The sequence below is a fragment of the Lucilia sericata genome, unplaced genomic scaffold (assembly GCF_015586225.1).
Source record: "Lucilia sericata isolate MDLA Ls3-8-SP2 unplaced genomic scaffold, ASM1558622v1 Contig000761F_arrow, whole genome shotgun sequence".
Classification (NCBI taxonomy): domain Eukaryota; kingdom Metazoa; phylum Arthropoda; class Insecta; order Diptera; family Calliphoridae; genus Lucilia; species Lucilia sericata.
Genome location: NW_023994758.1, coordinates 1 through 210,000, shown reverse-complemented (window position 1 = coordinate 210,000; position 210,000 = coordinate 1). Strand labels below are relative to the sequence as shown.

General features: G+C 32.0%; 2 protein-coding genes across 12 annotated transcripts; one reads left to right on the top strand and one right to left on the bottom strand.

Annotated features, from left to right (window-relative positions):
• Positions 1 to 4,511: 4,511 nt before the first annotated feature.
• Positions 4,512 to 169,512, top strand: LOC119607925 (probable serine/threonine-protein kinase yakA). 10 transcript variants are annotated; one of them, XM_037962075.1, is made up of 11 exons: positions 4,512 to 4,663; positions 9,350 to 10,611; positions 24,400 to 24,766; positions 24,842 to 25,006; positions 160,203 to 161,057; positions 161,205 to 161,343; positions 164,105 to 164,593; positions 165,029 to 165,595; positions 165,787 to 165,889; positions 165,963 to 166,143; positions 168,560 to 169,512. In XM_037962075.1, the coding sequence occupies exons 3-11, from the start codon at positions 24,620 to 24,622 to the stop codon at positions 168,896 to 168,898; spliced, it is 2,985 nt and encodes a 994-aa protein (XP_037818003.1). In that variant the 5' UTR covers positions 4,512 to 4,663; positions 9,350 to 10,611; positions 24,400 to 24,619; the 3' UTR covers positions 168,899 to 169,512. The 10 variants fall into 10 exon arrangements, with proteins under 10 accessions (XP_037818003.1, XP_037818005.1, XP_037818004.1 ...); XM_037962077.1 differs by having other exon boundaries at positions 4,521 to 4,663; positions 10,210 to 10,611; XM_037962076.1 differs by lacking the exon at positions 4,512 to 4,663 and adding an exon at positions 5,166 to 5,605.
• Positions 169,513 to 178,322: 8,810 nt separating this feature from the next.
• Positions 178,323 to 188,069, bottom strand: LOC119607924 (calcium release-activated calcium channel protein 1). 2 transcript variants are annotated; one of them, XM_037962074.1, is made up of 3 exons: positions 187,009 to 188,066; positions 186,751 to 186,897; positions 178,323 to 179,264 (listed from the first exon to the last, which is right to left on the bottom strand). In XM_037962074.1, the coding sequence occupies exons 1-3, from the start codon at positions 187,915 to 187,917 to the stop codon at positions 178,722 to 178,724; spliced, it is 1,599 nt and encodes a 532-aa protein (XP_037818002.1). In that variant the 5' UTR covers positions 187,918 to 188,066; the 3' UTR covers positions 178,323 to 178,721. The 2 variants fall into 2 exon arrangements, with proteins under 2 accessions (XP_037818002.1, XP_037818000.1); XM_037962072.1 differs by having other exon boundaries at positions 186,751 to 188,069.
• Between the last annotated feature and the right edge of the window lie 21,931 nt (positions 188,070 to 210,000).

Sequence of the window (210,000 nt, the reverse complement as noted above, 5' to 3'; positions counted from 1 at the left end):
AAGGCAGGCTATAATTAAGACTATAGTGAGACTATAGTTAAGACTATAGTGAGACCACAGGCAAGACTAGTAAGACTATAGTCAAGCCTATAGTGAGACTATAGTCTAGACAATAGTAATACTATAGTCAAGACTATAGTGCGACTATAGTCTAGACAATAGTAACACTATAGTCAGGACTATAGTGAGACTATAGTCAGGACTATAGTGAGACTATAGTCAATACTATAGTCAAGACTATAGTGAGAATATAGTCAAGCCTATAGTGAGACTATAGTCAAGACTATAGTGAGACTATAGTCAAGACTATAGTGGTCAAGACTATAATGAGACTATATTCAAGATAGTCAGACTATTGTCATGACTATAGTGAGACTATAGTCAAGCCTATAGTGCGACTATAGTCTAGACAATAGTAATACTATAGTCAAGACTAAAGTGCGACTATAGTCTACACAATAGTAACGCTATAGTCAGGACTATAGTGAGACTATAGTCAGGACTATAGTGAGACTATAGTCAAGACTATAGTGATACTTTAGTCAAGACTATAGTGAGACTATAGTCAAGACTATTATGAGACTATAGTCAAGACTATAGTGAAACCATAGTTAGACTATAGTCAAGACTATAGTAGTCAAGATTATAGTGAGACTATAGTAGTCAAGATTATAGTGAGACAGTAATCAGGACTATAGTGAGACTATAGTCTAGACTATAGTGAGGCTGTAGTCCAGACTAGAGTGAGACTATAGTATATCTATAGTTTCACTATAGTCTTGACTATAGTCTCACTATAGTCCTGACTATAGTCTCACTATAGTATTGACTATAGTCTCACTATATAGTGATACTATGGTCAAGACTATAGTGGGACTATAGGCAAGACTATAGTGAGACTATGGGCAAGAATATAGTGAGACTATAGTCAATACTATAGTGAGACTATGGTCAAGAATATAGTGAGACTATAGTAAGAATGCAGTGAGACTATAGCAAGACTATAATGAGAGTGAGACTAAAGTTAAGTCTATGGGGAGACTATAGTCAGACTATAGCTAAAACTATACTGAGACTATAGTCAAGACTATAATGTGACTATAGTCAAGACTATTATGAGGCTATAGGTCAAGACTATACTCAAGACTACAGTGAGACCACAGGCAAGACTATTGAGACTATAGGCAAGACTATAGTGAGACTATTGTCAAGTCTATAGTGAGACTATAGTGCGACTATAGTCTAGACAATAGTAATACTATAGTCAAGGCTATGGTGCGAATATAGTCTAGACAATAGTAATACTATAGTCAAGACTATAGTGCGACTATAGTCTAGACAATAGTAATACTATAATTAATACTATATTGAGACTAGAGTCAAATTTATAGTGAGACTATAGTCAAGACTATAATGAAACTATAGTTAGACTATAGTCAAGACTATTGTGAGGCTATAGTCAAGACTTTAGTGAGGCTATAGTTAAGACTATAGTTAAGCTATAGTCCAGACTATAGTGAAGCCATAGTCAATACTATAGTGAGGCTATAGTCATGACTATAGTGAGACTATAGTCAATACTGTAATTATATTATAGTCTAGAGTAAAATGATACTGTGGGGCTATAGTTCCACTATATATACAATATTTTGATCTTAATTTCTTCAAAAATTTAATACGTCTATTGTACAACCCTTAATGACATATCAAAATTGCAAAAATATTCCATATTATACATATATATTTTTTTAAATTTGACATCTTATATTTTGACAAACGATCAAAATTCATATAAAATTATGCATCCCGCAGTTTTGTATTATATAAGTGAACAAAAAATTAATAATAATTTATTGAAAATATCAAATAACTGGTTATTAAATATTAGTACTTATGGGTATTTTTTATTTATTTTTATTTTTTTTAATATTTATTTTCATTTAATAATGTACTTTAATGAAGCTATAATTATACTAGTATTTAAATTATTATGCACACATTACATACATATAGAATTCATAAGTAAATATGTTAGTAATTAGTAGTGAGTCATTTTGAAAATAAAAATCACATTTTTTTAGTGGTAAATTTTAAGAATGATTGATGTTTTAATTTTATTATATTTCATAAGCCATTTTATATTTAAATAAATAACGTATTGAGGATTTTTATGCCAAGCGAGATTATGATGCATTTTGTTTTAAAAGAAAATTTATAAAAAAAAGTCAAGAGAATAAAATTATTAGCAAAATTAGTGTTTTTATAGAAAAATCTTAAACAATTTTAGTTTTGTTGAAATTGATTCTAATTTTAAATAGTTTTTTTAACATTAAATATATTCTAAACCCCTTATTCATAAACAACATTTTATTTTATAAAAGGTTTATAAAACAAAATTTCCATACGAAATTTGATTTATAAATAGTTTATAAAATGAAATTGTGTTTATGAATAAGGGGGTAAATCTTTATAAATTTTAAATTTACCTGCTAATATTTCTTCTAATATTTTAAATTTCTTTCCTATTTATTGATTTATTACAATACATATTATTCCCTTTACTTATATTCTAACATTTTCCAACACTGTTACTTTAAGTAAACAACTTATCGCAGACAGCAACCGGAATACACAGTGTTGATCATAATAAAATATTATTTATGCATCTCAGGGCTGCAAAATGTCGTATGTACAAAAGTAGGAAATTCAAAATAGGATACAGTTAGGGTTCTATAAATCGACTTTCGAATAATCGAACAATCGACTTTTTGTCGAAAAAAGTCGACGTCGACTATTTTGTTCCAAAAAAGTCGAAAAGTCGACTTTGTTAATAAAAGTCGAAAAGTCTGAAAGTCGAAAAGTCGAAAAAAGTCGATAAGACGAAAAAAGTCGAAAGTCGTAAAAAGTCGAAAAGTTGAAAAAAGTCGGAAAAAGTCGAAAACTCGAAAATTGTAGAAAAAAGTCGAAAATTTTAAAAAGTGGAAAAAAGTCAAAAACTCTAAAAAAAAGTCGAAAAGTCGTAAAAAGTCGTCAAAAAAATAGTCGAAAAAAAGTCCAAAATAGTCAAAAAGTCGAAAAAAATCGAAGTCGAGAAGTCGAAAAAAGTCGGAAAAAGTCGAGAAGTCGAAAAGTCAAAAAAAGTCGAAAAAAGTCGACTATTTATAAAATACTTATAGTCGAAAAGTCTAAAAGTCGAATTTTAATTAAATGAAAAAGTCGAAAAATCGACTTTTCATAAAATGCAAAAAGTCGAAAAGTCGACTTTTCGTTTCAACTATAGAACCCTAGCTATAAGATTATTAAACCTTTTATTTTGTGCAACTGAAAACGTCGATTTCACATAAATTACAAAAGTCGAAAAAGCCACTTTTTGTCTATTTTTCTAGAAACTGTGAGTATAACACTATTTTAAAAAAACATACATACATATGTATTTAGATATAACAGTTTATATGTTTTTACAGTACGTTTTTACAGTTTTTTCTTAAGAAAAAATTTTGTATAACAGTTTTTTTTCTAAAGAAAAAATTATGTATAACTGTTTTTTCTTTGGAAAAAATATAGTTTAACTATTTTTTTTTATAAAAAAATATGTATTACAGTTTATTCCTTTGAAAAATTATGTATGACCGTTTTCTATAAAAAAATTGTGTATAACAGTTGTTTTCTAAAGAAAAAATTATGTATAACTGTTTTTTCTATAAAAAAATATGTATAGAAAACTATACAAATAATTGTGTATAATAGTTTTTTCTATAGAAAAATTGTTATGTATAACAGTTTTTTTTTTGGAAAAAATTATGTCTAACAGTTTTTTCTATAGAAAAAATTATGTATAACACTTTTTCTATAGAAAAAATTATGTATAACAGTTTTTTCTTTAGAAAAAATTATGTATAACAGTTTTTCATAGAAAAAATTATGTATAACAGTTTTTCATAGAAAAAATTATGTATTATAGTTTTTTTATAAAATTTTTTTTTCATAGAAAAAATGTTTTGTAAAAAAAAATATGTAGAACAGTTTTTTCTTTGGAAAAAATTTTGTGTAACAGTTTTTTCTATAGAAATTTTTGTTTCAAATAGTTTTTTTCTATATAAAAGTTTCTTCTATAGAAAAATTATACAAAAAAGAGTGCAGAATGGGTTTCTCTATAGAAATTTGGGGAGTATTTAAAAACTTTGTGTTTAGAATTTCTTTTTGTTCTATATAACAATTTTTCTATAGAAAATTTCATATATAAAAGTTGTTTTCTATAGAAAAGTTTGTGTATAACAGTTCTTTTCTATAGAAATGTTTTTCATTTATTGGATTTTTCTATTCAAAATTTGGTTATAACTATTATCTATAAAATTCTCTTTAAATTAAGAACTAGCAAAAATTACCGTTACAAATCATCATCATTATCTCTCAACGAAAACTTTACCATCTGGCAATGCCATATTTCGTCAGTCTGTCTAATTGGAAATGTCAAAAAGCAATAATGAAAACATGAAATAAAATCGAAATGAAACACAAAACGGAAATCATGATTACTGCATGAACACGATAAAGAATTCGAAAATAATTCGTTTCAGTCGCAAAAGAAAATCCCAATAAAAATCAACCACACAGTGTAAAAGCGGAGAATTACTCGAAACAAAAAAACGAGGAGTGTGAAATTGTAAGAATATCAAGAAAATTAAGAAAAAAAACACACACATACAAGAACTGTGAAAAGTAGCCGAAAAAAACCGTAGACAATAAAAGAAGAAAAAAATTTAAGCAGAAAACACAAAAGAAGCGGCAAATTTTTAATGAAAATTAATTAATTAAAATTAGATAATATGAATTGTAAAAAATTTTAAGCCGCCATTTGCTTTTGTGCTTTCGATTTTTTCTATATATATTCGTCTACGAAACGCACACACAAACCAAAAAAAAGTGTTTTATATGAAAAAAAAAAATGAATTGAATTGTATTGTTGCTTCGTTTCATGCTGGTGTTTCATCGTCGTTTGTCGTTGTCGTCGTTCTCGTCGTTACCCACCGTTTTTTATTGTATTTTGTTGTGTTGTTATGAAGAATAATGTCTGTCGTCGTGTGTTCTAAAAATTTATCAGCCGTTTCGTTTATATGCCTTCGTTTATTACCGTTTCTGCTGCGGCTGGCATTTTTTAATACGTCTTGTTTTTTTCTGCTATTATTGTTGTTTTTTCTTAATTGTGTGGAGAATTAAAAATTCTTTTTTTTGGATTATTTCTGTTTTATTGAAAGAAAATTAATATAAAAACAAAAATTAAAAATATTTTTTGCAAATAACAAAAAAAAACCTAAAGTAGAGATGTGGCAACGTTGTTAGTTAACGTGTTTTAGAGTTACCGTATTGGTTATAATTGTTAACTTTTCAATTAGAGAAAATTTAATTAAAATTTTAAGTGCCAAATAATTTTTTTTTTCATTGTAAAAATTGAAAAAAATTATTGTAAATTATTTGCACTTTCATTTTGCATAACACTTTTGCTACGAGTGTGTTTTGTGTGGTGTATTTTTGCAGTACAAATAAAAAAAAATGTTTAAATGTGTAGGAGGGCAGCAGAAAAAGTAACTTAAAGTAGTTTATTTAGGTATGTTTTATAATATGTCTTAAAAGTCTACTATTTTATCTGCTCCGGATTTTATAGACCTCCAAAGTTTTGATTTTGATGATTACACGATATGGGTCTTTGAAATACCTATCGATTGATGTATTATATGACATACCTACATTGGTTGTTAATCAAATAACAGAAAAATTAAGAAAATCGGATACGCAGTTATCAAAAAACTGGAGTAAAGTTGGTGAAAACTTTGAAAATTTAATATTCAAATGCGAAGATCTTCTAAACTATAAGAGATGATTGATAACTGACTAGAATATAGACCGCACCATAGACTAGGTTATAGTCTAATCTATGATGTGATCTATAGTCTATGGTGTGGTCTATAGTCCAGTCTATGGTGTGGTATAGATACTAGTTTAGTCTATAGTCTAGGCTGTCTTCCAATCAATAGTCTAGTTTGTAGTCCAGTCTATGGTATAGACTATGGTGTGGTCTATAGTCCAGTCTATGGTCTAGTCTGTAGTCCAATCTATAGTCTAGTTTAGTTTATGGTGTGGTCTAGATACTAGTGTAGTCTGGTCTATCGTCTTGTTTGTAGTCCAATCTATAGTCCTGTCTATAGTTTAGTCTAGTCTGTAGTGTTGTGGTCTAGATACTAGTCTAAATTGTAGTTCAATCTATAGTCCAGTCTATAGTTTAGTCCAATCTATAGTCTAGCCTGTGGTGTGGTCTAGATAATAGTCTAGTCTGTATTCTGGTCTAGTTTGTAGTCTAGTCTATAGTTTAGTCTATATAGACTCTATCTATAATCCAATCTATAGTCTAGTCTGTGGTGTGGTCTAGACAGTAGTCTAGTCTGTAGTCTGTTATATAGTCTAGTTTGTAGTCCAATCTATAGTCCTGACTATATTCTAGTCTGTGGTGTGGTCTAGATCAGTCTAGTCTGTAGTCCAGTCTATAGTCGAGTCCGTAGTCCAATCTATAGTGAAATCTATAGCCTAGTCTATAGTGTAGCCTAGATACTAGTCTAGTCTATAGTCTTGTATGTAGTCCAATCTATAGTCTAGTCTATAATTGTGTCCAGTCTAGTGCAAAATTAGTATTGTAATTTAAAACCTAAAATGTACTCGATTTATATAAAATGTCAACTGTGCCGAAACAACATTCCAGAATAATTCTTACGTCATTAAATTATTCGATCACCTTCTAGAGAACATTTCCAACTGCCGTCGTATTAATGCCACATACCACTCTATATACGAAAATAACTTTGCATGCAATTAAGTGCCAAAGACCCCACTCACTCACACTATGCATTTTTTTTTTATTTATTTAATACTTGTGTAACCCACTTTTATTCGTAATTTTGCAATTTTTTCTCTATTTATTGTTAAAAAAAAAGTTTTTTATACGCTATACATATTACAATCAATGTGCTTGCTAGACAATTATTTAAATTGTAAATTAAATTTACTAACAGACCCCATTTACCCCTTCGATTTCGAAAAAAAAAATCGCATTTTATTTTCAATTTCACTAATTCACCCCTGTGCCAATTTAAATTGTTGTTTGTTGCAAATAAAACAGAAATTTTTCTTAATTTATTTTAAATTGGCAATTTATTATTTGTGCAAACTATTTTGTTTATTTTTATTTTCTGTATTTTTAACTACACCCACCCACCAAAAGAAACTTTTGTTTCCATTTTTGTCACTCTATCTGTCTGTCGCTGTGTTTTATTCTTGTTTATTATTTTTATTATTAAATTCTTGTTAAATCTTTTTAGTTGCTTTTCTTTTGACCAACTCAAAAGGAAAATTATGCAAAAAATAAAAACTTGTCTTCATATGGTCCTAGCACAACAATAAAACAACTCAAAAGTGCAAAAAAAGAAGAAACAGAAAAGAAAAAAACAACAACTTAAAAGAAGCTATAATACAAAAGGAAAAAAAAAACAATAGAATTTTAGTGAGACGAAAAATAGAAGAAGCTGAAAAATAAAGTGCAGCTAAAGTCCAAAAATAGCAAAAAGACCAGAAAATTCTCTTTTTTGTTGTTCTTTTCTTTTTCATTCAACAATTTGTTTTAGTGCTAGAATGAAAGAAATATATGTATACTTAATGGAAAGTTGCCATATTTTTTTTAGGTTTCATGCGAAAATCAACACTATGTGGTAACTTCTCAAATAGGTTTTACTATTGGCGCAGGATTTTTGGGTAAATTTCTGATATTTTAAAGGAATTTTGAAAATTAAATCAAAAAATTCTAGAAATAGAATGTAATAAGGAATACTAACAGAAATGTGTTATTGTTTTTATTAAAACTTAAATGATTTTGTTAATTCTATGACTTGAGTCTTTTATTAACATTTTTAGTTTTTCTAAAAAGTTGGGAAAGGCTTTCTGACGAGCTATAGTAAACAACTCTCGAAATGTGTATAGGAACCAGCCTTCTCAATAATACAAATTATTCTTTCTGTTCAAAACTGAAATTTTTAGGTCTACTAACACTAATAACGGTTATCGTTTAAACGGTAGATATTCTGCTGGTAAAAATAATGTTTGTATGAAAACACTTTATTATACCCTATACTACTTTAGTGGGGAGGGTATATTGAGTTCGGTCCTATACCCACCTTAAAGAATACCAATCGGCTTAGAATCATTTTCTGAGTCGATTTTTGAAGATAATAAAATTTGGTACATGATCTTCTATTGTCAAAATGCCTATTGAATATGGTTATGATCGGTCCATTATTTCACCTAGCCCCCATACACCTGAACCCACTTGTAATCAAATTACAGGTCACAATTTTGAAGATAATTCAATGAAAGTTTGTACATGATCTTCTATTGTACTAGAGAAGAATCCTATTCAAAATAGGTAACATCGGTCCAATATTTAACCTAGCCCCCATACAACAGAACCCACCGAATATTGCCTTTAAGTTCATAATTATGTTCAATATACGCATATATCGAAAAAAAACTGCAAAACCAAGCTCTGTACTAGCCTTCATGACCCTGATGAATTGTTTGTTAATAGGGTCTCATTTGACCCTAACCCCTGTACAAAGCCCCCTTCGAAATATGACTTAAATGTACAAAATTTTATTCAACAATGAACACTAAAACAAATTTTATTTGTATAACTGGTGTAGGGTATTATATGGTTGGCCACGTCCGACTATAACTTCATGCTTTTTTTAACTTACGATAAAATATAACCTGACATTGTAATAATGCCGGTTAGACTACTTATGACCTTTATTTTCAAAATCTTTTTTTTCAAAAGAACTAATATATGATAAACTTCCAGAAAGCTACTAAAATCACATTTATGACTAGAGATCAACAGTCGAAACAGTTTTGTCTTACAAGATAGTTAACTATTCGACATTGTTAGGGCATAATAAGGAATATGTCCTATTACATTGCCGGCCATATGATACCCTACACTCGTTATGAGTATATTAATTAAAGAAGCAGTTTTTTTTATAAAAAAAAATACGACTTAATACGATTTATTGCATACGGGCTCTCAAGTCAAATGAGGCTCGATCATTACAAAAGTCAGCAGTGTCTTCTTTATATATGTATATAAAACTTTGTTGTGCGATTTTTGAAGAGATATATTAGTATATTTTACTAAAAAGTCCAAATCAGAAGGATCGACGTTTAAAATGTAGTTTTAAATACAAAAAATCGACTTTTTTGTTTCAGTTATAGAATTCATAAAATTCCTTTCTTATTTGCCCTACTACAACAGTGTCCAACAACACTCAACCATCTGGCAGCACCCTATTTACCAAATGAAATCGATAATGTGTACAAAAGACAAACGATAGAAAGAGATAACAGCACACAACATACGCACAAATGAAAAAGCAAACAGAAAGAGAAAAAACTGGCGCGAACTGAACGAAGAAAACGAGCAAGAAAAAAAAACACAACGAAAATGGCGATACCGACAAACAACGAAGAACTACGAATAGAATGACGAAGTGAAAAAAATCCATTTTCTAATAATTATTCGAAATTACGCTTTGCCAGTGAAATTCCTTCATGTCTGTGTCAAGTATAAATTGAATAAAAATAAAAAATCAAAGAAAAATAATTAAAAACCAACAAAAAAAGAAAATTACAATTGAAAAGTAATTGTGGAAAAACAAATAATTGCAAAAACTATAATTGTAGCAACAATTTTTACAAAACAACAAAAAAGTTGTGTTTGAAAAAAACAGTGTGTTGTACAAAAAAAAAAAAAAGATTTTTGGAAAAAAGCAAAAAAAGAAGACATAATTAAAAAAGTATATACAAGACCTTGAGTGGAAAAAAAAAATTTAAAGAAAAAAATCTACAAACAGAAAACTACAAAAAAGGAGTGTGTAATAAATAACAAAATTACTGAAAAACAAAATTTATAAAAAAAACAACGAAAATTAAAGAAAAAAATTAAATTTTATTAAAATAAAAACAGTGAAGTGATTGTTACTTTAACAAATAAAGTATAAAAAACCAAACACAAATTCGCTGTGCGAAAAAAATTTTAACAAAAAATTTAAGCAAAAACAACAAAAAAAAAGTGTAAAATACTAAAATAAATGAATTCCTCTTATTATTTAATAGTATTTTATCTAATGTGACGTCAAATATAAGCAGCAGCAACAATTTAAATTGAACAAATTATTCAACTAAATAAAAAAAAAAACATACTGTGCACCTTAATATTTATTCCCTCTCTTTTTGTGGTGTTGTTGTTTTAATTTTCTTAAAAGAAAATAAAACGACCAGAACAAACACATCAAATAACAAAAAAAAAAAAAAATAAAAGAAATATTTGATTTAAATGCTATTTTCCTTTTTGGCAAATTATGCAAAAATCATTACATTTATATGCAACAAATACAACAATAAAAACAACTTGTACAACAACTATTACAGGCAATATTGCTAAATTATTTTTAACTTAAAAATTTGTGGTAAAAAAAGTAAAATCTTCAAAAAAATATTCGAAAATATAACTAACAGGTAAGATCAATCAGAAGTTTATTAATTTATATTGTTTGCTATTTTTAACTGGAATCTATTGAGTTTATTTAGGAATAAATCGCATCCATAAACGGGTATCAATGTTGTGAACAGACAAATAACCATGTTACCAATAGGATCATGATCAATTTGTGAGTCAATCTGGAATGATTATTGACCGTTTTTTTTTTTGACATTCCTTAAATTCTCAATTAAATTAAGTTCCTGACTCTTAAAATGGAGGTGCAAGTTCGGATGGAAATGTATATTTTGTTAAAAAAAGTCATATCCTAGATACTTAATTAAATTAAATTCCATGGGGTTTGCCATAGCTGCATCTCTAGTAATTGCTTGAGCAAGTTTTTGGGACAAATCCTTTACTGAGGACTAAAGCCTCTAATAGATTGAAAAGTTTCAAGTGCTTGAAATTGGTGGTAGAATACTAGAGTAAACAATCACTCTATAATTGGACATATAAGACTCACAATCGAACTTCACTTTGAATCAATCTCTTAAAGTTTTGCAAGAAATGTCATAAAGTATTTCCACTAGATGTCATAAGGAAATTTCCTTCTCTTTACTTTCATCTGGACCTAAGATAACTCTTTGTGAAAAGGTGCCTATAAGAATAATATAAGAAATAGGAAAGAGGATCAAGATAGTAAATAAAAGAAAAGTGTGACGTTTAGAACATTAGTTAGTTAGTTAGTTAGTTAGTTAGTTAGTTAGTTAGTTAGTTAGTTAGTTAGTTAGTTAGTTAGTTAGTTAGTTAGTTAGTTAGTTAGTTAGTTAGTTAGTTAGTTAGTAGTTAGTTAGTAGTTAGTTAGTAGTTAGTTAGTTAGTTAGTTAGTTAGTTAGTAGTTAGTTAGTTAGTTAGTTAGTTAGTTAGGTTAGTTAGTTAGTTAGTTAGTTAGTTAGTTAGTTAGTTAGTTAGTTAGTTAGTTAGTTAGTTAGTTAGTTAGTTAGTTAGTTAGTTAGTTAGTTAGTTAGTTAGTTAGTTAGTTAGTTAGTTAGTTAGTTAGTTAGTTAGTTAGTTAGTTAGTTAGTTAGTTAGTTAGTTAGTTAGTTAGTTAGTTAGTTAGTTAGTTAGTTAGTTAGTTAGTTAGTTAGTTAGTTAGTTAGTTAGTTAGTTAGTTAGTTAGTTAGTTAGTTAGTTAGTTAGTTAGTTAGTTAGTTAGTTAGTTAGTTAGTTAGTTAGTTAGTTAGTTAGTTAGTTAGTTAGTTAGTTAGTTAGTTAGTTAGTTAGTTAGTTAGTTAGTTAGTTAGTTAGTTAGTTAGTTAGTTAGTTAGTTAGTTAGTTAGTTAGTTAGTTAGTTAGTTAGTTAGTTAGTAGTTAGTTAGTTAGTAGTTAGTTAGTTAGTTAGTTAGTTAGTTAGTTAGTTAGTTAGTTAGTTAGTTAGTTAGTTAGTTAGTTAGTAGTTAGTTAGTTAGTTAGTAGTAGTAGTTAGTTAGTTAGTTAGTTAGTTAGTTAGTTAGTAGTTAGTTAGTTAGTTAGTTAGTTAGTTAGTAGTAGTTAGTTAGTTAGTTAGTTAGTTAGTTAGTTAGTTAGTTAGTTAGTTAGTTAGTTAGTTAGTTAGTTTGAAAGGAGGATGTATATACATCAAATCCGAAGAAATACACCTAGGCCTCTATCGGGCCTGTTGTGCGCTCTTTAACCAGTGCCTCAGGTGGGAATCGAACCCACCACCTCCGGTCTACCAGTCTAGAACACTAACCACTAACCTACCGGAGGCCACTTTAGAACATTAAGAAATAGAGAAAATTAATTTATACCCTGTAGTTCGACAAAGAGTCAATGCATAGGAAAAATACAGTGATTTCCACTTATGTTAAACCACCTGGTGGGCCCTAATTCGTCTTTCGTCACGGATGTACTCTTTGTAAACGAGGTTGAAGGTAATCGTCACTTCAGTGTCCCCTTTGTAAGCGAGAGAGGGGACACTTAAAAAACACTTGTCTGTATCTTTGTAACTTATGGGGTGACGATTGACTTCCTCGTAGGACAAGCACATGTTAAAATAGCTAGTCACCTGGACAGTCGGTGGCTAGGGGTAACCCTATGTGGTAGGCTAAATAGGGAGTTCGGGACTGTCCGCCCGAACTGCTGGGTAGCTATTAAGGTATTAGCTCACATTACCCTTGCATTGTTTTCGAATTTGCAGAGTCCAATGATGGCTAATAGCAAAGTAACTAACTGCAAACAGTGAAGATCTAGACACTATAATGTACACTGCCTCATAGACCTATGGTTAGGATTTAAGGGGGCGCAGTTTCTCCAGCTCCCCCTTCCACCACAGACACTAATCTAATCCATCACAGACCAAATCTCCGTAGATATACATACATATAATAACGAAAGTTCTTTTAAAAGATGGTTCCGAACTACAGTAATCGATTATGATAATCTCGACTTCAAACATATTTAACAAAAAGTTGATTGTTTGAAAGTCGACTTATAGATCCTAGTATGAGTTTGTTGTTGTTGTAACAGATCGACTATGTCCGTTAATTCTTTCCTGGGGAAAACAAGCTTTGGTTCATACAGTGGTCGCTGAGTCGATCTTTTGTCGATTAATACTTGGCTAGTTCCGGAGTGAACTACGAATTTGACTTACCACTTAGGGTTATTCCTAGCCACAGACTGCCCAGGTAACTAGCTATTTCAACATGTGCTTGTGCAGTCGTCCGAAGAGACGGACAAAAAGCTTATGTTTTTTTTTAAGTGTCCATTCTCTCGCTTACAAAGGGCACACTATAGTGACGATTATCTTCATCCTTGTTTACAAAGAGTGCATCCGTGGTGAAAGAAGAATTAGAGTCAACCAGGTGGCTAAACTTTTAGTAGAAATTATTGTCTTATTCGGATGCTTTGTCTATTTATCGAACTTCTGAACAATTGTCGTGGGAAAGTATGATTGGGGGTAGGATAGATTAGGAATGTTATGACTGAAACAAGAACTGACAATAGCCTACTATCGAAAAAATTACAAATTCAATTCTAAAATTCAAATTTGTCTCACAATTTTAATCGAATTTTAAATTTTGAAAAAACTATACATAATTTCTTTCATAACTATAAAAATGTTAATAAAAATTATAATTTTTACTTATTTTTTAATTCCCTTTTAAGTTTATTTGCCATTAATTTGTTCGTGTGTTTATTTATTCAACATTCGTAAAGAGTTTAACAACATCTCTTATTCTTTTGTGCAAATACATTATTGGAAATAAGTACGTACAACGTTTGATAAAATTGGCGCTAAAAACACCGTTTACAAATACAAAACTCACATTGTTAAAAACAACGACTGCCAGTTTCCAAAGCTGTGGTCTGATGTTTTAGCTTTAATGCTAATCTTTAGTGTATAGCTATAGTTGGCAGAATAAGCTTATTTATTATTTAGCATAAGTTTACTGCTACTCCTACTAGATGTCAACTAGAATTGTTGATTACAGATTTCTCTCATTTTGAGCACCCCAATTAGAGTTCTATTTTATTCATAACTTTTCTTTTAGATTACACTTCAGACTATATATTAAACCTGGCTTTATATCCACCCAATACCTTTTAAAATGACTTTCGACTAAGACCTTCATATCAAATGTTTTTACCTTTCAATTTACTTAAAATCTCAATAGTTTACTTTTCGTTTTGAAAAACTCACTTTAATTTGGCCACTTGTGCATTTTGGTGGCTTTATCCATAAACTTTCGTGTGATTTTCTTTTCTACAATATTGCTTTTATTTATTATTTCTTTTTGTCGTTGTTTTCCTTTTGAATTTTTACGTTTACTTTGTTTTTTCACGTTTTTTTTTTTATATTTTTACCTTTGTAAACCAAACAATTGTTTTATTTAAAATATAGTTGGCAAAGGGAAGCAGCAGCATAGGGAGTGGTCGACCATATAATGTCCTACACCAGTAAAATATTTATGTATGTTGAATCCTACTTGGTCCCGATATATTTATTAACCAATTTATTAACGAAAAACCAATTTTCTAAGAAAGTTTTTATATGGGGGCTAGGGGCAAATATGAATCAATCCCGTTAAAATATGATGTATTATTAGTGGGGTTTGTTGTTGTAACAGTTCGAATGATAGATATATTTAATTGCTCATTGGATGGGCATCGTTAATCTGTGCATATTATTGGTTGTAATCTATATTCTTGTCTATAGTTCAGTCTATTGTCTAGTCTGTAGTGTAGTCTATAGTCTAGTCTATAGTCTAGTCTATAGTCTAGTCTATAGTCTAGTCTATAGTCTAGTCTATAGTCTAGTCTATAGTCTAGTCTATAGTCTAGTCTATAGTCTAGTCTATAGTCTAGTCTATAGTCTAGTCTATAGTCTAGTCTATAGTCTAGTCTATAGTCTAGTCTATAGTCTAGTCTATAGTATAGTCTATAGACTAGTCTATAGTCTAGTCTATAGTCTAGTCTATAGTCTAGTCTATAGTCTAGTCTATAGTCTAGTCTATAGTCTAGTCTATAGTCTAGTCTATAGTCTAGTCTATAGGCTAGTCTATAGTCTAGTCTATAGTCTAGTCTATATTCTTGTCTATAGTCTAGTCTATAGTCTAGTCTATAGTCTAGTCTATAGTCTAGTCTATAGTCTAGTCTATAGTCTAGTCTATAGTCTAGTCTATAGTCTAGTCTATAGTCTAATCTATAGTCTAGTCTATAGTCTAGTCTATAGTCTAGTCTATGGTCTAGTCTATGGTCTAGTCTATGGTCTAGTCTATAGTCTAGTCTATAGTCTAGTCTATAGTCTAGAATATACTCTAGTCTATAGTCTAGTCTATAGTCTAATCTATAGTCTAGTCTATAGTCTAGTTTATAGTCTAGTTTATAGTCTAATCTATAGTCTAGTCTATAGTCTAGTTTATAGTCTAGTTTATAGTCTAGTCTATAGTCTAGTTTATAATCTAGTCCATAATCTAGTTTATAGTCTAGTCTATAGTCTAGTTTATAGTCTAGTCAATAGTCTATTCTATATTCTAGTCTATACTCTAGTCTATAGTCCAGCCTATAGTCTAGTCTATACTCTATAGTCTAGCCTATAGTCTAGTCTATATTCTCGTCTTGCCTATAGTCTACTCTATAGACTAGTCTGTAGTCTGTTCTATAGACTAATCTATGGACCAGTCTATAGTCTTTTCTATAGTCTAATCTACAGTCTAGTCTATAGTATAGTCTATAGTCTAGCCTATAATCTCATCTATAGTCGAGTCCATTGTCTAGTGTGTGGTCTAGTCTATAATAAAGTCTATAGTCTAGCCTATAATCTATTCTACAGTCTAATCTGTAGTAGTCGATTCTATAGACTAATCTACGGTATTATTAGACTATAATCTATAGTCTAATGTGTTGTCTAGTATATAGTCTTATCTATAGTCTAGACTATAATCTAGGATATGTCTAGTTTATAGTCCGGTCTATAGTCTAGAGTTTACTCTAACTTCATTTCAAATTCTTTAAATCTTCTTATTTTGATAAAACCATTTTTCATTAATCTGTCCATCTTTACATCTGACATTATTGTTTAATTTTGATTTTCTACATTTCATTTGCCTTTTTTATGTTTATTTCAAGACTTTTCTTCCATCTATTGATACACTGTTGCTTGTCATTATTTTGCTGTTGTTGTTATTGTTTTGTTTTTCCTATTAACACTAACAATAAAGTTCTTTGATTACATTTTCTACTCTCTATTTCCCTTTCCATAATCTTTTATCCCCATATATTGTTTTTGTTTTAATATTCTTTATTACCGAGAAAAAATAAAAACAAACAAACAAAACAAAAAAATGCAAAAAAAAGAAAATGAAAAAAAAAAAACAATAATTTGAATTTCTTTTTAAATTTTAATGCCAAATAAGGTGGTATGAAGCAGCAGCAGCACTTAAGAAAATGAAAAAGATAATAGAAATAAAATGTTTAGAAAGTGTTAAAAAATGATGAGGATAGAAGAACAGGAAAAAAGAGAAGGGATGACACACAAGGGGAGAAGTTTAATTTATATTTTTTTCTTAATTGGAAAACAACATGTTAATCAAGAAAGACGAAGACTGTTTTATTTAACAAGAAAAAAGAAGACAAAAAGAAGCAAAATAATGAATGACCAGCTAGCCAGGCACATGTTTCAACTGTCAGTCTGTCTGCTTGTTGTCTGTTATATTCTTTCTTTTATTGTGTTTGTTGCTTGCTGCATTTCATACCGTAATATAAAGAAACAAAAAATAGCTTTGTTGTTATTAAAGACAAACACCAAGATAAAAACAAACATTAAAACACAGTAGATATTGCTTGTTATAACCCCATCAAACAACAACAAATAAGCAAAAAAAAGCTACAATAACAACAGCAACAAACTTCTGAGCACAAACTGATTGACAAACAAATAATCAAGAAGAAAAAAAGTTGTAAATGAAGAAATATAAAAACCAGCAAAAGAATAAAATATGCCGTAGAACAAGAAGAAGAAGAAGAGTAGCAGAACATTGTTTTGTATAATTTTTGTTTTGATTACAATTTTTCGTTCACTTTTGTTTGTCTTTTTTTCTTTTTACATTTCGATTTGAAACATGAGAAATGGGGGTAGTGTTTTCTTTTGCCTTCTGTTCCCCCCACTTTATTGTTATGATTTTTCTCATTTTCAAAGCTGTAATAAAAATTTTTCATTTTTGCCAAGTGTTGATAAATAAAAGGGCTTTTCAGGTGTTGGCAATTGCTGCTTAATATGGTATTGGTTTTGATTTTATGTTTTAATACATACGATTTTAAGGGAATACGTAGGTATTTGGTTTGATTAATACCTATTTTTTCCGACTAGACTATAGACCAGACTATAGACTAGACTATAGACTAGACTATAGACTAGACTATAGACTAGGACTAGACTATAGACTAGACTATAGACTAGACTATAGACTAGACTATAGACTAGACTATAGACTAGACTATAGACTAGACTATAGACTAGACTATAGACTAGACTATAGACTAGACTATAGACTAGACTATAGACTAGACTATAGACTAGACTATAGACTAGACTGTAGACTAGACTATAGACTAGACTATAGACTAGACTATAGACTAGACTGTAGACTAGACTATAGACTAGACTATAGACTAGACTAGACTATAGACTAGACTATAGACTAGACTAGACTATAGACTAGACTAGACTAGACTAGACTATAGACTAGACTATAGACTAGACTATAGACTAGACTAGACTATAGACTAGACTATAGACTAGACTAGACTATAGACTAGACTAGACTATAGACTAGACTATAGACTAGACTATAGACTAGACTATAGACTAGACTATAGACTGGACTATAGACTAGACTATAGACTAGACTATAGACTAGACTATAGACTAGACTATAGACTAGACTATAGACTAGACTATAGACTAGACTATAGACTAGACTATAGACTAGACTATAGACTAGACTATAGACTAGACTATAGACTAGACTATAGACTAGACTATAGACTAGACTATAGACTAGACTATAGACTAGACTATAGACTAGACTATAGACTAGACTATAGACTAGACTATAGACTAGACTATAGACTAGACTAGACTAGACTATAGACTAGACTATAGACTAGACTATAGACTAGACTATAGACTAGACTATAGACTAGACTATAGACTAGACTATAGAGACTGTATACTAGACTATAGACTAGACTATAGACTAGACTATAGACTAGACTATAGACTAGACTATAGACTAGACTATAGACTAGACTATAGACTAGACTATAGACTAGACTATAGACTAGACTATAGACTAGACTATAGACTAGACTATAGACTAGACTATAGACTAGACTATAGACTAGACTATAGACTAGACTATAGACTAGACTATAGACTAGACTATAGACTAGACTATAGACTAGACTATAGACTAGACTATAGACTAGACTAGACTATAGACTAGACTATAGACTAGACTATAGACTAGACTATAGACTAGACTATAGACTAGACTATAGACTAGACTATAGACTAGACTATAGACTAGACTATAGACTAGACTATAGACTAGACTATAGACTAGACTATAGACTAGACTATAGACTAGACTATAGACTAGACTATAGACTAGACTATAGACTAGACTATAGACTAGACTATAGACTAGACTATACTAGACTATAGACTAGACTATAGACTAGACTAGACTATAGACTAGACTATAGACTAGACTATAGACTAGACTATAGACTAGACTATAGACTAGACTATAGACTAGACTATAGACTAGACTATAGACTAGACTATAGACTAGACTATAGACTAGACTATAGACTAGACTATAGACTAGACTATAGACTAGACAAAAGACTAGACTATAAAATAGACTATTAACGAATGGTTTAACTGGAAAATTAAAATGAGTTTAATAAATTGTAAACATTTTCTTGTGTTAACTTTCTATGCAGTCGTAGTTGATGCAATTTTGCTAAAAATTATTATTTCTTAAACAGTATATATTGAAATAATTTTCCAAATAGTACTTATAATGTGTGAATGTACTTTAGAAACAGAAGACAAAGAAAAACTCTTTAAAGATCAAGAATGTTTACACAAATTTAGCAGCAGTAGTCGCCATCAAACCAGTTTCCTTTTGACAACAACCAGACCTTGAAAAACATTATGCGAAGGAAAACAAAAAAAAAAAAACAAATTCAAACTGAAAAAATTAAGTTTTTTATTGAAAAAAGTATACAAAGACGGTCTGATTAGATGTTAAAGTGAAGTATTTATGAAAGCGAAGGAAATCCATTCAAATTTGTAGAGAAGAAGGATCCTTCTAATTTAGTTAAAAAACTGACAAATTTCCAATGTTATATTACTGAAATAAATCTTGATATACCTTTTTCTGTTCTAATACTTATATTTTCAGTTTTAAAAGATTCTACATTTAAATTAAAATAAATTCCAATTTTACTTGAAACTGAAAAATTCAATCAAATGAGAAATTTTCAATCATTTTAAATGTCTGCTTTTAATGTTTTGTAATTCTTTTTTTGTTTCACATTACAATGGTTTACATTTTTTTGTACATTTATTGTACGTTTTGGTTCACAGAAATAGAGAAACATGAACAACAACAAAAAACGAAAATTGATTTTAAATGCTGCTGTTGTTGTTGTTGGTTATTTCACTTAAAAGCCCTTCAATTGCAATGGAAATACATATTTTATGTACAATTTATAAAATGTAAAAGTGAATGATTAAGGTACCTCTATACGAACAGAAATACTCACTGCAAATGTTGCCTCTGTTGCAGCTTGATATGTTGTTGTTTGTATTGCATTGTATTTTTGAACAAAAAAAAAAAAAAAAAGAAAAGTTTTTTCGTCTTCAAATTTTTTAGTTGATGCTACATTTATACTGCTGTGTAGCGCAGGAATGGGCAATTGAAATTTTAAAATTGTAGAAAATTTTAGAAAAAAAGAGTACCTACTTCTAGAATAGGGTGGAGAATAAACTAGAATATATACTAGTCTAAAGACTAAAGACTAGACTAAAGACTAGACTAAAGACTAGACTAAAGACTAGACTAAAGACTAGACTAAAGACTAGACTAAAGACTAGACTAAAGACTAGACTAAACTCTAGACTAAAGACTAGACTAAAGACTAGACTAAAGACTAGACTAAAGACTAGACTAAAGACTAGACTAAAGACTATACTAAAGACTAGACTAAAGACTAGACTAAAGACTAGACTAAAGACTAGATTAAAGACTAGACTAAAGACTAGACTAAAGACTAGACTAAAGACTAGACTAAAGACAAGACTAAAGACTAGACTAAAGACTAGACTAAAGACTAGACTATAGACTAGACTATAGACTAGACTAGACTAGACTAAAGACTAGACTATAGACTAGACTATAGACTAGACTATAGACTAGACTATAGACTAGACTATAGACTAGACTATAGACTAGACTATAGACTAGACTATAGACTAGACTATAGACTAGACTATAGACTAGACTGACTAGACTATAGACTCGACTATAGACTAGACTATAGACTAGACTATAGACTAGACTATAGACTAGACTATAGACTAGACTATAGACTAGACTATAGACTAGACTATAGACTAGACTATAGACTAGACTATAGACTAGACTATAGACTAGACTATAGACTAGACTATAGACTAGACTATAGACTAGACTATAGACTAGACTATAGACTAGACTATAGACTAGACTATAGACTAGACTATAGACTAGACTATAGACTAGACTATAGACTAGACTATAGACTAGACTATAGACTAGACTAGACTATAGACTAGACTAGACTATAGACTAGACTAGACTATAGACTAGACTAGACTAGACTATAGACTAGACTAGACTATAGACTAGACTAGACTATAGACTAGACTAGACTATAGACTAGACTAGACTAGACTATAGACTAGACTAGACTATAGACTAGACTAGACTATAACTAGACTATAGACTAGACTAGACTAGACTATAGACTAGACTAGACTATAGACTAGACTAGACTAGACTATAGACTAGACTAGATAGACTAGACTATAGACTAGACTATAGACTAGACTATAGACTAGACTAGACTATAGACTAGACTAGACTATAGACTAGACTAGACTATAGACTAGACTATAGACTAGACTAGACTATAGACTAGACCATAGACTAGACTATAGACTAGACTATAGACTGGACTATAGACTAGACTATAGACTAGACTATAGACTAGACTATAGACTAGACTATAGACTAGACTATAGACTAGACTATAGACTAGACTATAGACTAGACTAAAGACTAGACTATAGACTAGACTGTAGACTATACTATGGCTAGACTATAGACTAGACTATAGACTAGACTATAGACTAGACTATAGACTAGACTATAGACTAGACTATAGACTAGACTATAGACTAGACTATAGACTAGACTATAGACTAGACTATAGACTAGACTATAGACTAGACTATAGACTAGACTATAGACTAGACTATAGACTAGACTATAGACTAGACTATAGACTAGACTATAGACTAGACTATAGACTAGACTATAGACTAGACTATAGACTAGACTATAGACTAGACTATAGACTAGACTATAGACTAGACTATAGACTAGACTATAGACTAGACTATAGACTAGACTATAGACTAGACTATAGACTAGACTATAGACTAGACTATAGACTAGACTATAGACTAGACTATAGACTAGACTATACTAGACTATAGACTAACTATAGACTAGACTATAGACTAGACTATAGACTAGACTAGACTATAGACTATAGACTAGACTATAGACTAGACTATAGACTAGACTATAGACTAGACTATAGACTAGACTATAGACTAGACTATAGACTAGACTATAGACTAGACTATAGACTAGACTATAGACTAGACTATAGACTAGACTATAGACTAGACTATAGACTAGACTATAGACTAGACTATAGACTAGACTATAGACTAGACTATAGACTAGACTATAGACTAGACTATAGACTAGACTATAGACTAGACTATAGACTAGACTATAGACTAGACTATAGACTAGACTATAGACTAGACTATAGACTATATAGACTAGACTATAGACTAGACTATAGACTAGACTATAGACTAGACTATAGACTAGACTATAGACTAGACTATAGACTAGACTATAGACTAGACTATAGACTAGACTATAGACTAGACTATAGACTAGACTATCTAGACTATAGACTAGACTATAGACTAGACTATAGACTAGACTATAGACTAGACTACAGACTAGACTACAGACTAGACTATAGACTAGACTACAGACTAGACTATAGACTAGACTACAGACTAGACTATAGACTAGACTATAGACTAGACTATAGACTAGACTATAGACTAGACTATAGACTAGACTATAGACTAGACTATAGACTAGACTATAGACTAGACTATAGACTAGACTATAGACTAGACTATAGACTAGACTAGACTATAGACTAGACTAGACTATAGACTAGACTATAGACTAGACTAGACTATAGACTAGACTATAGACTAGACTATAGACTAGACTATAGACTAGACTATAGACTAGACTATAGACTAGACTATAGACTAGACTATAGACTAGACTATAGACTAGACTATAGACTAGACTATAGACTAGACTATAGACTAGAGTATAGACTAGACTATAGACTAGACTATAGACTAGACTATAGACTAGACTATAGACTAGACTATAGACTAGACTATAGACTAGACTATAGACTAGACTAGACTATAGACTAGACTAGACTATAGACTAGACTAGACTAGACTAGACTATAGACTAGACTAGACTAGACTATAGACTAGACTATAGACTAGACTATAGACTAGACTATAGACTAGACTATAGACTAGACTATAGACTAGACTATAGACTAGACTATAGACTAGACTATAGACTAGACTATAGACTAGACTATAGACTAGACTATAGACTAGACTATAGACTAGACTATAGACTAGACTATAACACTAGACTATAGACTAGACTATAGACTAGACTATAAGACCAGACTATAGACTAGACTAGACTATAGACTAGACTATAGACTAGACTGTAGACTAGACTATAGACTAGACTATAGACTAGACTATAGACTAGACTATAGACTAGACTATAGACTAGACTATAGACTAGACTATAGACTAGACTATAGACTAGACTATGGACTAGACTATAGACTAGACTATAGACTAGACTATGGACTAGACTATGGACTAGACTATAGACTAGACTATAGACTAGACTATGGACTAGACTAGAGATTAGAGTACAGACTGTTTTTAGAAGTCAAAAAAATTACTATTGTATTGAGTTTACCATACCAGCTGTATAGTATACTGCAGAGTGGTAGCTTTAGCAGCAGCCTGTGTAGTATTTTTTTGGTTTTTAGAAAATTGTATTTAAACTGCAAATAAAAGAGAAACTTTTAAAAGCAACTTGTTGTCGTCTATACATTTTTTACTTATTTTATTTTTATTTTGCCTGCATTCATGCACAAAATTATTTTTTAAACAAAAATCAAGAAAAAAAAATATATTTACTATTTGTTAAAGGGTTTTTAAAGGGTTTTTTCTGTTTTATTTGTCTAAAAATAAACAATGCGCAATTATAGGTATTTTATTTCATTTTTCCTTTTTCTTAATTTTTAAACACAAGAACAAAAACTTCCTAAACCAGTTCCTTTTTGGAAACCATAAAAGGAATGCTGGATGCTGAAGTAACTTTTGAAAATAAAAAAAAATAAATCTTTTAAAACTTTTTGGGTTTTTTAAAAGGAAGAAAATTGAATTGGAATCTTTTTAAAGTATTTCATTTGTATTGTATTGTCTTAGGTCAGGAATTGGCAAAAATTACTAAGAGACTTATTTCAGTCTAATTATTTAAGGGTTTAAGGAATATGTTGAAAGAGTTTACTAATTGGTTGTCTTTAAATTTAGTTATAATACTAAACAAGTTCTAAATTCTAACAGACTGAGACTTTTATAAGTTTGACAAGAGATCAGTGTTATAACTCTGTCGTTTGAAGGGTACATTTAAACTTATATCCTCTCTAGTTATAGTTAAAAGAGTTTTTAATAACATTTTTAACATCTGTAAATATTTACCAAAATAAACTTCTACTAAATCTTTTTAAAATCCTTAACTAAAACAATTCTTTTCTCTTTTTCATTGCAGCTTTCATTAGCAAAGGAATTTCACCTAATACCGCTTTTATGCCCCCAAAAAAGCTACAAAAGCTTAAAGAAATCCATAAAATCTAAACATATAAATTGGATTTATATATTAAATTTACTCGCCAAAAGGTTAATTACAACCAAAAGTACGCAAAAATCCACCAAAATACAACAATTAAAATTCAACTCAACAAAATAAAAAGAAAAATCACGGCTACAAAATGGCTCAACGAAGTCATCAATATTTTAGTTTGCGATGGAATAACTATCAAAACACCATGACTTCGGTGTTTCAGCAATTGCGTGAAGATTTATCATTTGTTGATGTAACCCTATCATGTGAACATGGTTCTCTTAAGGCCCACAAGGTAAAATATTATATTATTATAAATTTTATTTATACTTTATTGATAACATTACATCTTTTTCTAACACACACACAGGTGGTGCTTTCAGCCTGTTCATCATATTTTCAAAAATTATTATTGGAGAATCCCTGCAAACATCCAACCATAATATTGCCAGGCGATATTATATTTACAGATTTAAAAACCATCATTGATTTTGTTTATCGTGGTGAAATTGATGTAACCGAATCAGAACTACAGGTGAGTTAAAAGAGTAATTATAAGAAAATCATATGTAAAGTATAAGTTTTTTTACTACAAAGGTTTAACTAGGTTATAGAGTAGTCCACAGACTAGTCTATAGAGTAGTCCATAGACTAGTCTATAGAGTAATCCATAGACTAGTCTATAGAGTAGTCCATAGACTAGTCTATAGAGTAGTCCATAGAGTAGTCCATAGACTAGTCTATAGAGTAGTTTATAGACTAGTCTATAGAGGAGTCCATAGACTAGTCTATTGAGTAATCCATAGACAAGTCTATAGTCCATAGACTAGACTATAGTGTAGTCCATAGACTAGACTATAGAGTAGTCCATAGACTAGACTATAGAGTAGTCCATAGACTAGTTAATGAACAGACTAATCTATAGAGTAGTCCATAGAGTAGTCTATAGAGTAGTCCACAGACTAGTCTATAGAGTAATCCGTAGACTAGTCTGAGCAGTCCATAGACTAGTCTATAGAGTAGACTAGTCTATAAAGTAGTCCTTAGACTTCTCTATAGAGCAGTCCATAGACTAGTCTATAGAGTAGTCCATAGAATAGTCTATAGAGTAGTACATAGACTTGTTTATAGAGTAGTCCATAGACTAGTCTGTTGAGTAGTCCATAGACTAGTCTATAGAGTAGTCCATAGACTAGTCTATAGAGTAGTCCATAGACTAGTCTATAGAGTAGTCCATAGACTAGTCTATAGAGTAGTCCATAGACTAGTCTATAGAGTAGTCCATAGTCTAGTCTATAGAGTAGTCCATAGACTAGTCTATAGAGTAGTCCATAGACTAGTCTATAGAGTAGTCCATAGTCTAGTCTATGGAGTGGTCCATAGTCTAGTCTATGGAGTGGTCCATAGACTAGTCTATGGAGTGGTCCATAGACTAGTCTATAGAGTAGTCCATAGACTAGTCTATAGAGTAGTCCATAGACTAGTCTATAGAGTAGTCCATAGACTAGTCTATGGAGTAGTCCATAGACTGGTCTATAGAGTAGTCCATAGGCTAGTCTATAGAGTAGTCCATAGACTAGTCTATAGAGTAGTCCATAGACTAGTCTATAGAGTAGTCCATAGACTAGTCTATAGAGTAGTCCATAGACTAGTCTATAGAGTAGTCCATAGACTAGTCTATAGAGTAGTCCATAGACTAGTCTATAGAGTAGTCCATAGACTAGTCTATAGAGTAGTCCATAGACTAGTCTATAGAGTAGTCCATAGACTAGTCTATAGAGTAGTCCATAGACTAGTCTATAGAGTAGTCCATAGACTAGTCTATAGAGTAGTCCATAGACCAGTCTATAGTGTAGTCCATAGACCAGTCTATAGTATAGTCCATAGACTAGTCCGTAGCCTAGTCCATAAAGTAGTCCACTAGTCTATATAGTAGTCCATAGACTAGTCTATATAGTAGTCTATATAGAGTTGTCCATAGACTAGTCTATAGAGTAGTCCATAGACTAGTTTATAGAGTAGTCCATAGACCAGTCTATTGAATAGTCCATAGACCAATCTATAGAATAGTCCATAGTCCAGTCTATAGAAAAGTCCATAGACCAGTCTATTGAAAGGTCCATAGACCAGTCTATTGAGTAGTCTATGGAGTAGTCCATAGTAGTCCAAAGACTAGTCTATAGAGTAGTCCAAAGACTAGTCTATAGAGTAGTCCAAAGACTAGTCTATAGAGTAGTCCAAAGACTAGTCTATAGAGTTGTCCCTAGACTAATCTATAGAGTTGTCCCTAGACTAGGCTATAGAGTAAGCCATACTCTAGTCGACAGAGTAAGCCATACACTGGTTGGTGGAGTCGTCCATAAACTAATTCATTAACTAGACTTTAAAGTAGTGCATAGACTAGAAATATCGGGAGCTAGATGGGAACAAAGCCTATTGGCTACCAGTTGACATGTTATTTAAAATATAGACTAATGTCTGGGGGTACTCAGTTCAACTGGGTCACTTTTTTACTTTGATTAATCTTCCAATTCCTTTGGAAAAATTCGAAATGAATGTCTACAGAATGAATAAAATAACAAATTTTAATTTCATTCCTGAATATTCTGGGAATCACAGCTTTTATTAAACAATAAATTATATTTATAGAAGAGAAATCTGTTCTGTAGATGTGTGTTAAGTTAAATATAAAAAAATCTATACAAATTCTAATTTTATTCGCGACTATTCCGGGAATTACATTATTTCATTAAAATAAATATTCTTGTGTAATTTTCCTTCTACATTCTTGCAATTTATATAATACACTATTTTAATTTAAATAATTTTTATTATTTTGAATTATAATTAAGCGAAAATATTACCTAATTAAAATTCTATAATAAATGGCAAATAAACAAATTGTTGTAGAGAAAAAAATATAAAAAAACTAAAAATATAAACAAACTACAAAGTACAAATAACATTTTGTGCAAACAATTAAAATTGACCGAAATCTAGATTTTTTTTGATTTACTCTCTTTCTCTCTATTTTTCTCATAGTCTCTATAATTTGTTGCAATAATTTGTCATATATGTTGATATTTACATTGATTGATTTGCTTATTATTATTTTCTTTTTGTATTTTATTTGTCATCAATTTCTTGCTGTTGTTGTTGTTGTCTACTTGTATTGAAAAAATTTAAACCACAAATTGCATAAAATTCAAATTGAAATAATTTGCATTTAGCAATTTTTTTTGTTTAATACGCAGCGGATATTGTTATTAAATCATTCTATTTAATTTAAAAGTTCACTTTGGGGTTTTGTAAAGAATGATGATGATAGTTTATTGTTGTTGTTGCGTTTTAATAAAAATATTTAATCGATTATTATTAATAGAAGTACATATTTGTAATAGTATGACATCATATTGTAAACTGTAACAAAATTTTGTTAATTTAATACTGAATTCTGGAATAACATTAAAATTTAATAAGCATAAGATTTGAAATTGTGTGAAGATTACGAAGTTTTTTTTTTAGTTACAGTCATTCAAACATAACGGTTATTTTAGGAATTTCATTACAACAACTAATTTATTTAGTCCTTATTATGTTCTCTCACCTTATAAACTTTCAAATCCGGTTTCTGTAATTAACTTTAATTTTTATTAGCAAAATTCGAAACCATTACTGTTTTACACCTTTGTCTATGGTTTAAATTTTTTCATTGAGGTTGTTGTCTTGACTAACTTCGAAAGTATGGTGAATATTGAATTACACCACCAAAAACTCCCTGTTATGGTGATTTCTCTGTTTTTCGAACATTTATTAAAGACGTTAATTTGATTTTGAATGAAATAAAAAAAAAACATTTTTAAGTTTGGGACAAAGTTTTTTTTTTAAAGAAAATACTTTGGGACAAATTTTTTTTAAAGAAAATAAATTAAAAATTAATTAAGGATAAAGATTATCTAAAAGAAAATAGTTTGGAACAAAGTTTTTTCTATAGAAAATAGTTTAGGACAAAGTTTTTTCTATAGAAAATAGTTTGGAACAAAGTTTTTTCTATAGAAAATAATTTGGGACAAAGTTTTTTCTATAGAAAATAGTTTGGGACATAGTTTTTTCTATAGAAAATAGTTTGGAACAAAGTTTTTTCTATAGAAAATAGTTTGGGACAAAGTTTTTTCTATAGAAAATAGTTTGGGACAAAGTTTTTTCTATAGAAAATAGTTTGGGACAAAGTTTTTTGTAAAGAAAATAGTTTGGGACAAAGTTTTTGCTATAGAAAATAGTTTGGGACAATGTGTTTTCTGTAGAAAATAGTTTGGGAGAAAGTTTTTTCTTTAGAAAATTGTTTGGGAGAAAGTTTTTTCTATAGAAAATAGTTTGGGACATAGTTTTTTATAGAAAATAGTTTGGGACAAAGTTTTTTTCTTTAGAAAATAGTTTGGGGCAAAGTCTTTCTTTTAGAAAATAGTTTGGGACAAAGTTTTTTTCTTTAGAAAATAGTTTGGGGTAAAGTCTTTTAGAAAATAGTTTGGGACAAAGTTTTTTCTATAGAAAATAGTTTGGGACAAAGATTTTTCTATAGAAAATAGTTTGGGTCAAAGTTTTTTCTATAGAAATTAGTTTGGGACATAATTGTTTCTATAAAAAATAATTTGGGACAAATTTCTTTCTATAGAAAAAAGTTTGGCACAAATTTTTTTCTATAGAAAATAGTTTGGGACAAAGATTTTTCTGTAGAAAATAGTTTGGGACAAAGGTTTTTCTATAGAAAATACTTTGGGACAACGTTTTTTCTATAGAATATAGTTTGGGACAACGTTTTTTCTATAGAATATAGTTTGGGACGTTTTTTCTATAGAAAATAGTTTGGTACAAGTGTTACTCTTTAAACCCACTGTTCTGACCACTTCTTTTAGTTTAGTTTGTTTTTCTCCATTTATTTGAATATTGAGTAGCAGTGAGTGACCAAGCCAAGCGAATAAACTTCCTTAAGTTTTATATTTGTGTTCAAATTGTAGACAAAGTGTATGTGAGTGTGTGTGTTGCATATTTGTGTGTGCTTTGGTAATTGTTGTGTGTGTGTTTGTTGTTACTCTATAAAGTCTATGTATTGCAACAACTAAACTACAACAACAATAAAAACAATGTTGTCGTTAATCGTAGAGTCATCCATCCTTTGAGTATGATGTATTTGTTGTTGCACACAAAAGTTTTACCCCATTTTTTTTCTTTGGTCTCGTCTTGCATTCTCAAACACAAACTTACACCAAAATAAATAAAAAAAACTTTTGTTTTTCTCCCAGTTTTGCTCACATTTTTTTATTCCTCTTTCCATTTCATTCATGACGCGCAGTTCAGTAGCAGCGCGCTCCATTTTTTAAATTTTTGCAGCGAATGTTTTTTTTTTGCTTTTTTCCAATTATCCACCTCCTTGACCTCCACCGACAAATGTCTGGTGAAGAAAAATACAAAAATAGTACAAACTTATTGTTTGAGAAGTATGAGAAGTTTTAGATGTTGATGATGATGGTGACAGTTGGTTTGGGTGGTTTGGCTGGCTAGTGGCATAATGTTGACTCAATGACTGCTACAACCAAAGAAGACAATGTCCGTCCTAGTACGGAGTATGTTGGCGGGTAGAGAGTGTTTGGTGATGGTGGTGTGGTGTTGGTTACAAAGTGGAATAGTTGATTTGCTAATAACGAGAGTGTGAGTGTGTGTGTCTTGTGTTTTGTGGGTATGCGGCGGAAAAGATGGATGGATGGCTGCCTGACTGAATAGTTGAATGTTGTTGGTGTATTGTATCGTCGTCGGTGGTTTTGTTTGGGTTGCAAGTATGTCTGTAATAATAGTTTCATTCTCAATTTACATCGTTTTTTTTTCGTTTCTTTTTATTGTTGTTTGTTACTTTTACAACTTTTGCTAGAGCTGTTGACTGACTTACAATTGTATGATTTTGGAATGTATAAAAAGTATGTGAGAGTGTTTAGTTGAGGTGATAATAAGAGATGACACTATTTTATGATTGAGGAACTATATTTGGTAATTTAGTACTTTATGATAAAAAAAGTTTTGAAGCACAAATAATTTAAGTTTTTATATATAGAATAGTTTGGGACAATGTTTTTTCTGTAGAAAAAAGTTTGGGACAAAGTTTTTTGTATAGAAAATAGTTTGGGACAAAGTTTTTTCTATAGAAAATAGTTTGGGACAAAGCTTTTTCTATAGAAAATAGTTTGGGACAAAGCTTTTTCTATAGAAAATAGTTTGGGACAAAGCTTTTTCTATAAAAAATAGTTTGGGACAAAGTTTTTTTCCATAGAAAATAGTTTGGGACAAAGTTTTTTCTGTAGAAAATAGTCTGGGACAAAGTTTTTTTGTATAGAAAACAGTTTGGGACAATGATTTTTCTATAGAAAAAAGTTTGGGACAAAATTTGTTTTTTCTACAAAAAAAAGGTTGGGACAAAGTTTTTTCTATAGAAAAAAGTTTGGGACTAAATATTTTCTATAGAAAATAGTTTGGAAATAATTTGAGACAGTGTTTTTTTATAGAAAATGGTTTGGAACACAGTTTTGTCTATAAAAAATGTTTGGGACAGACAACTGCTTTCTATAGAAACAGTTTGGGACAAAGTTTTTTTCTAAAGAAATTAGTTTGGCATAAAGTTTTTTCTACAGAAAATAGTTTGGGACAAAGTGTTTTCTATAGAAGATAGTTTGGAACATAGCTTTTTCTGTAGAAAATAGTTTGGGGCGAAGTTTTTTTTGTATAGAAAATGGTTTGGGACGAAGTTTTTTCTATATAAAAAAGTTTGGGACAAAGTTTTTTCTATAGAAAATAGTTTGGGATAAAGTTTTTTCTGTAAAAAATAGTTTGGGACAAAGTTTTTTCTATAGAAAGTAGTTTGGAACATAGCTTTTTCTGTAGAAAATAGTTTGGGACAAAGTTTTTTCTATAGAAAATAGTTTGGGACAAAGTTTTCTCTATAGAAAATAGTTTGGGACAAAGTTTTTTCTATGGAAAATAGTTTGGGACTAAGTTTTTTCTGTAAAAAATAGTTTGGGACAAAGTTTTTTCTATAGAAAAAAGTTTGGGACAAAGTTTTCTCTATAGAAAATAGTTTGGGACAAAGTTTTTTCTGTAAAAAAAAGTTTGGGACAAAGTTTTTTCTATAGAAAATAGTTTGGGATAAAGTTTTTTCTGTAAAAAATAGTTTGGGACAAAGTTTTTTCTATAGAAAGTAGTTTGGAACATAGCTTTTTCTGTAGAAAATAGTTTGCGACAAAGTTTTTTCTATAGAAAATAGTTTGGGACAAAGTTTTCTCTATAGAAAATAGTTTGGGACAAAGTTTTTTCTATAGAAAATAGTTTGGGACATAGTTTTTTCTATAGAAAATAGTTTGGGACATAGTTTTTTTCTGTAGAAAATAGTTTGGGACAAAGTTTTTTCTATAGAAAATAGTTTGGGACAAAGTTTTTTCTATAGAAAATAGTTTGGAACAGAGTTCTTTGAAAGAAATTAGTTTGGGACAACATATTTTTTAGAAAATAGTTTGGATCGATGTTTTCTCTAGAGAAATAATTTGGAACAAACTTTTTGTTTTTGGAAATCAGTTTGTAAGAAATTCCTTTCCAAAAAGTTCTTTAAAAATCCCAATATAAAAAGTACCATGTTCATTTAGTACTTTTTTGCAATTTGGCTTTTATCATTTTTATTTTCTCTCTGATGAATTATTGTTTTTGTTCTTATTTTTCCACAAGAGATAATATTACATGTGAGCAGTTAAGCCAAAGAAAAAAAAAATAGAAATCGGAAAAACATTTGTTTTTGGAGTACATGTTTTTATAGTAATTCTTCCGTTGATATCTATACTTTACAAAAACAAACACTACACACATGTGTGAGTGCTGTGTAAAACGCAAATTGCCAACCTTAATAATGACATGAGATTTGTTCCGATATTTGGTTGTATGTATATTTTTTGTTATTTTCATAATAAAGAGTGAGTTCTATTTATTATATTCATTTGAAATCAGAGAGTCTAAAGTTGGGTTTTGTTTCTTTTGAGTTGGATGTATGGATAATAACAAAAATAATATGAGGTTTACTAAAAATATGTATTGGTATGTTTGATTGTGGGTGATGGGGTAGATGGGCCATGTGGGAGAGTTTTTGTTTAGTTTATTTGTAGTATGAGAAGGTCAATGGAGTAAAGAGTATTTATTTGTTGAAACACATTTCTGTGTGTGTTTTTGTTTTATTTTTCTTATGAGAATTTCTTTGGTAATGTTATTTTATTCTTATTACTCCCTCTATCTGCCTCTTAACTAAACGTCCAGTTAGTCAATTGCTTTTATTATATGGTTTTTTGTTGCATTTTTATTTTTGTAAACTAAATATGAAACAGTTGTTGGTTGTTTCTTTTTGTTGTTGATTATTATTATCGCCAAATGTTTATTATTTTGTATTTTGACAGAAATCGCTTTTTTCATCGTTTCTTATAAATGCAGCGGTTTGGCGAAGAAGTTTTTTGATTTGAATTTGCTTCAGTTTGTATTTTGCAACAGCTGCATTTGTTGGAATATTTTAGTTTTTATTTTTTTACTTTGATTTTGTTTTTGTCTGTTTTTTTTGCTGTCCTGAGCATTTTTTCCCCTGACATACAACAATAATAATAAATTTTATTGAGGTTCACATCGAAAGTCATGTGAATCAAGGAACAGTTTGTTGGGTTTTTTTTTTGTTTAGAAATTGATTTTGATGGATAAGTAATTGTTGAAGGGCAAATAGGGTTTTCTTATAAGTAAGTTCTTTAAAATTTAAATGTGAGTTTAAAAAGCTTTATAAGCTCTTAAGAAAGCTCCAGAATCACTTGTCTTAATATACTTAAGGTATGTTACAATAGAGACTTGAAATATTGTGATAAAAAGCTCTTTTTTATAAAAAGCTCTTTTTTATAAAAAGCTCTTTTTTATACAAAAAAGCTCTTTTTTATACAAAAAAGCTCTTTTTTTAATAAAAAAAGCTCTTTTTTATAAAAAGTTCTTTTTTTATAAAAAAAGCTCGTTTCTATAGAAAATAGTTTAGGGCAAAGTTTTTTCTATAGAAAATAGTTTGGGACACAGTTTTTTCTATAGAAAATAGTTTGGGACAAAGTTTTTTCTATAGAAAATAGTTTGGGACAAAGTTTTTTCTATAGAAAATTGTTTGGGACAAAGTTTTTTTCTATAGAATATAGTTTGGGACACAGTTTTTTCTATAGAAAATAGTTTGGGACAAAGTTTTTTCTATAGAAAATTGTTTGGGACAAAGTTTTTTTCTATAGAATATAGTTTGGGACAAAGTTTTTTCTATAGAAAATTGTTTGGGACAAAGTTTTTTTCTATAGAATATAGTTTGGGATAATGTTTTTTTATAGGAAATAATTTGGGACAAAGTTTTTTCTATAGAAAATAGTTTGGGACAATGTTTTTTTCTATAGAAAATAGTTTGGGACAATGTTTTTTCTATAGAAAATAGTTTGCGACAATGTTTTTTTCTATGGAAAATAGTTTGGGACAAAGTTTTTTCTATAGAAAATAGTTTAGGACAAAGTTTTTACTATAGAATATAGTTCGGCACAAAGTTTTTTCTATAGAAAATAGGTTGGGACAAAGTTTTTTTTTTCATAAAAAGCTATCTTTTATCCCTAAAAGCTAAAAAATCTCTCGTGTCGGTACATTAACCCAGGAACTAATTCATATGTTATTAAGGGCAGGAAAAATGGAGAAGTTAACGTTTTACATAAAATAATGGAACGCTTGGTAGGACCATAAAATTTAAACGGAAGGAGAACAAGAAATCTCCTTTGTGGGAGCAAGTTCGAGATTAGTCTAATGCTACATATCCAGACTGGACATAAAAGAGTGCGAGCACAACTTCACCAATTAGGATGGAAGTGACGGAACGTTACGAATGCAGAGCACAAAGTTTTGCGAAATTATTCCAGATTATTCCAGATGTTATGATTAAAAATGCTCTAATTATGGACCAATTGGTCTCTCAGAATTTGGAATGGTAAAGAAGAATCTCCTTTAATTCTTAAGAGCTTCTTTGGGCGTTATAAAAGCGAATATTCGACAACTGTTCGGGAACTGGTCTCTTAAAGTATTAGAATGATTAAAACTGCTCTAATTATGAACCAATTGGTCTCAGCAATGGTTTAATGCGATACAAATGAGTCCACCATTCCTGATGTTCCTGATAATTCGTGTTAATATATAAACAGCATATAGATAACTCTCCACACTTAAAGAGAAATGAATCTACTTACACAATCACTCGGAAATATGATATGACCTTCTAAAGAAGTTGTCAAGATAACAACATGACTTCTATGTCATGTCAGATCTATGTGGTAGATTTATATCTCTTAAGAAGACTGTACGGGTCGTCTATGTTTGTTTTTATATTGTTAGAAATTCTTACCTGGGAAATACTTTCGGTTGAAACAGCGGTTACTGCGTTGATAATCTTTGGGGTTGATTGAAAATCCGATCGTTCCAAGGCGGAGATTCACTTGTCATTAAAAATACGTCTATGTCGATTATTAATCTTTGCCCTTAAGTGGCTAGTCTGTCATCGCCCATATTCCTTTCCTTATTGTTTTTTCATATCATTTCTTTCTCCACTCCATGTGTTAAATTGAGACCAATCCAAAACGATCAGTTTTTATATTGTTGGAAGTTCTTTCCTGGGAAAAACTTTCGGTTAATACCGCTATTGTTGAGTTGACAATCTTCGGCCAGTTGGGAATCCGATCCAATCGTTCCGGGTAGGAGATTCAAATGTCATAGAAACGACGTCTTAGTCGATCATATATCTTTGCCCTTAAGCGTCTAATCAGTCCTTGACTATATTCCAAAGCTTTTTGTTTTTTCATGTAATATCATTCTCCACTCCATGTGTTCAATTGAAAGCAATCTAAAACGATCCACATGAGGTATAAAAATGACTGTTAAACTATGGATCAATTACGATCATATGATATATTCATTTTAATACTTAGACCACTAAATACTGTTGATCATTTATAGGATTTAAGTATTAAACGGGATCTGTGGGGAAACTGATCTCTCAACGATCATTGTTCCCAACGCATCATTCTTCAAATGCCGAACTAGTTAGACGATCTTATATCTTCTATATCTTCAGTTGCTATTTGGAGTTTCATTTTACTTTAAAAGCTTCCAGTGAAATGGAATTGGCGCTCATAATGTTATCGCAAGCGAGGATCTGTTGTCTTGATCTTTACTAAAGATTCAGATCTTGTCAATCATTATTGAAATGGAGAACAATTAGACTTTCTTTAAACGATCTCAAATCTTTTGAAACTTCAGTTACTATTAGGGTTTGCTTGATATGAAATTGTTGTTCAAGTGAATGAGGATCAATTGAGACCTTTTAGGTACTGGAACAATTTTAACATTTAGACAACTTAAGTAGTTTAAAATTTCTCTTTTTCCAAATCACGAGACTTGATACATTTTATTTTAGTAATTTATATCTGTGAATATTTTAAACCTTTTTTTGTTAAAAACCCAACGTCATTTTTTTTTTTTTGCCTTCATTTAATGAACAACATTTTCATTGAGAATGAGAGCGGCGACGACTTGAACAACAACATTATACTAATGCCCTGACGCGACAATAAGTTTGTGTTGTATGTAATTTGTTGTAGGGCTTACAATTGTAAGTATGCGAGTGTAATTTTATACAACCAACCATATTTTTTTTTCTAGCTGCTTTTTGTTGTTTTTTTTTGTTTTTGTTGTAACTTTTACTGACCAACATGGGGAAATGTGTTTTCTGCAAGCCGTTTTGTTTCCAACAACTTTTAACCGTTTTTAAAATGTTGTTGTAAGGTTTCTTTTATATAGATTTTGTTTTTTTTTTTCTCTAAAGTTAACATTAAAACATAGGATGGGAAGGGGTTGGGGGGTTTTTTTGGTTTAGAAAAAAAAAATTATATATTTTCTACCAAACTAAACCATGCCAGTCTGCCCGTAAGCATTCAGTTTGGGTTTAAATAACCAAATATAACCACATTTAATACCAAATGGCTGGCTCGTTGGCTGACTGAATGACTGCAAATAAATGAGTAAATGAATGAATGAGCGAGTGAGTGAGTAACTGAATGTTCTTGCTACTGCTGGTGCTGCTGCTATTAAGGGTTTGGGTTGGCATGGTATTTAAACATTTCTACCTTTGAACAACATTTTTTTTCCTAGATTCTTTGTATTTTTTCTGCATTTAATTTTTATTTTGAGGGTAAGATGTTGCAACTAACAGTCATGGCATGTTTTGTTTTTTATTTGTTTTGTTTTGGCTTAAAAATTGCTATGTTTAAGTACATGTGAGAAGGTCTAAATAGCACAGAGGTGTGTGTGTGTGCATGTGATGTCTCGTGCAGAGATACAAGCCGAGACGGCTCAAATCGGCGGCGGCTGGCCGCCGGTAATATTTTGCAAGCCGCGCCGCCGCCGAATTCTTTCGGCTCAAAAGCTAAGCCGGCTTAAACGTAGCCGCTGATAAATATTGGAATCGCACATGTATTTCAGAAAATAATTTCACCAATTTGAATAGAGTTGCCACTATTTTAAATTCTTATGGCAAATTGAAAAAAGTTGCCACACAATATTGTGTTAATATTAAAAGAGTGAAAACTACTATAAATGTCAATTTTCTTCAGAAAAAACCTTATATAGAGATAGGTTTCTATATAACGGACTATTATACAGAGATTTTTCAATATAATAAACGCTTATAAGCTCAATTTCTGAAGAAAAACTTAAATTGAGCCGACAATTTAGCCGCCGTCGATATTTTCTATAATAAGCCGCCGCCGCCTATCATTTTGCATCGGCTTGTATCTCTGGTCTCGTGTTGGCTTACAAAATAAGCAGTTCGTAAAGTCATTGTCACGAAACATATGGGCAGAAGTTAACTAATGTTTCTCTGACATGTAGAGAATCATGAATACTTTTCAGCCACAATCTAGACATCCAAAGTCGCCTATTGTCATCTTTCCAGTAGAAGGAAAAAACGCTCGATTTGAACACTCCAAGCTTTATTCCTGGGAGTGTTTCAGTTAGTTAACATATCACAGACTTTGAAGAGTACTAAAGAGAGCATTAAAGAGAGTATTAAAGAGAGTATATAAGAGAGAACATGCAGTGAACATTTTTCGTTTGGGCGATAAATATTAGTGATTAGGCACTAATGGTAATTCGTTTCAACTAATATCTCCTTTGGATATTTCTAGTACTTTCCCGAATTATATTTCGGACATTTCATTCTTTGGAGTATGTAAACTATTCAGAAACCTTGGATACTCTCAAAAAGAATACTCAAGAATTATTCGTGAACTTATTGCAAAGGAACTAGAATGCTTGAAAATGCCCTAAAAATAGATCAATTAATCATCAACTATAGTTAAATGTGTTTTAAATAACTCAAAATTTCTCGAATTATCAGTCTTGTCTTAATAATCTCATGATTTTTTGATGGAAATTCTTCAAGATTCCATTAGTAAAGGAAATTTAGCGCTGAATATAATATCCTGCAGAAAATTGCGATCAAAAGAACGTACATTTTACTTGAAGTCTTCTTGTTTCGGATATTTGATTATGGCGGCAATATAATGATTGAAATTATGCCGGATTTAGCCTCCGCTCCGTAATTTCTAAAACAGTAGACGTCAAACAGAGGTTTAAACCCATAAAGTACTTATGTCATGTACAAGAACCCCAGAAGAAGCATAATTTCTCACAGTTGTTGTTAAGCACACCGTTAGCTTCGAAAGTTTTGCAGATCATTTACGCTGAACTTTAACACATCTGTTTACATTCCTCTCTTCAGTTATGATTTCTTCTCCGCTTCTCATCATCAGATTGAAATAATGCATTCGCTCGATTTAAAACTGTACATATTATCAACTGGAGGCGCCATTCTGCGACGATAGACGTTGTTTATAGACTCCGCTTCCTAACAAGGGAAATTATGTCCAAATACATGGATTTTAATTGGTACTGCACAAGGACGCCGGCTGGCGTCTCTTCCGATGTTGAGCGCACCGTTAGTTTGCGCGATACTTCCGTTAAATTTGTACACATCCTTTTGTAGTTGTCTTCCTTGTGGGATATTATCTTGTTGACTTCCCCAAATGCTATTGCAATCGTAGGTTACAGACGTACGGGCAAAACCTCAGGTTTTGCAGGAACTAAATCTGGAGAAACTTTTAATTCTAAACATACTAAAGTATTCAATTGGCATCAGTGGGATCAATTAGCAGTTGCGCGTCATATCCAAATAAATGGCTTTAGGAATCCTGCCGGGCGATTTATGCTTTCTCTCTGGAGTTAAGCTTGCCAAGAGCTTAGGAAGTACTCCAGGACACTAACGATAACAGAAGCTGGATGTTGTTGCATTTGAACTACAACTGAGCAAGTTTTTAACTTATATTTTGAGGAAAGTTTCCATCTGGAATCACTAGAATATTGGTGAATGGATGGTGGTAAAAGAATGCGGGTTATGTGACTGTCAGTAACATTTGATTTGATAGCCGTCTTGATAGCACTTAAGGACAATGGTTTCCGTTTAGTCCACGAAGTTGTTGAGATCACCATGATGTTTTGCCGTCAATGAAGGCAATGGCGTTAATAGCCTTAGGGAGACCAAGTATTGGCTGAAAAAGAAAACAAATCAGTTGTTGGACTGTAAATCACGTAATTTCTTGTTAAGTGCTTGTCGATTAGGTGATGGTGTCCGTTTGGCCGTCAATGTATATCCCTCGGAGATTAAGTGGTGGCTTTCCTACATAAAATTTCCTTAGACTTTTTTTCTGTAACTCTTTAGCACTTGAGGGCGTCGATGCTCACTTAGTCCACAAAGTTGTTAAGATCTCCATAAGATCCTTTGGAGATCAAGTGGTGAAGGAATTCAAATTGTGGAAGGAGAATTCTGCTTCAATGCTAAAGAGCAATTCCTTAGATAATGATATTCCTGACATATTGAAGTCCATAGTTGATCTGCGTTTCGAATATATTTTGGTTTGCTTTACCTTTTTCCTGTGCTATTTGGAACCAACAGACCATGATGGTGTTTCCGGCATGATCAAGTCATTGGGCATAAGGTACTATTTATTTCTTAGCCTTCTTTTTGTGACATTAGTAGTCTTTTCAGTAATATTTATAGCGGAGGTACCCGTTTTTTCCATGAAGTCGTTGAGATCACTGATGAGATCATATTTTGGTTTCTTGTACCTTCTTCCTGTGACATTTGGAATCGACTGACCATGATGGTCAGTTCTGGCATGTTCAAGTCATTGGGCATAAGGAATATATTTTGATTTTCTTAATCTTCTTTCGGTGACATTAGTAGTCTTTTCAGTAATATTTATAGCGGAGGTACCCATCCATTTTTCCATGAAGTCGTTGAGATCACCGATGAGATCATATGGTGGCAGCAGACAGATCTCAAAACCCGATATTTCTGGTATGTTGGTTTCCAAAAGTAATATTTTTTGGTTTCCTTCTTTCTTTAACATTTGATTTGGGCCATCAAGAAAGCTAATACCGTTAACACCCTTCGGATATCGTGAGGTGGCTTAAAGTAAATTCGCAGGAAGTTATTGTTGTTTTATAGAGATTTTATCGGTCAAGCAAGGTAATCTAGATAGGATTCTTCAGTGATCAGGTTTAAAAATCGCGGAAAGAGAATGATGCTTTAAATTTTGCTTTCCTTTACCTTCTTCCTGTGACATTTGGAACCGACTGACCATGATGGTGTTTCTGGCATGTTCAAGTCATAGGGCATAAGGAATATATTTTGATTTTCTTAATGTTCTTTCTGTGACATTGGTAGTCTTTTCAGTAATATTTATAGCGGAGGTACCCATCCTTTTTTCCATGAAGTCGTTGAGATCACCGATGAGATTATATGGTGGCAGCAAACAGAACTCAAAACCCGATATTTTGTGGAATGTTGGTTTCCAAAATTAATATTTTTTTGGTTTCCTTAGACTTCTTTTTTTAACATTTGATTTGGGCCATCAAGAAAGCTAATACCGTTAATACCCTTCGGCTATCGTGAGGTGGCTGAAAGTAAATTCGCAGGAAGATATTGTTGTTTTATAGAAATGGCTTAAGATAAGGAACGTACTTACGACAATGGTGTTCCTTACATGTTGAAATTCATGGTTAGATTCCATAAGCAATACAATTTGATTTCCTTAGACCTGTAATGTAGTGTTTCTCGGTCAAGCAAGGTAATCTAGATAAGAGTCTTCGGTGATCAGGTTTAAAAATCGCGGAAAGATGATTTCATGCTGAAATCGTTGGCTAAACTCCATAGGGAATTGGTTTCCTTAGATGTCTTTCTATAACATTTGATTCTAGCCCATAGTACCTTTTGCAACAGTGGTTAAGAACAATCTTCCGGAAATTTATATAAACTCAGAATATTAACTTTTTAATGTTCTCGCCAAAGTGATCGATGATGTGCTGCTAATCAAGCGCCCAACACTGTACAAACGTGAGTTTTTGTATGAATTTTGCAAAAGAGAGCGTGTGGCGACTGTAAAGCCGGTATATGTATAATATTATTTTTTTCTTACAACGAAGAACAAACATCATCATTATGATTTTCAACGTCGTCATCATCATAATCATCATTATCGACTGCAACAGAACAACAATATTACGCTACCAACTAGTATATCAGTGAAAATAAATTCACTAAATCCAACATACCAACAACCAAGCATTCACCCACTCACCTCACCGACATCACCCCTCCACTAACAACCTCATTGAATTTTATTTTTTTCAGTCTCTTTCACTTCTCAACCTTATAAAAATTATATCTCTTACCCTTATTATTTGTGGGTTTGTGTGTTGCGAAAGCAGCAGGAGGAAGAACAAAAAAAAATAAAGGGTCTTCTTAAAGTTTTTTTTTTTTCTTTATTTGTTTGAGAATTTTTATTTTCTGTACAGAAAAATAAAAATGCGGCAACAGCAAAAGAAAAAAAAAAAATAAATTTATACATGTTCTCCCCACAATTTTTTCCGTTTATTTTTTTTCTCATTCGTATGTGTATGTGCAGTTTTTTTTTTATTATTCAGCTGCTGTCATGAGTCTTATTCTTTTACTCTTAAGGATTTTTACGTTTATGTTAGACCAAGAAAGCTTGAGTTATTGGTTTTATAAAAAAAAAAATTGAAAAAATATTTTTTCGAACCATTTTTTTCCAATTTTTTTTTTTCTTGCATGACCGACCAAAAGAAACTCAATTCTTTTTCGCATGTTTGTTTTTAAACTTTTTTTCTTGGTTTCTTCTTCTTTAGTTTGTTCTTCGTCTTCTTCTTCTCTGGTGTATTGAAGTTTAAAAGAAGTGGAACTGTTGTGTAGTAGTACAACAACAACAGCAGCACCCGTCAGCAACATAATGTAGTAAATACTGTTGTTGTTGTTGTCATTGTTGTTGTTATTATTGTTATGTATGACCATTCGTTTTTATAGAGCAAAAATATGTTGTTGTCGCCGTAGTAGTAGCAGTAGTTAATATTGTATGTTGTTGCTCTTAAGTTTGATTATTGTTGTTGTTGTCGCTGCCATTGTGTGTGTCGTTGTTGTTGTCGTCGTTGTTAGTAGCCACCGCCACCGTGTATACACAATTGATCCAATTCTTTATGTCGTGGTTGAATTCTTCAACTACTTCACTACTTCCAACTACAATAACCATAACCATGTGTGTTACTGTTGTTCTTGTTGTTGTTTATATTGTTGTCCACTATACAATATCATTTCGCCTCATCTCATCGCAACATACATACAATTTTTATTTCATTCCTTTCCTCCTGCAGCTACTTCACTCTTTCTTTCTACTTTTACTTTACAATACAACACTGTTATGTTTTTTTTTTCGTCTTCTTCATCTTTAACTTCTTCTTGTTATTGTTGTTGTTTTTGTAGTTGTTTCATTGTATATTCATATCTTCTACATACAAATTGATATATTTGTTGTTGTCGTTGTTGTTGTTGCTGTTCTTGTATGGCATGCAAAAAGGGCGCAGTTTTTTTTTTCTTTGCTGTTTAATCGCTGAAGATTTTTTTTTCTCATACATTTTTTTCCACTATTTTCTTTTGTACAGTGGGTTGGTTAAAGGGAAATGTGAAAAAAATATTGATTGATATTTTATATGTTAATTTGGAAATTTGATGGGGGTTTTTGGTCTGTAGACCGGTCTATAGTATTGAATATGGATTAAACTATAGTCTTGAATGTAACGTTGACTTTCGGCTATAGACTGGTCTGTAGTCTCGTCTATACACTGGTCTGTAGTCTCGACTATAGACTGGTCTATAGTCTTGAATATGGACTAAATTATAGCGTTGACCCTTGACTATAGGCTGTTGTCTCGACTATAGAATGGTCTGTAGTTTCGACTATAGACTGGTCTGTAGTTTCGACTATCGACTGGTCTCTAGTCTCGTCTATAGACTGGTCTCTGGTCTCGACTATAGACTGGTCTCTAGTCTCGACTATAGACTGGTCTGTAGTCTAGACTATAGAGTGGTCTATAATCTTGAATATGGACTAAATTATAGCGTTGACCCTCGACCATAGATTGGTCTGTAGTTTCGACTATAGACTGGTTTGTAGCCTGGACTATAGACTGGCCTATAGTCTCCACTATAGACTGGTCTTGATCTTGAATATGGACTAAATTATAGCCATAGTCTAGTCTGTAGTTTCGATTATATACTGGACTGTAGCATCGACTATAGACTGGACTGTTGTATCGACTATAAACTGGTCTCAACTATAGACTGTTCTGTAGTCTCAACTATAGGCTTGACTTTAGTCTCCACTATAGACTTAATATAGACTAAACTATAGTTTCGACAATAGGTCGATTCTCGACTTTAGACTGGTCTGTAGTTTTGACTATAGACTGATATGTAGCCTCGACTGTACCTAGTCTATAATCTCGACTATAGACTGGTCTGTAGTCTCGACTATAGACTGGTCTGTAGTGTTGACTATAGACTGGTCTGTTGTCTTGATTATAAACTAGTCTGTTGTCACGACTGGTCTGTAGTTTCGACTTCTGACTGGTCTGTAGTCTCGACTATAGACTGGTCTGTAGTCTTGACTATAGACTGGTCTGCAGTCTTAACTTTAGACTGGGTGTAGTCTGACTGGTCTGTATTCTCGACTGTAGACTGGTCTATAGTCTTGAATATGGACTAAACTATAGCCTCGACTATAAACTGTTATGTAGTCTCGACGATAGACTGGTCTATAGTATCGACTATAGACTGGTCTATAGTTTCGACTATAGACTGGTCAGTAGTCTCGACTATTGACTGGTCAGTAGTCTCGACTATAGAGTGGTCTGTAGTCCGACTATAGACTGAATATGAACTAGATTATATTCTTGACTATAGGCTGGTCTGTTCCGACTATAGGCTAGTCTGTAGAGTGGATTATAGACTGGACTGTAGTATAGACTATAGACTCTACAACCACTATAGACTGCAGTCTCAACAACATTGGGATAACCACTCTCTAACCTATAGCGAATTAGAGAGTGGTTGTACCATAACTGAAAGATAAATATTAATTAGGGAATATAATATACAACCGGGAATATATGATAAAAGATCTGACAGAAACTTTCAGCCTTATAACAAGCTTACTAACAAAACTTTCCAATATATATTAACCCTTTATTGTCCCTTTTTTGGACCCGAAATTTTAAATTATGAAATTGGTTTAAAACTTTTTCCTCTTTTTTTTCGTTTTAGGTAAAATTTTATTTTTGAATTTTTGCTAACGTAAGTATAGCAGTAAGTATAAAAGAAATTACACTAAAGCAGCCCACTGTAGTTGTTAATTACATAAACATTAGGAGGGTATAACTATGATTGCAAAAAAAACTCGAAAAATAAAGAAAAAACCAATGGAAAAAAAACTTATCTCACACCCAATATACACTCTTATGTAAATGATTTCCAATTGGAAAAAAGGAATATAGACTCATTGCACCAATACACTTTCAAATGGTCATTAATAAAATGCGACCAAGTGAACATTTTCTTTTTTTTTGTTTTCTATTTGATTGAGTTCATCTTAACAACTACTCCAACCTTGTCATACCTTTGACCAGGACACACATATACACTAACTTTATTGTTTCCTTTTTTTTTGTCCCATACATATTCTCTGGTCAAACTCTTATGTAATAAAGCGACCGACCTCCTTTACAATATGCATCAATACATCATTTCTTAAACGTATTTTCACGATGTTGATGACGACTATGATGATGATGATGGGCCTGAAACAACACTTGATGGCAATGCAGTTCAAAGTGAAGCGAAAAAATTGCAATACTTTTTGTCACTTTACTTTCGGCTACAAGATAAAAATTCAACTTCAGAATGTAAAAGAAAGATGTGAGCGTATGTTGCTTTCTTCGATACTTTCTTTTTTTTGGTTTAAAAAACGCTCAAACTTAATTTTCTCAAATAACAAAATGACGAGAACCCAAGCAAAAAAAGTAACAATCTTGAGTAACTTGTCATTTTGGTATGGAGTCATTTTATAGCACCTCACCAAATGGCTTTACATGCTTCTTCACATCACAGCTTATGTACACGACACCATCAAACATAGCACATAGAAACGAATGTACTGGACAATGGTCCGGTCCATTTCTGTTTCTTTCTTCTTTTCTTTCTTTAGCACAAGTCCATGAAAAAGAACCTGCGAGCGAGCAGCGAGTGTAATGAATGCTAAAAGAACAACAACTATATGATATGATATCGCCGACACCACCATCGTCCTCTGCCATATTACGTTGTGGATTTCTTTTTTATTTCTTGTTTTTGGGTATTTTTCTACCCAATTTCTATATGAGTTTAGTCCATTTCCACATATATTTATTCTTTATATTTTTTTTTATTCTACCGAATGGTATTTATTATTGTATTGTTGTATTTAAGGGATGTTCTCCTTAAACATTTGTTTTTGTTGTATTCTCAGATTTCTATATACTTTGTTGTGAATTTTTTTTTATTCGCTTAAGAAAAAAAAAATTTGACGGTTTCTTTTTTTCTGTTATATTTACCACCACCACCACCCCCCCTCATCTTCCTCCCTTGTCTTGGTTTTATAGTTTCTTGAAATATCTTGCACTCTCTCGCTTTTGGTCCTTTATTTTTTCTGCTTTTGTAGCTGTTTTTGAAAGAGTGTAATCGTTGGTAGCGTCGAAATTGAGGGTTTTTTTTCCTAGTGATCGTTAACATCTACTTTATTCCAAAGTTTCTATTCAGAAATCTCTATTTAGAGTTGCTGTTGCGGCCATTTGTAGCAGAGAATCCTTGTGATCGCGTATCCCAAGCGATCTTATCCCAGAGATCGTTTCCTTTTCATTTGCAACATAAATTTCGTCTAAATTTTAATCCATTTTCTCTTCAGTTTTCCACTTTTAAGGCAAAATGCTTGATGTGAGCTCTTCCATCGCGAGTGGAATCAGTGTTTATGACATTGTTTTGGTCATTAATTCCTTAAGAACCTTAATAAGAGCTCAAATCCTTATATTTAGGCGAATAGCCGAAGCGAGGTTATAGATCATGGGATCAGTGTTAACTGGACATGTATTAGACGTTATCTATGGCATACTAGAGGCAGAAATTTCTGGGAGACTATCGTCAAGAGGAATATTAGAGCAAACAACCGTGGAAATCGGTTGTTAAAACTGCGTGTGATCGGAATACAATATCGCCATAACCAAACACCTATTTCAGTGGTAAAATAGCCATCAGATCACTTGAGAATACTCCGCAACTAAAGAACAAAAGTTGTTCCTTTTAAGAAAAGAGAATTGGAGGAAGTTAACTATTGCAAAACCATTCGACATAACGAGAGCGACATAGAAGTCGTTAGGTCCACAAGGATTCTATGTTGTCACCCAAACGAAAGGAGAAGGGGAGTTCTCCTCAAATTGAAGGTTAGTATTAGTGATACAACTATACGAACTTGAATGAATGGATTGCAAAACGCTGAACCCATTCTTTGTTATTCTTAAGATATTTTCCTTATGAACTCTGATTGGGGAACCTGACGATTGCAAAACCATACGACATAACGAGAGCAGCATAGAAGTCGTTAGGACCAACCGAATGAGAGGAGGAAAAGGAGGAGAGGTCTCCTCAAATTGAATGTTAGTGTTACAAATAGAACTATGCAAACATAAACAAGCGGATTCTGAGGAATGATGACCATATCGAAACGCTTGTAAGACGCTAAAGACGTTCTCTATCATTGTTAGACTTTCATTGAAATTAGACCCAAATATCTTCAGATATTTATTTTAAGATCTCTGATTGGAACGTTTTAAGGAACAACGCTTCATTCTCCAGTTCAATTTTCCAATAATTGAAGAAGTTTTCTATTTCTATCACGCGACTGGCATGGACGATATTAGATTTTATAGTGTTGAACGTTTTCGGATTATTCACATAATAAAAGTCTTTATTTGTATAACTTTCTCTGCATCGGAGTTGCGGTTTGTTATCGCCAAGTCGGCTGATAGCCCAAATATCGAATAGCTTGAACAATGTTAGACTTTATAGTGTTGAACGTTTTCGGATTATTCACATAAGTCTTTATTTACATAGCTTGCATCGCATCGGAGTTGCGGTTTGTTATCGCCAAGTCGGCTGATAACCCAAATATCAAACTTAATGTCTAAAAGGTTGATTGTTTTATGAGCTAGTGGCAGGATTCTGTTGTAACCGACGATGTATTACTCGAAATAGCGTTTCCTCATGCAGTTTGCATTCTACTGGATGCACTCGCAGTAGGTTAGGTTAGGTTACATGGGTTCGCGAGTTCATTCGGAGGACTTGTGGCCCATTGTGATACTCTTAGAATTACCATTCTCTTACGTTAGGAGAATGGTTTCCCTCCCTAATTTCGTTGACTACTGGGTTCTTGCGGTCCCCATGAAAACCAGCCGGTATTTCTAATAAAACAGATCATGTCTACTAGAGACGCATCTCTGAGACAGTCCAGACCATGGAAAAGAGCTGTAATGCTGGGTAGTCATTTGAGTTCTTACTAAAACACAAGAGAGTTCTTGTCCTATCCGTTATCAGAGTGGTCCAGAGCAGTCTCTATATTCTACGAATGGTGATATCTGACCACTTGAGTTCCGATCTATCGCGACTAGATAAACTTCCACTTAAGTAAAAGAAAAGAGCTCTACCTAGATATAGTAGTATGTGGTCTTGTAATGTTGGCCTGTCACATAAAAGGTGACCATACGTTCCGACATATGTCCAATCACAGAGTGCCCAGTAATTATACCAGTGAGAAATCGTGTTCTTACTAAAAGACAAGAGAGTCCTAGTACTATCCGTTATCAGAGTGAGCCAGAGCAGTCTCGATGATCTACAAATGGTGATATTTGACCACCTGACTTCCGATCTACCGCTAGTAGATAAACTTCCATTTAACAGTGATTTACTTGAGTACCTATCCCATATATACTTTTTCAACCACAGGCTGAGCTAGAGACGTCCGACAACAGCCCCTTTGTGACTTGTATAGAACACGCAAGATGTAATTTTCTTCCAAGTACCTATGTGATCTTTGATGATCACAGTCCCATTGATTAGTCTATCCATATATAAATGGAATGGTGCCTCTTGATTTGGAACTTAGAGACTTATTTGGTAGATTAAAGTACGTCCGTTACATTCACTTGGGAACTTCGGTGGAGTGGGCTTGGAATGAATCCTGATTCATTCTTTATCCCATTTTTCCCCACAATTAGTACCACATTTACTTCTTCTGACTTCAACTGCTTATAGTTCCGGCGGAATAGAGTTACTGGTAGATTCTGTATTCTCTGCTGATTGAAGATCTCCCTGTATATAGAACAACCAAGTCTTATTTTTAACTTGCGGAGCTGTTTATGATTACATACCTTTGTTTCCCTGCCCTTTTGTGGTACCTTGTTTGTTTGATTTTGTGTGTGTGTGTGTTTTTTTTTGTTCCCTTTTCGTTATATTTTTTCTTTTAAGCAAAATTTTTTTTCTTTGCTTATTTTTTCTTGCATGCTGCCGGCCCACTGTTTGTCCCCAATGTGAATTTTTTTTTATTTCTTTCTGCTTAACGACTTTTACTTTGATTTTTTTTTGTCTTCCTTCTTTTGCCTTTGCTGCTGCTTCTACTTCTTCTTCATGTTTCACTACTACAACTACTACTGCTGCTGCTGTTTCTCCTTTGTGGTTGTTGTAGTTGTGAACAGTATGGAAAAAAATTCGTTTCCACTATGATTTTTTTTCCAACCCAAGTTGTCGGTGTGTTGTTGTTGTTGTTGTTGCTGTATGTTCTCTTGAACAATTTTTTTCGCTTCGATTTTTTTTCCACATTTGTTGTTGTATACAATTTTTTTTTTCCTCGAATTTTTTTTCTTACGTTTCTTAACGCCGCTCCTCAATTTTTTTTTTTCACATATACACGTATGTATATGTGGGGTTTTACGTGTGTTTGTGTGGAGAAGAGATATTGCTTTTGACTGCTCCTTGACTCTAACTGCTGGCTTTGTTGGCTGACTAGCATTGCCTTGGCTTGGCTTGTTGGATGGTTTGCTTGCTTTGCTGGCTGGCTGGCTTTGGCTGCTTTGCTTTGCTTGGTGTCTTGCTTACTGACTGACTGATGTTGCTGCTGCTTTTGCTGTAATTGTTGTTGTTGTTGTAGCTTTTGGATTTTTTTTCTTTCTTTATTTATATTTTTTTTTTGCTAATCGTCGTCATTGTAGTCATTGCCTGGTCGCCTTTTTGCATCATCTTTTATTTGTAATTCTGTTCATCATCATCGTTCATCGTTAGTCGTTGTCGTTACGGCCGTGTCTCAATAATAAATATAGCTAGCGCTCCTCTCTCTCGCTAGAATTTCTTTTTAAAAATGAGAATTATATACACACACATATAATATAATAAATAACAAAAAAAAAAAAACATACATGCCAACATACATGCCAATATATGTATATAAAAAAATATAAAATAAATAAATAAAAATTATAATATATAAAATATAAAAAATTATAACGAAACATAAAAATCACAAGAAAGTATACAATAAACGTTACGTTACGTTAAACTCCAAGAAACCAAAAAAAAAAGTGTAAAAGAAAATATTTGAACAACTTAAGATTCCTTAAAGAAAAATTCCTTTTTTGAAAAAAAAACGTCCAAAAAATTTTGTGTTTTTTTTTTCTCAAATCAAAATATAACGTTAACGTGTCGTGTCCTAAAAACGTTCGCATTTTTTACGTACGGTTTTAAGTGTTATTTATTAACAAATATTTCTCTAATTAATGTAAATTTTGAAAATTCTTAATTTCAATCAATATTTTTTTTTTCTACTTTCAGTTAAAATAAAATATTTTCTATATTATAATAAAACAAAAAAAAAAGTGTTTTTGTTTCCCATAAAAAAAAAATCTCAATTCTTCTCTGTAATATACTGCTGCTTCTTATCAATTTTGTTGTAAGCAAAAAAAAAAAAAAAGTTTTCAAAACTTTTTTTTTTACTATATTGTTGCCCCAACAAAAAAAAAATCGCCCTGTTTTTTTTTTGTTCCATCTGTTATAACGTAACATATGTTTGCTGAAATTTCGTTGGAAAAAAAAGTTTCTTTAAAACTTTTTTACTACAGTTTTTTTTTTATAGTTTTTCTTTGTTATATTTCTTGATTGATATAAATTTTTCCAAAATTTTCTTAAACTTTCTAAATTGTAAGAATTTCGAATGTAATTTGTTACACGAATTAAGAAAATTAGTTAAAGGAAACAATTGCTAAAGAAACATATCGAACTTGATCGGAAATTGAGAACTATGGAAATAAAATGAATCCCAAACTGGCCTCAAGATTTTTCCGAAAAAAAAAGGTTGAAAAAAACCCAATTTTGGACATATTTGAGACATTATAATGGAGTGAAACAAGTACAAAACAAAAATATCGGAAAAGCTAGAGAAAATCTAAAGATCTAGTTGTATAAAAAGGTTATAAAACCCCATCTGAAATCAGAGCTTTTTGAACTCATTTGAATTTTCCAAAAAAGTTTGAAAGAACCTTAATTATTCGCCATATTTGAGACCTTATAACTTAGTTAACACAATTTTATTTTAAAATTTTCATTATAACATCTATAAGTTCAATCTGTTGACTTTAAAATAATACTTCAAACCCAATAATATCTTCTTTAAGCTCCCAGATAACTTAAAACATTCGAAATTTATCCTAAACATTTTGAAAAGTTTATGGTCTCTATGGGTTTTGACTTTTTCTTAAAGGAAACAATTGCTAGAGAAAAATCTAAAGATCTAGATCGAAAATTGGAAATTATGAAAACTAATTTGAACTAATCTGAACTCAGAATTCAGAATTTCGGTCTTCGGAAAAAAATACAAAAAAAGTTAATTTTTTAGACCTTTTAAAAGCTCAGACACCTTTGTTTATAAATTTTGTTATGTCACCTGAAAGTCGACTTTATCGACTTTAAATTAAAGCTGTAAACTCTATTATGAGCTCTTTCAACTTCCAGATATCTTAATCTATTCGAATTTCGACACAGTGTAATAATTTACAATAGTTTATGGTCGCTTTGGCTTTCGAATTTTTTTTAAAGGAAACAATTGCAAAAGAAATCCATCAAAAAACTAGAGCAAACCCTAAAAATTTAGATCTAAAATTTAAAATTATGAAAAATTAATCCTAATCTGAACTCATAACATCTCCATCGGAACAGGTTTTAGGAAAAAATTTCGACAAAAAATCTTTTCTGGAAATTTTTGAGACTTTCTAAGACCTTTACTTATCAATATATGACATCTAAAAGTCCAATATGTCGACTTTAAAATAAAGCTTTAACCTCTATTATAACATCTTCCAACATCCAGATATCTAAACTTAATTTTACATCAGCACAGCGTAATCTTTTATCAAAATGTATGGTCCCTGGGTTAAAATTTGTTCAAGTTCCGTTGGCTTGTAGAATCAGAACCAATATAGGTTCCTTGGAATCACTTCTAGTTTATAAATCCCCTATATTAAGTGACTAAACCCTGGCTTTTGAATATATGAGAGTATCTAGTTTCTATTGATGATAATCAGAATTACTTCCGTAAAACTACTTCCACAGAACTTATATGTAACATGGCACTGGAAATTGCCCGAAAACCTAAAGTTCTGCAGCAAAGTTTACCACAATATTTCAAAGGAAAATTTGTAAAACAATTACATTGCAGATATGATAGTAAAATTTTGCAGATCCGAATTATATCTGTTATATTGTGTCACATGTTTGAAGAAATTTACTGTATAAAGTTATTTTAAAAATCCAAATGCGGCAAAAAAAGAAAAATATTAAAATCAAACAATTTAAAACTGGAGAAAAATCTGTAGATCTAGTTCCAAAATTTTGAAGTTTTCTCCAGAATGCTTATAATTAAGGTTCCTAATAATAAACATACATATAATCACTTCTATAGTTTATAAAGCCTTACAAAAACTTTAGATCTAGTTTCTAATAACATTCAGAGAATTACTTCCATAGTTTATAGAAGTGATATTTGTCAGATCTTTGGAAATATAAGAGATTCTATTTGGGAATAAGTATAATATAAGTTGTAGGCCTCTTTATAAATGAGGTATAACTTAAAAATCTGAACTGAAGCGTTTCCCCAAGGGTGCATTCCGCATCTATCAAAAGAACGGGCAATGTCTGGACTATAACATATGGTTGAGGCGAAACTCCCTAACCACTTCTTTCTTCTTTTTTAACATGTATAAAGCTGATATTACGCTTCTATGTCTGTCCCCACATGTTCTTAGCGTTTTCGGACAGCTTCCCAGTGATGTTCTGGGCAGATTTCAGCAGCTCTTAGTGGGCAAGACCCTTTTGACCGATGTTTGTGTTCCGTGTAACTTGTGGCTGATATTATATTTTCATGTCTGTCCGCATGTTCAGAGCGTTTTCTGTAATATTCTGGGCAGATTTTAGCTTCTCTTAATAGACAAGATCCTTTTAAGTGATTTTAGTGTTCCGTGTCAAACTCAGGACGTTTTCGGTAATATTCTGGGCAGATTTCAGCTTTTTTAACAGACAATACCATTTTGGGTGATGTTGGTGTTCCGATACAAACACCTTGTGATCACACATTCACTATAAGCTGCGGTAGCATTCAGTGTTCTTCAAGTTTTCAAGCTATAATGACTGCTGTGAATCCCATATTTTAAAGTTATACACCACAGTATAATCAGAATTACTATAGATTTTGATAGCAAAGATCGTCCTTAGTCTTTATGATGTATGACTGTGACTGCGGAATTCTCTTAAAAGTCACTATGGAAATTTTCGAAAACCGCTAACGAGATCTAGAGATCCGCAGATCAGCATTTTATAATAGATGTTTTAGACATTATATAGTTGAATGGTCTTGAAAACTACAGATCTAAGATTTTTAATTCGGAATCTAATATAGATTTTTAACAAAAAACGTATCAAGATTATATTCTTGGATGCAACTTTGAGCACAAATTATAAGGTGAATTTTTTATTTCGAGTGTTACAAAAAGTGGAAAATCTGAAACTGAGTAATTCGCATCAAAAGTTCTCCAAAGTTTTATTCATATGCGAGTTCTGACTTAACTTTATATATGTATATAGAAAGATGTTCTGAAACGTATGATACAGAAAACTATGTAACACTTTAATAGCCTCAGAAGTTTATTACTCTCTAAATATACTCAAATATGGTAGTTAACTCTGTTATTGGTAAGAAACAGTCTCAAAGCCCGTGATGTTAAGAATACTTTATAAAATACAAATAAAATTGTATAATATTTTGATTCTATTAATTTTGCCGTCGGGGTTTTTATAAAATCCTAACAGTTGACATAATATACAATGCTCAATTAGTAGCAAAATTTGCGACTTACGGCCAATAATTTCAATCGTTAACCGTTAGAATATTGACAGTCCTGATCTGAATAACAATTAATTATAAACTTTTTCTCTATTCCTATGTATAAAACAAGAATTAAAGAAAAACTTTTTTGGAGAATTGTTATTTAGAATCGGGCTGCAAAACTTTTAGTCGTCAAAAATCTATTGTTTTGAAATTTTTTTCCAGTTCTTAATTTCAAATACTTAAATATATATTTAGGTACAATTTTATAGTTCACTTTGAGGGAAGAAATTTTACTTTTAACGTTTTCTAAATTTCATATAATTTTTAAAATTTTAGAAAACTTTCTTCTCAAAGGGAGAACTATTAAACATATTAGAATAATATGTATCAGGATCACACTTAGGTACTGCTGTTAATTTTCAAAACGTTATAACATTTTAGTAAAACTTGTGACGAAGTTTGAGATCGATTTGATTCAGTATAGACTCTATATTTAAATCACGCGATAGGCGCGACCAATTAATAGTTGAATTTCGTGAAATTATGCGTTCAGAAACCTAGTGTCCTGTTGGCACCATTAAACATCTCTCGGTAACGAGATCCATTCAGCGAAACATAATGGTATACCGCAGGGCAGAGTTTCGGACTTTATATTGTCCCGGTTATTAGAGAGGTATCTTTGGGATGCAAGTGTTTGCTATGATTTAAACACAAGAAAATGTCGTTTGAAAGACTGATGCACGGTATAATCTATAATTCTGGATATGTTTGGTGTGTTGCCGAGACAAAAGATACCCCACAGATTGGTCACGCGGAAATGAGTTGTGTGAACTTACCCTCCCGTATATCTGGAGTAAGTGTGTCGAATGAATGTGAAGAATGGTGATATATGAAATGATGCCACAGAATTTTCCTTCCTAGTCCAGGTATGTTCAGGTTTTATCTGTTCATACCAGATCTACCACAATGTGTTCCCTGTGTTAAAGCACAAAGTCCTCGGCTTATTTGATGGATGGTCATGTTGCCGACTCAGGCCATCCCATCTGCTTGGTTGTAAACGGAAGTGATGTTTTTGCATCTCGGAAGTTAAGCAATGGGGCAGCAATGGTCAGAGATTAGATAGCTCGTGTACTTGAGCAAAGTGCTTGTACATGTAGAAATATTTCCACCGGCGTGTAAGAAGCACAAACGGTCGGTGGCGAGTCGTTTAGTCAGCTCACCCAGTGGTTGAAAAAGTACCATCGTGAAATAAGGCCAACACGGCAGGTGTTCGTGAAGCACTCCGACATATTCCACTACATTTGGAGGTGCAGTTAGATTTCCAAGACCAAATGTTTATAGAACTTTAGTAAAAAATAAGGATATTTCGCTTTTGTACAATTTAAGCAAATTACAAACGCTTAAATCTATGCAACACAGTTGTAAGCCTAAATGTATGCTACTATTGTTAACTCTAATAAAATTAAAACTTGACCCCATATGAAATTTAATCTCATTTTAAAAAATTAGTTTAATAAAGTCAAGACTTAACAAAAAAATATTTCGATTACAAATTTCATATTCAAACTTTTTTTTCATAAATTTCTTCGGCTTTAATGTAAGTTACATCCTCCTTTCAAAATTTACTTTCTATGGCATCCATGTTGCGTGTCAATTATCGCTCGCCCAAACCCTCCAACATAAACTATGGAAAACTGTGCGATTTCACTCCTTTAAAACCTTTTGCTTTGGGTTTACATTGAATTGCTATTCTATAACAAGAAGCCAATAACCTTATAAGAACTACAGGCCAATATCGAACTCGAAATTCCATACGTTTCCTTTCCGATTTGTGTGGAAAATTCGGTGTAACATATTCAACAACTCGCCTTTAGAGTTTCTAAGGTGGAAGACTTGAAAGAATTCGCTCTGGTTTGCATCCTTACATTTCAAGATTACTTCTAAGTTACAACTCACGAGCTAAGGCCACTAAAGAACGCAAAATTCCTGGTGTTTCGACCCATTCGTGCGGGAAAAGGAACTTGATCTGGTTTGCATCTTTACATTTCAAGAATAAGTTACAACTCAGTTGAGTTGAGTTCTCAAGGCCACTAAAGAACCCGAAAACTCCTGGTGTTTTGACCCATTCGTGGGGGAAATAGAGGCCAGCATATTTACTCGTGTCAAAGCTTCCATGATGGACATTTGTATGATGTCGTATGGCATAAAATATAGTTTTAAATGGACTCGTATTGGTTCACATCCTTTGAAATGATATTCACAATCCTTTTCACATTAAGAATCCGTGTAATTTCCAACTGACGAGTTAAGAACTGGAAATTCCTTAAGTTTCGACTGATTTGTGTTCTTAAGTTGTGGAAAATTGGGTCTATAACTCACTAGTTGAGAACTGCTGGTCAATATCGAACGCGAAATTACTTGGGATTCCATCATATACTCTCTATTCTAATCTTAAAACAATTGATTATTAAAAAAAAGAAACTCCTTCGGAAGGTTTATTTTTTACACATTTCCCTTTTTAGATTTTCCTACGCCTAAAACTATGCTACACAAACTTAAGCCTAAATATATGCTACAATTATTAACTTAACTAGAATTTAGCCTTAAGGCAGGAATTTGAGTAAATTAATCCTATTAGTATATAATAATATTATTAATAATAAAGCTTTTATAAATTCATTTTTCTTGCAGATTAAGCAACAAAAATAAACACAAGTTCAGATTTCTGGCAGGTGTTTGTTTGTTTGTTTGTCTTTTAAAAACCTCTTGACTGCATTTTTCCTTAGACGACTACTTTTATGGACGTTTGTTTACAAAAAGAATAAAAAGACGTCACTTCTTTTAGACTTTACTAGTTGTATTTTTGTTGTTGTTGTATTTTTGTGCTATTTTCTGTTACTTTTTCTAAACATAAACATGTGTAGAAAAATATTATTTTTATATGGGGGAATTCTTTTATTTCTGTAAATGTTTTTCTTTTTTTTTTTATATATTTTTCTTTATAAAAAAAAAAACGGAATAACAACAAAATTCTAAAATAAAAATTTCGCTTTCGTTGATTTTACTTCTTCGCCTTGTTAGTTTATTTTTTTCATTCATTCGCTCAGTCAGTCAAAAAAAGAACCGTATAAAGTAAAAAAGAAGACGTTAACGTATGTATGAGAATGCATGTGAGTAAGTTGGTGTGTGTGTGTATGTGTAACAGACGTGGTAGTAGTAGAAGTAATAAAAATAATAATAAAAAAAGAGGTTCCTCTTTTTTTTTAGCCTGCTTCTTCTACTTCTCCTTTGTGTTCCTTTTTTACTTGTTAATATTTTTTTTTATTTTATTTATATATATTTTTTTTGGTATTTTCTACCGGTTTTTCTATATAATTTTTTTTCCTTATTTCAATTGAATTTTTTTTTTTTATTTTGACAACATCAAGTGTGTTTGTTTCTCTTTAAACCTAAAAACCAGCAGACATCGGCGTAGACGTCGTCATCAACATCAAAATTATTGACGGCGTTTCTTTTTTTCCTGCTTTTTTTTTTGCTTTTTATTCCTGGTTTTTCGTTTTTTCCGTTACTACTACTACTCACCGTTCTTGTTCTAAATTCTGTGCCGCTATTTACCACCATAACAACATAATATTATTAGTATTTCCTTCTTCTTGGTCTGCATTTTATAATCTATGTCTACTTTTTTTTTTCTCTGTTATTATTCTTTTTATTTTATTTTTATTGTGTTTAGTTTTTTCTCCTCTAGACAGCAGCGTTTTTATTGTTTATTTTTCATTTTATTGCAATAAAAAATCTCAAGTTCGCGTTTTATTTTGATCATTTTACTATATAATTCCTGTTTAAACTTCTACTCTTTACCCCTCTTTCTGGGGCTACTTCCTAAATACTTGTATGTTATAGGTTTTGTCCAAGCTTGATGTGTTAATGTTGTCAATTGTTGAAAAGAAAATCGCTATAATAAAATTCCATGATTATTCTAAAGTGTGTTTAGTTTTGTTAGGTTGGCTACACTGCTGACTAGGGAATAAGTTCTCAGACTTCTCAATAAGTCATGATTAATTGCTAAATTTATAGTTTTTCTTCTGATTTTAACAAAGGAAATCTTATTCCCTCTTGGACATTAAAAGGTTTTTACTTGTAGTTTCCAACTCAAAAGTTGAGAACGCGAAATTCCTTGTGTTTCGTCTAATTTGTGTGCTTGAGTCATGGAAAATTTAGTCTTTAACTCACGATTTGAGAACTGCTGGCCAATTTCGAACGCGAAATTCCTAGGTTTTTTGGACATTGAAAGTTTCCCACTGTAAAAGCACAAGAAATAACAAATTTCTGAGACCGAATTACGGTTAAAGTCATCGAATATCAAAATTAAGGAGAAAATATGCTACATTCAGATTCATTCTATGTCAAAAAGGATCATAACGACTCCAGTTTCTCACTTTGGATTTGATGCTTTTTTTTTAAATTTAACAAATAGGAGTGACGTTGGCTTTGCAATTCTTTTAAAGCTTGAAAGGCCAGTCTAAGCCGTTTAATCCTAGAAAGATGCACGCTTCAACAACGTTTGCAAATTTTATTATGTTATCAAAGAGCCGCCGGTGGATTAGCAGTTAATGGTGTAGTCTGCCACTCGTCACTGGCAAAGAAATGCTCAACATTCACGAACAAACTTTGCAATTTCATTCCTTCGCATATTTTTACATTGAATCGCTGTACTAATAGAGCTACAGATCAATATCGAACTCGAAATTTCTATGTCATAGGTCTTCGGTGTGTTCGGTTCCCTCCGAAGACACTGTCAAAGGAACGCACACCAGTCACAATGGAGGTTTTCGGATTCAATGTAATATATATTCTGTGCGTCAATTTTCGGTCGCCGAAATTCTCCAACATAAACTATGGAAAACTCTCCAATTTCACTTCTTTGAATCATTTTTACTTGGGTTCACATTGAATCTCTGTCCCAGTAAAGCTATTGATCAATATCGAACTCGAAATTCCTTGCGTTTTATTCGGTCGCCGAAACTCACCAACAACTCACATTGAATCGCTGACCTAGTAAAGCTAGAGACAAATATTGAACCCGAAATTCCTTGCGTTTTATGTTATCAAAGTGCCGCCGGTAGATTAGCATTTAGTTATCTAGTTTGTTCATGGGTCTTTCGTGTGTTCGATTCCCTCTAGAGGCACTGGCAAAGGAATGCACAACAGTCACGATGGAGTTCTAAATGTAATTCTTCAGATTTAATGTAATGTACATTCTCCTTTCAAAGTTTACGTTCTATGGCATCCATGCTGCGCGTCAATTTTCGCACGCCAAAACTCTCCAACATAAACTATGGAAAACTCTCCGATTTCACTTCTTTGAATCATTTTTATTTGGGTTCACATTGAATCGCTGTTCTAGTAAAGCTACTGATATCCATGTTTCCATCCATGAAAACTCTGTGATTTCACTCCTTTGAATCTTTTTCACACTGAATCGCTGTTCTTTAATAACAAGCCAATAATGTTAGAAGAACTGCAGGCCAATATCGAACTCGAAATTCCTTACGTTTCCTTCGATTTGTGTGTAAAATTCGAGTTAGAGATTCTGCGGTGGACACTTTATGGTTCGCATCTTTAAAAATTGATCTTGGAAATCTCTTACACTTCAAGAATAATTCTAAGTTACAACTCATGAGTTGAGTTTTCAAGCTTACTAACGAAAAATACACTTCTTGTTGTGTGCTCGAATTTCGGAAAATTGGATCTAGTGCGAACGCGTGTGTTTCGTACCATTTATTTGTGCGCTCGAGTTGTGGAAAGTTGGTTCCAGCATAATCACTCTAGTCAGCGCTTCTAATGAACTCGCTCAGGTTCACCTTATTTGAAAACTTTCATTGACAATCTATTACACTTGAAGCATGATTTTTACAATTCACAACTTGGAATTTGCTGGCCAATATCGAACGCAAAATTCCTTGCTTTTCTGCTGATTTCTGTCATCGAATTGTAGAAAGTTGGCTCTATCATATTCTCTCGAGAAAGCACTTCCATGGCGAATACTTCAACGATGGTGGTTCACACCCTTTGAACCTGATATTGACAATCCATTTCACTTCAACATTACTTCTAATTCAGAACTAACTAGTTGAGTTATTTGCTTATAATTCGTAGATTATGAGGCACCAAGATATTTCCAATGAAAAATTTGGTGACATTTCTCACTTAGGCGAATGAGCCACCACATCTTATTCGGTCTTCTACAAAGTGCGTGCAGTGAATCCATTTAAGCAATGGATATAGAAGTTTGGATTAGCTGAACATCTGAACGTTACTCTCTATGGAATATGAGTTGGTGTTCCAAACCTGGAAATAGATTTACAAAGTCGACCACTCTGTAGTAGAGCAATTAAACGCCCAAATATTGGTTTTAGCTTAAGAATGATACGATTGCTTTTTTGGGAGGAAAAACTCGAACGAAAACCGAGGAATTGTAAACACGGCTGAGTTTTGCAAGTTAACCCTTCAAATTTCCAAAGAAATTATTACCGACGGCTTAAAATAATGAATAACTTTAGGGTGCCATTTAGCAACAATCATATCAAAATCCTAGGATAGAGGGAGAGGCTTTCTAAATTTCTTTACTTTGCATATTTAGGATGCTATAAAGTTCCTTCATCGGCTTAGCACTGCTTCATAAAATTGCAATATATGGAGTTGTGTTATGTTATTTGGATATAAGGAGTGTTATTCAATTACGCATTTCCTCATCCGTGGATCTATACATATGTACAGTGGACGTCCACTAGTACGAATTATATAGTGTCAGGCCCTTTCGTAATACCGAAAAATTCGTATTATTGAACAACACATTTTGTATGTTTAAATTCAAATAATACACATAAAATATTGGATTTTATTTATTTTTGTTTTATTTTTCATGAAAAATTACATAACGGAACAAAATATAATAAATGTGTATTATTTTAAATAAATTTCTTGTACATAAACAGCCATAAAAGGGACATATTTACGTATATGAATTGTTAATTTTGAAAGTATCGTGAGTCCAATGGTTGAAATGAGATATATGTAGAAGGTTTTAAATTTTAATGTTTTTAAAAAGATGTGTGCCAAAGACAATTTGCAATTTACATATGTGTTCTAAAATGTATTAAAATGTTCAGATTACATAAAACTTTTATTAGAAACTTGAATGGAATATACCACAATTCTCTAATTTATAATTTTCTCTTAAAAATTAGAATAGTTATCCTTAAACCCATTGTTTGGAATGTGGAGTCACACTACTTTCAAAATTAACAGTTCATACATACATATGTATATAAATAGCATTTTACTTATTAAAAAATCCATCATTTAACATCGATGTTTATTACATTGTAAAATGATTTTTACGGCTTTTTCAATAACAGCGCTTTTGAGGCTTCAATATTGATCTCAGCAGAGTTATTGTCGGGAACTAATAAAATACTTTCCTCATTGGCGTTATCATCCAATTTAATTTCTTCTCTTGGGTCATCAAAAATCCAATAAAATAAATTAATAACACTAAATAATTGTTGATTTGTAAATATACATGCAGTAAATTGTATGTATAGGAAAATACAAAACACTTGTAATAAATACAAAAAAACTTCAAAATTACTGAGCTTAAGGTGAATGATACCGAAATAATAAAATAAAAACATAATAAAAACTTCATTCATACGTAAATAAAACCAAAATTCCCATAAAAAATGCGTTATTCGTACTATCGAACAGAAAAATTGTGACTTTATTCGTACTATAGAGTAGACAATGCAACAATTTTGCCATTCGTATTATTGGATATTCGTAATAAAGAGTATACGTACTATTGGACGTCCACTGTATATAGAACGCACTCCCTGCTCGATTTGACTGAAACTAATTATGCTATATGTTAATGAATATTGTACCTTCATTATAAAATAAAAATTGTTTACAATATGCTTTTTTCACCGGCACATGAATATCTCAAAAAATATTTAAATCCTTGTGGTCAATTTCCATTCATATCCTTTTTTTTTATAATTAAACCCTTCACCAAAAAACGCTATATTGTTCCAAACAGTTCTTAAAACTCTTTGACATTTGCCTTTAGTGCTGCTACTCTTTTACTCTTGCAAAGCGTTGTCGTTTTTTTCCCCATTTTTTTTGTTCATTTTTCATACTTGTAATGTTTAATATGTCTAGCAGTTGGCTGGCTGGCTGCCTCTTTGTCAGTCTTTGATGACGACGATAGTAGATGTTAGTTAGAGAGCTTGTTTTTTTATTTCTTCTGTGTTCCATCTACTTTTACCGGGCGCGTTAAGTGCGTGGCTTGACATACAACCTTTCTTTTTTTTTTTTGTAAGTTGTCTGTCAATTATACTTTGTACCCACCACATCAACACTGTTGTTGGTTGGCTGTTCTCCATTCATCATACCTAGAGTCTTCGACAATATCGTCATCATCGCCATCATGCCATCACCACCATTGTTTATTGCACACTAAACACATACTAAATATAAGTGAACTTACACACACATGTGTGTTTGGGAAACTAGGGGTGTTCTAAACATCGGTTTTAGCAGTTGGGAGTTTAATGGAAATCTGTACAAGAATTGGATTCAGTTCAGTTCTATTTAAACCTTAATTGTGGACGACATGATTGCGATATCCTGCGATCGCGAAAATCTCTATTAATATCGTTGAAAACTTCGCTTTTCAGCGTTTACTGTGAATTGCTGCCATTGCCACAAAAGTTTCACTTTTGTACACATGAACGAATCAAGTCAAGTCGAATACCCTGAATCGTATTGCAGTGAGATCGTTATGTATCCTATGATGCTGCCAAATATAGAGCTTTGACTTACTTCTCTTATGACGTCAAAGCTGTATTTCGCATATCCAAAATCGTCTTTCAACGCCTCTCGTCTTTTACTCTTAACTGACTTCCAATGGTTTGCTAGTTCTTCTTGAGATTGACAGCACTTCTGAAATCCAGAAATCATCCTTCGTCCATTGAAATCGATGTACTTTAGCAACAATATTAATGGAGTAACATGACCCCTCAGAGGAGTAATTATGGTGCTTAATGTTGGAAATGAGTTGATATGAAATGGATGCAGGATATATCAGAGGTATCCAGATCTCGCCACATTCGTATACTCCAGTGAATGTGTCGGATGTTTTCCATCAACGAATGTATCGGATGAAAGAGTTGTTTGATGTATTGAGTAGTGTTTCTCCTGTGAGCAAACAACGAAGTCTTAGCATTTTGACTAAGATTCTGTTTTGATCGACCAAAGACGTCTCTAAGTGAACTTGCCGGAACAATAGAGGACATCCCAGCAGTGTGGTTAAGGAATATTTTAGATATATCTGAAACTTGGCAGACATTTTTCCACGGAACTACAAATGGATGCAGGATATATCAGAGGTATCCAGATCTCGCCACATTCGTATACTCCAGTGAATGTGTCGGATGTTTTCCATCAACGAATGTATCGGATGAAAGAGTTGTTTGATGTATTGAGTAGTGTTTCTCCTGTGAGCAAACAACGAAGTCTTAGCATTTTGACTAAGATTCTGTTTTGATCGACCAAAGACGTCTCTAAGTGAACTTGCCGGAACAATAGAGGACATCCCAGCAGTGTGGTTAAGGAATATTTTAGATATATCTGAAACTTGGCAGACATTTTTCCACGGAACTACAGTGTTTAGGGATGGGATGTTCCTTGGAAGTTACAAAGCGGTGGTAGAGAGTTGTCTTTAGTTTACCCTATGGTTGGTTTGTTGGTTAAAGTATTAGTTCAATGCGAGCGAACTGTCAAGGGGAGTCGAAGAGAAGACTCCGTTTTGACCGGACCTCTACACTCGGCAGATGTAGTATTGTATAGTATTAAATCCAGCCAGTAGCTGGATATATCATTAAGCTTAGACTCAGATATCCCACCAATATTGGATATGAAGTAACGGCCAAGAAAACAGTTTCTCTTAACGGCTCAGTGAAGATGGAAGATCGTTTCTTCCTTTCCTCTGTCTTTGCAACTGCGACAGTGTTCACTGAAGAGGATTCAAAGCCGAATTGCATGTCAGCCTAGTTCGCAGTATCCTGTTATTATTGCTATCAACCTCGATATATCCCGTCTACTTCGGTTTATCAGGTGTCTTGTGCATTTCTAATTGAAGGATGATGGTTGGTTAGTTAACGTAGCAGTTCACTGCGCGCGAACAGTCAAGTAGAGTAGGAAGAGACTCCGTTTTGACCAAACCTGTACATTCGTAAGATGTAGTATTGTATAGTATAAGATCCAGTCTGTAGCCGTGAGAAATCTCAGGATATCATTTAGTTTAGATCCTAATATCTTACCAATATTGGATATGAAGTAACTGCCAAGAAAACATTTTCTCGGGAACGGCAAGCGCAGGGCATTCACAAAGAACATGTAAGACTGTTTCCTCCTTTTCCCTGTCATTGCAACTGCGACAGTGTTCATTGAAGGAGAGACCAAGCCGAGTTGCATATTTGCCTAGCACCCAGCCGCCGATTTGAGCCGTCTCGGCTTGTATCTCTGATACTTTATAAACCGAGGGCAAGCGCAGGGCATTCACAAAGAACTTGGAAGACTGTTTCCTCCTTTTCCCTGTCTTTGCAACTGCGACAGTGTTCATTGAAGGCGAGACCAAACCGAGTTGCATATTTGCCTAGCACCCAGCCGCCGATTTGAGCCGTCTCGGCTTGTATCTCTGATACTTTATAAACCGAAATAGGGTGTCTTGTGCGTTTTTCATTGAAGCCTGGGGCCCCTTTACATGTGTCTAGGTTATTCCTCCTATATTCAGCCTTTTGAAGAAAGTAACTGAGAATACAGCTCTTGTTAAAACCTAACGGAGTTGCTACTCAAACAGCGTTGAAGATATCAAAAGCAGATCCCGTTCTGGCAAGCTAATCTGTGCCTGTTCATTTCCATAATAGTTCCTATGCACTAAACTAGGTTAATGTCGGACAGACGACCCAGCTTTGACGGATCCATCCTTCTTGCGTTGTCTTACTAATAGGAAGAGAAGTGTCGCCTGAATATTGAGGTTATGTGCGTTTCTCATTGAATGATGGCCACAATAACTTGGCCCCTTTACATACATACTATGTCTAGGTTATTCCACCTATTTTCAGCCTTTTGAAGAAAGAGTCTGAAATTACTGCTCTTGTTAAAACCTAACGATGTAGCTACTCAAACAGCGTTGGAGATATCAAGGGGAAATCTCGTTCTGGCAAGCTCATCTGCCTTTTCATATCCATAATGATCCCTATGCGCAGGGACTCAAACAAGGGCAATGACAGGCACACGACCCACCCTTAACATATCCTTCTTGCATCGGCTATCTAATAGGGAAGCCTTAACATATCCTTCTTGCATCGGCTATCTAATAGGGAAGTGGTTGTATAAGAGATTTATTTTAGTGAGAGAAGTGCCGCTAGACTATCGACAAGAATTCCTATGTTGCCGCGCATATTGAGGTCATGTAGAACCCTACTGCTTACCCTATAGTTGTAAAGAGATCAGCTGGTTCTTAGGCAGCAACTGTGTGGCCACAATAAGTCATTAGTTTATGCTGATTAAGCCTTGGAGGCCTACATTGTGAGCTTTAATAAAGGCCAATAATGGACATCGAGAATACGCTTCATCAAGAATTGCTGTGGTCACTATATATCCGCACTAATTTTTAAATAATACAACCGTTATAAAGATTATAACGAATTCGCCCAACTTTCCTTATTCATGAGCGGCTTCAGCTTGTATTGATTCATCTTGTTCCGAACTTTTTTGCAGAATCTTAAAGAAAATTTGTTAGATCTATTAAATCTTTATCTAGTATAAATCACTAAATAAAACACACCTAATTTTCTAATCACATGTGTACATGCATTCAAACACTTGCTTATTTATGCTGTAACTCACTTAACTCACTCTCACCCACCCATATGTTCTTTATATGAGAGCTGTTTTCTCTCATACTTATCTCTGCTTAATGGTGAGCATTTACACAGTGGGCCTTCTTCCACCTCTACCTTTTGCTATGAGAGTATGTTGTTTTTTTTTCCTTCTTTCTTTATTTACACACATATTCTACATAGTTTTATTACATGTCTTAAATATATTTTTGCTCATTTTTTTTCTGAAGGATTTTTTTTTCTTTTCGATTTAATTTTTTGCAAATATTACTCTCACATGCAATTTTTTCGCTGAGTTTGCTGAGAGTATAAAGGGAATTTATAGAGATTTTTTTTTCGCCAACTTTTATTTTTGTTTTTTTTGAACATTCTGTGGTTTTTTCTCAATTTGTTTTATTTATAATATTTCGCCGTCGTTGTTGTTGTTGTTGTTTGCTGCTGCCACCGTATTTGCCTTATTCCTTATGGTGAAATGTAAAGTTTTTTTCTTCTTGTTGTTGTTTTGCTGTAATGTATGTTTTGTGTTTTTTTTTGCCTGAATATTTGTCGTCTTCTTCTTATATTTTAACATCATCATCATGATGATTATTATTATTTTTATTATTGTAACGTTTCTCATCAAACGTCACACATGTGTTGTTGTTGAGAATTTGTTTTTTTTTATTTTACAGAAAAATTAAAATAAACCTGTTTTGAATTCGTAAAATTAAATATTCTACTCGTTGTTTTGAAAAATTTTGCGTGTTTTTTTTTAGTAAAATATAAAATTCTTGAATTTTTTTTATAAGAATTATTAAAAATTCTTTAAAAAAACAACAAAAATATTTAAAATTCTTTTCAAATTTAGTGTTAAAATTAAAATAATTAGTGCTAAAAGAAATTATAAAAAAAACTATCGTAAGCTACTACAATTTGTGTAAAAAACCTCTACTGGCAGCCACGATCTTTTGCAAAACCCTAACTTACCACTGCTGACTTTGTCCTACCAGGGTAGCTGTACTCCTTCTAGGTACTAATCTAAATACCAGGATATAATTGTTTTTAAGGTATGTCCTTTTAAAGTTAAATTTTCTTTTTTTTTTCATTACATTTTCTGCCTTTATTTAAACTTCCAGCTAAATGTTGTAATTTCTTAATATTTGTTTGTTTTGATTATTATTATTGCCTTTATTGTTGTAATATTTTTTGACACACCCATTATTTTATTTCATATCTAAATAAATACTTAATCAAACAAATATAAAATCGAAAAAAAATATATTGAAAACTAAATTTTTTACAGCTTTGCAAACATTTTACTATTCTATATGCTATATAAAGTTTTTTTAAGTTAATATGTGTTTGTGTGTGTTTTTTTGTGTATCTGTGTGTACCTTGAATTCCTAAAAATATTTCTTGGCAAAATAGTATTTTGTTGCTAGTAGAAGAACAAAAAAAAAAAAAACTATATATCGAAAATGTAAAACCAATCAATATTAATACTCTTACAAACAAATAGTTTGTTTGCTATTTCTGTGTTCTTCAAGTCTAACGGAACCAACTAATTGTTACAACATGGAACATTTTAGCAAATAATGAATAATATATTAAGTTTTAAAGGCATTTTCTTTTTCTTGGCCCTTGATAGACATTTGTTAAGGCTTCCTATAGACATGCTTACTGAGCACTATATGGCCCTTGATCAGAGGGCGAAGTCGACCGGCTTCGAGTCGGCGCTTAGTCGCCGCCGAACAATCTTCAGTTGCTTGAGTCGCCGCCGAAACAGGCGGCTTAAGTCGACTAACATTTTTTAAAGTTTTTATATGGTTATGTGAGACCAATTACTTTCGGAATCATTACGAAATCGATATTCGTTCTCTGTAATAAAATTAATATTATTGGCCCAATTATATTTTGAAAACGTACACGATTTTTCACAAAGGATATATGTAACAAGCGATATTTTATAATTTTCAATACATTAGGCTGGCCCCGTTTGTATGGAGGAAAAATATGGTGTCGATGTTCCCGACTAAAATTAAATTTTAATTGATTCTAAGATTCCGTTTCTCAAAATTTTTGTTCTGAGGTCAATATTTGGTGAGCTGAAAGGTCCTTGAGAGACGCTTACAATGGCATATCAGGAATTTTTGGGTAACAGTAAAAGTAATCGGAATTTTTAAATTTTTCGTAAAATTTTCAGATTTTCTGCATTTTAACACAGATGAGTTTAATATAATTCGTTGAAATTAATACATAATAATCCTCAATAAAATTTACCGAAACGGTTTTTTCCGTTTTTCCAAATTCAATCTAAATCGTACGCCACCAAAGACTATATTTGGATACCTTTTTTATAAATCAATTATTATTAATATTTTAAGCAAAGAGACTAGATTCTATCAATCTTTTATTTTTGATATTTTTTCTTTCTTTTTGAGCATACATTTAAGAATTTAAATTTTCTTAAAAACGTTCGGCTCTGAGCCGACTGCTAGCCGCCGCCGAATTTTTTTAGCTCAGCCGCCGCCGCCGACAATTTTAAGTCGACTTCGCCCTCTGCCCTTGATACACATTTGTTAGAACTTCCTATGGACATACTTACTGAGCACTGTATGATTCGATGAAAGTCAGAACATATTGGTTACGTAATAGTTATTACAGACGTTACTAAGACGAACAACAATCGATACAACATCTTCTGCGATACTAACCCGATCACGAAAAGCACAGACTGAGAGATATCTTGGTACAAACCTCTCATGATCTGGACTATCTGAAGAATGTGCCACTAACAAATCTAAAAAAAATTATTAAAATTAACAGATGATTCTCTTTTTGATTGCGGTAATAAAAAGGACACCGACATTAGAGTAGAAATACAAGCCGATGCAAAATGATCGGCGACGGCGGCGCATCCATATTGGATCGGCGGCTTATTATAGAAAATATCGGCGGCGGCTAAATTGTCGGCTCAATTTAACTTTTTCTTCAGAAATTGACCTTATAAGCGTTTATTGTATTGAAAAATCTCTGTATAATAGTCTGTTAAATAGAAACCTATCTCTATATACGTTTTTTTTTATGCAAAAAATGGAGATTATTGTAGTAGTTATCACTATTTTAATATTAGCACAATATTGTGTGGCAACACTTTTAAATTAGTCATAAGAATTTAAAAAAAGTGGCAACTCCGTTCAAATTGGTGAAATTATATTCTGAAATATATGTGCGATTTCAATCTTTATCAGCGGCTAGGTTTAAGCCGGCTTAGCTTTTAAGCCGAAAGAAGTCGGCGGCGGCGCGGCTTGCAAAATATTACCGGCGGCCAGCCGCCGCCGATTTGAGCCGTCTCGGCTTGTATCTCTGCATTAGAGAGGCCTCTAAGTGTTCCCGCTAATTAGAATATTCATCCATAAGAGATTTATAGATTTCTTTGGGCGACAGCAAAAATCCCATTAAATGTTTCGAACATCGGCGAAAGTCGATTCGTATTGACTACGTAACAGTTATTGCAGACTTTGTCTAGACAAGGAAAAATAGTCGAACCAATACCTATGTTATTATTCCGCTTAACGAGGGCGCACTCTGAAAGACATCTTAGTATAAGACTCTCTCAGGATCAGGATTCGAATTATCGCTTACATTCGACAGAATATACAGACATCACTTTGGTATATTTATTAAGAAGGGTTAAACAATAATAACGTGGGCGTTAAGTGTCGAGACATTGTATTAAGAAAGAAAGCTTAAAGTATCATAAAGAGACCTCCTAAATCCAGACTCAAGGCAAAGAAAAGTTGTACATACTGATGTCAATGAAATACAGATCAGCTGACAATAACCCAAAAATACTCTAAATTTTGAATCAAACTAGGAAAAAGTGATCACAAGAGATAAAAGGGAAATTATACTTGTATCGAAACCATTCAATTCATGATCTGATAACAATGATTAGAATCAAAATATATAGTTGTAATAATTGTCAGCCGATCTATTGGTAATCACAAAAACATCTACTCTGATACTAAATACCGTTTAGTATCAATTGATCATTATTAAAATATAGATTTCAGTAGGAAGAACACTTCCTTTTCAGTGCAAGAGAAACCTTCCAACCACATGTATCGAAACTAATCAAGTTTAAACCTTATATGAGTGAACCGGAGGCTTATTATAAAGTCTTTATATTAGAAACTGAACACTTGTTATCTATTCTTAATCCGCCTGGCTACACAAGATGGACAAGTGTCCCGAATATGAACACATGTTAAACCGTATACTACAAACAAGTGGGGAAAAGGGGGAAAAACGAAATTCACTGGCATCACAAAAGAACATAGTATTAGGACTATATATAGCAAATACTTTCATTACCAAGTAATGGGTTAAAATGCTAAAATTTACGTACACAATAGCATTTTAAGTCCACATGACGAGTACATACCACAATCGCTTACAAGTAATTAGAAAATGTAGTCCATGTACGAAAAAACGTATACAGCTTCTATAGCTTCACGGTGAAGATAACTAATGAATCAGAAAGTGCTTATATAATAAGACGTTATTAGACTAGTTGTATGTAATCAGGATGATATATGTAGAAGACATTAAAATGTATGTTAATGGATAAGTTCTATAGGAAACTTATTGATCAAAAATTTGATGCCGTACATCTTGTTCTTTTCCGATTTTACTCAACTTATTATTTACTTAATTTAAGCTGTATAAATATTATACATCAATTCTAACAAATTTTTTCTTCCCTTCTATTTCTAGGTAAGAATTTTACTATCGGAACCAAATATAATATAAAACTGAGTTTAAATGTAAGTTTGTTCAAATTTATAATTATTTTTTCATGGCACTATTCAGAAACCACTTTGAAATTTCTTAAAAATTAATAAAATACAATTTTCATAGAAATCCTTAAATATTTCTTAAATATATTATTCGAAAAATATGTATGACCTCATCAAACGATTTACCTATAATTAGTTGGTTGCATTGCAGACTTATAATTGGTTTAATTTTTATATTGTTATATTTTAATATTGACAGAAATTACCTCAACTAAATTGTAATTGTATAATTGTAATGACTATATGGAAAAGTTTTGTTCATGAAATTATTTAACTTTTATGGTTTTTTCTATTTAGTATTTTAACACATATTTTACATTAACGATTATTGATATAATTTTCCTAAAAATATGCTGTTAAATGTTTGTTTTTAACTACTATAAAAAGTAGGCAATATAATTCACTATAATCTATACTACAGTCTAGAAAATTTTCTTTAGTCCAATTCAATATACATATATATAGTTCCGACTACAGTCCAGACTAAAGTCCCGACTATAGTCTATAGTTCAGACTATAGTCTATAGTCCAGGCTATATAGTCTATAGTACAGACTATAGTCTATAGTTCAGACTATAGTCTATAGTCCAGACTATAGTCTATAGTCCCGACTATAGTCTATAGTCCCGATTACAGTATATAGTCCCGACTATAGTCTATAGTCCCGACTATAGTCTGTAGTCCCGACTATAGTCTGTAGTCCCGACTTTAGTCTACAGTCCCGACTAAAGTCTACAGTCCCGACTATAGTCTACAGTCCCAACTATAGTCTACAGTCCCGACTATAGTCTACAGTCCCGACTATAGTCTACAGTCCCGACTATAGTCTATAGTCCCGACTATAGTCTATAGTCTCGACTATAGTCTATAGTCCCGACTATAGTCTATAGTCCCGACTATAGTCTATAGCCCCGACTATAGTCTATAGTCCCGACTATAGTCTATAGCCCCGACTATAGTCTATAGCCCCGACTATAGTCTATAGCCCCGACTATAGTCTATACTCCCGACTATATTATATAGTCCCGACTATAGTCTATAGTCCCGACTATAGTCTATAGTCCCGACTATAGTCTATAGTCCCGACTATAGTCTATAGTCCCGACTATAGTCTATAGTCCCGACTATAGTCTATAGTCCCGACTGTAGTCTATAGTCCCCACTATAGTCTATAGTCCCGACTATAGTCTATAGTCTCGACTATAGTCTATAGTCCCGACTATAGTCCATAGTCCCGACTATAGTCTATAGTCCCGACTATAATCTATAGTCCCGACTATAGACTGTAGTCGGGAGTATAGTCTATAGTCCCGACTATAGACTGTAGTCGGGAGTATAGTCTATAGTCCCGACTATAGTCTATACTCCTGACTATAGTCCCGACTATAGTCCCGACTATAGTCCCGACTATAGTCTATAGTCCCGACTATAGTCTATAGTCCCGACTATAGTCTATAGTCCCGACTATAGTCTATAGTCCCGACTATAGTCTATAGTCCCGACTATAGTCTATAGTCCCGACTATAGTCTATAGTCCCGACTATAGTCTATAGTCCCGACTATAGTCTATAGTCCCGACTATAGTCTATAGTCCCGACTATAGTCTATAGTCCCGACTATAGTCTATAGTCCCGACTATAGTCTATAGTCCCGACTATAGTCTATAGTCCCGACTATAGTCTATAGTCCCGACTATAGTCTATAGTCCCGACTATAGTCTATAGTCCCGACTATAGTCTATAGTCCCGACTATAGTCTATAGTCCCGACTATAGTCTATAGTCCCGACTATAGTCTATAGTCCCGACTATAGTCTATAGTCCCGACTATAGTCTATAGTCCCGACTATAGTCTATAGTCCCGACTATAGTCTATAGTCCCGACTATAGTCTATAGTCCCGACTATAGTCTATAGTCCCGACTATAGTCTAAAGTCCCGACTATAGTCTATAGTCCCGACTATAGTCTATAGTCCCGACTATAGTCTATAGTCCCGACTATAGTCTAAAGTCCCGACTATAGTCTATAGTCCCGATTATAGTCTTTAGTCCCGACTAAGGCTAAGGTCTGTAGTTCCGACTAAAGTCTATAGTTCCGATTATAGTCTACAGTCCCGACTATAGTCTTTAGTCCCGATTATAGTCTACGCTCCCGACTATAGTCTATAGTCCCGACTATATTCTATAGCCCAGATAATAGATTATAGTTCTGGATGTAGACTGTAGTGCAGCCTAACAAACTTTATATTTCGTCGCCATTCAAAGAAAATTCATAAGGAATAATTAAATGTAGAATATTCTCTCCAAAAGCCTTAAAATATGCAGCATAAATATAATATATTCATTTTTCAAAATACGTAATTATTCTGATCTGTCGTCATTATTATTCCATCCAAAAAGGATGAGCATTTGAATAAACATATTTTACAAATTGTGTCATAAATAACATTATAGCAGGCCGCCTAAAAGTATGCTTTAGTTTTTCTTTTTCAGGAAAAAATAAGGCAGACTTAAACAAACACATACATATTTATTTAATATATGAAAATGCAAATTCAAAAAGACTTTTTTTATTAAATTTGTTGCTTTTTAATCTCCGATATAAAGATCCTCTCACATATTCTTTTAGACGCAAAGCCTAAAAGTATATATTATAATATGTACGCTTTTTTTCGCCACGAAAAAAATAAAATAATTTTAAGCATTTCTTTTGTTTATAGTTGTTTTACATTTTATTACACAACTTACCTAGTTGATGTTTATGTGTGTTTGTAGTATGGTTTTCATTTAAAGGATACTGGTATCCTTGTTCTTTCTACTCTGCCTTAACACCACACACGTTATAATGTGACATTTTATATTCCTTATTATTTTTATTATTATTATTATTTGCATGTCTTTGTAGTGGTCGGTTGTTGTCGGCTCTTCTGTTGCTGGTGTGTGATGTTGCCTTTTTTTGTTCGGTTTCCGTTTCTTTTTTTTTTTGCTCCTTTATACTATGCTATGCTTTTTTTTGTAACTTATAGACATGCTGGATGCTCATATGCATAGCATATTTTAAGGCTAAAGTGGATGCGTTTTTTTCGCTCCTTTTCGTTTGTGCGTATGTGTATGCGTGCGTATGCACATTAAAATTTTTTCATACACGCGTAATGATGATTCTACATACTTTTTTTGTATGAGGTTGCATTAATTACTTTCTTTTTACATGTGTTTTTTTTTGCGCTTGCAATTTTTTTTCTTTTATCTCTTGTTCTTTCGGTTTCTTTTGCATCAAGCCTTTCTTATGCACAGCCTCATCATATACATTTGCATTCATATATATTCACAGATACATACAAATAAACTTATTTATGTATTTACATGCGTATACAATTCGTTGGACGTTTGTTGCCTATTTAAGATGATATTATAAATGCAATCGTTGCCTCTATATATGTATGTGTGTGAATGTTGCAATTTAAATATTGCATATTTATATGCCACACAAACACTTTTACATGCTTCTCTCACAGACATCTTCACCTGTTAAATAAGGAAAACAACGTTTGCTTCACTTATTTCGCATCTACATTCAATAGCAATGAGAAGAAGCTGGCATTAAAAGAACATTTTTTACTTTTGTTGTCCTAACAAGGAGGAACTACCTAAGGTCCTTTAAGGCGTTTAAAAGAGATCATAGTCCCTACTAAAGTGTATTGTCCAAACTATTGTCTTCTCCAGACTATAGCTAATAGTCCAGCCTAAACAACAAACTATAGTCAATAGTCTATATTCGAGACTATAATCAGTATTCCAGACTTAAGTCTACAGTCTAGGCTATAGATAATAGTCCAGGTTATTGTCTATAGTTCCTAGTATAGTCCTGACAGTACATTCTATAGTCCAGGACTAGTATAGTCCTGACAGTACATACTTTAGTCTATCGTTCAGTTCTAGTTCAGTTCTCGTTCAGTTCTAGTTCAGTTCTAGTTCAGTTCTAGTTCAGTTCTAGTTCAGTTCTAGTTCAGTTCTAGTTCAGTTCTAGTTCAGTTCTAGTTCAGTTCTAGTTCAGTTCTAGTTCAGTTCTAGTTCAGTTCTAGTTCAGTTCTAGTTCAGTTCTAGTTCAGTTCTAGTTCAGTTCTAGTTCAGTTCTAGTTCAGTTCTAGTTCAGTTCTAGTTCAGTTCTAGTTCAGTTCTAGTTCAGTTCTAGTTCAGTTCTAGTTCAGTTCTAGTTCAGTTCTAGTTCAGTTCTAGTTCAGTTCTAGTTCAGTTCTAGTTCAGTTCTAGTTCAGTTCTAGTTCAGTTCTAGTTCAGTTCTAGTTCAGTTCTAGTTCAGTTCTAGTTCAGTTCTAGTTCAGTTCTAGTTCAGTTCTAGTTCAGTTCTAGTTCAGTTCTAGTTCAGTTCTAGTTCAGTTCTAGTTCAGTTCTAGTTCAGTTCTAGTTCAGTTCTAGTTCAGTTCTAGTTCAGTTCTAGTTCAGTTCTAGTTCAGTTCTAGTTCAGTTCTAGTTCAGTTCTAGTTCAGTTCTAGTTCAGTTCTAGTTCAGTTCTAGTTCAGTTCATTTCTAGTTCAGTTTCTAGTTCAGTTCTAGTTCAGTTCTAGTTCAGTTCTAGTTCAGTTCTAGTTCAGTTCTAGTTCAGTTCTAGTTCAGTTCTAGTTCAGTTCTAGTTCAGTTCTAGTTCAGTTCTGTTCAGTTCTAGTTCAGTTCTAGTTCAGTTCTAGTTCAGTTCTAGTTCCAGTTCTAGTTCAGTTTCATAGTTCAGTTCTAGTTCAGTTCTAGTTCAGTTCTAGTTCAGTTCTAGTCCAGGCTTCTAGTTCAGTTTCTAGTTCAGTTCTAGTTCAAGTTCTAGTTCAGTTCTAGTTCAGTCTAGTTCAGGTTACTAGTTCAGTTCCTAGTTCAGTTCTAGTTCAGTTCCTAGTTCAGTTCTAGTCAGTTTCTAGTTCAGTACTAGTTCAGTTCTAGTTCCAAGTTCTAGTCAGTTCTAGTTCAGTTCTAGTGCAGTTCTAGTTCAGTCTAGTCTAGTTCAGTTCTAGTTCAGTCTAGTTCAGTTCTAGTTCAGTTCTATTTCAGTTCTAGTTCAGGTTCTAGTTCAGTTCTAGTCTCAGTTCTAGTTCAGTTCTAGTTCAGTTCTAGTTCAGTTAGTTCAGTTCTAGTTCAGTTCTTGTTCAGTTCTTGTTCAGTTCTAGTTCAGTTCTAGTTCAGTTCTAGTTCAGTTCTAGTTCAGTTCTAGTTCAGTTTTAGTTCAGTTCTAGTTCAGTTCTAGTAGAGTTCTAGTTCAGTTCTAGTTCAGTTTTAATTCAGCCTATAGTCCATACTATAGTCTATAGTCCAGAATGCTGTCTAGAGTCCAGACTTTAATCTATAATCCAGATTTAAGTTTTGTCTTTAAACCATACTTAAGTATATAACAGACTAAAGCCTGAGATCCAGATGAACGCCTATTGTCCAGACTAAATTCTTGTCCTCATATAAGTTTGTATTGGTCTTAAAAAAGTTTTGAGTAAAAAGGACATTCTCAGCAAAAAGTAAAACTTTTAAACAAATAAACAACACCTTAGCAATTATACTATATTGCTTAATTGTTAATTATTAACTGATTTTAAGGGTTGCGACACTCCTGCTTCTATTATACAACAAAAAAATAACACAGATAAATAATAGTGTTGTTGATGTAATACATACGTACACTCACACAAAGAAATACACTTATAAATATGGGAGGGTAATATAAGAAGGAAGTCCACTTCCGTTTGTTTATGGCCGTAAGTGTACGAGTGTGTGTGTGTGAGAATGCATGTGTATTTGCACTTTTAAAATCAGCGTGGGTCTGTGTGTATTATAATAATTTGTCTACAATTCAGGCACGAGCTTAAAACAAAAATACCAACAAACATGAAAGATAATGGGCGGGGTTTTTTTAGGTTAAGAAGTTTATTTTTTTTATGTTAAACAATGAAATACAAATTGAAAATGCCTACAAAACAAATGTTGTGTATGAATATTCTTCGTAGACAATAGACGATGGGGCTAAAGAAAAGGAAAATGTATTTAAAATGTATGGCATAGTTTAAGGAGTTGGATTATTTAATATAAGTAAAGTATAGTTTTAGGGTTATTTGAGGAAAAGAAAATATATAAATTATTAAGAGATAAGCGTTATTAAAAATATTAATCAATATTTGAATGCTTATGCCGAGAATTAGTGATATAATATGCCAAGACTTGAAGTATACTTTGTTTAATAATTATATTAAGGTATACATTTAGGCTAATTTAGAAATTAAAAGCTCTTGAAGATAACCGAGACCATATTTTTCTAATTAACTTTTAAAATATTACTTTTAATTATAACAATTGTCATTTCTATTCATATTTAACCAATTATTTTTGAATATAATATAAAGTATACTTTGAGGATGTACCTTAATTAATACAATTAAAATATAATTTAAGGCTTAAAAATAAAAAACTTTGAATTACTTGAAATCAACATTTTGAAAACATTTGAAACATTTTTTGGATAAAATATTTCTTTATTTAGCAAATTCTAAATTGTAACCATTGAAGTGTATAACAGATCTTATATCCACTTCCTTTTCCAGCATTTAAAACAAATCGACTCAGTTCGGTATTATCTTTTTTTGGTTGTTTTCTTCTACTGCATTTATTTCCTTTGTCCATCTCCAATGTATGTATTTTATATTTTGGTATTCTTCCTTTTTTTTAATCTGCATTTTTCGCAAAATTTGCATTTTTCTATAGTGTTGGTTTTCCTTTTTTTTTTGCTTGCAAAAGTTCCGTTTTTAATAGTTGAACATTTTTTTTGCGGTTGAGAGACTTTTTTTATTTCTTTTAAAATTTTTTCGCCATTATTTTTGTATTTTTTTTTATTTTAGATTTCTTTTCTGTTTCTCGGTATGAAAATAATTTTTTAATTACATTTTTTTTTTCGTTGTTTCGAATTTTTTGGCATTAACTTTGAGTTATTGTATTTAGTTCGTTTTTTTCGCTTGTAAAAAACTGAAATGTAATTTAATGAATACTTTATACTTTATGACTAACCTCAAAGTATGCTTTACATGCTGTTGATTTCAAATTAAATTTTAGTTTTTTATTAAAATTCTTGCAGAAACGTTTTAACGTTGATATTTTCTTGATTTGATAAATGTTTTATTTCAAATTCTTTTGGTTTAAGCGGATCAAAAGTAGCATCAGGGTAAGTATAGTCTATAGTCCAGACTATAGTTAAGTCCAATTTTAGTTCAGTCCAATTTCAGTTCAGTCCAATTTCAGTTCTAGCTCTAGTTCAGTTCTAGTTCAGTTGTTGTTCAGTTGTAGTTCAGTTGTAGTTCAGTTGTAGTTCAGTTGTAGTTCAGTTCTAGTTCAGTTCTAGTTCAGTTCTAGTTCAGTTCTAGTTCAGTTCTAGTTCAGTTCTAGTTCAGTTCTAGTTCAGTTCTAGTTCAGTTCTAGTTCAGTTCTAGTTCAGTTCTAGTTCAGTTCTAGTTCAGTTCTAGTTCAGTTCTAGTTCAGTTCTGGTTCAGTTCTAGTGTAGTTCTAGTTCAGTTCTAGTTCAGTTCTAGTTCTAGTTCAGTTCTATTTCAGTTCTAGTTCAGTTTTAGTTCAGTTTTAGTTCAGTTCTAGTTCAATTCTAGTTCAATTCTAGTTCAGTTCTAGTTCAGTTCTGGTTCAGTTCTAGTTCAGTTCTAGTTCAGTTCTAGTTCAGTTGTAGTTCAGTTCTAGTTCAGTTCTAGTTCAGTTCTAGTAAAGTTCTAGTTCAGTTCTAGTTCAGTTCTAGTTCAGTTCTAGTTCAGTTCTAGTTCAGTTCTAGTTCAGTTCTAGTTCAGTTCTAGTTCAGTTCTAGTTCAGTTCTAGTTCAGTTCAGTTCTAGTTCAGTTCTAGTTCAGTTCTAGTTCAGTTCTAGTTCATTTCTAGTTCAGTTCTAGTTCAGTTCTAGTTCAGTTCTGGTTCAGTTCTAGTTCAGTTCTAGTTCATTTCTAGTTCAGTTCTAGTTCAGTTCTAGTTCAGTTCTAGTTCAGTTCTAGTTCAGTTCTAGTACAGTTCTAGTTCAGTTCTAGTTCAGTTCTAGTTCAGTTCTAGTTCAGTTCTAGTTCAGTTCTAGTTCAGTTCTAGTTCAGTTCTAGTTCAGTTCTAGTTCAGTTCTAGTTCAGTTCTAGTTCAGTTCTAGTTCAGTTCTAGTTCAGTTCTAGTTCAGTTCTAGTTCAGTTCTAGTTCAGTTCTAGTTCAGTTCTAGTTCAGTTCTAGTTCAGTTCTAGTTCAGTTCTAGTTCAGTTCTAGTTCAGTTCTAGTTCAGTTCTAGTTCAGTTCTAGTTCTAGTTCAGTTCTAGTTCAGTTCTAGTTCAGTTCTAGTTCAGTTCTAGTACAGTTCTAGTTCAGTTCTAGTTCAGTTCTAGTTCAGTTCTAGTTCAGTTCTAGTTCAGTTCTAGTTCAGTTCTAGTTCAGTTCTAGTTCAGTTCTAGTTCAGTTCTAGTTCAGTTCTAGTTCAGTTCTAGTTCAGTTCTAGTTCAGTTCTAGTTCAGTTCTAGTTCAGTTCTAGTTCAGTTCTAGTTCAGTTCTAGTTCAGTTCTAGTTCAGTTCTAGTTCAGTTCTAGTTCAGTTCTAGTTCAGTTCTAGTTCAGTTCTAGTTCAGTTCTAGTTCAGTTCTAGTTCAGTTCTAGTTCAGTTCTAGTTCAGTTCTAGTTCAGTTCTAGTTCAGTTCTAGTTCAGTTCTAGTTCAGTTCTAGTTCAGTTCTAGTTCAGTTCTAGTTCAGTTCTAGTTCAGTTCTAGTTCAGTTCTAGTTCAGTTCTAGTTCAGTTCTAGTTCAGTTCTAGTTCAGTTCTAGTTCAGTTCTAGTTCAGTTCTAGTTCAGTTCTAGTTCAGTTCTAGTTCAGTTCTAGTTCAGTTCTAGTTCAGTTCTAGTTCAGTTCTAGTTCAGTTCTAGTTCAGTTCTAGTTCAGTTCTAGTTCAGTTCTAGTTCAGTTCTAGTTCAGTTCTAGTTCAGTTCTAGTTCAGTTCTAGTTCAGTTCTAGTTCAGTTCTAGTTCAGTTCTAGTTCAGTTCTAGTTCAGTTCTAGTTCAGTTCTAGTTCAGTTCAGTTCAGTCAGTTCTAGTTCAGTTCTAGTTCTAGTTCAGTTCAGTTCTAGTTCAGTTCCAACATAAATAAATAGCAAAGTAGGCTATTCGGACTTTTTCTTTAAATAAAAGAGAAACCAACAAAATGAAATGAAATAATACAAAAATGAAATTATCAACTTATAAAAGTCATTAACCTTTAAAAGATAAAAAAGCACATGTGATCTGAAAATAAAATTGTTGAAAAAAGTAAAGCGAGGGTGGTGGTGCTAAACAGAAAGAAAAACAACAACAAAAACTTACCAAAACAAGAATAAAAACAAAAATAAAAAATATATATGTAATAATAACAAGGACTTTAACATGAAAATAGTAGAGGGGAGTGGGTAGTAAAGTCTAAAAAATACAAAAAAGAACATAAACATATGAAAATACACACACATTTAGCGTTTCTTTACACACAAACAAACGCACACTTTATAACATGTGTTTAAATTTGACGATGAGAGTAACCAAAAAGAACACAGTAAGTAGTAAAAAAAAGACTAGAGAAGAGGATTCCCCAAGAAAAACAACAACAACAATAAAAAAAAATTAAAGAATGAAAGGAAAAGTCTTTTATTTTATTATAACATGTTTTTGTTGTACTTGTTGTTACTTTTTTTATAGAAAAATAAAACGAGACTTAAAGAAAGCGTTATTTTGCAATAAAAATAACGACAACAAAAAAGTAAATAAAGTGAACCAGGAATAAACCAGCAATAACAACAACAACATATAGAAAATCATATGGGGAGAAGGTTTTGAAAAAGTAAGAACTACAAAAAATACACGTAAATAAATAATACAAAAAGCGGCCAAAACAAACTTGAAAATATAATAAAAATAATACAAAAAAAAAAAACAAACCAAACAACAACAGAAAAAAATAGAGCAACAACAAAATCAACCGGCAAAATTTTATTTTATTATTTTTCTTGCGTTAGACAGAAGAACAAAATAAAAATTCCAAAGGAAGCAAACAAAAAAACAGACTCATCAAAAGTGCAATGGAGTAGACACTATTACGTATGATATGAGGAGGACGATTACAGCAGTATGTTTGTTGCCTGCAACTGCCTCTATATGTATGCAACAGAATGACAAAATTGTTGCTTGCATGAATGTTTTTGGTGGTCGGTTGGTTGGTTACTCAAAGTAACTGGGCTTGTTTTTCACAAACCAACCGAAAAAAGCGGTTTTCCTCGTGTAACTAAACCAGGGTTTTTGGTTTTCTTTGCCTAGTTTACCATATTGGTATACGGAATTTTTCTTTGGCAAAACTTGTGAAAAGTTCGTAGTCCAGAATATAGTCTATAGTTTAGACTATAGTCTATAGTCCAGACTATAGTCTATAGTCCAGACTATAGTCTATAGTCCAGACTATAGTTTATAGTCTAGACTTTAGTCTATAGTCCAGACTATAGTATATAGTCCAGACAATAGTCTATAGTCCAGACAATAGTCTATAGTCCACACAATAGTCTATAGTCCAGACAATAGTCTATAGTCCAGGCTATAGTCTATAGTCCAGAGTATAGTCTACAGTCCAGGCTATAGTTTACAGTCCAGACTATAGTCTACAGTCCAGACTATATAGCCTACAGTCCAGACTATATAGCCTATAGTTCAGACTATATCTATAGTCCAGACTATAGTCTACAGTCCAGGCTATAGTTTACAGTCCAGACTATAGTCTACAGTCCAGACTATATAGCCTACAGTCCAGACTATATAGCCTATAGTTCAGACTATAGTCTATAGTCCAGACTATAGTCTATAGTCCAGACTATAGTCTATAGTCCAGACTATAGTCTATAGTCCTGACTATAGTCTATAGTCCAGACTGTAGTCTATAGTCCAGACTATAGTCTATAGCCCAGACTACAGTCTATAGTCCAGACTATAGTCTATAGTCCAGACTATAGTCTATAGTCCAGACTATAATCTATAGTACAGACTATAGTCTATAGTCCAGACTATAGTCTATAGTCCTGACTATAGTCTATAGTCCTGACTATAGTCTATAGTCCAGACTATAGTCTATAATCCTGACTATAGTCTATAGTCCAGACTATAGTCTATAGTCCAGACTACAGTCTATAGTCCAGACTATAGTCTATAGTCCAGACTACAGTCTATAGTCCAGACTATAGTCTATAGTCCAGACTATAGTCTATAGTCCAGACTATAGTCTATAGTCCAGACTATAGTCTATAGTCCAGACTATAGTCTATAGTCCAGACTATAGTCTATAGTCCAGACTATAGTCTATAGTCCAGACTATAGTCTATGGTCCAGACTATAGTCTATAGTCCAGACTATAGTCTATAGTCCAGGCTATAGTCTATAGTCTAGGCTATAGTCTATAGTCCAGGCTATAATCTATAGTACAGACTATAGTCTATAGTCCAGACTATAGTCTATAGTCCAGACTATAGTCTATAGTCCAGATTATAATCTATAGTACAGACTATAGTCTATAGTCCTGACTATAGTCTATAGTCCTGACTATAGTCTATAGTCCTGACTATAGTCTATAGTCCTGACTATAGTCTATAGTCCAGACTACAGTTTATAGTCCAGACTATAGTCTATAGTCCAGACTGTAGTCTAGACTTCAGACTATAGTCTATAGTCCAAACTATAGTCTATAGTCTAGACTTCAGACTATAGTCTATAGTCCAAACTATAGTCTATAGTCCAGACTATAGACCATAGTCCAGGCTATAGTCTATAGTCCAGACTATAGTCCATAGTCCAGGCTATAGTCTATAGTCCAGACTATAGTCTATAGTCCAGACTATAGTCTATAGTCTGGTTTATGGACTGGACTATAATCTCAACTACAGACTAGACTATAGTCTCGTCTTTAGTACAGAGTATATACTTGACTATAGTCTGGATTTGTTTGTAAAATTGTTTCAAAATAGAACATTTTCGGAACATTTATTATTTTCACTTCTTCTCGAAAAATCCCCCTAAATAAGCATTTGAAAATTCTATAATTTTTCCTGAAAGAAAAACCCTACAACTGCACTTTATGCATTGCAATGTTGCTGCCACTTTTTTTTCGTTTTGTTTATGTTTCAGTGTTGATATTGAAAACATTTTTGTTGAATGACTGCGTTTTTCATTCAAGTCCTCGTATAGACTAGAGTAGGTTTTTATGCATGTTGTATGTTGGTTGTTTGTTACTATTTGTTTAGCCCCAGAAAAATGCATTTTTTTGTTGCTGCTTGGCAGTTTGCATTTTTATTTCGAATTTTATCGCAGTAATTCGGTCATATGTTTTGGGGGTACTATGCGTTATTTTGGTTTTTATAGAACAGGCCATAAAATGTTTGCAGTCAGTATGTAATATTTTTTTTTTTATTTTTCAACTATTATGTGTCATGTTTTTGTAGCGTTAAAATGGTTTGTTGTTCATTTGTAGCGCTGCGTTTAAGTGTCAAGCTGACACAAAAAAAACAATTTTGTTAATTGATCTCCATTTGTTTTTTCTTCTATTTTTTATAAACGGGGGAATCCCCATTTTTGTTGTTGTGGGCAACAAGTACTTTTAAACAAAAGAATTTTCAAAAGGTTTTCTCACACCCCTTAAACAGTTATTTTGAAATTATTGGATTATTTGGGTTCAAATCTTTGAATTTTTGCCAAATTTATATTAATTTTTATAAATAGTATATTCCTTTCAAATTTACTAATTTCATTTTTCTTTTCTTTTTAGGTAAGATTCCTATTTAGTTATTCTAATTTATATTAAAAGTAGGTATATTTCGCAGTCATCTTAAAGTTTAAAATATGTAGCATATTTTTAGGCTTTTCTTTATTATAAATGGTACAACGGCCTTGACTAATTTACAGTATTTGTAGACTAGACTATAGACTAGACTATAGACTAGACTATAGACTAGACTATGGACTAGACTATAGACTAGACTATAGACTATAGACAAGACTATAGACTAGACTATAGACTATAGACTAGACTATAGACTAGACTATAGACTAGACTATAGACTAGACTATAGACTAGACTATAGACTAGACTATAGACTAGACTATAGACTAGACTACTAGACTAGACTATAGACTAGACTATAGACTAGACTACTAGACTAGACTATAGACTAGACTATAGACTAGACTATAGACTAGACATAGACTAGACTATAGACTAGACTATAGACTAGACTATAGACTAGACTATAGACTAGGACTATAGACTAGATATAGACTAGACTATAGACTAGACTATAGACTAGACTATAGACTAGACTATAGACTAGACTATAGACTAGGACTATAGACTAGACTATAGACCTAGACTATAGACTAGACTATAGACTAGACTATAGACTAGACTATAGACTATAGACTATAGACTAGACTATAGACTAGACTATAGACTAGACTATAGACTAGACTACTAGACTAGACTATAGACTAGACTATAGACTAGACTATAGACTAGACTATAGACTAGACTATAGACTAGACTACAGACTAGACTATAGACTAGACTATAGACTATAGGCTAGACTATAGACTAGACTATAGACTAGACTATAGACTAGACTATAGACTAGACTATAGACTAGACTATAGACTAGACTATAGACTAGACTATAGACTAGACTATAGACTAGACTATAGACTAGACTATAGACTAGACTATAGACTAGACTATAGACTAGACTATAGACTAGACTATAGACTAGACTATAGACTAGACTATAGACTAGACTATAGACTAGACTATAGACTAGACTATAGACTAGACTATAGACTAGACTATAGACTAGACTATAGACGACTATAGACTAGACTATAGACTAGACTATAGACTAGACTATAGACTAGACTATAGACTAGACTATAGACTAGACTATAGACTAGACTATAGACTAGACTATAGACTAGACTATAGACTAGACTATAGACTAGACTATAGACTAGACTATAGACTAGACTATAGACTAGACTATAGACTATAGACTAGACTATAGACTAGCTATAGACTAGACTATAGACTAGACTATAGACTAGACTATAGACTAGACTATAGACTAGACTATAGATAGACTATAGACTAGACTATAGAACTAGACTATAGACTAGACTATAGACTAGACTATAGGACTAGACTATAGACTAGACTATAGACTAGACTATAGACTAGACTATAGACTAGACTATAGACTAGACTATTAGACTAGACTATAGACTAGACCTACAGAATAGACTATAGACTAGACTAATAGACTAGGACTATAGACTAGACTATAGACTAGAGCTATAGACTATAGGCTAGACTATAGACTAGACTATAGACTAGACTATAGACTAGACTATATTCTTCTCTATATATTCGTTGTGTTTCGATGTCAAAAAGTTTTGAACTACTAAATTATCCATATCTTCTTTATATTATTATTTATAACACAGAGACGTTCCTAAAACATACAACAGTTTTTTTCTATTCCTTCAGAAAAACCATCATAAAAAAACATCACAAACTTAATGCAAAAAAGAAAAATTGTAACAAAGAACGAAATATAACTTTTAGTTAGAAAGCCAGCACATTGCAGAAAAAAATCTCTTTTCTTTTTTTAATACCAACCAACTAGAAAGTCATTAGGAAGAAAAAACATTGATTACTAAGACTAAAGTTAAAGAAAGAACAAAGGAAAGAAAAAATAGCATTTATTTTCTTCTCTGGTCCTAAATAGAAGAGAATTTTTTTTCGTACATAGACATACACACACACTCAAATTCGCATAACGAACATTGGTCAAGATTTAATTACAATTCTAGTTGATGATTTTTTTTTCTCCACTTCCTTGGAATTATTTTCTTTTTCTTATTTGTTTTTACTCTGCAAGGATATCGAAATGAAGAAATTGCAAAAATCAGCTTGTTGTCCAAAGGAAAAACTGTACTTTAAAACTTAGAGTAGACAACAGTGGTAAAGTGTATCTTATGATGAAAAACTTTACGTGGGTATTTTTTTTTGGAAATGTAGGAGAAAAACTCCCTACTTCTTACCTTTAATCTGGTAGTAGCCATTAAGATTGTTACAATTAGTTCTTCGTCTTTTGTAGGGGGTGGTGGCTGCAACACCTAAATCCTTGAATAGCTAAATAATACTACGACTGACTCTGTCTAATTGGAAATTGTTGTTAAAAGCGGTTGTCAAGATGCAGGCTAAGTGAGTAACAGCAACAAAAACCTGAAGTGTATGAAAAAACAAATATAAATGCATTTTCATGAGCAAATGAAATCGATGTACAGCCCAGAGTTAACCCTTTAATGAACAAGAGTCTTAAAAGATTACCAACATCCAGTCTTCTTTTTCGCTCAGTTCGAGTTCAGATCTAGTTCAGTTCTAGTTCAGTTCTAGTTCAGTTCTAGTTCAGTTCTAGTTCAGTTCTAGTTCAGTTCTAGTTCAGTTCTAGTTCAGTTCTAGTTCAGTTCTAGTTCAGTTCTAGTTCAGTTCTAGTTCAGTTCTAGTTCAGTTCTAGTTCAGTTCTAGTTCAGTTCTAGTTCAGTTCTAGTTCAGTTCTAGTTCAGTTCTAGTTCAGTTCTAGTTCAGTTCTAGTTCAGTTCTAGTTCAGTTCTAGTTCAGTTCTAGTTCAGTTCTAGTTCAGTTCTAGTTCAGTTCTAGTTCAGTTCTAGTTCAGTTCTAGTTCAGTTCTAGTTCAGTTCTAGTTCAGTTCTAGTTCAGTTCTAGTTCAGTTCTAGTTCAGTTCTAGTTCAGTTCTAGTTCAGTTCTAGTTCAGTTCTAGTTCAGTTCTAGTTCAGTTCTAGTTCAGTTCTAGTTCAGTTCTAGTTCAGTTCTAGTTCAGTTCTAGTTCAGTTCTAGTTCAGTTCTAGTTCAGTTCTAGTTCAGTTCTAGTTCAGTTCTAGTTCAGTTCTAGTTCAGTTCTAGTTCAGTTCTAGTTCAGTTCTAGTTCAGTTCTAGTTCAGTTCTAGTTCAGTTCTAGTTCAGTTCTAGTTCAGTTCTAGTTCAGTTCTAGTAGTTCAGTTCTAGTTCAGTTCTAGTTCAGTTCTAGTTCAGTTCAGTCAGTTCTAGTTCAGTTCTAGTTCAGTTCTAGTTCAGTTCTAGTTCAGTTCTAGTTCAGTTCTAGTTCAGTTCTAGTTCAGTTCTAGTTCAGTTCTAGTTCAGTTCTAGTTCAGTTCTAGTTCAGTTCTAGTTCAGTTCTAGTTCAGTTCTAGTTCAGTTCTAGTTCAGTTCTAGTTCAGTTCTAGTTCAGTTCTAGTTCAGTTCTAGTTCAGTTCTAGTTCAGTTCTAGTTCAGTTCTAGTTCAGTTCTAGTTCAGTTCTAGTTCAGTTCTAGTTCAGTTCTAGTTCAGTTCTAGTTCAGTTCTAGTTCAGTTCTAGTTCAGTTCAGTTCTAGTTCAGTTCTAGTTCAGTTCTAGTTCAGTTCTAGTTCAGTTCTAGTTCAGTTCTAGTTCAGTTCTAGTTCAGTTCTAGTTCAGTTCTAGTTCAGTTCTAGTTCAGTTCTAGTTCAGTTCTAGTTCAGTTCTAGTTCAGTTCTAGTTCAGTTCTAGTTCAGTTCTAGTTCAGTTCTAGTTCAGTTCTAGTCGTTCTAGTTAGTTTCTCAGTTCTAGTTCAGTTCTAGTTCAGTTCTAGTTCAGTTCTAGTTCAGTTCTAGTTCAGTTCTAGTTCAGTTCTAGTTCAGTTCTAGTTCAGTTCAGTTCTAGTTCAGTTCTAGTTCAGTTCTAGTTCAGTTCTAGTTCATTCTAGTTCAGTTCTAGTTCAGTTCTAGTTCAGTTCTAGTTCAGTTCTAGTTCAGTTCTAGTTCAGTTCTAGTTCAGTTCTAGTTCAGTTCTAGTTCAGTTCTAGTTCAGTTCTAGTTCAGTTCTAGTTCAGTTCTAGTTCAGTTCTAGTTCAGTTCTAGTTCAGTTCTAGTTCAGTTCTAGTTCAGTTCTAGTTCAGTTCTAGTTCAGTTCTAGTTCAGTTCTAGTTCAGTTCTAGTTCAGTTCTAGTTCAGTTCTAGTTCAGTTCTAGTTCAGTTCTAGTTCAGTTCTAGTTCAGTTCTAGTTCAGTTCTAGTTCAGTTCTAGTTCAGTTCTAGTTCAGTTCTAGTTCAGTTCTAGTTCAGTTCTAGTTCAGTTCTAGTCAGTTCTAGTTCAGTTCTAGTTCAGTTCTAGTTCAGTTCTAGTTCAGTTCTAGTTCAGTTCTAGTTCAGTTCTAGTTCAGTTCTAGTTCAGTTCTAGTTCAGTTCTAGTTCAGTCAGTTCTAGTTCAGTTCTAGTTCAGTTCTAGTTCAGTTCTAGTTCAGTTCTAGTTCAGTTCTAGTTCAGTTCTAGTTCAGTTCTAGTTCAGTTCTAGTTCAGTTCTAGTTCAGTTCTAGTTCAGTTCTAGTTCAGTTCTAGTTCAGTTCTAGTTCAGTTCTAGTTTCTTTGAAGTTTTTCGCTTTTGTTCTGCAAAAATAAAATGAATCGTTACGTATTTTAAACTGTAAAATAATAAGAGTCAAGTCAAGCGTTAAAATTATACAAAATAAAAAAAAAAAATACAAAATCAAGATACTTAATGAAAATATTAAAAATATATTTTTTAAAAATATATAGAGCATACATCTAGGATTAATTGACGGAATGAAACCTATACACATATATTTTCTCTCAGCATCTTTTCTATTTTTCCCAAACACATACAAACTGAAAACAAACAAAACACACAAAAACCGGAAACTAGAGACTTTAAAAACAACAGCAACCATCAACTGATGTGAAGCAAAAAAAAAAAAGGAATAGAAAATCATAAAACGAAACAATTTAGTAAATATAAATAAAAAAAACTTTATACATTTCTTTTGTACACATTTAGAGAATACTATTTCGAAATCTGTATTTGAGTCGTTGGTAAGACAAAAAAAAAAAAAAAACAGTATAATTATTTGTAAACTAAAACTCATCATACAAGCAAAATGATAACTACATATAAAAAAATATTTTTCTACTTAAAATGACACCCATACAAAGTTGATTCCTAAACTACTCTCTCTCTGTAGGTATTGTTTTGTGCAATTGCAAAATAGTCTACTAAATAGTAAGGTGAAGCTCCTCTCGTTATGGTTGTATAGAGTAACAAAGTATTTAACACAGCTTCCTGTTAGTGGTATGCTTCCGGTTTTTTACTTCTGTCTTCTTCTACATTTTTGCTTCTCATTCGTTAACTGGCTGGTTGTCATTAGAAAAGAAAAAAGAAGAAAAACTCTCAAGTATAAACTGCTTAAAGTTTAATGTAGAATGCATCATCATCATCGTTAACTTCTTCTCATTTTCTGTTGACTTCTTTGCCCACGTAGGATCACATTTTTCTATTGTGTTGCTCTTTTGACGTCTCATTTCCGTTACTGAATATTTTCTGTTATATGTATGATACTAACTCGAGTATGTATTTGATTTCTTTTTTGTGGATTTTCTAAGTCACTGAAATATTTTTCGAGTTAAGTTTTAATGCAGAAGTTAATATCGATAATAAGAAAATGCACTTTATTTTTCAAATGTTTGAGAATATGTTGGGAGTTAAGTTATATTTCAGTTCTAGTTCAGCTGTAGTTCAGTTCTAGTTAAGTTCTAGTTCAGTTCTAGTTCAGTTCTAGTTCAGTTATAGTTCAGTTCTAGTTCAGTTCTAGTTCAGTTCTAGTTCAGTTCAGTTCTAGTTCAGTTCTAGTTCAGTTCTAGTTCAGTTCTAGTTCAGTTCTAGTTCAGTTCTAGTTCAGTTCTAGTTCAGTTCTAGTTCAGTTCTAGTTCAGTTCTAGTTCAGTTCTAGTTCAGTTCTAGTTCAGTTCTAGTTCAGTTCTAGTTCAGTTCTAGTTCAGTTCTAGTTCAGTTCTAGTTCAGTTCTAGTTCAGTTCTAGTTCAGTTCTAGTTCAGTTCTAGTTCAGTTCTAGTTCAGTTCTAGTTCAGTTCTAGTTCAGTTCTAGTTCAGTTCTAGTTCAGTTCTAGTTCAGTTCTAGTTCAGTTCTAGTTCAGTTCTAGTTCAGTTCTAGTTCAGTTCTAGTTCAGTTCTAGTTCAGTTCTAGTTCAGTTCTAGTTCAGTTCTAGTTCAGTTCTAGTTCAGTTCTAGTTCAGTTCTAGTTCAGTTCTAGTTCAGTTCTAGTTCAGTTCTAGTTCAGTTCTAGTTCAGTTCTAGTTCAGTTCTAGTTCAGTTCTAGTTCAGTTCTAGTTCAGTTTCTAGTTCAGTTCTAGTTCAGTTCTAGTTCAGTTCTAGTTCAGTTCTAGTTCAGTTCTAGTTCAGTTCTAGTTCAGTTCTAGTTCAGTTCTAGTTCAGTTCTAGTTCAGTTCTAGTTCAGTTCTAGTCCAGTTTTAGTCCAGTTTTAGTTCAGTTTTAGTTCAGTTCTAGTTCAGTTCTAGTTCAGTTCTAGTTCAGTTCTAGTTCAGTTCTAGTTCAGTTCTAGTTCAGTTCTAGTTCAGTTCTAGTTCAGTTCTAGTTCAGTTCTAGTTCAGTTCTAGTTCAGTTCTAGTTCAGTTCTAGTTCAGTTCTAGTTCAGTTCTAGTTCAGTTCTAGTTCAGTTTTAGTTCAGTTCTAGTTCAGTTCTAGTTCAGTTCTAGTTCAGTTCTTGTTCAGTTCTAGTTCAGTTCTAGTTCAGTTCTAGTTGAGTTCTAGTTCAGTTCTAGTTCAGTTCTAGTTGAGTTCTAGTTCAGTTCTAGTTCAGTTCTAGTTCAGTTCTAGTTCAGTTCTAGTTCAGTTCTATTTCAGATCTAGTTCAGTTCTAGTTCAGTTTTAGTTCAGTTCTAGTTCAGTTATACATCAGTTCAGCATATTCTTCTCCAGCTATTCTAAAATAAAATAAGATTTTATAGTATAGTTTTAGGAGTTATTAAATTATTGAATCGAATATTTTAAATATTTCTATTTCCTTCCCAAAGAAACCTCTACAGAGAAAAAATTATTTAATTTTTTCAGTTTTAGTGCAATTAGTAGTTCTTTGTTTTCGGTTTCGTTTTTTTTAGAACTTTTACATATTATTTTTTTTTCCTTAAGTTAAACAATTGTTCATTTAATCTTTATTGTAGTCATTGTTAAAATGTTGTGTTTTTTTTTCTATTTTGAGATTTATATATATTTCATACGATATATCTATATTGATATAATTATGAATGTGGGTGTAGTTGAAGCTATGTTGTTGTTTTTTCCTACTATATTTATCTGTATCTATGAACTATTGTTTTTGTATATGGATTTTTTTTTCCGTTTTGCAACCATTGGACAATACTATCTTCCGCAACAACAACAATCAGTTACATTTCGATTGTTTGTCGTAGTTGTAGTAGTTATGTCATATACACTTTAGTTCATATGTATATAGGAAAATCTCTACTTGGAGTCGCCTTTTCTGTGGTGCTGTTCCACTTCTCTGTGTTAAAAGTGGAAGGTGGAGAAAGTCGTTTTTTTTTATTTGTTTTGTTTTAGTTAATGTATTGGTGTATTCTGTGTTATATACTACTCTAGAACTTTCATTAACAACTACAATGATATTCGTTGTATCTAAGCATAAATTCAGATTTTTTTTTCAAGAACTTTTTTTCCTGCCATTTTTTCTTGATTTTTTTTTCAATTTTTTTAACTTTTGTTAATTTTTTTTCTTGTATATTTTCTTTCTTTTTGCAAACTAATGAAGCCTTTCTGTACGTTGTATATTTTTCCTTTTTTTTGCATAACCAAAGTATACTTTACATTATTGTAGAATTTATTTCCATTTTTTTTGTTCATGTTTATTTTGTTATAAAACTGCTGGCTGGTGCACAGTGGTATAGGAAAAAAAAAAGAGGGAAATAATTCGGTAACTTCTAAACGGTTAATCCGATTTTAATGAAATTTGGTATGCACAAAGAGGAGGTGTTGTCGAGTTTAGGTTTTGAATTTGGACCTTATAGGCCAACCAGGGGCCCGGCGGGGGTCATCAAATTAGGACACCTCGGCTATGTTAAATTTTTAAAACGATCCTATTTCTTCATTTGAGTTCCGATTTAAAAAAAATTTCGTATATAGAATCTCCTCATCGAGCACTATAAAAAATGTTGTCATAGCAGTAAATTATCTCTTATAGTTTAGGAGATATTCGCATTTGAAAATTAAAATTTTAAAATTTTTACCGTCCTTACTTTAGTTTTTTTTGATAATAGCAGGTCCAAATATTCCCGATTTTCGCCATTTTTTTTTATTCGCTTAACAACAAGTTTATATATCAAGCAGTGAAAGAATTATGTAAAAATCATGACTGAGTCCAAAGTTATAGGCATTTTAATTTAAAAAATTAAAAAAAGGCGATTTTTTGTCATTTTTTGGGAAAAAAGTATATTTTTCTTTTTAAGTTATCTAAAAAGTTTCTAAGAAGATGTATATAGAATTTATACTTTTTGGAAAGCTGACTTTACATAAAGTACGATAAATGAAACAAAACCTAAAAATTTTTGATACCGAGGGGACCAGGTCCATCCAAAAAAACCCTATTTTTTATGGAAAATTAAATTTTGAGCAAAAATTCTCAAATCGCATAGTCGATATCAAATTATAGTGACCTGTTTTATATGACCCAATATGTTCTTAATCATTTTGTAACGGGTTTCGGTAACCCCGCCCCTGGTATGGATATAATAGGCAAAAAACTAAAAAATCCCATTTTTGGGATTTTTTAAAACTTTTTTGGGAATTCCGGGATTTCTAATAAGAAAATTCGAAATTTTTATTTAATTTTGGATTTTGAGTAAAAAAATCTACCTAACTGTAAAATTTCATCAAAAAATATTCATAAATAAAATTTTTATTGCAATTTGAAAAATTTGTATCTTCGCAAAAACTGAATAAAAAACATTTTTTAATTTTTTTTAAAAAAAGTATTCCGCGAATTTTTTAATTTTCAAAAATTATATACAGTTTTGAAAAATAGACAAAATTACCTTTCCATTGATATATAACATGCCTACCTAATGTTTTTTAAGTGACAAATTAATTAGGGAAAACTCAACATCTTTTAGAAAATTTACCTAGCACTATTATTTTCATCCATATATGTAACAAATTTAAGAGTTAACCTTATGGATGAAAATAATAGTGCTAGGCAAATTTTCTAAAAGATGTTGAGTTTTCCCTAATTAATTTGTCACTTAAAAAACATTAGGTAGGCATGTTATATATCAATGGAAAGGTAATTTTGTCTATTTTTCAAAACTGTATATAATTTTTGAAAATTAAAAAATTCGCGGAATACTTTTTAAAAAAAAAAATTAAAAAATGTTTTTTATTCAGTTTTTGCGAAGATACAAATTTTTCAAATTGCAATAAAAATTTTATTTATGAATATTTTTTGATGAAATTTTACAGTTAGGTAGATTTTTTTACTCAAAATCCAAAATTAAATAAAAATTTCGAATTTTCTTATTAGAAATCCCGGAATTCCCAAAAAAGTTTTAAAAAATCCCAAAAATGGGATTTTTTAGTTTTTTGCCTATTATATCCATACCAGGGGCGGGGTTATCGAAACCCGTTACAAAATGATTAAGAACATATTGGGTCATATAAAACAGGTCACTATAATTTGATATCGACTATGCGATTTGAGAATTTTTGCTCAAAATTTAATTTTCCATAAAAAATAGGGTTTTTTTGGATGGACCTGGTCCCCTCGGTATCAAAAATTTTTAGGTTTTGTTTCATTTATCGTACTTTATGTAAAGTCAGCTTTCCAAAAAGTATAAATTCTATATACATCTTCTTAGAAACTTTTTAGATAACTTAAAAAGAAAAATATACTTTTTTCCCAAAAAATGACAAAAAATCGCCTTTTTTTAATTTTTTAAATTAAAATGCCTATAACTTTGGACTCAGTCATGATTTTTACATAATTCTTTCACTGCTTGATATATAAACTTGTTGTTAAGCGAATAAAAAAAAATGGCGAAAATCGGGAATATTTGGACCTGCTATTATCAAAAAAAACTAAAGTAAGGACGGTAAAAATTTTAAAATTTTAATTTTCAAATGCGAATATCTCCTAAACTATAAGAGATAATTTACTGCTATGACAACATTTTTTATAGTGCTCGATGAGGAGATTCTATATACGAAATTTTTTTTAAATCGGAACTCAAATGAAGAAATAGGATCGTTTTAAAAATTTAACATAGCCGAGGTGTCCTAATTTGATGACCCCCCGCCGGGCCCCTGGTTGGCCTATAAGGTCCAAATTCAAAACCTAAACTCGACAACACCTCCTCTTTGTGCACACCAAATTTCATTAAAATCGGATTAACCGTTTAGAAGTTACCGAATTATTTCCCTCTTTTTTTTTTTCCTATACCACTGTGTGGTGTTGTCCGTTTTTTTTTTCCAATTTTTTTTTTCTTCCTTCTTCGACAATTTTTTTTCATGCCATTGAGATTTTTATTCCTATGCTAATCCCGCCCTATGTTTTGGGTGCATTAAATAGTGATTTTTTTCCGTTATCCTTTCACCCAACACTAACTACAACTTACATTTCCTGCCACTTTATACAATACCTAGCTACACTCTAAACACCCTTACCATTCCTCCCAAAAACCAACTAACAACACTTTCTTGTTCAAACCCTTACTTACAATAGCCAGTAAACCAGCCAGCCATCCAGCCATCTATTATCCATCCATCCACTTCTGTCCCTTTACTCTTTCTTTGTCTTGTCTCCCTAGGTTTTTTTTGGTCTTAGCTGGGCCGTTTGCCTTCGTTTTAATCTCTAACACCCTTAGCCCTTCTTTTAGCTCCTTGGTTTTTATACTTTCTCCTCTCTTATCACTACTTTTACCCTATGATTTTTTCCCTATTTGTATTTTCTCTCCTCTTGTAAAACTATTTTTTTCAGTTATATTTTTTTTCTATTCTGCGACTTCATTTCTCTTGTTCATATTCATTCAATTTTTTTTACCATTGACTTGGTGCGGTATTAGTTTACTTACGTGATTTTGAATTCAGCAGAAATCTTTTAGTTTGTTGCTTGATTTTCACATTTTTTTTTCTATTTTCTCTCGACTGTTTGTTCCTAAGAGATACATTGCATGTTGTTATTTGCTTGTTTTAAATGGATTTTTTTAATTTCAACCATTTCTAATACAGATCTTAAGGAGAATGTATTCTAATTGTTTTGCTCTCTTGTATATAGGGGAAAATATTCTCCCATGAAGATCATGGGAACAAATTTCTGTTATTGTTAAGGCAGATCAGATTTTACCGAGATCATCATAAGATTCGGTTAACTATGAGACCCCAAGCTGAATTAATTACAATTACAACTATTCCCTCTAACAATGTGACAATTTCTCTCTATGAAGATCATACTTTTAAATTCATATCATCTATAGTAAGTATCATGATCATGAACTTGATATCTTTTACAAGAAAAGTCGATCTACCTCAGGGTCTCTAGAGAGTTTGTCGATCTTGCCAAAGAAAGATCCTCTTAAAAATTTTGAACTTTAAGATCTTCATGGGAATTACAATAAGAACTCCTCCCTCTCTCAATGTTAAATAAATTGTGACAATTTATGTCTATGAAGATTTTAGTATAATGATCTTGAACGTGAAATCTTTTACAAGAAAAGTCGATATCTTTCAGGGTCTCTAGATTTTATACTGTGCCTTACTTAAGGACTTTTCTCAAAAACAGAGAGAGAGCTGTGAAACTATTTGGCTAGGCCTGCCGGAGATCAACGATCTTCACTGTTTTCTTCGCTTATGAGTCAAAATCCCAATTTTCGTTGATCAACGATCTTCACTGTTTTCTTCGCTTATGAGTCAAAATCCCAATTTTCGTTGAAATAACTTCTTTCACGATCAGCAATTATCTTCTGGGGATCATTTGTATAGGAAAACATCAAATTAGTGCGGATATCATTGCATTGATGTCACTGTAGATATGAGTAGGCTGCCGATCTTGCCAAAAGAAAGATCCTCTTTAAAATTTTTAACTTTAAGATGTTAATTGAAATCAAGAGAGCTGCGAATTTGCCTCCTCCTGCTGGAGATCAATAATCTTCACAAAAATTTTCGTTTCAATAACTTCTTTGTCGATCATCTGACAACAATTATCTGCAGTCTGAGGATCATTTCAATAGAACAACATCAAATTAGTGTGAATATCTTTGAAGTCACTGTGGAGATGAGTAGACTGCCAATCTTGTTAAAGAAAGATCCTTATTAAAATGTTCCAGATACTGTGACTGGTACAAACAATGCTTGCCCCTTCAAAATGATCAGAAGAAATTGGATGGTATATAATGAGAAACAGAGAATAACACTTTCGAATTGGAAGCAAAATCTCTTTATTAACAAGTAATTGAGAGGCATGCAAAAGGTTACTGCAGGTGTGGGTGATCTTGCTAAAAGTAGAACCTCTTAAAAAGTCCCAGATTGAGGATCGGTTGCAAAACTTCTTGCGACTTTTGAATGAAGACAAAAAAGTCTTATTAATACAATCGAAAATACTGAATACCATTCTTGAATAGGGATCGAGAAGACTCTTCTAGGTTAGGAGTAGTGTTAAAGGGCGATCATAAGCTGGGAAGACAGCCAAACTTCTTTTCAGCAGGGAAGGCAAGACAACGGTTTCATCTTTTCAGACAGAGATCAGTATAAGAATAAGAGAGAAGCATTAACGGTAAATGGAGTGTCTTCTGGATCTTCAATATGATGACAAGGAAGTTCCCTGACAAAATTAATAGGAATCGAAAGTGGTAAAAAAATATGGGCTTTACTTCAAAGGCTACCGTTGTACCAGGACAGCGGAAAGAAAGACACTGTTCTCCCTTGAGCTGAACCGCTTTATGTTTATGGTCTTTTTGAGCACAATGCTCGTTTGAGTACATAACAAATGGAAACCTTCTGGTTCCTACAAATACCGAGTTTGGTTACAGAATCTTAGAAGACAATGTCCTTCTTCTTTTCCGATAGAGATCATTGTACGCATAAGCAGGTGGACGATCTTGCCAGAGGTTCCCATTTGTAATGAGAACCTCTTGGATCCACCGAATACAGAATATCACTTTGTCATCTTGGTTATTCGTTTCTACCGTTAATTTGGCTGGTTAATCGGGCTTCACCTAGTATTTAAAACAATGTCTTGACCTTTTACCTACCTCACTTTAAACGAATCAATAATGCACGTTATAAGTCCCCTGTCAAATTTTGACCCGATTTCAGCAGTTCTTAACAAATGGAAACTTTCTAGTTTCACCAAATACAGAGTATGACCTCGTCATCTTGGATATTCGGTCCTGTCGTTGGTTTGGCAGGTTGGTCGGGCTTCACATACGCACTTCCGGTTTTTGTAATGGATCCATTTTTAATATTTTAATGACGTTTAAGCTCCATTTCGAACATGCAAGATCTTTCAGCTCTTTTTTGAAACGTTTCTAGTGAGGTTTCTCGTAACGAATCCTACTGCTATGACTTCTTTTGAAATTGGATCTTCTCAGAGTAATGCTTCCAATTCCTAAACTTCGTTATATTTTTTTTCTGAAAAAAAGACTCTATACCTTTAAATCTCTGTTGGCATCCATCAGTAGTTAATGTTTTCCTTTGTTTTCTATTTTTTTTTATTTTCTTCCTTCCAAGTGTATGTGTCTTATGGATTTACGTTAAAATTGTTTTTTTCGCTTCGTAGTACAATTCCTCATGGAAAAGATAGGGTTTTTTTTCGCCGTTGAACCACACCATGATGATGAATATACGAGATATTCTTTATTTTTGCTTTTAGTTGCAATGTTTCTCAGATTTAATTACAATTCGGTAGATAATCGAATTTTCTATATATTTTTTTTCTTCTTGCGATTTAAGTTTTTTTTTTTTTCAACTATATTTCGATTTCCTTGTAGCAGAAAGAAGAATTGTCATCATCAGTTGTAGTAGTTGTTGCTAGAGTATTATCGACACATTCTCTCCGGCAACATCTTCGTAATCGTACTCCTACTTTCTGTTCTAGTTGCCTTGGCCATGGACATTCGTGCATCATACTGCTGCCGCTGCTGCTGTTGCATATATCATATGAATTTGTGAATGTGAACGCAATATAATTTCCATACTTGCTTGTGAGTTGATTTTCTTGTTATTTTCTTTTTATTTTTGCACTTTGATGATATATTGTGTTTGTTTCTTCTCATAAGCATATAGTATCAATGTTTTTCCTTGCCATAAACACCCATCAGCTGCTCCTTTTCCTCCTGCTGCTTCTTCCAGTGGGTAGTAGGCATCTTTGACTGCTGTTGCCCTACTCCATATCAGTGTGTTAACAATTCAAATGTCGTTTTGGCTTCAGTTGTTTTTTTTTGCCTTTCTTTCACAGTCGTTCAAAATATTGCAAACAAATTTAAGGAAAAAAAATTCTACAGGATTGTATATCGACGAACCTAAGAAAAAAAATTTTGCTGGAATGTGAGCAGAGATTTTTTCATTTCATTTCGTTTCCTTCCTTCCTGTGCAATTAAGTTTTGAATTTCAATCATTTACATACATGTATGTCTATATACAAACACATTTTTTTCCTTACTTCTTCCTTCCATACAACTTGGCCCGCCTTTTAGCACATCAGGATATCGCCCACTATCTTCTCATTCCTTGAGAAAATTTTACAATTTTTTTTATTTTTATTTTTTTCCCGTGTATATGAATTCTTCCGCAAGATTTTAAATTTTTTTTTATTTAAGATTTTTTCTTCTCTAACAAAGATATTTTGATTGGTTTCTGTTCAGGCCTGCGAAAAATGTAGATGTAAAGTGAAAAATTGAGTTGTATTTAGTTACCATGTTAGGTCAAAAGAACGTTAAGAGTAGGTGTATGCAAACTAAGTCCTTATTGGTCAAACTATTATTTTCTATAGAAATTTTTGCTATTGGTAGTCATTTTCATATTGGTTATGAGTCCGAAAATCTCTAGACTAGTTTGACTGTTTTGATGGGAACACTGTAGCTCGCAAGGAACCGTGGCTAAGAAAATCGTATGCATGCCACAGGCTTGGATTTCCACAGTTACTACCTAAGCTACAGTGTTTTTCTGTGGACTTAGTGTAATGTCTATAACGAATAGGATCCGAAAAAACCCATCGAAGTTATTGACAATTGGCTTTCCATCCGAGAGTTTTAACCATCGGAATCACAGTGGGAAGGACATTAGTATAGTAGTAAACAGGAGGACGATCTTGCCTGGGAAGTGTGTGATGGCAAATTCAGAAGTTTTCCGAATGGATTCATCGAGATTAGTGACAATCAAACATGATCAGAAGAAGTTCAGTTCTAGTTCAGTTCAAGTTCAGTTCTAGTTCAGTTCTAGTTCAGTTCTAGTTCAGTTCTAGTTCAGTTCTAGTTCAGTTCTAGTTCAGTTCTAGTTCAGTTCTAGTTCAGTTCTAGTTCAGTTCTAGTTCAGTTCTAGTTCAGTTCTAGTTCAGTTCTAGTTCAGTTCTAGTTCAGTTCTAGTTCAGTTCTAGTTCATTTCTAGTTCAGTTCTAGTTCAGTTCTAGTTCAGTTCTAGTTCAGTTCTAGTTCAGTTCTAGTTCAGTTCTAGTTCAGTTCTAGTTCAGTTCTAGTTCAGTTCTAGTTCAGTTCTAGTTCAGTTCTAGTTCAGTTCTAGTTCAGTTCTAGTTCAGTTCTAGTTCAGTTCTAGTTCAGTTCTAGTTCAGTTCTAGTTCAGTTCTAGTTCAGTTCTAATTCAGTTCTAGTTCAGTTCTAGTTCAGTTCTAGTTCAGTTCTAGTTCAGTTCTAGCTCAGTTCTAGTTCAGTTCTAGTTCAGTTCTAGTTCAGTTCTAGTTCAGTTCTAGTTCAGTTCTAGTCAGTTCTAGTTCAGTTCTAGTTCAGTTCTAGTTCAGTTCTAGTTCAGTTCTAGTTCAGTTCTAGTTCAGTTCTAGTTCAGTTCTAGTTCAGTTCTAGTTCAGTTCTAGTTCAGTTCTAGTTCAGTTCTAGTTCAGTTCTAGTTCAGTTCTAGTTCAGTTCTAGTTGAGTTCTAGTTGAGTTCTAGTTGAGTTCTAGTTCAGTTCTAGTTCAGTTCTAGTTCAGTTCTAGTTCAGTTCTAGTTCAGTTCTAGTTCAGTTCTAGTTCAGTTCTAGTTCAGTTCTAGTTCAGTTCTAGTTCAGTTCTAGTTCAGTCTAGTTCAGTTCTAGTTCAGTTCTAGTTCAGTTCTAGTTCAGTTCTAGTTCAGTTCTAGTTCAGTTCTAGTTCAGTTCTAGTTCAGTTCTAGTTCAGTTCTAGTTCAGTTCTAGTTCAGTTCTAGTTCAGTTCTAGTTCAGTTCTAGTTCAGTTCTAGTTCAGTTCTAGTTCAGTTCTAGTTCAGTTCTAGTTCAGTTCTAGTTCAGTTCTAGTTCAGTTCTAGTTCAGTTCTAGTTCGGTTCTAGTTTATTTCTAGTTCAGTTCTAGTTCAGTTCTAGTTCAGTTCTAGTTCAGTTCCAGTTCAGTTCTAGTTCAGTTCTAGTTCAGTTCTAGTTCAGTTCTAGTTCAGTTCTAGTTCAGTTCTAGTTCAGTTCTAGTTCAGTTCTAGTTCAGTTCTAGTTCAGTTTCGTTCAGTTCTAGTTCAGTTCTAGTTCAGTTCTAGTTCAGTTCTAGTTCAGTTCTAGTTCAGTTCTAGTTCAGTTCTAGTTCAGTTCTAGTTCAGTTCTAGTTCAGTTCTAGTTCAGTTCTAGTTCAGTTCTAGTTCAGTTCTAGTTCAGTTCTAATTCAGTTCTAGTTCAGTTCTAGTTCAGTTCTAGTTCAGTTCTAGTTCAGTTCTAGTTCAGTTCTAGTTCAGTTCTAGTTCAGTTCTAGTTCAGTTCTAGTTCAGTTCTAGTTCAGTTCTAGTTCAGTTCTAGTTCAGTTCTAGTTCAGTTCTAGTTCAGTTCTAGTTCAGTTCTAGTTCAGTTCTAGTTCAGTTGTAGTTCAGTTCTAGTTCAGTTCTAGTTCAGTTCTAGTTCAGTTCTAGTTCAGTTCTAGTTCAGTTCTAGTTCAGTTCTAGTTCAGTTCTAGTTCAGTTCTAGTTCAGTTCTAGTTCAGTTCTAGTTCAGTTCTAGTTCAGTTCTAGTTCAGTTCTAGTTCAGTTCTAGTTCAGTTTAGTTCAGTTCTAGTTCAGTTCTAGTTCAGTTCTAGTTCAGTTCTAGTTCAGTTCTAGTTCAGTTCTAGTTCAGTTCTAGTTCAGTTCTAGTTCAGTTCTAGTTCGGTTCTAGTTTATTTCTAGTTTAGTTCTAGTTCAGTTCTAGTTCAGTTCTAGTTCAGTTCTAGTTCAGTTCTAGTTCAGTTCTAGTTCAGTTCTAGTTCAGTTCTAGTTCAGTTCTAGTTCAGTTCTAGTTCAGTTCTAGTTCAGTTCTAGTTCAGTTCTAGTTCAGTTCTAGTTCAGTTCTAGTTCAGTTCTAGTTCAGTTCTAGTTTGTTTTAAGATTTATGTAAAATTTGTTATTCAATTATATATTTTATTATATTCAATTTGATTTATTTGATCAATCCCTTTTTCTCTTTATTTTCAGGTAAGAAATTTAACCAAAAGTTATCCAAAATGTTCGTAAGTAAATTATCGAATAAATTGATTCTTTCGTTAACCACGTTCTTCTAGTACCCCGGTTTATTGGTAGCGCCAAACCCACTCTATTTTCAGTTAGAGTTACGTATATATTACAATTTATAAACAATTGTTTAAATAAATTTATCAACGCAATGAGAGTAATAAAAATAGCCTACAATCAAAATTGTACATTTTGAACAAATAACGCTCAATTAAAGCTAATAAATCAACAATATCATTTCTATTTGAATTTCCTCCCTAATCTTAGACTCTCTTTTAAAATAATTTTTCCCAAAAATATTGAAACATTTTCTTCAAAACAACACCAAATCAATTAACTCTCTAAATGATTTCAATTGTAATAAGAAAACAAAGTCAATTCATCATTTGTCTGTCAGTGATTGTTTTTAAGCCTAAAATTTTATTATTATGGTTTCATTACACATTTAATTTGTTTCTTTTTTATTCCTACCTGTATTTATTTGGTTTCAAATTTTTCAACAAAAAATACATATTACACGATACTAAAAAGAAACATTTACACTTGAAAGAATTAAAACAATAACAATGAAATAAATAGTAGTTGGTGTAAATGCAACAAATACACACGACGACAACAACAACTACCACTACTCACTCGTAAAAATTACAAGTGTCGTGTTTTATTTCGTTTTGAAAACGAAATGTATAAACGTTTCGTCTCGACATCGTTATTGGCACCACCATCATCGTAGTAGTCGTCGTCGTTACCACAGTCATCGTCGTTTAGTTAGTTTTGTATCATCTTCGGTAGTTTTATGTTTTAAAAACTATTCATGTTAATGATGTTTTCAATAGATGGTAATGTAATATCAGGGATGGGATATAGTGATGGAAATGAAAATTAATTCATTAGTTCTAGTTCACTTCCAGTTCTGATCTACTTCTGTTCTAGTTCAGTTCTCAGAACGTTGAGTAACATAACAGTAGCAGACACCCAACCAAACTTTTTTGATTTAGAGGAAGTCGTATTTTAAATTATCATAACACCTAATTTTCCATCTCTGCTATAAGTAGACAGCACTGTGTTAAACACACACAAATTCAAACCTTTATTATCTAACTACATAATCTACCTGTGTGTGTTTCTCACTCTCTTAGTCTTTTTCCCCAATATGTTGATTTTGCTAAATACAACCAACATACAAATAAACAATTTATGCTCGACTTTTTCTAAAAAAACAACTATAAGATATAAACAAAATTATCAAATACTTTATAAATGTTTGTCCATTAATGATGAATGTTATTGCTAAAGTTTTGGTTTTGCATATGGATGTATGTAAAAGTGTGTGTGTGTGTTTTAAAAATTGAGCATTTTTCTCTGTGTATTGTTATTATTTTCTTGACTTTAACTACTAATACTTGGGTAATAAAAGCAATAACCAAAATGTGTGTAAAATACTTTTTCACAAAACTAATTACGTGAGATTTAAGGGATGCCAAACTGTTTATAAGAATTGGTGGGGAAATAAGTTATAATTCAGGTCCAATTCTAGTTCTAGTTCAGTTCGATTTTAGTTCTAGTTCAGTTCGAGTTTAGTTCTAGTTCAGTTCGAGTTTAGTTCTAGTTCAGTTTTAGATCAGTTCTATTAAAGATCTATTTCAGTTCTAGTTCAGTTCTATTTCAGTTCTAGTTCATTTCTAGTTCAGTTCTTGTTCAGTTCTAGTTCAGTTCTAGTTCAGTTCTAGTTCAGTTCTAGTTCAGTTCTAGTTCAGTTCTAGTTCAGTTCTAGTTCAGTTCTAGTTCAGTTCTAGTTCAGTTCTAGTTCAGTTCTAGTTCAGTTCTAGTTCAGTTCTAGTTCAGTTCTAGTTCAGTTCTAGTTCAGTTCTAGTTCAGTTCTAGTTCAGTTCTAGTTCAGTTCTAGTTCAGTTCTAGTTCAGTTCTAGTTCAGTTCTAGTTCAGTTCTAGTTCAGTTCTAGTTCAGTTCTAGTTCAGTTCTAGTTCAGTTCTAGTTCAGTTCTAGTTCAGTTCTAGTTCAGTTCTAGTTCAGTTCTAGTTCAGTTCTAGTTCAGTTCTAGTTCAGTTCTAGTTCAGTTCTAGTTCAGTTCTAGTTCAGTTCTAGTTCAGTTCTAGTTCAGTTCTAGTTCAGTTCTAGTTCAGTTCTAGTTCAGTTCTAGTTCAGTTCTAGTTCAGTCAGTTCTAGTTCAGTTCTAGTTCAGTTCTAGTTCAGTTCTAGTTCAGTTCTAGTTCAGTTAGTTCTAGTTCAGTTCTAGTTCAGTTCTAGTTCAGTTCTAGTTCAGTTCTAGTTCAGTTCTAGTTCAGTTCTAGTTCAGTTCTAGTTCAGTTCTAGTTCAGTTCTAGTTCAGTTCTAGTTCAGTTCTAGTTCAGTTCTAGTTCAGTTCTAGTTCAGTTCTAGTTCAGTTCTAGTTCTAGTTCAGTTCTAGTTCAGTTCTAGTTCAGTTCTAGTTCAGTTCTAGTTCAGTTCTAGTTCAGTTCTAGTTCAGTTCTAGTTCAGTTCTAGTTCAGTTCTAGTTCAGTTCTAGTTCAGTTCTAGTTCAGTTCTAGTTCAGTTCTAGTTCAGTTCTAGTTCAGTTCTAGTTCAGTTCTAGTTCAGTTCTAGTTCAGTTCTAGTTCAGTTCTAGTTCAGTTCTAGTTCAGTTCTAGTTCAGTTCTAGTTCAGTTCTAGTTCAGTTCTAGTTCAGTTCTAGTTCAGTTCTAGTTCTAGTTCTAGTTCAGTTCTAGTTTAGTCAGTTCTAGTTCAGTTCTAGTTTAGTTCTAGTTCAGTTCTAGTTCAGTTCTAGTTCAGTTCTAGTTCAGTTCTAGTTCAGTTCTAGTTCAGTTCTAGTTCAGTTCTAGTTCAGTTCTAGTTCAGTTCTAGTTCAGTTCTAGTTCAGTTCTAGTTCAGTTCTAGTTCAGTTCTAGTTCAGTTCTAGTTCAGTTCTAGTTCAGTTCTAGTTCAGTTCTAGTTCAGTTCTAGTTCAGTTCTAGTTCAGTTCTAGTTCAGTTCTAGTTCAGTTCTAGTTCAGTTGTAGTTCAGTTCTAGTTCATTTCTAGTTCAGTTCTAGTTCAGTTCTAGTTCAGTTCTAGTTCATTTCTAGTTCAGTTCTAGTTCAGTTCTAGTTCAGTTCTAGTTCAGTTCTAGTTCAGTTCTAGTTCAGTTCTAGTTTAGTTCTATTTCAGTTCTAGTTTAGTTTTTGTTCAGCTTTATTTACCTTTCGCCATAAGATCGACCTTAATTAAAAACGATCTGGCAACCCTTATTTACACTGTTGAGTTGGCTTATTAGCTGCGGAAACCTTAAACCGTGTCTTAACAATTAAAGTCTTACTTTAACAACAGCAACAATAACAAACACCTTAACATAAAGGTAGAAGAGTAGTCATCACTTGATGGTATTCTCTCACTCGCTCTCACACAAGCTTACAAATACACAGAGAGAGAAAGAGAACGGCTAGTATTATTAGAGCGGCTCAATGAATATCTGTGTAAATTTGAGTGTGTATATTGTAAACATGTGTATGAGTGTGTATCTATGTGACTTTTTTTTAATGCCTCTTAAATTATACCTGTATTAGTGGTTAACAGTCGAGGAATGAATTATACGAAGAATAAGAAAGAAATACAACAAAAACACTAAAAACTAAAAACGAACCAATACAATATACAATTTAGATTTTGGAATTAAAAAAATATATACAATTTTTTTCTTTGCTGCTGCTTTTCTTTGGCTTCAGTATAATTTTTTACATACAACACGTTTCTTTCACATAAAAAAGGTACGGGAAAGACACGGTGGTTTTCTTCTTTTTTTTTTGAAAAATATAAGAAATTTAAAACGAAATTTGTATAAAAAATAATTTATAATAAAAAATCTTTTTAAAAAATATGAAATTTTTAAAATAATATTATTCAAAAATGAAAAGTGTTTAATTAAAAGAAATTATAAACAAATTGTGTAAAATTTATTTCAAATATTGTTTTTGGAAATTAAATAAACAAGTGCATTTTTTTAAATCTTTATATTTTGTGTATTCTTCTTTTGCGGAATTTCCTTCGATATTAATAAAAAAAGACAAAAACATTTTCAGGTTCAAAATTTTGTTTGGAATCTACCTTTTATTGTCGTATTTGATGTGTTTTTTTTTCTTCAATTTCTTTGACCAACAAGTGAAAAATCGTGTAATTTTGATATTTACTTTGAGTGTTTTTCCTGTGAGAGATCATTATTTTTTAAATAAAAAAAAAAAACAATTATTATTATTTTTCCTGTATTTTGTTTTGAGTTGAAAATTCTAAACAAAATTTTTTTTAAATCTTTGAAAACTTCCCCAAAAACAGACAATTTTCTTCAAAAATTTCCTGCCTATTGGATTAAATCTTTTAATTTGTTACAAAAGGTAAGATCTGTTGTGTATAATATATCTTTCTTATTATAAATTTTCCTATTGATTAATTTTGAAACCGGATGCCGTCTTTTTGTTCTTTTCTTAAAACAAAAATCACCTCCATGTTGCTTTTTGTTAAACATATTGTTGTTATTGTTGGTTCCAGAAGTTTAAAAACGATTATATTTGCCTTTCAATATGATTTTAATATTATTTCGTTTGAGTTGTTGTTTGATTGTACGATCAAAATCTGTTGGGTTTACTGGTTCGATCGATCGATCGTTGGTTGTTTGGTTGAGCCTTCTTTTGTATTGAATACACGATCACAACTTTTTCTGTTGTTGTTGTTGCTTTAATTAATATTGATTAATTATTGCTGACGCGTTGTTAAAAATGTTTTATGTATTGATTTATTTTGAATTTTTTTTGTGTTAAAAAAAAATGTATTTTTTTTGTAGGCCTCAGTTGTATATAGAAAGGGAAGGATACCTCAATGAAAGAAATGGTTTATAAGCGAAGTACATTTTTTCCAAAAATGTATACAAATCAACAATCAATGAAATCTATAGATCATTTATGCTTTCAGATGTTCAGTTCTTTTGATAGATCTTTTCAACCAACTAATGTTGTGTCTTTTTGTCTAAAGTTTCGAAAATCTATAGACCTCTGTTACTGTCTTTCTATCTGATGTTTAGTTGCGGTAATCTATAGATCTGTCAGAGGTTCTGTCTGATGTTTCCAAAATCCTTTGATCTGTAATTCTGTCTAATGACATAATCTCTCTTTCTCTTACTGATCACTCGATTCAATCGCTACCAAATTCTATAGATCTCGCTTTCTGTCTAATGTTCTGCCTTTCTGTCCCATATTCAGTATAGGAAAGCTATTGATAATACATATTCGTTTACTTGTTGAGATCTTAAGATCTCTGTTTTATGAACCGACACAATTAACCTTTAACCATATATCGCTTATATATCTATATATATCTATCTCTTCCAAAATGTACTCTGGATTAAACACCGATCCTCAAACTATCAAAGATGTTCAGATTCAGAAATCTATAGATCATCTATGCTTTCAGATGTTCAGTCTTTTTTTGATATTTTTTCTTATGTTTAGGTTTAAAAGTCAAGATCTTTCTATACGTTTTTCTGTCTGAAGATTCGAAAATCTATAGATCTCTTTTTTGTGACCCGACACGATCACACGATCGTTACTTTTAATCAATGTACTTTTGCCCTTTAATCATATAGCGCTTTTGCTATATCTCTTCCAAAATGTACGCTGTATTAAAAACCGATCCTCAAACATATCAAAGATGCTTTCAGATGTTCAGTTTTTTGATATTCTGTCTTATGTTTAGGTGTGAATGTCTGTAAATAGATCTTTCCGTCTAATGTTCTTTCTGTCTGAAGTTTCGGAAATCTATTGATTTCTATTACTGTCTTTCTATCTGATCTGTCAGATGTTCTGTCTTTATGTCTGATATATAGTTTCGTAAATCCTTTGATGTCTAAATATGTCTTATGACAGAATCTCTTTTAGTGATCATTCGATTCAATCGCTGCCAAATTCTGCTGCTTTATTTCGGAAATCTATAGATCGCTCTCACTCTCTACTGTTCTGTTTACCTGTCTTATGTATAGTTTCGCAAGTCCTTTGATCTCTATTTCTAATGTTCCGTCTTTCTATATGATGTTCAGTTTCAGAGCAATTCTTTGTTACTGATCCTTTCATTCAATCATAGCTAAATTTTCGACTGCTGCTTTTTCGAAAATATGTTTATCTCTATATCAGTCAAATGTTTTGTCTTTCTATGTTTAGTTTCGGAAATTTACAGATCTCTGTTAACGATCTTTATATTCGCTTGCAAACTATCGACTACTGATATATTTCAGAAACCTTTAGATCACGTTAAGTTTAAGATATCCTTTCTTTGTGACACAAAGTTTCGTTTCACCTAAATCTTGATCGGTAATTAAACATGATCTTGTAATATCAGTTTTGAAATACGATTTATGCTATCCACTGTGAATTAGCATAGATCCCTATATCATTATCATATCATACTCATTTCATCATGTAATCAATATGATGATCTTCTTAGATCATTTATACTGATCTTTGTTATCGATCCTGCGATTTCATCAGAACCAAATAACCCACAGCTGCTTTTGTTTCCAGAAATCAACAGATCTCTGTTAACGATCTTTATATTCGCTGCAATCGTATCTAAACTCTCGAATACTGTACGATCTCAGAATTCTATTGATCCTTTTTTGTGCTAAATTCTGTGCTCTTTTCTCTAAAGGTATAGAATTTGTGTTTAACGAATTGTAAAAGTTTATCAGATCAGGTTTGACTTGAATTGAATTGCGTTTTCACGATAATTGGATCTACGCTCCGGAATGATTCTCAATTAGCGAGAGGTTGTCAACTCAGGAACAGTTATATCAACCGCAAGTTTTTCCCACCGGGAAGTGATGATCAGCTTCTAGTTGCGTTTCTACGATAATTGTATCTCCGCTCCCAAACAATTCTCAATCGGTCAAAGGTTGTCAACTCAGGAACAGCTATATTAACCTCAAGTTTTTGCACCCCGGAAAATTGCGTTTCTATAACAATTAGATCTCCGCTCCTAAACAATTCTCAATCAGCAAAAGGTTGTCAACTCAGGAGGAACAGCTATATCGCAAGTTTTTCCTTCTCAAAAGTGATGATCAGTTTCTAATTTGTCATAGAAAATAAACCATTTTAAAGAAGTAACGACCTCAAGATCATTGAAAAACGACTTTTGAACCTGATCATTTGATGATGAGAATGATCTTCAAACCGATTGAAATGATCAGATATTTCAATGATCTTCATGATCTTCATCCCGATTAAAGCAGTTTTGGCAGCAAAAGTTAGCAAATTTTTTCACCAAATTTCAATTTATTTAAACCCACCGTTTCTTTGGTGGCATTTTAAATTTTACAATATCAATTTTAAACTAATTTTCAAAACATCATTAATTTTAAATTTCATTAAAATATCATACACACATACATACACATTGCTAAACAGTACAAATTAAACATTATTTTATAGTTTTTTCCCCCCAACAAAAATTTGCAAATTTTAAAAATTTATAAACTTTGCCTTGACACTTCAATTTGGTTAATTTGTGTTGAAATCTCTTTTTATTTAATTAATTTTTCACAAATGTTAATTTAGAGAGACATTAGTTAATGGTCAAGGTCGGTCAAAATTTAAAAAAAGAAACCCTTTTGTTTTAAGTTTTTTTAAAGTTATAGTAAAACAAATTATAGGAATTGTAAACAAATTCATTTTGAGATTTTTATAGTTTTTTTTTTTTTTCAAATAAAATGTTTAATAATAACTAAGCTAATTTAACTTAATTATAGAACATTTTAACTGTCTAATAAAAGCCTAGTTTATTATATACAATAGAAAATTAAATATTCTATTTAACACTAAGCTTTAAAAGGCAACAAAACAAGATGTTTAAAAGAGAAAAAAACAGTAGCGTAACCGTTCCACATGATGGACGGACATGGAAATGGAAATACAATAAACAAAAATCTAGAAAATAAATGGACGGACCAATAAACGCTAAACTACTAATCAAATAGACTCAAGTAGACACAGACAGCCGGCCGGCCGTCCAAAATCCAACAAATTGCCGACACTTGTAATGCCCACTGTCTGTCTATAGTTTGTAAAAGAGTATGTGTCTGTCCATCCGTCCGTCCGTCCATCCATCTGTCTGTCTATCTGCCTGTCTATTTATTGTTTAATACAGTTGTTAATATGGCTTTTCTGGCTGATATTTGCTGTTGATTGAAGCCACATTTATGCCAATTGCTTTGCTGTGCAACTGAAACTTGGCAAATAAAATAAACTGAAACGTAACTGCTGTTGCAGTTGCTTTAAATGGCCGTTTGAATAGTTTGCTTTGGCTTTGGCTGGATCTGTTGTTGGTAATATTGTTTTGTTTTTTTTTTAGGTTTGGGTGCAAAATCAGTCATTCATTCACACACTTACTCACTCGACTTTTACTCAGACTGCAAACTTATTTAGTTGTAAAATGGTTTTCATGTTTGATTAAGTGTTAAGTAGAATATGGCAGTAGAAAATATGCACATGGACATGGACAGACATTTTTTTCTTCTTTCCCTCTATAGATTATAATACACTTAAAATATTTATGGTTTAAATGTTGGATAAAATAATGACAAATTTCTAGAGCTGCTAAAGAGGCATATGGACGATATCAATCTTATCTAGAGAATGTTACACACTTGGAATATTCTCGAGTTGAAATGGAGTAGTTCTATAAGTTATTCTTGAATCTGAGGAAAAACCTTTTCAGTGATCTGGTTTAATCAACGATCCTTGATTTAGAAACAACTAAAACCTAGTTATAGAGAGATGTTCAATTTCGGAATTCTATAGATCTTTATTTTCCCTGTTTTTTTTTTGCATTTCATTTCATATCAATCTTATATAGAGAATGTTAAACACTTGGAATATTCTCGAGTTGAAATGAAGTAGTTCTATAAGTTATTCTTGAATCTGAGGAAAATCCTTTAAAGTGATCTGGTTTAAACAACGATCCTTGATTTAGAAACAACTAAAACCTAGTTATCGACAGATGTTCAGTTTCGGAATTCTATAGATCTTTATTTTCCCTGTTTTTTTTGCATTTCTATCTGATATTTAGTTTTAGACCTTTGTAGATTTCAGGTTCAGTTTGATATTTAGTTTCGAAAATCTATAAGTCTTTTCTATCGGATGTTTAATTTCGTAAATCTAGAAATCTCTGTTAACGATCCTTAACGATCATGTTTACATCAATAGATCTCTCCTTCTATCTGATGTTTAGCTTCACAAATCTATAGATCTGGGCCCAAATTATGGCATACGATATCGATCGAAACCTCCATTTAGATTCTATTGAGATGATGTTTTACTTTTCTATCTGCTGTTCAGTTTCCTTAATCCATAGATCTCTATTAAAGATCTTAGATTCGAAAATCTATAGATCTTTGTTTCTGTCTGAACAAATTCTCTCTGTTTACTAATGTTTCCCCGTTCTGTCTGATGTTTCTTTTCCGAAATCCTTTAGATCTCTGTGAAAGATCCTTAAATAGATTCTCGAATGCTGTTCCGTTTGACGATCATTTTCGGAAATCTATAGATCTCTATTAACTACCCTTAAGGTCAAATGGTTTGCTTGTAAACTGTTTATTATAGGAAATCTATAAATATATCTTGATCTGATCTGCCGCTTAGTTACTGAAATCTATAAGTCTCTCTTTCTATCTGATGTTTTACCTTAACGATCCTTAAATTTTATTGGTTTCTTTATAAACTCCCGAATGCTGTTTAAGTTCGGATATCTACTGATCTCTGTTGCCGTCTGAATTCCAGTATCTGAAATCTATATATTTATGATTCTTTGTCATGTTCTGTTTCGGAAATCTTTAGATCTTTGTTAACTATCTGTTTGGTTATAAACTCTCGAACGTTTTCAGAAAACTATAGATCATTGTTTATATCTAATGTTCAGTTTCGGAAATCTATGGATTTCTCTTTCTGCTGATGTTTAGTTTCGGAAATCTATAGATCTTTTATTCCCCACTTGTTCTATATGATGTTTAAGTTTTGGACATCTTCCGATCTCTTTCACCGATCCTTTAATTCAATTACATACATGCAAACTCTCAACTGTCGTTCAGTTTCAGAAAATCTGTCTGTTTGACAAAACTTTTCCTCTTGGAGGAGACTAAATAGACTTATGTTTTTCAGAACTTCAGAAATTTCAACAATAACCATACAAATCCATTATGGTGATAAGATTCAATTCCAACTATCTTTTTCACTTCAGTGTATAGAACCAGAAGTAAAAAAAAAACAAAAACCTAAAGTAACACCCGGTTTAGTGTATGTTGCAGCAGTTGCATGATGCAAAAATTGTTTGTAGCTGCTCCAAAAACAACAACAACAACAATAAAGAGAAAGACTAAATAAAATACAACAAAATAAGGCTTACGGTTACTTGGCTTCTTTTGGTTAAATTATGCCGGTTGGACGATTGTTGGATACCATCAAAACCATCGTCAGTACTTTTTATTTAGTACAAAAAAGTATCTGTTATTTTTTTTTGTTTTTCAACAACAAATTGTTTATGTTTGTGTGTGTTAAATATAAAAAGTTATATGTATGAGTAAATATGTAAAGTGATTGTGTGTATGTTTTGTCTGCAGATATTTATTATGAATCAGTCAATAGTTAAATTTATAAAAAAATGATACAAGTAGCAAACTTGGCTTTTTTGTTGTTCGGTACATATTACATTTTAGTTATTTTCTTGGTATGAATAAAGTACCAGGCATGGACATTTTGGTACTTAGGTACTTTTTCCGATACAAATTGTTACTAGATTAGTTAAGTCTAGTCTATAGTGTATGTAGTCTAGCCTATAATCTAGTCTAGTTTATAGTCTAGTCTATAGTCTAGTCTATAGTCTAGTATATAGTCTAGTCTATAGTCTAGTCTATAGTCTAGTCTATAGTCTAGTTTATAGTCTAGTCTATAGTCTAGTCTATAGTCTAGTCTATAGTCTAGTCTATAGTCTAGTCTATAGTCTAGTCTATAGTCTAGTCTATAGTCTAGTCTATAGTCTAGTCTAGTCTAGTCTATAGTCTAGTCTATAGTCTAGTCTATAGTCTAGTCTATAGTCTAGTCTATAGTCTAGTCTATAGTCTAGTCTATAGTCTAGTCTATAGTCTAGTCTATAGTCTAGTCTATAGTCTAGTCTATAGTCTAGTCTATAGTCTAGTCTATAGTCTAGTCTATAGTCTAGTCTATAGTCTAGTCTATAGTCAGCCTATAGTCTAGTCTATAGTCTAATCTATAGTCAAGTCTATAGTCTAATCTGTAGTGTAGCCTATAGTCTAGTCTATAGTCTAGTCTATAGTCTAGCCTATAGTATAGTCTATAGTCTCGTCTATATTCTAGTCTATAGTCTCGTCTATAGTCTAGTCTACAGTCCAGTCTATAGTCTAGTCTATAGTCTAGTCTATAGTCTAGTCTATAGCCTAGTCTATAGTCTAGTCTATAGTGTAGCCTATAGTCTAGTCTATAGTCTAATCTATAGTCTAGTCTATAGTCTAATCTATAGTGTTGCCTATAGTCTAGTCTATAGTCTAGTCTATAGTCTAGTCTATAGTCTAGTCTATAGTCTAGTCTATAGTCTAGTCTATAGTCTAGTCTATAGTCTAGTCTATAGTCTAGCCTATAGTATAGTCTATAGTCTCGTCTATATTCTAGTCTATAGTCTCGTCTATGGTCTAGTCTATACTCCAGTCTATAGTCTAGTCTATAGTCTAGTCTATAGTCTAGTCTATAGTCTAGTCTATAGTCTAGTCTATAGCCTAGTCTATAGTCTAGTCTATAGTCTCGTCTATAGACTTGTCTATAGTCTAGTCTATAGTCTCGTCTATAGACTTGTCTATAGTCTAGTCTATAGTCTAGCCTATAGTCTAGTTTATAGTCTAATCTATAGTCTAATCTATTGTCTTGTCTATAGTTAGTCTTCTCTATAGTTAGTCTATAGCTTTGTATTTAATCTAGTCTATAGTCTAGTTAATAATCTAGCCTATTGTCTAGTCTATAGTCTAGCCTATAGTCTAGTCTGTAGCCTAGCCTATAGTTTAGTCTATATTCTAGTCTATATTCTAGTCTATAGTCTAGTCTATACACTAATTTATAGTCTAGCCTCTAGTCTACTCTGTAGTTAGTCTACAGTCTAGTTCTTAATCTGGTCTATAGTCTAGACTTTGGTTTATAGTCAGATCTATAGTCTAGCCTATAGTATAGTCTATAGTCTAGTCTATAGTCTACTCTATAGTCTAGTCTATAGTCTAGCCTATAGTATATTCTTTAGTCTTCTATAGTTTAGTTTATATCAAAATTTCAATTTTCCATGTCTGATCAATATCTTCTGCATCATTATCATCCTGAACGATTATCGGAATTTTTACTTATATAGATGAAGATATGCAATTCTTGGGGAGTTCATTACTTTATGTTCGTTTGTAATTGAAACATTTTTCAGCTGCTACTGTTACACGTCAACGTGTTGTGCTATACATTTGTACAGTTTGAATGTTGGTCAAATCATACTTTTGTTTTACAACCTCAACAAAAGCATCTTCTTCTGGGTCTGTGTGTTCTCCAAACCCCTTTGATTTATATTGATTTTGTACGTTTCATAGCGATTTTATGTTTATGAGCTGCATTTTCGATTTGCTTTAACCAATATTGGCAATTAACACTTTGTTGGTTACGTGCACATGTTATAGTTCAAATAATCTTCATAGTCATATATATATATTTTTTATTTTTTTAGATTTTTTCTTACCGTTTTTTTTTTTTTTTTTAATTTTGCATATAATACATTTTTTTAATGATTTTTTTTTCTGCTGTGTAAATCAGCATTTTGTTTAAAACTCAATTATGACTTATTTTTTCGCCGAACAATGACGAACAACAACAAGAAACAAAACTATATATATTTGCAATTTTCTTGAACATTATTTTATTGTTAACAGAAAGAAGTAGAAGAAAAAGAAGACAAAAATATGTATATTGGAAAACGGGGCAAGCTCAAGTATGGTGGTAGTGGCAGGTAGTTGTTTTCTACACGGTTGCACTTTTTTTATACCAATTATTGACCATTTATTATATTAAAGCAAATTGATTTTTTTTCTTTAGCCTCCTCTTCTTTAATTAAATTAATCGAAATAAAAAAACTGCTCTTCTGCTTGTACGAGTGTAAGAAGGCCGTCAAATAGGTAGGCAGGCAGCAGGCGTCGAGGCCAGTCATTGAGTCTAGATAATTTGTGTGTTGTTGTTGTTTTCTCATATGTATAAATAAATCTATTGTCGTAATTTGTAAATAATTATTTTTGCTACTGTTTTTTTTTTGATTCGATTTGTTATTGAACTCAAATTATAGTTTTTTTAAGCTTAAAGGCCACGTTTATATTTAAATTAATTTTTAGTTTAGACATTTTCAAATGTCATTTACAAATGTTTGTTTTCCGACAGACCATAAAGACACTTTTTCGACTTAATCTTTATGAAGAATTTTCAAAGTATTTGAAGTTCGAAGGACCATAATATTTTAAGTCTAAAGAACTTCTAAAAAGAAGTCAAAAAGTATTTAAAGTTTAAACGACCAAATTGAAAAAATGCCAAAATTTATGAATACCTCAGACTCGAAGGACCATGATATTTTAAATTCCAATGAGTCTAGTCTTTAGCTTTTAATAAAATTTGGGTTTAAACTTAGTTTTTTATAATTGTAATATGAATTTAAAAAGTATTTAAAGTTCGAATGACCAAAGTGTTAAAAAATCAACAATATCTTAACGTAGGACCATAATATCTGAAGTCTAAAGGATGTAATGTTGTTGTTTTTGGTAAAATTTGTTTTGTAACTATTGTTTTGTATAATCGTGAGTGTATTTCAAAAAGTATTTGAAGTTCGAAGGACCAAATTGATAAAAATTCTAAAATTTATCAATATTTGACCGAAGGACCATTTTTAGTATAATTGTAAGAATAATTTAAAAGGTATTTGAAGTTTGAAGGACCAAATTGATACAAATACCAAAATTCATCAAAAGCTGACCGAAGGACCATAATATTTTAAGTTCGAATGACTCTAGACTCTTAAAATTTGTTTTGCTATTATCGTTTTGTATAACTGTGAGAAGAGTTCAAAAAGTCTTTAAAGTTCGAAGGACCAAATTGATAAAAATGTCGAAATTCAACAATATCTGACGGAAGGACCATAAGTTGAAGTTCAATGGACATGATAAACTTATTTTCAATAAAATTAGTTTAAAATTTATTATTTTAAATGAAGAATTTAAAATGTATTTGAAGTTCGTAAGACCAAATTGATAAAAATTCCAAAATTCAGCAATATCTGACCGAAGGACCATAATATTTTAAGTTCGAATGACTCTAGGCTCTTAAAATTTGTTTTGCTATTATCGTTTTGTATAACTGTGAGAAGAATTCAAAAAGTATTTAAAGTTCGAAGGACCAAACTGATAAAAATGTCCAAATTCAGCAATATCTGACCGAAGGACCATAATATTTTAAGTTTGAATGACTCTAGACTCTTAAAATTTGTTTTGCTATTATCGAAGGTCGTGATTTCAATAAAATTAGTTTTGAATTTATTAGTTTGCATAATTGTAAGAAGAATTTAAAATATATTTGAAGTTCGAAGGACCAAATTAATACAAATACCAAAATACTACTATATCTGATCGAAGGACCATAATATGTTTAAGTTCGAATGACTCTAGACTCCTAAAATTAGTTTTGCTATTATCGTTTTGTGTAATTGTGAGAAGAATTCAAAAAATCTTTAAAGTTCGAAGGACCAAATTGATACAAATGCCAAAATTCACTAATATCTGACCGTAGGACCATAATATTTTAAGTTCGAAAGACTCGAGACTCTTTTTTTCATAAAATTAGTTTTTCTCTTATTGTTTTGTATAACTGTGAGATGAATTCAAAGGTCTTTTAAGTTCGAAGGACCAAATTGATAAAAATTTCAAAATTCATCTATAAAGAAGAAGTGTCAGTGTTTTAGTACACTTCAAACTAATAACTCTGGATCCAATACCAAATCAGCTATACGCACCTATAATGCAATTTATATTTCGAATGTAAACCTCGGATAAATCCGTTAAATCATGCAGAAAGTGGATATCTAGCAAGATAAACTTATATTCTGCTAGGGGCAGACAGTGACTGAGTATGTGGGTAAGATCAAGACAGTCGTTTCTTGGGAGATTAAGTCTTGAAGTAAGAAGGCCAAAAGGCCCATAGTTTTGAATCTAATTTAAAAATAACTTCTAGAAGATCCTAAAACATAATGGTAATGTCTGAAGGGCCTTAGGAAAATACCACATTTAAATTCAAATCTTAAAACTATTAGGGGAAAGATCCACAAAATCGTAGAACTATAAACAAATTGCTTTGTAAATCTGTTAACTCAAACCCTTGATCCTAATTTGTGAATGATTTCAAATCAACATTCCTCTCAAACTTTCGAAAATGACTTCAAATCTGATGCCTACAGAGAAGGACAAAAGAGCTCTCATTCTTATTAGGCAAGCAGTGCCGATGCCTGCTTTAAATGGGGCATCAACAGAGAGTGACAAGATTAAACCTTTTAAACAAATAATAGATTTAGATTAGAGAAACTATCGAGTATTACATTTGATATCAAATGAAAGTAACTTTAGCTTCAACCATTTTGGATTTAAAGCTAATATTATAAAGCTCGAAGGACCATTTCATAATTTTTTCACAAAAATTATAAAACTTATGTAAATTGTTAATATTTTCAATTTAATAATTTAATCTAATGATTGTATATCTCCGAAAAACAAAACTTGCTTGATCATATTTTCCCCCTTAACTTTTTGTTTCTTACTTAAATTTATTAACAAAAAAAAAATAATAATGTTTAAGCTTATTAACTAATTAATTGCTATAATGATTTTCAAAAAAAAAAAGTAGAAAAAAAAATTATATACCAAAACTAATAGAAGAAATATTTACAATAAAAATAACAACATTTTCGAAAGTTAAACATACCAATATATCCAAGAAATATATACATTTGACCAAAAGACCAAAACCAAGCAACCATTATGGATAAATGCAAGATGGTGGTGTGATGGTGGCGGTGTTAGTGATGATGATAATGATGGTTATTTTCATTGTTAGCTGGTTATAGAGTATATATATTTCTTAATCGTCATCATCTTAGACAACAACTCTAGTGTTGGAAATGTTGCTTGGTTGGAAATAAAAGCGTGTAATTAACACTAATTAATCATAATTCCATAGAAATCATTATATTTGGTGATTTAGCTGAATGTGTATATAGCCATTTACTTACGACAACGACAAAAACATTTATTCCTAAAAAAAATTACGCACACTCACATTTTGGAATTATAATTGTTCACATTAACTAAATAACGAATCAAGCAACCCAAACAGCAACACCAACTAAACAACCAACAACCAACAACAATCCATTCAAACAACCAATATAGCCACTTCGAGACAAAAACAACAAATACTACTTCATAACCATATTGTATATGAAGAAAAACAAAAACTACAAAACTTTTCTACAATGAACCAAAAAAGGCCTTGAACTTGTCTTCTTCAGGTTGGTATTGTACATACAGTACGACAACGACTACGACGACGACTTTTATGGAGAGAAGTATGAAGTCAGTCAGTTCTTTTTTGTTGTTGTTGTTGTTAAATGAAATCATAATGATGATGTTTTGCTTTATACATACATATGTATTATAAAAATATTCATACATTCATCCATACATTTATTACTTGTGTATTTGTGAATGTTTTACATAAAGTGCGTATGCTTAAGATTGATGAACAGTGGGACAAATTATTTAGCACAACAAACCTTTGGACTTGTTCATAGACTAGACCAGTCCATTGACAGACTAGTCTATAGAATAGACTACAGACTAGTTTATAGAATAGACTACATACTAGTTTATAGAATAGACTACAGACTAGTTTATAGAATAGACTATAGAGTAGTCTATAGAGTAGTCTATAGAATAGACTATAGAGTAGTCTATAGAATAGACCTATAGAGTAGTCTATAGAATAGACTATAGATTAGTCTATAGAATAGACTATAGAGTAGTCTATAGAATAGACTATAGAGTAGTCTATAGAATAGACTATAGAGTAGTCTATAGAATAGACTATAGAGTAGTCTATAGAATAGACTATAGAGTAGTATATAGAATAGACTATAGAGTAGTCTATAGAATAGACTATAGAGTAGTCTATAGAATAGACTATAGAGTAGTCTATAGAATAGACTATAGAGTAGTCTATAGAATAGACTATAGAGTAGTCTATAGAATAGACTATAGAGTAGTCTATAGAATAGACTATAGAGTAGTCTATAGAATAGACTATAGAGTAGTCTATAGAATAGACTATATAGTAGTCTATAGAATAGACTATAGAGTAGTCTATAGAATAGACTATAGAGTAGTCTATAGAATAGACTATAGAGTAGTCTATAGAATAGACTATAGAGTAGTCTATAGAATAGACTATAGAGTAGTCTATAGAATAGACTATAGAGTAGTCTATAGAATAGACTATAGAGTAGTCTATAGAATAGACTATAGAGTAGTTTATAGAATAGACTATAGAGTAGTCTATAGAATAGACTATAGAGTAGTCTATAGAATAGACTATAGAGTAGTCTATACAATAGACTATAGAGTAGTCTATAGAATAGACTATAGAGTAGTCTATACAATAGACTATAGAATAGTCTATAGAATAGACTATAGAGTAGTCTATAGAATAGACTATAGAGTAGTCTATAGAATAGACTATAGAGTAGTCTATAGAATAGACTATAGAGTAGTCTATAGAATAGACTATAGAGTAGTCTATAGAATAGACTATAGAGTAGTCTATAGAATAGACTATAGAATAGTCTATATAATAGATTATAGAATAGACTAGAGTAGTTTATAGAATAGTCTATAGAGTAGTTTATAGAATAGTCTATAGAATAGACTATAGAGTAGTCTATAGAATAGACTATAGAGTAGTCTATAGAATAGACTATAGAGTAGTCTATAGAATAGACTATAGAGTATTCTATCGAATAGACTATAGAGTAGTCTATAGAATGGACTATAGGGTAGTCTATAGAATAGACTATAGAGTAGTCTATAGAATAGACTAATAGAGTAGTTTATAGAATAGACTATAGAGTAGTTTATAGAATAGACTATAGAGTAGTCTATAGAATAGACTATAGAGTAGTCTATAGAATAGACTATAGAGTAGTCTATAGAATAGACTATAGAGTAGTCTATAGAATAGACTATAGAGTAGTCTATAGAATAGACTATAGAGTAGTCTATAGAATAGATTATAGAATAGTCTATATAATAGATTATAGAATAGACTAGAGTAGTTTATAGAATAGTCTATAGAGTAGTTTATAGAATAGTCTATAGAATAGACTATAGAGTAGTCTATAGAATAGACTATAGAATGGATCACAGTTGTTGTTGTTATTATTAAAAAGATGTGCAAAAATGTATCCAAATTTAAACCAAAATTTTTTTCTTCGGACTAAATTCACTGATTTTCTACTTAGATTTTGATCAATATTGAATGCCGTAATATAGACAGCCCTTTTCTTCATCTGTTCCCACTGTTCCCTTTCGTAGTTTTTAGAAACAAAAGTACTTTTAACATGTTTTTTTCCTTTTAATTTTTCGTACTTAATGAATTCACAAGTAATGTTTTATAATAGTCATTGTGGTTGTTGTTGTTTAGTACTCGTAATCTACTACACTCTGATCTTTTCTTCTTACCAGCATAAAATGATCAATTTTTCATTTATTTTGTTGTTCAGATGTTTTTTTTTTAGAAGGGGATACACAATAATTTCTTACCCCAAAATGTCGTTTTTAAAATTTGTACCTGTATTTTAGTTTGTTTTTATACATTGCTATAAAATACATTAAAAAATAAATGTTTTGTTTTATTTTATTTTTTTTTAATAAATGTTTATTAAATGGGGGCTTATAATGATCATTATGATCAATGATGACGAAAATATGTCTAGTTTTTTTAATTTTATAAAATGAAAGCTTTTGAATATAAAATTAAGCCTCTCGAAATTAATAATAACCTTGATTATTTTAGGTATTAAACAATATATTAAATTATATAAAAATATGTATGTTGCATAATATTGCAAAATTATCTGTTTTATCAAAAATTTGTTTTTTATAGGATTTATTATACATCTTTTCTTAATTAAACAATATATTAATTTTTTATAAATTTTCTTTTTTACTTTCAGGTAAGAACAAAATTTGACGAACATTTTTATTAGTAGTAAGTACAATATTCTTATTAACTGATAATGAGAAACCTATTTCATTGCAACAATGAAATTTGTTGTCAAATAAATGAAACTGTAAACCTCAACTTAATTTTCTATGAAAATAACCATTTAATGCGAACTCTAGTAGTCTATAGAATAGTCTATAGAATAGACTATTGCGCAGTCTATAGAATATACTCTTGGCTAGTATATAGAATAGACTATTGACTAGTCTAGATAATAGACTATTGACTAGGCTATATAATAGACTTTCGACTAGTTTATAGAACAGACCTTCGACTAGTCTATGGAATAGACTATCGACTGGTCTATAGTGTATTGGCTAGTCTATAGAATAGACAATTGACTAGTCCATAGTATATACTATTGACTAGTCTATAGAAGAGACTATTGACTAGTCTATAGAATAGACTTTCGACTAGTTTATAAAATAGACTTTCAACCAGTCTATAGAATAGGCAATCGACTAGTCTTTGGAATATACTTTTGACTAGTCTATAGAATAGACTATTGACTAGTCTATAGAATAGACTATTGACTAGTCTATAGAATAGACTATTGACTAGTCTATAGAATAGACTATTGACTAGTCTATAGAATAGACTATTGACTAGTCTATAGAATAGACTATTGACTAGTCTATAGAATAGATTATAGACTAGTCTATAGAATAGATTATAGACTAGTCTATAGAATAGACTATAGAATAGACTAGTCTATATAAGAGACTATAGACTAGTCTATAGAATAGACTTTCGACTAGTTTATAAAATAGACTTTCAACCAGTCTATAGAATAGACAATCGACTAGTCTTTGGAATATACTTTTGACTAGTCTATAGAATAGACAATTGACTAGTCTAGATAATAGACTACTGACTAGGCTATATAATAGACTTTCGACTAGTTTATAGAACAGACCTTCGACTAGTCTATGGAATAGACTATCGACTGGTCTATAGTGTATTGGCTAGTCTATAGAATAGACAATTGACTAGTCCATAGTATATACTATTGACTAGTCTATAGAAGAGACTATTGACTAGTCTATAGAATAGACTTTCGACTAGTTTATAAAATAGACTTTCAACCAGTCTATAGAATAGACAATCGACTAGTCTTTGGAATATACTTTTGACTAGTCTATAGAATAGACTATTGACTAGTCTATAGAATAGACTATTGACTAGTCTATAGAATAGACTATTGGCCAGTCTATAGAATAGACTATTGACCAGTCTATAGAATAGACTATTGACCAGTCTATAGAATAGACTATTGGCTAGTCTATAGAATAGACTATAGAATAGACTAGTCTATATAAGAGACTATTGACTAGTCTATAGAATAGACTTTCGACTAGTTTATAAAATAGACTTTCAACCAGTCTATAGAATAGACAATCGACTAGTCTTTGGAATATACTTTTGACTAGTCTATAGAATAGACTATTGACTAGTCTATAGAATAGACTATTGGCCAGTCTATAGAATAGACTATTGACCAGTCTATAGAATAGACTATTGGCTAGTCTATAGAATAGACTATTGACTAGTCTATAGATTAGACTATTGACTAGTTTATAGAACAGACTACTGACTAGTCTATAGAACATACTATTGACTAGTCTATAGAATAGACTATAGTGTAGTCTATAGAATGGACTATAGTGTAGTCTATAGAATATACTATAGTGCAGTCTATAGAATATACTATAGTGTAGTCTATAGAATAGACTATAGTGTAGTCTATAGATTAGACTATAGTGTAGTCTATAGAATAGACTTTAGTGTAGTCTATAGAATAGACTATAGTGTAGATTATAGAATATACTATAGTGCAGTCTATAGAATAGACTATAGTGTAGTCTATAGAATAGACTTTAGTGTAGTCTATAGAATAGACTATAGTGTAGTCTATAGAATAGACTATAGTGTAGTCTATAGAATAGACTATAGTGTAGTCTATAGAATAGACTATAGTGTAGTCTATAGAATAGACTTTAGTGTAGTCTATAGAATAGACTATAGTGTAGTCTATAGAATAGACTATAGTGTAGTCTATAGAATAGACTATAGTGTAGTCTATAGAATAGACTATAGTGTAGTCTATAGAATATACTATAGTGCAGTCTATAGAATATACTATAGTGTAGTCTATAGAATAGACTATAGTGTAGTCTATAGTGTAGTCTATAGAATAGACTTTAGTGTAGTCTATAGAATAGACTAGAGTGTAGTCTATAGAATAGACTATAGTGTAGTCTATAGAATAGACTATAGTGTAGTCTATAGAATAGACTATAGTGTAGTCTATAGAATAGACTATAATATAGTCTATAGAATAGACTTTAGACTACTCTATAGAATAGATTATAGAATGTACTATATAAATGTAATTGTAAATGCAGAAATAATTTAGTTATTAAAAAATCCAATTGTTTCAGTTAAGTTTATCAGACAAAATTTCATATAATCTAAATTAATTTCCTAAAATCCTTAAGATCTAAAGATAATTTATAATTTTATAATTACTATACAGTGACTATTGACTTTTTTGTGTTTCCAAAAAGAAAAAGGTTAAAAAAAAAGGTTTTATAGTTTTTTGACAGAAATTAATGATCTTGAATAAAAAAACAAAGATCAAAAGATTACCAATCAGAGAGAAAAGAGGGAAAGAACTAAATGTTCAAATTAAAGGTGTTACTGACTACCTGTTAGAATAAGAAAATTTCACCTGTTTTTAATACAAGAGGATGTTTTTAGGGACCAATAACAAAATGAACTTTTTGTACAGAAAATATTTTTCTGGTAAAGACTCAGGGGGGCTGACAAGTAACCGAAAAAAAATTTGGAAAATAGGGAAAAATGTGTGATAACTTTTACTTTTTGTATAGATGTTTTTGCTGTTGTTAATTTTCTTATAGAAGATAGTAATTATTGCATCATCTTCATACTTCTCGACATGCTCATCATTAACAGAGTATTACATTTAAGGTATTATAGAAGTCAAGTGTTTTGTTGTTGTCGTAGTCTAAAAGGAAAATTACCAGGAAAGGAAATTTTTTATAAAGATACCAACACACTAAAATATACTACGACCCCCAATTGTGTCAGCAGAGTCTGCATTTGTTGTTTAGAGGAGTTTTTTTTTTGTTAACATTCATTCATTCAACCAAACAACCAGCCAGACAGACCAAGAGTTTTTCACATACACCTCCTTCCTTTCATTCTTTAACTACACGTGTATTTTCTTACTTACCTTCTTTATATGTTGTTTTTTTTTTTATTATTTTTATTACTTTTATTAGTTTTTTTTTTATTTCACTTTTATTTTTTTTTACATTTTTTTCGTCTATGTCTTGTCTGTCTGTCCATGCGGTGTTTTTGGCCTAAATCGTTTATATACTTTTTTTTGTTTTTCTTTGTTATTGTTGTTACGAAAAAGACACTACAACAACTTCAAGAAGCAAATATTTCAGGTTTTTAAAGGTCGTTTTGTTTTTCCTTATTTTTTTTAACATTTTCCGGTAATTTTTTTTATTATTATTTTTTTATTTCTTCAGGTTATTTTCTTATATGTTTCTACTCATATGTGTTATCTTGTCTTTTTTGTTCTTTTTTTTCTGTAATTCGCGTAATATTGTGTTTACTTTTGTTTTTTCTATATAAAAAAATTGCCATTTTATTTTGTTATTATTTTCCTGCCATTACAACAAAAAACTGTTAAATTTTTTTTTACCAGAAAACTTGATTTTCTTGTCTAGTCAATGTCTTAATATCCGCGTTATTGCTGTTTTTATTCTATGGCTTATTTTCCTCTTTTAGGGGGACTGACTGATACTCTTGGTGAGTTACAATGTGTCTAATATTAAATGTTACACAATTCTATGACTCATCTTCAACTATTCTTTCCATCTTATACCCATTTCAAAGAACTTACTAAAGATTTCAGGGATTTCATTTAAAACAAAGTTTGACAGACATACGGATAGGCAGAAGGACATGACAATATTGTGTTGAAACTAATAAGAGTCCAGAATAGAATCTTTCGTGAATCTACGAACAATATGTTGATGATTTACAAACGAAATGAACTAACTCCCTCTTTTTGACGGACGGACGGACAGACATACAGATAAACACACAGACAGACATGACAAAATCGTCTTAAAATCTAATACATAATACATAAGAATATAATTCCCGTGGGTCCACAATCAATATTTTGATGTTCTACAAAACAAAATGACAAAATCTGTAACGCCCATTTTTTCTTAAAGACAGACGGACGGACAGATAGACAGACGGAAATGGCAAAATCGTTTGAGAGTCAAAATGCAGACGGACGGACGGACATACAAACATATAAACACACAGACGGACATGACAAAATCGTCTTAAAATCTAATACATAAGTATCCAGAATATAATTCCCGTGGGTCCACAATCAATATTTTGATGTTCTACAAACAAAATGACAAAATTTGTAACCCCCATTTTTTCTTAAAGACAGACGGACGGACAGATAGACAGACGGAAATGGCAAAATCGTTTGAGAATCAAAAAGCAGACGGACGGACATACAAACAGATAAACACACAGACGGACATGACAAAATCGTCTTAAAATCTAATACATAATACATAAGAATATAATTCCCGTGGGTCCACAATCAATATTTTGATGTTCTACAAACAAAATGACAAAATTTGTAACCCTCATTTTTTCTTAAAGACAGACGGACGGACAGATAGACAGACGGACATGGCAAAATCGTCTGAGAATCGAAAAAGGTTCCTTACGGAATCACTTATAAATGTATCGGGAAATCTTAATGTGAATGTGTTTTGGGCATACCTCAACAAATTATCATCTAAGCTCCATACAAACTACTTAAAATATGTAACTCTGTAGAAGTGGGCGTAAAAAGGGGGCGTGACATTGTATATTAAACGGGATTATCTTAAGTAAACCATGCCCTAAAATACGCCCTTTTAAAACTCCCTTTTATTTGTATTACTTTGCCTCTAGCCCACTGTTATACGTTCTACTTGCTCAACATCTTAGCAACATACAATACAACATCCTGTTTATGGATTTTTTTTATGATTGTCGTCTACCTTTTCTTATACACCTTGTCGACGCGTCATCGTCAACATCTCTTCATCATGTGCTCCTCTTTTATTACTTTAGTTTTATTTTTTTTTTTATACATACGACGTTTGTTGTTTTTCTTATTTTGTTGTCTAGTTATCTGCTGCTTTATATTGTCTGCGATATACTCTTTCCCCCCTCCTCATAAATGCTATAAATATATGAAAACTCCATAAAAAAACTGGGTACAGGAATCCAGTTTTATTTATATTAAGTCTCTTCTTAGTTTGTCGCTAACGTCTCAGTCGCCTTGTACGCTGCTGTAAATTCCTTGTTCTTTAAATTGCTGGAGCGCTTTTCTTTTGTGGTTGTTTTTTGCTCTTATTGTTGTTGATGTTGCTTATACGTCCTTGAAAGATTTATTTTATTATCAGTCTATAATAAAATCTAAAAAAAAAAAACGTAACAAAAATATAAAAGCAAAAAGCTACAACATAATGTTTTTTTATTGTTTTTTTACTTCTTCGTCTTGGTTCTTATGTGCACCGCATAGAAAATGTGTGTTCCTTTTACAGGTTTTTGTCTTAAATATTTATATTGTTGTTCGGATTTTCCTTGTTTGTTAACTTTTTGTTTATCTTGTAGATTTTGAGTAAAAAACGAAATAAAAATGAGGTCAAATTTAAGTGTTTCAGGAAGTGTTGGTAAATATCCCAATTCCTGTTAATCTTGGGAAGATGTAATTTTCTATATATCTTATCAGTTCTCGTTTAGTTTTAGTTCTAGTTCTAGTTCAATTCTAGTTAAGTTCTAGTTAAGTTCTAGTTCAGTTCTAGCTAAGTTCTAGTTAAGTTCTAGTTAAGTTCTAGTTAAGTTCTAGTTAAGTTCTAGTTTAGTTCTAGTTTAGTTCTAGTTCAGTTCTAGTTCAGTTCTAGTTCAGTTCTAGTTCAGTTTTAGTTATGGTCTAGTTCAGTTTTAGTTAAGGTCTAGTTCAGTTCAAGTTCAGTTCTAGTTCAGTTCTAGTTTAGTTCAAGTTCAGTTCTAGTTCGGTTCTAGTTCAGTTCTAGTTCAGTTCTAGTTCAGTTCTAGTTCAGTTCTAGTTCAGTTCTAGTTCAGTTCTAGTTCAGTCAGTTCAAGTTCAGTTCTAGTTCAGTTCTAGTTCAGTTCTAGTTCAGTTCTAGTTCAGTTCTAGTTCAGTTCTAGTTCAGTTCTAGTTCAGTTCTAGTTCAGTTCTAGTTCAGTTCTAGTTCTAGTTCAGTTCTAGTTCAGTTCTAGTTCAGTTCTAGTTCAGTTCTAGTTCAGTTCTAGTTCAGTTCTAGTCAGTTCTAGTTCAGTTCTAGTTCAGTTCTAGTTCAGTTCTAGTTCAGTTCTAGTTCAGTTCTAGTTCAGTTCTAGTTCAGTTCTAGTTCAGTTCTAGTTAAGTTCTAGTTAAGTTCTAGTTAAGTTCTAGTTAAGTTCTAGTTCAGTTCTAGTTCAGTTCTAGTTCAGTTCTAGTTCTAGTTCAGTTCTAGTTCAGTTCTAGTTCAGTTCTAGTTCAGTTCTAGTTCAGTTCTAGTTCAGTTCTAGTTCTAGTTCAGTTCTAGTTCAGTTCTAGTTCAGTTCTAGTTCAGTTCTAGTTCAGTTCTAGTTCAGTTCTAGTTCAGTTCTAGTTCAGTTCTAGTTCAGTTCTAGTTCAGTTCTAGTTCAGTTCTAGTTCAGTTCTAGTTCAGTTCTAGTTCAGTTCTAGTTCAGTTCTAGTTCAGTTCTAGTTCAGTTCAGTTCTAGTTCAGTTCTAGTTCAGTTCTAGTTCAGTTCTAGTTCAGTTCTAGTTCAGTTCTAGTTCAGTTCTAGTTCAGTTATAGTTCAATTTATATTTGAACTTTCAAATTCCCAAAAGCATTCATTAAAAATCGCCTACTTTCGGAATAAATACCCATACCTGGCAAGTTTGACTACAGTGCACACATGACACACAGTGGAGTAGAGTAAAACCGACAAACACACACTAATGAAGAATCTAAATAAAACTTAATGAATTACAAAGAGTAGGAAGAGAGTTTTTTCTATACGTTTTTTTTTTAAACAAATGTTAGTGAGTTAAGGTGTGAGTATCTGTGTGTTTAATATTTGTAAGTGTGTGATAATTTTCTGCATATTTTAAGCATGTGAGAGTAGCTGTGTGTGTGTGTGTTTGTTAAAAAATGATGATAATATTTCTTTCCCAGCTGTTTGTTGACCCCAAAAATCAAGTCATGGTTATGGCCAAAAGTTAATATTTTATAAAATTATGTTTGTATATAATTTGTTATTGTAGTTTGAGGTAAAAGGGAAATGTTAACAATAAAAAAGATTTTTAACAAGATTCTCTCACAAAACAAAAAATGTATTTAAATAAAACTTCTATTATGTAGATATTTGTATTATTTTTAAAAAAGCCGGTATTTATAGCAAAAATTTTATTATACTAAAAGATTATTATGGAAGTGTTTAAGACTAACTTATTGTCAACTAAATACTTAAGTTTAATTGCCGGCATTTGTTGTTTTGTTCAGCCAAGTTTTTGGTAACCATAGTCATCATAGTGTTACAAGTTTATAATGAAGAAATTTTCTTGTGAACTAAAAGTTTGCTGCTGTTGTTGTTTTTTTTCTTTAAAACTTTATGCCACTATCCATCTATCCAACTAACCATCCAACCAATCATTTAACCAACCATCCATATACATTTCTATAATTCTAGGAAATTAAAACACGATTTACTTGATCACTCATGTTGAAATAATTAAAATTTTTGTGAAATAAAAAGAAAATCATTTTTTTCTCTCTTCTTCAATATAAAAAGTATGAATAAAAAACAAATTTCAATTGAATTTTTAACTTTGTTGCTAATGAAGTCAATAATTATTTTTAGTAACAAAAAAAATTTATAGAAAAATAATTATGAAACTTGGAAGGAATTGCAAGAAATTGTAAAGTAAAATTTTAATGAAAATAATAAAAAATTAGTGACTTATTAGACTTATTATTAGAATTGATTTTTAATAATTAGAACTGAGCTAGAACTGAAATAGAACTGAACTAGAATTGAACTAGAACTGAACTAGAACTGAACTAGAACTGAACTAGAACTGAACTGAAAGAACTGAACTAGAACTGAACTAGAACTGAACTAGAACTGAACTAGAACTGAACTAGAACTGAACTAGAACTGAACTAGAACTGAACTAGAACTGAACTAGAACTGAACTAGAACTGAACTAGAACTGAACTAGAACTGAACTAGAACTGAACTGAACTAGAACTGAACTAGAACTGAACTAGAACTGAACTAGAACTGAACTAGAACTGAACTAGAACTGAACTAGAACTGACTAGAACTGAACTAGAACTGAACTAGAACTGAACTAGAACTGAACTAGAACTGAACTAGAACTGAACTAGAACTGAACTAGAACTGAACTAGAACTGAACTAGAACTGAACTAGAACTGAACTAGAACTGAACTAGAACTGAACTAGAACTGAACTAGAACTGAACTAGAACTGAACTAGAACTGAACTAGAACTGAACTAGAACTGAACTAGAACTGAACTAGAACTGAACTAGAACTGAACTAGAACTGAACTAGAACTGAACTAGAACTGAACTAGAACTGAACTAGAACTGAACTAGAACTGAACTAGAACTGAACTAGAACTGAACTAGAACTGAACTAGAACTGAACTAGAACTGAACTAGAACTGAACTAGAACTGAACTAGAACTGAACTAGAACTGAACTAGAACTGAACTAGAACTGAACTAGAACTGAACTAGAACTGAACTAGAACTGAACTAGAACTGAACTAGAACTGAACTAGAACTGAACTAGAACTGAACTAGAATTGAACTAGAACTGAACTAGAATTGAACTAGAACTGAACTAGAACTGAACTAGAACTAGAACTGAATGAACTGAACTAGAACTGAACTGAACTAGAACTGAACTAGAATTGAACTTGAACTAAACTTGAAGTGAACTAGAACTGAACTACAACTGAACTACAACTGAACTAGGAACTAGAACTGAACTAGAACTGAACTAGAACTGAACTAGAACTGAACTAGAACTGAACTAGAACTGAACTAGAACTGAACTAGAACTGAACTAGAACTGAACTAGAACTGAACTAGAACTGAACTAGAACTGAACTAGAACTGAACTAGAACTGAACTAGAACTGAACTAGAACTGAACTAGAACTGAACTAGAACTGAACTAGAACTGAACTAGAACTGAACTAGAACTGAACTAGAACTGAACTAAGAACTGAACTAACTAGAACTGAACTAGAACTGAACTAGAACTGAACTAGAACTGAACTAGAACTGAACTAGAACTGAAATAGAACTGAACTAGAACTGAACTAGAACTGAACTAGAGCTGAACTAGAACTGAACTAGAACTGAACTAGAACTGAACTAGAACTAAACTAGAACTAAACTAGAACTGAAGTAGAACTGAGCTAAAACTGAACTACAACTGAACTAAAACTGAACTAGAACTGAACAAGAACTGAACTAGAACTGAACTAGAACTGAACTAGAACTGAACTTGAACTAAACTTGAAGTGAACTAGAACTGAACTACAACTGAACTACAACTGAACTAGAACTGAACTAGAACTAGAACTGAACTAGAACTGAACTAGAACTGAACTAGAACTGAACTAGAACTGAACTAGAACTGAACTAGAACTGAACTACAACTGAACTAGAACTGAACTAGAACTGAACTAGAACTGAACTAGAACTGAACTAGAACTGAACTAGAACTGAAAACAGAATAGAACTCTTTAGCTTTATTGTAATTAAGACTTTATTGTACTAGAGAGTCGATCAGTTTGGAATACTGAACCAAAATTGCAATCCCATATGAAAGGATTTATTTGAAGGAAAATATATTTTTTGCTTTGAATGTCAAAAAAATCTTTATTATTAATAATTACTCATATTATTTTTATGTTTCTTCCTGGAAACAAAATCTTAAACAATCTTACAGGGAACAGTTGAAATAATAACAAGAAACCTGAAAACTTTAGTTTTTGCCAAAACTTTATTTTTCTGAAATGTGTATATTAAAATGCAAAAATATTTTAAAAGTATTATTTTTTTTCTCAAACTTTTTAAGAAAAAAATTGGTAAAGGAATAAACATACAAGTCCCATTTGGCATAATTGAAACCCTTTATTTCCAAAAAAAAAACTAAAATAAAGGAAAAAAATCAATAAATCCTTATGGGATTTTAGCAATGCCAAAATAAAATTATGTAAATTTTATGCATAATATAAGTTTCTTTAGGTTTGTTTCTAAAGGAAATGCGATATTTTTTTTCCTTTATTTATTTAAAATAAAAAAATTATTTAAAGAATATTCAATAAGAAGTATAAAGGTAGCACAAAAAGATTTCGAATTCATATAATTTTCAAGAATTGCAAATGAAAATAAGCATATATTTAAATTTATAAACAAACAAAATCATTTAAATTGAAGCCCATATTCATAAATGTTCAATAAAGTTATAGAAGGTTTAAAACAGGAATTTTGTGTGGAAGAATAAAATAAAAATCCAGCTAAGAAACAAAAACTGTTAACTTAGCTTTAGAATTTGTGGACTGGACTGCACAGATATACTAATAGGCGACAAACTAACTTAAATAAAGACCCAACCATTCATACATCCAACCCCAACAAACCCTTCAAAGGCATGAAACCATAAAAATGTTAAATTAACCAAAACCAAATGAATGCAAAAACAAAAAACCCTGTGTCCGTGCGATACGATAAACAATCCAACAAAAACAATCAATGAAGATTATAAGACAACAACACTCAAAGTCAAACTTATGCAAAATCTATCACCCCATTCCACACCTTCCCTTCTACCGATTACTTATAAAGTAAGACCTTTTTGTTGGCTTTATCTGGTGACAAAGGGGGGGGGGGGGGGGTTGGTGTTGCATGTTATTTGTTTGACTGGCTGGCACCAAAACTATGGTCAATTTTATATTGGCTTCCTTCCCTTTAATAAAAAGCAAAAATCTTATTTAAGTTTTGTTTCTACTTGAGGGAATAATTGGAAAACTAGTGGTTTTCTTACACCCTTTAGTTTCGTTAGTGTTAAGGTGTCCCTCAAAGAAAGATAATTTTACTAAAATTCCAATTCAAATACCATAGATAAGTTTACGCATTCCTGGTAATCTATATTAGAACCGATTGTTACCTCATTGTTCAATAGGAATCGGGGGCTTCATCGTCACATAAACTATTTAATAAGTTTTCATATCGTAAAACTTTTGGACACCATTTGGACTTTAACTTTAAATCCCATATAAAGTTTATTTACTTCTTAAACTCCCACTTGTTAAAGTTACTACTTCGGTAACCCATGGTAAATTTTAGTGTTTAGGTGCCATTACCAACCAGTCAAACTTGGTCAACTTGTTAATTTTTTGTTAATATTACGTTGTTATTTATGGGAAATTATCGTTACCATGACTGCTTTTCATACTAAAAGATTATGATTTATTTAATAAAGACAAACATAAACAGAAAAACATAAATTTCAAAAGAATTTATTCTCTAATTAGTGGGGTTTAAGTTAAAATTAATTTAATAACTTGAACTGATCTGAAACTGATCTTAAACTGATCTTAAACTGAAGAAGAACTGAAGTAGAACTGAAATAGAACTGAAGTAGAACTGAAGAAGAACTGAATTAGAATTGAAGTAGAACTGAATTAGAACTGAAGTAGAACTGAACTAGAACTGAACTAGAACTGAACTAGACTGAACTAGAACTGAACTAGAACTGAACTAGAACTGAACTAGAACTGAACTAGAACTGAACTAGAACTGAACTAGAACTGAACTAGAACTGAACTAGAACTGAACTAGAACTGAACTAGAACTAGAACTGAACTAGAACTGAACTAGAACTGAACTAGAACTGAACTAGAACTGAACTAGAACTGAACTAGAACTGAACTAGAACTGAACTAGAACTAGAACTAGAACTGAACTAGAAACTGAACTAGAACTGAACTAGAACTGAACTAGAACTGAACTAGAACTGAACTAGAACTGAACTAGAACTGAACTAGAACTGAACTAGAACTGAACTAGAACTGAACTAGAACTGAACTAGAACTGAACTAGAACTGAACTAGAACTGAACTAGAACTGAACTAGAACTGAACTAGAACTGAACTAGAACTGAACTAGAACTGAACTAGAACTGAACTAGAACTGAACTAGAACTGAACTACTAGAACTGAAACTAGAACTGAACTAGAACTGAACTAGAACTGAACTAGAACTGAACTGAACTGAACTAGAACTGAACTAGAACTGAACTAGAACTGAACTAGAACTGACTAGAACTGAACTAGAACTGAACTAGAACTGAACTAGAACTGAACTAGAACTGAACTAGAACTGAACTAGAACTGAACTAGAACTGAAACTAGAACTGAAATAGAACTGAAGTAGAACTGAAGAAGAACTGAATTAGAATTTAAGTAGAAACTGAATTAGAACTGAAGTAGAACTGAACTAGAACTGAAGTAGAACTGAACTGAACTAGAACTGAACTAGAACTGAACTAGAACTGAACTAGAACTAAACTAGAACTAAACTAGAACTGAACTAGAACTGAACTAGAACCAAACCAGTATTCACTTTAAAATATGTGAAATATCTGAGATTTCCAAACGAATGTTATTTGCATAAGAGCCTAATTTCGAGTTGAATCCCAGCAGATCCGTTTTTGAAAATCTGTCTGATTTCTTAACAACTTTTATTACAGCAAGAGCCCAATCTAAGAAAGAATAACTTCTTTCTCTCCTCTGACTCCTCAAATATAAAGTTATTCCCTTTCTTTGTACAACTCAAAAACTTTTAATTCAACCATGCATAAAAAAGATTCACGATTTAGTCTCCAACAACCATCTTCGTCAGCAACATTATTATAATGAATACCAATGATGAGATGGCTACAGACAAAACAAGATGTCTTTTTTTCCTGTGTTGGCAATAATCTGTTAAGGAGTTTTTTTGATGGCCTTGTTTATATTTTTTTGTTCAAAAAAAAAAATACAGATGTTTAACAAATTCTACAATGTTATTAAATTGGATTTCTTACAAGAATAAATGATATTTTTCACACACGACTAACGAATTATAGGAAGATAGGGGAAATAAATATGAAGGCCACACAAACAAAAAACATACGACTCATGGAGGTATTTCTAAATAAAAATATTACTTTTGTTTAATATCTAAAACAACTGCTGAGAGAAGGATCGAATTAATTGGGATAATCGAATGAGGCTTAAAATTTTCGAAAATATAGCTGATCTATCGTCAGCTTACATCAAAAGCTTCACACTAATTAAATTTTCTACAGATATTTTTAAAATAACATCTTAAAATAATGAAAGTTTTATATTAACCAGACAGGAAACGATATTGATTTTTGACGGAAATCATTTTGATTTCTAATCTCTTTAGGCTCTTTTTGTTTTTTTTTTCTCACCAAATCATTATGCTTTCAAATCTTTAGAAATTTGATAAAATGATGAATCACAGATTTCAACTTAAACTTTTTTTTTTCAATTTTTTTTAAAAGATCATTAATAAATCTTAAAATTTAAATCATTAGTTATTCAATTTTTAATGATACAATGTTGTAAATATTAGGCAAGAAATGTTTAAAATGATTTAATTTATTTTAATAAAAAAAATTAGAGATAAAGCGATCGAAATTAGGAATTTCAGATGGAAAAGCAATCATATTAAATGTGATATCAGTTGTTGTAGTACGAATCTAGTTCAGGTCTAGTTCAGTTCTAGTTCAGTCTAGTTCAGTCTATGTTCAGTTCTAGTTCAGTTCTATTCAGTTCTCGTTCAGTTCTAGTTTCAGTCTAGTTCAGTTCTAGTTCAGTTCTAGTTCAGTTCTAGTTGCAGTTCTAGTAGTCAGGTTCAGTAGTTCAGTTCTCGTTCAGTCTAGTATCAGTTTCTAGTCATTCTAGTTCAGTTCTAAGGTCAGTCTAGTTCGGTAGTTCAGTTCTAGTTCGGTTTAGTTCAGTTCTAGTTCAGTTCTAGTTCAGTTCTAGTTCAGTTCTAGTTCAGTTCTAGTTCAGTTCTAGTTCAGTTCTAGTTCAGTTCTAGTTCAGTTCTAGTTCAGTTCTAGTTCAGTTCTAGTTCAGTTCTAGTTCAGTTCTAGTTCAGTTCTAGTTCAGTTCTAGTTCAGTTCTAGTTCAGTTCTAGTTCAGTTCTAGTCAGTTCTAGTTCAGTTCTAGTTCAGTTCTAGTTCAGTTCTAGTTCAGTTCTAGTTCTAGTTCAGTTCTAGTTCAGTTCTAGTTCAGTTCTAGTTCAGTTCTAGTTCAGTTTCTAGTTCAGTTTCTAGTTCTAGTTCTAGTTCTAGTTCTAGTTCTAGTTTAGTTCAGTTTTCTAGTTCCAGTTCTAGTACATTCTAGTTACAGTTCTAGTTCAGTTCTAGTTCAGTTCTAGTTCATTCTAGTTCAGTTCTTAGTTCAGTTCTCGTTCAGTTCTCGTTCCGTTCTAGTTCAGTTCTAGTTCAGTTCTAGTTCAGTTCTAGTTCAGTTCTAGTTCAGTTCTAGTTCGTTCTAGTCGTTCTAGTTCAGTTCTAGTTCAGTTCTAGTTCAGTTCTAGTTCAGTTCTAGTTCAGTTCTAGTTCAGTTCTAGTTCAGTTTCTAGTTCAGTTCTAGTTCAGTTCTAGTTCAGTTCTAGTTCAGTTCTAGTTCAGTTCTAGTTCATTTCTAGTTCAGTTCTAGTTTCAGTTCTAGTTCAGTTCTAGTTCAGTTCTAGTAGTTCAGTTCTAGTCAGTTCTAGTTCAGTTCTAGTTCAGTTCTAGTTCAGTTCTAGTTCAGTTCTAGTTCAGTTCTAGTTCAGTTCTAGTTCAGTTCTAGTTCAGTTCTAGTTCAGTTCTAGTTCAGTTCTAGTTCAGTTCTAGTTCAGTTCTAGTTCAGTTCTAGTTCAGTTCTAGTTCAGTTCTAGTTCAGTTCTAGTTCAGTTCTAGTTCAGTTCTAGTTCAGTTCTAGTTCAGTTCTAGTTCAGTTCTAGTTCAGTTCTAGTTCAGTTCTAGTTCAGTTCTAGTTCAGTTCTAGTTCAGTTCTAGTTCAGTTCTAGTTCTAGTTCAGTTCTAGTTCAGTTTGGATTCAGGGCCTCAAAAGGATTAATTGTTATTATTACAAATGTATAATTTAATTTGTTTTTAATTTGCAAAATTTAGCTTTAAAATTTAATTTTTTGATTACAAATAAGAAAAATATTTAACGCAGCAAAAATTTTTTTAAAGAAAGTAAAAAAATAAATCGGAAAAATTTGCCATAAATAAACACAAAATGTGTGTCAATGTTAAATTTTTTTCATATTTATTTTTAGTATAAAAAAATAAACAAAAAAACTGAAAATAAAACACAGACAACAGATCTGAAGAAAAATATACTAAAAATAAATAACAACAAAAAAGAATTTTTATAAATAAAATAATAATAAAAATATAAAGAGCAAAACATAAAATACACAAGAAAAAAGCGATCAAAACAAAAAATTAAAAAAACAGGAAAATTTTTATAAAAAACGCGTATACTACACACATCCATAATAAAAATAAAACACATAAAAAACTCAAAGAAAATAAACAAAAAAAGTAAAAGTAACATTTTCCAAAAGAAAAGCAACAACTACAAAAACAAACAAAAAAAATTTTCAGACAAAATCCAAAAAAAAGTGAACACAGAAATAAAACCACCAAGTACCAGAAATGTGGGTGAATCATAAGAAAAAGTAAGAAAAAAATGCTAAAAATAAAATCAAAATATAATAAAAATACAAACAATAAAAACATTATAAAAAAGAAAAGATGCTTTAACAAGAAAAAAAAAACAAAAACATATAAAGAAAAAATCAAAACATACGCGTTGCAATGCTGCTGCTTTATTTACTACTTTTTTTTTTTTTGATCACAAAAGAAGAAAAATATATAAACATGGTTCCCATGCATGTTACCAAGAAAATCTGCTCATGCTGCTCGCCTTACAGTTTACAAACGGCAGACGAACGGACAGACAGTTGTAGAGACAAATGTGTTAAGAAACCTTTAGACGGAATTTTCTTTTTAGTGGTTTTTTATTGTTATTATTGCTTATTATGTTTGTTGTTGTTGCTGTTGTCATCATCATCATCTTCTTGTATAGAGTGCTTTTTTGCACATACGTTTTGTTTTTGTTACTTTTAAGTTCAAAAGCAAACTGGGAAATTTTTTTCTAAGAAAACTTTACTTAGAGTTTTTTTTCTTTTTATTTATTTTTCACATGCTTTGTCTTTTTGTTGTTATTATAACACACTCACACATATAGTCATATGTTTTTGTTAGTGTTTCAGGTGTCTTTAAAAGACCTTCAACTCAAATAACATAAAATAATATACATATAAACAGCAAAAAAAAAGTAGCAAAAAATCACCGGAAAAGGAAGCAAGTTTTTATTTTAGTATTCACATGCATTCTATTACTTATTATTTTATTGTTTCATTTTCTTTTCTCACTATAGACTGAAGTTATATTCATGGAAAAGGAGTTAAAACTTTTTACTTAAATGTTTCATTACAGAATCGCTAAATGTTTGCCAAATTATATGGGACTTTTCTAAAGCTTTTCTGATTTCGATTCTGAACTCAGAATTTCTTTCTAACTTTAGGTTTTTGAGATATCTTGCACTAAAATTTGAAATAGTTCAGTTTTTTGCCCATATTTGAGACTATAGAACAGAGCGAAATCACCTTTATTTATACAATTTGATATATCGCCTTAAAAGTCTTAACCATATATATATCTTCTGCCTTCTTTAAGATATCCCAATCTAAACAGTGAATCCCAATCTAGCCTCAAAAGTTCTTCCAGTAATCATCAGGTTTTCGAAATATGTATCTTAAACTGAATCCAATTTTCCCCATATTTGAGACCTTACAACAGCGTAAAGTTACCTTTATTTCGGAAAATTTGTTATATCAAATGAAAGTCCTATTTAAATCTCTGTTATATCTTTAAAATATCCTGATCTAAAGTTTAAAACTTTATGTTAAAATATCTCCAAGAAGGAACCGGATATTACAGTGATTAACACTTTATTTTAAAGCTTAATGATAGGACTTCCGAAGAAATACACCTAGTCCACTAACGGGCCTATTGTGCACTTCTTTTCAAGTAAAAGTTTGGCGAAAAAACCTTATATAGCGATCTCTGATAAGAATTATAGTCTAATATTTCCTGGACTTATCTTCTTTGAATTTTTAAATCTGTTTTCTTGAAAACTTTTAATATATCTGGTATAACATCGCTGCCAAGATATTTGGACCTCTTCTCAAGCTCTACATTCTTGTAATTGTGTATAGTTCCTTCAAGAATACGTATCATTATACTTACCTCGGACTTATTTATTGTTAGAAGCCTTCTCGTTTGATTTCATCTGGCTGGGGTCACTTTATAGGTTCTTAGAGGTCTCACCCATCGTTTCATTATTCGTCTCGTTATCTTTCTTAAGCTGACTTCCCGTTATAGCAATTACATTCGCCCTTTTATTGTCGATTATTCCCGAATGACTCTTTTCGTCTAATTTTGTATAGTATCTCCAAGAATACGTAGCATCGTATTAACCACGGACTTATTTATTATAAGAAGCCTTTTCGTATGGTTCTCTCTGGCTGGGTAGGTTCTTGGTGGTCCTACCCACCGTTCTATTACTCTAAGTGGTCGTATGGGTCTTTCTCAACTTCGTTGCATCGAACGGTTGCGTCTTTCTGACATTCCATTATAGCAAGTAGTTAATTAGTTTGAAAGGAGGATGTATATACATAAAATCCGAAGAAATACACCTAGGCCTCTATCTTCAATAGGAAGATTGTGTTGTGCTTATAGATGATCCTCAGACCCGCTTTTTTAACCTACTCATATCCCTAAGTTAACTGAAAATTTATTCTAATATTTTGCCTGATCACGATCTTCAATCTGGTATAAATATCGACGATTTATATTTCGAGCTCACATCCAACAGATAATATTTTGGCGGAAATTTCATCCACGGAGATCTTTACGTCTAAAATCGTGCCAACAATAGTGCGGCCTAAATTTCTTCTTATTTCAAAGATCGTTAGTAAATATTTCTGACAGTTTTCAACTTTTTAGATCCCTTTGTTGAAGTTCTTGTAGCATTTTTTATTGATCTCCCGATTTTTAATACATTACTGATTTGATAGCAATCGTGCCTTCAAAATACAGTACTATCAGATCTATCAAATTTTCCAAAGACACCGAGACCACATGATTCAGAAAATCTTTTAGATTGGCAAGCATCTTTTGACCTAACTCGTACAGGTTCTCAAGGGAACCTGAACCTGATTCATAAGATCGTGCCTATAAACAGGCTGAAGTGAAAAATTTGCACGAGTTTCGTGAATATCTTTTTAAAGGTTTCACATTGGACCTTAATGTATTAAAGCCTTAGATGATGCCCGATAAACTGCATATAACCCATGAAGTCTAGCTTAACCTATAAGGAAATTGGTTCAAAATAGAATTAGCTCACGTTTTAATTTCCATAACTGTTGATTATAATCAAAGTAAAGTAAAGTTAAATTCTTCAGGAAAGCTCTAGAATTGTTTATATTCACCGACTTCTAGAAATAATTTCGAAAGCTTTAAAGCTTTTATTTTTTAATTAAGCTCTCTCTTTAAGCTTTTTAAATCTGATAACTGTTGATTATAATCAGAGAAAAGTAAAATAAAATTATTCAGAAAGGCTCTGTAATTGTTTACTTTCACCGACATCTAGAAATAATTTCGAAAGCTTTTAATTTTTTAATTAAGCTCTCGCGCTTTAATGCTTGTTTATTTCGATAACTGTTGATTATAATCAGAGAAAAGTAAAATTAAATTCTTCAGAAAAGCTCTGTAATTGTTTATTTTCACCAACATCTAGAAATAATTTCGAAAGCTTTAAAGCTTTTAATTTTTTAATTTAAAACAAAAATGATTAACTTTTTATCGCTGACTACAAAACTTTCAATATTTCAACGAAATTTTTATATAAAAATTTATATTTAGAAATTAGTAATTAAAATTTTTTATTTTAAATTAATCATTAATTAAGCTTATAATTTACATTTTTAACTAAAAAACAACAAAATTTCTTTTGCAAACTTTCATTTATGTTGTTAATTAGTAGAAAATTATAAATGATTTTAAAAACAACACCTAACGAACGATCGAAAAACCAATGTTAAATAAAAAAACTTAATTTTTGCAAATTTTTTCTTATTCATTTATGGATTTTAATTTTTGGTTTGCTAATTTATTACGCAAATAACAAAATATGTTCAGACGGACTGAGAGTATGTATATGTTTGTATATGAAAGCATATAAAAACACATTTAAGTAGCAGTTTTATAGGTGTATATGTGTGTATATTTTATAAATGTATGTAAAAAATGTCTAAAAATTCATTAGTATTCACTAGCTGAAGTATTGCTTTTTTTGTGGTTGTTGCTGCTGCTGCTATTTTATTTTTTTTTTTGCTAATATATTTATGCTGTAAATAACAAAATTATAATGAACTCTTGAAAAAAATACAATAAAAAAAATTCACAAAAAAATAAAAGTTCAATAAACTTTTTTTCTGAGTTATTTTTTTTTGTTTATTTCTTTGCTTTTGCAAAATTTATTTTTCTATGTAGGTATTTGTTTGTTTGTATGTACATATGTTTCAATGTGTAGTGTGATTTTAATAAATTATTTGAAATTTAATTTGATTTAATTTTTTATTTTTGCAAACTAAACAAAAACTCATTACGCCATTTGTTTTCTATATAATTTTGTAACTATTATATTGAACTTTTAAACTTAACTTAATTAAACAACTTTTGTATATATTAGATTAAAGTGTTGGGGGGCCTTAGGGAAGATTTCAAAACCATGACTAAGATCTGAGAAGAATTTAACAATGATATTTTCATTAATTTTAATTAATATTAAGTTAAAAAAAGATCAATATAAATTTGTAGTAGTCTTAACTATAGACTGGTCTATAGTCAAGACTATAGTCTGGTCTATAGTCAAGACTATAGTCTGGTCTATAGTCAACACTATAGTCTGGTCTATAGTCAAGACTATAGTCTGGTCTATAGTCAAGACTATAGTCTGGTCTATAGTCAAGACTCTAGTCTGGTCTATAGTCAAGACTCTAGTCTGGTCTATAGTCAAGACTCTAGTCTGGTCTATAGTCAAGACTCTAGTCTGGTCTATAGTCAAGACTATAGTCTGGTCTATAGTCAAGACTATAGTCTGGTCTATAGTCAAGACTATAGTCTGCTCTATAGTCAAGACTATAGTCTGGTCTATAGTCAAGACTATAGTCAAGACTATAGTCTGGTCTATAGTCAAGACTATAGTCTGGTCTATAGTCAAGACTATAGTCTGGTCTATAGTCAAGACTATAGTCTGGTCTATAGTCAAGACTATAGTCTGGTCTATAGTCAAGACTATAGTCTGGTCTATAGTCAAGACTATAGTCTGGTCTATAGTCAAGACTCTAGTCTGGTCTATAGTCAAGACTATAGTCTGGTCTATAGTCAAGACTATAGTCTGGTCTATAGTCAAGACTATAGTCTGGTCTATAGTCAAGACTATAGTCTGGTCTATAGTCAAGACTATAGTCTGGTCTATAGTCAAGACTATAGTCTGGTCTATAGTCAAGACTATAGTCTGGTCTATAGTCAAGACTATAGTCTGGTCTATAGTCTGGTCTATAGTCTGGTCTATAGTCAAGACTATAGTCTGGTCTATAGTCAAGACTATAGTCTGGTCTATAGTCAAGACTATAGTCTGGTCTATAGTCAAGACTATAGTCTGGTCTATAGTCAAGACTATAGTCTGGTCTATAGTCAAGACTATAGTCTGGTCTATAGTCAAGACTATAGTCTGGTCTATAGTCAAGACTATAGTCTGGGTATAGTCAAGACTATAGTCTGGTCTATAGTCAAGACTATAGTCTGGTATATAGTCAAGACTATAGTCTGGTATATAGTCAAGACTATAGTCTGGTCTAGTCAAGACTATAGTCTGGTCTATAGTCAAGACTATAGTCTGGTTTATAGTCAAGACTATAGTCTGGTCTATAGTCAAGACTATAGTCTGGTCTATAGTCAAGACTATAGTCTGGTCTATAGTCAAGACTATAGTCTGGTCTATAGTCAAGACTATAGTCTGGTCTATAGTCAAGACTATAGTCTGGTCTATAGTCAAGACTATAGTCTGGTCTATAGTCAAGACTATAGTCTGGTCTATAGTCATGACAATAGTCTGGTCTATAGTCATGACAATAGTCAATACTATAGTCTGGTCTATAGTCTGGTCTATAGTTAAGACTATAGTCTGGTCTATAGTCAAGACTATAGTCTGGTCTATAGTCAAGACTATAGTTTGGTCTATAGCCATGGCAATAGTCTGGTCTATAGTCTAGACTATAGTCTGGTCTATAGTCTAGACTATAGTCTGGTCTATAGTCTAGACTATAGTCTGGTCTATAGTCAAGACTATAGTCTGGTCTATAGTCAAGACTATAGTCTGGTCTATAGTCAAGACTATAGTCTGGTCTATAGTCAAGACTATAGTCTGGTCTATAGTCAGGGCAATAGTCTGTTCTATAGTCAAGACTATAGTCTGGTCTATAGTCAAGACTATAGTCTGGTCTATAGTCAAGACTATAGTCTGGTTTATAGTCAAAGACTATAGTCTGTTCTATAGTCAAAGACTATAGTCTGGTCTATAGTCAAAGACTATAGTCTGGTCTGTAGTCAAAGACTATAGTCTGGTCTATAGTCAAAGACTATAGTCTGGTCTATAGTCATAGACTATAGTCTGGTCTATAGTCAAAGACTATAGTCTGGTCTATAGTCAAAGACTATAGTCTGGTCTATAGTCAAAGACTATAGTCTGGTCTATAGTCAAGACTATAGTCTGGTCTATAGTCAAGACTATAGTCTGGTCTATAGTCAAGACTGTAAACTGGTCTATAGTCAAGACTGTAAACTGGTCTATAGTCAAGACTATGAGCTGGTCTATAGTCAAGACTATGAACTGGTCTATAGTCAAGACTATGAACTGTTCTATAGTCAAGACTGAACTGGTCTATAGTCTAGACTATGAACTGCTCTATAGTCTAGGCTAAAAACAGCTCTATTGTATAAAATATAATACTTTAATCCATTTATTAATTGAAAAAGATCAGAGATAAAAATATTCATTAATAATACTCATAGCAAATTCAAATACTTTTCTTTCTGAAAAAAAATACACAATTATAAATTCTATCTATTCTATATTACAGAAAAAAATACTCTATGTTTATAATTAATTATAAAATTATGTTAATTAAAAAGAAAAATTTCTGTTTTGTTTAACAACAATGTTGCCAGAACACTCTCATGTTTTTAATGTTGTAGAATTCTTGCCTGCCTCATCTATTCGACTGATTTAATTTATATATTTTTTTTGCCAAAAGTCAAAGTACCGATACTACAAAAAATAAAAACAAACTAAAAATAAAATTTATACAATTGAAATTCATATCATGTCATGGCTATACCGAACGCCAAAATAAATAAATGTATAAATCTTGCATGTAAAATTATACACCAAACAGATACTAGGAGGCAAGACAACAGAACATTTTTTAATCTAAACTTTTTTGTTATTCATGGCAAACGAAAATTCATTCATTAATTTTCATTCATAACGTGAGTTTTTTGGTTTTTTTTTTAAGAATAAAGGGGTATACATTTCAGTTTGCATCTTATCAAATTTTAAGTAACACCTAAAAGTATGCAATCGATCCTGTTTTGGAGCAGATGAAAAAGTAGGCAAACAAATATTTAAGTTAAAAGAACAAAATTTTGGAATATTGAGGAAGAAGTGCTAGTTTATAATTTGACCATGTTCTCTAAAGAATTTGCAGTAGTATGGAACATACAATTTCCGCCTCGTTGTAGACTTAAAAGATATTTAGGCAAAATAAAAATTCCTGGAATATTCTCGAACATTTTTTAAAACTGATATAAATAAATTTTTTTTTTAATTACTTTGCCTAAATCAAAAATGTTGATGTTTTCAAGTTAACAGCTTTAAAGAGATTTGTGATAAAGTTTTTTTTTTCGTTAAAGAAATTTAAACTTAAAACATCAGCAAAGAATGCTTTTACAGGCGATTTTTTTTTACTAAAATTGCATAAATTATGGAAATTTCTGGGAATTTATTTTTTTATATGTATTTCTTTCAAGCAAACAACACTCTCTTTAACTAATCATAAATGCAAAATAATATTAGTTAGTTTCATAGCAGTGACAGTTTCCGTTCTAAATTTATGAAAGTTGTGAATGAAGACTGGCTGGCTAGCAGTTAGAGTAAGATTGACAGAGAAGGAAAAAACAAATTATGAAATTATGCAGAATGTCAACTGTGAATGCAGTTAATACTGTTTTCCTAAAGAATGTTTTTAATGGAAAATACAAACATGTGATTAATTGGTGAAGAAAAGGTATTTTATGATTTCAACTTGATTTTTGCTAGAGAACATTAATGAAATTATAGACCAGACTATAGTCTTGACTATAGACCACACTATAGTCTTGACTATAGACCAGACTATAGTCTTGACTATAGACCAGACTATAGACTTGGTTATATACCACACTAAACTCTTGACTACAGACCAGACTATACTCCTGACTATATACCAGACTAAACTCTTTACTACAGACTAGACTATACTCCTGACTATATACATACCAGACTATAGTCTTGACTATCTCTAGACTATTCTTGACTATAGCTAGACTATATTCTTGACTATAGACCAGACTATTGTCTTGACTATAGACCAGATTATAGTCTTGACTATAGACCAGACTATAGTCTTGACTAGAGACCAGACTATAGTCTTGACTAGAGACCAGACTATAGTCTTGACTAGAGACCAGACTATAGTCTTGACTAGAGACCAGACTATAGTCTTGACTAGAGACCAGACTATAGTCTTGACTAGAGACCAGACTATAGTCTTGACTAGAGACCAGACTATAGTCTTGACTAGAGACCAGACTATAGCCTTGACTAGAGACCAGACTATAGTATTGACTATAGACCAGACTATAGTCTTGACTATAGACCAGACTATAGTCTTGACTATAGACCAGACTATAGTCTTGACTATAGACCAGACTATAGTCTTGACTATAGACCAGACTATAGTCTTGACTATAGACCAGACTATAGTCTTGACTATAGACCAGACTATAGTCTTGACTATAGACCAGACTATAGTCTTGACTATAGACCAGTACTATAGTCTTGACTATAGACCAGACTATAGTCTTGACTAGACCAGTCTATAGTCTTGACTATAGACCAGTCTATAGTCTTGACTATAGACCAGTCTATAGTCTTGACTATAGACCAGTCTATAGTCTTGACTATAGACCAGTCTATAGTCTTGACTATAGACCAGTCTATAGTCTTGACTATAGACCAGTCTATAGTCTTGACTATAGACCAGTCTATAGTCTTGACTATAGACCAGTCTATAGTCTTGACTATAGACCAGTCTATAGTCTTGACTATAGACCAGTCTATAGTCTTGACTATAGACCAGTCTATAGTCTTGACTATAGACCAGTCTATAGTCTTGACTATAGACCAGTCTATAGTCTTGACTATAGACCAGTCTATAGTCTTGACTATAGACCAGTCTATAGTCTTGACTATAGACCAGTCTATAGTCTTGACTATAGACCAGTCTATAGTCTTGACTATAGACCAGTCTATAGTCTTGACTATAGACCAGTCTATAGTCTTGACTATAGACCAGTCTATAGTCTTGACTATAGACCAGTCTATAGTCTTGACTATAGACCAGTCTATAGTCTTGACTATAGACCAGTCTATAGTCTTGACTATAGACCAGTCTATAGTCTTGACTATAGACCAGTCTATAGTCTTGACTATAGACCAGTCTATAGTCTTGACTATAGACCAGTCTATAGTCTTGACTATAGACCAGTCTATAGTCTTGACTATAGACCAGTCTATAGTCTTGACTATAGACCAGTCTATAGTCTTGACTATAGACCAGTCTATAGTCTTGACTATAGACCAGTCTATAGTCTTGACTATAGACCAGTCTATAGTCTTGACTATAGACCAGTCTATAGTCTTGACTATAGACCGTCTATAGTCTTGACTATAGACCAGTCTATAGTCTTGACTATAGACCAGTCTATAGTCTTGACTATAGACCAGTCTATAGACCAGTCTATAGTCTTGACTATAGACCAGTCTCTAGTCTTGACTATAGACCAGTCTATAGTCTTGACTATAGACCAGTCTATAGTCTTGACTATAGACCAGTCTATAGTCTTGACTATAGACCAGTCTATAGTCTTGACTATAGACCAGGCTATAGTCTTGACTATAGACCAGCTAGTTGACTATAGAACAGGCTATAGTTTTGACTATAGACCAGGCTATAGTCTTGACTATTGATCTGACTATAGTCTTGACTATAGACCAGGCTATAGTCTTGACTATTGATCTGACTATAGTCTTGACTATAGACCTGACTATAGTCTTGACTATAGACCTGACTATGGCCTTGACTATAGACCTGACTATAGTCTTGACTATAGACCTGACTATAGTCTTGACTATAGACCTGACTATAGTCTTGACTATAGACCTGACGATAGTCTTGACTTTAGACCAGACTATAGTCTTGACTATAGACCAGACTATAGTCTTGACTATAGACCAGACTATAGTCTTGACTATATACCAGACTATAGTCTTGACTATAGACCGGACTATAGTCTTGACTATAGACCAGACTATAGTCTTGACTATAGACCAGACTATAGTCTTGACTATAGACTAGACTATAGTCTTGACTATAGACCAGACTATAGACATAGACCAGACTAAAGTCTTGACTACAGACATAGACCAGACTATAGTCTTGACTATAGACCAGAATATAGTCTTGACTATAGATCTGAATGAGAATCTTAATTATAGTATGAACTATAGTTTCAAATATAGTCTCAACTGTAGTGTCATCTCTAATCTCAACCAGACTATAGTCTTGACTATAGACCAGACTATAGTCTTGACTATAAACAAGACTATAGTCTTGACTATAGACCAGACTATAGTCTTGACTATAGTTTCAACTTTAGTTTGGACTATATTGTCAACTATAGTCTGGTCTATAATCCTAACTATGGTCTGTACTATAGTCTAAACTAGAATCTTAATTATAGTCTGAACTATAGTCTCAAATATAGTCTCAACTCTAATCTCAACTCTAATCTGAACTTTAGTCTGGACTATAGTCTCAACAATAGGCTGGGCTATAGACTCAATTATAATCTGGTCTACAGTCTCAACTATAGTCTTTAAGAAAAAATATAGCTGAATTTGTAATTATTTTCTTTTTAAAACTTTAAAGATTTAATTTCAAACACCACTCTCCTCACCCTTGTAAATGTCAGTGGAATGAGAGAAGAGAGTGTCGTTTGGTTTTTTCGTAAGGGTGACAGATAACCTACCTCGAAAACAAAATTACCTTTAGGGTAATTTCAGCCGTCACATGCTTTATGAAAATGTGTTAATGTGTGACTTTATTGTGTCTTTGACTACTGTCATTATTAGTACTTCCCAAATTTTATGGCTTTAAGCTGTTTAAATTTTTTTTCGTTTTAATATTAAGAAAAAAAAACTGCTTAAATGTCACTTTTTTCTGCAGCTGCTGCTAAAGTCAGTTGGTTTCTTTTTTTCTAATTTTTTTTACAAAATAATTAATGAAATCTTAGTAATTGGTTCAAAGCCTCTGGTAAAACCATGATCTCATTTAAAGGTATTTCTAGTCTTTTTTTGTTAATTTGCAATAAATAAAAATTATGGAAAATTTTGACATTTTTTTTTTTTGTATTTTATCAGTAGTCTTCTGTCTGTGTTAATTATAGGTTATTCATTTATTATATATTTAAATTTGGTTTTTTTCCTATTTCAAATATTTATGCTTAAAACTAATTTGCAAATTTTCTCTTTCATTTTATTTGCAGGTAAATTTTAACTCTTGGTTTACAAAAAAAAAAAAAAAAAAAAAAAAAAACAAAAGAAGACAACACTAAAAATAAAAAAACTAATCACTAGCAGCAACAACAACTATAATAATAAAAATTATAATATTTTATAAATAAATAATTTTAGTAATATATAGTTCGTTAAACTATTGTTTTAACTAAAAAAGTTTTGTTGTGTTTGTGATTTTTTGCTTATAAAAAAGTGTTGCCATCATCTTTTTTGTAACATCACTAAAGTATGTAAGTTGTGTTTTTTTTCTTTATTAATAATTGTATTTTTTTTTTGAGGATTCATAGAAAATTAGAAAGTTTTGTTTAAATATTTCCTAACTTTCAAACTTAATTAATTTTTTTTATTAAAAGTAAGAGATAAGATCATATTAATTGACTGTCAAATCTAATTTGACTTAACATTGATTTCACTCTCAAAAATTGTTAATTTAAAGTTTGAACTTTAATGTTGGTCCAAATTGAATTTTCAAATTAATTAATTCAAAAAGCTATTTATGCAAATAGTCAGGACTATAGTCTTAGCTATAATCTGTACTATAATTTTAGCTTAAATCTGGACTATAGTCTAAACTATAGTAGGGACTATAGTCTAAACTATAGCCTGGTCTATAGTCTAAACTATAGTCTGGTTTATATTCCTACAGACAGGTCTATGCATAGTTTTACCTATAGTCGTGACATAATCTCAAATATAGTCGGGACTATAGCCTCAACTATTGTCTGCACCTTAGTCTAAACTATAGTCCCACCTATAGACTGAAATGAAGTCTTAACGAAAGTCTGGACAATAATCTTAACTATAGTCTGGACTATAGTCATAAATATCGTCTGGACTATAGTCCTAACTATAGTCTGGACTATAGTCCTAACTATGATCTGGACTATAATACTAACTATAGTCGGGACTATAGTACTAACTATAGTCGGGACTATAGTACTAACTATAGTCGGGACTATACTCCTAACTATAGTCTGGACTATAGTCCTAAATATAGTCTGGACTATAGTCCTAACTATAGTCTCGACTATAGTCTTAACTATAGACTGGACTATAGTCTTAACTATAGACTGGACTATAGTTTAACTATAGACTGGACTATAGTTTAACTATAGACTGGACTATAGTTTTAACTATAGTCTATACTATAATCTTAAGTATAGTCTTAACTAAAGTCTGGACTATAGTCTTAAATATAGTCTGGACTATAGTCTTGAAAATAGTCTGGACTATAGTCTTGGCAATAGTCTGAACTAAAGTCTTGACAATAGTCTGGACTATAGTCTTGAAAATAGTCTGGACTATAGTTTTAACTGTAGTCTGTACAATAATCTTATCTATAGTCTAAACTATAGTCTGGACTATATTCTAAAAGTCAAAACTATAGTCTGGAATATAATCTAAACTATAGTCTATAGTCTGGTTATAGTCTGAACTACAGTCGTAACTATAGTCTGAACCATAGTCTTAACTATAATCTGAGCTATGGTCGTAACTATAGTGTGGGCTATAATCTTAACTGTAGTCTTTACTATAGTCTGGACTATAGTCTTGACAATAGTCTGAACTATAGTCCCAACTATAGTCCTAACTATACTTTGGACTATAGTCCTAACTATAGTCTAAACTATAGTCCTAACTATAGTCTAAACTACAGTCCTAACTATAGTCTAAACTATAGTCTTAACTATAGTCTGGACTATAGCCTTAATCATAGTCTGGACTATAGTTTTAACTATAGTCTGGACTATAATCTTAACTTTAGTCTGCAACTATAGACTGAACTGAAGTATAGTCTAAACTATAGTCTGGAGTGTAGTCTTAACTATAGTCTGGAGTATAGTCTTAACTATAGTGTGGAGTATAGTCTTAACTCTAGTCTAAACTATTGTCTATAGTCTGGACTATAGTCTGATCTATACTTTGGGCTATGGTCTGACCTACAGTCTGGGCTATAGTCTGAACAATAGTCTGTCTGGACTGTAGTCTTGATTATAGTCTCAACTTCATCCTGAATTACAGTTGAAACTCTATATTGTGAACTATAGTCTGCAGTATAGTCTCAGCTACAGTCTCAACTATACTCCAGACTCTATTCTGTACTTAAAAAAAATATTAAAATAATTTGCAGTTAAGAATCTACACCTTTAGGAATGGGTGTGGTCCTTTCAAAAAATAGCATATTTCTATAAATGTTATTTTAAGCAAATAAAAAAAAGGTATACAAATTAATGCTGAATTTACATTACAAACTCATTATATAAACTTTGTATATATAGACGATATATACATACAGATATACATTTTTTTCGACAAAGAATGTATAACGAATGAATTGGTCGGTTCGGTCACAGTAGTTGTGGTGGTGTGTGATGGTACTTTTAATGGTTAGAAATTCGTTTTAATGTTAACTCTTTTTTCTAAATGTCTTGTATGTATTACCAGATTATTTAGTTTTTTTTTTTCTTCGCAAATATATATGAACTGGGTAACAGAGAGAAAAAAAATTTTAATTAATGGTTTTTTTCTTGTAATTATTGGTAGATTGGTTTTCTATATACTTTGGCAACATTTTATATATTTTTTTTAACTTTTTTTTTTTATTTACTTCCTTTTGTCTGCTTATGTACTTGAAACAATTTTTTCGCTTTAAATAAAAACAAAATAAAACTGAAACTGATTTTTTTCTTGCTGCAGTATGTGTGTATATATGTGTGTGTATTGTATTTATATGTATGTATTTTTTCTAAAATTAATGATATAATGTTGCAATCAAGCTTACATTTCCGTTTGCTCCAACAATTCTATACACACACAACTTACCCCCCGTTGTAGTATACTGTCACCCACACCCTCTCTTTCCAGCAGTCTTATGAAAATCCTCAAAAACCATCCACTCCTCTCATACAAGAACAATTTATAATATTGGCAGGGCAGTTGGATGGACAAAAAAAAAAACATTCAAGCGACCATTAAAACCACCCAACGTTCCAATTTTTTTTCTGCTGTTGTGGAGTTGTTCCTTCATTCTGGTCTGTTCATCTTTAACACTTACACTTGCCTTTACACTCACACTGAGACAGTCGGATATATGCATAAGGGTTCCCTGTTGTTCGGGGTGGCTGTCGTATAGTAGTGATTTGACCATTTCTCCTCGGTTAGCTCTAGTTGTTGAATTAGCTACATTACTAGTTATTTTAGCTTTATTTAGTCCTTGCAGGGCAATAATTGATCCTTCACAATTTATAACCTCCTCTTCGATAACAAACCACTTACTATAGCCTATAGTCTCAACTATATTCTGGATTATAGTCCTAACTATAAACTCTGAAATATAGTCCTAACTGTAGTCTGGACTATATTATGTACTAAAGTCTTATCTATAGTCTGTACTATAGATAAGACTTTAGTCTCAACTGTAGTCTGGGCCGTCGTCTCAACTATTGTCTTGGCTATAGTCTCAACTGAAGTCTGCCCTATAGTCTCAAATAAAGTCTGGACTATAGTCTTAACTATCAGGACTATAGTCTTAACTATAGTCTGGACTATAGTCTGCACTATAGTCTAAACTATAGTCTAGACTATAGTATCAACTGTAGTTTGTACTATAGTATGTATCAACTATAGTGTGGACTATAGTCTCAAATACATTCTGGACTATAGTCCTAACTGTAGTCTGGACCATAGTCTGCTTTATAGTCTGGTCTATAGTCTGTACTATAGTCTGGACTATAGTCCCAACTATAGTCTGGACTATAGTCCCAACTATAGTCTGGACTATAGTCTCAACTATAGTCTGGACTATAGTCTCAACTATAGTCTGGACTATAGTCTCAAGTATAGTCTGGACTATAGTCTCAAGTATAGTCCCAACTATAGTCTGGACTATAGTCCCAACTATAGTCTGGACTATAGTCCAACTGTAGTGTGGATTATAGTCTTAACTGTAGCCCGATCTATAGTCTCAACTATAGTCTGGACTATTGTCTTATCTATAGTCCAGACAATTGTCTCAACTGTAGTCTGAACTATAGTCTCAACTATAGTCCGGACTATTGCCTCAACTATAGTCTGGGCCACAGTCTCAACTATAGTCTGGACCATAGTATCAACTATAGCCTGGACTATAGTCTCAGCTTTAGTCTGAAATATAGTCTCAATTTAGTCTACACTCTCAACTAAGTCTGAACTATATATAGTCTTTACTATAATCTGGACTATAGTTGAGACTATAGTCTAGAATTTCTTAACTATAGTGTGGACTATAGTCTGGGCCACAGTCTCAACTATAGTCTGGACCATAGTATCAACTATAGCCTGGACTATAGTCTCAGCTTTAGTCTGAAATATAGTCTCAATTCAGTCTACACTCTCAACTAAGTCTGAACTATATATAGTCTTTACTATAATCTGGACTATAGTTGAGACTATAGTCTAGAATTTCATAACTATAGTGTGGACTATAGTCTTAACTGTAGTCTGGACTATAGATTCAACTACAGTCTGGATTATAGTCTGGACTAAAGTCTTAACTATGGACTATAGTCTGGATTACAGTCTCAGCTATAGTCTGAGCTATAGTTTCAACTATAGTCTGGACGATAGTTAAGTTGTCGTATCAACTAAAGTTCTAATTGTATTCTGAACTATAGTCTCCAATATAGTCTAGACATGTGGCTCTACTCTAGTCCGAACTCTAGACTATAGTTTAAACTGTAGTCTGGGGACAACCGATAACTTACTTTTCTTCCAAATGAACCAAAAATATATAATTTCTTGTCAATCTAGTCCCTAGACATTAGGATACATTTACTCCCTGCAAAACTGCCGGTCCAGTTGTTATTTACGTGGGTGTGTGTGCTGTGTCTGTATGGGTATGTGTTTATTATTAATCAAGTTTGGGGAGTGGGGGTTGTAGTTTTTGTGATAAACGGTTGTGCTAAGTAAATGAGTGTTTGGCTGGCCGTGGTCCGGTCATACCCGGCCAAAAGTGGGAGTTTTTTTGGGTGTTAAGACCCTGATTGTTTAAAATTGTCTTCATTTCCATTGTCGTCGTGTTATTTTTATAAGGTATTGTACAATTTTTTTAAACTTTTTATAGATTTTTTTCCACCATTTTTTTTTCTCAACTTGGTCATAGTGTGTAATTAATTTAAAAAAATATGTAAAGGAAAAAAAAAACAGCAACAACCAAACGAAATATTCTGTTCACCAGACAACCAACCACTTCTCCTAGTATTTTCCTTTTTTTTTTTTAACTTTTTTCATTTTAACTAAGACGGCGGAGGAAATACGGAAATTGTTGGAAAAAATTTAACTCATTTACATAAATTTTTTTTTCTTCTTAATTCTACGTAATGTTTTTTTTCTTCCTATTTTGTTGTTGGTAATTGTTGGCTATTTTTTTTTTCTTAGTATGTACTTTTTTTATTCTGTCCCGTTGGTTGTTCGGTTAGTAGCAGGGGGTAGTTGTTGGAATATAATCTCTATATAATTTTAACACCCTTTAGTGTCATTTAAATATACCAACTTTATATACTGATTTCTTTTTTAAGTTTTCTTCCTTTTTAGATGTTTTTAGCTGTTTATAACCCCAAAAAAGAAGAGTAATTTTCAAATAATTTCAGTTGTTTTTAACGAAAAAAAGAAGTGTATTTTATTTAAATCACCTACCCACCCCCTTTGGCAGATTATGGCGTACTCATTAAAAGTATATGCCAAATAAAAATTTTAATATGTTACATTTTTCATGTTTTCTTTTAAACTATTTAAACTATTTTTCTAAAAATTCACATAAATATAATATAATTTTTAATAATTTATAACTATTTGAAAAAATTTTTAAAAATATTAGAATATTTATAACAAAAATCATTTAATTACTTAACTAAAGGTAAGACCTTTAGCAAAGAGTTTACGTTCTCTATAGAAAAATATCACCCCAGGGCTGAAAATGTCTACGGCCAAAAAATGAAAATTTACTCCACAAAATGCGTTGAATTTTTAATTTGTTAGTAAGATTTTTTTTGCTTTCATTCTAAAAGGGGTGATATTATGCTTTTAAACTCTAAATGTAGTCATTAATGATGCGTATTTCTGTTTTTTTTTGGCAGTTGGCTTTTTTGCTGAGAATTTGATTTTTCGAAAATTTTTGAAGTTTTTAAAAGAAATCTTCCAGTTTTTAGATAATATTCAAAGCGAACGAACACGTTTGAAAGGAAATAAAAAAGGAAACGGTTTTTGTTGTAAATACGTTAGTTACAGTTTTCGTTTTTCAAACTTACAATATTAACAGGTGAAAAAGTGAGTCAAGAAAATGGACTAAATATAAATGACATATAAAAAATAAAATGCAATAAATTGTGAAATGTGGAGGGGGAGATAATCTCAAGTCCAGTCCTATTTCAGTTCAGCTTTAGTTCAATTCTAGTTCAAATCTAGTTCAAATCTAGTTCAGTTCAGTTCTGTTCTAGTTCAGTTCTGTTCTAGTTCAGTTCTAGTTTAGTTCTAGTTCAGTTCTAGTTCAGTTCTTGTTCAGTTCTAGTTCAGTTCTAGTTCAGTTCTAGTTCAGTTCTAGTTCAGTTCTAGTTCAGTTCTAGTTCAGTTCTAGTTCTAGTTCAGTTCTAGTTCAGTTCTAGTTCAGTTCTAGTTCAGTTCTAGTTCAGTTCTAGTTCAGTTCTAGTTCAGTTCTAGTTCAGTTCTAGTTCAGTTCTAGTTCAGTTCTAGTTCAGTTCTAGTTCAGTTCTAGTTCAGTTCTAGTTCAGTTCTAGTTCAGTTCTAGTTCAGTTCTAGTTCAGTTCTAGTTCAGTTCTAGTTCAGTTCTAGTTCAGTTCTAGTTCAGTTCTAGTTCAGTTCTAGTTCAGTTCTAGTTCAGTTCTAGTTCAGTTCTAGTTCAGTTCTATTTCAGTTCTAGTTCAGTTCTAGTTCAGTTCTAGTTCAGTTCTAGTTCTGTTCTAGTTCAGTTCTAGTTCAGTTCTAGTTCAGTTCTAGTTCAGTTTTAGTTCAGTTCTAGTTCAGTTCTAGTTCAGTTCTAGCTCAGTTCTAGTTCAGTTCTTGTTCAGTTCTAGTTCAGTTCTAGTTCAGTTCTAGTTCAGTTCTAGTTCAGTTCTAGTTCAGTTCTAGTTCAGTTCTAGTTCAGTTCTAGTTCAGTTCTAGTTCAGTTCTAGTTCAGTTCTAGTTCAGTTCTAGTTCAGTTCTAGTTCAGTTCTAGTTCAGTTCTAGTTCAGTTCTAGTTCAGTTCTAGTTCAGTTCTAGTTCAGTTCTAGTTCAGTTCTAGTTCAGTTCTAGTTCAGTTCTAGTTCAGTTCTAGTTCAGTTCTAGTTCAGTTCTAGTTCAGTTCTAGTTCAGTCTAGTTCAGTTCTAGTTCAGTTCTAGTTCAGTTCTAGTTCAGTTCTAGTTCAGTTCTAGTTCAGTTCTAGTTCAGTTCTAGTTCAGTTCTAGTTCAGTTCTAGTTCAGTTCTAGTTCAGTTCTAGTTCAGTTCTAGTTCAGTTCTAGTTCAGTTCTAGTTCAGTTCTAGTTCAGTTCTAGTTCAGTTCTAGTTCAGTTCTAGTTCAGTTCTAGTTCAGTTCTAGTTCAGTTCTAGTTCAGTTCTAGTTCAGTTCTAGTTCAGTTCTAGTTCAGTTCTAGTTCAGTTCTAGTTCAGTTCTAGTTCAGTTCTAGTTCAGTTCTAGTTCAGTTCTAGTTCAGTTCTAGTTCAGTTCTAGTTCAGTTCTAGTTCAGTTCTAGTTCAGTTCTAGTTCAGTTCTAGTTCAGTTCTAGTTCAGTTCTAGTTCAGTTCTAGTTCAGTAGTTTTAGTTCAGTTCTAGTTCAGTTCTAGTTCAGTTCTAGTTCAGTTCTAGTTCAGTTCTAGTTCAGTTCTAGTTCAGTTCTAGTTCAGTTCTAGTTCAGTTCTAGTTCAGTTCTAGTTCAGTTCTAGTTCAGTTCTAGTTCAGTTCTAGTGTAGTTTTAGTTCAGTTCTAGTTCAGTTCTAGTTCAGTTCTAGTTCAGTTCTAGTTCAGTTCTAGTTCAGTTCTAGTTCAGTTCTAGTTCAGTTCTAGTTTAGTTCTAGTTTAGTTCTAGTTCAGTTCTAGTTCAGTTGTAGTTCAGTGGTAGTTCAGTTCTAGTTCAGTTCTAGTTCAGTTCTAGTTCAGTTCTAGTTCAGTTCTAGTTCAGTTGTAGTTCAGTGGTAGTTCAGTTCTAGTTCAGTTCTAGTTCAGTTCTAGTTCAGTTCTAGTTCAGTTCTAGTTCAGTTCTAGTTCAGTTCTAGTTCAGTTGAATGCTGGGTTAGTTTTGAAATGAAACTTTACTGAAATCTTTGATGAAATACATAGTAGATTTCAAATCCAGTCAAACTTTTAATAAGTTGTTTAATAAATCTTAAAAAGTAACAGCGGAAACAACATTAATTAAACTTTATTTTGCAAAATACCAATCAATAAATATTAAAAAAAAAGTCAAGAAAAATGAGAAAGAAGTTAAAAAAGAATATATATTATAAAAAGGTCGGATGGTCGCCTGTTTGGTTGATTTTTTTTTTTTTGCCCCAAAAAGTCTAAAGAAATTAAAAAGGAAACAATTTGTTAAGAAAAAATGGTTTAATTTCTCCAAAGAGAAGAAAAAAACAGAGAAAACTTACAAATGTTAAAGACAAAAAAGGAGTAAAAGGAAGTAAACCTTCTAGAACCTTGGCGGGGAAAAAGAGATAAAATGGCAAAGCACAGTAACAAAAAGGTTGATGGCGACTTTTATTTTAAAAATTTTCAGTTAGAAAAAATACCAACCAAGTTCTAGAATTACTGAAAATAAATATGAAAATTGTTTTTAAAAGAAAAAAAAAATTGTGTTGGCAACTGTTAACTAACTGAACATCATATTTGAAATCGAAACCAACAAAGTAGAAACTACCAACCCAAACTCTATGACTAACATAATTTTTCTTCTATCAAAGAAAGTTGGTAATTTTTTTTTTTAATAAAACTTTATATAAAACTAACATTTTGTTATAATATAACAACTAAAACATTGCACGAATGAAAAAAGAAAAAAAACATTATCAACAAATATAGATAAATGAAATATGGAAAAAAAAAAATCAGCACGGAAAAAATCGTGTTTAATCTCTAGTAGAAATATAAAAAATGTGCAACTTTACTAATGATATAAAAAAATATATATAGAAAATTTTATAGGAAAAAAAAATCTTGTTAAGTAGAAATCTTTATTATGGGGTTTGGTGTTTGGTGGCTAAAAGTTGAATATAATAAATATAGTATTGGCTGGCATTGCCAACATCATCTTCATCAGCAACACAGACAGATAGAATTACATGAGAGTTGAAATCAATGAAGTAAAACAAGGGTTTCAATTTTTTCTCCATTTCCAATACGCTCGTTCTTAACTCACAAAACAAATTTACAGGAAAAAAATAATACATAAACGGAAAAAATCTATATTTCTTATATGAATAATAAAATGGCAAAAAATCTAAAACATAGATTTGTAACTATAGTCGTTTGAAACAATTGAATTATTTTATATAACCTTAGATTTTTATTTAAATGATGAAATGCTCCTGCTGATGCTGGGAAACGTTAACAAAGAAATAAGTTTCTTTTTAAAAAAAAACTTTTTAAACTTTTTATAAAACCTTTTTCCTTCCGTCGGACGGCAAACAAAGGTGAAGATTATTAACATCGAGTTTTGCAATAAATTTGAATTTATATAGTAATTAAAAGAGATAGACGACTTTCAATTGAACCTTAAAAATCTGTAACAGAAGAAGAATAGAATAATACATAACTAGGGTTTGAACGAAAACAATTAACAGAAATCAAAACGTTATTGATATTGCAAATAATCCAAAAATAAAGTTAATAATTTAAATATTGCACCAATATCCAATAGTTCAGTTATGGCTAAGTACTAGTTAGGTTCAGAAATAGTGTGGCAACCAGTAAAACAAAAAAATCTCTGCTTCATGGCTTTCAATTCCAGAACTGAACTAGAACTGAACTAGAACTAAACTAGAACTGAACTAGAACTGAACTAGAACTGAACTAGAACTGAACTAGAACTGAACTAGAACTGAACTAGAACTGAACTAGAACTGAACTAGAACTGAACTAGAACTGAACTAGAACTGAACTAGAACTGAACTAGAACTGAACTAGAACTGAACTAGAACTGAACTAGAACTGAACTAGAACTGAACTAGAACTGAACTAGAACTGAACTAGAACTGAACTGAACTAGAACTGAACTAGAACTGAACTAGGACTGAACTAGAACTGAACTAGAACTGAACTAGAACTAGAACTGAACTAGAACTAGAACTGAACTAGAACTAGAACTAGAACTGAACTAGAACTGAACTAGAACTAGACTGAACTAGAACTAGAACTGAACTAGAACTAGAACTGAACTAGAACTGAACTAGAACTGAACTAGAACTGAACTAGAACTGAACTAGAACTGAACTAGAACTGAACTAGAACTGAACTAGAACTGAACTAGAACTGAACTAGAACTAGAACTGACTAGAACTGAACTAGAACTGAACTAGAACTGAACTAGAACTGAACTAGAACTGAACTAGAACTGAACTAGAACTGAACTAGAACTGAACTAGAACTGAACTAGAACTGAACTAGAACTGAACTAGAACTGAACTAGAACTGAACTAGAACTGAACTAGAACTGAACTAGAACTGAACTAGAACTGAACTGAACTAGAACTGAACTAGAACTGAACTAGAACTGAACTAGAACTGAACTAGAACTGAACTAGAACTGAACTAGAACTGAACTAGAACTGAACTAGAACTGAACTAGAACTGAACTAGAACTGAACTAGAACTGAACTAGAACTGAACTAGAACTGAACTAGAACTGAACTAGAACTGAACTAGAACTGAACTAGAACTGAACTAGAACTGAACTAGAACTGAACTAGAACTGAACTAGAACTGAACTAGAACTGAACTAGAACTGAACTAGAACTGAACTAGAACTGAACTAGAACTGAACTAGAACAGAACTGAACTAGAACTGAACTAGAACAGAACTGAACTAGAACAGAACTGAACTAGAACAGAACTGAACTAGAACAGAACTGAACTAGAACTGAACTAGAACTGAACTAGAACTGAACTAGAACTAAAATAGAACTGATGTTGAATTGAACTAGAGCTAAACTAAATTTTAACTAGAGAACTTAACCTGAAAATAAAAACTATTCTTTTGACTAAATTCTCCATGACTCCTTGAAATATACATAAAATTTCCTTAACATTTACATTTAAAAAAACCAGCCATTTTAACGTATTTCTTCAACCATAATAAAAGCACTAATTGAATTCTATTAAAACTGACAACCTAAAACTTTTGAAATGGTGTAGTATTCACTATTATGGACTTTGTGTTAGAACGCGAAAAAGGAACAAAAAAAAAAACTTGACGTATAATTTAGTATATACAAAAAGTTTTAAACCTTTGTTGGTTGTTTTACATCATTTACTTATTTTAATTATAGAACAAAAAGAAATATTATAAAAAGGACCTTTTTCTGCGTTTTTTTTTTTTTTTTTTTGTACTCAACCCCCTCCCTCAACCCTATAAACACTTTATATGGAAATTTTTTTTCTAACGAGTTTAAATTTTATATTTTTTTCACGTTAATTTTTTTGTTCCTTAAATGAGGACCAATTTTTTTTTTGGTGTAAATGGTTTATATACTTGTTCTTAAGCAAAAAATTAAGAAAACATCAAGTTTTTCTGAGAATTCTCATTAATTTCTTATATACTAACTAAAAAAAAAAAAATAAAAGGAAAGGAGAGTGTAAGAAAAAAATTACAATCCTTTCAATGTATGTATGTATTGTTTATAAAAGAAAACAAAATATATACATATAAATTAAAATAAGAAAAAAAAAGTGAACTCATCATCTGACAGCTTAAAAAAATGAAGAAAAAGTGGAAATCTTAAAAGTGTTTTTTTTTTTGTTCTTTATGTTCTACATAATAATGATTCCTTTTGCTTCTTATTATGACAACAAGGACAACGGCGAGTATATATGCAAGAGATAAGACAAGGAGAAAACAGAATGATGCTGATGACCGCACCAGTTTTATAACACCCAACCAATAACGCCGTTCGTTAAAAACCCCCCCCCCCACGAACTCTTACCTATTAAATAATTTCGTTCCTTTTTTTTTGTATATCTTACGAACCTTAACTGATTGTTGTGGATATACAATTAAATGTAGTCCTTTCTGGTATTTACCAATAGTTATCATCATTTGATATTGCAATATTCATCCACACCTTGATTTAAACATCCCTTTCGAGGAATAATTATAAAAAAGAAATAACCAAAATCACGCTGGAAAATAAACTTCTCATTTTCATTATCGGTCATAAATACATACATATATACACAATTTTTTCTTTTGCTGTTCAATAAGTCAGTTTTAATTTAAGTTATTTTTCTGTAATAAACCTTTTAATAATTCTAAATAAATAAGAAAAACTCAATTAATTTTCATAAACTTTGTCAACTTTTAGGGTCTTCTACGCACCGCTGAACAGTTAAAAATTAAAGGTCTTTGTGAGACAGCAGAAAATGCCGATGATCTGAACGATACGGCCACAGCAACAATAACAGTATCTGAGAATATACAGCAAGCTGTCGTTGGTAATATTGTCAATGCTACAGTAGTACCAGGTCCGCAATCACCACCTATACCCCACCAACAACATCAGCAGCCACAACAGCAAACGTCACAGCAGCAGCAGCAACAACAGCAGCAACAGCATCAACACCAGCAACAACAATTAACCACAACCGCCGTTTTAAGTCCGGGAAGTGCTCAACAGTTAGCCGCCACAGGACAATTGGTAACATCAACACCTGCCACAACACCCCAGCAGCAGCAACAGCAGCAGCAACAACAACGAAAATCCCGCGTACGCAAACGTTCAAAATCCCCCGATTTACAATTGCAACAGCAGCAACAACACCATCAACAGCAACAAAATCAACAGCATCCACAGGCAATATTAATACAAAATCAAAATCAGGCTGCTATTGTCAGTCTACAACAGACATCGGCTGGTAATTATATACCCGTGTCGGGAGTACAAACGGTAACCACCAGTGTAGCGGGTGGTCCACAGCAGCAACAACAACAGACCACCATTGTAACAGCGGACGATTCTGATTCGGATAAACCGTCGCTGCAAAAGATTTGTAAAACTGAAGCATCATCCGCTTCACCGGCGTCCACTTCATCGGCATCGGCATCAAATAATGCTGGTGGCGTAACTGCGGTCACAGCATCGGGCACAGCGATCGTAACACAAATTGTAGTAGCAAGAGACGGAAAAGATAAAAATATGACTAGTTTAGGCATGGGAATGGTAAGTGATTCCACTTCGTTGGAATCTGATTTCGGTTGAAATTGTTAAAAAAAAATTTATATTTTTTGTTTTTTTTTTATTTCGTTGCGTTTGTAAGTTCCCCTTAAGAAATTTTGTTATAAATTGTGAATTTTATTTTTATTATAGAATGGTGGCATTCTAGGAGTCCCTATGGGCTTTTTAGATTTTGCCCCCGAACCACCGGCACCATCGGCAACACCAGTTACGGTTACAGAACACGTTGATTTATCCTGTAACCCCAGTACGGATACCAGAGATTTATCAAGTGAGTTATTGGTACTTTGTTTTTGTATTTTATTATTAAAAAGTTATGAAAATGTTAAATATGGTCTAGTCTATAGTTTAAACAATTGTCCAGTATAATTTGAACAATGGACTAGTCTATAGTATCGGCTACATTCAAGTCTGTAGTCTGTACTATTGACCAGTTTATAGTCTGGACTTATAATATAGTCTATTGCCTTTTCAATGGCATAGTATTGTCTGCAATTTGGTCTATACTTTCGTCTATAGTCTTAACTATAGTCTAGTCTGTAGCTTTAGTCTAGTCTATTGCGTATTCTATAGTCTAGTCTGTAGTATAGTATATGTTTAGTCTGTAGTCTAGTTTTAGTCTAGTCTATAGTTAGTCTATAGTCTATCCTATAGTATAGTCTATAGTCTAGTCTATAGTCTAGTCTATAGTCTAGTCTATAGTCTAGTCTATAGTCTAGTCTATAGTCTAGTCTATAGTCTAGTCTATAGTCTAGTCTATAGTCTAGTCTATAGTCTAGTCTATAGTCTAGTCTATAGTCTAGTCTATAGTCTAGTCTATAGTCTAGTCTCTAGTCTATAGTCGTCTAAGTCTAGTCTATAGTCTAGTCTATAGTCTAGTCTATAGTCTAGTCTATAGTCTAGTCTATAGTCTAGTCTATAGTCTAGTCTATAGTCTAGTCTATAGTCTAGTCTATAGTCTAGTCTATAGTCTAGTCTATAGTCTAGTCTATAGTCTAGTCTATAGTCTAGTCTATAGTCTAGTCTATAGTCTAGTCTATAGTCTAGTCTATAGTCTAGTCTATAGTCTAGTCTATAGTCTAGTCTATAGTCTAGTCTATAGTCTAGTCTATAGTCTAGTCTATAGTCTAGTCTATAGTCTAGTCTATAGTCTAGTCTATAGTCTAGTCTATAGTCTAGTCTATAGTCTAGTCTATAGTCTAGTCTATAGTCTAGTCTATAGTCTAGTCTATAGTCTAGTCTATAGTCTAGTCTATAGTTAGTCTATAGTCGTCTATAGTCTAGTCTATAGTCTAGTCTATAGTCTAGTCTATAGTCTAGTCTATAGTCTAGTCTATAGTCTAGTCTATAGTCTAGTCTATAGTCTAGTCTATAGTCTAGTCTATAGTCTAGTCTATAGTCTAGTCTATAGTCTAGTCTATAGTCAGTCTATAGTCTAGTCTATAGTCTAGTCTATAGTCTAGTCTATAGTCTAGTCTATAGTCTAGTCTATAGTCTAGTCTATAGTCTAGTCTATAGTCTAGTCTAGTCTAGTCTATAGTCTAGTCTATAGTCTAGTCTATAGTCTAGTCTATAGTCTAGTCTATAGTCTAGTCTATAGTCTAGTCTATAGTCTAGTCTATAGTCTAGTCTATAGTCTAGTCTATAGTCTAGTCTATAGTCTAGTCTATAGTCTAGTCTATAGTCTAGTCTATAGTCTAGTCTATAGTCTAGTCTATAGTCTAGTCTATAGTCTAGTCTATAGTCTAGTCTATAGTCTAGTCTATAGTCTAGTCTATAGTCTAGTCTATAGTCTAGTCTATAGTCTAGTCTATAGTCTAGTCTATAGTCTAGTCTATAGTCTAGTCTATAGTCTAGTCTATAGTCTAGTCTATAGTCTAGTCTATAGTCTAGTCTATAGTCTAGTCTATAGTCTAGTCTATAGTCTAGTCTATAGTCTAGTCTATAGTCAGTCTATAGTCTAGTCTATAGTCTAGTCTATAGTCTAGTCTATAGTCTAGTCTATAGTCTAGTCTATAGTCTAGTCTATAGTCTAGTCTATAGTCTAGTCTATAGTCTAGTCTATAGTCTAGTCTATAGTCTAGTCTATAGTCTAGTCTATAGTCTAGTCTATAGTCTAGTCTATAGTCTAGTCTATAGTCTAGTCTATAGTCTAGTCTATAGTCTAGTCTATAGTCTAGTCTATAGTCTAGTCTATAGTCTAGTCTATAGTCTAGTCTATAGTCTAGTCTATAGTCTAGTCTATAGTCTAGTCTATAGTCTAGTCTATAGTCTAGTCTATAGTCTAGTCTATAGTCTAGTCTATAGTCTAGTCTATAGTCTAGTCTATAGTCTAGTCTATAGTCTAGTCTATAGTCTAGTCTATAGTCTAGTCTATAGTCTAGTCTATAGTCTAGTCTATAGTCTAGTCTATAGTCTAGTCTATAGTCTAGTCTATAGTCTAGTCTAGTCTAGTCTATAGTCTAGTCTATAGTCTAGTCTATAGTCTAGTCTATAGTCTAGTCTATAGGTCTAGTCTATAGTCTAGTCTATAGTCTAGTCTATAGTCTAGTCTATAGTCTAGTCTATAGTCTAGTCTATAGTCTAGTCTATAGTCTAGTCTATAGTCTAGTCTATAGTCTAGTCTATAGTCTAGTCTATAGTCTAGTCTATAGTCTAGTCTATAGTCTAGTCTATAGTCTAGTCTATAGTCTAGTCTATAGTCTAGTCTATAGTCTAGTCTATAGTCTAGTCTATAGTCTAGTCTATAGTCTAGTCTATAGTCTAGTCTATAGTCTAGTCTATAGTCTAGTCTATAGTCTAGTCTATAGTCTAGTCTATAGTCTAGTCTATAGTCTAGTCTATAGTCTAGTCTATAGTCTAGCCTATAGTCTAATCTATAGTCTAGTCTATAGTCTATTCTATATTGTAGTCTATAGTTGGGACTGTAGACTAGTCCATAGTTGGGTTTCTAGTCTAGTCTAAAATCTGGACACAATAATTTGTCTTATTAAGAAACTAAATTTAATCTTTATCAATTCCTTTCTTAACAGATCCCTCAGAACCGCTCGATATCGACAATCATTTGGCTCAACACATGATACAACGGCTCGATCAATCTCCCATGCACACGATTCACCATCAGACCGGTGAAGAATCAAATTCGAATCTGGTACAGCATATAAAGAGTGAAGTAATCGATGCCAAACAACAGCAGCAGCAGCAACAACAGCAGCAACAACAAGCTGCTGCTGTAGCCGCCGCTCATCATCAAGCTCAACAGCAGCAGTTGCATGCACAACAATTAGCAGCAGCGCAAGGACAAACACATCAGCAGCAACAACAGCAGGCAGCCCACCAACAGCAGCAACAACAGCAGCAGGCACATCAACAACATCACCAGCAGCAACAGGCCCACCAGCAGCATCATCAGGAAATAACCGGAGCCACCGTTATGGAGATTGATCCGAGCCAAATAAAACATGAGCCGGGCATGATAATAACACCGGAAATTGTAAATATGATGACGACAGGGCATATGGGTGAGTTGCGATTCATTTTGTTTTTCATTAAAATATTTTAAAATTTTCTATAGATTGTTCTTCAGAATATAATAAACCCTTTTTTACCACTGAAACCTTTTCCTGTTGTTGAAACTATTAGCTTTTTTCAAAGCTTTAAAAAACTTGATTTTTCCTTTTGATATATCAAATGTTATCAATTGCAAATTAATAATAGGAATGGACAAGAACCTTATGACCATAAGACAAAATCCAATAGAATTGAATCATTTCCAATGAAACTGAATCTTAAGAAATTTGAAAAGTAAAAACTGTAATATAGCCCAAAATCACTAACTGTATATCAGATAAGAAATCTGCACTATTTTCAGCTTTAAAACACTTTCTTAAATCATCTTGCCATTATGCAACCGATATTTATTATTCTCTTTACTTTTTTTTCTTTCAAAAAAACTGTCCTTCCAGACATGTACAATTCCGATACGAGCGATGATTCAATGATGATTGCCAACGGTTCACCACATGATCAAAATGAACCCCATTACACGAATTTAGATCAACAGCATGGCGATATGAAAGGTCAGTTTAATGGTCCCAAAACTTGGACACAAGATGATATGAATTCAGCTTTAGATGCACTGAAGAATCAAAACATGAGCCTGACGAAAGCATCCGTTACCTATGGCATCCCCTCAACCACCCTCTGGCAAAGGGCCCACCGCATGGGCATTGAAACACCGAAGAAGGAAGGAGGTACAAAATCATGGAACGAAGACTCACTCAACAATGCACTGGAGGCTTTGCGTTCGGGACAAATATCGGCGAATAAAGCATCGAAAGCCTTTGGTATACCTTCGTCAACGTTGTATAAAATAGCACGACGTGAAGGTATACGATTGGCAGCGCCGTTTAATGCCGCCCCCACCACCTGGACGCCGGAAGATTTGGAACGGGCCTTGGAGGCAATACGTGCTGGGCATACATCGGTACAGAAGGCAAGTGCAGAATTTGGTATACCCACAGGTAAGTTAAAAAGAGAAAAAAAAACTAACGTACAAAGGGTTTCTCGTTGTACAAAATTATTTGTTCTGCGCCGCACTATTGGGGGAGTTGTTATTACTTAATTGGTGTGCGTGTTTGTTTAGAGAACATATTTATATTTATTTTGTTTTCTTCAACCAAAAAACCCTTTAATCACCCTTGTCCCCGTTAAGGCACATTATATGGTCGTTGTAAACGTGAGGGCATCGAATTATCCCGTTCAAATCCTACACCCTGGTCTGAAGATGCTATGAATGAAGCTTTAAATTCTGTGCGGTAAGTGTGATTTGCTTTTATTGTTATTCCTCGAGATTTTATTTAATTAATTATCTCTTTTGTTTCCATAAAGCATTGGCCAAATGTCTATAAATCAAGCTGCTATCCATTATAATTTACCCTATAGTTCTTTATATGGTCGCTTTAAGCGCGGTAAATACGATGTGGCCAATACAAGTGGTACTTCCATCAATAATACATCGGGCAATACCTCTGGTAGTATTGAAATTATTGAACATAGTCAAGAGAATTCGGTAAGTATTTAATTTGCTGTAAATTATATGTATGTATGTGTTTTACATGGATTCGTTTTTTGTTTATTTTATTAACTCAATTCGTTTCAAATTCATATCATTTCTAATATTTTATGTTTTATTATTTAGTTGGAAAAAATTAAAGAGTTTCAAAATGTTGGTGCAGCTTGATAGGAGTTTTCTCATTACTTTTATTCAAAATGTGCATATTTTACATTTTGAATCAAAAGTTCTTACATCATGCCTATTCTAGTTCAGTTCTGGCTTGGTTGTAGTTCAGTTCTAGTTCAATTCTAGTTCAGTTCTAGTTCAGTTCTAGTTCAGTTCTAGTTCAGTTCTAGTTCAGTTCTAGTTCAGTTTAGTTCAGTTCTAGTTCAGTTCTAGTTCAGTTCTAGTTCAGTTCTAGTTCAGTTCTAGTTCAGTTCTAGTTCAGTTCTAGTTCAGTTCTAGTTCAGTTCTAGTTCAGTTCTAGTTCAGTTCTAGTTCAGTTCTAGTTCAGTTCTAGTTCAGTTCTAGTTCAGTTCTAGTTCAGTTCTAGTTCAGTTCTAGTTCAGTTCTAGTTCAGTTTCTAGTTCAGTTCTAGTTAGTTCTAGTTCAGTTCTAGTTCGTTCTAGTCAGTTCTAGTCCAGTTCTAGTTCAGTCTAGTTCAGTTCTAGTTCAGTTCTAGTTCAGTTCTAGTTCAGTTCTAGTTCAGTTCTAGTTCAGTTAGTCTCTGTTCGTTCTAGTTCAGTTCTAGTTCAGTTCTAGTTCAGTTCTAGTTCAGTTCTAGTTCAGTTTCATAGTTCAGTTCTAGTTCAGTTCTAGTTCAGTTCTAGTTCAAGTTCTAGTCAGTTCTAGTTCAGTTCTAGTTCAGTTCTAGTTCAGTTCTAGTTCAGTTCTAGTTCAGTTCAGTTCTAGTTCAGTTCTAGTTCAGTTCTAGTTCAGTTCTAGTTCAGGTCTAGGTCAGTTCTAGTTCAGTTCTAGTTCAGTTCTAGTTCAGTTCTAGTTCAGTTCTAGTTCAGTTCTAGTTCAGTTCTAGTTCAGTTCTAGTTCAGTCTAGTTCAGTTCTAGTTCAGTTCTAGTTCAGTTCTAGTTCAGTTCTTAGTTCAGTTCTAGTTCAGTTCTAGTTTCAGTTCTAGTTCAGTTCTAGTTCAGTTCTAGTTCAGGTTCTAGTTCAGTTCTAGTTCAGTTCTAGTTCAGTTCTAGTTCAGTTCTAGTTCAGTTCTAGTTCAGTTCTAGTTCAGTTCTAGTTCAGTTCTAGTTCAGTTCTAGTTCATTCTAGTTCAGTTCTAGTTCAGTTCTAGTTCAGTTCTAGTTCAGTTCTAGTTCAGTTCTAGTTCAGTTCTAGTTCAGTTCTAGTTCAGTTCTAGTTCAGTTCTTAGTTCAGTTCTAGTTCTAGTTCAGTTCTAGTTCAGTTCTAGTTCAGTTCTAGTTCAGTTCTAGTTCAGTTTCTAGTTCAGTTCTAGTTCAGTTCTAGTTCAGTTCTAGTTCAGTTCTAGTCAGTTCTAGTTCAGTTCTAGTTCAGTTCTAGTTCAGTTCTAGTTCAGTTCTAGTTCAGTTCTAGTTCAGTTCTAGTTCAGTTCTAGTTCAGTTCTAGTTCAGTTCTAGTTCAGTTCTAGTTCAGTTCTAGTCAGTTCTAGTTCAGTTCTAGTTCAGTTCTAGTTCAGTTCTAGTTCAGTTCTAGTTCAGTTCTAGTTCAGTTCTAGTTCAGTTCTAGTTCAGTTCTAGTTCAGTTCTAGTTCAGTTCTAGTTCAGTTCTAGTTCAGTTCTAGTTCAGTTCTAGTTCAGTTCTAGTTCAGTTCTAGTTCAGTTCTAGTTCAGTTCTAGTTCAGTTCTAGTTCAGTTCTAGTTCAGTTCTAGTTCAGTTCTAGTTCAGTTCTAGTTCAGTTCTAGTTCAGTCTAGTTCAGTTCTAGTTCAGTTCTAGTTCAGTTCTAGTTCAGTTCTAGTTCAGTTCTAGTTCAGTTCTAGTTCAGTTCTAGTTCAGTTCTAGTTCAGTTCTAGTTCAGTTCTAGTTTCTAGTTCAGTTCTAGTTCAGTTCTAGTTCAGTTCTAGTTCAGTTCTAGTTCAGTTCTAGTCAGTTAGATCAGTTCTAGTTCAGTTTCTACTTTAGTCTGTTCAAGTTCAGTTCTAGTTCAGTTCTAATTCAGTTCTAATTCACTTCTAGTTTAGTTCATTCAATTTTATTTAAAAAGCTCTTTTACTTTTTTTCAACAATATTTATTTATTATTTTTAATTTTGTTTTTTATTTAAATTAATATATATTTTTTATTTGTTATATTATTTTTATAATTGTTTTTTTCTTTAACCAACAATCGTTCTCATTTTAATTTCATTCATTTTTTTCTTAACCAAAAACAACCAACCAAAAACTTCCCACACAATCAATCAAACAATCAAACAAACAACAATTGCGTCAACAAATAAAATTTATAAAGTTGCCTATGTTTCAGCAACAATTCCAATATAGTCCATCGCCGCATCAGCAACAGCACGGTGGCAGTAGTACACCGCAGCAAAGTCAAACGCCACAGCATCTACAGCAACATGTTGTGCACATACAGCAACAGCATCATCAGCAACAGACTCAACATGCCCAACATATCCAACAGCAAGATGTTGTAACATCGTCAAGTCAACAACAGCAGCAACAACAACAAGTCCAACAGCAACAACATGCCAGCAATTCGGCAGCCTCCCAACAGCAACAACAACAACAGCAGCAACAACAAATTCAACAGATTTATCATCATCACAGTACACCCGAGAGAAGTTGAGAATCACTGCAAATTGTATCAGCCGCCTCTACTGTTGCTGTCGCAGCAGTAGCAGCAGCCGCAGCAGCAAATCTTAGTGGCGGTTTAAGTCACAATACAACAACAACACATCATCAACATCAGCATCATCATAGCGTAACAACAATTGCTGCCAGCAATAGCGGCAACAAACGTAAGAAAACCTCGAAAACAAAACGTTGAATAAACTAAAATTAGATAAAAGAAAAACAACAACAGTGTCCAAAAAAACAAGGGAAAAAGAAAGGAAGAATGGAACAGAGAGAGAGAGTTGAGGAAATATGTTTTTGTTGTCCACTTTTAATTGCAGCAACTAACACTCTCTAGTAAAAAGTGTCAAGAGTTTTTTTTTTCTAGTTTATTTTAAGTGCGAAATAGAAAACCGATAAAAATGTTGATTGATCGATTACCGAACGAATGTGGTTGAGGATGGATGAATGTACTACAAAAGCAAAAGAAAGGATGGCTGTTTTGTTATTGTTCTGTTGGATGGGTGAATTTATTATTATTTTTATTATTATTATTTTTTTTTTCTCTTAAGGTGTAAGTTTATCCTCCTTATTTCTAATTTTTATTAAATTTATTATTACAAAAAAAAAAAAAAACTATTAACTATTATTAGTTATTAACTATAGTTATTATTATTTTAATTTAAAAGAAAAACATATTATGGATTATTAAAAACAACAACAACAACAACCCTTAAACACAATAGAGTAAAAAGAATGAAAAAAATGTAAAAGGAAAACACACAAGAAACTAATTTTAATTTAATTTAAAATTTTTAAAATAACTGTTTAAATATGTATTCAAATTACAAAAACTTTAGAACTTTTGTATAAATAATAATTTTGTTTTGTTGCTTTTCCTTTTGCTTTTAATTTTAAATTTTCCCTTGTTAAGCTTTATTCATTTTACACAAAAAATATTTCATATTTCATTAACATTTTAACACTTAATGTTAAGAATTCTTTTCGTTTTTTTTTTTTTTTTTGATTTGATTTTGTAAAATAATTAAAACATGGATTTGAAAAAAAAAGGAATTACATATAATTTTGTATTGACTTTTTAATGGAAATTTATGTGTTTTTTTCCATAATTTATTTTTACATAAAAGACAGCTAAAACTTGTTATTTTCTTTAAAATTTCTTTAAATTTCATATTTTAGTAAGTTTTTATAACTCACTCTTTAAGTTGCCTTTCAATATCATTTTATATTCTTCTAAACTCTTTTGAGAGCTTTTTTGTTAGTTTTGAATTTGAAATGATCGTTAACTCCTTAAAAAATCTTATTATTGTTATTTTTTTAATATATTATTACTAAAACTATGATGGTTTACTCTGAATTCGATTTGAAAACAAAACATTTGCCCAATTCACAATCAGAGTCGTAACGTTGTATCTTTGTATGTCATAATTTGTTTACAATACAACAATACAACGGCCCATCACCGATTTTAAATTGGTCCATTGTATTATGAAAGCTTTTTCTTTCGATTCGTAATACAAAGTAATCCTGCAGTTCTTAACTATTATATTTAATAAACTTCTTTTGTTTTAATATATTTTTAAACTTTATAAAAATCATTGCTATTGAAATTTTATCTCAAATTATTGTTCCATTCTTTATTAATATTAGAAAATCGTTGTTAAGTGTTAACTATTAATCTGAAAGGAAGTTTTTGGAATAGGAAACCATCTATTTGGCTAAAACTTAACGCCTTATTTTTATATCTTCACATAAATGTTTGAAAAAGACGAAACAATTTCTATGGCAAGTGAAGTAAGGGAAAGGAAGGAGATTTACAAAATTATGTGTAATATGATTCCTTCCCTTTTCTTCTCTAGTCTTCATTTCAATCTGAAATCGAGAAAACGTGAGTTTGTTAAGATCGTTTAATAAACAATTAATCCATTTTTATACTTTAGAATTTTTCCATAACAAAGTTTAAAAAAAAATACATTTTGGCCAAATTTAAGACGTTATAACAAAGTGAAATCAACTTTATTTATAAAATATAAACCCAATTATCTAAAGGAATCCTTAAATATTTGCTGGCTTGTGTATTCTAGAGACCAATTTTCAAGGTTTTCAAGACAATTTTACCAACGTTAGTCCTTTTTTTATCCTTATCTTTTGGCACCAAAGACTAGTCAAAAGGCTAGTACATAGACTAGTAAACAGACAAGATTAGACAATAGTATAGTCTATAGACTAGTCCATACACTAGACAATAGGCTAGTTCATAGACTAGACAATAGACTGGACAATAGACTAGCCCATAGACTAATAAATAAACTAGTCAGTAGACTAGTTTATAGAATAGTCCATAGACCTGACAAAGACTTGTCCATTGACTAGACAATAGACTAGTCAGAAGACTAGTTCATGGACTAGTCCACAGACTTGTTCATGGACTAGTCTACAGACTTTTTTATGGACAAATCCACAGACTAGTCCGTAAACTAAACAATAGACTAGTCCATAGACTACGCAGAATACTAGACAATAGATTAGTTCATGTTCATGGACTAGTCCACAGACTTGTCCATAGACTAGTCCACAGACAATAGACTAGTTCATAGACTAGACTATAGACTAGTCCACAGACTAGACAATAGACTAGTCCATAGACTAGACAATAGACTAGTCAATAGACTAGACAATAGATTAGTCCATAGACTAGACAATAGACTAGTCCATAGACTAGACAATAGACTAGTCCATAGACTAGACACTAGTCCATAGACTAGACACTAGTCCATAAACTAGACACTAGTCCATAGACTAGACACTAGTCCATAGACTAGACACTAGTCCATAGACTAGACACTAGTCCATAGACTAGTAAATAAACTAGTCCATAGACGAATCAGTAGAATAGTTCATAGAATAGTCCATAGACTTGACAAAGACTAGTCCATAGACTAGACAATAGACTAGTCCACAGACTTGTCCATAGACAGACTTGTCCATAGTCAATAAACTAGTCCATAGACTACTCAGAAGACTAGTCCATAGACTTGACAATAGACTAGTCCATAGACTAGACAATAGACTAGTACATAGACTAGACAATAGACTAGTCTATAGACTAGTCAATAAGCTAGTCCATAGACTAGACAATAGGCTAGTAAATAAACTAGTCCATAGACTAGTCAGAAGACTAGTTCATAGACTTGTCCATAGATTTGACAATAGACTAGTTCATAGACTAGACAATAGACTAGTCCATAGACTTGACAATAGACTAGTTCATAGACTAGACAATAGACTAGTCCATAGACTAGTCAATAGACTAGTCCATAGACTAGTCAATAAAGTAGTCCATATACTAGTTCATTGACTAGTCCATAGATTAGACAATAGACTAGACAACAGACAAGTCAATGGACTAGTCAATAGACTACTCATTAGACTAGTCCACAGACTATTAAAAAGACTAGTCTATAGACTACTCAATAGACTAGTCCATAGACTACTCAATATATTAGCCAATAGAATAGTCCATAGACTAGTCAATAGACTAGTCCAGACTCTGGTCTAGTCTATTAACTAGTCTCTGAAGACCATAGACTAGTCAATCAGTTTGGTGTCACTCTGTATAAACAAATAGTTTTATTTTGGGAGCACAGTGGCCAAGTAGTCCCTCTGTAATTGGAAAATCTTTAGAAATTTCAAATGAGTTTTAAATTTAATACAGTATTTTCTTAAACAAATACATTTTTGTTATCAAATTCTAAAACATGATTTAAAATCTCTTCTTCAAAAAACATTCGATGTCCATTACATATCGGTATTTTTAGCGTAATTACCAGGGAAACACTTTGAAATAATTCCTGTATTTAAAAGTGGAAAATTAATGGTTTCCTTTTGGAAAGCGTCTTTCCTTATTCAAAAACTTTTTTTTTAATTTTCAGATAGTTTTTGAAGTAATTTTTATTTTTGTTGTATTTTGCAAAAGGCAACTTAACAAGCGAGTTATAAAGCTTAGGAAATTGTTCAATATTTCAATATTTCAACATATTCTTTAATTAATTTAAAATTTTCGTTCTTTTGTTTTCATTTTAGAATTTTATTAAAACAAAAACTCTCTACCATTTAACATAAATAACATAAACAGTAAACATAATTGTAGATTAAAACTTAAATAAAAAAATATATTAAAAATTTAAAGAAAAACTCAAAAAGTAAACACAATTATTGTAAAAAAACCACAACATTAAAAATATGAACTTGTAGCATAAAATAAAATAAACCAACAAAACTCTATCATGTAAAGAAATAAATTAAAGAAAAAAACAATGAATTAATTCTCTCACAAAAGGAATTTTGTTTAATATTTTTTGAAAATTAATAAAAAGAAATAAAACAAAAGTATTTTTGATATTTAATAGAAAAAAAAGCTAAGAAACCTTAAAAAAAACACAAAAACTTTTTAACATTTAAAAAAGAAAACTCAAACCCACTTGAACAAGTAATTCACAAACCAATAAATAATAATTATAAACTATATACAACAACTATAAAAAAAAAGAATAAAACAAAATAATTTTTTTTAATAAAATATAAAACTTAAAAAATGAAATTAAAATTTTCTGTTTTTTTTTGTTAGTTTTATAAATAACAAATTGTAAATTATTTATACAAATATTTAAAATAAATTAATAAAAACAAAATATCACAATATTTAAACAAAAAAAACAACAAGAAATTTACTATAATAAAAAAATATATAAATTTTAAATGAATTAATTTATAATTTAAACAAATACTTAGCTATTAACACAAAAAAAAATAATTAAAAATTAAATAAAACTAAAAACTTGTAAAATTTGTACACGCCCCCTTCCTAAAACTCCTACACACACACACATACACTCTCAACAACTTGTAAACTTTAAATTATATTTAAGTTTTAGCTTTAAATTATCAAATACACGAAACAACAACTTGTAAGTAATCTTAAAAAAACACATGATTTGAAACAAAATATTCAAATATTGAATTTTTATTAATTTTGTAAAAAAAACAAAACCCACACACACACACATGTCTTTAAGAAACATTAATTATTAATTATAAAAAAAAGAAACCCATAGAGTTAGTATGAATTTAATTATAAAACAAAATACTACCCTTAAATATTAATTAAAGTAAAATTAAAAAATAAAAAAAAAATATTAATAAAATTTAGCTCTCCTTATTATTGTATAAAAATTAAAAAAAAAATAAATTATAAATAATACTTCTACATAAAATAATATAAAATATATAAAAAAAACATAACTTTAAAAAAAAACCAACAATTTTCAATCAATGTTTTCTTTCATAAAAAAACAACTATAACAAAACACAAAACAACAACAAAAACTAAACCATCTTAATATTTTTCTTAAAAAAGAAATTTCAAATTTTTTTTTTTAAAGAAAAAAAACAAAAACTTTCAAAACACCTCAAAATATACATAACAAAAATCTAAAATAATAATAATAATTAAATCTAACTTCTGTAATAGTAATTATATTTATAGTAAAACACAACAACAACAACAAAAACATAAACAAAACTATTGAAAATTAATTATAAATATAAATTAACAAAAAAAAAAAAACATCAACTCTACTTGTACGTATGTTAAACATGTTTAGTGTTAGTCGACAATTATGATTATTATATTATATTAATTATAATTAATTAATTAATTATTGAGTTTTTTTAAAAATAAAAGAAGTAAAGAAAAACAAAGGCTGCATATAAAAAAAAATTATAATTTAAACAACAATTGTAAGGTAAACCATAACAAAAGAATAAAGAAAATCAAATCGTTTTCATGCAGCGTTTATAATTTTTTTTTTTAAATTTTAATTTTAAAAAGTAAAATAAAAACTACAATTTTAATTGAACATAAAATAAAAGAAATTATAAAACTATTGTTTTTCTCAAGTGTAACCTTATAAGTGGGTAGATTTTGCTGTTAAAATAAATTATTATTCCATGTATGTATGTATATGTATTTATGTATTAACATTGTTATTATTTTTTATTTTATTTTTTTAAATTTATTGAAATTCTCCCATTTGTTTGTAAACATATGTATTCTGCTCCAAAATAACTGGGTATCAAATTCTGGGAGCAAAAATGGAAAACTACAATTCATTTTTAATTGCTTATGTGGAATCGGGCCCAGAATTTGACCCCTGCTTAGGGTAGTCCTTTGACTAGTCATAGGCTGGTACACAGTCAATAGTCTAGTCTATGGACTAGTTCACAGACTATCCAACAAACTAGTCCATCGTCAGTAGGCTAGTCCATAGAATAGTCAAGAGACTAATCCATAGTCTAGTCTATAGACTAGACCATAGACTAGGCCAAAGTCTAGTCCACAGACTAGTCTATAGTCTAGTCCATAGACTAGTAAATAGGCTCGTACATAGTCAATAGTCTAGTTAATAGACTAGTTTATAGTCTAGACAATAGACTAGATAATAGACTAGTCAATAGAGTAGTCCATAGACTAATCTATAAACTAGTCCATAGACTAATCAATAGACCAGTCCATTGACTAGTCCATAGACTAGACTAGTCAAGACTAGTCATTAGACTAATCAATAAACTAGTCGATAGACTAGACCATAGACTAGTCGATGGACTAGTTCATAGACTAACCCATAGAATAGTCAATAGACTAATCCATAGACTTGTCCATAAACTAGTCCATAGACTTGACCATAGACTAGTCAATAGTCTAGTCCACAGACTTGTCCGTAGACTTGCCAATAAACTAGTCAACAGACTAGTCCATAGACTTGTCCATAAACTAGTCCATAGACTTGTCCATAGACATAGACAAGACTAGTCCATAGACTTGTCCATAGACTTGTTCATAGACTTGTCCATAGACTTGTCAATAGACTAGTCAATAGTCTAGTCCATAGACTAGTCCATAGACTAGTTAATAGACTAGTTAATAGACTAGTCCATAGACTAGTTAATAGACTAGTTAATAGACTAGTTAATAGACTAGTCCATAGACTAGTTAATAGACTAGTCCATAGACTAGTTCATAGACTAGTCCATAGACTAGTTAATAGAATAATCCATAGACTAGTCATTAGACTAAACAACAGACTAGTCAACAGTTTATGGACATAGACTTGTCCATAAACTATTTATGGACATAGACTTGTCCATAAACTATACAATAGACTAGTCAATAGACTTGCCAACAGACTAGTCCATAGTTATAGTCAATTTAAAAGATTAGTCAGTCTAGTTAATAGACTAGTCAATAGGCTAGTCAATTAACTTTTCCATGTACTGGATAATTGGTTAGTCTAATTATTGAAATCGTACTGTTACAGTTTCAAACTTTTAGTTTCTAGTTTATAAAATTATATTTTTCTATAGCATGGCAACCCTGTCAAAGTATTTTTCCACAATTTCCGGCAGCCAAAGACTTAGTTTTCAAAAAAGTTTAACCTTTTCTGTTGTAGCTTATCTAAACTGTGTACATCTTTTAAGTTTTAACAATTTACCGCAACTTGGCAACCCTGGAAAATTAAGTTTTTCCAAATCACCAACCTTAGCTTAATCAAAAGTCAATTCTTGTTGAAATTGTATCAATATCTGTAGAGCTATTACATTTTGTAGCAACATGCTAAAAAAAGTACATTTAATTCTTACTTGGCAACCCTGGTAAATTAAGTTTTGAAATTCCGAAATCATTCCTATACAAGAGGATAATCTATGTTTAATTTAATGCAATTTATTGCAAAATCCTTGGCAAATGTAAAAATTCATTGCTATATAGCAAAACCAGTTAGTTGGCAACACTGGAAAAATAAATTTTACAAATCCTCGAATTTTCCCTTTTACAATAAGCCAAATTTTGTTGAAATTGTGTCAAAAACTGTAGAGTTATTACATCATGTAGCAACACCTTGATTAGTGTACAATTTCGAACCAAATTGCAATACTGGTTGTTTGGCAACCCTGGCAAACTAAATTTAGAAATTGTAAAACATTTTTTATCCTATAATATAATTTTGGTTGGAATCGCAGCAATATCTGCAGAGTTATTACTGATTATTGCTAGTTCTTTTTAATGTACACATTTCAAGCTATATAACAAAACCAGCAACTTGGCAACACTGGAAAACTAAATTTTATAAATCCCTAAACGTACCTTAACAACATAAGCCAACTTTTGTTGAAATTATATTAATAACCGTAGAGTTATTACATCTTGTAGCAACAACTTGATAATTGAACAATTTCGTGGTAAATTGCAATAGTGGTTGCTTGGCAACCCTGGTAAACTAAATTTATAAATCACAAAGGTATTCCTTATCCTATAATATAATTTTGTTTGAAATCTCAGCAATATCTGCAGAGTTATTACCGATTATTTCCAGTTCTTGTTAAAGTGCACATTTCAAGCTATATAACAAAACCAGCAACTTGGCAACCCTGGAAAACTAAATTTTTTAATTCCTTAAATCTTGCCTTATGCCATAAGCTCATTATTGCTGAAATCGGACAAATATTAGCCGAGTTATTACAGTTTACTGAAACCTTTAGAAATCCATGATTTTACCCTAGTAGCCTAACCTGGCAACCCTGGTAAATTAAATTTTCAGAAAGCTTAGATTGTCCTCTAACCGTATGGCTGAAATCGGATCTATTTTTCAAGAGTTATTGTAAATTAATTACTAAATTTAGTTTAACTCTTCAAACCTAGACAAATCCTTGATTTTAGCCCAGTTCCCTTACCTGGCAACCCTGGTAAATTAAATTTTCCGAAAGCTTAGATATTCCCCTAACCATAGCATCCATTTTTAGTTAAATCGGTTCACTGGTTTCCGAGATATAACCGTTTAAAACAATCCCGCATTTTTGGCGATTTGTGGCACTTGGCAACCCTGGATCGACATCCGATCAGCGCCATCTATTGAGCGACATGATTTTTTACATGCAAAACAAATTTTGGTCGACCAATAGATGGCGCTATTATTAGGCCGAAAAATGGCATTGCCAACATCGAAAAAATGCAAATTTCTTTAGCGGCATTGCCAGATCAAAATTTGCTAAATAATTGAATTTGTAACGTATTTTTGTGATTTAAATTGTATTTTAAGGCATTTTAGAGCTAAATAAAGGATTTTAAGCCGGTTTTGGGGATTTTTTGAAAGGGAATTGAAGAAAATTTTATATTTCAAAGGGTTTTGGAGGTTTTAAGTGCAAATAAAACACTTTTTTGTAATGAGTTTTTATGCATGTTTTTATTACTTTTATTAGGATCTTTTATAAAATTTAAGGATAAATATTGTATTTTCTGTTTTTATAACTTACCTAGTAAAGGAATTCTTATGGATAATAAATATTATTAATTTTTATACTTATTCGTTTCTAAATTTTATTTATTTCGAATTTTTTTTTTGCATTTTACTTTAGTATAAAATATATTTTGACAATATCACAATTGTACAGTAATTATGTTTTTTCATTTTAAAATTTAGTTACTTTAACTTTAAATTATAATCACTTAATTAATTATATGTCTTTTTCTTATAAAAGTTATTGTTTTTTTTGTTTAAAAACAAATATTATTGTGTTTTTTTTTCTTATTTTGTTTTAGCATAGAAAATTACATCTTAAATAAATTATAAAATAATTTAACCTAAAATAATATTAATTATTTATATATTTAGCTCAAATACTAACATAAATATAATTAAAATACAAATTCTCTAATTGGAAATAAGAGACAAAGAAAGAACAAATAAACCAAAAACAATAATTCAAACAATATCACCACTGGCACCATAATTCAAGCCATTACGATGACCACCCTGGTGATGATGATCTATATGATGATCCTGTTCCATTTGTTCCTTTAAGATTTCCAATTCACGTATGCCGGACACGGTTACCTCATACTTGTGGGTCATCAGTGAGCGATAGAAGTGTATGGCAAAAGCCAGGAATATTATTAAAACCGGTATAAGTACAATACATGCTGACCATGCCGCCGGTTGACTCAAATCATAGAATTTCACCCAACACAATATGGCAATTTCCAGCAGGAAAAGTATAAGTCCCAGTAAAGTTGAAAAGGCCCACGCAGTTTCTATATACCAGTGTAGACGTTCATGGGGTGATTCATGTACCAATGAGATGCTGTGCAAATTACAGACAGTCTCTATATTCGGCAGTATACAGGTACTGATCATCAAAGCCAACATATGAACAGCTACCAAGAGTGTAGTACAGATGGCAAAGGCAACCAACATGCCGGCTGGTACTTGGGTATCATTGTTTAATTGTACTTCTACCATGGCCACCTGAAAGTGACAACATGCCACAATTGCAAAAAAGAAAAGAAACATGAAAATAAAAAATCACATTAACTGAGATGAATGAAAGGTATCATTTTATTTTTAAATGATCTCTTAAATATATTATATTTGACATTTTTATTTAGTTATATATGTATTCGTTTTTATGCTTTCTCGTCTTGCATTTCTTTAAAAAACTTTTTCGTTTTGGCAATTGTTGAGGGTTTTCTTTAACAAATTATTTAGCAGGGCATTTAAGTGCATTTGAACTTATCTTTTCAAATACATAATGTAGCTAATTGAGTTTTTTAATGAAAATTTTCATTGACAATATATTGAGGGCCTTTATTCAAAACTATATATCTTACACAACACGATTTTTTTAGAATTTTTTAAATTTTCTATTCAATCATTCTTTTGGGACACCTACTATCTTTATACAATTAGTTTTAGTCTATAGTAGTCTAGTCTATAGTCTAGACTATATTCTAGTCTATAGTATAGTGTAGTCTATAGTCTAGTCTACTCTATAGTCTAGCCTATAGTCTATTCTATAGACTACTATAGACTACTTTATAGTCTATTTTATAGTCTACTCTATAGTCCACTCTACAGTCTACTCTATAGTCTAGTCCAACGGTTCCCAAATGGGGGTCCGCGGACCCCTAGTGGTCCGTAGTAAAATCCTAGGGGGTCCGCGAAGACGAACGAAAAAAACCATGAATAAACAATATTCTGCTTTTATATGTATGTACAAATATCTCCAATTTTTGTGCAATAATCCCAAATTTTTTGGTGACTTTTTGAATTTTATTTTTTTGGTTGTTTATCAGGAAGAAGCTAGGCCCTACAAATTTATTGTATAACTTTTATAAAGTAAAGTACTGCGTGATTTGTAATTTTTATTTCCTGTATATGTACTGAAATAATGGTTTTTATTTCAGACAAATAATACTCTGCCTTACAATTAAATTAGGGATACTGGTATTCCGGAGTATGAAGTTCAATTCAAAGACAAGCTTATTACAGATTTAAGTTTATCAAATTGTAAGCAAAAGTGTTCTCGTTTGAAAAGACTAAAATTATATATTTCCAAAACAGAGGTGACTCTTTATGCATCTCTTTATAAATATTCCAATCCGACGTGATACACAGGTTTTAACTTGATTTTGTCGACCAATACATATTATTAAATTAACATCAGAAAATCCATAGCGTTTCGTGTAAATATGTAGCCAAAAACCATGAAGTAAAATAATTCGTTGGTATTTTAAAATTCAAATTTAAGTTCCAAATTCACAGTACTTTAACAAAGAGTTCAAATCATATATTATGCGGATAACGCATTCCGCAACAACATAGAAGAAGTCCAACTTTCTTATATTATTTTCCCGAAAACTTAGCTCACTTACTCAGTTCACCCTTTGCAATCGCAACAAATTCTTGAAACGTGACTCCTTAAGCACATGTGACAATATTTGATAAAGAAACCTTTTCGCTACCTTGAAGAAAAATGAACATGAAAGATCTCACGATCATAAAATTAAACATCATGTTAACATATCAACAAAGAAGTCATTCTATCTTCAAAACATGCAATTGAAAACCTATCTGAAATATTATATATTCTCAATGTACGGGAATATTTTATAGATATGACATCTCTACATTTATTAGACCTAGGGATTAATGAACTAGGTCAATTTTCGCATGGACAATTATTTAGAACAATAAGATATCAAAATATGTATGGGGGTCCGCGAAATTAAATAAGTTCTTCAAGGGGTCCGCGAAGTAAATATCTGTGGGAACCGCTGGTCTAGTCTATAGTCTAGTCTATAGTCTAGTCTATAGTCTAGTCTATAGTCTAGTATATGTCTAGTCTATAGTCTATTCTATAGTCTAGTCTATAGTCTAGTCTATAGTCTAGTCTATAGTCTAGTCTATAGTCTAGTCTATAGTCTAGTCTATAGTCTAGTCGATAGTCTAGTCTATAGTCTAGTCTATAGTCTAGTCTATAGTCTAGTCTATAGTCTAGTCTATAGTCTAGTCTATAGTCTAGTCGATAGTCTAGTCTATAGTCTAGTCTATAGTCTAGTCTATAGTCTAGTCTATAGTCTAGTCTATAGTCTAGTATATAGTCTAGTCTATAGTCTATTCTATAGTCTAGTCTATAGTCTAGTCTATAGTCTAGTCTATAGTCTAGTCTATAGTCTAGTCTATAGTCTAGTCTATAGTCTAGTCTATAGTCTAGTCTATAGTCTAGTCTATAGTCTAGTCTATAGTCTAGTCTATAGTCTAGTCTATAGTCTAGTCTATAGTCTAGTCTATAGTCTAGTCTATAGTCTAGTCTATAGTCTAGTCTATAGTCTAGTCTATAGTCTAGTCTATAGTCTAGTCTATAGTCTAGTCTATAGTCTAGTCTATAGTCTAGTCTATAGTCTAGTCTATAGTCTAGTCTATAGTCTAGTCTATAGTCTAGTCTATAGTCTAGTCTATAGTCTAGTCTATAGTCTAGTCTATAGTCTAGTCTATAGTCTAGTCTATAGTCTAGTCTATAGTCTAGTCTATAGTCTAGTCTATAGTCTAGTCTATATTCTAGTCTATACTCTAGTCTATAGTCTAGTCTATAGTCTAGTCTATAGTCTAGTCTATAGTCTAGTCTATAGTCTAGTCTATAGTCTAGTCTATAGTCTAGTCTATAGTCTAGTCTATAGTCTAGTCTATAGTCTAGTCTATAGTCTAGTCTATAGTCTAGTCTATAGTCTAGTCTATAGTGTAGTCTATAGGCTAGTCTATAGTCTAGTCTATAGTCTAGACTATAGTCCAGTCTATAGTCTAGTCTATAGTCTAGTCTTTAGTCTAGTCTATAGTCTAGTCTATAGTCTAGTCTATAATCTAGTCTATAGTCTAGTCTATTGTTTAGTCTACAGTCTATAATCTAGTCTATAGTCAAGTCATACGTTGCAAAATCACATTTTGAATTTACTTATAACTGGTGTAAGTATAATATTGTTTGGCAATGTCCGACTAACGTTTTTACTTGTTTTAGATATTTCCAATTTCAAAAGAATTTTCTTGTTACATTAAAATTTTTGGCAAATTTAATTCTATAAATAACAAAAAAGAAAATCAAGTTTTCTTAAATTACAATATCGATGTAAATCGTGTTGTGAAAAAAATTTTTCTTTTAACCTTGAACTACTATGTACCAGAAATGTATAGAATACTTTAATCATCATTAATTTAGTGTAGTCATCTAGTCCGTCATTCATTCATGTTTTACATGAAACCACTTAAAATTGTATTGACATATTTTCAACATTTTGCCATTATCTTTAGCCGATATTTTTAGCATAAATTTTTTATTAGCATCATTGCGCTCGTCCGTCTGTTTGTTTCGTCGTCACTTTGCTGTTCTTTTTTAGCCAGTGTGTAAATTATTGTATTTTTCATCAGTTCGGAATAAAATTCATATACAATTTATCGTTTTATATGCGAAAATTATAATGTCGGGATTTTTATTTGTATTTGCTTTTCATTATTTCGTTAACATGCTTTTGTTTTGTCAAAAATTTACATTTAGTATATAATTCGTCAATTTCCTCGTGATTAAAATCGTCTTTTTTGTGTGTATTTCTTCTGTATTTCTGATTTCCTGTGTCGTTTTTTCTTAAATATTTTATTTGATTTTTTCTACTTGTTGTTTAAAATTGTATTTTGTATTTTATTTACCCAGCAAATACTTCAGACAACAGATAGTAGAAGTAATATCTTCAAAATTTTACAATTTTCAATAGGAAAGGTCTTTGGAGTTCGGGAATTATGTAAATTTTTTGGAATTTACCTGGAATCCTCATTTAATAAGGACTGGAAGTCGCAATCACTTTGAAATTAGCAAAAGAATTACTTTTACTCCACATAAAGCTTAACATTTTTCGCTGGGTTAATAATTTTTTTATAAAAAGTCACAGCGTTATAAAATTTTACAATAGCTTGTTAATCATTTAATGAACTTTATGTATAAAATACAACAAACCGAAAAATATGTTATATTTTCACTGGTAGATAAATAGGTGTAATGTAAAATTTTGTAAACATTAAAAGGTTCATTATTATAATTATTTACTCAACCATTTAAAAATTTGTTAATCAGTTTTATTGAATTTACGCTTCTACGATTAAATATTTAACTAAGAGTTTAAAAATAAATAAAATAAATACACTAAATTAACAATAATGTAGCAATTTAATGTTAATGCTAATTTAAAACAAAATTTTTACTGTCAAATTTTAATTATAGCAACACAATTAAACGTATATATCAAAAGAATATGATTTGGAATATTAGATTATAATTAAAGTGACTTTCGCGCGGTATAAAAGCTTTATTTAAAAAAATGGGCGGATTAGCTTTAGAGGGCGTGACATCTGCCATATAAACTAAATGTAAAATCAGTTATCGAAGTGAGTAATATACATAGAGTTCTCATTTTGCGCAAAAAACACACCTATTTTTGGAAACTATTCGCCCTAGATTTATTCCAATTGATTACTATATGTCATAGCTTTTGCAGATTTTGATAAAAGTCATATAGACTGTTCTATAGTCAAGACTATAGACTTTTCTATAGTCAAGACTATAGACTGTTCTATAGTCAAGACTATAGACTGTTCTATAGTCAAGACTATAGACTGTTCTATAGTCAAGACTATAGACTGTTCTATAGTCAAGACTATAGACTGTTCTATAGTCAAGACTATAGACTGTTCTATAGTCAAGACTATAGACTGTTCTATAGTCAAGACTATAGACTGTTCTATAGTCAAGACTATAGACTGTTCTATAGTCAAGACTATAGACTGTTCTATAGTCAAGACTATAGACTGTTCTATAGTCAAGACTATAGACTGTTCTATAGTCACGACTATAGACTGTTCTATAGTCAAGACTATAGACTGTTCTATAGTCAAGACTATAGACTGTTTTATAGTCAAGACTATAGACTGTTCTATAGTCAAGACTATAGACTGTTCTATAGTCAAGACTATAGACTGTTCTATAGTCAAGACTATAAACTGTTCTATAGTCAAGACTATAGACTGTTCTATAGTCAAGACTATAGACTGTTCTATAGTCAAGACTATAAACTGTTCTATAGTCAAGACTATAGACTGTTCTATAGTCAAGACTATAGACTGTTCTATAGTCAAGACTATAGACTGTTCTATAGTCAAGACTATAGACTGTTCTATAGTCAAGACTATAACTGTTCTATAGTCAAGACTATAGACTGTTCTATAGTCAAGACTATAGACTGTTCTATAGTCAAGACTATAGACTGTTCATAGTCAAGACTATAGACTGTTCATAGTCAAGACTATAGACTGTTCTATAGTCATGTCCTACTGACCTAACCATTCCAGTACGTAGAAATTGTTTTGTTTAATATATTTATGAATACATCCAGTCGAAGTAGTACAATTTTTAGGCCTGAACATTAATGTAGAACCTTCCAACTAGATTATTGTATAGTTTTAGCTGTTGCAACAACAACCTTTAGTATTTTCCATATTAAGAAATATGCAACAGTTACGATAGCAGTCTAGGCCATACCACACTCTTCTAGAACATCCTGCAGTCCACCATGCCCATCAACTTGAAGAGATGGATTGTAAATTATCTGAGTGGCCGTCAGTCGTTCGTTGAGTTCCGGCGTCCTACCCTCCCCCCCCTATTGTTTAACCTCTCTAAACTCCCCACACCTCCACAAGGTGTGGAATATGCGGACGACTGTACTATTATGGCAACGGACCAAAACGTTGATGAGTTATGCGATCGAGTGAATGGTTATCTCGGAGAAATACACAACTTCTTCACTGGACGTAACCTGAAACTATCACCAACGAAGTCTTCAGCTACACTTTTCACCACCTGGACGAAGGAGGTAAACTTGAGGCGTCGTAGTCGATGGAAAACAAATACCGCCTATGAACCAACCAAAGATTTTGGGGGTCACCTTTGACAGCCTGTTTACTTCCTCAGCTCATGCCACTGCAATTACGCACAGATTGCGAAGTAGAAACAAGGTCCTCAAAGCGCTAGCCGGCAGCACTTGGGAATGGTCAAAGAAACCTTGTTGGCTACCTATAAAATAATTGACCGGTCAGTGGTCAATTATGCTGCAGTGGAGAAATATTCAAAGCTGCCAAAATTCTGCCCTACGGACTGTAACGGGCTGCATGCAAATAACTTCAGAGCACTATCTACACGAGGAAACGAAGGTTCTCCCAGTCAAGGAACATAATGTCATGCTGACTAAACAGTTCCTCCTGGGAAGTCACCGGAGGAGTCATCCCAACATTAACATCACACAGTTGGATGCTCCCCCGATGCATGTCAGGAAGGAACTTCGTGTATACGAAGAGAGCATACGAAATTATGTTCAGGATCCCTTAGATCGAAATTCGTATACTGTAGCTTTGAACGACATTCATAGAGACGCCATTAATACCGCGGTTTCAGGTTACCGCATGAATGTCGTTGTTGGAGGTCGCCCACCGCCCATAGCAGAAATAGAGGAAAACAAGAGTTGCTCTGGCACAACTTAGATCGGGATGAAGCAACAGGCTCAACGCCTACTGGTCCCGCATAGACCGTGCCGTCCCTAATATAAGCCCAGCTTGTGGACAGGGTCCCCATGATACCCACCATATATTCAACTTTCCAGCCCACCCTACTTCACTTAGCCCAATGGATTTATGGACTAATCCTATTGAAGTAGCCCAATTTCTTGGCTTGGACCTAAATACAGAACTCCCGGATTAAAAATTGTATAGTTTAAGCTGTTACAACAACAACAACATAGCAGTCTAGGTGTGTTTCTTTGGATCTAATATAGTTTGCTGACTCCAATTGTTTTAGTTTCCTAAATATACGAAATTTAGTATTGAACGCATTTGGGAGGTGACACGCCCACTACTGCAAGTTCACACATTACTTCCCAAATGTTCATATGGCTGCAGGTGAAAAATTTTAGGATTCTAGCTCTATTATTTTCCCCGATATACAAATTTATAGTATTTTTTCATAAATATCTTAAATATTCATATTCATATAGTAAAATTTGTGGCCTCTAGCTATATTACTTTCACGTAAGTAATTAATTTATATGGGAGGAACTTGCCGACTTCGTACAAATCCACAAATAAACATACAGACATTAACTTATATATAAATAGTATATAGATGAAAGTACATAATCCAATTTGAGGACTTTTTTGAATCTTTTGTCAAATTTCATTTTGAAGATTCGAACAATATGAACACTATCAAAACTTTGAAGACTATAGATACTTTCACATCTTTTTTGTTTATCTTTTAGAAAAACTATGCCAAAAATGTAAATATAGCACTTAACACTCGACACACATTATAAAATAAATTTTCACTTAAATAATAAATAAAAAAAAAAAGGAAATTAGTACTCACCATGGCAAAACCAGACAATAGGGCTGATGTCTTGCTGGAGGCTTTCAGTTTGGCACGACTTAACTGTAGTTTACGCCACGACAAGTAGCTGGGCGAATGTAGATCCTCACCAGATTGTGACATACTGCTGCTGTTTTGACGACGAGGCTGGAAACGAGAAAATTGGGTAAATGAACGTAAAGTATTAAAGGGATTCGGAGGCGGTATTGGCGGAAGCTGTGTGTTTAGCAAAGAAGCAGAAGGCGGCGGTGTGCCTACCAAACTAGATAATGGTGCTGTAATCGAGGACAAAGTAGGAGCAGCCGTATAACGTTTTGAGTTCAAATAACGTGAACTGCCGAAATTCTTTTGTGACAATAAACCTGAACTTTGATGGGGATTATTGAAACGCACGGGACGACACGAATCACAAAGTTTAAATTCGTGTGAATGATACGAAGTGTTGGAGGGTGGCGGCTGCTGTTGATGTTGCAAATGATTGAGGTGCAGTTGATGTTGGTGTTGCTGTTGCTGATTATTGTCCAAGAAATTCAATAGAGATGCTTGTGAAAGCGGAGGTGTCGATAGAGAGCGGGTATATTGTTGTTGTTGCTGTTGATTATTATGTACTGGATTTACTGTTCTAGCAGGAGACAGTGACTGTCTCGATGAAGCTGGCAAAATTGAGGCTGTTAGTGTCGATGTTGAGCCTGTTCGGGCTGTTAAGGGCACTGTTGCGTCGTCACTAATTATATGTTCTTCTTCAGTTGTGTGTTCATCCTCCGTAGACGATGGTGCCGCCAGACAATCGAGTACATTCTGATTTAAAAGTAGACTATTTTCGGTGAGATTTATTTGCGATGATGAATACCTTAGATTTGCAAACATTTTGCCACCAACATTAATATCTCGATTTAATGGTAACGAAACTGATGCTGTGGACGATGGTGTGGACGACGACGACAACGCTGATGTTTTTATAAAATCTTCTGCTTGATGATAGAACTGTGGCGATGGTTCATGTTCTGTATTTTGCTGCTTTTGATTTATGTTATGTTGATGATGATTCTTTTCTCCTCGTCGTGGTCTACGTGGTTCCCTCAGTGGTGGTGGCAAGGGTGCTGGTACTGTTGCTTTTTGTTGCAGTTGGCTTTGGTTAATTTGTTGTTGTAGATTTATAGGCAACATTGCGTTTTTATTAAAATTATTTGTTTTTGTTTTTTAAAAATGTTTATTATTATTTATATATTATAGTTGTTACAGAAAACGACACACACTCTCACTGTAATCTATTAATGAGTATGTTGAAATTTTATAAGTTGTTTTTCTTTAATTCTTTCAACAAACTGAAGAAGAAAAAAATCTATTCGTTTTCATTTTTTGGTTGTTGTTTGAGGAAAAATACTAATAGAAACAGTGTTGATTACAAAAATAGTTCAATTATATTTAAACTATGTGATCTTATTGTCAAATTGGGTCATCAATGCCAATTTTCTCTCTCCCTCTTTCTCTTTTACATATTTTATGAAGTGTAAAAGAAATACTCACCCCTAGGGTTCTATAAATCGACTTTCGAATAATCGAACAATCGACTTTTTGTCGAAAAAAGTCGAAAAGTCGAAGTCGACTATTTTGTTCCAAAAAAGTCGATGTGAATACAAGTCGAAAAAAGTCTAAAAGTCGAAAAGTCTGAAAGTCGATAAGTCGATAAGTCGAAAAAAGTCGAATAAAGTCGAAAAAAGTCGAAAAGTCGTAAAAAGTCGAAAAGTCGGAAAAAGTCGAAAAAAGTCGGAAAAAGTCGAAAAGTCGAAAAATCGAAAATTGTAGAAACAAGTCAAAAATTTAAAAAAAGTGGAAAAAAAATCAAAAACTCTAAAATAGTCGGAAAAACTCGAAAAAAGTAAAAAATAGTCGGAAAAAAGTAGAAAGATCGAAAATAGTCAAAAAGTCGAAAAAATCGAAAAAAGTCGGAAAAAGTCGGAAAAAGTCGAAAAAAGTCGAAAAAAGTCGAAAAGTCAAAAAAAAAAGTCGAAAAAAGTCGAAAAGTCGACTATTTATAAAATACTTATAGTCGAAAAGTCTAAAAGTCGACTTTTATTTAAATGAAAAAAGTCGAAAAGTCGAAAAATCGACTTTTCATAAAATGCAAAAAGTCGACTTTTAACTAAATGAAAAAAGTCGAGAAGTCGACTTTTCGTTTCAACTCTAGAACCCTACTCACCCCTATCGTCAATAGAAGTGACATTTTTGTTCAATTGAAATTTTCATGCCCTATAGTGAACTTGTTGTGAACAATTCATTCACAATAGTTGATTTTGTATGCAACAGCTGTTCAATGTTTACAAAATTCCATCAACAAATTTCACAAACAGGACAAAAAAGTTAGTGAACGAAAAAAGTGAAAAAAGGGAACATATTTCACGTGAAATGTTGATTGGCGATAGGGGTGACTTAGTAGCTTCTAAGAACTAGTGCACCGATCGTGTTCTGTGGATAGTTCCCCGATGAACATTGCTGCAGACATTTGATATAAACATTATACACAGAAAAAATATTTCATAACTGGAATGAAAACACTTTCATTCAGTTTAAGAAATGTTCATAAATAGTATGATATTGCACATGACAGTTTTTATTACTTACTTTCTATGTTTTTTTTTTTTTTTTTTTTTTTTTTTTTTTTTTTGCTATGAAAATATCGAGTTTTGGTCCAAAAATGCGTACTCTACTTCCTAAAATTGAATAAAGTGCTGCTGAAACACCGGTTGCTCACTGGTGATTATGTTCTATAGGTTTCAACGTGTGAATGAAGTGAAGATTTTGACACGGAAAAAAGTTTAAGAACAAGAATTTGAGGCATTGCTCCCCGTAGATTGCTGTCAAACTCAACAAAAGATTGTAAAATCAATGGGAGTTACTTAAGCTGTAACGTTAGTGAACACCATGATTCATCCAAAAGCAGGAGAATCGGGTAACATACAAACTGAAGCCGAAATGCTGCTTAAATGCAATAACAGAAAATAATTTTTGCATCGAATCATTAATTGTGATAAAAATGGATCCATTACGATAACCCCAAGCGTTTGAGATCGTATGAAAACTGCTGCCAACCTGTCGAATCGACATCAAAGCCAAATATCCATGAAGCTAATGTAATGAATGGTCAGTATTTGGTGGGACCAAAATACATTTACCTATTAAGAGCTGATGAAATCTAACCAGACCATCAAAGGAAACCTGTGTCAAATGTATTTGATTCGTTTGAGGCAAGCATTGTCTCGAAAACACCCAGATATTCTATCATGCCAACGATCGACCACATGATGTTATACCTGTTCAAAAATATTTAGAAAGATGTAGTGGAGGAAGTTTTGCCTTAACGGCCTTATAGATCAGACTTTTTGGTGTCCGATTATTGTTTGTTTAGATCGATCAAGTACACTCTCTATGGAATACGCTTCACTTTAGAACATACTATTCGAAATTGGCTTTATTTCTTTTTGGCCTCAAAGAGAAGAAAATTGCTATAGCGAAACACGACCTAGAAATCTGAAATTTTACCGGAATATTTCCCAATGTTAGACAAGACAGAAGACTGAGCTTAAACACAGGGCCTACAAAGATTGAACAGGAAAACAGTTTTGAATGAAAATGTATGGAAATTTTTGTTCCGATATACAAATGTACCGGCTCTACTGCGCGATAACGCCACGGGGAAATTAATATAGGAGCATAAAATTTACACCCTACGACTATTTTTATGTTCATAACTGTTTATCGAAAGAAACCAACGGGTGACAGGGTGCATGTATGAGTATGCATCTATGTATGTAAATTTGTATATTACTTTTTTGGTTTTTAATAAATTAATTTGATTTTATTATATATATATTTTTTTGTAGAACTTATGGTCGTCTTGAGGTTTTGACTTTATATTTGTTGTTGTTGTTTTTTATACCCAATATCAAAAAAAGATGGGGGTATATTGATATTGTTATTCCGTTTGTAACAAACATAACGAAATATTAGTTGTGGACCCACAGAAGTTTATATATTTCGGGGTCCTCAACAGATTCTAGAGAGTCGGAAGGGGAGGAGTTAGAGGACTGAAATTTTGCACAAATATTTTCAATTGATAAGGTTTATTCGTCATTGAAACGCGGACCATACAAGTGGTCCTACGGAATAGAGTTTAAAACGTTAAAATCATCGTTATAACATTTTACACAATTGGTCTAAAGCGCCTAGAAGTTATTGTCGAGTATATTTTGACCCTAACCCCCATATAAGGACAGCTTATAGCTCAAAAACATACTACTGTTTATAACACATAGAGATCAGAAAGTTATATATCTTTCCACCAAACTTGTGTCCATAACTGAACACATCCTCATAGAACTTCTTATTGGAAATGAGTTTATTGTCAATAAGATCTATAGATCTATAGATATCGGACCATAATTGATACAAGCCTACTTTAAGGGACCTATTTCAAAATTCATACATAATTTTTATATAAAAATAAATCAATATATATGTAGTAAATGAGTTAATCGTGGTAATAAATGTTCGAAAGACCGATATATAATGATCAAAGTCAGTAAAAAAACCGCGGCCGGCCGGTTTTTGAAATTAACTTTAAATTTACAACACCTGCTTTGATGGTGGGTACATAAGATTCGTTATAGACGAATTTATACGCTCTTAGTTGTTGTTCTTTATATATTTTAAAATATTTCTTTATTATGAGGGGTTCGAACTAACGCCGAGCAGAGGTATCTATCTGAGTTTTCTTGAATGTAAATGGCAGGAATGTTTTTTTTCTATTTGGCGTATTTTTTTTTTTTTATATAAATTTGTATAAAATAAAAATCTTTTCTTTTATGCACATATTTTTTCTTTTTTTTACATTTTTGCTGCTGAAAACACATGTTAAGGTAAGCAAGCTCTTTGCCGTTTTTATACCCTACACCACTTTAGTGGGGAGGGTATATTGGGTTTGTGCTGATGTTTGTAACGCACAATAATATTGGTCCTATACCCACCTTAAAGTATACCAATCGGCTCAGAATCATTTTCTGAGTCGATTTATCTATGTCCGTCCGTCTGTCCGTCCGTCCATGTAAACCTTGTAATCAAACTACAGGTCGCAATTTTGAAGATAATTCAATGAAATTTGGTACATGATCTTTTATTGTCCCAGGGACGAAGCCTATTGAAAATGGTTAACATCGGTCCATTATTTCACCTAGCCACCATACAACTGAACCCCTCGAATAGGGCTTTTAAAACTTGTAATCAAACTACAGGTCGCAATTTTGGAGAAATTTGGCACAAATGGCACGACAAATAACCAAGTTGTATACTAGACTTGATGACCCCCACGAATTCCATAATAATAGGTTCTCATATGACCCTAGCCCCTATGAAAAGCCCCCATCAAAATTTCACTTAAATGTCCACAATTTTATTCAACAATAAACGGCTTAACAAATAACGGCAATTTTGGAGATAATTCAATGAAATTTGCACAAATGGCACGACAAAAAGCTGCAATAACCAAGTTGTATACTAGACTTGATGACCCCCACGATTTCCATAATAATAGGTTCTCATATGACCCTAGCCCCTATGAAAAGCCCCCATCAAAATTTCACTTAAATGTCCACAATTTTATTCAACAATAAACGGCTTAAGTATGTATATCTAAGGCAAGGTACAATTCAACTTAAATGCTTTATTATGGCAAATAAATCACATTATATTTTTGACAAAGGTGTAGGGTATTATATGGTCGGCCACGCCCGACTATAATTTCTTACTTGTTTTTATTTTATTTGCTTTTTGAGGTTTTTTCTTTTTGATTTTTTTTTATTAAATTTATCTTGAATTTAAAAATTATTCATATCATTGTGGTTAATTTTGTTTTTGTTCGTTTTATTTTGTTAAAGTCTTCAATCATTTAAAACGAGGACGGTTTTGTTTCTCTTACGGAATAGTTTATTCTTGATGTACATTATTATTGGTATTACAAAATTTTAAAAAAAAAAATTCACATATTTAATTCATTAATTCAGTTGCGTTGGTTATAAACCTTGAATTTTAAAATAAAAATCTCGAGATCATAAATTAGTTTTGGATTACGGCTTTCGGGACTTTTTTTGGAGATTGTATAAAATTTTAGTTTAATGGAGTATTCAATTTGAGTTTCTTCGTTTAACAAAGAAGCCTTAATATATACTATAAATTTTAGCAAAATTTACTAGCTTTACTTGAATTTAAGTTATAGTGAAGCAGACCAGAATTTCTGGTTGAACCCACAAGATCAGGCCAAAGACGGCAAGGCGATATCGTTGATCGATAGGGTTAAACATTTAGGCGTAATCCTCGATCGAAAACTGAAATACCACATAAATGATGGAATCAATAAATTATATCGATGTTCAAAATGGGCTCATAGTCCAACTATAACCAATTATATGGATAAGTAATATATAGAATACACCTTCCTTCGGTTTAAGTGGGCCAAAACTATAGAGACATAGTTGGACATTCCATCGATCAAAACGCATTGGAGTGACTCTTATTTTTAGACAGACACGTCCTCAATGTACACTGGACAAATTGGACGTTTATACACAAAAACTAGACGTTTAGGTTTGACAGGTGGCTGCATCGAATATCCGAAATTACAGCTTTACTTGGGTCCAACAATGACCCCTTTGCACCTTTAAGAAGAAGTGAAGAATAGGGATAGCAGAAAGAGAGATAGTGAATGAGAAGAGACAGAAGGAAATTATGAAGATAGAGCCCTAGAAATAATGATATAGGGAAGTAAGGTTAGAAACATATGCCGAGCTCAGTGTAAAATTGTAGTTCACAACCATTTTGACAAGATCAGGAATGCAGTAATTCGTTCCTGCTGAATATTCGAAAGATCTGATAGATAATTAAAATAAGTTGACCCTAAGATTCGAAAACGGACCGTTTTCAAAGCTGGGCAGTGACAGAGAAGATGGACTACCGTCTCATCTTCATTCTTATTTCGACAACTTCTACAAAAGTCGTTATACGGTAAACTAATGCGTAATTGCAGTGGTCAGTTATGACCGATACAATATTACCTAACCGAGGCCTTTGAAGACTAAAAAGATAGGTGTGAATCCATGTTGGGCCACAACGTTCTAGAGATCGAGCAAGTATTCTCCCCCGACCAGCGAAATTGTGCATTGACATGGCAATATTCAATAATATGCCTTTTTATGACAAACAGTGGAACCCCACAGAACTGGTCCACGTCCAGATCTTCTTGCATGGTTCCAGCCTATACTGGAAGAAAAAAAGTATCGGGAATTGTGAGACATTATTCCCAAATGGTGGATCGTGTTTAAGTGGATCATAAGGAAAACTACCGAATTTCTTTAAACTGAGAAACTAAACGATCCTGGGATTCTACTCGGAAACCGAAATATACTAATGGTTTCCTAATCACAAAAACAACTTCTAGCGAAAGTCCCCGCTATAACGGAATGTGTAAAATGAAATTAATTATATAAGGCTACAGTAGAGGTTAACAATTAGATCGATATCAGTGATAAGATTAAATCTAAAATTGCAGTGAACTGTAAGGGAACCACAACCGAATAGTTTCCTAGTGGTAAGCTTTGTATCATATACAAAGAAGAACAATAGTTCCAAATATTTATGAGGCAATCTTAAACCACTAACAGGAACATTCTTAAAACCCACATCAGGAAATTAATCATAGGAAAATAATACTTTTATGAAGGGGTTTCCCACCAAAATTTCTATGTTAAGGAGCGCAAAATTGGCCCGATAGCGGTCGACAAGTTACACTGGGCAATGAAAAAGAGAATGTTCTTGCTATAAAAGGAAGGAAACTCGAGGAGGTTAACCCAACTAATGTCCTCTTGGTATAATGGAACAATAGATTGGAGCACTAAAATCCTATTGGGTGATCCTAACGAGAGCAGGACGAGGAACCTTTCCAGAATGATTAAGTTCGAGATTAGCAAAATGGAATTAGAATACAAAAGTTTAGAAACGGATTCAGTGGAGTCGAAATTAGAAATCGAAATCGAGTCGAAATCGAAATTAGATTCAAATATTTTAAGAGCAATGTTATTCTAGATTCTTAGGAACTACATCAGGAAACTGAATATCGGACGATAATTCGTCAGAGGAAGAAAAGACGTTTTAAAATTATACACGCTTGGTACCAAATTGACACCAAAGTGTTTATAATTTTTCAATTTTTCATTCGTTGTCATAGTGTATACGGATAGTTGTCAAATCAACAACAAAAACATAAGAAAAACATGACGTTAATACACGACGTTGTGAAATCATAAATCAATCTATGACTGGGTGCGACTTCTAGCAGGGTTCCAGTTATATGGAGTATTTTTTCGTAATGAAAACAATGCGTTATCGAAATGACAACGATGCGCTGTCGAAATCACAACGATGTATTGCCCAAATGACATAAAGCGTAATCAAAATGACAAGAATGCATTGTTGCAATAACAATAATGCGTTGTCAAAATTACAACGGTAGTTGTCAAAATAATGACTGGGGTGTTATTTAAATTTTACACATATTCGTTGTTTTAATGTTAACAAATGGCTCTTTACTTTAGGCGAACTGGCCAAAAACGGTTATAGGACACGTCATCAATGTATACTGGACACATTGGAAGGTTATACACATTCATCGGACGTGCCTGATCGCATACCAGACACTGAATATGTCGGAAACTTTGAAACGCTAATCCCAGATAGAATGTCTTGGTCAAGCGTAACATTAGAGCAAATACCAGTAGGAATCCGTTGCTACACGGATGGCTCTAAATTAGGGGACAAAGTGTGCCTGGGGTTCTATATTGAAGACCCAGAAACAGAAATATACCACCGTTTACCTAATCATAACACAAGCTTCCAGGCAGAAGTACGAGCAATAACGGAATGTGTAAATTGGATTAGAATAAATATGGCGCCCACAGGGCTTAATATATTTACCGACAGCCAGAAGGCAATTTGTGCGATATCAGGTGATTAAAAGACCGTATTGGATTGTAAGAAAGCTTTAACTGAATACTCTCCCAGAGGTAAGGTTCACATCATATGGGTACCAGGCCACTCGGGAGTAGTCGGCAACGAAAGGGCGAATGTAAAAGCTTTAAAGGGAAGGGATCTCGATGTAGTTAACCTGACAAACGCAAAACCATTCGACGCAACAAAAGCTGAATTAAAAATATGGATGAGAGAATCCCATAAGGCCTCTTGGAATAATGAAACGGTGGGTAGAACCACAAAGATTCTATGGGGTGACCCTGATGAGAGTAAGACGAGAAATCTTTTCAAAATGAGCAAGAGTGAGGTTAGTATGATGGTACGTATTCTGAGTGGACACACAGGATTACGAGCACATCTATACAAAATTGGACGTGCGGATTCAGACGAATGTAGACATGTGGAGAGGACAGTGAAACTCTGGAGCACTTTCTTTGCCATTGTCAGGCATTCGTCGAAGTTAGATCCAAGTATCTTGGAAGTGATGTTATTCCGGAAATAACATTCTTAACCAACACCGATTGGAAGATTCTTAGGAATTACGTCCAGGAAACTGAGTTTCTGAACATGGAAAAATAATACATTCAGTGAACAATTTTTTTTCTAGGTGTATTTCTTCGGATTTGATGTAGTATACATCCTCCTATCAACCTAACCTAACCTAAATTTGTTTTAAAACTTAGATCATTTTAACATTATGCTACTTTTGTGATCAACACTGTTTAAAACTACTAACCAATTATACATACATATATATTTTAATTGTTTGTTTTTGTAAAAACCACTTAGCAAAATTAAACCACTTTTAATTTTTTTAATTATGTAAATTAAATTATATTTTAAATCCATATAAATTTGTCATCAAAATGTTGTATTTTAATAAATTTTTTGCAATTTTTTTTTTTTTTGTAAATTTAACATAAATCTTTTACAGTTTTTGAAAAAGATTTTTTAAAACAATTACTCATAGAAACAAAACATTTCAATGCACATTTTTTTCAAAATTTTTTTAATATTTCTTTTTGTTTTATTTTTTGCACACACACAATTTTTTTTAATTTTATGTTTTGTTTATTTTTGCGGTATTTTATTATAATTTTTGTTTTTAAAACACTTTTTATTTAAAATAAAAATATTCAAATTACAAAGAACGTTGTGGCAACTACAGGTAGAGGTACTAGATAAGTAATAGTATGGTGAAGGTGGTCGATCAATTGACTGACTGACTTGATGGCTGGGCTGTTGTTGTGTAGAATATGCTGGTCATTGTTGCTTAAGATGATGATGATGATGTTGTTAAAGATATTATAATTACAATTTAATTAGCATTTTTTCGGTTTTCAAATAAAAATAGACAACAAAAATCATTGACGACGACAGCAAATAATAAATATCGAATAAAATTAATTACAATTTGCTACAAATTTTTATAATGACAAATTTGTTTATTTTATTCTTTTAAATTTTTCACTTGTTCATTTTATTGTTTTGGGTTTTTTTGGTCTTTTGTACGAAATTTGAATGGCAATTGACAAACGAACCAAAAAAAAGAAAACAAAACAACCGTTTTAATTTAAGGAAGTAATTGAAAGAATAACACGAATATAACAATCGAAATCCCGTAACAAGTATCAATCAATTATTGAGAAATTTATTCGTATTCGTTACTACAACCGTTTCTGTTAGGGGGATGTTATAGACTGTTGTTTCATGCGGTAACAACTGTTTTTGAGACGCGTTTATAGTAACGATACTTTATTTTCGTAGTAGTATGTTAAAATAATTTACAAAATTAAAAAAAAGCATTATTGTTTGGGTTGATTTGACAGCCGATGTCGTCATTATATATTGTTAAGCAACATTAAAAGAGAGAGTTTTTTTCTTTGTAAAAATATATAGAGAGCAAGCGTGCGAAAATAGGCGAGTAAAAACAAAACAAATTAAATTAGAATAGAAACAAAAAAAGACGCTAGGAGAACTATTACTACACTCTAGTGAACTGTGAAAACAAACAACTATAGCTCAATAACAACTACTCTAAATAGAAAGCAAAGCAAAAAAAATAATTATTCAAAATTTAATATATTTTTAATATAGAGCAGCAAGCAAACTTTAAACAAATTAAAGATTGTACACGAAAAAGTTTAGTGTGGAAATGAAAACGTAATAACTCCATTTTAAACAATTATTGGGTCTTCATCAAATTCATTCTGACTATAAACTGATATTTCTGAACGGAGCTTAGAATAGGGGCTAGGGTCAAATATGAATCTATTAGTACAAAATTTGATAAATGTACAGAGGGAAAAAGTAATATACACACCTGGTACCAAATTGACACCAAACTGTTTATAATATATCATATATCATATAATATATCAATACCATCCGTATTGAACAAAAAAATCTAAATTTTATACATCTAAAAATCTAAAATCTAAATTTTATACATAATCCGTTGTCTAAATGTTAACAAACGTGGTAAGCTCACTATTGACAAACAATCCGTTGCCAATAGTGAGCTTACCACGTTTGTTAACATGTGTATAAAATTTAGATTTCGACAACGAATTGTTGCAATGTTGACAACGTTGCGGTGTGAACAATTATAAACTCTTTGGTGTCAATTTGGTACCAGGCGTGTATATTTCCTTTTCCTTCTGTGTGGATTTAAGTTGATATAAAACTGAATTATGTCGATTTTGAAAGAGAAACTATTATGTATAAGAATTTCCGAAAGAAGATTTTGTATGGGGTTATAGTTGGCTATGGACCCATTATTACGAAAATCGACACTATGATTTTTACTGTTATAATACTTAGCAAAGCGGCCATAAGAGCCCTCTTTAATATACTCATAGACATTGTGACACTTTTAAAATTGTCATAACGTCCATGGACACTATGACTCAACTTAGTGTGTCATAAGGTCCATGGACATTATGACACGCCACCAAGTGAAGATCACTATAACCATGGAATTCCTCTTATTAGGGGAAAATAATTAATTGCGGAAAAGCTCCAACTTTCTGCTAATAAAAGATGAGAAAACCTACATACATATATAGCAACCAAAAAGATTTGGCCCTTTCGAGTCCATGAAAAGGACATCTCAGAAACCTTATAGCGGCTATAACTGGTCATTGACTAGTAGATAGACACACTAAAAGTTTATCTTAAGTTGGTTTCCTGGACATGGGAACACATATGCTAAGATTGTCACTTCTCTACACATAAGTGAAGATTGCAGTTCCTCTTATTAAAGGCAAACCGTTAATTGCTGAAAAGCTTCAACTTACTGTTTATGAAAGTTGGCAGAATGAACCCAAATATATAGTAATCAAAAAGATTTGGACCTTCATGGACTCGAAAAGGTCGGTCCCTGGACAAGGGAACACATATAGTAAGATTGTCACTTCTGTAGACATAAGTGAAGATTGCAGTTCCTCTTATTAAAGGCAAAAAGCTTCCACTTACTGCTTATGAAAAGCTTCCACTTACTGCTTATGAAAGTTGGCAGAATGAACCCAAATATATAGTAACCAAAAAGATTTGGACCTTCATGGACCTTCATGGGAACACATATGCTAAGATTGTCACTTCTCTAGACATAAGTGAAGATTGCAGTACCAAATATATAGTAACCAAAAAGAATGGACGCGTTGTGCATTATACCTCATCTCAGAAACCTTATAGCGGTTATAACTGGTCATTGCCTAGTAGGCAAACCGGCTAAAGTTTCTCGGTTAGCTTAAGTTGGGTTCCTGGACAAGGGGACGCATATGCTAAGATTGCCACTTCTCTAGACATAAGTAAAGATCACTGCAACATTGGAGTTCCTCCTATTATGGGGAAACAGTTAATTGTGGAAAAGCTCCAACTTACTGCTAATGAAAGATGGAAGAATTGCGTTTTGTGTTATTATGTCTCAGAATCCATATATCGGTTATAACTGATCGTTGATCAATGACGCGATAAAACTTCCCTACAACGATTTTTGTAGGAGCTCTAACGTTGAAGAAGATCCTCTCTGTCATTGCTTTGATTTTGATGAATTAAGATTGAACAATTTTTGTCATCGAACGCTTGCAGACAAACCTGTCCAGCCTCTATTAGTGCAACGAATTGGCTAGACTTTAACGTTGACCCTATGGGCTAGGAATAATGCCATAAGGACAAAACAGTATCACAACGTTGATCAATAGTTTTAATTCGAATAGTGCGTGTGTCACAATTCATCTAATTACCTTCAAAATTAGGACCTGCACTTTGATTTCATGGACGGACGTCCAACTTTGGACCACTTTTTTCGAGCATTGCTGTTCGTATGACACAAATAAGTTGAAAAATTGTGGCCTCCAAGGCGTCAATTGTGGTAGTTTATAACATTCGAAATAATCAAGAGATGTCAAATTGCACGACTGTGGCCTTTAAATGCAGATTACCAAAACCATTAAGCCAAAAAGCGTTAAAAGATTGATGATCAAGTTTCAGCACAATGTGGATAAGTTGATAGCGGTATTCATGCGTCAATCTATTCATGGTGACTTGCCAAAGTGTACTTATCATATATGTACACAGAGGGAAAAAGAAATATACACGCCTTTTACCAAATTGAAACCAAACTGTTTATAATTTTTCAATACCATCCGTTGTCAAAGTATATACGTACGACAACACTATGTAATGTTGACAACATTGCAACAATTCGTTGTCGAAATCTAAATTGTATACACATCCGTTGTCTAAATGTTAACAAACGTAGTAAGCTCACTATTGACAAACAATCCGTTGCCAATAGTGAGTTTGACCCTTTCGTAAGTTCTATTTCATTCTCCTAGATCTTACCTTCTATGTATTCCAGAGTTTTTTCATTGCATGTAGACGACCCTCATGTAAGAAATTCTATGAAAACTTTCTGATCATAAGCTGATATTTACGATTGTCGATCTACTGGATCATTGCGTCTATATTTTCCTAGGAAATACATAGATTTTTTCCTATATCCCTAATGGGGGAAATATGGTATTATACTAACACAAAATTTCACAACAATTTAGAATATGTGTAAAGTTATAACCTTCGTGTTCAAACTGTCACAAAGATCAAAATCGAAGAGACATATGTATTACGACTCGCACAGACAAATACGAAAAAAATTCAATCAATTATTTGACGGTTAATTGAATAAATGAACTTTATGAAAAAATAAAATTAATAAAATAAATTTTACTGATCAAAAACATTTATCGACTTTATGAACATGTCCAAATAAGTCACACGATATTAAAAATGATAAAATTAAATTATTTAACATGTACAGCAAGTGACGAAATAATAGACAAGTTAAAGCAGTTGCGATTTATTAACACAATGATGATTCATAATAAAGTTGTAGTATTTGACACTAAGTGTATAATTGAAAATTTATTTGCTAGCAAAAATATTTGACCTATTTCTTACAAAAACATATTTTGGATGGTAAAATTATTCATTCCTTTAATTGGCTGTTACAGTAACACTGTAAGTGTAAACAGAATCATTAGTTAAGGGGCAAATACCACAACCTTTCAGTGTTGGTAGGGATCAAGATCAGTTTGTCGACATCACGGTCATAAATATCAAAACATAGTAAATTTAGTTGTTTTTTTGCAGTAAAACAATAACAACTTGTCTAAAATGTTTCCCACTTATATTTTAATAATTAGATTAAGATAAATAACAAAGTACAAATAGTTTAAAATGACAAATAGTTTTAATATTGTTGTGAGGATACACTGAAACAAATTTCATGTGCGATATTTGTCTACTACGGTTCAGTCACAGCAACTTTTGAGTTGTGCGACAAAAGCCGATGTGTGTTTATCCGCGTTGACTTTTCGACCTTTTGCAAACTATGAAAAGATTTCTGAGTATTTTTCAGAAGAACGCTTTAAAGGTTTATATTCCAATACGAAACTATTATTATTTTAGGTTAAGATGGCTTATGTATCAAAGAGGAGCAGCTCCACTCTGAGACCTCTAAGGTCTAATGTGAGTTCCTTACAGAGAAAGTGAAAAATCAAGAATAGAGAATAATTAAGAAAAACAGAAAGAACCGAAAAAGTGAAACTAGACTAAGGACCAAGAGAATCAACCAGTTTCGTGTAAGTAAATTAATACTCATTATAGTCTCCAATCAAAGAAACGATTGATTTCCCTGATACCCTACAAGAGTTTATACCCTGCAATAGTTATTCCCAGTTGGTCGTGATGAGCTCAACATCCTCGCATAATCTGCAGAAGTCCGTTGCGGTAAGTGGGACACTTACTGACGAAATCCTTAAAAGGCCCCGTTGTCATTTCTATCAGAGTTCTAAGACTACATACTTAGTCTAATAAGTAAGTCTTGGCCACAGATCCTTAGGTATTGCGCAATCCATTCCACTATTCCAGGACTAATTGATAATAACGCGGAATCTAGCGGAGATAAACCTATATTTTGCCTTCCCTTTCATGTGGGTCAAGATATGAACCGAATCTTGTCAGTTCGAGAGATACCTCATTACCCAGTATATAGCAGTGTCCTTGTACACAAAAACCATCTTGGACCCTCAAACGTTTGCACAGATTTACTCAGACTTATCTTAATACTTATATTTTCATATTTTTAACATGAAATAATAGGACGGCTTGTAGGAAAGTGAAGACTTGAAGTTTGATGGCACGTATCCTGACTGTACATTCATGACTACGGACAAAACTTCATTAAATATCGCAATCGGAATATAACGAATGCAGAGCATTCGTGAAACCCTCAAACACTTTCTCTGTCATTGTCAAGCTTTAGTTAAAATTACATCCAAACACTTTTGGAGTTATCTTATACCGGATATTACAACCCTAAGGAACATAAATTGAAAAATTAGGGAATTACGTCCGAGAGACTAAATTTTTGGATCATTCGAAAATAATTATACTTTAAAGATAATTCACTCACCAAAAGAGCTTACAGCAGACCCGTTAACGGCCTATATGAACAAACATACATATATATATCTTCACTATTGCATTTTCGTCTTCAACCTTAATTTCATATTTTTAGATTTATTTTATTCAGTGTCATCATAAGTCTATTAAATCGTTTGCATACATTGTATGAATGAAGATAGAGGAAATACAAGTCGGAGATAAAATTACCGTGAAAAAAAGTAACAAAATTACGTTCAAAATAATCAAAATTCTCACAAATTTGAAAGTTTATAAATAATGTTTAATAGTATATATAAGTATATATGTATGTACATTAATTTCACTATTTATTTGGCATTCCAAATTCATTCATTTAGAACCTCACACTTTGTTTATGTAAAAAAATCTATAACTAATAAAAAATAACTACAATTTTTAATTCACACAATTAAATTTCAATTGCGTTACAATTGAAACCTAGAAGTATTGTTCTAAGTTATCTTATTAAGAAAATATAAAGTGAATTGACAGCGCGATTAATATCCGTACCAGTTACTTAAATATTGAAAAAGTTAGTAGTTTTTATGCAAATTGCTAATTGTATAACCAACTTCGGGATATCTGGTTCATAACACACGATTAAATAATAACTACAATTTCTCAACATTCTTATTGTAAACGACACGAGCTTTCAATTGATCACTCGTTCACTACACTCTCATAACTTATTGAGTAAAGTGTTCGTAAATTGTATTAATTGATTTTAAAGTGTTATAATTTTGTTTTAATTTGTTTAATCAGAAAGTTGAAGTGCTTGTTAGCACCTATCGTAAAGGGGAAAAAAATATATCTTGAAATATTTTATTGATGTCATTCGAGATGGGAAAACAGATAACTATTTATATACTTGTGACTGTTTGGTTGCGTGAATAACGTTTCGGATGAATTATTACAGTTTTAAATTTTCGTTAGTATTATAACCACTGGCGCCTATTTGTGAGACATTGATCACAGATAGTTGATCGTAGCCATGTGGAACATTGGAGCAAAAATATGCTGTAATTTGTGGTTATATGAATGGGACTAACATTGAAAACCCTGAAATCAATATATATATATACTGTCTACCTAAACACCACTATCTTCCAGACGGAAGCCCGTTCTAACACGGATTCTGTAAATATATGGGGTGGATTACATCACCAGCAGAAGTTAATATGTTTCCCGACATCTAGAAAGCAAATATGGCAATATCAGGAAATATGTTTACATCTAAGAGCCATAACTATATACTCTTCTAGCGGTAAACTATGCCATATATAAGTAGGTGGGTAATCTTTCGAATGCAAAACCGTTCGACATAGCGAGGTCTTACTTGAAATAAAGGAACGATGGCAAGACCACTAAAATTGTATAGGATAGCAGGACGAGGAGGAATTTAAATTTTTCCGACAAATTCAAGAGAAAATAAGTATTCGACACATTCATACGAGTATATGGTGATATTCATATATCTCTGATTCATTATGTATCTTATTCATTTAACACCAACCGATTTTGCAACTTTTATCCCATAGTAGTAGGGTTCTATAAATCGACTTTCCAATAATCGAACAATCGACTTTTTGTCGAAAAAAGTCGAAAAGTCGAATTCGACTATTTTGTTCCAAAAAAGTCGATAACTCGACTATGGTCTGTGAAAAAAGTCGAAAAGTCGACTTTGTTAATAAAAGTCGAAAAAAGTCGATAAGTCGAAAAAAGTCGATAAGTCGAATAAAGTCGAAAAAAGTTGAAGAAAGTCGAAAAGTCGGAAAAAGTTAAAAAAAGTCGGAAAAAGTCGAAAAGTCGGAAAAAGTCGAAAACTCGAAAATTGTAGAAACAAGTCGAAAATCTTAAAAAAATTGGAAAAATTCAAAAACTCTAAAATAGTCGGAAAAACTCGAAAAAAGTCAAAAAATAGTCGAAAAAAAGTCAAAAGAAGTCAAAAATAGTCAAAAAGTCGGAAAAAGTCGAAAAAAGTCGAAAAGTCGAAAAAAGTCGGAAAGTCGACTATTTATAAAATACTTATAGTCGAAAAGTCGAAAAGTCGACTTTTAATTAAATGAAAAAAGTCGAAAAATCGACTTTTCATAAAATGCAAAAAGTCGAGAAGTCGAAAAATCGACTTTTAACTAAATGTCGAAAAGTCGACTTTTCGTTTCAACTATAGAACCCTACATAGTAGCCACTCTTCTGTGTGGTACCTGTTTGTTATCCCGAACTTATCTCGAAATATAGATTTTACCAACAATCTCCTCCTGCGAGTTTGGGTTTGAACTACAGGCACTGCGTGCACCCCGAAGGAATCTCTCCAATAACCGGGACAGACAAAGTCCAAAACTCTGCACTGTAGGCTACCGGTTCTTGAGGTGCCAAATTATATGGCTCTCTGGTTCGACCTCAGGTCAAATCATTCCAAGAAAAGATTTCCCTAGATTGCAATCACACCAAGTTGTTGGAAGTTTACCAAGGTAATATGCCTTGGGGGGAAGTATTTATAGTATACAATATGATTAGAATTAGGTTACATTATGTTGAAGCGGAGGATGCTTCAAACATCATATCATAATTGCTACCGGGCCTTTTATGCGCTCTTTTGCATAGAATTTTTTCGGAAGAGAATTACCCTTACCTCGTCTAATTTGTTTAAGTTACCCAGTCAGATTTACTTCTTTAAGTAATCTACCCTTAATGGTAAGTGTATTATAACAATAACAGAGATCTACATCATATGAGCACCAGACTACTTGAGTGCCCATATAATATAGGCTTACCTCCGCAAAGAAGTTTATGATCTACTTTTGTCTTAGACATATATTTTCAACTTATAACGCTTTGACGTGGGAAATTTGCTAGTGAAATTAATCAATTATATAGTATCCGGTAAGTATAACTACATGAAGTCATATCGAGAATTTTTATTTAGCGTCAAAAGACATGATATGTCGTCTTGAGATACCGAAAAAGAATGTTCGATACTGCAGCTAGGGGAATATGAATTTCCTTTTGCGAAAAGGATTCTTCCAAGGACGATCCTTGGCACATAGGTTGGCAATGGATATAAGAATACATTTGGACTTTATCACATTCGATGTGAGAGTCTTGTGAGATGCTAGACTTTAAGTAGAGTTTGTTTTCGGATGTTTGTCAAGGCCTTATCGGTTGCGTAAATTTTAGTCAGAAAAACAGTTAAGACAACACATCATACTTCAGATTGATGAAGACCACAAGAACAAGCTATTCGGGAAAACTCCTAAGCTAATACCAGTAACAGTTTTAGTTGAATCTTTAGCATATATCTTTATACTCCTGACTTTTTGTTGGAATTCTGATTGTCTTATCAGAATTGGGTACAATCCGTTTATACAATCCGTTTGTTGCCTTATTCGGACTACCTATTAACTTTAAGAGCAGATTTTGTAGGACTATTTTGCATAATCTCACGAACTTAAGGCGTTCAGTTTATAGCGTCATATCAGGACTTCTATATACATAATACTTTGATAGAGAAACAGTTTTTAATATATTTAGTTCCTTGGTATTTAAATATGCTTTTATTTTCTATGATTCTGAAAATCAGATTGTACTAATACAATTATATTAAGAGAAGTGTTAGCTATTATAAGAAATAAGCATTTTAAATCAATATTAAATAGGCCATAAACATTTACAGTGGTATTATGCAGCAAACAACTGTAAGAAATCAATTCAATCTGTAAAAATAAAGAGACGTATTAATACTAAAAAATAACTATATAACACTCATTTGTTAATGGATATAACTGGATATTCCTTTAAATTAGAAAAACGTCGGAACAGTCATTTAAATTTGACTATAAATCTCTCTCGCGGGAATTGTGACAAATGAGCGATATGAATTTTATATGTTCAAACTAACCTGCTGATTATTAGTACCACCCATAAAATGGGTCCTTAAAATTCCATGGGTTTTGTGAAATGCTGTTGCCACACGACTACAGATAATAAAATATAGATGCATATGAAAGTATAAAAATAAAAAAGAACTGGCACCCGTTAGAGGGGCAAACGATTCCGTTTTCATATGAGGATTTAATAATATCAAAATATACAAATAGCCTATCATAGAACTGTTGTTAATCGAACATATTTGTATCCATAAGTTCACTGGACTGTAGATAACATTCAATTCCTTTATGAGACTAACAAGATGATAGTATATTAGATTCAGTTTAGGATCCTCGATATTTTGTACCAATTGATAGTTTAATTTTGTAAGACACTCATAAATGTAAGCTATCAAAATGGCATGTTGTATCATTATGGAATGTTGCAACATCAATACATAACAAACTAAATACATATCCATATAGTAGTTCCACCATCTGCTAGTTGTTACTTCACTCCAGGATATATAACTAGCACTAGCTGAATGACTTAGCATTAGGAAAATATTCAAATAAATCCATTTGCGAAGTCTAGTATCATGGTGTAAATTGTGAAATCTATCGAAATAGCTGCTTTGTATCATAAATAATTTCACTAGGCATCCCTTGAGTTCACTATCACGTTTTTCTCTTCTCAGTATAACCACAAGTATTAACATTAAACGTGATAATATAGTTACTGTTTTGGCAAAGGCTATAACTAGATTTTTATCACCGTATTGGATATGATTGAAATTTCTTAATACAGCAATTGGTAAGAGTATCAAGACCAATATATTATCGCTGATGACATAGATTCGCCAGAATTTAGAATTCTTGAAACGTCTTTTCTTTAAATCAATATTAATTGTTGTATAGCCCAGGAAAATGGGAAAGTAAATAATAATGTTTAGCAACCAATATTGCCAACGTTTCATGGCGAAACGCAAATGTCGACTAATTCATTCAATTATCCAATAGTAATTGGTGATGTTATAGATGTTTATCTTGTTAGTTCGATATTAATTACTTAACACCTGATGTCTATAATTATTGTTTATTATAACACGCATAAGAATTAAATATAAACTGAGTCTTTTAGTCCTGTAAATTGTTGAGAATTTAACATACTTAAGTGGTGAATTGGGAAATTAATTTTCATTTTTCACACAATAATAATCGGGTAACTAGAAATACTTATTAATGTTTCCTTTTGAATACTAAGACGGTGAATTGTGCGGCTTCTGGTCAATTAGTGATTTGTGTTTTAGTCTGTTAGACCGAAGGTCGTGGGTTCGATTCCCACCTAAGGCACTGGTAAGGGAGCGTACAACAGGCCCGATGGTGGCCTAGGTTTATTTATTCGGTTTTGATGTGACATGCATCCTCCTTTCAACTAACTAACTAACTACTAACTAACTAACTAACTAACTAACTAACTAACTAACTAACTAACTAACTAACTAACTAACTAACTAACTAACTAACTAACTAACTAACTAACTAACTACTAACTAACTAACTAACTAACTAACTAACTAACTAACTACTAACTAACTAACTAACTAACTACTAACTAACTAACTAACTAACTAACTAACTAACTAACTAACTAACTAACTAACTAACTAACTAACTAACTAACTAACTAACTACTAACTAACTAACTAACTAACTAACTAACTACTACTAACTAACTAACTACTAACTAACTAACTAACTAACTAACTAACTAACTAACTAACTAACTACTAACTAACTAACTAACTAACTAACTAACTAACTAACTAACTAACTAACTACTAACTAACTAACTAACTAACTAACTAACTAACTAACTAACTAACTAACTAACTAACTAACTAACTAACTAACTAACTAACTAACTAACTACTAACTAACTAACTAACTAACTAACTAACTAACTAACTACTAACTAACTAACTAACTAACTAACTAACTAACTAACTAACTAACTAACTAACTACTAGCCTAACTAACTAACTAACTAACTAACTAACTAACTAACTAACTAACTAACTAACTAACTAACTAACTAACTAACTAACTAACTAACTAACTAGCTAACATAACTATAACTAACTACTAACTAACTAACTAACAACTAACTAACTACTAACTAACTAACTAACTAACTAACTAACTAACTAACTAACTAACTAACTAACTAACTACTAACTAAACTAACTAACTAACTAACTAACTAACTAACTAACTACTAACGAACTAACTAACTAACTAACTAACTAACTAACTAACTAACTAACTAACTAACTAACTAACTAACTAACTAACTAACTAACTAACTAACTAACTAACTAACTACTAACTAACTAACTACTAACTAACTACTAACTAACTAACTACTAACTAACTACTAACTAACTTAACTAACTGAACTAACTAACTAACTACTAACTAACTACTAACTAACTAACTAACTAACTAACTAACTAACTAACTAACTAACTAACTAACTACCCTAACTAACTAACTAACTAACTAACTAACCTAACTAACTAAACTAACTAAGAACTAACTAACTAACTAACTAACAACTACTAAACTAACTAACTAACAACTAACTAACTAACTAACTAAACTAACCTAACTAACTAACTAACTAACTACTAACCTATAACTACGAACTAACTAACTAACTAACTAACTACTAACTAACTAACTAACTAACTAACTAACTAACTAACTAACTACTAACTAACTAACGAAGTAACTACTAACTTAACTAACTAACTACTAACTAACTAACTAACTAACTACTAACTAACTAACTAACTAACTAACTAACTACTAACTAACTAACTAAACTAACTAAGACTACTAACTAACTAACTAACTAACTAACTAACTAACTAACTAACTATACTAACTAACTACCTAACTACTAACTAACTAACTAACTAACTAACTAACTAACTAACTAACTAACTAACTACTAACTAACTAACTACCTAACTAACTAACTACTACTAACTAACTACTACTAACTAACTAACTAACTAACTACTAACTAACTACTAACTAACTAACTAACTAACTAGCTACTAACTAACTAACGTAACTAACTAACTAACTACAACTAACTAACTAACTAATCTAACTAACTAACTAACAACTAACTACCTAACTTAAACTAACCTAACTCACTACAACTAACTAACTAAATAACTAACTAACTAACTAACAACTAACTAACTAACTAACTAACTACTAACTAACTAACTAACTAACTAACTAACTA

Coding starts and splice junctions, on each gene's coding strand:
- LOC119607924 (XM_037962072.1), bottom strand. CDS start 187,917: ATGTTGCCTATAAATCTACAACAACAAATTAACCAAAGCCAACTGCAA. Junction 179,265..186,750: donor TATTGTCTGGTTTTGCCATG/GTGAGTACTAAT, acceptor TGTCACTTTCAG/GTGGCCATGGTAGAAGTACA.
- LOC119607925 (XM_037962075.1), top strand. CDS start 24,620: ATGGCTCAACGAAGTCATCAATATTTTAGTTTGCGATGGAATAACTAT. Junction 24,767..24,841: donor GTTCTCTTAAGGCCCACAAG/GTAAAATATTAT, acceptor ACACACACACAG/GTGGTGCTTTCAGCCTGTTC. Junction 165,596..165,786: donor AGAATTTGGTATACCCACAG/GTAAGTTAAAAA, acceptor GTCCCCGTTAAG/GCACATTATATGGTCGTTGT.